The sequence below is a fragment of the Pteropus medius genome, unplaced genomic scaffold, assembly GCF_902729225.1.
Source record: "Pteropus medius unplaced genomic scaffold, Ma_sr-lr_union100, whole genome shotgun sequence".
Taxonomy (NCBI): Eukaryota; Metazoa; Chordata; class Mammalia; order Chiroptera; family Pteropodidae; genus Pteropus; species Pteropus medius.
In genome coordinates this window covers 39,280,562-39,512,676 of record NW_024340849.1, presented here as the reverse complement: position 1 = coordinate 39,512,676, position 232,115 = coordinate 39,280,562, and the positions used below count along the sequence as shown (strand labels likewise).

General features: G+C 36.4%; 1 protein-coding gene and 4 pseudogenes across 4 annotated transcripts; 3 read left to right on the top strand and 2 right to left on the bottom strand.

The window, feature by feature from the left end:
* The first annotated feature begins 1,731 nt into the window (after window positions 1-1,731).
* MIB1 (MIB E3 ubiquitin protein ligase 1) lies at window positions 1,732-116,312 on the top strand. Of its 4 annotated transcripts, none has more exons than XM_039844801.1 (21): window positions 1,732-1,851; window positions 19,481-19,652; window positions 21,412-21,541; window positions 35,221-35,325; window positions 37,598-37,664; window positions 38,926-39,130; window positions 51,679-51,862; window positions 54,765-54,909; window positions 56,503-56,636; window positions 60,514-60,621; window positions 69,592-69,789; window positions 71,912-72,063; window positions 91,043-91,175; window positions 93,891-93,977; window positions 96,184-96,345; window positions 98,320-98,501; window positions 100,159-100,351; window positions 103,733-103,811; window positions 105,114-105,227; window positions 106,463-106,563; window positions 109,806-116,312. In XM_039844801.1, the coding sequence occupies exons 2-21, from the start codon at window positions 19,501-19,503 to the stop codon at window positions 109,944-109,946; spliced, it is 2,772 nt and encodes a 923-aa protein (XP_039700735.1). In that variant the 5' UTR covers window positions 1,732-1,851; window positions 19,481-19,500; the 3' UTR covers window positions 109,947-116,312. The 4 variants fall into 4 exon arrangements, with proteins under 4 accessions (XP_039700735.1, XP_039700744.1, XP_039700719.1 ...); XM_039844785.1 differs by lacking the exon at window positions 1,732-1,851 and adding an exon at window positions 2,400-2,750; XM_039844793.1 differs by lacking the exon at window positions 1,732-1,851 and adding an exon at window positions 2,400-2,750 and having other exon boundaries at window positions 106,463-106,583; window positions 109,806-109,828.
* Window positions 26,607-27,284, bottom strand: LOC120583371 (60S ribosomal protein L7a-like; annotated as a pseudogene).
* On the top strand, window positions 35,747-35,865 carry LOC120590348 (uncharacterized; annotated as a pseudogene).
* Window positions 58,219-58,337, top strand: LOC120591216 (uncharacterized; annotated as a pseudogene).
* Window positions 116,313-159,295: 42,983 nt separating the features above from the next.
* Window positions 159,296-159,414, bottom strand: LOC120589709 (uncharacterized; annotated as a pseudogene).
* Between the last annotated feature and the right edge of the window lie 72,701 nt (window positions 159,415-232,115).

Genomic DNA, 232,115 nt, shown 5'->3' with positions numbered 1-232,115 from the left:
TTTCTCTCTAATCCTGGACAAGTTAATCAGTTCTGGCCTCAGTTTTCTTCTTATCATATGAGGATTGGGCTATTTTGAAGTTTTCATATTTGTGCTCAGTGTACTCCAGAGATTTTAATGAGTTTCTGTAGAGCCCCTGTGAAGGTAAGGGGAAGAGAAGACACAAGTAGGCTCCAGTCTTTCTATACTGCTTTATGTAAAGTACCTAGTTCCTTTTATAGATCATACCTACAGGGTTAGAAAAGGGGTTGGGAGTGGGGGGAAGTAAAGAAAACCTCTAGGCTAGATCACTTCTTAAGATCCTTTCCCATTTTAAGGGTAAATAAAACTTAAAGTTATTATAACTAATTTCTGATATTAAGAATAAAAGCCTATCTAAATATTACACTATATCTTAAGTATAAAATTCTAGGGTGAGATAAAACACAGTTGAACATGCAAAAAACATTATTAATATACTGTATTTGATGTAGAATGCAAGGTTGCATATTAATAATCTGACATCCCAGGTAGTCTTTACCAGACTGAATTTACTTTACAAAGTGAATGACAAGTATGATTTCTGCAGCGGCTGTATTTTTTCTAAAATTTTTAGATCAATTTATTAATTCATGTGATCAATTTAACTAGTTAACAAGGAAAGAAGGAAACCAGAAAAGATCCCAGAGAGAGAACAAAGAGAAGAGCAGGAATACTTAACAGTGTTGTTAAATGAATACTTGCAGTTGAACAGTTTTGGCAATAGCACACTAAAAATTTCCAGGATGAAAATGTTTTAAACAGACTAGAACTTTGGCCTATTTTGAGCAAATATTTTAGCTGTTTAGTTTCTAAAATGAGCTCTATGTAGCCTCTATGTTGCTCCATATTGGTATTTTCCTGTTTTATTTATATGAAAAATTGAGAACATTTTATTTCACTACATAGTTCATTGGTTACATTTTACACCCCTTTTCTTTCCGCTTGATTATTCAATTTTTCTGGAGTATTTCCTGCTCCCTTGACTTTCCGGGAGAAGCAACAGTATGCTTACAATGCATCCGTGTTGGGCCGTGTAACAATGATTTTAAATCTCACACATCATAATGTCATTTAAGTAACAGCAGCCAGAAACCACTCTTATAGTCTTCTTATTTTCCTTTCAAATTGTATTTTGCGATTGGGGCTGAATTATTAAAGAGAATTATCTCTGGGCAAGGTGCTTGTAAACTCTTTCTCGGAAATTTGCGCTGTTTGGAGTCTGCTTACCATTCTCACTCTGCATAGAGGCAAGACACATCATTCATTACCATTTTGCTTAAATCATTCAATCTCGTTTAAAATGTTTTCAATTTACCCACACAAATACAAGTTGCCTTTAATCTATGCTATAATCTGTCCTACCCCCCCGCCTTGTTAAAAAAGACTAAAAGATACGAAATTCCCAACATGAATGTCACACTTAGTACAGCAGAGACACTAGGACTTAATAAAAGACTGATCTCATCGTAGCCACCTAGTTTCAGCAGCCGGGATCGCATCCCTAGTCTCACTTCCTCCAGCCCCAGCTCCAGGCCGGCCCGACAAAAGTTCCTTGCCCCGCCCCTTTCCTCACAGCCAATGGGGCGTGCCGCACCACCGGTAGGCAACTCAGGGAGCCGCCCCTCCGTCGCCCCAGACAAGCTGGGCATCTACTCCCCTTTCATGGGCCAAGCGCATGCGCGCTCGCCGTGGGCCCCAGAGAGACGCTTAGGGATCAATTTTTCTTTCCTTTCTTTCTTGGGTCGCGCGATTCTCCAATACCCTTCCCACCCTACTGTTGCTGAGGACCCCTCTCCGAGTCACTCAGAGAAGGTGCTGCTCGGACCCTGGGTGCGTCAGTACCCGGATGTGGAGCCGCTCTCGCCCGGCGGGGACTCTGTGGCTGGGCGGAGCGCGGCGGCGTGCGTGGGGGCAGAGGGAAGGGGGCCCCTGGGCCGGGGCGCTCACCGGACGCCGGGAGGTACCACCGCTGCCCACGGGGGAAGAGGCGGCCCCGGCCCTCGGGCGCCCACCCCGGAGCGAGCGGCCAGAGGAGAACACAGGCCGGCACTTAAGCTTGCCCCCCGCGGCCGTCGCCGTCCCCCCCGGGCTAGCCTCCCTCGGCCCCCCGCGCTCCCCGCGCTCCCGGCCGGGGGAGAGCGTGGTTACCTGGCGGCCGTCGCTGTAGCCCGGCCGGGGAGTCCGGAGGAAGCGGAGGAGTCCCCGCCCGCGACCCTCCCCCTTCTGCCCGCCCGCCGCCGCCGCCGCGGCCTCAGAGCCGCTGCCGTCCGGCCTCCAGTCCGAGCGGGGGGCGCGGCGGCGGCGGCGGCGAGGGCTGGGCAGCGGCTGTGGGCTCGGCGGGGTTCGCGCCGCCGCCCCCGTGAGTTATTCCCACGTCCCCCGGGGCTCGCTGCCGCCCCCGCCGGCGCCGAGAGTCCGGCCCGGGCCCAACTCCCTCACGGGCCCCCCGGCGGCGGCGGCGGCGGCGGCGGCGGCGGCGGAGCCCACCGCTCGGGCCCCGATGAGTAACTCCCGGAATAACCGGGTGATGGTGGAAGGGGTCGGCGCCCGGGTAGTGCGCGGCCCGGACTGGAAGTGGGGGAAGCAGGACGGCGGCGAGGGCCATGTGGGCACGGTCCGGAGCTTCGAGAGCCCCGAGGAGGTGGTGGTGGTGTGGGACAACGGCACCGCCGCTAACTACCGCTGCTCCGGGGCCTACGACCTGCGCATCCTGGACAGCGCGCCCACCGGTAAGCCGCGGCCACTGGCCCGGGGCCTGCGCGCGAAGGGGGTTAGAGGCGAGGCTGGGGTGGGTGTCGGGCCGCTTGGGAGAAGCCCTCGGTGGGACGCCTCTCTTGCAGCACCGGGCTAGAGTGAGCGGAAAGGGCAAGAACCAAAGGGAATTATATGTTCAAGATCTGGTAAACAAAAACTTGCGGAAAAGACCCTCCTCTTCCTCCCAATCCCCAAGGGAAATGATGGCAGCACCATCACCAGGATGCTTTCAAGCCTGGAAGGCACAAAGTCCTGGGAAGACAACAGACAATTCCCCTCCTCCTCTTCCTCTAAGAAAGGGGTATGGAGATACCGGTCTAATAAGCCATTGAAATTAATCAGCCACCAAGTGGTAACTGACTGAAGGGAGGCTCGCCTTGCCATGTGTTTTTAGTTGACTAGTTACAGTTGCCGAGGGGCCCTTGTACCTCAGATTTGTTGAGATATCTGTGTTCCCCTTGCCCCACATATAAAGACTTGGAATTCAGTAGCTGATGCTACTAGGGACCCAGTGGAATGATTTTTCATCTAAATTGTTTACCAATAGAGCGAAAACAGTCTAAGCTGTTGATTCTATTCTTTGTGTATGATACTTTTGCCAAGTGGAAGATAGGCATAGGGGATACCTGATATATATTTTGTTAACATCTCATATGTAAGACTAAATCAGAGACGTTAACACAGCAATGAGTCAGTGCTCTGTTGATTAACAAAATTTCAGGAATCTATTATCGACTCTAGAATTCTTATATAATATGAAATGAAGGCCCACGCTCACAAAATAAAGATATAATTTATTTTAATCAAATTTACTTTCACATAGATTTATCCTTAGTACTCTATTCAGTAGAAAATAGTTTGACAAAGCCTAACAAATCCTAAAATGGGCACGTAGTTATTGTTAGCAATGAAAGGGAAATGAATACAAGCCAACTCAGATTTTAAATAGGTAATTCATAAAATTGTGTTTCTTACTTGCATTTTAAACATTGAAAAAGACCAAAAGATTCAACAGTACGAAGTGGGATGGCCATTGTTAGCAGTTTCTTGTGTGTTCTTACACAATACTCTATTCATTGCAAGCATATATGTTAACATTCTATAAATCTGCCACCCTTTTAAAGCACCACTGGTAATAAACTATATTTTCTTCTTGCACTTTTGCTTCTTAATAATACATAATGGTGATTGTTCCATGTTAGTACCTTATTCTTTCATAGCTGTATAGTATTCCAGTGACCGGATACAGTATTGCTTTTTTTATGGGCATTTATATTGTTTCAGGTCTTATTTACAGTGTTGCAGTGAGTAAATCCTTGTACCTGTGTCCTTGCGTATATGTGTTGAGTACCTTTGAAGTGGAATTGCATAAAAGGGTACACATACCTAATATTTTGATAGATGTTGACTAGTAGCAAAATGTCTCTCCTAAGACATTTTACCAGTTTACACCCCTCACAACACTGTATGGGGCATATACCTGTTCCTGTATACTCTTAAAATATTATCATGCTAGCTCAAGCTAAGTTTGACCACAACCCAGTAATTCAGAGACATCTTGGGATCAGTAATTCTAGGTTTATGGAGAAATTAAATATCTTTCCAGGGTAAAGGTAAGGTGTAACGAGGCCTGTATTACAGCAACTTTTTAATGGATATTAATGTTGCCTACGTTTTGTAGTATGGAGTATATCTGTCATATAAATAGTTTCATTATCTTATATAAAGCAGGTGTTTTTCAGAGGTAACTGTTTTAAAATCTTAGTTAATTTACAAGATGATTTTATACATTAATTTGTTGCGTGTAGCAATTCATCTTGGTCATCTGATTCTTTTAGCAATGATTTTAAAAGCACGTTTAGATGCAGGGTAGCTAGCCTTCTTATGAAATGTGGGAACAGATCATAAGCTCTTGGCTCTGGTTTTGCCCCAGGACTATAATACTACTTTCAGTGTTTTTGTTTTCTTTTTTAAAAACAGTATTTAATAATTGATGTCTCCTGGCATTTTATTACATTCTCGAGATTTACTAAATATTATATTTATGATATATAGTACTCGATATTTGTTTACATAATAATTAAGAATAAAATTGAACTTTTCATTATGAAATAATTTCAGGCTTACAAAAATTTACAGAACTGGTAAAAAGAGTTCCCTTTGGCCTTTCAGCCATTTTCTTCAAATGTTAACATCTTACAAAGTACAATTATTGAAACCAGAAAAATGACATTAATACAATATTCTTTTTTTTTAATACGATGCAGTTAACTGATCTATAGACCTTATTCAAATTTCACCAGTTGTCCCTCTAATTTCCTTTTTCTGATCCAGGATCCCATCTAGGATCACACATTGCATTTAGTTGTCATTCAGTCTCTTCCATTCTGGGCTGAGTCCTCAGTCTTTGTCTTTCATGACCTTGACATTGTCTAGTAATTTTATAGACTATCCCTCAACTGTCTAATGTTTTGTCATGATTAAATTCAGATTATGCATTTTGGGCAAGAATACCACAGATGTGATGTTTTGCACTAAGAAGTGCATCATATTAGGAGGTAGAGGCTACTCATATGTCTCATTAATGAGGGTGTTAACTTGGCTAAATCACCAGCATTTTTACCTACCATTCCTTTGCACCATCAGTGCAGTGCCAACATAAACACAAATGTAATTTTCGTATTGTTATAAAAACACTTTTGGCCTCATGAAGCCCCTGAAAGGGTCTTGGAGACTACCCTAGGGGTTTAAGAATCACACTTTGAAAATTACTGCCCTAGGTAGAATCTCTCATTGCGCATCAAGAGGCTTGAATAGGAATGTTTGCAGCAGTGTTGTATATAAAAGCAAAAAATTAGAAAAAACTTAAAGGTGCATCAACAGGAGAATGAAAAACAAACTGAATTTATACAGTGGAGTTCTGTACAGAAGAGAAAATCAATGTTAAACAAATAAAGCAAGAAAATAGTTTCTTGGAAAAGAACACCTACTGTGTTAAAGTGCAAAACAATACCATTCATTGTTTAGGGCAGGATTGCTCAGATTTGTCACAATTGCTGTTTTGGACTGATTAGATAATTCTTTGTTTTATAGGGGGCTGTCTGATGCATTATAGGCCAGCATCCTTGGCCTCTACCCACTGGTCATAGTCATGATAATCCAGAATATTTCTAGACATTACCAAGTATCCCTTGGAGAGTAAAATTGCCCCCAGTACTCTTTGGTTAAAGGATGTGGTTGAAACTCATTGGTTTAGGGATATGTACATTTGTGGTAAAAGTTACCAAAAAAGTAATAATAAATGCTAAATTCCAGGGAGTGGATATTTTTATGTTGAAGGAAGTGGAATGCAGTTGATGGTAGTACCCCAGGGGCTATAACTATTTTGGAAATGTTTTATGTCTTAAACTAGGTTGTGGGTATATTTTTATGCCTTTTTGTGTGCTTGACATATTTTCTAGTTAATTTTAAAAATTCTTACAATATTACCAGAAGGACAAACTGAGATTGTCTGACTGTTCATTCTTTTTTCCTCACATTATATGAAGAGAAAATTTATTGCAGTATGTTTGGGAATTGAGAAATGGGTAACCTTTAAAATAAAAGTCTATGAAATGCACCTGAGAGTTAAGAATTATGGGGTGGTTGGGTTATTGTGAAACTTTCTAATTGCATGTTGGAGAGTTTGTCAGAGTTGATGTAGGGTCTAATATTTTGCCATATAAGCTTTCTTTTTTTCCCTTAGGTGACACATAAGTTCGAATTTATGGTCTAGCATAGTCAAACCTTGAAAAGAGGAGCATTTGGTATATATTTTGAATGATATAATTTCTACCTTATGTCTAGGTATATTTGGTTAATTTGTAGTGAGCAAGAAGATGGTGCAGGTATAAGTTATTGTTGAATTAGGTAGGAGTTAATTTTGGGGAGTCTGTAATTGAATAGATATAGTTGACCTTTTATTAGATACTGATTGTATAAGATTTGGGGAGAAATATGTTTTTACTTAATGCTTGTTTTGTGGACACTTGACTATAGTGCTGTATTGTTACCAGAGAAAGTGGAGAAAATGAATTTGGGTTTCCTAATAAGAGTTCTTTATCAAAAAAAAAAAAAGTTCTTTCTATCCTCCTGGGTATGAATAACAAAAAGTTTGGGGTATAGATGATTAGGTTTATTCAAAAGTAGCTTCCAGTATTGTTGGTCCAGGCTGTTTTGGGGGGCAGTTCTTTTTACTTTTCTTTCACCCCTAGCAAAGGGTGCTTCCTGGGTGCTTCTAACAAACTCCTCAGATGTTAGTATTCAGTTGAAGATCTGAAAGTGCTTACTCAGGATGAAAAATAAAATGGATTAATAACCTTCAGCTTTTCCTTTCTAAGGCCCCTATTTTTCTTTTGACCTCTTTCTAGAACTATAAGATAAAAGAGTATTGTTAGGAAACAAAGCCTTAGGAAAACACAGGACTCATGGGAACAGTGGGGAAGAGAATGCCAGACTTGCTAAGGAGGAAATATTGTGAGATGTTTCTTACTAATAGCATCTGTAAGGAAAACTTGATTTTCCTATATAGATCCTATCTTTTTTAAAGACATGTGAAATGTCTTTCCCTTTTTATCTCCATCTGTTAAAACAATTTTAAATGATAAAAGTCCACCTGGTTTTAATGCTCACTGAAGATTGCAGCTTGGTTGCACTGAGAACCTCAAGAAATCAACTAGTAACCTTTCTATCAGTACTTCTCAAACTTTAGTAAGCACACAGATTACTTGGGGACCTTTAAAAATGCAGATTCTGATTCAGAAGGTATGGGATTCAACCAGAGTACTAACAAGCTCCCAGGTGATACAGATGTTGCTGGCTCATGGACAGCTTGAATAGCAGGATGCTCAGTGACTGCTTGTCTACTTAGATGCCCAGGCTCTCTGTTGTCTCCTTTTCTCCTTAGCTGATTCCAAGCCTTGATTGTCTGTAGTAGATGTCTTTGGATTTTTTTTTTAGAAATTGACTAACATTATTGAGTGGGAAAAGAGTGTGTACAACTGAAATGAAAGAACACGAAATAGTATGTATGTATTTGTTGGTATCTTAATATGTTTTCTGGTTTTATATTTTACTGCCTTATCCCTCTGTTTGGATTAGATATTTCTTTTTGGATGTGTTTCTACAGAGCTACCTACCAGAGGCAGTGTGATTCCAGGGCACTCTATGCTTCTGTCTATTGCCAGAGATATGCTGTGTTTTGATTGTCTTTTGCACTAGATTATTAGTTTGTGGGTAAGGAAAGAGTGTGTGTGTGTGTGTGTGTGTGTGTGTGTGTGTGTGTGTGTTCATTCCCTGTATCTCTGTTTCCTAGCAAAGCCATGGCTCTGAATGAATATTTTCTGAATAAAATGCTCTTTTCAAAAAGTTTTTGACTCATTTGATCTGAGGTTAGATTGCTCTTAGACTGAAAAAAGGAAACCGAGGATTTCTTAATCAAAGAGATTAAGAAATTTGTCAAGTCACAAAGCTGGTAAATGGCAGATGTAGGGATGAACAAGTTCATTGCTTTTCCCTATCATTCTCTCTTCCACTTATAGTAGTTCAGAAATGATCACTATTTGTACTACTTTTCCTGAGAGAAAATTGGTTAAGAAATTTAAATAATTTATGCTAGTCTGTGGTATGGTCATTTAACTTATTTATTGTAACACTGATGTGGACATTAATAGTTTTTCTCTGTGTGTGTATATGATGTCTAACAGGTAGTTTATTATATGTAATTACATTTAGCCTCCTGTAAGAAAACATATCAGTCCTGTGAAAGAGTTTTTGTGTCAAAGCAAGTAATTGAGCTGCACATGAGGCTATCAGATTTTCCAGCTGGTCAGCCTTTACTATCATGGTATTGCATTTTGATTTTATTGGGGTTCTTAATCTTTTATGTTTTCTTTGTTCCAGAGTGGGTCAATGTCCTAGTCATCCTGTACTCTTGAAGCCAAGCTGTGCCCTTGGCAGAAGATATGACGGTTTTCATATCTCCTGAACTATCAGATCTTACCCAATTTTCAAATTAGTGAAATCTTACCTTGTTTATAAAGCTGCTTTTGTTTTATGAGAAAAAATTAGCCCATTAATATTTATGTTTGTATGTGTGTGGTGAGGGGCAACATAGATAATTATGTTACTGGGTGTGGGAGAAATATTTCAGTTAAAAGCTAGGAGCCAGTTAGCTGGCTTTTTCCTTTATTATGAAATAAATGGATTAGATTAAATATAAATTTTCCTCTAGCTATGCACTATGAGGCTAGGCTGGGATTTTGTACACAATATTTGTCCTTTGCCAGCTGTATCCCTGTTGGCTTCACCAGTAGGGATGCTAGAAGGAGGCTGGAAGGCTGCAGGGAGAGAAGGGACTTGCTCTTTCCCATTTTGCTTGCCCTTCTTGTTGGTAACATCTCAGCTGGCAGGATTTCAGTATCAGTATTTGATTCCAGTTTGCTTATTTCCAGAAACAGCATTGATGTGCCCCTGACTCAGTGACCCCAGCACTAGTCAGTCAGTCAAAACCACTCCTTAAAGGTCTGGATCCCAGGCTGCCTCTTACATTTTAATAATTTTATTTTTTACAACCCACCCCCGCCCCATTTCTAGAGGTGGTAGATTGGTGTGGTTTCTGTCTCCTAACTGGACCCTGATGAATAAATGTACTTACCAAATCTCGATCTTATTTTTCTATCCCATTTACCAGTTAAGTAAAAAATTTTATTGAAATTTAGCTGGTAATTTTCTCTTTTTTGATGCTAATAATTTCTTACAAATGAAGGTGTTTCATTTTTATATTTCGAATAAATGAATTCAGAATCCGCTGAATTTAAAATGAAGTAAAATATTTTAAAGATGGAGAAATGAGAGTTTATTGGTGAATCAGATCATTTCAGCATTAAAGACCATGTAATGATAGAGACATCTCTAGGCATCATTTTTTCATTGCTCGTTCTAGTTCCTTTTGGACAGCCTTTATTTTCTCATTTATTGTCAGACATCATCTTTACTTGTAAGGTACCAGTGAAATGGGTATAATTTAAAAAAAAATCTAAAGAGTATTACTACTAACAGCTATTTTTCATCACATAAAAGAAGTGCAATTTTAATTAAAAAATATGGAACTTATTCTTAATTTTGACTCTTAGGTATTGTCTCAAGATAATCAACAACAGTTGTTTTGTATTACTAGAATTTACTCCACAGAGCCACTTAACTAGGCACCAGAAAGCCGCAGCATATCTTTATTTGTCAGAGGTGAGCAACAGTGTTAGGCCCTCATACTCTCAAACTCCCACTCACCCTCAGTTCAACTTGTGTTCCATGTGTGACAGGTGATTTTTTATAGGGACCCACTGAGGGTGCTAATGTCAACTAATTTACAATTAATAAAACCTAATTTTATTCTTAGATTTTTAAGAAAAAAAGTAAATCTGAAAAAGTAAAAGTTTTAGTGGAAGTCCACAACCCTTTATTCAGAATGCTTGGGATCAAGTTTATAAACTTTTGGATTTTAGAACCATAATGTGGTATGTTTGCCATATATTGCTTAACACCCTCTTTGAGGTCCACAGTAGCACCTTGCAATCAAATACATTAATATTTCTGCAGCGAAGCATATGAATAATTATACTAAAGAGCTAAATAAAGACTACGTAATGTATATAGCATCTTGTTTGTTCAGATCAGGGTTTACCACTAAGTAAGTTTGCTGCTAATTTACAAAAAGACTTCAGGGTTTTTAGGTTTTGGAATTACAGATGAGAGATTGTGGATTTGTATTTTCTCTTGCATTTCAAGACAGCACATTCTGTATCTCTTGGGTCATGTGCCTTACTTTGGAAACCATTACTTTAAGTCACCAAGTAGGAGCTTACACATTATAAGTACCGGTAGGAAAATGGCTTTTTTAGAGCATTCTTCCTCATAAACCTATTTCTTCACTCACTTTCATATGTCCTCACATCATTTCGCTTGTCTCTTTTACCACCATGTCTGGATTACAAGGATTGAACCATCTCCTCAGGTGGAACTAGAAACACAGCAACAGTTTTTATCTTTGTATGCTCCTAGATTAGCTCTATGTAGAGTAAATAGGTTTTTGTGAAATAGGTGGTACCTAAATTGTCTATAAAATTTTGTTTCTGAGGGAAAGTGGGTTCTGAGTTGTTAAACAATTGGCTTATAAATGAACTTGTAGAATACTAGATAGGTTGGGGTTTAAATTAGTGAGAGAGATAATGGGACACAGCAGATAGACATTCATTTTTTGTTTTAGAATATTTTTTTTTTAAGCACATTTGTAGATATTTGCTTTGGTTGGAATGAGTATTTGGTTTTCTCCTCGGGTGGATTTATCTTCTTGATAATTTTGTTCCTAAAAAGCAAGAAATAGGGCAGAAACTCTTTAATATTTAAAAAAACTATTTGAATTTTGAGAGTTTTGGTTATGGTGCCTTGCTTACCCCTCTCCTTTAGTCTCTTCATGAAGTAGTGGATATGCACTAGCTTAGTAGGGAAATCAAGATATTCATTCTAGATTTTATTAAGTAGGCCTGTTAACTAGGGGAATGGACTAACATTTACTGAGCTCCATCTATATGTCAGGCAGTATGATAAGTATTTAACATACTTTATCTTATTTAAGCCTTCTAAAAATTTTATTTGATAAATCTTTCATTTTACTGATGAGAAAACAGGCTATGAGAAATGAACTTAGTTGCGCAAGATTTTACAAGTAATAAATTGATGGTGGAGATGCAAATCCAGATTTGTTAGTCTTTTTTTTTTCTTCCTCACTTTATAATATTAGTCTCTTTGAGCCTTAATTCTTCACTTATAAAATGAAGTTGGATTAGGTTAAGGTACACAGACAAGTGTTTTGCTTCTAAAATGAAATAATGAATTTTACCAGTTAGCAGGGGAAAAAATTTTAAGTAGATAAAATTCTTAATTTTGTTTGACCTCATTTTCTACCGCTATGTAACAAGTACTAAAAATAACATATATTACTAAAATTGCTAATTGTATATCTAATTAGACAGCTTGTTTCATTTGTTTGGACTACGTTGGGAATGATTTTAATTTTATTGTGCAAGCTTGTAATAGAGTAGCAGAAACTGCAAAAATAGATGAGAGAATAACTTGCCTAACAGAAGAGATATGGAGTTGTAGATTTTGGGAGAGACACCTTCAAAGTCATTTTCTCAAAACTCATTAACAAGAGTTGGTTGGAAGTAAATGGTGTTTCATTCTACTACATTATTAAATTAACTGAAAAATAGATAATCTTTTCAATGTTTAAAATGTCTCCAAGGTTTATTTGAATATTAGATTAGGATTTAATAGCATATATTTTAAATCCAGTAGATTGCATGGGGAATATGATGCCCTAGATATGTAATTATTTTTTAGATAAGATCAGAACTAAGTAGGAAAAAAATCCAGCAGAGAGAAGAGCACAAGGCTTTGCAGACCTACCTGGGTTTGAATTTGAGCCTGTCACTTAGTAATGTCGTGTGACTTCAGGAAGTTTACTTCTTTGAGCCTCAATTTCTTTATCTATAAATGAGAATAATATCTTTCAGTATTGTTGGGGAGGTTAAATAAAATATATGTGAAACACCAAGCTTGGTACTAATAAGTAGAGGCTAATACTAATAATAATTCTATTTTCATTAATTTAGTATTTCTCAAAAGTAAGGAATGTGGAATATACCAACTAGGTGGCAGGGCACCAAGGCCTCACCCTCATTAAGGATTTCATGGAAAATAAGATGCATACGCTAGTTGGTTAACCCTTCTTTAATCTCTAAACATTTTGTCACGTTGATTTGGAGTTAAAGTTGAATGAATCCATAAATCAGAAATAAGACTTTTTGGTTGGTTGAATGACGTCAACAAACAATTATGCCTCAATAAATAATTACATTTAAATACTCGTTCATGACTTATAAGTTATTTTTAATGTTAGGTGAAATCTTTTAATTAGGGCAAAAATTTAGAGGATTCGGCATTATTCTAGTCTACTAGGGATGTTTATTTTTATTTTAAAAAGAAAAAAATTTTTTACATAACATTTAAATATCCAAGCAGATAAATATTTAATACATACCTGTGAACCCATCTAGAAACAAAGAATTACTAATATATTTGAAATATTATGTACGTCTTCCCAATTTCATTCTTTTCCTTCCTCTCATGTGGTAACCACTCTCTGGAAATTAGTTATTCCCATGGGTTTCTTTACATTTACGCTATGTTTTTATATCTGTAAACAGTATACGTGCTTTATTTGCAACATTTTATATCCTTGTATAATTAAAAAATTCATTATAGTGGTAGGATCCATCCATGTAGAATTGTGTGGCCATTCATTTTAGGTATCCTATTGTGTACGTTACATATTTTTCCATTCTCTTGTTAATGAACAATTATATTGTTTATTTTTATTTTTGCTATTATATAAAATGATGGTTTAGATATTCTTGTTCCATGTTGAAGTGTATAGTGAACTGCTTGTAGTGAGAACTTTAGTTCTCTCCCTTTCAGTCATCTTTTCATCTAGAAATTCAACATTTTACTTACATAAATCAGTGCTTTGTGAATTTGAGCTGTTTTCATTGGCTGTTTTAACTTCTGATTATTGATCTTGACTAGCATGTTTTACTGTTCTCAAAAAATTTTCCAACAAAGAGACTTAAGTTATGTAAATTTTCTAAATTATTGAATTTAGGCGAGATGCCACTAAAACGTAGAGCAGATGGTCATTTGAGTATTAGTAGAATGAGTCAAAAGCTATCATCAGGTGGTTCATTTAACAGTGGCAGATGTCTTCATAAAGCTTAGCAAAGAGAAAAAACATTAACTCTTGAGAGTAACATGGTATTCTATAGGAAGGAAAAAAGCACTAATAGGTTTAGTTAGGGAATTAAGTTTTATGAAATGAAAATTTTAAGAAATAACTCTTGCCAGAACTAAGAGGTTTAGACTGGGAGGAAATGGTGTTAGATGAGAATAAATTGGGTGAAGGTAGTAAGGGGAAACAAAAAAGCTACCAGTGTGAGAGATCAGTAAAATTTTGGCCTTTTTTATGTAATGCCCTTTCTTCTGTTTTATGTTTTCTTTAAATACCAACTTTTGTTTTAAATCCAGTTAATTGCATTTTCATTAAAAATTCTTTAGTGCTCATTTTGGTAGTAGAGTGGGTTGCTTTGTTCCAATTCTCAGCGTTAGTCTGTTTCACAGCTGTTCAGTAGCTTTGTTGGCCTTTGAACTGTGGGAACCAAGAAAGGATTTGGATGTGCTTTTGTGTGCATTAATGGTTTTCCTGAAGTAGTCTTTAAAACTATGAATTGTAGAGGGGCCTTTTTTTTCTTAACCAGTTATCATTGTGGGTTTAAATGACTCCTTTTAAAGAAAGCCTGTACTTAGATTATGAGCTCATGAATGTTATTGTACTTTGAAGAATGTACATAGAGAAGAATACATACATCACTGAAAACTGGACTTTTTCGTTTTGGTCAGGAGGTTGGGATACATTTTTCCTGTGCTTTTCATCAACTTAACTCTCCTTTGAAGAGCTACACAGATATTTTAGGATAAACCTCTAAATATATAGTGGATACTAATTTGTTTAGTGTATTTTACTTTTTGTAATGACAAAGGAAACCTATTTTAGACCTTGTCAGAAACATAACTGTATGGGGACATTTACTATTACTGATATTTGATATTAATTATGTTTTTGGTTGTGGTGCTTTCCTGTAGTAAGACAGATTAGGTATGTGGTAATGAGAATTATACGTAGACAAGCTATATATTTTCTTTTCATAAGCATGGAAAAGCGCTGTGCAATGGTTAAAAGAAATAAAAGCTTCAAAGTAGTAGTTACATACCCTGTTGCTAAAGTAACTATTTGAAAGTTGGTTTCTGTAAATATTTGCTTAGAGTTCCTCGTGTTTTTGTTTTAGCTTTTATTTTAATTATAAGTGACATATATATCAGCATTTCTGATGCATACACTGCATATTAAATGCCCCTATTTACCCAGCTGCTTCCTAAAATTAATATACCCTCTGTAGAGAAAACTTGGAAAACTACAAAGGGTAACCCCATCAGCACATTTTGGGGGGTTATCTTTCTAGTTTTTCTGTGTACATTGATTATATGTATTGTATAATTTGTTTTACCAAAATGGTGTACTGTAATTATTTACAAGCTTTATAAAATAATATAGTTTACTATGTCAGTAACATTTCTTCTTCAACATGGTTTAGTAACTGCATAGAATTCCCCTGTATGAATTAGCATAGTTTACACATAAGTAGCCTCATATTTTTGACATCAGTCACGTTAAATTTTTGTTATTATTTACTACAAACAAATAAATGGTACTTGCATTGTCTTTTATGACCTAGCTTCAGATAAATGGTACTTGCATTGTCTTTTATGACCTAGCCTCAGAAGTCATATAGTGTCACTTCTACCATCTTCTGTTGATTAGGGCAGTTGCAAATGTTTACCTAGGTCTAGTGGGAAGAGGAAAATAACTTGTCTCTGGATAGTCATGTGTCATTGTCACATTGTCAGAAGACCACTGTGAGGGTGGACATAAGGATGGACATATTGGTGTGTTGCTCTTTGGAAAACATAATCTGCCACACCTTTTCTCTATTTTAAGTATACACTCAGTTTTCCAGGAATGTAACTGGTGTAAAATGCATATATAAAGCAGGAATAATATACCCGTATTCCAGTGTTAAAGTATGAATTTTTAAAAACTCATATTATGATTCTTGCCATTTCTCATTAATTACAGTTTTATGAAAATTTAAAATTCAGTTTAATAGCTTTGCATCAGACAGTATGACATTCCTTAAAAAATCTTTATTTTTTGATAGGTTTTAGAATTTACCTTAAAAAAATAACTATGTGAGCTAGAATAATTTCTTTGTGAACTTTTGCTGTTTGTGTTGAGAGATAATTAAAGGAATAATTACAGGGTTTTTTTTGAAATTAATATTATAAGGAATTGATTACATGTTGATTTAAAGCAAAATATCACAAATTCTTGATAACCTAAGGAGTGATAAGCCAGTTTATGGATTATTTGGTACTTTTTAAAAATCCTGATGTGATAAAAAAAGCCAGACCATTTTCTGAGTATTCATTGATACACGCAATAAGGAAGAACAGAACTTTCAAGTTTCATTCAGCCTTTTGATTTATGTTCTAAAAGACTGAGCATGTAATACTAGTGAATGCTTGTAGCTTTGAGTTGTGTAGCTATAAATCTGTGGTTTTTAATTTTAGTTTGCATTCTGTTTAGAATAGATTATATAGCCTTTGGCTGATGATAATTTTCACGATTGATGCAGTCAGACTTAATTATCATGGGATAGAATACATCATTATCAACTGATGAGAAGTGGTCGATGATCTGGTATGTGGGACTATCTTGCACGGTAGTTGTGTCCACTGCTCCTGTTTTGGTGTAAAAGCAATTAAAGGAACTGAGAAGACAGGTAGGAAGCCATAAGCTTTGGAGAAAAACCTGAGACGAAATGGTGAGAGAATGACCATGGAGAAGGCGAGTAATTTGCTAAAATGGGAATAATCCACACATTAATAATTGAATATTCTCTATATGCAGACTGTGGGAATTGAGAAGTTAAGTTCTTTGATGTCTGTATAAGTATTGCTGAATTTTTGTGGGATATATGATGATTTTGGTCAGCAAATTATTTAAATAGATGACTGGTACATTTAATAAATCTATATTAAGATGAAATATAAGTGCAATATAATTCTTTATAAATTAAGTGCAGTATACTTTATATTTTGCTTTAAAGTGTTTCAAAGTATATTTACCTCTATTATATCACTTTTGTCTCTATTATATCACTATTATACCACAGTGTCCCTTTCCTTATTGTGTTAGTCTGCTTGAGCCGCTATAACAAACTACTACACAGTGGATGGTTTAAACAACATGAATTTAATTTTCACAGTTCTGGAGGCTGGGAAGTTCAAGATTAAGGTGCTGGCCAAATCTGTTTCTTGATTTGGTGATGGCTCTCTTCATGGCTTGCAGACAGCTGCCTTTTTGCTGTGTCCTCACATGGCAGATAGAGACCTGGTCTCTCTTCCTCTTCTTATAAGGACATTAATCCCATCATGGGGGCCTACCCTTACTACCTCATTTAAATCTAATTGCCTCCCAAAGGCTTCAACATAGGAATTTTGGGAGGAATACATTCAGTCCATTATATATGAAGAGAATTATTTTCTCAATTTATAGATGAGAATATTGATCCCAGAGTAGTTTAAGCTGAACATTTTGAACATTTGAACATTTCCTAGCTAGTAAGTTATAGAACTAGTCTTAAATTACACATACTTGTTTTTACTATTTAATGAAATTATTTATTTATTTAAATAGTTTAAATATACAAATCAAATCATTTTATCTTATTTCCCAGCACGACTCTAAAATTTATCTCTGAGTCTCTGACTGTCATATATATTCCTGCCAAACAAAACTTCTCCTGGTTTATTGAACATACTCTGTGCTCTTCTGAGATTTCTTTCTTCTTTTGAAAGGTCTACTCATCTACCATTTCTATGAAACTTCTCTGACTCTTTTTTTAAATTTAGTTTCTTTGATGTGTTTCTATCAGTGGAGGCCTGAGCCTGCATTTTTGAATTAACATGCGCTTATTTAGTTTTTTGTTCGTGGCTCCCTTTCTGTCTTAAAGAGAACTGTCTGTTCTTAAATATTTCTAACTTATCTATTTGTTTTCTCTTGAATAATCTCACTTATACTTTTTGTTGTTGTTACCATCTACATCTTTTGTTTTCTAGCACATAGCCACCAAGTCCTAAATCTCTCTTGACTCTATTTCTTTCCACTTGTACTGTTATCACTCTGACTTAAACTACCATTATCTCACCTGGACTGCTGTATTAACTTCTTATGACTTACTAGCTACTTTTACTTTCTTTTCTCCATACTACAGCAAGAGTGATATCTGAAAGCAGCAAGGGGGCCTCGCTACAATAACAGTAAAGAAATAATTACTGAATGAATCAGTAGGTACTGATGCCCACCATCTTCTTGGACCCTATAATCAAGCATTTGTGTGGAAGGAGACTGCAGAAGGATTGCACACAAAACATTTGGTTTGTGTGTCATGCTCTTTTGAAGTTCATTAGGCATTCCAACTTCTTCTAGTGTTCATGCCTTTCCCCCTTTTTTATTCTTAACAATCTCAGCTCAGACACAGATTTATCCTTATGTTTGGCTCTTTATTTAGAACATGGTTACCTCACAGGGATTTAAAATTTAGATGTAGAAAATGAATTTTATAGGTTTTTTTTTTTTTTAAACCAGGAAGTGGCAATAGGGTATTAGTTCTTATAGGGTTTAGTACTTTCGTACTCTAGTTCTTGCATATACAGCACATCCTTACTTGATTCTTAGAACATTCCTTACCTTTAAAGAATATATTCCCTTCTCCAAAGGGAACTAAGATTTTGAGAACTAAAATGACTCCTTTCTTTATTTAATTATGGAAGATTTCTAAACTTATACAAAATATAGACTAATATAATGAACCTTCATGTTACCTGTTACCCAACTTCAACATGAGCAGTCCTCTCTGCCTCCCCATTATTCTGAAAGAAATTTTTTATATATGTAAATACTTCATTTAAAATGTCTTTTTCAAGGGCAGAAAGATAGTTATTGATAGAACCAGAACTTGAATCCAGGAGTGTTTTGTGTCATTGTTGTATGGACAACACAGCCCTTGCTGATAGTTCAAAATCGAACTTGACTATAAAGCATATATTCATAAAATAGTAACACTGATGCTCACAGGCCACCTTGTTTAAAAAAACTCTTAGTTTTAATTTATTTAACAAGTGATCTTAGTATAACAGAATAGTAAAGGAACATTATTTCCAGTCCTGTTACTTTGAAATGTCAGTTATTTTTCATTGCCTTATAGTTCTACCTTTTATGGTTCTAATGTCTACCTCATCCATCCATGTTAACATTTTTAGTGGAGGTTGTATTACCAAGTGCTTATTTTCTTTTTCTAGAGTTTTTTTTTTTAAACATTATTCCTTAAGAAAAAAGCTCAACTATAATATATTGTTATCCTTTAAACTGGGAAACTTGCTTGCTATTCATTTTCTGAAGTTTATTGTTTACCTAGAGATAAGTGCTTAAGTTAATCAGTAATTTGTTTCTATGATATCACGAGGATAAAATTGTCTTTTGGAGTGATTGTTTACACAGAGAATATGTTCAAATTCCTCAAAAGATTCTTGAATGATTGAAGTATGAAACATCTACTTGGTTGGTAAAGTAGTCTGTCTTTCTCCAGATTGAACCTAAGTTTCAGTTTGTGGATGAGAACAAGGAAAGTGCTACTGAGAAATGTTCTTACTAATGAAAAAAAGAAGAGCTAGAAAGTATTTAGTCTGTAATTTGTGCTGATTAGAATGTTTGCAGTCTGTTATCTTGAAACTATATATGGTACATTTGAAATATTATTTCTCACTTTATTGAAACACTTTGTCAAATGCTGTGTTTTTATTTTTCCCCTTAGGGAACAATATTCAAGTAAATAATGCCTGTGATTAATGTAAGCATGTATCCTTGTTTTAATAGGCATCAAGCATGATGGAACCATGTGTGATACCTGCCGTCAGCAACCAATCATCGGCATTCGATGGAAATGTGCAGAGTGTACAAATTATGATTTGTGTACAGTTTGTTATCATGGAGATAAACATCATTTAAGGCATCGCTTCTATAGAATTACTACACCAGGAAGTGAGCGGTATGGGAAACAATTTTTTCTTCAGTTGCAATTCCTTGTTAGTATTTTTTATACTATTCAGCCTTAAAAATAGGATTAGGAAAGCTTCTGACAGCTGGTTTAATCAGGAGGTAGCAGGTAACAGGCTAGCTTGTGGAGCAGGCCTGTCATTGAATGAAGAAAGAGCTCTGTGAGAATGGAGCTATATTTTCCCAAGATAATATAGGCTGTTCTTTGTCTCATATAGAGACTTGATACTACTTAATGTTTGAAACTGCAAGGGCAGCCCAAGAGAGGCTGATTATTTTCTTCTTGCTATGCCTTCTAGTCTATTAATTGCTACCACTAGGGTCCATTGATTGAATCAAGACATATATTAAGACTTTGGGGCAACTACTATGCTTGTGCATATTTGAAGATAAATAAAACAGTATTCTTAAGGAGTTTACAAGTTAAGGGATTATTTGATCAAGTAATTATCCTGTGATGTTTTGGACTCTGTGTAGAGATATATATTAAGTGTCTTAGTGAGTAAGAGAGAGGAGTGTTAATTGTGAATGGGTGCAGAGTATCAAGTAATTTATTCTTATGTAGATTTGGATAATGCATAGGAGCAAGAATCTAGCCAGTCATAGGGAGGAGTTGTAGAAAAATGGATTTTGTTGTCATAGTGTCTCAGTTCAAATCATGGTCCTGCCATTTATTAACTAAATAATTTTGTCTTTTGCTTATAGTTTTTAGAGTATAATAAAGACATTCTACAAATGAATAATGAGATAAAAGTAGAAAAACAAACAAAAAACCCAATTTTTGATTTTATGAATGAGAAGGATGTAGAAGAATAAGGGATAGATGGCCTTGGAGAGCCACTCTGGTCCAGATAGTTGAGTTTAGAATCATTTTCAAGGTCCAAAGTCTTTTTAGGTATACAGTACTTTGAAGACAGTTTAATGTTGGTTAAATCCAGGCCACAAATATATTTCACCTGGCATATACAGTGCTCTTAAATTTTTGAACAGTTGCTAACCTTTTGAAATTAAGTGATCTCACACAAAAATCTAAGCTTGTGAATTCTTAAAACACACACCCATATCCACCCACTTACTCACCCACCAACCCACCACCCCAGAAGATTCAGCCCTGGACACGTATTTGTTCATGGCAAGAGTTGGTTGAAGCATAGGAGCACCAGTACCCTTTAGACGAAGCATACTCTTAAGTTCACCAAAGTCCCTACCTAAGTCTGAGATCAAATGCCACTTGCCATTTGTCATTTCTGTGGTGCTGTCTTTCTTAGGCCCTCATTCATATTATTTGCCTGATAGTTGTAGGGATTTGAGTTGTCATTTTAAAGTAGCGAAGAGTATAGTGATACCCTGAAGTGTTTGTACTGAGTTCATATATAGATTCCATTGCTATTTAATATTTGTGAACTTGGGTAAATTACTTAACTTTTTGAGGCTCTGTTTCCTTCTTTGTAAAATGGATAATATAAAAATACCCTCTTCTTAAGGCATGCAATAGACTTTCCATCTCTCAAAGTGCTTTTATAAATAGTAAAACTCTGTAAATATTAGCTGTTTTTATTCTAAATACTACTGTCATCATCATTATTACCTGTGGGATGTAGAAGGTATTCCTGTAACATGCTGTTATGGCATTAACCAGAAAAAAGAATCTTTTATATTTTCAAAATACCTTTTATATAATCTTGTTTAAAAAAATAAATTACTGTTACCTATTTTTATATAAATTTGAAAATAAATCATTTTATTTTTAGGGTTCTGTTAGAGTCTCGTAGAAAATCTAAGAAGATTACAGCCAGAGGGATCTTTGCGGGTGCCAGAGTGGTACGAGGAGTAGACTGGCAGTGGGAAGATCAGGATGGAGGAAATGGACGTAGGGGAAAGGTAAAATTTTTTTCTTAGTTTGTCACATTATTCTAGAATATATTATGGTCAGGAGATATTTATTACTATTATAATTGAATTTCTTGGCTAATTTTTTCCTATGCCAATAAGATTTTTTAAAATCTTAATTTACCTTTTTCCTGAAAGAAAAAAGGTTCTTCCTGCTCTGTTGTAAATATTGGCATTTCTCGAGAGGTTGTTAGGTAGATTTTACCTTTCCATATTTAGGCTTCATATTGCCATTTTGTTGTCCAGAATGCTTTCTGAACATCCTATTTGGGCCGGTCCTCCCTAAGCTGTATCTCGGGCTCTCAATTTTCTTGCTATTAAAATTTCATTTAAGTTTACCTGTTTTTTATTCTATTCCTTCAAAGACCTGTTTCTGAGGGGGTAATAAGCAGCTACTTTGTTATCCAGTCCACTTAACTTTGTTATCCTTTTCAGGTAGTGTGTAGAGCTGTCTAGTGGTCTATTATAGCAGTTATTTTGAAGGGAATTTTGTAGAGCCTGTTTCATTGGGTAGGATAGCCAAAGATATTAGGTTAAGTGGGTTGTTGGTTTATTTATTTTGGGTTTTAGTTCTTTTGCTGATTAAACATTTATTGATTCAGTCAACAAATATTGAATGTGCATACTTTGTGTTATGTTAGCTGCTAGATGTGCTGAAATGAGTAACATTTTACATTTGAGACTTAAGTGTCATTCACTATCAGTTGTACAGTTACCTTCTTGAAAAAATTGTTTTTAGCACTGAGGAATGCTGATTTTAAAGTCTTATCTGAGGAGCTCTTCGTAGGAACTTGAAAGCCTGTTGTGTACAACTTAGTGCCATATAGATTCTTTTAAAGTTAAGATTTTTAAATGTCTTTTCAAATAGATATTTTCTAAATTCAGAGTATTTTATTACTGATTTCATTTTAAGTAATAAAGTCTAACTTTAATGTATGAAAGTCAGAGAGATGTACTTTAGCCATTATATTTTAAGTATCTCGAATTTTATTAAGGAAGTAAACTTTTGCCTTTAAAAAGATTCAGTAAATATTAATTGAATACTTAGTATGTGCAGCGTTCTGTTCCAAGCATCAGATATAGAGCAATAAAGAAAAGAGAAAACTTTCTAGTCTCCTGAAACCTCTGTTTGAATTAGGGAAGATAGACCAAAAAATAACTAAATTTGGACTGTGATGTGGCCTGTGGACCAGAAGTATTGATGTCACTTGACAGCATATTAGAAATGTAATAGGTCCCCTTTTTCCTAGACCTTCTAAATGAGAATCTTCATTTAAACAAGACCCCTAAGTCATTTATATGCACATTAAAGTTTGAGAAGCATTGCTCTAAAAAGAAAAATAGAGTTGTGTGAATTTGAAAGAGGTGCTATCTCTAGTAGATGGAGTGGTATGGGGACATGATTGGCAAGCCAATGGCAGGGAAAAGGCACTCCTTTGGCTATGGTCACTAGAAAAGCCTTGCCCCAGTACATAGGGTCTTGGTAAGAGGAGCTCGGGCTGCATATCCGCTTCTACTCTCATCCTTGGCAAGACCCATTCTGCAGTGAACATCTTCTACAACCATTTATAGCAGTCCTGTCTCACACAGAGGAATGTATAAAGTGTATATGAAAGTTTAAAGAATAGTAATAATGTAAACATTTTTATTCTCACTATGCAGATTAAAAAATAGAATGTTATGAGGACCTATAAAAGCCTTCTGTTTACCCTTTCCCCGTTGCAAGCCCCCTGATTTTTGCTGTCATTATTTCCCAGTTTTTCTTTATTGTTCATTGTTTGACTTAGTGCTGTGTCCTACAACATTTAGGATTTAATTTTTTAAAATTATTTTTTTAAATCAAATGTATTGGGATGACATTGGTTAATACAATTATATAGATTTCAAGTGTACAATTCAGTAGTACATCATCTGTATATTGCAATGTGTGTTCACCACCCAAAGTCAAATCTCCTTCCAGCACCATATATTTGACTCCCTTTATCCTTTTCTGCCTCCCCGAATGCCCTTTCTGGTAGCTACTAAACTTGCTGTCTGTGTCTATGAGTTTTTGTTTTTCTTGTTTGTTGCTTTCATTTTATATCACACATATGGGTGACTTTTTCCGTCTGACTTTTTTTCCGTCTGACTTATATTGCCATTTGCAATATTTCATCTTTTCTCATGGCTATATAATATTCCATTGTGTATATGTACCACATCTTTATCCCATTATCGAAGGACACTTCGCTTGTTTCCATGTCTTAGCCACCGTGAATAATGCTGCAGTGAACATCGGGGTACATATATCTTTATGGATAAATGTGTTTTAATTTTTGGGGTATATACACCTAGCAGAGGGACTACTAGGTCATATGGTAATTATAAACTTAATTTTTTGAGGAACCTCCATATTTGCCATAGTGGCTGTAGTAATTTGCATTCTCACCAGCAGTGTCTGAAGGTTCCTTTCTCCCCAAAACTTCTTGTACCTTATTATTACTTGTCCTGTTGATGATAGCCATTCTAACAGGTGCGAGGTGGTATTTCACTGTGGTTTTGATTTATATTTCCCTAATAGCTAATGAAGTTGAGCATCTTTTTATATGTCTGTTGGCCATTTGCACTTTGGGGAAGTGTCTATTCAGGTCCTCTGCCCATTTTCTAATTGGATTGTTTGATTTTTTTGTTGTTGGGTTGTATGAGTTCTTTGTATATTTTGGATATTAGCCCTTTTTTGAAGGTGTTTGCAAATATTTTCTTCCATTTGATTGGTTGCTTCTTTGTTTTGTTGTTTCTTTTCCTGTATAGAAGCCTTTTAGTTTGATCTAATCCCTTTCATTTATTTTTGCTTTTACTTTCCTTGCCTTCGAAGTCAAATTCATAAAATCCTAAGACCAGTGTTCATAAGTTTAGTACTTATGTTTTCTTCGATGCATTTTATTGTTTCAGGTCTTATATTCAGTTCTTTGATCCATTTCGAGTTAATATTTTTGTGTGGTGACAAATAGCAGTCATGTTTTATTCTTTTCCATGTAGCTTTCCAATTTTCCCAGCACCATTTATTGAAGAGGCTTTCTTTTCTCCATTGTACATTTTTAACTCTTATTCAGAAATTATTTACCCATGTATATATGGGTTTATTTCTGGGTTCTCAATTTTGTTCCATTGGTCTGTGTGTCTCTTTTTCTGCCAATATCATGCTGTTTTGATTATTGTCGCTTTGTAGTATAATTTGAAGTCAGAAAGTGTGATACCTCTGGCCTTGTTTTTTCCTCAGGATTGCTTTGGTTATTCAGGTATTTTGTGGTTCCATACAAATCTGTTCTTCTTCTTTTTTTTTTTTTGGTGGTTGTTCTATTTAAAAAATGCCTTTGGGATTTAGATGGAGATTGTATTAAATCCGTATTTTGCTATGGGTAATATGACCATTTTAACTATGTTGATTCTTCCAATCCATGAACATTGAATATCTTTCCATTTCTTTATGTCTTCTTCAGTTTTTTTAAATAATGTCCTTCACATCCTTTAAGTTAATTCCTAGGTATTTTATTATTTTCGTTGCAATAGCAAAAGGCATTTTTTTCCTTTCTTTTTCTGAAATTTCACTGTTAGTATATAGGAACACAGTAGATTTTTGTACATTGATTTTGTATCCTGAAACTTTACTATATTTGTTTATTGTTTCTAATAGGGGTGTGTGTGTGTGTGTGTGTGTGTGTGTGTGTGTGTGTGTAGTCTTTAGGATTTTCTATACAGAGAATCATGCCATCTGTACAAACTGACACTTTGACTTCTTCATTCCCAATTTGGGTGCCTTTAATTTTTTTCTCTTGCCTGATTGCTCTGGCTAGGACTTCCAATACTATGTTGAGTACCAGTGGTGAGAGAGGGCATCCTTGTCTTGTTCCTAATCTTAGAGGAAAAGCTTTCAGTTTTTCACCATTAAGTATGATGTAAGCTGAGAATTTGTCATATATTATGTTGAGGTACTTTCCTTCTGTACCCATTTTATTAAGTGTTTTAATCATAAATTGAAGTATCTTATCAAATGCTTTTTCTGCATCTATTAATGTGATCATATGATTTTTGTAAGACTAAATTTTTGAAAAACCAAGTAGCAAGCACAAATCTAGCTATTGTAAGGACAGAGCAGAGTAGCTACTTTTAGATGAAAGCTCCCAGGAGAATATATACTGAATAGAGTGTCTGGATAACTGGTCTTGTTTCCCTGGGAATTTTTAAGAGTCCTTCTGGGGTACTTAGTGGGCAAGGTCATTAGTGAGTCCTGGAAAATACAGGGCTAGTCATAGGACATCAAGCAGGGCAGAAGTATGGTTCAGGTCCTGGGCATTAGGCAAGATGTGGTCAGAGGGGATGGGTTACTATGTATTTTTCCCTTCTACGCTTACCATGGTCCACCTTGAAGTTTTATGAGTAGGTCAAAGCAGAAAATTTTGTGGAGTGAGCTGAGAGACCTCAGCTGATACAGATGGCAGCGAAGGGGGGATAGAAGAGAGAGTTGGAACTTCATCATTACATGGTCCAACAAGCCAAGTACACTTGAGAATTTGGGTCAGACTCACTTGGGCAGTGTCCTCAGGTCAGTAAAATAATACAGGGGCAGTGGGGATTTTGCTGATTAGAGTCTTCAACATGTGTGGCCTGCGAATTACATGGCTGCAATTTGAATTGATCACCCTTGATGCCTGGGGCCCAGCAGTCATGCTGGAAGTTCCCTTTGATCAATGCCTTTGCCTCTTTCCTGGCTGGATCTCATGTGTTCTGTATCCCATTATATGATTTTCCTTAGCTTATTCTTACGTTTGGTAGAGTACATATTCTCGTAACTTCTTTTGAAAGAATGCATGAGAAGTAAATTTTTTTACTTTCATTCTAAAAAAATTGTTTAACTTTATGTTTTTTCCCCACACTTAAGAGGTCGAAAATTCTTTTTTCATCAGCTTTTTATTTTTATTTTTGAGTGAGGCAAATCACCTTTAACCTCAAATGCCCCATCAACACTGGCTAAAGAATTTTTATTACTTTTATGTACAGAAAACTCAGCAGTGTATACTCAGCCCAGTTTGGTGGCCAGTTCTTTAGCCATCAACTTATGAGGAGTTCCTTTGTCTTCTGGGCTAACCTGTGTGAAGGTGACGGTGGTGCAAGTTTTCCTGTGGACTAGATGCCCCAGCCTGGCCTTCCCCTTGGTAATCCAGTAGGAAACCCCCATCTTACAGCACAGGGCAGGCAAGAAGACAGCCAGCTCAGTGGAGTCCATATCATGTGCAGTCACTACCAGCAGAGCCTTTTTGTTTTCAATGAGTGGTGACAGTATTAACCCTTGCTTGAAGAACAGGTAGCCTTTTGGTGGGGACATCCCCTTTGCTGGCAGCTTTGTTCTTAGCCCGAGCCAATAATCTGCTGCTTTTCTTTGCTTCTCTGGTTTGTACTTGTGGGCCAGTTTAAGCAGTTGAGTGGCTGTTTGGTGGTCCAAGGCCTTGCTCAACGAGTTAATCTCAGGATTAACTTTCAGGCACTTATAGAGAATAGATAACCCTTTGGCGCTGCAGCCAAATGTACCAGGGCCATTTGACAAAGTGGGTGCGGTCCCTTTTGGGCTGGATGCCCTGTCCAATGCCAAAATTCTTGGACCTTTTATCAAATGGGATTTACCACCTTAGCCTTCTGCTTCTTCATGACAGTAGGGGCCAGCAGCTTTCTTCCCCGTAGCCTTCTTTTCTTTTGGCATCTTGGGCGGCAGGAAGAGAGAGTTTTCATCAGCTTTTGAAGGCAGCTTTTAAGGTCTGAAGCCACATGATGGAACTTTCTGGGTTTTTGTTATATCGGCACTTTTTTTGAGAGAAAAAGTAGGCGTTCTTGAAGCTTTGACAAAGTCATCAGTATTATATCTTGGTTTATTACAATTTAATAAATGTTGCATTTTAAGAACAACGTGAGGAAAAATAAATGAAACATCTTGCACCTGTGACTCTTGAGTTAGGGACCTTAATATAATAATAAGTCTTCAGGGTAACATTGTTTAAGCACATGTCTGAGATCAAGTGTAATTTTTATTTTCTGACTTTTTTTTAAACCGTATGTGTGAATAAAGAAAGTTTTTAAGTCCCCTTTTTCTCTTCAATGCTGGCTGCTCTGTCCCATTTCCCTGGCGTAACCCATGTGAATAGTGTATAAATACATTTTTCTCTTCCCTCCCCCGCTTTTTTTTTTTTGAGATTCAAGATTCCCACCTTACTCTCATTACAACATATGCTCAACTATATGGCTAGTATGAGCTACATTAAGAAGTATATTCCAACCCAGGCTGATATTGCAGTACTCATGCAATCTGTGGCCCACCACTTGTACCATGATTTGCAAGGTATTAACAGTGTTCAGGCAAACATGATGTAAAGACATCATGGAACTGTGTAGTATCTTCTTAGAGTGTTCTTAAGTATCACTACTTATGTTAATATTTTAAGACTTTTCATTTTATAAATGCCTTTGAATATGTGTCAATTAAATATTTCATATAGATAACAGATATATTTCTTTATTTTTTAAAAAAAACTTTATTATGGAAAATTTCAAATATACACCAGAGTAAAAAGAATGATATAACAAATTCTGGAGGATTCTGGGAAACATGGTGGAGCGAGAGACGTTCTCTGATCTCTCCCCTTGAAACAACAATAAGCTGAACATCTAAAACTCAACAAAAAACACCCAAACTGCACACCAGCACATCTGAGCGTGGGATCTGTGCATAAGAGGTACCACAGGTCAGAACCCCGGGTAGTGAGTGGTGGACTGGGAGAAATAAAGAAGCAGCCTCTGGAGCTCCCTACAGGAGGAGGGGGAGAGGCGAAGGTGCGGCGACTTTCCTGAACAGCCCTGCCTGGAAATTCTGTGAGTTCCACGCAGCTGGTGGCAGGGCCCAGTCTTCAGACCAGAAAGCAGAGAAGCGGGACGGAACCACAGAGAAACAACGGTTGATTTTTACCAGCCTTGGTTGCAAAACTGAGGCTGAGCCGCAGTCCCCAACTCCCAACCCAGAGCGCCCCTTCCCCCATACCCTCAGAGACCAGTCACTGTGGAACTCAAGGGGAATCTGAGCAAACGCTGCTGAGACTGTTACTGACCCTGACAGGGACTGAAACTGAGGGTAGTGAGCATGATTAAATATCTACAAGAAAATAAAAAAGGCATTATTAAGGCTTCATATACAGCAGGGATCTAAGAGGCTTAGACGCCACCTACTAGAAACCAAAAGAAAAACACCTTCTTTGTAGCAGGCTAAAGAGAGACCTTTGTATAACAAATCTTTACAGAAAAAAAGCTGAATACACTTCCATTAATGCCCAGGTGGAGAAATAGTCCATTAAACACCATGAACAACCAGGGTGACAAGGCATCTCAGAAAGAGAAAAATCTCCAGAAAATAAGCTGCAGGCATAGAAATATGCTACTTAAATGACAGAGAATTCAGGATGGTACTTTTGAAAAAACTCAGTGAGTTCTGAAATGAGTCATATCAACAATTTCAGGAATTGAGCAAACAACTAGATGAGCAGAGCAAGGAGATTGAAACCCTCAAAAAGAACAGAATAGATCTTCTGGAGATTAAAAAACACACTGCAAGATTTGAAAAATGAAAAAGCAAGCTTGAGAAATAGAGTCGTCCAAATGGAAGAAAGGATCAGTGATATCGAAGACAGAAATCTAGAAATAAGAAGGAAGAAGAGAGAAAAAGAAGAATGAAAAATAATGAGAGAGAAATACAAGAACTAGCTGATACCATCAGGAGAGGAAACATAAGAATAATGGGCATTATCGAAGCTGAGGAAAAGGAGCAGGGACTAGAAAGCATTTTCAGACAAATAGTGGATGAGAAGTTCCCAAATCTAAGGCATGAGCTGGAGCTTGGAATTCAAGAAGTCAACAGAACACCCAATTATTTCAACCCAAAAAGGCCTTCACCAAGACACATTTTATTAAAGTTATCAAAAATCAATGACAAAGATAGAATTTTCAGGGCAGCTAGGGAGAAGAAAACAGTAACCTATAAAGGAAAACCCATTAGATTATCTTCAGACTTCTCAGCACAAACCTTACAAGCCAGAAAGGAATGGAATCAAATATTTAAAATACTAAGTGAAAGGAACTACCAATCAAGAGTAATGTATCCAGCTAAGCTGTCCTTTAGATATGAAGGAGAAATTAAGACCTTTCTAGACATACAAAAATTGAGGGAGTTCTCCACTACGAGACCTGCACTGCAGGAAATACTGAAAGGAGTCAGCTCACCTAAAACAAAATGATAAAAACAAAACAAAACCAAAAAACCTAACCATATGCTACCTCCAGGAGACACATCTCAGCTCCAAAGACAAATATAGACTCAAAGTGAAAGGGTGGAAAATGATATTTCAAGCAAATGGCATTCAGCGAAAAGCAGGAGTGCAGTACTAATATCAGACGAACTAGACTTCAAAATAAAAAAATTAAAGAAAGATACTGAGAGACACTTCATAATGATAAAAGGAATCATGCACCAAGAAGACATAAGAACACTTATTAATATCTATGTTCCCAATCAAGGAGCCCCGAAATATGTAAAGCAATTACTAACAGAACTAAAGGGAGAAACAGACCAAAACACTACCGTAGTAGGGGACCTAAATACCCCACTGTTGGATATGGACAGATCATCCATACAGAAAATCAATAAGGAAATAATGTCCTTAAATGACACATTAGACCAACTGGACATAATTGGCATATACAGAGCCTTCTATCCCCAAACAACTGCTTTTACATTCTCCTCTAGTGCACATGGAATATTCTCAAGAATTGATCACATACTGGGACACAGAGATAGCCTCAACAAATATAAGAGGGTTGAAATCATAGCGACCATATTCTCTGATCATAATTCTTTGAAACTAGAGATCAACTGCAGAAAAAAATCAGGAAGAACCACAAATACATGAGATTAAACAACATGCTACTGAAGAAAAGCTGGGTCAGGAAAGAAATAAAAAGAGATCAAGAGATACACAGAAATGAATGATAATGATAGTACAACCTATCAAAACTTTTGGGACATGGCAAAAGCAGTCATAAGAGGAAAGTTCATATCATTACAAGCCTATCTCCAGCAATAAGAACGAGCCCAAATAAATAACCTAACGCTTCATCTTGAAAAAACAAATGCCTAAAATCAGCAGAAGGAAAGAAATAATCAAAATTAGAGCAGAAAAAATGAAATTGATAACAAATTCCCATGCACCCATCACCCAACTTCAAAAATTATCAATATTTTAAAAAATGCGATTTATTTGTTGAAGAAGCCAGGTTCTTTGGATTTAGCAAATTGATTCTTTATGGTATTTTAAAACTTGTTCCTCTAACCCTTGTGTTTTTAGAAACTAATTGTTAGATGTAGAGGCTTGATTACATTCAGGTTCCATTTTATTTTGGCATGAGTACCTCATAAGTGGTCCCATGTACTTTCTTTTGCATCACATCAGTAGTCACATAAAGTCTGATTATCCTGCTGTTAGTGATGTTAAGATGATCAGTGAATGCAGGTATTGTTAGTTTTATCTTTTATAGTTTCTTAACCTTTTACCTAGTGGTTTTAGCAGCCATTCTGCACATATTACTTAATCAGAATTCAAAGTATAAAATCGTTGGTGATTTTCTTATGTCTTTCATTTTGTTTCCCCCTCAATAATCAAATCATATTAACAAATGAAAGAATTTCATTTCGTGATTCAGAGCTTTACTAATGAACTCGCTTATATCCCAAGCAATTTGAAATTTAAGATGAATTAATTTAAATAAAATTTGTAGTCTTTGTTTTTTAGTCAGTCAAATGCTTTTTTGTCTCCCTTATAAAAATAGACTTTACTCTAGCATTGTTTTTTAAAACAAATGAAGTAGAATCTGAGTATATTAGAATCAGAAGGAATTTTTTGCTAAAGATTGCATGTTTCACTTTAAAGTGTTAGAAACTTACTTTGTAAGATTATACAGTAGTTAGTTGCGAAAATCATAAAGCAAAGTAAGGCAGTGAGGGATTCTAAATTCAGAGTGATAGTTTTCTCTGTTGGAAGGCAAGAGGATGAGATTGATGAGAGCCATACAGGGAGCTTGAAAAATACTGGTAATATTCATTTTTTTTATTTTTTAAAGTTTATGTATGTTATATTTTTATAATGTATAATTTATTTCAAAATGCAAAAGAATGGACTCATTTACTGACAATTTGAAATATTCTCAAATGTTTGATTAAATCTTAAACATAAAGACTTTATCTCTACAAAAACACCATAAAATACATAGCTTCCGAAATTATTTCTTTAGTTCAAGGTAAAAATGAAGGGATCATTATATATCTTATTTGAAATAATAGTCTGTTTTTAAGGTCATGCTTTAAAAATTATATTTAATATCAGCCTAGCATTCTAAGTAACTATGAAGGATGGCTGATTATAAGTGTCAACTAACTTCTCATTCTTAGCTGTAGACTGGTTTACTTGAGAATACCCAAGGTTAGTGCTTACTGTGTGTCATTTTTGTGTAGTTGGTTTTTGGTCCTTAAGCAAAGTAACGTTAGTACTTTTTTTAGCTATCAAATGAGTTTATCAGTCAATTTGGTGGTATGTGGGGCCTAGAGATTGTATCTGGATTTCCATCGGAGGCATAGTGTTTTAGCTTAGATGGCCTGCTTTTGGGGACAACTGAAAAAACTGCTGGAGAAAAAAAATCACTCATGTCTTTTTTTTTTTTAAAGCAACAGATTTTCTATTGGCAACAGCCTGTCAGAAAATATGATTCAAAAAATTCTCATTCACAATGTCAATTTATAAAATACTTAGAAATATACTAACATTCACATTCATTCGCATCATAGAAAGATTATAAACATTTTGAAAGATTGTGGTACTACAAGTACCCCAAGTTCTTGAATATGAATCTTCAATATTATAAATATATCAGTTTTCCACAAGTTACCTATGAATACAAGCTAATTACAATAATAGATTTTTTTAACGAGTCCTATTTTTTAAATTTAGTTTCGAGTATATAGTACATTGGTTAGACACCTATATATTTCATAAAATGATCCCCTCATTGCACCCTCCCTCCCCTGACCCTTCACCTAGCCACGTATTAATACTAACTGCATTCCCAATGCCATGCTCTTCATCCCTGTGACCATCCAACAGCTACTAATTTGTACTTCTTTAGCCCTTCACCCTATTCTACAGCCTCCCAAACTCCTCTCCCATTTGTCTGACACCAAATTGTCCACTATATTTGTGAGTCTGTTTTTGATTAGTTTGTCTTTTTTATTCCTTAGATTCTGCATATAAGTGAAATCATATAATGTTTATCTTTCTCTGTCTGACTTAAATACCTTCTAGGTCCATCAAAGCAATATCTTTTTCCATCCCCTTCCTTTTCATATGTACAGGTCTTGTTTTCTTATCCTTTCAGTCACTCTATGTCTTTTGGTTGGAGCACTTAATTTTTTTCCACTTAAGGTACTTATTGATAGGAATGTAGTTGTTACCATTCTTTATTCCTGTTTTTGATACATGTTTTTTCTTAAAGAAGTCCTTCCAACATTTCCTGTAATACTGACTTAGTGGTGATAAATTCCTTTAGCTTATTTTTGTCTGGGGAGCTCTTTTTCTGTCCCTTAACTCTAAAAGATAGCTTTGCTGGATAAATTATTCTTGGTTGTATATCCCGGGTCTTCATCTTGTCAGTATTTTTTGCCAAGCCCTTCTGTCCTGCATAGTTTATTTTGAGAAATCACCTGCCAGTCTTATGGGTGTTTCCTTATAAGTAATTATCTTTTTTCCTCTTGCTACTTTTAATATTCTTTCTTTATATTTAATCTTTGGTGTTTTAATTATGATATATTCCTGATTTTTGGAATTTTCTGAGCTTCCCGGGGTTTTATGTCCATTTCCTATACCAGGTTAGGGAAGTTTTCCATCATTATTTCTTTAAACAGCTATTCAACATCTTGATTTTCTTCAGTTACACCAATCAGACTAATATTTGGAGCCTTAGTAGATAGTGTCCCATATCCTCCTCAAATTATTTTTATAGTTTTGGCATCTTTTTTCTTGCCATTCTGATTGAGTGTCTTGATTGGCTTTCCTGTTCTCTAGATAGGACATTTGATCCTCTTCTTTATTCACTTTGTTTATTCCTTTGTTTATTCCACTTAATATATTTCTCATGTTAGATAATGTGTTCTTTTATAATTTCCGTTTTTATGTTTATCTCTTTGTTGAAATTCTCACTGAATTTATCTGTACTTCCCAAAAGTTAATTGAGCATCTTTATAACTAGTGTTTTGAACTCTACACCTGTTAGATTACTTGACTCCATTATATCTGAATCTCTGTTCTGTTCTCTCAAATGGTTTCTGCTTCTTTGTCTTCCCATTTTGGCTGTCTTTTCGTGTCTGTTTCTATGTACTAAGCAAAACTCCTAAGTCTCCCGGTCTTAGTGTGGATTTGTGAAGTAGGTGTCTAATGGCACAGTCCTGTGAGGGGTTCAGCTGAAGGCCAAACTTAGCCCAAGCCTGTGCCCCTCTGGGGCTACTTGTTAAGATTGAGCAAGCAATCCACAGATGCTGAGCTTATAGTTGCCTCAAAAGGCCACACCAGAAGCTGTGGCCAGCTGCCTACAGTGTGAGTCTAGACACTGCTCAGCAAGGAGCACTTACTTGCTGAGTATATACCTGGATGTGGCTTGGGTGGGGCCTGAGTTGGGGTAGGTGGAATTTCAGGGAATCCTCTGGGCAGAGCGACCTCTGTTATCCAGTTTGATGACATCAGGGCTATGAGGACACTGCGTCTAGCACACTGGTAGGGGGAGGGCTCAACAGAGAACAATGGATACTGCTGGCATGTCTCTAGAGAGCGAGACTTGCCTTGGCCCTCACTCCGACAATGCCTCCCTGTAAGTCCCTGATGCTCCCTGCGCGCCGCCGAATCGGCACTGATGCTCAGAGTGAGCAGGTCCGTCACCGCAAAAATCCACTCATGGACCAGCCCCTTTAAGAGGCTTCTGCCTCTGCTGCTGCCACAGCTTTCGTCTCACTCAGCCGCTTGAGACTGAGTCCTCGCGTCCTCGCCTTTTCCTACCTTCTGCCATTGCAGGGTGATTTCTTGGATTCCTCCCTATAGTTGTATGGCTTGTTTATACTGGGCGATTTTTCCTTGTTTCTGCTCCTTGTCTCCGTCACAACTTTGATTCCACTCACATCTTCTTGAACATTGCCTTTGAGCCTTTGTTTCTCACCTTTTAGCTGACCAGGGAGCAGGCTGATCTTGAATCATTCTGGGTATTTGATTTGGTCAGAGATTTAAAATTTTTTATTGTGTATTTTCTACTGTAATCACTAAGCCTCCTAATTTAAAATTTCTACAATAGTGTTTAAAATTAAAATTCTGGAAAAATACCTCTAACTATAATTCAGTTATAAATTACCAAATATGGAAGTGACACATATTTGGTAAATAAATGTTTTTCATAATCCTGTTACATAGGATAATAGCTTAAATGATTTTAAAGATTTAAATAAAATTGAAAGAACTAACCTTTGTCCTCCCCTTTTTAAAAAATTCTTTTTCAAAAAATTCCCTTAGGTAACGGAAATCCAAGATTGGAGTGCATCAAGTCCACATAGTGCAGCATACGTTCTCTGGGATAATGGTGCTAAGAACCTTTACAGGGTTGGCTTTGAGGGCATGGTAAGTAGTCAGAATAAAAGATGAAAATTTTAGATGGATGAAAGAAGGGAAATACAAATAGACTTTATTGTATTCTTTTATTTTTTATTTTTTATTCTTTTGTCATCTCTTTTTTGTCACAGTACAACCATTTGAATAATGAATATGCAATAGGAGGGGAAATCTATAAAGTGATAATTTAATAACCTTTCATATTTACTATAGTTTTTTTGAACTATTTTAATAATAAACCTGATATTGCAGGTTAATCTTTGGGTAACTTACTATATATTGATTGTGTAGAGCTGACCCCTTATATGTAAGTTAGGGTTTTATTTACTGAAATCTATCAAAAGTTAGGTAAGACTGCTTCTTGGCATGGACATAGAGAAGAGTATTATGAAGAGGTTCTATGGTATATTTGATAAAAATATAAATTACAGTCTACGGCCATGCCACCCTGAATGTGCTTGATTTCGTTTGATCTCGGAAGCTAAGCAGGGTTGCGCCTGGTTAGTACTTGAATGGGAGACCACCTAGGAATACTGAGTGCTGTAGGCGTTAAAAGGAAAAAAAAAAAGAAAATATATATATATATAAATTTATATATATATATAAATATATATAAATTTATATATATATATAAATTACAGTAAGTGTTAAAATTATTTTTAAGGAGATTCTTTTTCACTGTATTTTTAAAGTGTAATGTTGATAATTGAAAATGATTGACCTAGAAACACTTCGAATACTTAAGTGCTTAGGAAAATAATGGTGGTTTATTCAGTGGATTGCCTTATATTTCTGCTCTTCATGGATCGTTGTTCAAATGTTGACCCCAGCTATTTAATTTAGAGTATAATTAAATATTATATTAATGCTAATATATGCCTTTTATATCTTTTCCATTTTGAATATATTCCTCATTCAAAGAATTCTTTAAATTTCATTTTTTTCAACTGTTTGATCGCTCTCATTAGGAAGAGAAAAATATCCCACTGTCCCTTTGCCTTAATTTATTCCATTTATGTCTAAAAGCTAGCCATGTGACTCTAAACAACTACTTTACCTGCTAGTATTTATAATTGTATATATCATTGGTTATCAGGTTTCCTTTATTATCTTCATGCTTCTTCATTTTTAAACTGTGAATTTCTATAGGATGCCTATTGATTATTTAACTTGCTTCAAATGAAGCCTTACATTCTATATGTGCTCAGGTACTTAATAAATATTATATATATATAGATCCCATTTTTTTTTTTCGTTGGATAAATAATACTCTTTTGTATGGTTATGCTATTTATTTAATGAGATTTCTGTTGATAGGTATCTGGGTTGGGTTTTTTCATTGTTGCAAGCAGTGTTTCAGCAAGTATCCTCATGCATGTGTCTCTGCACATTTATGGGTGTATTTCTTTTGGATAGATTCCCAGAAGTGAAATTGCTGGGTCTAAGTATCATACTAAAACAATCTGACCACTGTGTCTCTTTGGCTAGGATTTAGCTAAATGCGATGCTCTAGTGGCAAAGGAGCTGTAAAAGAGTTTGGTCTCCGTGTGTGTGTGTGTGTGTGTGTGTGTGTGTGTGTGTGTATAAAGGAGCTCCTTTCCTTAATAGAGTGAGAATATACTGATCATATATATCTCTATATACCTATATATCAGGTACTATAAGTAAATCTGCTTTTTCACGGTAGCCTCCTAGGTTGCTCTTCTAAGTTCACATTTTTTGTACTTTTTCATTATATGACACCTGCCTCCCCATTCAGATACTGAAATAGTAATTTGTTTTCTTATACAAGCTAAGTGGAAAAGAACTTAGCTTAATCATGTTATGGTGAAGTAAGCACAAAAGCTGATGTAAATAGGAAAATTGAGCAAAGAATAAAAAGACTGTACTTTGTTCTATATTTCATAAAATTGATTAGAAAAATCAAATGAATTCTTTTTGGGTATAAATATTTTAAAAATGAAATGTGTTTATGTACATTTTAAATAGTAGATATTCGTTATAGTCCCCTCTTCTCCTTTTTTAGCATGTGTTTCTGAAAATATAATGGTAAAGATCCAAGCATTTTAATTTTGAACTTTAAAAGAAGCTAAAAGTAAGTAAAGTATGACCTATCTGAAGATCAGGTTTAGTTTTTAATGGGTGCTTTTGAAAGCAATGTTTAGTGTGACTTTTGACTTCTGCTGAGGATATGTTTTAAATGAATATTTTTGCCTATTTTAGGTACTGAGCTATATTTGAAGTTTTCAGGGGTGATTTTTCTGGTTTCTTTTCTTCTTAGTCTGATCTAAAGTGTGTCCAGGATGCCAAAGGAGGTTCGTTTTACAGAGATCACTGCCCTGTGCTAGGTGAGTTAGTAGACTAGAGAAAATTACTAAATAATGGGTCAGAGTTCATGGGATCAGAAAAATGTTTAAATCGAACTCTTAAAAACTATTTACCATTAAAGATATTTAAAGAAGTAACTTTTTGATTTTATTTTGGTTTTAAAAAATTGTTCTTTTTCGATGATTTATGTAGACATTGAATTGTCATAGCTTGAGAACTGAGATGCCATTTATGTCATAATATGTTTGAAACTTTTGTCTTTTAACCATAAACTTATATTGTTGAAAAATTTTGTGTTAGATTATCAATGTCATATCTCTTATGCTACTGAGAATAGGATCTGACAATTTAAAGTTTATAAATTCCTTAGAATTTGTGTAAAATTGCCTTCTTAATACAAGAACAGCTCCAAGATTAGGGTAATATAATACATATAATTTTACATATCATTAAAATAAAAAAAGAATAAGAAAACCAAAATTTTTATTTTATAGATTTTTATTGTTGCCGTGATGAACATTTACCACATTCTTTTGATTAAGCCTTTAGTCTCTGAATGCTTTCCTTTCTCACTCATGTGAACTGTGTTCTTTCTAAATAATTATTGGATTTGCCTTTTTGCCAAAAAGTGCTGTAAAAGAATAATCTATATTTTTGATGAGATCATCCATTTCTCTTGCTTTCAGAAACTTTGTGTCTTGCCGTCACAAGAAAAGTGTAGAATCAACATACACATTTTGAATCTCTTATCGTAGTGTTTTATGATCATGAATCCTTTATCCCACTACTAGCTTTGAAAATAATCTAGGGAATGGACTTTGAAATATTTAAAAATGGTCTTTATGTAAAAATCACAAAAACCTTTGGTTAAAAAAAGTATTAAGCACTTCATTGTAAAAAATGATTCCATATTTCTCTTTAATGGTCTGTAGTTATTATGGCATTGATGCAGTGATAGACAACAGGTCTTTCATGCAGAAAAGTGAATATTTTCAGTACCCAGAGCTTTGTATTCTGATGTAGGGTTGCATAGTCTTTTATAGATTCTATTACTGTTCAGTCATCGTTGTAATTCATCATATTATTTCATTTTTTGAGTCTGAAGTTTTATTTTAAAGATCTCTAGTTCTAGAATCTGATATAGCATATTCTCAAAACATTTTAGGATTAGGTAGTAACAGAAAGTAAAAATCTAGAGCTTTTTCTTGTTTAAAAATAATGCAGTTGCATGTTGTTGCTGTGACTTTCCTTTTCCTTTGTCAACTCCCTCTGCAATTACAGGTGAGCAGAATGGTAACAGGAATCCTGGTGGATTGCAGATTGGTGACCTGGTAAATATAGATCTTGACCTAGAAATTGTACAGTCTTTGCAGCATGGTCATGGAGGATGGACTGATGGCATGTTTGAGACTTTAACTACAACTGGAACTGTGTGTGGCATTGATGAAGATCATGACATTGTAGTTCAGTATCCAAGTGGCAATAGGTTGGTGATATTTCCTTTTTTTAAAAAAATTATTTATTTAAATTAGTTTCAAGTATATAATACATTGGTTAGACATCTATATAGTTCATAAAACGATCCTCCCAGTTGCTTTTTCTTTCCCCTGGCCCTCCACCTAGCCATCATATTAATGCTAACTGCATTCCTTTTGCTATGCTCCCCATCCCCGTGACTTTCTATCAACTACTAATTTGTACTTTCTTAACTTTTCACCCCATTTCCCAGGCCCTCGAAACCCCTTCCCTCTATCTGTCACCAAATTGTCCACTATATTTGTGAGTCTGTTTTTGATTAGTTTGTTCTTTCTGTTCCTTAGATTCCGCATATAAATGAAATCATATGTAATTTATCTTTCTCTGGCTTATTTCATTCAGCATAATAACCTCATTTTTTTAAAGGCTGAGTAATATTCCATTGTATATATGAACCATAATTTCTTTATCCAATCGTCTGTTGATGGGCATTTAGGTGCTTCCATATCTTGGCTATTGTAAATTGTGCTGCCATGAATATTGGAGTGCATAGATCTTTAGAAATTATTGTTTTGGTTTTCTTTGGATAAATACCCAGAAGTGCAATTGCTGGGTCAAAAGGTATATCCATTTTTAATTTTTCGAGAAACCTCTACTGTTTTCCATAGTGGCTGTACCAATTTGCAGTCCACCAACAATATATGAGGGTTCCCTTTTCTCCACGTCCTTGCCAACACTTGCTGTTTTTTGATTTATTGATGATAGCCATTCTGACAGGTGTGAGGTGATATCTCATTGTGGTTTTAATTTGCATTTCTCTGATTGTTAGCGACCTTGAACATCTTTTCATATGTCTGTTAGCCATCTGTATTTCCTCTTTGGAGAAGTATCTGTTCAGATCTGCTGCCTATATTTTAATTGGACTGTTTGTTCTTTTTGTTGTTGAGTTGTATAAGTTCTTTATAAATTTTGGATATTAACCCCTTATCAGCAAATGTCTTCTCCCAAACAGTCGATTGTCTTTTTGTTTTGTTGATGGTTTCTTTTGCTGTACAAAAACTTTTTAGTTTGATGTAGTCCCATTTGTTTATTTTTTCTTTTGTTTCCCTTGCCTGAGGAGATATAGCTGAAAAGAAATTCCTATTAGTAATATCAGAGAGTTTACTGCCTATGTTTTCTTCTAGAAGTTTTATGGTTTTGAGTCTTACATTTAAGTCTTTAATCCATTTTGAGTCTATTATATACGGTGTAAGAAGGTAGTCCACCTTCCTTTTTTTACATGTCCAATTTTCCCATCACCATTTATTGAAGAGACTGTCTTTACCCCATTGTATATTCTTGCCTCCTTTGCCATATATTAAGTGAGAGTATAGGCGTGGATTTATTTCTGGGCTCTCTATTCTGTTCCATTGATAAGCGTATCTTTTTTTTTTTTTTGCCAGTACCATGCTGTTTTGATTACTGTAGCCCTGTAGTATAGTTTGATATCAGGTAGTGTGATACCTCCAACTTTGTTCTTCTTTCTCAAGATTGCCGTAGCAATTCGGAGTTTTTTATGGCTCCATATCAATTTTAGGATTGTTCTAGCTCTCTGAAAGTTGCTGTTAATATTTTGATAGGGATTGCATTGAATCTATAGATTGCTTTGGATACTATGGCCATTTTGACGACGTTGATTCTTCCTGCCCACGAACACGATATATGCTTCCATTTATTTGTATCTTCTTCAATTTCTTTTTTCAATGACTTGTAATTTCCTGAAAATAAGCCTTTTACCTTCTTGGTTAATTTGATTCCCAGGTATTTTATAGTTTTTGACGCAGTTGTAAGTGGGATTGTTTTCTTAATTTCTCTTTCTGAAAGTACATCATCGGTGTATAAAAATGCCACTGACTTTAGAATATTTATTTTGTAACCTGCTACTTTACTGAATTCATTGATCAGTTCTAACAGTTTTTTGGAATCTTTAGGGATTCTCTATATATCATGTCATCGGCAAATAACGAGAGTTTACTTCTTCCTTTCCAATTCGGATGCTTTTTATTTCTCTTTCTTGTCTTATTGCTGTGGCTAAGACTTCCAATACAATGTTGAAGAAGAGTGGTAAACGTTGGCATCCTTGTCTTGTTCCTGATCTTAAGGAAAATGCTTTTAGCCTTTCCCCATTGAGTATGGTGTTAGCTGTAAATTTGTCATATATGGCCTTTATTATGTTGAGGTATGTTCCCTCTGTTCCCACTTTGCTGAGTTTTTATCATAAATGGATGCTTGATTTTGTCGAACATTTTTTCTGCATCTATTGATATGATATGGTTTTTATCTTTCAATTTATTATTGTGGTGTATCACATTAATTGATTAGCAGATATTGTACCAACCTGGCATCTTGGGAATAAATCCAACTTGATCATGGTGTATGATATTTTTAATCTATTGCTGAATTCGGTTTGCTAATATTTTATTGAGGATTTTTGCATCAATGTTCATAAAAGATATTGGCATATAATTTTCTTTTTTTGTAATGTCTTTGTCTGGTTTTGGAATCAAGGTAATGGTGGCCTCATAAAAGGAGTTAGGGGGCCTTCCCTCTTGTTGAATTTTTTGGAATAGTTTGAGAAGAATAGGTGATAACTCTTCTTTGAATGTTTGGCAAAATTCACCTATGAAGCCATCTAGTCCAGGACTTGTTTTTTGAGAGGTTTTGATTACTGATTCTATTTTATTAGTGGTAATTGGTCAGTTTAGGTTTTTTGTTTGTTCTTGACTCAGTCTTGGGAGATTGTATATTTCTGGGAATGTGTCCATTTCTTCCAGATTGTCCAATTTGTTGGCATATAATTGCTCATAGTATTTTCTTATGATCCATTGTATTTCTGTGGAGTCTGTGGTTATTTCTCCTCTTTCATTTTTGACTTTATTTGAGTCGTCTCTCTTTTTTCGTTGATGAATCTGGCTCAGTGTCTGTCAATTTTGTTTATCCTTTCAAAGAACCATCTCTTGGTTTCATTAATCTTTTGTATTGTTTTCCTAGACTCTATGTCATTTATTTTCCACTCTGATCTTTATTATTTCTTTCCTTCCTGTATTCACTTTGGGCTTTGTTGTTGTTTTTTTTCTAGTTCTTTTAATTGTAAGGTTAGATTGTTTATTTGAGCTTTTTTCTTGTTTCTTGAGGTAGGCCTGTATTGCTATGAATTTCCCTCTGAGGACTGCTTTCACTGTGTTCGCCGTAGATTTTGAGCGTTGTGTTTTCATTTTTATTTGTCTCTAGATATCTTTTGATTTCTTCCTTGATCTCATTAATAACCCATTCATTGTTTAGTAGCATGTTATTTAGCCTCCATGTGTTTGTGTATTTTCCAGTTTTTTTCTTGTAGTTAATATCTAGTTTCATACTATTGTGACCAGAGAAGATGGTTGATGTGATGTCACTCTTCTTAAATTTATTGAGACTTGATTTGTGACCTAACATGTACTTTGTCCTTGAAAATGTTCCATGTGCTCTTGAGAAGAATGTATATTTTGTTGCTTTGGGGTAAAATGCTCTGAAAATATCTGTTAAGTCCATCTGGTCTAGTGTGTCTTTTAGGCCCATTGTTTCCTTGTTGATTCTTTGCCCAGAAGATCTGTCCATTGGTGTCAATGGGGTGTTAAAATCTCCTACTATGAGTATATTACTATTGATCTCTCCTTTTACGTCAGGCAATAATTGCTTTATGTATGTAGATGCTCCTGTGTTGGGTACGTATATGTTTACTAGGGTTATGTCCTCTTGATTTATTGCTCCCTTTATCATTATGTAATGCCCGTTTTTGTCTCTTATTATAGCTTTTGTTTTAAAGTCTATTTTATCTGATATAAGTATTGCTACCCCGGCTTTTTTTTCATTTTTGTTTGTGCGAAATATCTTTTTCCCTTTACTTTCAGTCTATAAGTGGCGTTTGATCTGAAGTGGGTCTCTTGTAGACAGCATATGCATGGGTCTTGTTTTCTTATCCATTCAGTTACTTTATGTCTTTTGATTGGAACGTTTAATTTGTTTACATTTAAAATGATTACTGATAGGTACATTGTTACTGCCATTTTATTATTCATATTTGTTATTTCTATTTTCTTTTTTATTCTTTCTCTTTTTACAGAAGACCTTCTAACATTTCTTGTAATGCTGGCTTGTTGGTGATGAATTCTTTAAGGTTTTTTCTGTCTGGGAAGCTCTTTATCTCACCTTCCATTTTAATCGAAAGCCTTGCTAGGTAGAGTGTTCATGGTTGTAGATTCTTATTTTTCATTCCCTTCTGGCCTGCAAAGTTCATTGAAAAGTTAACAGACATTCTTATGGGGGTACCCTTGTAAGTAACCAGCTTCCTTTCTCTTGCCGCTTTTAAGATTCTCTTTTTGTCTTTGACCTTTGGCATTTTTAATTATATGTGTCTTGGTGTAGGTCTGTTTGAATTCCTCTTGTTTGGAATTCTTTGTGCCTCCTGAACTTGTATGTCTAATTCCTTTGCCAGGTTAGGGAAGTTTTCCGTCATTATTTCTTAAAATAGAATCTCAATCCCTTGCTCTCTATCTTGCTCTTCAGGTACTCCTATGATCTGGATATTTTTACGCTTCATGTTGTCCCAGAGGTCTCTTAAACTATCCCCAATTTTTAAAATTCTTTTTTTCTTTTTGTTGTTCTGATTGGGTGTATTCTGTTACCTTGTCTTACAATTCGCTGATTCAGTCTTCTGCTTCGTCCAGTCTACTGTTGAATCCTTCTAGTGTATTCCTCATTTCAGTCTGGTTCTTTTTTATGGTTTCTATGTCCTTTTTCATACTGTTGAGGTTCTCATTGTGCTCATTCATTCTCCCCATAAGTTTGTTGAGCATCCTTATAATCATTATTTCGAACTTTGTCTCTGGTAGGTTGCTTGCCTTCATTTCATTTAGTTTATTTTCTGGAGCTTTTTCCTGTTGTTTCAGGATAAAAGTTGTCGTGTGGGCACTGACCCCACTGAGTTAGTTTTGCTCTAGCGGACTTGTGTTGCAACCACCCTTTGTGTATATCACTAAAGGGACTAGTCAGGAGTTGCTCCATTGTGGTCTGGTGCCAGCCTCCAGATGCGTTGGTTTTGTGGCCCCTTGGGAGGGGTTCCTCCATAAGTCAAAGTCAGCCGCTGCTTTCGATTGCTCAGGGCTACCTGGTGAGAACTACAAAGTCATCTGCAGATGGTTGTTGCCTATGCTGGATCTATAGGTAAGTGGAAGAGACAACACTGTAGGCAGCGGTTGGTTATTCCCCGTCTCTGACCTAGGACAGTGTAGCAGAGGGACCAGTGCTCTTCAATGCCTGACACTGCCTGTCAGTTGCCTGTAAGTCTCTGAAACTGGATGAGCCTCTGGGTGATATTCGTGTTGGGTGGCGCAGGGACCCTGGGAGTCTCCTGGGTCTATTGAGTAAATTTTCCCCTGCCACTACAGTGTCAGTTTACATGCCAACACTGTCTCTGTGGCTCCCTGTACCACTCCAATTGCAACAAGGTCAGCTGCTGCCCATCCTGGGCCTAAATGCGCTACCCCACTTCAGGGGCATACGCCTATCAATGTGCAGTGGGCACTTTGTGTATTTGATGGGGCAGGAGCTTAGGGAACCAAGGGTCATCAGGCCAATACAGACTCCTGCAATCCCTTCAAGAGATATTGCAGCTCGTATAGGCAGCAGTGGTCTGCCCACAACTGTTTTCCTTGAAATGCACTTATTGCACTAGCCAAGGTCTGTTGCCTGTGCTAACTGCACAACCCCAGAGCCAAACAGGGCACAAGAGGCTGCTTGTCAATAGGCTGCAGGTACTTTGTGGCTTGGGTGAAGTGGGATTTCAGGGAGACAAGGTCCATTCGGCTAATACAACCTCAGTTTTGCTGAAACTTCTGGCTTGGGTGTTCCTGTGGCTATGATGTGGTTTCTTTATATTATCAGATGTAGGTGTTATGATCAGTTGGATTTCAGGTGATTCTCCATGTAGATCATTTTATAATTCGGTTGTAATTTCAATGCGCACCTGCCACGGCTGCCTGCCTGGCCCGTACCTGGGACGAGAGGGAGGGGAATGGATCCGGACTGTGGATGCCTCAGACAGGGGGGCTCCGGGCTCAGCCTTGGTGATGTCTCTGGGGCTGAGGGGCTCCGGGGAAGGGGGGTAGTGGGGGATCATGACATCCTCATGGACTGCCTCAGGGGTTGGTGATAATTTTTTAATATTCAGTAATGGCAAATAAATTTAGTATATAAAGCAAATAAACAAAAATTTAAAAAAATTTTTAAAAAGCCTTAAACAAAGCAAATAATATGATATAATTAAAGACTCTTTAAAGGTAGCTCTAGGTAGATAAAAATCTAGAATATGTTGGTAAGGTAGAGGGGAACAAATGACAAAAAGACTGTGTGTGTGAATTTATATGAATATCTTTATGTTCTGTGCACTTTTTTTCTTCAGGGAGCAGAATACATTGTATCATTATTAGGTCCAAGTGTAGCAAAAAGTTCTGCGATCATGTGGACTCCTCTGGCTTATGTCTCCGGGGTTGTTATCTCTTGGTAACACAGCTCTCTCTTGCCACAGACGTGTGCACACACTATGCCTTCTCAGCAATATAGAATTGCATGCATTTCCTCACTTCTGTTCCTTCACACATGCCATTGCCTCCATGCAGAATACCCTTTCCTCCTTTTCTTTTTCTCTAGATTAACTCCTCTTCATCCTACAAATATTGAGCTTGTATACTTTGGGAACTGCCTTTCTCCTTCCTTTGTTTATGCATATGTTATTCATCTGTTTAGGTTTCCTATTATATATTAAAATGGTTATTTGATCTCTAAGTTGTGAGTTTCTTGGAGATTGTGCCTATGCCTTTTATTTATTTGCCCTTAAGGACCAAAATATATCCAATTTACTTGTATGTTTATGGTATTTTAAAGAAAAGCAGTAGTTAAATTGAGTGATTTTCAACTTTATTACTGACATGTACATAGAGGGGTTATATAGAGAATAAGAAAAATTAACATTTAGTTGCTTACCAAAGTGTAGAATTAACTTTTGATTGTATTCAAATCTTATAACATCATATCAGGGGATGCAGAAAAAGCATTTTACAAATTCAGCACTTTCATGATAAAAACTCTAAATAAACTAAGACTGGAAAGGAATTTCTTCAACCTGGTGAAGGGCATTTATGAAGAACCCACAGCTAACATAATACTTAATGGTGAAAGACTAAACGCCTTTTCCTTATAACCAGGAACAGAACAAGATTGTCTATTCTCCCCACTTCTATTCAGTATTGTCCTATAGAGTATAGCTGGGGCAGTTAGGCAAGAAAAAGAAATAAAAGGAAGACATAAGAGAAAGAAAGAAGTTAAACTATCTCTATTAACAGGTGACATGATCTTATGTATAAAAAAACCTAAAGAATACACAAACTATTGGAACTAATCAATGAGTTCAGCAAAGTTGTCGGATACAAGATCAATATAGAAAAAGCAATTATATTTCTGTACACTAGCAATGAAGAATCTGAAAATGAAATTAAGAAAACAATTCCATTTACAGTAGTATCACAGGGAATAAAACACTTAAGAATAAATTTAGCCCCCAAAGTATAAGACTTGCACACTGAAAACTGTAAAACATTGTTGAAGGAAATTAAAGACATAAATAAATGGAAAGACATCTCATATTTATGGATTGGAAGATTTAATATTGTTTAGATGGTGTATTAGTTTCCTAGGGTTGCTGTAACAAATTTCTAGAAACTGAGTGGCTTCAAACAATAGAAATTTATTTTTTCACTATTCTGGAGGCTAGAAGTCCAAAGTCAAGGTGTCATCAAGATCGAGCTCTTCTGGAGTCTCTAAAGTGCAGTCTGTTCTATCCCTTTCTCCTACCTTATGGTTGCTAACAATTCTTGGTTCCTTGGCTTTCATAGATGCATCACTCATTTCTCTGCCTCTGTCTTCACTGGCCTTCTCTCCTGTAAATTTGTGTGTCACTGTGTCTTCACATGACCTTTTTAACCCCTGGGTACAAATTTTATTTTTAAATGCATTCAAATCAATCTCTAGTCGAGTTCGGATAGTTGTAGGGAGATCATTTGAGACTTAGACATAAATAATCTCTCAGCTCACTATTTTATTTTTGTCAAGCCAACATTTGTAGCTTAACCATCCATGGGGAAAGAACGCTGGGGAGACATAAAAGAAAGTTAATTGAGCTCATGGAAATTCTGAAATCTTTGACATAGAAAATGATCAAAAGCTGTTTTCATGTGACCTTATAAGGACACCAGTCATTGGATTTAGGGACTACCCTAATCCATATGACTTCATTTTAACTTGGTTACATCTGTAAAGACCCTATTTCTAAATATGATCACATTCAGAGGTTTCAGGGATTAGGATGTCAACAGTGCAATCCCTATCAAAATCCTAGTGCCTTTTTTTTTTTTTAACAGAAATTCACAGATTGATCTTTAAATTCTTATGGAAATTCAAGGGACTCAGAATAGCCAAAACAATTTGAAAGAGAAGAACAAAGTTTTGAGGACTCACATTTTCTGATTTCAAAATTTACTACAAAACTACAGTAATCAATGTATTACTGACATAAAGATAGACATGTAGACTGATGGAATAAAATTTAGAGTCCTGAAATAAGCCCTTGCATTTAAGGTCAGTTGATTTTTGATAAGGGTCCAACACAGCTCAATGGAGGAAAGAATAGTCTTTGGTACTACAATGGTACTAACATTGTATACAAATACAAATCATTGTATTGTACACCCGAAACTAACAATGCTTAATGTCAGTTATACCTTACTTAAAAAAAAAAACTACAGTAAAAAAAGGGCTGAGTCAACTAGATATCATCGTACAAAAGAATGAAATTGGACCCCTGCTACACACCATATAGTATTAAGTCAAAATGCATCACAGATCTAGAAATGAGCTAAAAATATGAAATTCTTAGAGTAAAACATAGGCATAAATCTTCATGACATTGGATTAGACAGTGATTTCTTAGATATGACACCTAAAGTAGAAACAGCCAAAGAAAAAATGAATAAATTGGAGGATAGAAATCTAAGGTCAAGGTGCCTTCACCAGAGTTGGTTTCGGTGAGACCACTTCCTGGCTTGTAGACGACTGCCTTCTCATTATGTCCTCACATAGCCTTTTCTCTGTGCATGCTCAAAAAGAGACATTTCCAGTACCCCTTCCTAGTCTTATGAGGTCACCTATCCTGTCAGATTAGCACCCCACCTTTATGACCTCATTTTAGCTTAGTAACTTCCTTAAAAGCCCTGTCTCCAAATGCCGTCACATTAGGAGTTAGAGCTTCAACATACTAATTTTGGAATGACACAAATCATTCTATACATTCCATACACTCATGAAAAGATGCTCGACATTATTAGTTATTAGGGAAATGCAATTCAAAACCACAAATGAGATACCACTTCATATTACTAGAATGACTAGAATAAAAAAGTCAGATAATTACAAGTGTTGGTGAAGGTGTAGAAAAATTAGAACTGAATCCTCATACATTGATAGTAGGACTGTGAAGTGGTCTTGATGCTGTGGAAAACAGTTTATAGAGTCACCATATGACCACTCTGAGGTTTATACCCAAGAGAATTGAAAACATTTGTCTACACAGAAACCTGTATATGAATATTTGTAGAAGCATTATTCATAACAGCCAAAGGTGGAAATAACCCAAAGGTCTGTCAGCTGATGAATGGATAAAATATGATGTCTATACAGTGGAATATTATATTTGGCCATAAAAAGGATTGGAGTACTGGCATAATGTTGCAACATAGATAAATCTTGGAAGCGTTACGCTAAGTGAAAGAAGCCAGTCACAAAAGGTCACATATAATGTTATTTTATTTATATAAAATGTCTAGAATAAGCAAATCCATCGAAACAAAGTATATTACTAGTTGTTGGGCGTAGGGAGGGAGTGAATGCAGAGTGACTGCTAATAATTAGGGGGTATCATTTTGTGGTGATGAAAATGAAATTAGCGGTGCTTGGTTGTACAACTCTGAATATACAAAAAACCACTGAATTATATACTTTAAGTGAACGAATTGTATGGTGTGTGAATTATATCTCAATAAAGCTGTTAATAAAAAGAAAAAATCTTAACAGTTTAAGTTTGGATTAGCATATACTAACATATTTTGTGTTAAATATTACCTTATTTGGAAATGTTAGGTTAACACAAATTAGGAGTATTACTCACAGAATTCTTTTTTGGTTAAAACTCTTTCTTGGGCAATGGTGTTAAGAGTAATAATGACATTTGAATTCTAGAAAATAATCATTTTTTTTTTTATTCAACAAAAATTTATTAAGTACTAACTTACTAAGTACTGTGTTAGGCCCTAGGATAAGGGCTGCAATTAAAACAACAATTAAGACATGGTCTCCTGCTTTGGAGGGATTCTCTTTTAGTTTAGATAGGTAAAACTGGAAATAACTACTATAGTGTTGTAAGTAATTATGATAGGTGAGTATTCAGGATATTCTGAAGGTACAAAAGAAGAGTGGTCATTTCAGCTGGGCAAATGATAGAAAACTTCAGAGAGAAAATTACAATTAGAATAAGTTTGAAAGATTGACTTGGTTTTCACTAAGGCAGGTTAACACTGTAGGCAGAGGGAACAATTTGAATAAATACTGCTGTGTTCATGCACCCTAATAGGTCTTGTAAATTCTGGAACATTGAGTGAGGTAAAGGGCATTGTGATTGATAAAACTGAAAAGAAAACTTCGTGCATCTTATTTTTATTTTTAACTTGTCAGAGGCACTTGTTTTTGTGGTTGCTTTAGAAAGCCAAGTTTGCATGGTTACAGATTTTAGTAAACAGGTTTTTATATATTGTGACCTTTCTCAAAGTTTTTATGTGCTAATGACTATATTGTAAAAGCTTATTTGACTGGGGAACCTTTTTTCTTTGGAGTGCTATTTGGAGCTAGGAGAAATGTGTTACACATTGTGGTACAACTATTTAATGGAATATTAAATAGTCAATAAAATGGTCATTATGAAAATGGTAGCAGCACAGAAAAATGCTTATGTATAGGAAAGAAATTAGATCCCAAATTTGTTTTTGCTACAGTGATTACAATCATGTAAAATGCCCAAGCATGACATATTAAAACTGAATACTATTTTTATGAGATTGGCAGTGGTATGGGGAAATGGTGTACTCTTTGCAGAGCAGTTTGGCTCTATCAGAATTATAAACAAATGCATACTTTGATTAGTTCTTCTAAGAATCTCTAATGAAATACTGACCTCATGTGGACAAGATATACATAAAAGGATATTCTTTATTGTTTACGATAGTGAAAATTTGGAAATACTGTAAATGATAGTAGGAAGCAGGTTAAGTACATTAGTGTATTTTCATGCTATGGAATATTCTGTAGCCATTAAATTGAAATAAATAGGTCCATGCCTGTGAAATTAAAAAATAAATCTTCCAAGATGCATTCTCTAAGAAAAAAGAATTCAGAATTATATGATTCCATTTATGGAAAAGAAAACTCTCTACATTATGACTACTACTCAGCATATTGATAAAAGATCTGCAAGGATATACAATAGAATATTAACAGTGGTTTCTAGTAGGGTGGGGAATGATGATCCAGGCATGATGTATAAAATGGAACTTTCGTTTGTCAGCAGAAATTCCCAGTCTGAGATGTGGAAAGAGGAGAAATTTTATTCAGATGAACAGTTTGCGAAACAAATGCAGCCTCTGGTAGAAGCCAAAAGTAGGCTCCACCCAGTCAAAGGGCAGGCCACCTTTCCTGCCCTGGTTCCCGATCTGTCCATTTTTATGCAAATGAGTTCACATTGCACAGTTCTGATTGGATTGGTCCAAATAGTATGGTACTGATTAGGCAGAGTTGTGTGTTCTGGTTGGCCTATGTAGAGGCAAAAGAGGAATAGCTACTCAGCTCTTATAGACAGGGCAGTTCTCAATCCATTGGTCAAAAGAAGATACCAGGAGCTCCTTCATAAGGGTTGACTCAGAAGGCAGGAACACAGTGCAGGAGGCTAGTAGCTGTCTGTGGCTTTTCCCTTCTATGCAGTGTGCATGAGAGGCCTCTATCAGCAAAGGCTGCTAAACTCTGGTTATGAATTTGGGTTCAGTTAACCACGAGGAATCCTTGGCAGATATATTCCTTCTCAAAGATCACACACTTTATGTGTTTCTGAAATGTTTTAATTTTTAACAATGACTATGTATTTTATAACAATTTTTTAAAACATGCAGTGGAGAATAAATCTAGATAGAAATATATTAGGGTGGTAAGACTATGATGACTTTTTCCAAATTTGTGTTATAAAATTATAAAAAGAAAGATCATTCAGGATGTAATTGCAAAGGATTGTTTTACTGTTTATGTTATAAGACTTTTCACCCTGCAATGTTTAACAAAAAATGTTGTGTTAAAATAAACTTACCCATTTTGAGTTTTGGCTTTGATCTTTAGGTGGACGTTCAATCCTGCTGTTCTCACTAAAGCAAACATTGTCCGAAGCGGGGATGCTGCTCAAGGTGCAGAAGGAGGCACCTCACAGTTTCAAGTTGGTGATCTTGTACAAGTTTGTTATGATCTGGAAAGAATTAAACTTCTACAAAGAGGACACGGAGAATGGGCTGAAGCTATGCTTCCAGTAAGTATATAGAAAATAGTTTTGGATTAGGAATTATATTATGCTTATGTAGTTTTTAAAGATACTTTAATTTTTAGAAATGAAAGTAGCATAATCCTTCAAGAATTATATTCATTGTCAGCTAGGCATACTTATGCCTTTTATTTTTCAATTTATTTCAGTTAAATTAGCCAGAGAAGGTCCAAAAAAGGCTACAGTTAGTATTTTTGATAGAGCTGTTAGTGGAAAATATAATGTAGAGATAGGGCAGTGGGACTAAATATTATTATTTAAAATTATTACGGGAGACACAAGGTAAGTAGAAGAACACATGAATGACTAATTTCAGTATTGTATATACTAGGAGACCAATAGATAATACATAAATAATTTTAAAAGAGGAAATGAGAATCTGCGTATATATGTATATGCACATATATGTATATGGCTATTATTATAATATTAGGACAATATAGTTTAATATAAAATTTTAATACAATCTTTATATTTAAAAAATGGAAAGTTTAATCATAAAGTTAAAAAAAGTATTCATATATAAAAAGTTGAATATGATATAGGGGAAGGTAGAAGGAAGGTAGAAGGAAGGTGTCCTTGAATATGTCTTGTTTTATAGATTTGAAACCATGTATGTATTTTATACAATTATAAAACAAAATCAAATTCAAAAAGGAAACTTCTAAAAGAAAATAAAATGAAACAAATAAACCTGAGTGTGTCTCATTGTCATACAGAGAGAAAATTCCAGGTGATTTTTAAACACAGTAATTTATCTTTATATCCTTATGGGAAGAATATACACTACAGAACTGCATGGGAAAAGAAATATTAAGTAATTTTCAGAAATCTAATTGCGATAGTATTAATGTTTTTATTTTGAGATTGTCGTTTATGTAACATGACAAAAAAAAAAAAGAGTGGTTATATGATAATTCTAATTCTGTTATCTCCAGTGACCTTGAGAACCAGAATGATTAGAGTGGGAAAAGGAGATACAGATGTAATATAAAAGAGGTTATGTAAAAACTCTGTAGTCTTAGATTTGAATTGGAAGAGTGTTTGAACTCATGATTTATTTTATCTTTTAAAACAAAACAACTCCCATACCCATACCCATTTCCTAGCTCCGTCCATGAAAATACCTAGAAACAGTGACCATTCCAGTAACAATAACCAACCTTAGTGCTCAGATTATGGTCTTGAAATAGTCTTTCCTTCTGTAAAGAACTAAGGCTCTTTGGAAAAATGGTTAATTCTAGCTCTTTGACAGGAAATAAACAAGATGAGCCTCATACCAGATAGCAAGGAAGCTAATGAAGATTTTTAGATCATATTAAAAGGATCTAGCAGTTACCAAATACAAAGACAGATGAATCTATTAAACTATACCAATTAGCAAAATTCAAATTGTAAGAAACTTTATAGGATAAATAACCCTATTTCTTCAACAGATAATTTGCAGAGCAAAAGTATAGGTTTTACTTGGAACTTGATTTAAAGAAACTAAAAATTTTATCATTTATGAGGCAATTGGTAATTTGAACACTGGCTGGTATTTCATGTTAGAGTTATTGATAATTTGGGGCCGGTTGATAATAGTATTGTAGATACGTTTTTTAAAAAGAGTTTACATGATGAAATAATATAGGAAGGGAGAATGGGTAGGGGAAAACAAGATTGACCATGAGCTGAAAATTGTTAAAACTGGTTGATGGGTAAATGAGGATCTAATATACTATTGTCTACTTTTATGTGTTTGAGATTTTCTATAATGAACAGTTTAGGAGGGAGGAAACAAAGAATGCAGCCTCATAGAGTTTGATATGATGGAAGATTCCCAGTGAAAATGTCTAATGAGAAGTTAAAATTGGTGTGTATTGTGGGGCAAGGGGAGGGTTAAACAGGGCTAGAGAAGTATATTTTGGAGTCTTTGAATATAAGATGATAGTTGTCAAAGTAGATTAAGTTTTCAAGAAGAGTAAAAATGCAGGAATAAAATTTGGGGAGAATGAACAGATTTAAGGACTTGAAGAAGGAAAAGGAGCCAGTGAGTAGAGAATGGAACAGGCAGAAAGATTAGACTGTCATCCCAAAATCAAGGGAGTAGTTTCTGGAAGTTGGGGTTGGATGCTACGAAGAGGTCAAAAGAGAAAATAAATCAAGGGCAATTTCTTCTTTGTGTTAGAAAGTAGTAGTCAGGTATCACTGTTCTTCACTAATTTTCTAGTGTTATTTGCTATTCTGTTGTGCTTAAGAGAATGAGTTTTGGAACTGATTTTGAAATGGGACTAATAACAGCACTTACCTTTCAGGGTTATAGTATTAGGTGAGTCAATATATATAAAGCATTTGCCACATGGTAAGAGATGCTGTTGCTGGTTATCCTATACCTGATTGCCCTTTTTATTCCATATTAAATAAGCACGTTATTTCTGCACATTTACGTTTTTGATTAAGGCATGATTCCATAAAGGATTTAAACATAGATGTAAGTTTTGAACCCATTTTGGTTTAAATATATTTTTTTTAGAAATTAGATTTCATATTTTTAGGCTAGATTGGTGATGGATTTTATACTAGTTACGTTCTAAGTTCTCAAGATATATCTTATGGGGTTAAAAAAGAAGGGTTGAATATCAAAAAGCAAAATTTTGTGAACTTTTATGAATAAAAGACACTCATGATTTATTTTCTTATATTCTTGTGGAAGTATAGTTTTATTTATAGAAATATTTTTTAAGGATATTTATTAAAGTTTGTAACTAATCAGTTGAATATTGTTATCCTTCAAAAGTTTTTTTCTTTAAGAACAAAGTAAAATGAATCATTTAAACATGTAAAAACTGGTAACATTTTTATGGCATATACTTTAGACTTGGAAACATGAATATACTTTTTCTTAAAGACTTTAGGTAAAGTTGGCCGCGTACAACAGATTTATTCAGACAGTGACTTAAAGGTGGAAGTTTGTGGTACATCTTGGACATATAATCCAGCAGCAGTTTCTAAGGTGGCATCTGCAGGATCAGCCATTAGCAATGCATCTGGTGGTATGTTTTGGCTCATGCTTCTTTAAAAGTAATGTGGTTTACGTTAGAACCTTTGCTAATTCCCCAGTTCTCATACAGATAATATTGTATGTGTTCCTGGTTTTCTCCTAGATCACATAACTTCACTTGAATGTTAACTATCTTTTAAACTTTCACTAAAAGTTTTTTTTCCCCCCCATACAATGAACAGCCTTTGTCCTGGCAGAGGTAGGCACTGGAAAAGTTCCATAAATATATGCTTTTTCTTGGATATATCAAGGATTTCTCCACATCAAATCTAAGATACCTGAAATTCAACACTCTCCTCTTTGAAAAGAGTCAGAACTTTTGTGCCAGAGAACCATCATTTTCTAAGACTGTTTTCTTCTCATTTCCAACATCATTGGTTGCAGATGGCTTTCTTTCTGAATATTTTTACATATCAGCCATATTTTTTTTCTTACTATTCAATAAGAGTTATTATTCATGCTGCAATGAGTAGAAAACTGTATTGTGATATGAATATGCTAGATGTTTAGGTCAACTCATACCCAAAATCTTTCCTTCCTATGCTCCAGTATTATATACACAGACTCAGTTCATTCTACAACAAATTATAAATTACTGATGTATGTATGTCATCCAGAAAAGTAGAACCATAACTGTAAATACTAAGTAAAGGAAAACATTGAGTGACCTCCAGTTTTATTTTGTATTGCTTTTAACTTCCTCTGCTTCTGTCTCTTTTCTGCTGTAATTTGCTAGTGTGCTTAAAGTTTAAATCAGGTGGTGTTTATTTTTACCTTGAGGTTAGATGGCATCACATCAAGTTGACTATATACAAATTAAAAGAGTGAAGGATAGTTAATATCCTACTCTCAAGTAATGTGGACTTGGCTTTGGTCCTTTCCCCCACTTTGTGATTTCTTTGCTTTCCAATAAGAAGATTCAAGAATTGAGAAGAACTGGGTAGATGTTCTACTGATTAATGCTATTTAGAAAAAATATCTTATGAATCGGTCTATGTAAATCTCTGGTTCTTTCTTATTTTAGTCAAAACTGATCAATGACACCTTTGAAGTATGTTATTAACACTTGCAGATGTCTATTTTCAACTGAAAATTGGTTTGTCCCTAAAATATTTTCTCTGATATTGTAGAGATTACATTGCTTTTGAATCATAGTCATTGATCTGTTAATTTACTCTTAGGTCTGTAACATTGAGCTCAGAGAGTCAGTGGGTATGCTTAAAACCTGAAAGGAAGTTTGTATCATTATGGTGCTCCCATTGTGTATCCATTAGAATGTGTTCATTTCTGATATCTTTGTTATGACTTCCAAATCTTGAATTATTATTTGTATGTAACTATTTTTTCTAAAATTTTAATTTGAAATACATGAATTGGAGAAAACTGGGAATACTTGGGGACTCAAATTTAATGCATCTTTATATGGTAGTAATTATAACTTGCATGGGTAATATCTGTACAAAAATAACCTTAATGATAGAAAAAAAGGAAAAGTATATATTATAGGCATGTAGGTAATGCTTGTCTGTTAGTAGTTAAGGTTTGAGATCCTCCTTTTTTAGCACTTTTATTTGATGATTTACAGAAAGACTCTCCCAACTTTTGAAGAAATTATTCGAAACCCAAGAATCTGGTGACCTCAATGAAGAATTAGTTAAGGCTGCTGCCAACGGAGATGTTGCTAAAGTGGAAGATTTGCTAAAAAGACCAGATGTAGATGTGAGCATTTTAAAAATTATTTTGAAAAATATACAAATAGTATAATGGACCTTATACTTCTTCAACAATTATTTAGATTTTGCCACATTACTCCAATAATTATTAGGACTTTGCTACATGTGCTTCATCTAGTCCTCGTTTTTCTGAGGTATTTTAAAGAAGACACGAGCCATCATTTTTAAGTGTGCATGTCTAAAAAATATTGATATTTTTTTATTTTAACAGTGACTTTTTTTATTTTATGATGATTAACAAAATTCACATTTTGTTTTTTAAGTGGTTAGTGTCCTTTTTGGAAATTCAGTGAATTTTTCTTATGTAATTTTGTCATGTCTTTTAATAATGTTTTAGTAAATTTTATAAGTAATTTTCTATCCTTTTTAAAACATTTAGTCTAAACTTTTTATTCTCCTTTCCCTATAAAAGTTGACTATTTCACAGTTTGTAACACAGAAGAATTAGACGTCATGTACTTTGTAAATCTTAATATTTAATGTTGTAAGTTTACCGTTCACATAAGCCATATTTTAAATGGGCTGTTTTGGTTCTCACTTAGTCATCCATTGCTACCAATATGTTCAGTGCTGGCCAAGAGATTATAAGTGGAGTGGCAGTTTGAATCACTGTCACTGTGTTGCAAGGGCTTTTGTTACCACACCTTTGTATATAAGTACACTAGACAGTTTGAAGAAGATCAGATATATAATTATAAGTATAAACGGCTTATTCCTTTGAGCTCATGTAGCATTTTAGGTTTATTTGAGAGAGATCAATTGCAGCAGCACAACATAGTGGTTTCTTGATTTGTTGAGAGACATAACAAATAACTTATTTCAGATATTATGGTTTTGTGTTTGAAATATAGTCAACTTTCTTTTCTGTTCAGTCAAGCAGATGTACATTTTATTATACTTAATTTTTTCATTTAATTACTAATTTATCTCAGTCATTTTTTTAACAATGTCATACATTCTAAAAAAGGGAAAAATAGTTCCATAAGATTTTTAATGAAAAACTACATCTTCCAGCCTTATTTTTCCATTCTTCCAAACAAGTCTTCCATGTTGGAGGCCATTCCTTAGTGTCTGGTGATCATCGGTTGTCTATTTATCTATAAGAGTGGACAATACAAGGCTTGTTGGAAGCTCTTGTTTGTGTGTGGGTTTGTCAGCTCTGGACTTCACTTATAGGGTGATCTGGTTGGGTGTTTCTTTGGGTTGTTCATGGGTATTGGTTGTTAAGTCTTTTCTCTTGGGCTGGTCTGACTCCCCAGAAAGATCTCTTTATTCTCCTGCTAGGTATAAACCTGGCTGCCAGCCTTTTGAATACTGATTAAGGGACGAGGGCCTGGGTTTTCAGCATTCAGCCTGTAAATATTCACATAAAAGTTCTGTTTTTAGTACTTTGCCCCACCCTACAGTGCCCCACCCTACAGTGCCTGCTTTCTATAAGCTAAGGAGCCTTTACCCTTCCCAGAGAATAAATTTTCAGGTTTCTGTTAGTATGAGGATAGAGCAGTAGTTCAGCTGTGCAGAGTGGGAGAAACTGGGGGTATAAATGCTTTTTAAATAGACTGTCAACTGTCTACCGCCGTGCCACCCTGAACAAGCCTGATCCTGTCTGATCTCGGAAGCTAAGCAGTGTCAAGCTTGATTAGTACTTGGATGGGAGACCACCTAGGAAGACTGGGTGCTGTAGGCCTTAAAAAAAAAAAACAAAAAAAGACTGTCAACCAATGTTTTTGTGTGTAGCACCCCACCCCCCATTTTCTCTATTTTCAGAGATCATTAATTCTGAGCCTTTTGGGTTTTCTTGGCAAAAGGATTGCTTCTAGGCTTTTTTTCTCACAGGAGGTTTAGTTCTATTTCCAGCTTACTGTATATGTGTGAGTGTGTCTGTGTGTGTGGTTTCTGTTTTGCTAGTTCTAATTATCTTTGTCAGTTGTTGCTTAAAAGAAAATAAAACTTTACTCTTGTTTTAGTAAGATGTCATAAGGTAATGGAAATAAATACAACACATCTTTTAATTAAAAAAACTCATCTTTTAATTGCTGAAACAGTTTTTTTGTAAAGCTTTATTGAGGTATGGTTGTTTGTAACACAAATAAATATATAAGGATATACATTTTAAAAGATCTCAATACTGAAAAACAAGGGTCTCTTGCTTCATATCTACCCATTTTCCAGCTCTTATAGTGAGATTTTTCTTTCCTTTAGCTTTCTTGTTTTCATAGCATCATCCTCTTGATTTTGACTATTTATCTATTTATCTATTTATCTATCTATCTATCTATCTATCTATTTATTTATTTATTTATTTTAGGTTTAAGGTTGTTTATAACATTTTAATCTATGGTAGCTCTTATGTGCAGAACCCATGCTCAGACGTACTGGTGTGCAGTTTGGGTATTTTCTGTTGCATTTTAGATATTCAGCTTATTGTTGTTTCCAGAGGAGAGATCTGGAGACGTCTCTCACTCTGCCATGATTCTCCAAACTCTGATTTTGACTTTTTAGATTTAAAGAATTCTCGAATGTCTCTAATTGAAGTTTTTCTTTTTTTCTCTCCATTTGTTCCTTCCAGAGTCATTTCTTTTCTCTGTTTAAAAAAAAAAAAATTATTATTATTATTAATTTGTATTTGAGGTACTCTTCAAATCTCTGATCCTTAGTTGTCTATTCATATCTGAATAAGACATCGAAAAGCTGATTGGTAGCTCTCTTTACCTGGACAGGACTTGATGACTGACTTTGCATTATGGTGATTGTATGTGTGGAGCTTTTGGAGATCTCTAGATGCCGTCATGTAGAGGTCTGCTTTCTATGGCTATTCGGTTGTTTGAGAGAAGAAACCTCCTTTTGCTGTTTAGAACCTAAGTGCATGGCTGCTGACATCCTGTTCTTAAGTTCTAGGAGTGGACTTGGAGTGTGGCCATTGCACATCAGATTTATACTTGGGGCTTCTCTTGTTAGCCTTCTGATGTGCTTGTATTTGCAGGTTTTGAGTTTGTCTGGGGTTCCCAGGCTTTGTCTTTTTCTCTAAAGTTAATTAGAGAACTTTCTCAGTCTGCTTTCTCTTTTAAAAATGTATTGCTTTTCTCGTTTTCTGTTGTTAGCTCTCCCTTTCTCCTAGTCTTTGTAGTTTTTTTATTTTTAAAGTTATTCTACTCTCTTTTTAGTGTAGTCTCGGGGGACAGGATATAAATGTGTGGTCCTTCATGATTTTGTGGATGGGAGTGAATGTGGTAGAATTAAAGAATTTCACTTAGCCTTGGGTATGTTCATGGGTAAATTATGCATTTACACAACATCTGAAGTGAAGAAAAGGTTGGAATTTACTGCTTTATAATAGAATAGTCATATATAGTTACCCTGATAATTCATTTATATATATCTTTCATGGTAGTTTGCTTATAGTTGATATTCGGTATATATATTGAATTAAATTTATTTATCTTGTAGTAGACTATTTTTTTGAAAAGTTTTCTATTTAAATTATTGCTTTTTAAAATAGGCTTTGAGATTTAATAATCTAAATAGAATTAAATATACAAAATTAATATAACTAACTTTCTTTTGTTCTCCTGCTCCCTTTCTTCAACTTTGCAGATTGCTAAACAGTTCTTTCATAGCTTTTTGAACAATGGAAGTTTCATTTTATTTTAAGAAAGTGCTCGCATCTCTTCTCTAAATTAGAACAGTTTCTGATGATCTATTCTAGAACATATGGAATACCAAACTAAATTATTTTTATAGAATTATATAATGAGCTAGATTTAAATCTACACACTATATTGTGTGTGTGTGTGTGTGTGTGTGTGTGTGTGTGTAGGCTCATTCTGATTTTTGACATTTCTTTTATCTTTTTTTTAATTTAGGTGAACGGACAATGTGCTGGCCACACAGCTATGCAAGCTGCTAGTCAGAATGGACATGTTGACATTTTGAAGTTACTTTTGAAGCAAAATGTGGATGTAGAAGCAGAGGTAATTAAACTAAGGTTGAAAAATATTTTAAGTAAAAATTAATGTCCTAGAAATGGTACTTCTATATCATGAGGTAGATTGTTTTCATTCTTGAAATTTAATACTCACCTAAGACTTTTCTGGTTGAAAAGAAAAAATTGACAAAAGACAGCTTAAAGCATTTCTTGTTTTTCTGTGAACCCTCAATATTCTGGGCATAACCCCAAATGAAGATGGGAGTTGAGTTTCCCTTTACTATGGTAGTACCACTATGCTGTTGGGAGCCTGTTTGGGTTCACCCAGGAATCATACTGGGGAAGTTGAGGGAAGGAAGGGATTATAGATCTCAGGGAAGGGGAATATACATCATATGCTTCAAGAACTTTCCTAATTTGTGGCACTCAGAGGCCTTTATTTTTTTTATTTTTCTCATAAGGGGACCAGTATATTAGAATTTGTTTAGTCTTGTTGTCTCTTGACCTTAATGTGGATCTTTGGGATTTTACAGTGCATGTTTATCACTCTTAAGTGTATGTTTATGCTTAATTTAATTTAGAGTATATTCTTACAAAGGGAAATAAATATTTTTTGCTATCGTTGGAATTTCAGTTGAGAATCTATGTGAGTAATGTGAAGGATGGCTTTCTTTGTTTTAGTTATAACCTCATTACTTAAAAAAGATATTAGAATTACATTAGTTTCAGTCTAGTGCAAGATTACTTAAGAATAAGTCAAATTCTATCAAATTTACACTAGGCAGAATGCTGCAGTTTTGCCCAGGTGACACTTCCATCTAAGCAATCTTACTAAGGACTTGAATTTCTGAAGGCCCAACTGGTAGACCAGCCGGTTTTTACTAATAAAATTTTAATACACATTTGAGAAGAGAAGTCATACATTATTTTTTCTTCTTTCTCTAATTTTATGTATTTTGAGTTGTTGAAGAGCTACTAAAGAGCCACTGGTGTTGTAGGTGTAAATAAGTCATCTTTGATGTTGAAATTTTCTTTTGCATAAAAAGAGCTTGAATTTTAAATTCACCTATTAGATGTCTGTAAACTATATGATAGTTTTATTACTGTGATGTCTTTATGAATGAGATTATATAATTTGATTTTGCTTTTACAGTAGTAATTTTTAAGTCACATTTTCTTGGCTGTGAATTTAGGACCCAGTTTATGTTATAAGGGTTTTTTGGTAATGCAAGAAAGACTTAATTTAAATTTAGTATTCTGAAAATGGTAGGCAATTACTTTATTTTGTTTTTGTTTTAGTCTGGTCTGGGGAAATGCAATGAAATTTCTTGAGCTGAATATTCCATTTTTTATTTAATGAATCCAGAAACTATGATAGCAACAACTACTAAAATATCAAAGCCCTTCTGATTATAACTAATAAGGCAAGAGACTGAAAAACCAAATTTTTTTTGCCTAATTTTTTTTAAAGTATGCTTTCTGATTGAGAATTTAAATACTAAACCTGGCAATATAGAGCCTATCCATATATTTGTGTTTCTAAAGACTTCTTGTAAACCTTAGAGGCTGGCTATGCAGAATGGGGAGCTGCAGCTCTGGGGTTGGTAATGAAGTTGACATTGTTTTTCAAGAGTAGGTTTCTTATTGCTTTAAACTCAAATACAAAACAAGTGGTTAGTTAATACTAAACACATGGTAAGATTGGAGTTGGAGTGAGGCTCAGTAGGATAGGTATTTGTAAATAATTTATCTTTCAGTTTGAAAACTTACTAGAGCAGTGAGGTTTGGATTTCCATTCTGTGCATTTTCTGTTTTTAAAACCACTGTAGGCAAATGTAATTTGTAGAAATAGTGTGAGAAAGCAATATTTACATATCAGGTTAAATTAATAACACAATTTCTCAATTGGTAAAGGAAAAACTACATTTAAAAATTGGGTTAAAATGTAAATATAATTTATCATTTATGACTAAAATAAAAGTTTATCAAAGTCTTAATTTTCCTAAAATGTAAGAATTAACATTGCTTATTATAAACAGTAATATAGTTTGTTTAAAATAGTGGTTCTCAGTTGAGCATTTTTTGCCCATCAGAGTACATTTGGAAATGTCTGGAGATATTTTTGATTGTCACAGCTCATTGGGGGAGTTGGGAGTACTACTGGCTAGAAAGAAAGGATGTTACTAAACATCCTACAGTGCACAGGACAGCTCCCACAACAAAAAATTATCTGGTCCAAATGTCAACAGTGCTGAAGTTGAGAAACTCTGGTTTAAAAGATGGAGAAAATAGTTAATTTCTCAAATGTACTTAAATTTAGGATTCATCATTTGCCAGCTTCTTTATAAAGTGATTTGTCATTAACTTTTTTATTATTGGAAATTTTACACATTTATAAAAGCGGAGAGAATAGTATAATGAATCCTATGTGTCCATTACCCCACTTTAATTATTTTTCTGACCAATTTTGTCTTATCTGTACCCCCTTACATCTCACTCTTCTGCTAGATTAAATTGAAGCAGCTCCAGATCTCATATTATTTCATCTGTAAATATTTTAGTATATGTCGTAAAAGATAAGTGCTCTTTTTTTTTAAAAAAAAAAAACTTTATTATATCTTTAACATACCTTAAAAACTAATAATTAACAATTTTTGAAAATCTAATTTTATTAAAAGTTTTGAGGTTAGCCGAAGGATAAAGATCAATATGTTTCTTTTCTAGTTATCTCATTCTGTAATCTTTCATTTTTTTGAACTCTGCATTAGGAAGTGGGCTCAAGATAGTATAAATTGGGTCACAAACTATAGCCTGCAAGCCAAATTCAGATCTCCATTTGTATTGTTTATTAGTATTATTGGAACACAATACACCCATTCGTTTGTTTATTGTGTATTGCTGCTTTTGTGCTACAACTGCAGAGTTGAATAGTTGATAGTTTGACTAGACCATATGGGCCTATAAAACCTAAAATATTTACTTCTGGCCCTTCACAGAAAAGTTTACAGGACCCTAGTATAGATGATGATTGCAGATTTTTTCAGTTGATTTAATCTGTTATCAAACTAAATTATTTGGAATATATCATACTTTTTTTTCCACTTTGTAAGGCATTTAATTATCTTTTTTAAATTTATTTATTTATTTAATTGAAGAAATGATTTAAATTTTTTCCCCCCATCTACTTCCTCCTTCCCCCCTCTCCTTTGGTAACCACTAGTCCATTGTCCATGTCCATGAATGTCTGTTTGTTTGTCCTGTTCATTTGATTCTTTTAGGTTTATATCCCACGTATAAGTGATATCGTGTGATTTTCAACTTTTTCTGTTTTTTAAGTAGTATGATTATTTCAAGGTCCATCCATGTTCTTGCAAATGGCAGTATATCACCTCTTCTTATGGCTGAGTATATCATACCTTTTGAATATATGATAAGATTTTTTTTCCATTTTTCTTAGGGAAAACTCAACTGTTTTAGAAAGTTGGTTTTCTCCATATCTGGCCTACTAAGTACAGTAGGATTACATTCTGTTTCCTTCTTAATGTAAAGGCACTGAGAACTGCGAGATCTTAGGTATGTTGATATAGATGAGCTAATTTTGGATCCTTCAGGGACTCAATATTTTTTTTTTCCTACTAATGAAGTGTAATAGTAAAGGCGTAGAGGTTTGAGTGGAAGACCAGTTTAAAAAAGTGCGTCCTTTACAGTAAATTTTCAAATACAATACAAATATATACTGAAGTTATCAGGAAACTTGAGGTGGTTTTATCATTTAAAGTTAATGAAAACTTTTTAATGGAGTGAGTTAATAGTAGGGAACAATATTAGACTGTAAAAAAAACAAGTTTTAACGATTGTTTATAATATTGGGCAAAAAGTTTAATTGGTATAAGCTTCAGTTTCTTCATCTATGGTAACTTAAAGAGTTGGGGTGTGGAGTAAGGGGAATAATTTAAGATAACCTTTTATAGTATACGGCACCCTGGGAATTTAAGATATTACCTGTGTTTGAGTGTTCCTATTAAACATTTCTTTCCAACTGGTAGAAGTTAGTACAGTTTCTCTAGAAACAGATGCTAATTCTACCTGATTCTGCTTATCTAGTTAATGAAAACAAAACTAGAAACATTTAACTGTAAAACGGAGAAGGAAAGGGCAAGTGGGCTTTAAGATTGGTTAGTTTAAGGAAATTCTTTTCTAAAAAGAACTCATGACTCAGAAATGGCTCTAGGAATTGGTATACATAGTTCTTGGAGATCTAAGTTAATTCAATTAGGCAAGAAAAAGAAATAAAAGGCATCCACATTGGAAAGGAAGAAATAAAATTATCCCTGCAGGTGATATAATTTTACGTGTAAAAAAGCCTAAAGATTCCACCAAAAAAAAAAAAAAAAAGACTTTTGGAACAAATTAAGAAATTCAGCAAAGTAGCAGGATACAAAGTCAACACAGTCATTTGCATTTCTGTACACTAACAATGAACAATCTGTTGAGGATATTAAGAAAACTCCATTTATAATAGCATCAAAAAGAATAAACTACTTAAGAATTAATTTAACCAAAGAGATGAAAGATTTGTAAAACGAAAATTACAGATTATGGCTGAAAGAAATTAATAGATATAAGTAAATAGAAACATAACCCATGTTCACAAATTGGAAGAATTAATATTGTTAAGATGTCAATACTAGCCAAAGTGATCTGCTGCATATTCAGTGTAATCTCTATCGAAATCCCATGATGTCTTTTACAGAAATAGCAAAATCCATCTTAAAAGTCAGTATGTCATCTCAAGGTACCCCATAACCAAAACCATCTTGAAAAAGGACAAATTTGCAAGACTCACTCTTCCTGATTTCAAAACTTACCACAAAGCTACAGTAATGAAAACACTGGTTCTGGCATAAAGACAGACATTCAAACCAGTGGAATAAAATAGCTCAGAAATAAACGCTTGCATATATATGGTCAATGATTTTTGACACGAGTGCCACAACAATTCAGTGGGGAAAGAACAGTCTTTTCAACAAATGGTGCTTGGAAAACTGGATATCCACATACAAAAGAATGACGTAGGACCCTTACCTAACATTTCATACAAAATTAACTCTAAATAGCTCAAAGGCATAAATTTAAGAGCTAAAAGTATGAAATTCTTAGAAATAAAATTTAAAAAATTCTTAGAAGACAGAGTAAAGCTCACAGCATTGGATTTGGCTATGATTTGTTGAGTATGACACTGAAGGCACAGGCAACAAAAGAAGAAATAGACAAATAGGACTTAATGAAAATTGAAAACTTCTGTACACCAAAGAATGTTATCAACAGTAAAAAGGCAATGGTACAGAATGGGGAAGATATTGGCAAATCGTATATCTGAGAAGGGATTGATGGAGAACTATATATAGAGGACTCAACTGTATAGAGAAAATATAGAGAACTTAAAATTCAACAAAAAGTTGGGCAAAGGCCTTGAATAGATATTTCTCCAAAGAAGATATATGGATGGTCTATAAGCACATGAAAAGATGCTGAACATCACAAATGGTTAGGTAAATCCAAATTAAAATCATAGTGAGGTACATCTCACACCCATTAGGATGACTACTATCGAAAAATCAGAAAATAAATGTTGAGGAGGTGGAGAAATCAGAACCCTCGTTAACTTATGGGAATGTAAAATGGTACAGCTGCTGTGGAAAGAAGTGTGATTGTCAAAAAATTAAAAATGGAATTTACCATATGATCCTGTAATTCTTTTTCTAGGTACTTACCCAAAAGAACTAAAAGCAGAGCCTCGAAGAGATATTTGTACACCCATATTCATAGCAGCATTATTCACAATAGCTAAAACTTAGAAACAACTCAAGTGTCCATTGATATATGAATAGCTAAACAAAATATTTATGGAATACTATGCAGCTTTAAAAAGGAAAGAAATTCTGACTCATGCTACAATGTAAATGAACCTTGAGGACATTATGCTAAGTGAAACAAGCCAGTTGCAAAAAGACAAACACTGTATGATTCCACTTATATGAAGTACCTAGAGTAATCAACAATCATAGAGAAAGAAAGCAGAATGATGATTTCCAGAGGCTGGGGATAGAGAGAAAGAGCAGTTATTGTGTAATGTGTTTAAAATTTTAGCTTTGCAAGGTGAAAAGAGTTCTGGAGATAGATGGTATTGATGGGTTCACGACAATATGAATGTGTTTTATGTCACTGAACTATACACTTAAAGTGGTTAAGATGGTAAATGTTACGTTATTTGTATTTTACCAAAAAAAAGGGAAATTATTAAAAACATGACTGTTATTAAGGCTTATTAAAGATTCAGTTAAACACCCATTTTGGTCTTTAGTAGTTAGTAGGCATTATGGTACATCCTGGGAATAAAGATAATTAAGACACAGTCGTAGACCCCCAAAAGCTCAGAGTCAAATAAAAATAAATTTGGAAACAAATATTATACTACAGTGTGGTAAGTGAGATAATAGAAGGAGAGATTAATTTATTGATTTTGTGAGAATCAAGAAGTTTTATAGGAGAGGGGTTGCTTGAGCAGATTTTTAAAGGATGTCTGTTTTCAAGCCAGTGAGGTAATAAATAAGCATTGAAGTCTGGGAACAACATAAGATCATATTGGGTCAAATAACTTGATAATTAGAGTTTTATATGTGAGGGAACCAAGGCAGCAGATGAGTCTGGAATAGTCTACAGAAATAGGCTTCAAAAGAGGTTTGTTCCCTTAGAGTTATAGTAATGAGTTATAAACATAAATTTTGTGTTTTACAGAGAGAATTCTATCTGTGTGTGAAGAATAGATTGGGGTAAGAATAAAGTGGTGGCAGGGTGAGTAGCAAAATAGATAGGAGCATAAATTGAGTAAAAGCTGTAGAATTAGGTGCTTGTACATAGGGGTACTGGTCAGGGAAGTCAGCGAGCATGACCTACAGATACTGATTTTGTTGACCTTATGATCTTTGGTTCTATCAGCTAAGATAGGGAAGACTGGAACAAGGACAGGTTTTGGAGTGTTGAGAGGAAAGGGGAGGGCAAGAGGGTAGAAAGAACCAAGATTAGTTTTAGTTTAATTACATAACCTTTTGAAGGTTTGCTGTAATGTTCTCCTTCAAGATCTTATTTTGTTATTAGTATCAGAGATAGAATGACGAGTTATATGTTTTAGATTTATTTGGAATACTTAAGATAACTTCAGAAAAAAGCAATAAAATCTGTAAATTAAGGTCTTTGCACAACTGTTTTCTAATTTATAAGAAAAACCTGGAAATAAAATTAATTGTTATTTTCCAGTATGTGTGTGTATTTCCCAAAATCTATAAATTTTATTTGTATTGCCTTTTGACATATAAGGGTTTTAAGTTTTTTAGTTTTTTGTTTTACTTAAATAAATTGTTGATAGGACCTCCATAAAAGTGTTTCACTAATAATTTTCTAACAGCCGTAAATATATGGTACACTCCATAAATAGTACCTGTTTTTATTCAGCGAGTGTTAGTGGATCGATGTTGCCTTTTTTAATGGATGGAGTACCCTAGATAGATTTAAAAATTTAACAAATAAATTCAGATTAAGGGTTAGGAAAATATTAAAAATAAGTTTCTGAAATATTGAAATATATTACTAGAGAGGTTAGTGATATATATACATAATATTTTTTTGGTAAAAGCTTTTTTTTTTCCTGGAATGTATAAATATGTTGCTCAGAGGTACACGAGTTGAATATTAAAACTTTCATGTGGTAGTTTCAAGGTAGACAGGTAACAAAAACTCATAACCTGGTTTAGCTGGAATATTAGTAAGGTAAAAGAAGTACTCCTGGGTTGTGGTTTCCTACCTTTTCCAGAATGATTGTCAAATCTTTGTGGACTCCTGCATGAGTGGTTTTACTTTTAATATCTGCTTGAGAAAATATGCAAAGTCCAAAAACTTTTGAATTCAGCAGCTGTTTTGAATGAACTGTTCATTTGGTTTAAATGTACTTAGCCACAACAGTATTTATCTATGTTAACTTTAAAAGTAGTTCAAATAATCCTAAGTAATAGATTGTCAAATCACTTGCAAAAAAAAAAAAAAGTCTACCAGAGGCTAGCGTTGTGGTTTGGGAATCACTGCCCTGGAGAAAGTCTTAAAGCATGCTTATTTCTGAGTGTTAAAATTTGAGATGTATGAGATAAAGACAGTACCTTCATAAGGGTACTTCTACATCTGCATTTCGTGAGGTAATGAGACTTCTTTTTGGTATGGACTATATATATATCTATATTATCTGTGTGGTGCGGGACAGGCATTTTTCCCCCCCTTTAAAAAGTTGTTTCTTAACATTTGAAAACAGTTTAATAAATTGGGTCTTTCTCTACCTCTCATCTCTGTAGAAATATGCCTATTACAGAAGTTAGGACATACCTACTGTATTTCAGATGTATGGAATTAGGCTGGTTTGTGTTTCATTTTTATCTTTTATGGTGGTACTTAATTTTTTTCTCTTCTTGAATATACAGAAGTATATGCTCACCAGTTAGAGATAACCAGTGTTAACATATTGGTATATTTCTCTGCTTTAAAGCTATTTGAAATCACATTGTTCAGCATCCCGTCGTCTTTTTTTTAAATCACTCAACTAGTGTTAGTGTAATTTTTATGTCATTAGAAAGTCTTTGTAAAGTTTTTTAAGTGGAAAAAGTTTATATAGTTATATAAATCAGCATTTTCCCAATGTTGGCTTACCATCATGGCTAATAAATTAGAAGTAATGAATTGAACTGCCCCTGAATTAACTATTGGTCCTGTGTATGCCTGACATAATATATTGATCCAGGTTCATCCTTTATCTTTGGAGTTAATCACCATTCGCGTGAATTTCTCCTTATTTTTTGGCTCCATTCTATGATTTTTCTCACATTAATCTGGTTCGTGATGAGTTATTATAGCTTCAGATTCTGTTTTTCTTTCTAAAATATTCACTAATTTTGATTTAAATGTTGATGTTTAGGACAAAGATGGAGATAGAGCTGTTCACCATGCAGCTTTTGGGGATGAAGGTGCTGTTATAGAAGTACTACATCGAGGCAGTGCTGATTTGAATGCTCGCAACAAACGCCGACAGACACCACTTCATATTGCTGTCAATAAAGGTCATCTTCAAGTTGTGAAGACTTTATTGGACTTCGGCTGTCATCCTAGTCTCCAGGTAAAACCTTTATAGAGATATATTCTGTAGATATTGCTGGGATCCTTATTAAAGGAAAGTAGGTTCTGTGGTAAGCATTGCTTTGTTACAAGATCAGGCATAGTAAATAATATTAAAAGTATAGAATGTAATAACATTGGCAGCTCTTCTTAGAAAAGCCTTTTTAAGGAAGTGTCAGTAGATCCGTTTTATATTGAGAGGAGGGGATGGAAATTTCCTTGCCAAAATATCGACGTATGAATTGATTTGATTTAACTTTATTGGTCATGACAATGGGCTTTGGCAGCTTAAAGAAATGTAAAAGGCTCCATTTCATAATAGTTACTTTATAGCTTTCTAAATTATTTTAGTTGTAGATTAATTTATTTAAAAAGTCTTGGTCTAGTCTTTAGTCTAGGCTTAGAAGATTTTCTGTTTTGGAAAATATCTAGTGTTAGGGTTCATTTGCAGTAGGACCTAATTTTTGAAGCAAGAGTCACCTAAGAAATGATTATTCCTGTCCAAAGTTTTAGCAACCAGATGAATTAAATTGGATTGGTCTCAGAGAAGCAATGAAGAATAGGAATAATAGCACTGAGAGTTTGAGAGGAACTGAAAGAATTCTAGATTTTGTCTAGCTAGATGGTTATTACAGGCTGTTATTTCTGAGGTACAGCCATTTAAGACTGACAGAGTTTGGAACTAACAGCTTCTAAATGGATGGCAGAATTAGGGGACAAGGGAGGCATTGAGAGGAATTAATCTATTGAAGAGGAAGGAATTTATACTTGCTGACTTTTTTTTGTCTGAAATGGGAGGCAAAATCATTTGTTGAGAGTGAGTGGGCAGTGTTTAAATACAGAAAGTGTAATTGAGAAGAGTGATAAATAAAGGTTTGGAGTAGCTACTATGGGGGACCAAAAGGCACGACAGATCAGGGCCTGTAGAAGTTTATTCTAACCAGATTAAAAGCCCATCTCAAGTTGGAGATCATGAATTTTAGTGTCACCAGATAAGATAGAAGATGAATTGTTGGATTGAATTTGTGTTAGGAGTTTCTTTTGTGGGTGGATGAATATATGCTTGGAATTGGCAAACTTTTTCTGTAAAAGGCTAGATAATATTTTAGGCTTTTGTAGGATTTCTATCACAACTATCTAATGTTGCCTTCGTAGCATGAAAGTAGCCATAGAATAATACGTGAATAAAAGTGTATGGTTGTGTAAATAAAACCATTTACAAAAACAATGGGCAGGCTGGATTTGGCAACCATAGTAAATGCCATAGGTTAGTCTATATATGGCTTTACTGAGAATAGTGCTTATGAAACTATGAAATGAATGATGTCTAAATTGCCCATTTATGCAGATGACTGATAATGAGTACCAACTTATTGTTAAATCAGTTGATTAATGAAGAAAGTAATCAGCTTGCAAAAAGGTAGATTGAGAATGCCAAATTTTAATTTACATTTGTTTTCACTTTGAGTTAACTAGTCTTTTTCTTGCCCTTTGAAAACATTTAAAGTAATGCTTCTCAACCATGACTACACAATATATTCAGCTGGGAAGCTCTGAAAAACTACTCTTGCCTAATTCTCACCCCCAGAGATTCTGGATTAGTTGGTCTGAAGAACAGCCTAGGTATCAGGATTTTTAAGACATTCTCAGCAGATTTTAAAGTGCAGCAAAGGTTGAGAACCACTGACTTTTAATTCATTGCTATGGAGCCCTGAGACTGGTGGAGGTTTGGTATGGAATTTCGGGGTACAATTAATATGGTATAGCAGGCCATTTTAAACTAACGGATTTTTTTGGCTGCTTTACTACCTCATTTATTTTTGTACTTTACTGAATTTTATTTGAGCATATTTAATTTTTTTGATTTTAGTTTTCCTTCTCTTTGGAAAGCTACAGCATGTTTATTGTGTTCACCATCTAGATTGTGTATTAGTTTATTTACTATAATGCTGTTTCTTGCTTGCATTTATTAAAATTAACACAGTATGTTTTATTGATGGTTGTTGGTTATGGCTTCTGTTTTTATTTCTTTGGTTAGTAGTTCATTATAAGTATTAATAATTACATGTGGTGATTAATTGAAAAAGAACTAATGAAAATCTCTCTAAACTTAAATAAAAAAGGATTCCGAAGGGGATACTCCTCTTCACGACGCAATAAGTAAGAAACGTGATGATATCCTCGCAGTTCTTCTGGAAGCTGGAGCAGATGTTACCATTACAAATAATAACGGATTTAATGCTCTACATCATGCTGCACTAAGAGGAAATCCGAGGTAGATGTCACCTTTTATTATTTTATATGCAATTTAAAAATGTTTTTCTGTTGCTGGTTTTCTTTTTCTGATACTGATAAGAAAGTAATTTTGGTTTATTTTAATATTTTAAATCATTTTAAGGTCCGTAGAAATTATGTCTTCATTAAATGATTAATTTTATATGACTTTTTGTTTGTAAAACTAATACAGGTATTATGAAATGGCTGTTTAAATTATTAAATATGGATATAAAATATCAGGAATACTGCTTATCTTCTAAAGTTTTAATTAGAATGCATTCCATGTTGAGATTTATGTTTCTTCAAGATCATTCTCAGGATGTCCTCTAATCTCAAGTTATCCATTTGCTTGGTAATTATTTTTTTAAACTTGTGGCTAAATAACTATTATATTACCTAATTCCTTATTAATGATATAATTAATTATATAAACTTCTAGTATTGATGTTCTGCACCATTGTTACAATTACAGGTGGTCTTCTGAAAAACTAAAGTGTTTGCTGATTAAATTTTGAGACTTTTGGGAAGTCATAGAATCATAAAGTATCTGCAAAGTCCTACAGAAAAGAAAAGTGCTTAACTTGCTTTAACCTAAAACTTTTCATGAATGAATTTTTTGGAACAACTTAACCTTCAGAAACATTTTAGAAAATTCAGCATCAGATGGCTTCTGTTCATAGTTGAATCAAGCCTGCATATCTTGACTGAGGGAAATGTGTTCCCTTTGAAGTTTATTTTGATAATTTAATCTACCCTGAATTTTTTTAAAAATTGAGATTATAATTGACATATAACATTACATTAGTTTCAGGTGTAGAACGTGATTCAGTATATGTATGCATTGCAAAATGGTCACCACAATAAGTCTAGTTAACATCCATCACCACATAGTTACACATAGTTTTTCTCTTGTAATGAGAACTTTTAAGATTCACTCTCTTAGCAACTTTCAAATATACAATACAGTATTATTAGCTGTAGTCACCATGAATTCTTATTCTTTGGTTCCATATTACATTTTTGTATCATGTTTCTTTCTAATTTTTTGCTATTTTTTAGCTTCTTAGGATCACCACTAGAGGGTGAACACAGAACAAAAAGATTTTATTGGTATTGCTTGTTGGTACCTATAACGATGAGTGTATAATGTAGGGTGAAATAAATGGCTGTATTTTAGATTGTTTTGATTAGTTTTTTCAAATTACAAATATTTGAACACTTCATACTTTAGCATTGTGAAGGAGACAAAATAGTATTATATGTTTCCTGCTTTTCAAATAGAAGATGATGATGATAGCACTTAACCACATGCCTGGCTCTGCTAAGTGGTTTACATGCATTATCTTATTTAATTCTTTGAACTGCCTTTTGAGGCAGGAGTTAATATCCTCATTTTATAGATAAAGAATATGAGGCTTATAACGAGATGAATTTACTTATTCAAGTTCACACAGCTGACTAGTGGAGCAGTTGGAACTTAAGCAAGGTCTGTCTGACCGTAGAATTGTAGCTCTTGATCATTTTATATTACTTTTCTGTATTACGGTCTACATAGGAGGCAAGACTGAAACACCTGGACAGTGAATGATTTAACCAAGAATGTATTAACACATCAATGCCCTTAGTGCCTCTTTGCTTAGGGTTGTCTTTGACTACTCATTAATTCTGAACTTCCAGTTCTAAAATTTTATTTATTCTACAGGTCTTTCCAAGCCATTCCTTTCCTTGTATTTCCATTGTTGTTGACCTAATTTTACCTAGACTAGTACCGTATCTTTTTTTTGTTCTCCCTGATTTTAGTCTTATCTCTGATTTAATTTTCACATAATTACCAAACTATCCCTTCTGAAAACATCGATCTAGTGGCTCCCTTCCCCTATTCCCAAATCTTTGGTTGCTTCCTTCTAAGGTGTACATAGAATAAAATCTATACATCTTGAATTGACATTCGGACCCACTTCTGGTGTATCCTGAGCCTTCTAAGTTTATCTCTCACTAACTAAAAGCCCTCTGCCCACCTCATCCTTTAGCTACATTACACTACTCTCCTCTCCTAAAATAGTCTATCTGCTTTATTTCTCCACTTATTTAAGCATTTTCTTTTGTCAGGATGTCCTTATCGCCGTTCTTTATCTTAACCATCTTTCTTCCAGAACTCCTAGATCTTATCATTAAAATTATTTTCTGTTTGTGCTATACTTCCTGGTTCTGTGTTCTTATTTTGTACTAATAATCTGCTTTGTGTGGTACTTTAGTATGTGCATTTTTATGTTTTTTTTAATTAAAATTGTGGACACTCATATTCATCTGTATGTCCCCCACAATGCCTTGACTGTAGTAGGGACTCAATAAATGTTACTCTTAATTTGACAGTCAGGACATTGTTAGATATCACAAGTGTATATATGGTCATTTACAAAATAAATTCTGTAGAGAAACTGTTAGGAGTTCAAACAGAGCAATTACTTGAGTTTAGAATGGGTAAAAAGATTTTATTTCTTTCAGAATTGTGGAAGGGAATGTTTTTTTTTCTATGAGACACTGAGTACTTTGGTCACGCTTTGTAAAGTTTGGAGAATTTTAGAATGCAGTTACAGTATGTTATAGTAGTTTTTTTATTTTAAAAAATCTTAAAGAAAATGCTGTTTATTTTGATATTTGGTTAAGTATATGGGTAAAATTTCAGATTTAAATGAAGAGCAGAAATTATTTCTGTTGTTAAAAGTGAAAATTAAATTTTTTAAAGTAGTGGCATTAATCAGCACATCACTTAGATGCTTTCTATGAGGATGTTGCATTTCTAGCTGCCTTTAAGTTTTTAGACCTCTCCTCACAGACACGAAAATAAATTAGCAGTATTTTCTGCAGAGCTGGCAAAAAAACAATTGATAGTTACTGATAACAATATTATTATAAAGTTACTTTATGTAGTGTTATTTATAAATTTTTATGATATAAATTGAATGTGAAAAATAACAGTAAAATATGAATGAACCACATGACATGATATATTTTCAGGGTAGTGCTTAACTTCACAGGCATTTTTTATTTACTTATCTATTTCCACAAAGGCACATACTAAATCTTAATGAATATGTGAGCAACTCATATTTTCTCCTGTAAAATGTTATATCTTTATTTAACTTTTTAAAATTCTGAAATATGATCTAGTGAGACTATGTTGAATATACGAAGATTTTATAATCTGGAGCATGTCTTGGTGTTTAATGTTTTTCTTTTCTTATAATCTCTGACCATGCTGAGTGCTATATATAAAAAGTAGCCGAAAGACTTAAATGACAGTATACTTAGAGTATATCCATTTTCTCTTGTGTGTCCATGCATCTGCTCTCAAACACAGTGTGCCTTGTAATACATAAATATATTTAATGTGACTGATAGGTGTAATTAATATCAACAAGAAGGCCTATAACTTGATAAGGTTTATTTACGTATACCACATTCTTCTAGGGGATGATTTTCACTCTGAAATAGAGGAATGGTCAGGAGTTGGGGATTGTATGACCATCTAGGTTTTTAAGCTACTACTTGCCACCAGTAACCCTTCATTAATTGATGAAATATTTGTCTCTATTTATTAAAGAACATTATGTTTTCTATAGTTTTATTGTAGTCATTCAGAAAGTTAGAAGGATGTTGGATCACTTGTCATTTTTCTCTTGATTTTCTTTCCACTGAGAGAGAAGCTTGTGTGTGTGTGTATGTGTGTGTGTGAAGGACAAAAAGATAGTGAGGAGAGTCATAGAATGTTATTATTATCAGAGTTCTTTATTTTACAACTGAGAAAACAAGTATGGAGAGGTGAAACAGCTATATGAGTAAAAGGTAGCAATGCTTAGCGTTTTCTTTCTTTTTGAGGATTAAAAGGTTTTGGTTCAGGGCTGGAAGAATTACTTACTGTTTAAGTCTCTCCACAAGATATTCTGCAGCATCATGTCATTTTTCACCTTATCTATCAATATTCAGGTATATGGCAATAAAATTAAATGCTAATTTTATGGAAGATAGTGACCCAGCATTTCTAAAGTGTTATTTTATATAACGTTACATTTTTCTTTAAATTAAAATATGCCACAGTTGTGGCATTCCTTTTATGGTTTCAGGTGGGTTTTAGGTGACCTTCCCAGATATTTTCTTCTTTGAAGGAAGGTTTTTTTTTTTTTTAAATGCAGCATAGTCTGTATTTCATTACCATTTCTTTTATAGAGGCTAAGAAATTTAATACCAAGAGACCATAAATAAGTAAAATTATTTTATTTGAAATCTGTAAGTCATCCACACATTTTTCATAAAGCTTGTTATAAACATCATTAACCATTATAGCTTTAAACAAGAGGAATTAACAGTAACAGATTATTCAGTTTAAAGCACAATCTGAATAATTTAAATAAGTTGAAATTAGTTGGCATGTGACTAATATTTATAAATGAAAACTTAGGCTGTTATAAATGAAAACATTGGCTGTCTTGAAGTAATCAATGCATAGCTACAGCTGGTTGAAGGGGACCAAATCCATTGAAGAGGCGATTTGGTTCCATTTTACCAGCTCTAGCAAAGCATTGCAATGCTGCTAGTTAGGGGTTCAAAACAGTTAAAATGCTTTTATATTTGTAAAGTTTTTTATGGGCCTTCTACAGAATGATAGAGATTCTTATATCAATACTTCAGTCATGGAATGTAAAATTTTTTATTTCGAAGGCACTTTTCCTACTATTTCATACACTAAAAGTGCAGAAGTCTTTACCCTTTAACATATTGTTAATACGTTAAGGAATTATCAGTGTACATCTTAGTTTTTAACATTTTTACTTAATTTTTAAATGTAGATAATAACCCGTTTCAAAACCAACAACATTTAAAGGAACAAATAGACCTTAATGCATTTCAGAGTAATGTTTTCTGTTTATCTCTAGGCAGTAAACCAAGTTAAGCAAGCTCACAGGTGAAGGAAGAGTACACACCTTTCTACTGCCACTCCTTTTTTTTTTCCTAAGTCTTATACTTAAGACTAAGAAAGTACCTCTGCCCTTTGGTTTATAAATAGATCGCATTTGTATTCAATGTATTGCTTGGACTTGTGTTGAAAGAACCCACCGTGCATGCCAGCTTATTTTTCTTTGTTTTTGCATATGCAGTGTTACTAATCATAGGTTAGTAATTTAACCCTTTGGAGGGTCTGTTTCCTTGACCGAATTCTCTGTACAGATTGCCTAGTTACTTCTCATTATTAGCTTAATAACAGAGTGACTTGTGGTTAGCTGCAATCCCTGAATTTGAGTATTAAAATCTGCCATTAAAACTCAGTACAGCAAATTTTTGTTATAATGTGATTTCAGTGTTACATTTCAATATTGGGAAGGGATTTCTTCTGGAACATGCTTGCTTAAAATAAGAGTTCGAGAAATGATAGTTTGCTATAAAGATGTAAATGCTCTCAGTGAAATATAAAGAGTAAAGAAATAGTTACTGTTTTGAACTAAACCGGGAGAAGGTCAATACTAATTCAGGCAATAGTCAAATAATTCCCATATTAAGTATATTCTGCATCTGTTGGTTAGTAAATATCATCCTACTGGTGAAATTACTGTAACTATAATTTTTTCCATTATTTATTCTAGTGGAAGTGAAACAGGTGTTAACTTGCCTGGACTTAAGTGCTGAAGATAGCAGTAAAACCGCCTTCTATTTTTACTAGTTATATGGGAGCTGTTTAGCAGATCCAGTTGCTCAAGTGTGCTTTTGGATGGCAGTTCAGTTTCATATACTGGCCATATCGGGGCAAGGAGAGGCCATGGAAAAAAAAGTACAGCATTTGATAATGTCAGCATCTGTTATCCCTGTCAGAGAGACAGTTGAAATGTTTGAGTTACAACAGTGTCAGCAGATGCCCAGAGTTTAATATGTACTCAGTTAAAAATGAACAGCTGACCTAAGTGATGGATGTGACATTTTAGAGTGATTGAAAATACACTTAGTTATGTTAAGTTTAACTTGTAAGCACTAGAATCATTTTACTTTTTAAATGAATAACAGATACTATCATTTTATTTTCTTAGTATTATATATTATTAATATTAGAAACATGAGATTCTTGGTCACTGAGTGTTTAATTATTAAAAACTTTTATGCCTATAGAACAATGAATATAGTTATTCATTATAAAACATAGGTATAGTGATACCCTTTTATTGGTTTTATAGAGGATATACTTTTGAGGTGTATATTTTCAGTTTTTGGTATTTAGGGCATGTACAGTTAAACTTAAATGGAATATGAAACATTGCTATTTTGTTTCTGGATGATGAGAAAGAGGGACTATGATTAAGTGTTAGGCTTTGAACTGTTTTTTTTTTCTTTGAAAATATAGAATTTTAAAATCATGAGCTTTTTATAATTTCCAATAAATATACAATAAGTTATATGCTACCATATCTAATAGTCATTGTCTCATTTTTTATAATCTGATGAAATGAAAATCACCTTTGACAATTAACTATTTAGTTGTCTTACTAAACAGAGAAAATTAACTATAGTTAACCTTATAGCCATTTCTATTCAACTTGTGACACAAAATTTTTAAAATATTATTATGCTTCTTACACATCTAAATATTCCAGTTGAAATAATACTTCTAGTAAGAAAGGATTAGAATATTAGCATTTCTTTTTTTTTAAGTCTATCACAATAGCTAAAATAGGTACTGCTTATAAATTGTTATTAAGAGCTTAATTATTTATAATTTTAATATACAAAATAAAATTTTTATAAAATGCAAAAAGTACATTGACATGTCTAATATACTGCAAATAGTGGGTCCATCATATTTATAAAAACAGTTTTAATTGTATAGTACCATTAAAACATGGTTGTTCTTGAATATAGTGTTTTCTTGAATATAGAGTTTTCATTTCGTGTGCCTCTTTTGAATAAAACAAATTCATGGATAATGTAGATCATTAATTTTTTAAAAAATTTGACAGTCTGTTACCAACGTACCCTGTTGATTTACAGTTGTGGCTCAGAATTTTGTCATTTTCCTCATAATAAATCTTATGTTTTAATTTATTCTAACTTGGCAGAAGGACCTGATAAACTTGATATGGACAAGAACCACTTTTTTCTTCTTTAGAATAGAATTTTACTTAAGAGGTAGTCTTTTAAAAATATGATTATGTCTATAGCGTTCAAAAAAGAAAACCTAAAACAAAACTTGCTTCAGAAATTCCTCTAATAATATTAAATTATAAATTTATCAAAATAATATGAATAACTTAAAATTCAAATACAAGCAGCTTTTGTTGTATCTTGTTTTTCTTAACAAATCAGTCAATCCTACTAATGTGATAAATTAAGATCAAATCGTGGAGACAGAAAATAGGTCACTCATACCTCTCAATTTTTCGAGTAATACTGTTTTTTTTGGTATTTACATTTTAATCATGTGAGTACTTAATTTAAAAATGTAGAATGTGGCATGTTTTAAATATAAAAGATTTAAAAGGAGTTTCATGATAATTTTTAATCTACTTCAGTAGAGCTTTTTTCCTTCACAAAATAATAAATTTTAGTGACATTTAGTTTCCATCTTTAAGTAGTAGGTACATTTTTGTGATGCTATTTCCAAAGGTCATCTCTTTGATTCTAGGTTAATGTACCACATGAAGGTCATTCACACATAAAGAAGCAAGGGCTTCTTTAGCTGCAGTTTAGTTCCCTCTTGGCGGTTTATTGCCTACCAAAAATACATACTTCTTTACATTCCATAGCATTGTATGTTCATATGGGTACATAAAGAAGTATGTACTCTGAGTAGGTATTACTAAGTCGTTAACTGTAAAAACATGAAATGCTTTAATTTTCATTTGTTAGTAAAAGGTTTAGCTTACTAATGTAGAGCAATAGTAGATCATTTGCAGAGACTATCAAAAACTAAACTTCATAAAAAATTTACCTGAAGCATTGCATTAGTACCATTGTTGGTGGACATATACTTCTAAACACTGGCCAGTTATCTGTTGCACTTTGCCCTGGTTTGATTCTTTTTTTTTTTCAACAGATTCATAGAATTAGTGGAATTTTACAGACTATTTCAGAAATTGGTGAGATCAACCTAATGTTTCTTCATAGTCTTCAATGTGAATTTCTTCTTATTTTGTAGTTTGCTTCTAGATCCTACAAGTAGATAGTAGTTAATTTGGTACAGATTCTTTTAACCAGCGAGATAGCTTATGAAAACTTAACCATTTAGTACTTCTGATATTAACTCTGAAGTTGAAACGGTAAGGAGAAAAATCAGATCTTTTTAAAGTGGGAGTAAACTGAATTTTTAAAGATTATGAATTTTTTTTAAGGTCACAGATAAGAACTCATGATCACTTGAAATCTTTATCATTCCTTTGTCTTCATTAGTTACTTACCTGAATTTTACATTTTGGTGCTTTTCTTTGGGTTAAATATGAATTCCACTAGATGTATAAATATTTAATTTTGGTGAGTTTAGTTCTTTTGATTCTTTAAGTTTTTTAATATAAAGTATAACTACCAGAACAGTTAACTTTTCCAAAGCCTTACTTAAAAGAACTGAAAAGTATTTAGCTTTTGTATTGGGTTTTAGCTTGATCATTTAGCATGAAAAGAAATTATAGTTGGTCAATTTCCTTTAATTTTTATGGTAGTAAATGGTTAATTTCAAAGAAACTGTAAGAAATTTTTAGATTTGGGAAAGGAGAAAAAAAAAGACGGGGAAAGTAGAATATCTGCAGCCTCTAGATAAAAAGCTAGTGCAGCTCGTAGAGAGCAAATCAGGATGTAGCAGGAGATGGCCCAGTACTACAGCAGTTTCAGCAGTGCAGCATTAGAATTTCACCATGCATATTCTAATTTATTTTTGTGGCCAACTAATAGTATTAAAAAGTATTTTGTGTCCTGCCAAGATTCTTGGTTGACTAAACCTTGAAATAGTTAATAGATTTTAAAAGATAGCATACTTTGGGATCAGAGTGTGATTTACTAGGGATGCAAAATCGTCATTTAATCTGAAACAATAAAGACTAAATCTTTAATAATGTAAATGACAGTAATGGTTTTGTACATTTTTGAGATCAAGAGTCATCTGCCATGATACTTGAACAACATTCCTTTTTACACTATATAAGCTCTCTACTTGAACTGTGAAATTAGGCTATGCCCAGATAGAAATTAATTTAACAATAAAAACATCAAGTCAGTAGTAGGTAAGCATGCAGAAAGTCATAAGCATCCTTAAAAGTACAGGCCTCGTGGTATTCTGTTACCTGTAAGCTTAGAGTCATGCAGCATTTGCAGTAGGAAGAGAGATAATGACCTAGAGAGTCACATCAGCAGCAGCCATCTCATCTTGATTGTTCCTTCACTCTATCCGCTGATTCAGCATTTCTTTTCATAAGCTGATGAAGTAAGGGGGAAGTATCAGTGAACACAGAACCTCACCTTTTAAGATAAATTTGAAAAATAAATGAACAAAACAAAAATAAATCAGCCATCTTTTCCTTCATTCCTTTACCCTTTAAAAAAAAAAAACGACAGTAAAATTGGCCATTTGATATGGAATGTCGTATTACCAGTATTGCACAGATATGAGTACCTTGAATCAGCTGTACAGAAAGTTAAGCAACCAAGGAAGATTGCTACAATGTCCCAGAAAATGAACCTCGCTTATTTCTCAGATGAAATGCTTCAGAAGAGGGGAAAAAGTTGCAGAGCAAGTTAATTTTATAATCTAAAAGAGACAAAAAGCCAAAAAACCAAAACATATCTCACTCTCCCCCAAGTAACTGTAAACATTCACACTGTTTTCCTTTGCCCACCAGAATACATTGGGGTCTTCTGACTTCTCAGGAAATATTCTGCATCTTTCTTGCTGTGAGATATTTTTGGTTTTTAGTTTCCAGGATTAAATGGTTGATCTGTATTGAAGCTACCTTGTCATATCCAGAGGTCAAGTCTGCAAGCAAGGTCAGGACTTCCACATGGTCACTACAGAGGTTAACTTAAATCCTTCCCTCAGTGGCCACAGGCTAAACTGTTACAGCTTTATAGGCAGCTAAGCATTTGAAACATGCACTCCCAGGCAAACAGGCTCTCTTGTGCCTCTCTCTTCCCTGACCATATTTAGTCAACCATAGCAAAAAATAGTCTCTCAGCTGTCGATTGTCGATCTAAAAGCTGAGAAAGCTGCTATCTTGCTTTCTGCCTATTGATTGTTCATCCTGCGGTCCAAACACTGCTTTGCCATTTGTCCTACCCCCCTCCCCCCCTTTTTTAAAGCACTGCCAAATAAAGCGGTCTCTCATGTTTCCACTTACATTTCCCAGATTTTCACTGAGCTTGCGCTGAGACTAGGAAAGCCTGATGCGGCTGTCACTATACTTAGAAGCACTGCAGAAAAAAAAGGAAAGAGGAAGAATATTACCCAGGCTAGTAGCAAGACAGTCTTTAGACAGATAGGAATAAGTAGAATATCTCTGCTGCCAAATTATATTTCATAACCTGATTTTTTGTTGATTAAAAATATTATGGGTAACGATATTTTATATAGCTAAAGGCCTGAAGGGATTTTGTAGTGTTATCTTTAGAGCTAGTTGTTGCTATACATGATTTTTAAATTTAATGGATAATATTTGAATGGAAAATATGTAGAAATGGTAAGTAGAACCTGTATATTGAAGGTGGCATGAGATCATTAAGGAAGAGGAGAGTTGTGTGTAAATGAAATTTTGGAAAGGCTACTTAAAACTTTTATTCAGTGTCAGTTTTAGTTAATTTTTTTGTAGTGCTTATGTGAAAAACAGTCTGGAATGCTTTCGAGCAATTGTGTACTTTTATATTGAAACTATATATACATGTGTAACTATTAAAAGGCATTTTATTATTAAATCTTGTTTTATTTTCAAACATGAAGTGGTTTTTGAATTGGCCTTTGGCATGATCATTTCACACTTTATTACAGACTAAAATAGTCATTAACTTGTCTATAACTTGGCACATAGTGTATGCCTCAGATGAAAAACACTTTTGCTCTAAATTGTAATAGCACATTCACAATAAATTTTAACATTGAAATTTATTTTTTTAACCAAGGAGAAGAAATACTATAGCATCAAATCCAACAGACCCATGGAGATAACATTTAAGATCTTAAAGACCTAAAAATGTCCAAGAGAAACCAACTATATTTTGTTCTTAATTCAAATATTTTCTCTTAAATATTGATTCAGTTAAGAATCCAGCAAAGCCATTGTCAGTTTTCTAAGTTCATTCTCTTACTGGGGAAGTTTTCCCTTGACATTGTTTTTGTCTTTAGCATTTAATACCATAGCAGTTTAATTATTTTGGATGGTCGTTTTACAACAGTAATATAAAGAATGCTTCTGTAGCTATTCAGCAATTTTAAAAAGCCAGCTTTCCTAGATAGTGAAATAATTTTACATATATTATGAGAAGATAGTGAAATAATTTTACACATATTGAGAGAAGAACTCAGAGTATAAGATAGGTTAATTTTCAGTTTTATAAATTACCCCGTATTTGTTAACCATTTTGTAGCAATGAAAGTTTTTTTTTCCCTCTCTTATTTCCTAAGCAAACACTTATATACTATATTAAGTGCCAGGCACTCTTCTAAGTTTTTAAAAATTTTCATAACAACCCTTTGAGATAAGATTTGTGAGAAATTGAGGCATAAAAGTTAGGTAACCTGCTCAAGTCACTGGCCATTTAGTTTGCTAGTGCCGGAATTGAACTTAGATAGTTTGGCTTCAGACTCTGAGCTCTTTATCACTATTCTGTCATACGACTGCTCTGGTTTGTAATAATGAAATCAGGAAATTACCACTCTTTTGGGCTGGAGACTACACCAAAAATATGATATGTTGCTAATATCCTTGCCTTAGTATATTCAGAAAGATGATTATTCATTTGGTTGTTTGTTTATTTGTTCCATGCAACAAAACTTTGAGCTCCTTATACTGGGTATACAAAGGGAATGAAGATAAGTAAAATGGGGTTCCCTGCTTACAACAGAATAAGAAACAAGGACTGACTGGTCATTTAAGAGATAATTTTAGTTGTCTTTAAGGATGATCAAGTACTCACCTATACAACTCTTCTGCAGCCTGTATTGTCATTGCATATCTCTTTCATTTTGAACTAAATTCCACATTACCATATTCCTAGTTAATGAATTTAAGCTAAAATAATAGTTTATATCAAAAAAGGGTTTGTGGGGAAAAAAAAATAAAAGCATACCAGAAACAGAATTAATAAACATTTAAGTAATGCCTATTCACTGTAGGTTCATTCTACAGATAAATGAAAGAGAATAGAAACCATCCACATTCATTTATTAAAGTGATTACCATGGACTTTGGTATGTACCCGCTTAGACTTATTGTCTGCATCTATTCAGATAGGAGTGTGTATTAAACAAAAAATGTGTTCAGACTGTTACATGCAACTATACTTTTAGCATGCCCGAAAGAACTGCTTAGAATTGATCAACTTTCTTGATAAGCTCCTTAAAGGATTCTGGACTAACATGCTTTAACTGTGATCTGAGAGATTGTTCATTAACTTAGCAAACATTTATTGAATACCTAATAAATGCTATAGTAAGTACTATTCTATTGTCTTTTTACATTAAGTAATACTAATGTGTAATGTCTCTACAGTTTAGCTACTGTGGTTTGTTTGGGAAAATGTTGCCTGTTTGAAGACAGATTGCAGAGGATGGCAGGCCCTGAAAATGGACCCAGTGCTCTTTGACCATTACATACCAGAGCAGACAGCTGCTTGTCTCCTCTACTTCTCAGAATTTATTTGTTCACCATTCAGCGAGCATTTGAGTATTACCATGTGCCAGGGATTATGCTAGGCTCCACTATTAGTTGTTCTGGAACTTAATGCTTCTTTGGCACTATTCACAAATGCCTGCTTAACTGGTAGTAAGATCTTATCTTTAAACCATCCATGTCCTTAACCTCTTGGAAAACAACCAGATTGAAAAATAAAGAAGAGTGTTTGAGCATTAGGGAAACTATCTCAGTATCTTATATATCGTGCTCCATAGGTGAGAGCGTATTGGCTTAATAAAATTGTTTGAACCAGTACCACTCTTATCCCAGCAACTCTGTGGGCCTTCATGCTTATAGCATTAACACCAGTCTCCTCTTAATTAAAGTGCTTTGAGGAACAGCCATGCAACTAGATCTTCACTGTTATATTGTGAGGTTCTTACGATTGTCTACATCATAGAATGGAAGGAGACAAGCTGCTCAGAGCTGCTCTTGATGTGAGAGTGTTGGGGACCAGGGACTGTTCTATTTAGCCTTCCTTTAGCTCACCTTGCAGGCTGGGCCCAAAGATTGGCTCTTTTGTTGAAGCCGTATATTGTTTGTTTTTGTTTGTTTGATTTTTGTGGGGGTGGGTAGGGGGAATGAATATTAATGGTTTCTAATTAAAGTGAGAAAATTATAGGTTTCTGTTAAAATTAATATATCCCAAATCACCAGTGTAGAAGAATTACAAATAATTTATGTAACTACTCCACCCTCAATGAAATGGAGCACAACTTTCTATTCCTTAAGTGTAGGCTACGCATAGTGACTTCCTTCCAAAGAGTATATGTATATTATAGTACTCTGTAGCATAGAAAGGGGGAAAAGAAGTAATTTTACAGTGAAGAAACCTGGCAGACACTACCTCAGCCAGCTGGTCAAGGTGAACATTAACAGCCGTAAGTCAAGTTGATAGTGGTCGCCCTTGATGTGATGTGATGAAATGACACTTTACTTTTGTGACCTTTCTCTCCAAAACTTAAAACCTTAGTGTAATCGTGAGAAAAACATCAAATATTCCATCCAAGGGACATTCTACAAAATACCTGATTAGTACTCCTCAACACTGTCAAAGTCATCAAAAACAAGGAAAGTATAAGAAACCGTCACAGTCAAAGGGAGTCTAAGGAGACAGGATAACTAAATGTAATGAGGTATTCTGGAGCAGAAAAAGAACAGTAAATAAAAAAGGAGAGGAAATCGGAATGAAGTATGGACTTTAGTTAATCATAGTTAATGTTGGTTCATTAATATAGCAATGTATCATACTAACATAAAATGTGACAGTAGGGGTAACTCTTTTTAATACTGTCTTCATAATTTCCTGTCACTAAAGTGATTCTAAAATAAAAAGTTCATTTAAAAGCAACAACTACAAAAATTAACGTGCCTACTCTTGGCTAGTTGACAGTTGACTTTTGCAGTAATTTTGATTTGGGATTATCTGCAGTGTTTCTGCACAATTTATACCAGTTAATCAGGTGTTGATTTTGCTATAAATGAGTTATCAAGAAAATTCGAAGGTTAGTCTCATTCTTTTAAAAGTATATTAAGGTAAGAAAGCATATTTTAGAATTTTTGTGTCGACTGGTCTTATCTTTTAAAAATTTAGTTATTTAAAAGAAAGTCTTTTTTTGAATGCTGGTAATTTTGAATTTGTGAAAATTGAGAAATGGGCAGATTCCTGTGGAGGTGGTATAGAGAATAGATTTTGGAAGGGGGCTTTTATAAATGTTTAGAGGAAAAGTAGTGAAAGTCTGTCTAAAGAATATGGAGGTTCATGGGAAAGAATAATTTTAACTTTAAAAGAGAAAATCAGTAGGATAAATTGAAGGTGGGAGTAAGAAGGGAGGAAAAGTTCTTGAATAATTCCTAGGTTTCTGACTTTGGGTGGATAATTAATGGCAATGCGAGTAACCAAATCAAGAATATAGGAGAAACATTGTGAAGAAGAAAGGATAAAAGGAGCATTTGTACGATGTAGGTATAGGTCTATAATCTTAGAGTTGTCATAACACTATTATGTTGAAGAGTTTTAGAGTCTGAACTAAACATCATCTTGTTTAATTCTTACAGCAACCTTATACTATCTTATAGAGATTTATATGCAAGTTTTGGTATTAGGTATGAATCATGACCATTTGTTGTAGTTAGAGATATGAGATAGAGATGTTATGAGTAAGAATGTGTAGTTGGGGCTTCACAGTGCCAAGGTATGGACTTCAGCTTTATAGGTCCAGAAGTAATTAGACTTAAGATGATGATTATTAATTAACTTATAAGACATTGGTATATAAGTCGGAATGTCAATTGTTATTTACAGAAAGAAATGTTATTGCAAAGTAGAGTATAGTACTCACACCAGCTATGAAAAGCTAAATTAAAATTAGAAATTGATTGGTGAGCAAGACGGTTGGATGAACTTAATAGACAGTGTCATCAACCTGTGATAAGTTCCATATAATAATGTACTGAAAACTGATTCTACTGATTTGCTGATATACTGAAAGCATTCTACTGATTGTATGAGAGGGCAGCTTAGAATTCTCAGTTGCTTGTCGGGACTTTCTCTGTGGATAATGCTGGCGATACACTGACAAATTCTTTTTCATATCCTCAAAGCTTCATAAAAACTATTTTTTCACTTTTTTTTTAATCAATCATTATTTTCTAGAAAAAGACATAATTTTCATCTTTTTTTTATTGTTATTCTATCCCGGTGATTCTCTATTTTCTTTTAAAAATTGTAATTTTTATCCCAATTGGCCTTCTGGATCTTGCCTTCTACAGATCTCTTTTTCTCTATGTTATCTGTATGTTTTATTTACTTAATTAATTACTGTCTGATGTATTACCTCATTTACCAGTATGACACTGTTTCTATGGGAAATCAGAAATTACCATTTCTTTTTAAAATACCTTGCTAGTATTATAATTTGTTTAATCAGATTTAAATGAGGCATTGTATTAACTAATGCCAAATTTCAGTTTTTAAACTTTTTTATTAATCTCAGGATTATGAGAGGAACAAAGATATTTTCATATGATTATTCTATAGTGTAATTTACAACATTTTTTAACTGAATATATTTATTCTAAAATGAAAACTTGCTCCCTAAAAATGTGAATTTTGCATTTTAATATTAGGATTTAATTTACTTTGTAGAATATGAGCTAGAAGGGACTAGGATTGCTTTTGTCACTTCCAACAGCATCCTGAAATTACTGCCTTTTCTTTGTTCTGACAGTTAGGTTATATATTTTGTACAAGAGGAAAAGGTAAAAAGACATGAAGTAATGAGAGAGCAGAGGCAATAGGCTTTTAAGAATACAAATATATATATATATATATGTTTAAATGCCTTAGGAACTTTCTGAGCCTTTGGCTCTGTCTGAGGGACCTCAGCTTTCCCTAACTTGTTCACTTATGAAATACAAGACCAGAAGAGCAAGTAAGTGATAGCTCCATCTCAGCAGACAGCTTATGCTCAGAGGGAGAATCACTCTTCTTTCTTCTTCCTTCCTTTGATCCTTTAGCAGTGTAATATGCAGCTGTACTTCTGAAACTGGAATGGGAGATGGTGGGAAACATGGTTCCATAAGAACCAACTTCTCAGGAATATCTCTGTTCAGTAAGGTGACTTAAAAAAGACTTGATGAAATTAGCATGAGTCACTTTATAATTTAAAACTTATTGTAACATTTATGTATCTTGGATATGAGGAGTAAAGTTGCAAATGAAAAGGATTTTATTATAGTAAGCTTAAATATTATCTTAGTATTTTAACTTAAAATTTTTTTGAGCAAACTAATATATGTAAGTCAAATACTACTACAAAGCTTATAACGAAATAGAACTGTCTTCTGCTTTATCTCTCTTCATCTCTCTTCCCCTGACCCCCCACCAAATAACTTAAAATTTACCTTGCAGTTTCTTAGTTTATCAATTGTAGACATTATCAACTGATTTCATGGCATGGAAGATGAAGGTTTAAAACTGAACATCTTCTGTTAGCACCATTTCTCTCAACATAGTTATATCACAATTTTTCTTTAAATTGATAACATGTATTTACATTATTTAATTTATTTTAAATTCTTTAATGTCACCACATATTTGACCCCTTTTACCCCACCTACCTCCCTCCTCCCACCTCCCTTCCTACCCTCCAGAAACCACATTATTTTTAATGATTACATTTTATTTTTAATAAAACTTTTTTCATATGATTTAATACCTGCATCTTCAAAACTCTCCAAGAATCGTAAAACTCCTATAAATTCTTGCCATACGTCAGTTTATCACATGGTCAAATGTGTAGAGTAGTAGATAATGTATGGCATTCACATCATGATAATGTTGTGCCAGTACTTTTCCCCATTAAGAATGTGAGTCAAAGTTTACATAATATCTGGTATTTGGTTTTAATCCACTGAACCAGGAGGATTAAAATCTTTATAATTACTGAAAATGAACTAAAGCAGGAAACCTTAGCCTTGTATGAAGTCCATGAATGTGATTTAGGGGTGTGTAGACTCTCAAAATTGTAGGTTAAGATTTTTACCTGCACCTCTTTGAGGGAGAGTCCGTAGCTTTTATAGATTTCCAAAAAAGTCTGTCACCCCTAAACAGTGACTGTAACTTCAATAACCACCACCGAAGGATGTCTTTAAGCTGTGATTCTCAATATACTTTGGGTCATATAAACCTGTTTAAAATTCTGATAAAAGCTATAAACTTCCAAATTTGGGTACAATTTTAGAGATTCTTGGATTATCCGAAGCCTATTCTCAGACTTCTTGGACTTCCTATGTGGGATTCATAGGTTTCTGCCGTTAAGGAAACATGTTCTGGGCCTTGTTAGACCTTACTCTCATTATTTTAGAGACTTAGAGTTTCATTTACACACATTCTTATTCTGTATCTTCAGGCTATTTATTTACATAACATTTCTCTTTGAAATTTTTATGTCATGTATATCACCTTAGGAAAAGCTATTTCAGTATGTATCTATTATTTTTTTCCCTTTTATACTCTATTGGAACAATTTTAAAAGCTTTTGTTTTCTGTGTTTACTTTTTTTTTTTTCAGATGTGGGGGAAGATTCAGTGTCATGTATATATGTGTATATATAGATCTAAAACATTCAATAGATATGTGTGTGTGTGTATGTGTGTGTATGAAAAATCAGTGATTAGTGCTGTTTGTGCCAAGTCCAGCAGTCCTTAAAGGAACAGTTATCCTTACAGGTGCAGTTATCTTAGGTCGTAGCCAAAAACAAAAACAAAAACAAACAAAAAAACAATTAGTGGGTAAATGTGTTAAGATTTTTTTCTAAATTATGTTATAAATTTTCCACATAAAACATTTCTGTTAAGAGAAATTACTGATATATGGCAAGAAAAGTTTTGGGGTGGGCTAGCTTTTTCTTTAAGAAGCTGTGATTTCTTGATTATTAGTTCTTCTGCTTTTTTATGGTTTACTCTTTGGTGCTCTTGTGGATAACTTTGTTTTGGAAATACTTTGTTACTGACTCTTAAATTTTAAATATTAGATTATAATGCCCTTTTTGTATGCTTTGATATCAACTGGATTTAGCACTCCTAAATGATATATATCACATTTTTAACTCTGCAGAGTTCCTGATAATCTGCCAGCTACATAAAACTTGTCTTAATTATCACTATTTTTTCTGCTTTGGTGGTGTTGTGTGCTTGTTCCTTATTAACTCTTTCATTAATATATAGTATTCAAATTGACCCTAAGAGATTCCACAGAGCCAAAATTATGTCCTTATTAGGGTATATTTCTTAACCCTTTGGTTTTTTCCCCCTGATAATGTTTCCCGTTTGTAGCACTCCCATTCTATTTTGATTCTATTCTCCAGTTAGTGATAGTTTGTTTGCCTCTTAAAATATCAAAAAGCTGTACATTGGAGATTTGTTCATCTCTAAATGTAATTTCCTTTAAAGAGGAATATTTTTATTTAATTTCAAGTGTTTTTTAATATATTTTCCCAAAGAAAATATTTTATTAAGTATTAAATTATGTAAATGTCAAAATAACATAAATTTTGCTTTCAGTGCTATGCGTGTTTTACTATCTAAATTACCAAGACCATGGATTGTGGATGAGAAGAAAGATGATGGTTATACTGCCTTGCATCTGGCTGCCCTTAATAATCATGTGGAAGTAGCTGAACTGTTGGTACATCAGGTAGGAAAAGCAGTTCAACAATTTTTAACAATTTTGGACCATTCCATCCATTTTTTTAATACTTAATCAACTACCTATTAGTTTGTTACAGTAAAATCCTATGATGATGTAAATTCAGATACAGTGCATGTTCAGTCTCCTGCCTAACATCGGTTCTTAAATGGAGGGAAGTTTGTGTGTTTATGTGTATGTGCACGTTTGTATTTGTGTGTGTGTCCCTCAGTTCCCAGTATTCCTTCTGCACAGTCTTCCTGGATTGGTCCAATGAAATGAGCATCACCTAAAAGATCTCCCAGAATAGCTGCCATAGAACCAAGAACCATCTTAAGCTGGTGTGGCCAGCTGCCATCATGTAACACCAGTCTGCAGCCAGGATATGGGGATTCAGTTCAGGACTACTGCTAGACCCCTGAGATCTGTGGCTGAATAGCAGCACAGGCTCACCTTAGTCATTTTATTCATCTCAGAAATAAGATGACTTTACTTTTTATAACTTTGAATTTTTCGGGATCCTGTTAATTGCAGTTTTATGGTGTTTTAGTATATTTAGAAAAATTTTTAAATGTTTCAATCAAGTATATGTCATATAGAAGCACTGAAGTTGCCAAAAAATTATCTGTAATCCCTGATTTAAGGAATTTACAGTAGAGTTAAGATGAATGAAACAGCAGAAAAATTTAGTAGTTAATACATTATGTGAAATTAAGTCCCAGAGCATAAGGTAGACCTTCCATAAATTACAGATGTTTAAAGAAATAGTTCAAAAGTTAAATTACCTTTACTGTGCCATTTTAAATCTTTCTTATTAAAATTAATTTTCTTAGTAGAGAATTATTTGTGATAAAATCTTTTGTATCTAAAATCCAATAGATAGACCTTAAGCCAATGCCATACTGTCTTGATTATTGTTGCTTTATAGTAAGTCTTCAAATCAGATAGAGTAAATCTTCCTCCAGTTTTGTTATTCTTTCTTAGAATTGCTTTAATAGTCTAGATCTTTTGATTATCTGTATGTATATTACAAATAGAATATTAGTTTCTATTAAAAAGTCTTTTGAGAATTTGATTGCTCTTGTACATATTAGATTCATCTTTAAGCAATTTTCTGATATTATAAATTGTATTTATAATCTCAGTTTCTAATTGTATATTGTTAGTGTACAGAAGAAATACGATTTCTTTTTTGTATGTTGACCATATATCCTGTGACATTGCTTAAATTACCATTGATCATGAGGGAAACAGAAATTACAATCACAGTGAGATATTACTAATCACCAACTATGGTGACTAAAATTTTAAAGACCAGAAAAACCAAGTGTTGATTAGGATGTGGCACAGTTTGAATACGCCAACATTGCTAGTGTTTTTCTAAGAAGCCATTTTGGAAAACAATTTGGCATTTTCGTATAAACATGTATTGACTATAAAACCCAGCAATCCCACTTTTAGATATGTACTGAAGATAACTGAGTACACATTTCCCTGCAAATACTCATACTAAATGTTTGTAGCAGCTTTATTCACAATAGCCCCAAACTGGAAGCAAACCAAATGTTCATCAACTAGTGCCTGGATAAACAAATTATGGTACATCCATACAGTGAATACTGTGGAAAATCTAAATGATGGAAAAGTTTGGGAAACTTAAAAAGGAAGTCCCTCACTTTCTGCATTTATATGAGAATAGACATGATAAGAAAACAAGCCGAGATTAGATACCTCATGACCTCACTCAAAGAAACAAGAACAAACCAGAAACTCCCATCTTCTGGAATTATGTTGTAGCATCACTGGAGTTTCAGCTCGTCCTGATGCTCCAAGCAAAGGCACAGTTTGGTTATCAGGGTTGTAATCAGAGGGCGTGAATGGTTCTAAGACATAAACAGAATGGTAAAATTTATCTTTTGAATTTGTAGCCCTTTTCTTAATTTCATTGTTGTTTTTATTATGCCAGACATTGTACTAGGCAGTTTTACATGTTACTTTTTATGTCCAGATTGACCCTGTGAAAGAGGTTGTGCTATTATTACCATTTCAGAGCTGAGGAAATAGGCATGAAATGGTTAAATTCTCAAAACTCATGTGACAGCACTTGAACCTAGGTCCCCTGATGTCAAGTTTAGTGGTCTTGCTTCTCATTGCCTTTCCTTGGCTTCAGCTGTTCTCATATAGTTCTTTAGCTATCCCAGGACCCTAGTGGAATTTTCTGCTTTCTTTTAATAAGTATTTTTATGTACTAATTAAGCACTGTCTTCTCACCTTCAAGCACAGTTCCTTTTCACTGAAGGAGGAAGAGCCCAGTTATGCAGCAAGTAGTCATTGAAGTAAATCTAAATCCAGTATGAAGGCTCATTAATATAACTTTTCAGGAAATATTTACATTTAAGATGAGCTGATTGTCTTCATTGCTCTATAATGGAGATAGAAATGGAGTTCTTTGACTCTGTAGTGTACTCTGTCCTTTAACTGTTCTTAGATGAAGTCACCATAATAAAATTAATTTTAAACTACTGTTTTACTTCAGAAAGTTTGCTGCCTCTATTCTTCCTATATTACCCACAACTGTTACCATGTGAAAACAGTGTCCCAGCAGCTAGAGAAGAGGAAAGTGATCAATCGTATCTAGTGTTTACTCTTCACAAAGAGTTAAAGCAGTTATAGTGTTTTTCACATTTGTCAGATTTTAACTATGTAAACTTTGTTCTTCTTCAGGGTAATGCAAACCTGGATATTCAGAATGTGAACCAACAAACGGCCCTACATCTTGCTGTTGAACGACAGCACACCCAGATTGTGAGGGTAAAGTGTTTACTAACATGAATCTTAGTTTACATTTGTATTTTAACCAGAAAGATTTCTAGAATGTTTTGAAAATTCAAATAATGCATTGTTAGATTTCTTAAAAGGCATAGTTGGATGTAAAAGTTATGATTTTAGGCTAATATTTCATATCAGTTTAATTTATAATAGGGAATATCTTAAAACTCAGATATTCAAAGTCTCATTATAATTTTGTTGCCAGATTTGTGAATTCCTAGAATATTAAATCAGAGAATTTCAGAGTAACATACAAATTAGTTTTTAAATAAATTTATTTATTTATTTTAATTAGTTTCAAGTATACAGTACATTGGTTAGACATCTATATAGTTCATAAAACAATCCCCCCAATTGCTCCCTCTCTCGCTTGGCCCTCCACCAAGCCAGCATATTAATGCTAATTGCATTCCCTATGCCATGCCCCCATCCCTGTGACCGTCTATCAACTACTGATTTGTACTTCTTTAACCCTTCACCCCATTCTTCCATCCCCCCCAACCCCCTCGATCTGTCCGTCACCAAATTGTCCACTATAGTCGTGAGTCTCTTTTTGATTAGTTTGTTCTTTTTGTTCCTTAGATTTTGCATATAAGTAAAATCATATGTATTTATCTTTCTCTGTCTGACTTATTTTACTCAGCATAATAACCTCTAGGTCCATCCATGTCATTGCAAATGGTAGGATTTCATTTTTTTAGTGGCTGAGTAATATTCCATTGTATATATGAACCATAATTTCTTTATTCAGTTGTCTGTTGATGGGCATTTAGGTTGCTTCTGTGTCTTGGCTATTGTGAATTGTCCTGCCATGAATATTGGGGTGCATAGATCTTTACAAATTATTGTTTTGGTTTTCTTTGGATAAATACCCAGAAGTGCAGTCGTTAGGTCAAAGGGTATATCCATTTTTAATTTTTTGAGAAACCTCTATACTGTTTTCCATAGTGGCTGTACCACTTTGCAATCCCACCAACAATGTATGAGGGTTTCCCTTTTCTCCGCATCCTCGCCAACACTTGTTGTTTTTTATAAACTAGTTTTTTAAAAGTACATTTCCTCTTTATTTATATAATTGAGACTGCACTATAATTAAAAGCTTTGGCTAGACTTTTGCTGCACAGATTCCAAAATACAAATATATTCTTTTATTTTGCTTATCTGGTGATTCTGGGCAAAATTTTTGAAAGATGATCTGTTTAAAATGTTTTGGTAGGACAATGATTCTTAAAGTTGGAGGCTGAATCACCAGCGTCAGCATCACTTGGGACCTTAATCAAAAAGTGAATTCTTGAGCTCCACATCAGCCCAACCAAATCAGAATCTCCAGGGGTGGGAACTAACAATCTGTGGTTTAACAAGCCCTCTAGGAAATTCTGATGCACATTCAAATTTGGGAAACATTGCGTTAGAGTGACATTCTATATAACCTTTGGGAACAAAGTAAAAACAGACAAACAAACTAAAATGGTGTCGTTTGCTAAGACAGGTAAGATCATATGCTTGAGACTGGTTTCTGTGTATGGCGTTTTCTAAAACTGATAGCATTTGTAGAAAAGATTAGGAAAATTGTTAAAGTACCATAAGCAAAGTTTTAAATAAAGTTATATTTACTGCTTAAAATATCTATCGAAATATATCAGTTATGCATTTTATGGGAAAGATTATAGTTTAGCAAACATTTCTCATTTATTGTTAAAGTTCCTCGCTAAAAACTCTTCATTTATCTATGATATTTAGACTTTCCTTATGACCATACATCTGGAGAAAATTGACCAAAGAGAATGGAATAAAAAATAACTTCTGCTTGTTTGTTTAAATAATGGAAATTTTTGAACTCCATTGTTTGGTCCTATTGAAAGTACTTAAAATGTCCTACCTCATGTATCTGAAATTAAAAGGAAAAAAAAAATGTCCTAAATTTCCCACAGCTATCTTGATCTGAGAATGGGTGAATTAAACAACTTATTGGTCCTCATTTCTTTCTGTCTTCTTTGATTCAATATATTTGAATAACCAGATGTCATCACTATTGTAAGGAGCCACAGGGGCATAGAATAGTAGCAATCAAATATATACAAATTATTAGCTTCAGGCAGGTGGAACACTCTTTCACTGTTACTTTAGATATGTTGTAATTTCTTGTGGGCAGGGATACTTTAGCAAAATGAGATGTCTTTCTCTCTAGCTTTTGGTCCGTGCTGGTGCCAAATTAGATATCCAGGATAAGGATGGAGATACTCCTTTACATGAAGCTCTGAGGCATCACACCTTGTCTCAGCTACGCCAGCTCCAAGATATGCAAGATGTAGGGAAGGTTGATGCTGCCTGGGAGCCATCCAAAAACACAGTGAGTAAAGATAATCTTTAATTCAGTGGGAGTGGAAGTCATTTACCTAATGACTACTGTTATTGAACATCATTTTATGCAAGATCTTATGTTTATGACTGGTTTAACCTGCATCTGATAAAAATATTTTATCAGAGCTACATATGTAGAAATTGAACTTATGAACTAAGTACTAGTCAATACTAACTAAATTGCTTCACATTCTTACCAAAAGTTCCTTGGTTCTTCCTTTTTAACTTTAGCCATTCAAATAGTATAGCTGTATTGTGGTATTATGTGGTTTTAATTTGCATTTCCATAATGACCGCTAATATTGAACATCTTTTCATTTGCTTATTTGCCACCTACATATACTTGATGAATGTCTATTCATAGCTTTTGTTAATTATTTTGTTGAGCTGTTTTCTTACTATTGTGTTTTGAGAGTTTTTCATATAATCTGACTATAAGTTCTTTATTAGTAGTTGATATGCACATATTTTTCTCCCAGTCTTTGGCTTGTCTTTTTATTCTTTTAACAGTATTTTTAGAAGAGCCGAAGTTCTTAAATTTGTTCAAGTCTGTTTTATCAGTTTTTCTTTCATTGTTTCCGCTTTTTGTATCCTACCTGAGAAATTTTTGCCAAACCCAAGGTCAATAAAGTTTTCTCCTGTTTTGTACCTAGAAGTTTATAAAGTTTTAGTTGTTAAATTTAGGTCTATGATTCATTTTGAGAGAGAGAGAGAGAGGCAGAGAGAGAGAGAGAATGAGAATGTGTGTGTGTGTGTGTGTGTGTTATGAGATATGGATCAAAGTTCATATTTTTTGCTTGTGGATATCGTTATTCTAGCACAATTTGTTGAAAAGACTGTATTTTCTTACTGAATCACCTGTTCTATCTTTATCCAATATCAATTAACTACATATATGAATTCTTTCTGGATCCTATATTTTGTTCCATTGACCTATGTCTTTAGCTGTTGATCTATATCTTTAGCTACGTGTTGCCAACCCACTGTTTTCTTTACTGTAGCTTAATAATAAATATTGAAATCAAGTAGTGTAAGTTCTCCAACTTTCTTCTTCTTTTCCAAAGGTGTTTATTCTAAGTTTTTCACCTTTCTATATGAATTTTAGAATCATTTTTTAGAATGTAAAGGGGTTCTGAGACCAAAGTGATTGAGAATTGCTGCCTTTCTATATGACCGTGGGTAAATCTCTTAACTCCTATGTGCATCATTTTTCTCATTTTAAAATAAGGGAGGGGAAGGGAGTAACTACCTCCATAAGGTAGTAAAGATTAAATGAGTTAGTTCGTGGAAAGTGCTTAAAGTAGTTCTTGGTCCATTGTAGACACTCCATAAATGTTAACAGTTATTATGGCTTTTTTCAGATAAGATGTTTGAATCAATAGCTGAGATGATATCAGAACTTACTTGTCTTATTCTCTATTTCTTGGCTCAATTCCTAGGTACTGGTTTTTTTCTCACTTGTCTTATCCTTTGTTGTTTGAAGTTGGTTGCTGACAGCTCCAGAGCCAAATAGAGTAGAAAAGAAAGTACTGTTTCCTCAATATCACAAATCAGAAGCCCCGTTCTTGAGTTTTATTGGCCTTAATTGACCTGATTTGGATTATGTGTCATTCCTGAACTAATCACACAGGTCGATATCTGACTGGTTTGAGCCATCTGTGGTCCTAAAACTAGAGATTGAGTCAGTTCTCTGACTTTATGCCTGAGAAAATTGGGGCTAGGAGGGAAGGGGAAATGGATACAAGGACTATAATTCCTAAGTGTCCACCATAACTAAATAAGTTCTTCCAGACATGTATTTTTACATATTAATACAATACATACATACGTGTGTGTGTGTGTGTGTGTGTGTGTGTGTGTGTATCTATCTATCTCTATCTATCTATCTATCTATCTATCTGGTGGTAAGAATTGAAAACAGATTCCTAAAGAGAAAATAATGATTCTTTTCATTTGATTTCAGTTAATAATGGGCCTTGGTACCCAGGGGGCAGAGAAGAAGAGTGCAGCTTCTATTGCCTGTTTCTTGGCTGCTAATGGTGCTGACCTTAGCATTCGAAATAAGAAGGGTCAGTCACCACTTGATCTTTGTCCTGATCCAAGTCTCTGCAAAGCACTGGCAAAGTGTCATAAAGAAAAAGTCAGGTTTGTATTATTTATTATCATAAAAATTAATATTTTATACATAAAGTATCATGTGGTTTCATAGGTTTCATAATGGAAGACTTGATTACTTGAAAATGTCTTTATCTTTACTCTTCCTCTATCTCTGTGTTGACCTTTTCTTCCTTAAAAATTTACCTAAGACTCAGTGTCTCTTATTTCATGTCGTATTCTCTACATTATTAAATATGATGCTTTATGGGTAATAAGTTCTAAGAAACTTTTCTAAACTAGTCTGATCTTCTAATACTCCTAAATGTTAAAAGGAATTTATAAGAAAAGGTCTCACTAGTGAAATTGCTGTGATTAATGTTATATGTACTTAAAATTTAATAGACTTTTTCAAAGAAAGGCAGTTTACTCACTCACCAACAGGGTATATATCACACATATTCTGTAATAATTCTAGCACCCTGCACAGTGCTTGATTTTGACATTCAATAAGTATCAATGAAGGATTGAAAGTATGAACAAATGAATGAAACAATTCCTGATGGAGTTTTCTCTGATGATGTCCATTTCACACTTGTTTTCTTTTCTAAAAGTAAAATATGTCAGTGATTTTAATTATTTATGATATAACTAAATTTCTTCTGAGATACTATAGACATACAAAAAGGTACAATCTCATTAGTTTTTCATCCAAATGGTGCTGTACAACTATAACTGCCCTGGTTCTTGTCATTAAACATCTCAGTAGTTATCCTTTGACCTTTGTACTCTCTTGCCTCTCATAATTTATGTGTAGCGATGAAATGACATCTCTGTGGAATCTATGCTTAGAGCTTTCTTCTAGGGAAATCAATATAATGAGATATATACATTTTTTAAGTGTGTCATTAAGGAACATTACTTTTTGTAATAAAATTCTATTACAAAAAGACAGTGCACCTAAAATAGATACAAGGTACTATAAGTACTGCAGTAATAACTTTAACACTGGGTCAAAGATGAAATTATGTGTGTGTGGTGTGTGCGTGCTTGTGTGTATGTGCGCATGTTTGTAAGTTTCTGAAGATTGTAGTAAAAACAGGGTATGCCTTTTCTATAGCTGTAGTTGGTCATATATATGTATTTCTGTGTCTTGTATCTATATATTTATTAGATGTATTCTGTCTTTCTGGAATAGAATTTTATGCTCCTCAAGGATAGACTTAAAGAAATATCAGAACAGCAGCTGCAGTGACATATTTTCAAAGTGCCTTGTCAGTTGTGCACTCCAATGATGCTTCCTCCTATCTGTAGTTAGGGTAACTAACATGGGCTCTAGTTAGGATGTTTTTATTCCTATGCCTTCCTCAGCCAGTTCTTTATAGATAAAACAGGTTCTGAGTGAAACTGTGTTTATGTTTAAATTTTTAACTGGTGGTTTTGATTTCTTTGTTAGAAGATTCACCCTTTTCCATTGGGTGAGGATTTAATTTGTAATTTGAATAGTACTAGAAATACGTAAAGATGAAGAGATGTATATAAGTAGAAAAATACAATGTTTAATATATGGATGTTAAAACAATTTTTAACATAATTAAAACTGATTTTACATATGTTAATGATCTAAATGTTTTAAAAACATTTTAGTTAATGAATTTTTAATATAAATATTCTGATAGGCTTGATTAGAAATATGTTCTTTTATTAGTGGTCAAGTGGGTTCTCGAAGTCCTTCTATGATTAGTAATGATTCTGAAACGTTAGAAGAGTGTATGGTGTGCTCAGATATGAAGAGAGACACTCTTTTTGGCCCATGTGGACATATTGCTACCTGTTCTTTATGTTCTCCACGAGTCAAGAAATGCCTCATCTGTAAAGAACAAGTTCAATCCAGGACAAAGGTAACATGTTTTTAGTATATAGTATTTTATCATTTTATGTAGTTTTTTGAAACTACAGTTAATGATAAGTAAGATTATATGATGCCAGGTGTCTGTTTAATTTTGTTCTTCCTGAGACTGATCTAAATATAGTAATATATAATTTATATATTTATCAAGAAGCCATTTAGGAGTTTCCTTCTTTATATGTAAACTACAGTAGTTAAGAATAAAAGTAACAACCTATTTCACTTTCAAAGTCCGTTGTAACCCAAAGATGTATTTAATTCTACTTTGTATTGTAGTTACTTGCATATTGCATCTTTTTTGAGAGTATAGACTGTTTTGTATTGTATTCATATTTGTAAAATTTCAGTCAATTTTTTTTTTGTAGAATGTCACATGTTCTGGATTTATTTTATTTTATTATTATTTTTTTATCATGGCATGGTTTGTTTCTCTATCCTCTGTGTTTCTTGTAAACTGGAAAATAGATCTAATGGCTTGATTAAATGTCAGCTTAAACATTTTGGCAAGAAAACTTCACAGACTCATTTAGTATTGAATCCTGCTGCTAGGAGGCACAAATAAAGTTTGATCATCCTGTAATTTGTGATGGCCAAATTCTGTATCCTCTCTGAAGTTTTTATTTTGTCTGACTCTTTTTGCTTTTTGAGAAGTATTATTCTTTTCTGGGTTTCAGATTTCATTCTTTTTTCATGTAATTTCGTGCTTTATTGTAACAATACCATCTTACTCATTTTGGTTTACTAAAATAATTGATTTTCTTTTTTAGTTTTTCTTAGTGTGTGTGTGTGTGTGTGTGAGAGAGAGAGTGTGTATAAAGTGAGATTTAAGTCTTTGACAAATGATTTCTTTCAAGACGAGTGGCTTAAACCAAAAGATATGTTGGTTTTCTTTGCTTTCATTTATGAAGTTTATACATTTTCCATTCTATTCTTTTTATTTTTATTTTTCTCTTGATGTTTTTTTTTTTTTTTTAATTAAGAAAGAAACTCACGTACTTCTCATGATAAATTAGCTGGCAGAGACTTAAAAGGTGTTATCTTGCCAGTGCTTCTCACATTTTTAATGGTACCTTCTAAGACCAGCTGTTTTTTATGACCCAAATGAATACATGTTTGGTAAAATATTTGGCACAGGAAAAAGTACAAGGAAGCTATTTTTGGAGAGATACTGGAGTATGTATATAGCTGCTTAATCTGTTGGTAAAGGTGAGAAGGATGAACTAACAGCACTTATTGTATGTCAAGCACTACGTTGGCGTTTATATGCATTATATCTGTGGTCAACTCTGCTTAATTAATATGGATTATTCTACTTGGTATTTATAATTTGCTTTAGTTACCTGATTACAAAGTAACAGTTTTGGAAAGAATCTGAAAGAACAAAAACGTAAACCATTCTCTTTATTTAAGATTGGTCTGTGTATTCTGCTGTTGTGCTTGAGACTTTTTGTTAGATTAAGCCCTATTTCAACAAACCTTTATTGAGCATTTGTTTCGTAGTCCAGACAGATGTATATAATTTTCTGCTAAAAATTAGTATTCTCTTGGCAAACTGTGAGGTAAGTTAAAAGCTACTCTGCCATGTAGGATATGTAGGTGCTTTAAGACAGATGTAGAGTGAGTTCAGTGCCCCAGGTTCTCCAAAGCAGGGTTTCATATATGGAGTAGCCCTTACTGTCTTCTAGTCCAACTTTAATATTTACAGTTGAAAAACTGAAGCTCAAAGGATACTAACAGATGGATCTTAATGCAGTAGTCTTGATTCTTAAGTCTCTGTTCTTTCCACTGTGTTATGATATACAGACAAAATAAAAAAAACAAAGTCTACCAAGGAGGGTTGTCAGAACAGGGAGGTAGAGGAAAGGAATATGCTGTCATTTCTTTTTAGACCAGTTCTGAATTCTGAAAATTAGGAAGCTTTCAATTTGATTTTTAAATAATGGAGTTTTCAAACCTGTAGAAAAGGACAAAAACTAACATACCCACCAAACAGATTTGCCAGGTTGGTTGCAGAGTCTTTGAAGATAAAGAAATAGTGACCCCAAGTGGTTAAAGGATAATGAACATCTTCACTGAAGATGAAACAGATGATAAAACTAGTATTTGGAGAGAGGAAGAATAAACAAGCTTAATCTCTTTTGCAATTATAGAAATATGAATTATAAAATTATGACTTGTTATTAACCATTCTTGTCAAATTAGCAAAAGTAAATTGAAAAAATTTTTATCCCAGAAAGTGGAAAGTGTGCATTCTCTTAACACTACTGGAGGCTAAGTAAATGGGTTCATGTATTTGAGAGACCATCCTGATAATATATATACACAAACCTTTAAAATAAACATGCTTTGATATAGTAATTCCACTCTTGGGAATGTAACCTGAGGAAAAATTCCGGAAGGGGGAAAAAGTTATGGTTATAAAGTTTTCTTCTCTTTTAATAATAGGTGAATTGTTAAGTAAATGATTATTAGATCAATTTTCTAGATTATTTAAAACATTATAAGCAATTCAGGTACATAGATGATTGCACTGGGAACCATTTTAAAAACCAGCACATTATTATATAGAGAGGAGAAGAGAATTATCATGTTTTGAGCACCAGTTTTATATTAGACATTGAACTAAGCACTTTACACATATTTACTCTTTTTTTATTGTTAGATTTAATCTTTGACCAGTACTTAGCACTGTAGTTCTAATATATTTATAGGAAAATATTCTTTACATACAAATGGCTAGATTAGTCAGAGTTTCACCTCCCTACCATCATTGCTCTCAAGACTTTTGTCTATCTCTCTAGTTGCTAACATTTGGGAATTTCATTTCTTTTTTTCATCCAGATTGTACTTACTTTTCTGTTGAGTTTACTAGACAACCAGCTAGATAGTTGACTAACACATCTTTGAAACTTAGCCATAGTCCTCAGCCCTAGCCTTTATGAGAGAAGAAAACCTTTGTTGGGAGTTATGAAAACTGTGCTTACCTGAAGCTATGGATCCTTTAGCTACCCATTTCCAGAGTCTTCCTGTTCTGTTCCCCATGTTGCAATTCTGGTGGTATACTGCTTAGTGTTTGCAGTTTGGGGGCTCCATTGTTATATTAAAGGTAAGTACTTCTTTCACTGTAATCTGACCTTGAATAGGCCTGAAGCCTATATGTATAATCCTAGAGTTGGAAAGATCACCCCTGGTCTTAGTCTTTTAAGCTGTGGGAGACTGAAATTTGTTCTTCCAACTGGTTTGAATCACTTACCAAAGTCAAAGTCAGAAACTTAGCAAGTATGTTAGATTGCTTCTATACAAAAGACACTGTTTGAGTTACTAGTTTTCTCTGTAGATGTTCATGCTTGTGCTATAACCTCTGTTTTTGTAGATTGAAGAATGTGTGGTATGCTCTGACAAGAAAGCAGCTGTTCTTTTTCAACCATGTGGACACATGTGTGCTTGTGAGAGTAAGTAACCCATAAAAAACTTCCTCAGTATTATTATAAAAATAGAAAGCAAAACAAATTATATCTTTGAATTTTTTTTTTGATAATTCATGAGCAAAAAAGTTGGTAGGCCTCTAGTACTTTCCATTTCTTTCTCTATACTAGAATGTCACCTATTTTCATTCTTCCTCCTGAGCCTTAGAGAAGATTGAATATGCAGTGTTTCACTATATGGAATTTTGATTTCATTTGTATTAGCATAAAATGATCTCACACAATAGAAATTTATTTCTAAAAATGAATGTTGAAACGTTTAGTCTAACCTTTTTTCACATGTAAAATTGGCACATCTTCATTTATCATCACCTTCACATTGCCTCTCATGCATATTTTCCCCACTAGTGAACCACCCACAGCATCCATTCAAGGCTATAATTTCTGGTTGCTTTAAGCATTCTTAACCTCTATGTCAAGAGAACTTACAGAAATCTTTTCTTTGTGAAGATAATATTAAAGTTGAAGAAACATTTTTAACTTTGCTTTTATATATTTCACTTGTTCTTTCCAAGCTCATAAACACTCTTCAATATTAATATTCTCCTCTTCCTTTTGTTTTTTACATGTGTCAAGGAAGGATTTTAAACATGTTTAATAACTTATACCTTATGTAAATGGGTCCAAGGTAAAAAATGGCATTTCCTATTATAAAATAGTTCAGTCAGTAGGCATTGATTTTTAATGTATCTAGCTAACATATTATACAAATTGTATGATAGATTAATCTCATTGGCATAGATTTGCTTTAGCCTTGTTTGTTTGTTTTTTACTCTGATAGACATCTCCTAAACTAAAGAAAGGATCCAGGTTTTCTACTGTAACATCTGCCATGAGTAATTGTCTCTGTTTACCAGAGACTAGTATAATGGCTATTGTCAACTGTCAGAGTGCATGTAGAAAGAGTTCTGTCTTAAGTTAAAAGAACTCAGGTTATTTAAGTTGCCATAGTGTAGGGGTTAGCAAAGTTTTTCTGTAAAGGGTCATATAAATACTTTTGGTTTTGTGGGCCACATGGTTTGCATAGTAACTAAATTCCAACTATTTAACCCTGCAGTTTTAGTGTCAAAACAACCATACACAATATGTAAATGACTGGGTGGGACTGTTTTCCATAAAAACTTAATTTACAAAGATAGGCAACTGATTGGGTTTGGCAAGCAGGCTGTAGTTTATCTCAGTGTTAAATTTAAGTTTTAAGAATGAGAAGAGAAAGGCAACCCTCTTTATGTTCTCTTTTGTAAGAAGTCTCCTGTTGTTATTTTCCAGACTGTGCTAGCCTGATGAAAAAATGTGTGCAGTGTCGGGCAGTAGTTGAACGAAGAGTGCCTTTCATTATGTGTTGTGGAGGGAAGAGTTCAGAAGATTCCACTGATGATATCTGTAAGTGGATTTTCTTAAGCATTAGCCTTCTGGTTGGGACTTTCCTGAACTTCTCACATATAGTACACTGTGACCTTGTAAAAAACATTAGGTATATGACCTGAATTTATAGAGGAACACATATGGTTTTGCTCTTGTTACATTACAAGAAACCTGAAATACTTTTCTAGTTTGTGATATAATTATAGAACTTTAAACATTAGTCTGTTAAGAAACCTCAACCTGTGACATAAAGTATATTATTGGATTCTTGCTTAAAGAAAATTTGCTATCTCTTTTGAAGTTAAAGTTTAGTGTATGTTGTGTATCTTGAGGGAACATCATATTACAAATTATTTTTTCAGTTCACACAAGTATTAACCTCATTCTTTTATCTAGCAGGTTTACCTAGTGCAGTTGAGTATTTTATGAAATGGTAAGTTGGGACAGAGTAACTAGATAAACTGAACAAGTGGAAAGATGAAAAGTTAATTATTCACTTACCATCTTTTCAATGGTACAGCTTTGTAAAAATATTTTTCATCTTTGCACTAGATATAAGCTGGATGGTGTCTTTGATTTTTTTGTTCTGTATATAGATGCAGCTACTCCTACCCAGGGATTTTTGTCTTTATCACCCGTAGAGCAAAATGAAAATTCCAGGGAAAGATTGAGTAAAAGACCAATAATCTAGAGAGTAGGAAAAATGAAATAAAAATTTCTCTTTGTTTAGCAGACCACTGATCATGGCCTTTCTTTCATGGAGTTCCTCATCTTAGATCAATAATAGCAAGGAGAGTTGGGAATAAAGGAAGGAGGCTAGGTTTTTGTTTGTTCTCATAAATATCATCTAAGAGACTTTCGGTTAAGTATTGCTGCCAAACTGGCTAAGATGTTATGCTGCTTACCTTCTTGGGTTCGTACAGTGCAGGAACAGAAAAAACAAGCATAAAATGTATTTGTGAGCTTGTCAAAGAAGCAAGTAGAGCCTTGGAAAACCCAAAAGTCTGTATGTAGATTATTGTTTAGCACTGTTAAATATAATTAAAAATTAATATGTAAACATTTCTTTTCGAAGATTATAAATGAAAGAGTATGACATGAATGTCACTACTGTATCTGTTGTCCACATGTAAAAACAAAATTTTAAAGAAGATTCTAATAATAGTCTTATTTTTAACAGAACAGTATTAACTTTAGAAATAAAAAATCATTGTCAAAAGTCATAACATTAAAATTTTTAATCTGTATTATAGCAAGTGGAAATATCCCAGTGTTACAAAAAGACAAGGATAATACCAATGTCAACGCAGACGTGCAGAAGTTGCAGCAGCAGCTACAGGACATTAAAGAGCAGGTGATGATGATTTCTTCATGGTAAACAGTGATTCTAAGTGGCATATCTTTTTTTTTTTCTATAAAATTACTAGTATTTTCTTTAGTGAGCGCAGTTCATATTAGTACATCATGTATAGCATTTGAATAGTTGCAATAGGTAAAATCTGATTTAAAGATTTACTCAGGCACTTTCTAAAATAAGTAACAGACAAGTGACCAATAATAGGAAAAAATGCTCAAGCACATTAATAATCAGGAAATGAAAATTAAAACCATTATGAGGTATCTTTTGCCACCTACCAGACTGAGGGAAAAACTCAGTGTTAAAAACTGTCAATTTCTAGTGTTCAGGCAGAATATATAACAGCCATCACTCATAATGCTGGAGGGAATATACGTTAGTAAAAGTACTTTGGAAAAATTTGCCATTATCTATTAAAACTAAATGAAATATTGTTTGAAGATGCAAACTTGGGGGAAAAAATCATACAGATGGTGTTTAAAATTAAAGATAATGGTTTTATTGGCTGAGATGGCTGGGAGGGGACATAAGGGAATTTTCTAGAGTACTGATATTCCATTTCTTAAGTATTAAGTTCATGCGTTTGATCAGTTTGTAAACTTTTAAACTGTACACTTATGATTTGTGCAGTTTTCTGTATAGATGTGATACTTCAGAAAAGTACACACACACATGCACACAAAAGGGAACGATAAATGAAAAATTCAGAATAGTGATTATCAGTGAGAGGTGGGTGGGTGGAAAGGACTGGAGAGGACATACAGAGGGGCTTTAAAGGAAAGGGCAGTATCCATGCTTTAAACTGGGTGGTGGTCATAGTCTTCATATTTTATACACACCAACAGAAGTGCTCTTATATCTACTCAATGTTTAATAAAAGCAACAATGAAATAAAGAAAAAATTAGCTAAAATTTGTAGATATATGTTAAGAAAGTCTTTTTTTTCCCTAACCTTACCGTTCATTGGACCCAACATTAAATCTGATTTAATTCAAAGGATTGAGCTGCAAAGAGTGTTATTTCTTTAGTTTGGCAGTCACATCAGTGTCACCACACAGTTGTCAGAGTCGTCACTTTTGTGTTTTCCATAAGAAAGTAGCATAGTCAGTAGATAGTGACCCGGGATAACTAATGACCTTGTGATAACTAATTTAGTATAAATGTATATATTTATTAGGAATTTAAACATGCATCTGAAAAGGTGAAAACCCTATGATTGGGCCAGTTTTTCTTCTGAAATCCAGCACCTAGTCATACTTATTATTTAGTGAATAAGTAAAGTTAAATATAGATTTACAAGTTCTTAATGCAGGAATATGAAAATAGGAACATATTTCACTCTAAAATAAAACGTTTTTTAAAATTTGAAGCTTTGTAGAATCTCAGTTCCTTTTTTATAAAACACTAATAGAAAGTTAAAACTGATTTTTGAACACATCTGTGAAAAGCATTTTATCTCTTAATTGTGAATTAAAATTGTTTTTATAATGAATAATGATACTCTATTATGGATCCTAAAAGAATAATTCAGCTCTACCTTTATCCAGAGTTTACCATTCACAGAAGTTTCTTCTTCCTTAAATAATCTTCATTACCAATAGTTTTCACTAAAGTATTTGAACACTTAAAATTTATTTTCTGAGGAATGATGGGATTTCCTGCAGGGACCCCTTCAAGGTTACCAAGAGAAAGCATCTGAATAACTCTCTTTTTAAAATTTTAAATCTCTAATTTTTCTATTATCCCAATGTCTCTTTAATAGACAAAAATTAATTTCATATGCTCTTATGGATGTATTAACTTAAAGTAACTTAACCCAGGCTGCACATATGTATTTACTTTTGAAAATAAGAGTGATTAATTATCTACATAGAACTATTGAAAATTTAATGGGAAGGAAACTTTTAATGACACTAAAAAGCTGGTTTGGCTTTTTAAAATAAAAAAAATATGATTTTCTACAGCTTTGCTTCTTAAAACTTGATAGATAAATGTGAAAAATTACTTGGGAAGAGTGGGGTTAACAAGTTAGACTACAATTCCAACCCTTCCCTTCCCTGCACAGTGATTTCTGGTATTGTCAAAATTGGTAACTACATTTTCATGTATAGGCTTTTGGTCTAGTTCATTGAAATAGATATTCTTGTTTAACTATTTCATGTCTGTGTTACTTGGGGAAAGTATACTTCAGAATGAAATATTATATGTTAAGGTAGAATATGTTTTTTACAAAAATAAAATGTTTTGTGAATAAATATGTGATATCCTAGAATGTGCCTGTCATACTTATTATTTTTAAATTAAGTTTATTGGGGGTAACTTTGGTTAATACAATTATATAATTTTCAGGTGTACATTATAATTTGACATCTGTATATTCTATTGTGTGTTTACCACCCAAAGTCCAGTTTGCTTCAGATAGCAAATATTTGATCCCCTTTACCCACTTCACCCTCCCCCTATCCCCCTATATTTGACCCCCTTTAACTGTCTACCTACCCCTTCCTCCTCCACCAGCTACCCTCTGGTAACCACTAATCTGTAGTCCATGTGCATGAATCTCTGTTCGAAGTTACATTTATTAATACATAACAAAGGTGAATTGTTTTTAATTAAGGGATCTACATGGATAGTAATGGAGTACAGCATAATGTTTCAAAGCAAGAGCTCTGGGCTGCGTGGCCCGAGTTCACAGTATGGCTTACCTTGGGGAAGTTTTTAGCTCCGCTAAGCCTTAGTTTCCTCTTTTTTTAAAGTAGGAGTGATAATAGGACTGAGATTGTATCTCACACAGCATAGTGCTTGGCATGTGTTCTTAGCGATACCTCTATATTGCTCCTCTCTCTCCCAGTAGGCCTATTATATTTTGTTATTTTCAAGAACAAGAACAGCATAGTACTTAGAGTTGAGGAATCTGAATCAGACCAAATGGGGCTATTCTTACCCATTTTCTATTAGATTTTGGCATTTACATTTTTTGTTTTATTATATAGTATTTATTTTATGTTGTATTTGTTTTATATAGTGCCTTTTATACTATTCTGACAGTACAACCAATATTTCTATTATAAAATAGAGATGACATTTTAACTACTTAAAAATTAAATAAAAATTTTTTAAGCAATAAAAGATTATTCGACTAAAACAAAAGACAATGATGTTATAGAGCTGTCACATGTTACACTTTCAAAATATAAAATGTCTTAGCATTTATTACTTTATTTGTTATCTCACTGCAGACAATGTGCCCTGTGTGTTTGGATCGCCTGAAGAATATGATTTTCCTCTGTGGCCATGGAACGTGCCAGCTCTGTGGAGACCGAATGAGTGAATGTCCTATTTGTCGCAAGGCTATTGAACGAAGGATTCTTTTGTATTAACAAGAACTCAGTGTGTTTTGTTAGCTAAGGTATTTGGTCATGAGATCTTAGTAAGCTTTTAAGCTAGTTGGGGGTTCTAATGAATTAATTTTAATATCATAGTTTCTTTACTAGAGTATAATTAGACTGTAAATGTACCAGAACAAAAAACTCTACAAAATAGTGCTTGAAAGTTGTGGGGGTTTGTTTTCCTTCTTTTTCTTTCAGTTTTAATTTGAAACATCAACTCTGTGCAATTCATAGATAATTTACTTTTGGCTTCTCTGGGGAAAATCCTTTAAAGATCTGTTATTTTTGTTTTTATTGCATTTTCTCTTGATGGCTTATACATTTGTTAGACCTCAGAAAGTACACTTCCTTATGATCTGCTCTCTTTCAGTTTATCATGATTTTATACAGTGACTTGACACAGGTACTCAGTTCATGCATCAGATGAAAGGGGCAAGTCAAACCATTATGTTACATATATTAAGGGAATATTAAGAGAGAATTCTCTTTTTAGGTGAACATAAAGTTATAGAAATGGTTGTTTCTGGATTCTTACAGTAAATGGAAGCATAGTATGAGAGAATAATGACTTTGCATTTAGCTTATTTTCTAGATTTAAAAGGAAAAGGAAACTTGAATCCAATTGCCAGTTTCAAAATGACTGATAAGAAAAGGAAAAATAATTAATCATAGTGGGGAACTGAAGGGAGGGAAATTATTCAATAAAAGAGTACCTATTAATTGACTGTTGACAGTTACCTTCCTTATATTAATTTATACACTGTTTTCAGCCAGCCTTAAAAAAATTTTTGTAAAAAGTATGTGTCAGTTTTCTATGTGGTTACTTATCCAGGCTTGATCTGCCTAGTGAAATGATAGTCCCCTCATCGGCCTCTGAGTTTATCATTTTAGCTTTTCTAATATACTGAACAGTAGTACTTCAGTGATCTGAGAAGGATAATGCAGTGTCCAAAGGCAGCAATCCTTTCTTCTACATACCTATTAATTCTAACAGTGTTACTGATTTTACCTTCATCGTAGGCCTTGCTTCCATTCTCTCTCAGATAGTAAGGCTTACTATAAAGAAAACAGTCTCTCTTTATACCTACAGATGAGGATATTATTAAACCGCCAACGATATTCAAGACATAGTAAATAACCTAATAATAAATACTTATTTTAGAAAGAGTGACTAGGACATTTACAAGAAATATGTCTAATTACATGTAGACTTTTTCCCCCTGAAACTTTGACTTTAGAGCATCTAATCATTTTCTCTCTCTGAATGAGTAATCTTACAATATTTAGGATGAATACACATAAATAGGTGTTTTGGGGTTCATTGCTGCTAGATCATAAAAATATCAGCTGTTTACAATACTGTGTATAAGCCTACTCCTAAGGGTCATTATCTTTTTTGTAGTTTTTTTCCTTCTTTGAATCTAATTCCTATGTCAGTTTTTCTGCTACAATGATTAGCCTTGAAAGTACACAGTCTCTAGCCCTCAGTATCTGATTTCTGGCTGTTAAATGACTATTGCCTTTGCAAGTCCTGGTGAAAATGGAGAGCTTTGCTGGCCGATTTTGTAGTCTTGATAATTCTGTATCTGTGCTTAGCTGAGTAACTTAACATTTAGAACAGTAAAATTTTTATAAATTTACATTTGAAAATTTATATTGACTACTCAGTTATCTAATAACGGGCCACTGAGACTTCTTTAAGCCATAATTTGAAGCTATAAAAAGATAGGACATCTGACTAAAGATGTTCACATAAAGAGACAAATAGACTGTTTTCTTTCAGGTTTGAAAATGGCAAAAGTCAGAATTTTCCTTTTCTTCCATGCCATAGGCCACCCACCCATCTCTTTTCCAGTAGATCAGCTGGTAAAGAGGGAGCACCTGGCTGACTCATGCATAGTTAGGCCAACCGGAGAATTGTATGTTTAGTTTAGCTGGCCAAATTATGGTCTAGAGCTCTACTTTACTTAAATCCTTTTTATTTATCTTCTGAGCTGCAGTGCTAAAACTTATATTCCTAAAAGGCAATTTCATCTTCCAGTCTAGTTTATTTCTACCATGTTAAAAAAATATAATAACTTATAAACTTTTACAAAAGTCATAAAGTAACTATATAGTGTTATGTACTTGTGGATTTTCTGTATTTGTACCACTTCGAAATTTAATGAATAGAAAATCTTTCTCTATTCGTGTTTTCAAGCACCTAAAAATTATTTTAAATTTATTTTGGGATTGTGAGGGAGAATAAGATTAAGAACTTAATATTTTAAGTGACTTTCCTCTAACTGTGAAATTGCTACCTCTTATTATATATGTCTCTCAGCAGTACTTTCCCAATTAGGTATTTTTCCTACTCATTGTCATCTCTTTATCTTGTGCCTGAAAGAGTTTTTACTTTTCCTAAAATCATTACAAAAACCCCCCCAAAACTGACATGCATTCATTCAAAAACGTATTTATTGGACTTCAGGGACTAGATAACACAATATTAAAAAAAAACTGGTCAACATCTTAGCACATGCAGAATTTATCATGCAGCCATTATGTATTTGAAGTAATATGATATAGATGAAGAGAAGAGATTCAAAAATAGTGATAGCATTTCTTCCTAATGTTTCAGAAGAGTTGTCATTAAGTAGTATTTGGACTCTCTCTTTCTACCCCCTCAGTCCTATCACATTGTCTCCTTTATTCTTCTAAGATTGTCAGCTTTGTTACCCAAAACATATACACAACTTAATAGTTGGTGCTATTCTAATTGTTTTTCTTCATATAACTTAACATTCTTACTGATACTTATACTATATACATAATTAATTTTGTTGGGAGCAAGAAGGTTTTTCAAGAGAAGATCTTTTTGTATTAGTATAGGGATAATAGACAAGTGTTTAGTGTAGCTGGCTGAATTATGCTTGGTTATTTGTTATTTTAAACATTGCAAATTGACTAGCTAGCTACTGAGGCATACAATTAATTGATAATGTTGACAATACTTAGATTTATATCTTTGATGGCTTTAGCCTGTAAAACCGTTATAGCATATTGAAATGCATGCTGCTTAAGATTTGCTCAATTCAGATTTCAAAGCTTACTTCATTTTTACATGGTAAATATATACTGTCTATGTATGTATTGCCCAGTTGCTGATCTGTTTTATGAATTTTGGACTAGGAATTAGTTAAACTTATGAATAGAAGAATTAGTGATGGGGTTGGATAAGGGAGGACAGCTGGGGTTGCAGCAAGTAAGAAAGAAAAGTCATTGAATTTAGAAGAAAAAAGGAAGATCTTGTAGATTTAATTAAATCAGGAAGTAGAGTATATTTGAATAATAAAAAGAGTCTTTCAGCCAGTTTTCAGTGGAGATTGACAATTGCTTTGTAAATTATAGGCTTTAATGCAGCTCGTTTTTTAAAAAAAATTCAAAAGGAAGAACTCATATTCTTGGAGTGTCTAAAATATTTTATAGTTATAATTTGTGTAAAAATTGAATTTTAGAATAGAATTTTTTTTTATTGTGGTAAAAACACATAACATGAAATCCACCATCCTAACCATTTTTAAATGTACAGTACAGTTCAGTAGTGTTGGATAAATTCATATTGTTGTGAAACAGATCACATCTTGAAAAATTGAAACTCTACCCATTAAACAACAAATTTCTTCTGCTCCCCCCTCCCAGTGGAATAGAATTTTGATTAAATATAAAAAGAAACACCTGAATTATCTTAATAGTTTGTGTTTGCAAGATAAAGTCATGATAAACATCAAGTTCCTAAAATTTGAGGGATGACAGAATTTCTTCTCTTCCACTTATCATCAGTCATAACTGACTAGATTTTAAATGTCTGTTAATTGGAAGGGTTTGTAATTTGATTTTGTTTTGAACCAGAGAGAAAAAACACATTTTAAATGGTAGAATTAGGTTAGCTTTGAATTTGTACTAAATTGGGAAGGTAAAAGATTTCCACAAATTATGTGTGCCTTGTTGAAAATGTCATTTGTCTTTAAGTCTACTTGTAATTGTTTCAAAATACTTTTTCTCTCAAAAAGCAACCTAATTTTTTTGCTTGACTATTATGATAGGAATGCTTACCGATATTACTTGATAATCATATATAGCCTTGGAACTTTAACATATATATATATATATATATATAACTATAACAGTATTAATAATTACAGTTGTACTTCTTTAAAACATTAAATTTGAGGAAAAACTTCAGTGCTGTCTCATGTGTACATTGCTTTGCTACAGTGAAGGGGAAAATCCTTTAAGATTCAATTTACTGATAAATGGTTAGCAGGTGTAACTAGAGTATAAAAATATGAACTAGATAATGGGGCTGATGAATTAAAATTGTGAGTTGCTACATTGGCATTTTCTACCTCTTTTTCTGTCAGAGTATTACTTTCCCAGCATTTATTCATATTTGTGACTAAGGAGGAGATGGAAACCCAAGGTTAAAATTAAAATTTTTATTTTGAGGATTTAAGCAGTAGGCATAGGAAAGGTGACTTGCCACACCAATTTGGTGCCTAAATCCATAACTACAAGTTATAATTGACATGTATAAAATGTGTAAGAAAGATAATATTTCTGAATATTTTACTTTTCCTCTACAGTCTATTTGATTTTGTTTCATAAACAGGACTTCGTTCCTCCATAAAGCAAAATGGTCTTGTAATTTTCTATAAAATAAATATGCCATTTTGTCTGAAATCTGTACTTTCAGGAAGCTATCGAAAGTTCTGACTCAGGGCTTTTTAACAGTTTAAGCAATTGTTAATTATATTTTGGGAAATCCATCTACATAATTCTTCAGTGCCTTGAAAGAATTATTAACTTGGCAACACTTATTAAAACTTTATAGAAGGCATCCTTTGGTGTGGTGTGTCATCATACACACGTTTATAAGTTGTATTGCTTAGCTTGTGTACTGTACGTGTGCTGAGTTTGGGTAATTCTTTAAAGGAAGTTTTCTAGATTTGTACTTGATAGTTTTTTTTTTTTTTTTAAACATGATTATTTATGGCCATGACACTGTTACCAGAAAAGTAATTCGATGTTAAATCATTATGCAAAGTCATGTATAAGTAGCATCAGGGAAGAGGAGATAGGGCTCAGATTGCTATTTTATATGAAAGGATGATATGTTTGGTAAACACAGATGGTCTTCCCCTCAAATGAAAAGAGACATTTTGTTCAAGTGACTTGGTTTAAAAGAAAATTTTTTCGGGGGAATCATGAATTGCATGTCATTCTTATGCTAGTCTTACTTAGATCGAATCCACAAAATTATTTTTGTTAAGTTCAGTATGCTTGTGTCATTCTAAACACAGTGTATTCAATGATATAAAGCATTTTGACTCAGCAGTGTTTTGCTTTGTATTTTTTCCAGTGGTTTTTAGCTTTCACTTGATTGAAATTAGAGTCTTATTTGTGAATATAGTTTATATATGGCAAATGATTTTTGCATATTAGCTTTTGTTTTTAAAAATGCTTAGCAAGAGCTAAGCTTTTAAAAATAAATGCAAACATTTACCATTAATAAAACCTGTGATGTAATATCATTATATAATGCTTTCCTCTGATCTTTTGCAACTATTCTTTATAGGAATATACATGAATTTTGATTCTTAAAGCATTTGAAAACCAGTACATCAAATCTTTTATTATTAGGAAGGAAATTATATCTCTGAGAAACAAGGGCATACATCTCCAACTCAACATGACATAGGTATCTACATCTAGAAGGCTCTCATTACAATTGTTTACATTAAGGTACCTCTATCTAAAGGGCCAAAGAAGCTTTTCATATTTTAACACCTTCCACTCATTCAGGATTAAGATATATTGTGAAAGTAGTCAGAATAAGATAAATTTGATAGAAAATAAATCAATTAGGAAGATTCGACTTTTTCTATAAAAAGTTTATTCCTCTTTAGAACTCAGATGTAGATTTCATTTTCAAGAGGTAAACATTTTAAAGCAATGATTTATTTGGCTTTGTTAGCATTTTGTGACTAGTAATTGAATGGTTTGGGGGTTATTTTATTTTTCAAGTTAATAGAAATACTTATTTGTGAAGTTACTGGGAGATTGTTTAGGTTTAGTTGAAAAGATCAAGTATGTGTATCTTGGATGTTTAGAAGGAAAACCATATGAAACAAGAATTTTTTAATTGTTTCTTTGAAAAAAGCATCTGTATTTCAACTTCAAAATTGTGAATTTATTTTTGGATAACCTCTGTTTTTGTGTTCTTTTTTTTGTTGCTGTACAAATGGATAATTCATGGCAATAGTTTACTAAATTGAAACTGTATAGGTTTTAAAAATAAAGCCATTTTAGAAAATCTGATTTATATATATTTTTTATCATTTAACAGTTATTCATCCTTCACAGAGTTAAAATTATTAGTTTTACAGTGTAGCATTTCACAAACTTACTGACAGTGAAAACTTTTAAGTGGTGCATTGCAGAGCAATGATAGGTGTTTAACAGCATATAAGTGCATGGATTAAAGTAGAACATCAAAAATGATCTCTCAGATGAATTCATTGCTGAAGAATGATCATTTAGTTAATAGTTTTTTTCCTTTATAACAAGACCAGTTGATAAATTCATTTTATTTTGGTAAGGACAAGAGATAAACATAATGCGAAAAAAGTATAATACAAGACCAAGAACAGAGACCAATTACAGAGCTGGTGACATATTGATGAGACTGTTAGGCAGTGCTGCCTTTGCACTAATGCTCTAACTCAGCCGTCCCCAACCTTTTTGGCACCAGAGACCAGTGCTCCTATGAGAATCTAATGCCTGATGATCTGAGGCGGTGATGCTAGTGTTGAGGAGCAGCTGCAAATACAGATGAAGCTTCGCTCACCCGCCTCTCACTTCCTCTGTGTGGCCTGGTTTGTATCAGGCCATGAACTGGTACCAACCCATGGCCTGGGGGTTGGGGACCCCTGCTCCAATCAAATGTAATGCGTTCATGCTTTAAGTACCCCTTTGTACCAAGTTCCTGCATTCTTAGATACAGCAACTTTCTGAGAGGCAGATTTTTAAGAAAATAATTCATTATTTTTCATGTTTGAGAGTATTATCCACCCTTCCTCTCTCTCTTCCTTATTTCCACAGAACAATTAGTATCTTGAAGGGAACATCACATAAGATTTGGGAAAAGCTTTCGTAGAAGAAGTTAACCCTGGTTTAATAGGAAAACAGAGAACGAAATCAGAGAGCCTGTGGTTACTGACCATGAACAACCGTACTGAAAGACATTCAGAAAGATTATATGCTCAATATGTATATTTTAGTACAAGAGTATTAGTTTTGTATTGCCGCTGTAACAAATTGACATGAACATAGTGGCTTAAAACAATAGAAATTTATTATCTTACAGTTCTGGAGGTCAGAAGTCTGACGCTCATCTCCATGTGCTAAAATCAAGATGTTGTTAAGGGCTATGTTGCTTCCGGATGCTCTTGGAGAGAGTACATTTCTTTGCTCTTTCAGTAGTTTCTAGGGCCCACATTCCTTGGCCTCCTTTCATCCTTACCTCGTTTCCACTTTTATTTTGGGCCCACCTAAATAATCCAGGGTAATCACTTCATTTCAATTTTAGTTGATAATCTTAATTCCACTGGCAGTCTTTAGTCTCTTTTGTTATACCATTTATAACAATGAAATGTAACATGTTCACAGGTTCCAGGTATTAGGACATGACCATCTTTTGGGGTAGGGGCTGTTGTTATTCTGCCCACCACAGTGTGGTTGAGAATTTCGGCCTGCGTTACTAAATATTCTACTTGTAGAGAAAATGTTCTTAACAGTAGATTTAGAGAATGGGTACGATTTTACTGAGAGGTTAATTTAAACCCACCAAGATTAACAGAAGTGGTTTGTAGGCAGTTCCCAGTTTATGCATGTGGGATGAAGCTTGAAATAATTTGCTCAAATTTTGAATGTTTCTAGAGGAAAGTGTTAATGATATCTCTGTTTTATAAAAATGCTGACATATTACATGCTATTAGAAGATACCTGATTCTACATCCTAAGATTCTTATTTCCAGCTTCCTTTAGCGTATTTGAATAGATAGCCAGGCACCTCAAACCTAGTATGCCCCAATCTTAAGTTGACTATTTCTAATATACTTGTTTCAATACTATTACTAACCCTTTTTTTTAAACTAGCAATTTCAGTCATATTTGACTACTTTTTATCACATCTTATTTGCTGGATCCTGTTATTGCTTCTTTGGAAGTGTCTCTTGAATCTAGTTCTCATCTCCACTCTCACTGACTTTGTCAAGGACTCATCTGTTCCTGGATAATTTCAGAAGCATCCTACCTGGTGTCACTCTGACAGCCCTTTCCACTTTAATCTTGCCTCTATTTTAACTCAATAGTTAATATTGTACTTTAACGACAAGTTTGGCTTGGGAGAGCCCATCCTGTTATGAATGCTGAAGGCTTCTTATTCCAAAACATGAGGAATCTCAAACTGCAGGTTGGCGAATAGGAATTGTCTCCTTCCAGTCATAGCTAAGAACAGTTACTTCTGAGTGGAGTCTCAGGCATTTCCTATGGCAAGATAAATGAAGACACACGCCAGAGCCCAGGACCATCCTGCTGGCTTCACTGGGGAAGGGAGGTGGTGTTCTCTGTGCCCCTTCCACCTCCTCCCATTCCTGGAATTCTGCTTGCTCAGGGGAAACCAAACTTCTTGGACAAGAAATGTTTTCTGTCTGTTTGTGTTGTCAGAGACTCACTCTGTCAGACCTGGTCTCAACTGAGGAAATTATCCATTGAAGAGAAGCTTCTTTTCTCTCTCTTTAAAAGATGTTTTTTATACAGAAGTACGAAGTAACTGTAATGAGCATCAGGGTAATCAGTAAATAGAACCTCAATGTGTTTAATGATAGCAACATAAACACTTATTTAGTACCTACTATGTGCCACTTTATAGACATCATCCAATTCAATCATTAACACTGAATTTCATTATGAGGATAGGGAGGCTCAGAGAGATTAAACAAATTGCTCATAGTCTTTCCTTTAGTTAGTAACTGTGCTAGAATCCCAAACTGGTTTTGTTTTCATCTTCCCTTACTCCCTTCCTTTTTAAACAAAGGCTGTAATCCTGACATCATACACTTACCTGTGATGAGAGCTCTGATGTGTGTCAGGAAAAAAAGTTGATGTGAGAAATAACTGTAAATGAGAGTTTCAAGTTGTATGGAAGGAACCTGGGCTGTTGGTAATCTGCCTCTTCTCTCACCTCCTTGAATTTTTTTTTGAGGGATTGTAGGAAAGTTCCCCTGAACTGGGATTTTCATTGGGTGTACCAACCTCTCTCTTCCACAAGGGGTCAGCAAAATCCTCTTAGTGAATTAAAGGCCTGTTACTACCATAACCACTCCCGGCCTTACCATTGAGGCAAGAGAGGATCATTGTATTATTGAACAGACCTCTGACCTTCACATATTCATTCTCTCTTGCTCACGCTGCTTATTCAAGCTGAATTCATCTGACACTTGCACTCTGTCCTCACATTACCATGTGCAGTGAAACAGAATGAGCGTGAAGTCTCAATCCATTCTTTTAAAGTGTTTCAGTTAAAAATTGCTGTGTGTAAAATATGGTTACAAATTATTTTTTAAAATTCTATATCTTGCAAATTATTGTATCTGAATAAATATTTGGGACAAGAGATGACAGTCTAATGCAATACTAATGTAACACTTATGAAGTACCTTCTAAAGCACCATGGTTCATGCCTTGAATCCTGGCGGTCTGGCTGCAGAGTCCCTGCTCCAAAACATCGTGATACTCTGCCTCCCCACCAGAAAAACAGCAACTAGTGTCTTCCATGGTTCTGGCAAGTTATTTTTCAGGTATATAAGGTACTCTGGACATTTAAGAGGCGGATCAAGATCTTATTGGGCCCGGAACTTATGTAATTTGGGATACCCTCTAGGCAAAAAGAAAAATACAATAGAAAATAAATACAAACGTAGACATGAAGTAAATTTTTACTTAGAATAAAAAAAGAAATCACAACAAATCCCAGTAAGAAAACAGACTATAAACATCTCCAAGTCCAGAAAAAAAAGCATCTTTTTATTAAGGAACTCCATCACATGCTGATGCTCTGCACCGCCCAACCCCCCCACCTTGACAGGAGAGAAGTTCCATTTTGACTAGGCGTTAATGAGAAACTAATCTTTGCCTTACCATTTACATGTCTGATGAGTGGAAGAACTCTTCACAAGCCAGCTTCTGCCTTCATTGATTTCAAACTTCTTTTCCTTCTATAACCCATGTCCTTCAGGTGCCAGGCACCACTGGACACAGTGTATTGCAATTCCCTTGGTCTTGCCCCTTTCCATCACAAAACTAGGCAGGGAGAGTGGTAGGAGTGTTCCTAGAAGCCATTTCTATACCAAGATGGCTTAGCAATACCGTAAGTATACACAGAGGTAACTGTAAGCCAATCAAGGTATCCAACTAATCCCCAAATAAATGTCCCCTTAGTGTATCTTCATCTGCGCATCTCACAAATGTGGAACTCCCCCAAGGCCTTCTGACAACAGAGAAGCAAAAGAAAAGTAGGAGTGGAAACAGAAAGTGGTCTTAACTGACTGATTTTAAGATAAATTGTTTTTGTCTAGTTTATAAACATCGACCATATAAACACACTCTTGGGTGGGGGGCGGTAGAGGGGGGAGATCCCTCAGCTTAAGCTTCTTTAGTTTTAGGGTAAATCCCCCTGTGTAGATCCTGCCAACAAGGACACCTTCTCCATCCAGTGACTGGACCTCTCCAATGGTAGGCAAGCAAGTCACAGGATTTCTCGATACCCCCTAATACAATCTCTGTTTTGAACAAAATGGTTATTTTGTTTGTTTTATTTATTTCTTTTCGGCCATGGGTCATTATACCATTAAGATACAATGTCAGAGGACATTTATCTATACAGCACAACAGAAATCAGTGTTCAACTGAGACCTAAGACTATACACAATTATCTACTTTTCCCGGGACTCAGTGGTGAGAAAAGCTTTGCTCATACTTTTCCTTCGTCCTAAACCTTCTTCATCCAGCACACATCTCACTTTCTGACCCTGAGCCACAGAGACTTCCCAGCAACTCCAAGGCCCCGAACCTCTCTATCTGAACTACAAGTTTTAACAAAGAATTTCCACAACAAATGGGTACTTTGTCAAGTATCCATTCTGGGCTAGCCTTTGGTGAAATCTTAGTGGATCACTTACAAAGTATTTTATGTGAGTCCATCTCTGTTTAGCCAGATTATAAACAAATTGGTGACAGGGACCAGGATTTCTTGCTGGCCTATCACAGTTCTGGGCATATCAGCACTGAATAAATACTTTTTTGATTGATGCAGTTCTCTCTCCTCTCTGAGAAGCAAACCTCTTGGCAGCTTCCTCCTAAGTAGACTGGAGACACTCTAGCTGGGTGGAGAAGGTAGAATTATTTCTTGAAGAAACCCTAATGGAGTAACCCCAGTCTTGCTAATGGGCTCTTGGGTACTCTGTAGCTCATATTCGAAGCTACATTTGTCTCCAGTAAACTGGTCAAAAGCTTTATTTTTAACAAGATGGTGGTCCAAATCTAGTTGCTGATACCCCCGTCCACATCCCAAATTTCTTAACTTTGTGAGGTAGTGAGGTTTGAGGGTACATGGAGTAAACTCAGTGTCCCCTAAGACAAGCAGTCATGCCGTGTGCTGGGCCGTCCGACTTTCACTTTTCCAGTTTCTGTCCTGGGAGGCAGCATAGAGAAGTGGGCAGAGCAGACTCTAGGCTCACCCCGACCCGGCTTCAGTGCTGGCTCTGCCTTCACAGACTGTGGGAGCCTCTGGCCAAGTGTCCTCCCCTCTGCCAGCCCTGCTTTCCTCCCATGAAAATGGAGACATTAGCAGGACTCATGGCATCGGGGGCTGTGGGATTTATGCGTGCGAGAATTCTGGACGCCTGTGGGAGTTCAGTCCCTGAGTTTGTTCTCTGTAGGTGCAGAGTCTCTTCTCTGTCTCCTCAGTCCTGTCCCTGTAGATTTCCTCACCTAGACAAACCCCTGCACTCTCTGCATGTCCCCCACCCCACACTCCAGAGCTATTAAACTTTCTTCTCTTATCCTACCTATGGGTTTGTATGAGAGTCAGGTAGCAGGTTTGCTACTTTTAGGAAGGAGCTCAGTTGATTCCTTTTCCCATGAGGAGAACTGGAAGTACCTAGACTTCCAGGAAGTTATCCTGCCTTCAGGCACAGGGGTGGGCATCTAGCACCAGTGAGCAGCCTTAAGAAATAAGTAGCATTACTTGACTTTTCTGAAATATATTTTACTTTGCTAATTTAATTTAAGATCTGAGCATATGAGGCTCCACCATTTGTTGAGGCCTTCTCTATGTCTTAAGTCCATGAGGATCTCTTTACCTGAGACCAGTAAGGCAACCTCTCTGTGTCTCAGCTTTCTCATCTGTAACATGGACATATTTGTGATACCTGACTGACAGGAAGTGTTGAGTAAATGTCTTCCCCATCTTGGCAGACGGCAACTCTACCTTCCCATTGCCAGACCCCAAAACTTGGAGTCAGTCACCCTTGATTTCTTTCTCCTTCCTTAGCTCTAATCCTGTCGGCTCTACCTTGAAGATCGATCTAGAATCTGACCATTTCTCCATGCTTCCACTGCTAACCAAGACCAAACCAGCCTCTCTTGCTGAGATTAGGACAACGGCATCCTTCGTTGTCTGGCCTCTGTCCTTGCCACATCTCACTCAGAGAGAAAAAAAACAGACTTTTAGTGCTCCAGCCCCATGACGTCCTCCCTCCCCACTCTCTACCTCCCACCCCACATGGCTGCAGCATGTGGGCTTGCTTGCTTGAACATCTCAGGACCTTTGCTGTTGCCTCCAGCTGAAATGTCCTTCCCATGGATATCCACAGAGTCTACTCCCTCATTTCTTTTAGGCATCCGCTCAAATGTCACCTTACTAGAGGGACCTTCTCTGATAACTCCATATACAATAGCAAATTTCATCTCTACTTACCCTGATCTCCTCACTCTATCATTTTATTGTTTATTATTTTGTCCCTCAACCAGAACAGATAGTCTGTGAGGGTAAGGCCTTTGCCTCTTGTTTGCTCTTGTATTCTCAGTGTTCAGAACAGTGCCTGGCACATCATAGGAGGTGTTCATTAAATATGTGTTGAAGGAGGAAGTGAAATAAAACGTGAAATTGCTTCACAAATTACAGTGAATAAAGAGAAGTGAGTTGTCACTAATGCAATAACAGCTAACATTTATGGATTGCTCACTATCGTCAATCACTGTGTTAAGGTTTACCACGCATTATCATCTTATTTAATCTTCACGACAACAATGTAAGAGATCCCTATTATTATTTATTTTTTTACTCAAATAAATTATTTGCTTAATAAAACTTAAGTATTGATGAAGAAGAGGAAAAAAAAAGTTACCAGTTGGTTAAAACACCACAAACCCACACCTAGAGTAACTTGTCATTTTTTAACAAGACATGACAGTGTGGTGTCAGCTTTGTGTCTGTTTCCCCAAACCAACTTCTATGAACTGGGTTGGGCTCTGTGTGAGGACAACACATAGGTAAAGGGAATGATCACCTCAAAAACATGCTGACCTCTCGTTTCACTCACCCTTCTCCTCTCTTAATCTTCTAATAACTTTACTACTGGGAAAAAGGCCAAGTAGGGGAAACCCCGCTGGCCTGAGAATTCTTGATCTCAAGGGGCCTTTGAGGTCACTGGCCTGGCCCCTCTTCTGACACAGGAGGAAATTCAGCCCTCAGGAAGGCAATCTCCTGAAAGGATGGCATTACTTTCCTTAACCAAACTCCTTGTCCAAAATCAGAAGATGAACCATACACTTCATCAACCTGTCTTGAACTTTGTAAACTACTTGATAATTTTAAGAGACAAGGGGCCACTCTTGCTCTATTTTTGCTGACTTCTTCCTGAAAAACTGACTGTAGGTGTTTTACTTGGATCCTTTAAAGAATATTTGGGACCCAGTTATTCTCTTGAGTGATACATGGGCATCTGTTTTGATGACAGCAAAATAATAGCATACTTGGCTAAATGAAGTGCTGGGGTTTCACTGTGCGGTCTGGAGATACCTCTTCCAAAACTCTGCTGCCAGAATCTGTCATCACAAATCAGAAATCTCAGCCTTGGTGGAAAATATTCTCCCCAAATTTGTAAGCAGCACGCAAGACAGCTTTGTTCAGAAGAACAGTAAAAAGTGTTTTTTCTTTCCTCATTTGCGAATTATATAAGAAAGTAAGAAAGGCAAAGGGAAGACAAAGTTTTAATATTAATTTCTTTTTGTGTCTTTATTTTTATTAGCTCAAGAAATAATGTTGTATTTCAAAATATGTGCTTGGCATTGTTTTCACTAAATAAATAAAAGCAATTATAAAATGTATCTTAGGTCTTTCCAGAATCCTTTCTGATTATCAGAAACAGGGGAATGTCCTAATTTCCCACTAAATGCAAATATCGGCATAACACGTTAGTACCACGCAGTGCCACTCTGTTATGCATTTCCTGGGCCTCTTACTAAAATATTATTTTAATGAGACATTCAGAATGTCTCTGGTGCCAAGTAGGTGCTGCCTGGATATTCTGTGATGATGATAAACAGCCTTCTAAGTGCATGTATTGAGTTTAAGAAATATAACACCACAGCATGTAAAATCACATGCCAGATCTCACACAGCTGCCAAATCACATCTGCCCCTATCTCTCTCGATGATTCTTCCCCAAAACAGAGGCCTGGCACCTTGCCCTGAACATCAGCCAACTGGACATTAGCAGAGCAGGGTAGGGAGGGAAATTCAGCTTTGCTCCCCTATAAATCTCAACCCCAGCCAAACCTTGTTTCAGCCAAACCTTGGTGTTTATGGGCAGCAAAGTTAGGTGCTGTGGGGCATGAGTAAGTAGAATTTGCAGATAAACTCAAGCCTTATTTTAGACAACCAGAGAGTGAAAAAATCCTAAATCTCTGTTTTTGAATGCACTGATAAGAGAAGTAACAAGTAACAGCCATTATACTTGGAGTGTTTGAATGTAACCAGTTTACTTTCTGGGTGAGGTGCTGATGAGAGGTAAAATGGCCAAAACATGGGTACCCATGCAGAGTTGAAAAAGCAGAGGCTTAGGAGTTCTCAGACTGGGGAACAAATCCCCAGATAATTGAGAGTTAACTGTAGTACTGATTTCTTTTGTGATTACCCTGGAGTTAGCCTCTACTGTATAAAGGGCACAAGCCAGCTGCAGAGATTAAATTCTTATCAGGGTTTCACATTAATATTTAAGTGCCTCAGGTCATATACCTTAATCCTTGAGTAAGAAATTGTGTATTTAAAAGTCAAAAACTATATCCACACATGCAAGTAAATGGCCCAAACATGACCAGCAGGACACACAGCTAGCAGCTAACAGTAGTTACATCTGTGAGGACAGGTAGGGCTGATGGGGAAGAGGAGGGAGAGGGGGCAAAAGGGGGCACTTTTAAAATCTTTATTTAAATTTTAAAATGAGAATATATTCAATATAAACATAAAAAGTCATAGTGAAAGTGAAGTGCAGTTGACCCTTGAACAACGTTGGGGTTAAGGGTGCTGACTTCCTCATGCAGTTGAAAATCCAAGTATAACTTTTGACTCTCCCAAAACTTTACTAATACCCTACTGTTGAGTAGAAGCCTTACCTACAGTGTATACAGTCGATTAATGCATATTTTGTGTTGTATGTATTATACACTGCATTCTTACAATTAAGTAAGCTAGAGAAAAGAAAGTGTTAAGAAAATCATAAGAAAGAGAAAATATATTTACAGCATTTATTTTCAAAAATCTGCATGTAAGTGGACCCGCACACTTCAAACTCGTGTTGTTCAAGGGTCAACCGAATCTCGAGGCAGGGATGTCTTCTGCGGCTCCAGTGTCACTAGCACATCAGTATATTTGTGCTGACTTAACCCGAAAGCACTCTTTACAAGTTTCTTTTTTATAATTGTATTTGTCTAGCTGGGGTAATTTTATTTGCCGAGAAATAAATCATTTGCAGTATCAGTTGTGATTTGACATTTATGCAATTCTTATATTACGATAGCACTTTAAAGTTACTTCCTGTATCAGTACTCTTGAAAGAAAGGTGTAGGCTTCCCTCTTTTTTATAGGTAAAGAATTGTGGCAAAAAGGTGAAAAGTATCTTTTCAAGGTCTTATAACAGCAAATAGTTAGCAAAGGGTAAAAATTATTCATGATTTCAGTTTTTTGTTGTGATGTATTCCTTCTCTAAAGGTGTTCACCGACCTGACTAAAAAAATGCTGTAAAGCCTGATGGGATCTGGGCAAGTTTTTAATTTTCTAAATGTTCCATAAGCTAAAATTTCTTCACTAGTTAGAACTGGGGACAGATGAATGGAGAAGTAGGTTCTTCCTTTTTTCCAGGGCCTCCCAGAAAGATTCCCTGTGATCTTTTCTGGGTTCCTTACTGAATTCTGACTCAGGGGCTAGCAAAATGCACCACCACGAGAATGGGGTGCAGGGCTGGGGCAAGTGTTTGCAGTTAAATTCTATGGGTGACAGAGGGTGACAATATGCAGAATTGACTTCCACTGTGGGGAATATTAGAGAGAACCTGTTGAATTTTGAAGGGGCAAATTGGAATGTCTCATTTCTTGGCAATGTAGACATGGCTTCTTCTCTCTTGCCCAGCTCAGACCTGGAATTTACATTCCAAGAGTGGCCAACTTATAAAGTTGGAGGAAATTGAGTTGATGTTTTCCTCTCAACTAAGCAGTCTATATTTTCTTTTGAAATTATGAGTTGAAATAATATATCAGTCATTACAATCTGCAGAGGAGGTTATGCCAGTCAAATAAAGAAGATATACTTTCTTCTTCTTTTTCTTCTTCTTCTTTTTTTTTTTTGTTGTTGTTGTTGTCCCATTGGAGAAGGGGAGAGAATCTCGGTGGAGAGAGGCTTTGACAAGTATAGTATAACTTATCAGGCTTTCAAGTAACTAGCTGAGGTTAGCTTTAGTTCAGATATGTCAGAGCTGTCAGAGGCCAGCCCTGAAATCTGTAAGACATTACAGACTGAAAACCCAGTGAGGATGGCTGAAGGTCTCAATGGGAATTCCAACACACAGAAGAGTCTGGAGTGTCTCCATGCTCGGGCCTGACCCTTGATAATACTTGGAGTTTGCTTTTTTGTTGTTGTTGCAGGATTACTACGTTCTCTGAGTTTTTGTTCTTTTGGCTCCTAAACTCGGTCAGTTGCACTGTTAGGACAATTCCTCATTGTATAGGGAGAGGTGGGGATCACCTCTGCAGGGTCCACCCCTGGGGAGCTTGAGTATTGAAGATTAGCAAGCAAAGCCCACACAATCTTCCACATTAGCAAGGGAGAGAATGGAGGCATAAAAGCAGAGATAAAGTTTTCAGATGCCTGAAGTTGTTAGTACTGGTATCAGAGATGTCGGTGGAAGCCAGCAAATAGTAACAAAATGAACTATCTGAAACATGGCTTCTTTCTCTAACCTGCTCACCCCAATGTGAGTGAAGAATTATATAGTCGCCCAAAGAGGCAGAAAAAAATAGTTTATTAGAAAGAAATGGGATTTCGAATTGAAACTGTGCCAAATTGACCAGTGGCCTTCAGCAATCCACTTCACCTCTTTGATCCTTGGTCTTTCTACAGATAGGTAAAATGGTGATGGTGATGATGGTTAATTCACAAGGTTACTGGAGGATCACGTTAGAGCCACTGCAGTCTGTGATGTGAAAGTCCAGTGTTAGTTATTAAAAGAGGCTGCAGGGTGATCTACGAATTAGCACAGGCTTTGTGTAATGCATGAGGGATTACTTAACTGTCAGCAGGTTACCTTGATTCTTTAATCAAAGTGAGATGATAGAAACAAAATGCAGATTGAGACAGAAGACGGTAGAAGAAATATAAATCCTTATTTGAAAGAGTGTCTCACAAGGGGCACGTGTTGGCCTCCTTCCCTCTGCCCCTTACCTTGACCGGGGTCTTACATACTGTAGTTGTCGAACAAATCAAGAAATGCCTACCTGTCTAATCCAGCTTTGTGTTAGGGGTGGAGAGACAGATCGGTGTTTCCCTGGAATAAGGCTCAGGGAAGAATTTTTATCTTAAAAATTCTATGGTGTGACGTGATGGGTTTATTTCCTTCCTGTTTAATTTTGGCTTTCTCACAGTTGTTCCATTTCTAACTAACACCCCAGTTCAGTTCTCTCTTAGAGAGAGTCTGCACTGCATGAGGCCATGTTTTTATTTTATTTTTGAACCTTAAAATCTAATAATTTCTCTCTGTTTCTCTGTCTCTCTGTCTCTCTCTCTTTCTCTGTCTCTCTCTGATTGTTCTTTTATTCTTGTTTATCCAAAAGTCGAATTTAAGATTCCAAAGTGCTGCTTCCAGGCTGACCCCTTAGAACTCGCTGCTAGTTTTGTAGAGAACATAGCGGAGGTCAGGAGATAGGAAGGGCAAAGTGAAAGGAATTTACTCAGATCTACTCTTGTTTTATTTTCTGTGGAGTTTCACTGTAGCTTGTGTTATGAATATAGTTAGTTACACAAAGCCCTGTAAGAGGATAATGTAGGTCAGCCTGCTCGTTTATGTCTAGGAAACCATATGTTTTCCAGTTTAAGATAAAAATTTTCCCTGTTTTGGGATGAATGTTCTTTTTCAGTAATACCTAGAGACTACAGAGGACATGTGAGCTACACAAAAAATAGAAACAATTTGCTTTACTTTTGAATTTGCTCATTCTTCTGTTTGTCCCCAATCCAAAAATGCACACTCCACCTCCGGTACTGAAATTTTCTCTTTTGCATCGTGGAAAGTCCTGCTTCTTTCTCTTGATCTGAATCCCAGCATTCTTCACAGTCCTAGCTCAAGTTCTTCCCTGATGAAGCCATCTGGGACCAAACTGACTCATGGAGCTCTCAGTCAACACCTGGGACATAATAAACACACAAAAAAATCCTAACCGCTACTCTATTACTGAGTATTGCAAAGGATTCACAGCTTATTCATGTACCATTCACTAACAGGTAAAATACTTTTTTTTTTTTAATCAAAAGTTTTTATGTTTATTGCTTTACCTAGAAAGTCTCATTTAGTTGGCAAGTGGTAGTCCCTACTTAAAAAAAAAAAAAAAAAATCTTCGTATAATTCTAATGTGTAGTCAGTTACTAAGCATCGATTTTCTAACACTTGAGTGGTTGTCTCATTTCCCATTTGTAATGGTCTTCCCTCCTTCATTCACTGTTTATGCTGTTGTGTCTTCCCCTGCATCTGGGTGGCCACTTAGTGAGCTGAATAAAGGAGGTGAGTGTTTTGTGGACTGAGCTACATCTCTAGGGAGAAAAAAATGCTATAAATGAAGTGGTTAAGTCAGAAGTAGGCGGCTCTCATTGATTATGGTAACATTTACATAGCACTTCCTCTGTGTCAAGCACTTTACATACACTGACTCATTTAATCCTCACAACGATCGTCTGTGGTAGTTACTTTACTATCCCCACCTGATGTATTAGGAAACTTGAGGCTCAGAGACACTATGTACTGTGCTCAAACTGAAGCCAGGATTTTAATCCTAATCTATGCATCACTTATACTATAAGCTCTGTGAAGGGGTCAGCAAATACCATAGTACCTGCCGCATAATAGGGGATCAATAAATATTAGCTGAATGAAGGAATGAGTAAAATTTGTAATAGCCCAGACCTCGACATACTGAATTTTCGTAGAGAAGAGGAAAATCTGGAAAAATAATCTAGTCTGAGTTGTGTGATGCATGGCTTCTAAGGGATAGGAATGATTTCCCCGGGATCCTTCAAATGTGTTGGTAGGGTGACCGGATGTCCTGTTTGCTTGGGCCAGTTTCAGTTGATGTCTGCTATTACTAATAGGATCCTCTTTTCAAATGCCCTATTTGGATAATTATATCAGTATTCTAAGTCTAGAAATGGTGTTGGGTTCTCTGAGTGCCAAAGAGAGCATAAGGATATTGCATTAGATTAACTGGTACTCACTTGAGTTTGCTCTTTTACCTTTTTGGCATGTGAATATTATGATGGTTCGGTACTTGAGAGCACTGACTGCCCTGGGTCTCTGTTCTGTAGAATGGATTCCAGGGTCCAGCCTCCCAGGAGTTCCTGTAGGTTTGATGATTCCGTGAGATTGCCTCAGGCTATTGGAGTTCCAGCTATTCTGCCATATCACCCTCAAAAGCACATCCACAGTCATTACATCTCACATGTTAGTTTTGGGTTTGGAAAATACACACAGTGTACTGATGTGTGTAAGATGAGCATCCATAAAACCAGAATCCTTGTCTCAGTATTTATTAGTTTTGTCACTTTGGTTGCTTTTTCTCTCTCTATGCATAAAATCCCTTCTTTTTTGAAAATCACAAATAATATTAACCCCAGTGTTGTGGTGGGGATGTAGACTTATGGCAAAATGATGGGAAACCACTTCCCAAATATAAAATTTCATATAAATGTTAAAGAGAAATTGCCAGCACAGAGTCTGTGCTGGGTATAACTCAAAAGACAGATTATCCCAAAGCCTGGTCTCCCTAGAGATGACCATGCTTCCTATTTACCTCCTGTGTCTAAAGCGCTTGAGTTCTTTTGCAAACTCATCTGAAGATACGTGTCCCAGAACATCGCACAGGCCAGGTGTTTTCCACAGGACAGTGGAATTTCCCAGCTGTAAAACTTCCTTCCACTGCTGTTCTGCCAAAGCCCTAGGTTACTGACCTTCCGGAGGGCTCCTTAGGGGTCCGACTGCCCTCATTGGAGGCATGTCCAATTCTGGGAGTGGATGGGGAGAAGAGGGGAAATTTTATTGTCATCCATGTGTTGGGGGTTATTGTGAAAACTGATATTTTAGTGATGTAGGAAATAACCTACTGTATACTTCGTCCTGACCTATAAGATAACCCATTGTGGTCATTAAATGGTATCAAAGAATTGGGGGAGAGGAAGATTAGGGGACTATGGAAAAATACTTGTTAAAGAGAATCATTTAATTTTAGACATGAAAGACATCTGAAAGATCTTTCAGTCCAACTGTCTTTTCTTTGGACTGAAGAAAACGAGACTCAGAAAAGTTACAAGCTGCACCCAAGTGCCAGCTAGCCGGAGAAGGCGGGACTAGAACCAGAGGTCACGCATCTCAGCTCAGAGTGTTTTCCAGTATCGCCCCTGAAGTGGATCTTCAGCCCGCCTCCTCTGATTGCGGGCCGCTGAGACCAGCCCTCTGCTCTTTCTCAGAATGGTAGCCGCCCCCGCCAACGGCGCTGGCTGCTGCAACCTGTAGGGGTCGCTGTGGGTTCTGGCCTTGGAAGACTGCAAGGCAAGCGAATTTGAAGAAGCAAACAGGGATTTGGATGTGCTAGCTCATCAAAGGAAAGGGCTATAGGAATCAGACTAAAAGCTTATCAGAAGAATCCATGACCCCCTGTTTTTATTAGATGTCTGTATTTTTCGCTCATTTATGATGCTGGTGGAAAGAAAACCAGAGCTGGCCATTCTCAAATCCTTTCAAACCGCCCCTCTGGAGTTCTCTGCAGATTTAAGTGCTAAAAGTCACTAAGGCTGAAAGCATTTTTTTTGCTCCAGCTTCTTCCTCATCCCCAGATGCCAAAACTAGTTCTCTTTCCAAGAAAACCAGGGGCCTGCACCTACCACCGTACCCTACCCCCAAACAAACCAGCTAGCTCCTCGGAGCTTGGGATTTTCGCAGCTCCCCGAGCTAGCAGGCCTGCACTCTGGGTTTTGGGGAGGCTCTTTTCTCAGCTGGTTGCTAAGGCCGGTGCTGACTCCAGGCCTGTTGCCAGGAGGACAGTTTAAACAGGCCTTATCGCTGTGTGTTCAATCAAGGTTTATGAGGGCTGATAAAGATGTCACCTAGTTGCTTCGTGTATTCATTCAAACTCTATTCCCTGGTGCAATGGAAATGCAAAAGTTTATGTTTTATTATTTTTTAAAGAAAATTTGGGAATAAATATATGTTGTTCTTTTGTTAAATGTGGCAGTTGTGGACAAGCTCATCTGTGTAGTCAAACCCATTTGTGCCAGCGAAAAGGGGGTGAGGGCAGTCCTCTCGAGCAGTTCCCCTGAGAACACAATGAGCCTCACCGACACAGCACCATCTTTAATATCGCAGGTTATCATAACTGCTTATTTAATAATTCAATAAACAGTACTACCCGTAGTTTAGGTGCAGCAATTAGCCATTGTATGCTTTTAATTTTGTGTCCTTTTAATATTATGGGACCATTATAACAAAAAAGGTATTTGCTTTAGTCTTTTATTTTAATAAGAGATTTCTAACCAAATGTGTTTGACATAGTCCCTCTTTCTATGAGTTTTTCTTCTTCTATTGAAAGAGGAAAAAATCAAAATAGCCCATGTTATTTTTATTCACCCATAATTGTGCTGCAGGTAGCATAACACAAATGTAAGAAGTAGCCCCTGCTCAGCAGAGCTTTTGTGCACTTTGAGCTTTATCACTGCTTTATACTGAGACTTAATACAGGCCCAGAGTTTGCACATAGGGTATCTCAGTGGCTCCCTTACTATATTTTCTGTTTATTAATGCTAAAGCAGAATTGCAGAACAGAGGGTAAGAAATGTTTTAACTTTTCAGGTTCTCCCCACCCTTCTAGTTCAAAAGGCACCATTACTTTTTTAATTTTTATTTTAAATTTATGTGGTAACATAAAACTTACCATCCTAACCATTTTGGGATGTACATTTCAGTAGTGTTATATATCACACTGTTGTGCAACCAATCTCCAGAATTTTTTTATTTTGCAAATCTGAAACTCTGTGTTCATTAAACAACAATTCCCTGTCCTCAGCCCTGCCCCTGCCCATCGTAACCACCATTCTGTTCTCTGATTCTCTGTTTCCGTGAGTTTGACTATTTTAGATACTTCATGTAAATGGTATCATGCAATATTTGTCTCTCTATGACTGGCTTATTTTACTTAGCACAATGTCCTCAAAGTTCATCCACGTTGTAGCATGTGACAGAATTTTCATTCTTTTTAAGGCTGAATAATTTTCCATTGTATATATATCACATTTTGTTATCCCTTCATCCACTGATGAACATTTGTGTTGGTTATACGTTTTAGTTACTGTGAATAATGCTGCTGTGAACATGGGTGTACAAAATATCTGTTCTGGTCCCTGTTTTCAATTCTTTGGGGTACCCACATGTAGGATTGCTGGATGATATTATAGTTCTATTTTTACTTTTTTGAGGAACTATCATACTGTTTTCTATAACAACTGTACCACTTTACATTCTCACCAACAGTGAATAGGGCTCCAATTTCTCCGCATCCTTGTCAACACTTATTATTGTCTGTTTTTTTGTTTTGTTTTGTTTTGTTTTGATAGTAGCCATCCTAATAAGTGTAAGGTGATACCTGCTATGAACTAAGAATTTGTCCTCCCCACCCCCCAATTCATATGTTGAAACCCTAATCTCAATGTGATGATATTTGAAGATGGGGCCTTTGAGAGGTAACCAGGTCCTGAGGGTGGAGCCCTTATTATAAGCCGAGGCCAGAGAGCTAATTTGCTATCTTTTTGCTATGCGAAGACACAATGAGAAGACAGCCATCTACAACCTAGAAAAGGACCTCCACTAGACCTTGGCTGTGCTGGCACCTCGATCTTGGCTTGCTAGCCTCTAAAATTGTGTAAAATAAATATTTGTTGTTGATAAGCCACTCAGTTGGTGGTATATTGTTATACAGGCATGACAAGACAAAGACAATACCTCATTGTGATTTCGATTTGCATTAATGATGTTGAGCATCTTTTCATATTCTGTTGGTCATTTGTATATCTCACCATTTCGTTTTGAAGTCTTCATATCTCCATATCCTCTGATAACTCTACTTGATCACTCAAGGAGATTTGTTTCTAGCAGGCTAGACATAGACTTTTCCTGCATTCTGAGACATTCTGAACATCTTTGATGTATGTTGACCATTAAACATAATATTACTTAATCAAATTTAATGCTTAAAAAGAAAACTTGAGAACACAGCTCTTCTCTACCACAGGGGGTCAGGCTCTATATAGAGAATTTTCTGCTCCTCACACCCCACAATGCAATACTTGGAGGGAAAAGAAGCAAAATCAGGTTTATAATGAGGAGGGGAAGGAAGGCTGGGGAGGTGGAGATGAGAGGAGAAGTTGAGCAGTCAAAGGGAAGACTGGGCACGGACTGCAGGGAGAGGTAGGAAGAGGGGACTTTCAGATTTGAACCCCAGGAAAAAGAGATCTATTCTTGGTGAGGGTTGGGGAGGGAAGCTCGTGAACTTTTTGTATTAGATGATAGCCAAATACCACAAGTCTCTTGAATAAGATTTGCTCACTGTCTTAGATTATCTCCTCAAAAGCAGACACTGAAACAAGAATTTGAATCAAAGAAGTTTATTTGGGAGGAAATCTCAGGAAGCCTCAGTCAGAAAATAGAGAAAGGATATAGAGAAGAGAAGGAAACCACTCTAGAGTGTATTTGAGCAGGATACTGGATCTCAAACTCCCTGGGGCACTATGGGAGACGATAAGGAACCAGCCTCAAAGTTACTCCCTTGAAGAGTGAGGAAGCTGAGATATTTGTCCTCTAAGTCTTCTCTATCACTGGCTGACAGCTGCTCCCAGGGTTGTTAGCTCCCCACATTTTGGGCCTTTAGAGTAAGCACAGACTGTGAGCACAGGATACAGCAGGAGGCAAATAGTGGAAAGCAGAGTGCAGGGAGTAATGGGTACAGCACTGACAGCATCTATCACACTTAAAACTTCTACCAAATACTTCAAAAAATTTTCATTTTTATTATCATGTTATTTTACCATATTTATTTATTATTCATATTCTACTGTATTCATCAATTCTAAGATGGACTCCTTTCTCCCCATTTTAACACTTCTGAAATTAGACACCCACTCATAATCTTCAGGACACCTTTCAATTGCTCTTGGCCAGCTAGTGATTGTGACCGAGTTTTCTTTGCCTGTGCGTTAATGACTTTGGATATTATTGATGGTGGTGGCATGACTGGACAACTGCAATCTCTGGATGTTTCTAGTCAAAAAGGTATTTAAGAATCATTTCAAGAAGTAATATTCTGATCATTGTCTAAAAAAAACCCAAAACCTTCCATTGATATCTTTTGGGGAGGACTAGAGAGCACCAGTATCACAACTTATAGAATGAGTATCAGCAGCTTGGAAGAAAATTCTGGAAATAAAAGAGCTGTCATTTATTAGGTAGAGCCATTTACAATTGCCTTTTTCTGGTCACAGTCAAATAACAGCAATATCTTTTGATTCCTCATGAGAAAAGTTGCATCACTAACATTCCTGATGAAGATGGAACTGTGTGCAGAAGCATGGGCGGTGATGAGTCTGGGTTAAACAGTAGTCCAGAAAAGTTGGATTCTGAACACATCAAAAAGTTTTAGAAATACCTTAACCAGCTTATTTCACTTATCTATTCTTTCTTTTTATATATGACAAGGATAATATTTGAAAAAATCTTTCCAAGTAAGTCTAAAAGCACTTACATAGTATAAAATAAAAATTTACATGATAATATTTTGTCATAGTTTAATTGGTCATTTTTCTTTCTTAGTGACATAAATTAATAGGTCATCTTACAATCAAAAAGCATTTCAGAATTGGTGAAATATAATTTTTTTCCCATGAATCTCAGGTGCGGAGAGTAAATTTAATCGTAATTTTCAGTTCATGTCACATTTTCACCAGTGGTTTGCAGTAGGCTTATTTTATTATCTAATTCTTCTCATTTATCCACATATCCCACTTCTATTATCTCACTCATATATACAGATATTTATCCTTTTCTGTTTTAGACATTGCAAATACCTTTCCCATTTTATCTTTCTTTTAACTTTGTCTATAGCATCGTTTGTTGAATAGAAAACCCTAATATTGATGTAATTAAGTTGATTTTTCTGTTGTTGCCTGATAGCTCAAGTTTTTGAAGTTTTGCTTAAGGCGTTCTCTGCCTCTGTGTCACAAAGATTTTCTCCTGTTGACTTTATAGTGTGATCATTCATTCCTAGGTTTGTAATCCATCTTGAGTCCACCTTTCTTTTGGTGTTAAGTGGGGATTGAGTTTTGTTTTCTCCCTGTAGTGAGCAAGTTTTCATCAGGTATCTATTAAACCATCAGCCCCCTTCCACCAATGATCTGTGGTTGCACCTTCATTATATGTTAAGTTCCCAGATATGTCTGTGTATATCTCTGAAGTCTCTAATTCTATTCCATTGGTCAGTTTATATGTTTGTGCATACGTTACCACACTGCTTTTATTACTATGACATTTACATCTATCTTAATATATGCTCGACTAACTTCCCCTCTTTAAATTTTTATAAAGTCAGTTAGCCATTTTTGTGGATGCTTCATCCATATAATTTTTTGAATAAGTTTATTGAATTCCTAAAACAGTCCAACTGGAATTGCACTGATTTGTAGATTAATTTGAAGAATTCAGGCAATCCACCCAAGAGCATGGGATATCACCCCATTAATTCAGATCATTTCGTACATCTTTTATTAAAGCTAAATTTGTTCCACAAAGGACTTATAGATTCTTGATTTAGTTACTTCTTAGATATTTAAAGGCGAGTTAATCTGAGGCTTTCTTGAAAAGTACTCTGTTTTTAAAAGTTAAATTTTATAGTTGGTTATCCTTAGTTTAGACCAGAGATAAGCACACTTTTTTTTGTAAAGGGCCAGATACTAAATATTTTAGGCTTTGTAACCATATAAGATTTCTTTTAAATATTCTTGTTTTTTTAAACAAATTTTAAAAATGTTAAAATTATTTTTAGTTGGTGGAACTTTACAAAAACAGACCTTAGAGATGATTTGGCCCACAGGGTCTTAGTTTCCCAATTCCTGGTACAGAACAATTCTATTGATTTGTATAAATTGCTCTTTTATTCTATAACTTTGCTGAGCTCTCTTATTAGTTCCAATGGTTTTGCTGATTATTTTGTTAGATTTTTCTACATAGATGATCATGTCATCTGCAAATAATACTATTTTTATATCTTCTCTTTTCATTCTTACCTCCCCTACTTCTCTTTTTCTTGTAGGGTTGGGCAGGACCTTCATTATAATATTCAACAGATGTAGTAATAGTGGGTGTCCTTATCTTGTTCTTGTCTTAAAGATAATACATCTTAAGTTTCTCTCTTAAGTATATGTTTACTGAAGGCTTTGGTATATAATCTTTACAAAGGTAAGAAAGTTTCTTTCTATTCCTAGTTTGTTAGGACTTTAAAGAAATCATAGTGGTAAATTTTATCAGAAGTTTTTTTTCATTTGAGATAATGCAATTTACTTCCTGTAGCCTACTAGTGAGGCGAGTTAATCTGATAAATGTCCATATATTGGACTAATCTTGCGAACTTGGGATAAACTTTATTTGATCAGGATTCAATTAGCTATTATTTTATTTAAGATTTTTACATCTACATTCATAAGTGAAAGAGGCCTATAATTTTCTTCCCTCATCATGTCCTCATCTGATATTAGAATTTAGATTACATTGCCTTCCTGCTTTTGAAATTTGTTCTGTTATACTTTCTCCAAACTTTTAAGTTGAATTCTTATCTTACTCGCTTATAACTTTTCTTATTCTGTGATAAATGTGTTTAAACATGTAAATTTTCCTCTAGACCTGCTTTAGCTATATCCTCCAAAATTTAACATATAGTGCTTCATTACCATTGAATTTTAAATATTAACTTTCTTTTAAATCTAGTGTTATTTAAAATGTTATTTAGTTGCAAAACAAGTATTACTTTAGACTATGCTTTTTAGTTTCAATACATATAGTATTTTGGAAATATATTGGAAATATATTGTTTTCAATTTATAATTTTATCACATTATGATTAGAGACATAGAATTTATTGAGGCTATCTTTATGGTCTAATAAATGGTCTTGTTTTGTAAGTGTTCCACATGTACATGAAAAGAATGTATTTTTCTGTTTGTGTTGAATGTAATGTTCTATATAGATGTATATATCAAATAGTTTGAGGTTATTAACTATATTATCTTGATCTCTTCTTATATCTCTTCTTATATTCTTTTTGTTTCATCTATTAGTTCCTGTGAGAGAGGTGTTAAAATTTCCAACTATAATGGTTAATTAATGTATTTTTCCTGTCAGTACTGCTTTATACAGTTTGAGATTGTATTGTTAGGTACATATATGTTTTTGATGATTATATTGTCTTTTTGTTTTCCCTCTTTTCAGTATATGTTGTCCTTCTTTTTCTCTTCTGATACTTTTTCCGTTAAATTGTATTTTGTTAGTGCTAAGATGGCTACATCTATTTTCTCTTGGTTCATATTTACTTAGTATGTGTTTATTCATTTTTTATTTTTCAACATTTCTGTGTGTTTTAAGTATCTCTTTTATAGTGAACATATCTTTTCATCTTATTTTAAAAATCTAGTCTTAAGTTTCTGTCTTTTAATTTGTTAGTTGATTTCTTCTTTAAAAAATTGTAGTATATTTATCTTTATCATTTCTTCACATACTTTTCATTAAAACTTCTTATTAGACATTGCCATGCATTCTAACCTTTAAATCTCTCAACTTTTCTTTTAATGTGTCTTTATGCAGATGACACTATCTTACTGGCAGAAAGTAGCAATGATTTGAAAAAACTTCTGATGAAAATGAAAAAAAAAGTGCCATAGCAGAACTTAGTTTGAACATCAAGAAGACAAAAGTTGTGACTACACAAGAAATACAGAACTTTAACACAGACAATGAAAACATTGAAATTGTTAAAGAATTTGCTTACCTTGGTTTGGTCATCAATGCAAATGGAGACTGCAGCCAAGAAATCAAGAGAAGGTTGAAACTCAGAAGGGCAAAAATGGAAGAATTAGGAAAAATCACCAAGAGCAAAGATGTGTCATTAGAGAACAAAGTTAATAAGATCACTCACACCCTCGTATTCTCAATTGCTATGTAAAGATGCAAAAGTTGGACAGTAAAGAAGGCTCATAGGAAAAAATTGATCTATTTGAAATCTGGTGTTGGAGAAGAGCTCTACGGAAACCCTGAACTGCCAGAAAGATTAACAAGTGGATCCTAGAGATAATTAGTCTGAAACGTGGCAGGAGGTAGAAATGATAAAACTGAAACTGTCCTACTTTGAGCACATCATGAAAAGGCAGGGTTCTTTGGAAAAGACAATAATGCTCGGAAAAATAGAAGGCAGCAGGAAAAGAGGAAGACCAAATATGAGATGGACTGACTCCATAAAAGAAGGCACAGGCATGAGTCTACAGAGAGAAGGGCTGCTGAGGACAGATGTATTCATTCACAGGGTCACCAGGAGTCAGAGCCAACTCAATGGCATATAATGTGCATCTTTTCCTGTTGCCTATTGGGAAAGTCCCTCTATCTATTTTTTACTAATTCTTCTGTTACTTTTTCTATTTATTGTGTTCCTTGCTTTAATTTTTATGTATTTCATATTCAACTTTTCTACTTTTTTTCTTATGATATTTAATTCTTACTTTCTGATTCTAATATAACCTACTATTTCCTTGTGTGTGTGTGTGTGTGTGTGTGTGTGTGTGTGTGTGTGTGTGTGTGATATTTTAAATTCTTGGTTCATTTGTTTCAATTCTGCTTAACATGGTATATATTGTTTAGCTTACTGTTTGTCGATTAGGAACTGATAACTGATAACTGATAACTTCTTCTCAGTTATCTAGTTATTTGTGTTTGTGAGTTCATGTTCACCTAAGGATAAAAGCTACTCTTTGCAGTAATATATTTGGGAGAAAAAAATGAAGGACAGACCCTGGTCCAAGTCCCTCTATGTGAGTATTAGGGGAAGGAGAGTAGTAAGCTCTAGGACAAGGAGCTCTAGGCACCATAAAACCACTGTTGATCATTATTTTTTCAGGAATGATCTCCATCAGGCAACTCTGCTTCAGAAATTCTTTGTTAAACTCTTAAAAATAAGCAACACTGGGAGAAGCCAATATCCTTAGCTAGTAGTATCATGGCCATGGGGGCATACCTGTTCTTATCAGTACCTCATTCCAGCAGGACATTTGTGCTGCCCCCATATTATTATTGTAGAATAGGGCAGCCTGGGCTATTGCTGTTAATTTCTTTGGAGATGGATGAAATATAAATTTTCACTTTAACATATATTTAACATTTTATTTACAGTTTATATGTATATATATATGAAAAGTTCATGCTTGCTTATTTCAATGAATTAAGCATTTTAGACACCTATAAAGTTGACATTCTTCCCCTTCCTCATCATCAATCTCTGAAATTGATGTAAACATATTTCTCTCCTAAATGTTCACTTATAGAAGATCCTATCTCTCAAACATTATTCAAATTTTTATAAAAGAAAATATAATAGTCATAGCTACCTGTCCAGACCAATATTTATAAATTAAATTTATTCTCTTTCTTGGGTAAATAATATTCTGTGATACGGATGTTCCATAATTTATCAATTCTCTACTGATAGACATGCTAGTTTTTTCCAGTTTTTGTAAATATAAACAATACTGCAATAAATATCCTTGGATCAGTTACAATGGATGGAGTCCAGAAATAGTCTGAACAATACATAGCAATACACTGTCATAAAAGTAATATTTCAATTCAGTGGGGAAAAGGTGATTTATTTAATAAATAATGCTGGCATAACTAACAATTTCCATGTGGGACAAAAAGTTTTATTCCTTTCTTACATCAAGTACAGAAATAAACTCCAGATACAATGAATTATGTAAAAAAAATAAAATTATTAGTAGAATATTTATGTAATTTCAAAGTTGAGAAACTTTTTTAAGATGAATTTTGGGAACCTGGAAATAATAAGGGAAAAAATGAACATATTTTAATCTATAAAAAATTTTAATTTTTCATGTCTCTATATAACACAGATAACTTAAAATTTTTTTCCTACATGTCATCTTAAGGTCAAATAAATGTTTAGGTCCTGGATTTTGTCTGATGAGGACGGGTGAAATCTTGTTATTACAAAATCTGTATAATGATACCTAACTATATATCTATATCTACATAACTATATCTAATGTAGTTGATATCTATTTCTCTGTAACTATATCTAATGTTTGTTCTAATGATTATGTCTCTCAAAATCACATCTTTACAGTCTGGAACTGAACAGACCCTATACAATAATTCTTTATTGGAGATTATTGTGAGGAAAAAAATTGACATAGTGCATACTACTCTGAGTTCTAAAATGTTTATAACAAAGTGTGTGTTTGTGTTGAAGTTTCTTTTAGAAGAGATTTTGGAAATTTAATTCAGTAAGTGATGAAGTGGCATGATGGCTGAAGAGAATTTAAGAGTAATTAGAGTTCTTTTGTTTGGCTTTTAGGTAGCAAAATGCTTAGGTGTGCTGGCATGCAAATATACATTTAGATGTTTCTTTTAAAAAGGTGACTTGTTAACAGATACCAGATTTTCTTTTCTTTGTTCTGGAAGATTAGTTGTAAATGGATCGACAAAAGTACCGATTCTCCCCGCTGGTACAATAAAGAAACATTCACTCCTTTAAATCTTTGGAAAGACATTTATTACCCTAATGTACTAAGACCAACGGTTATAAATTAGGATGTTTCCTCCAAAGTTAGGTTTATAACCTGAATCTCATATTATCAGGAACCTTAAAAATGACCTAGTTCTCGACCAATCTCATCTGTAGATGGGGACATTGGGGCCAGCAAGATTAAGTAACTTTTAATATTATAAATAGCAGAGTTTGAACTAGAATCTCCTAGCTGTTGTTATTTTAATAGTGAACCAAACTGCCAACAATAGATGGCAGAAAAAGACTAGTGCCAAAGGCATTGTCTCAAAGGCACTTAAATTGGGAGTATAATAATTGTCTCCCTAAAGATTTCCTATCATTTCCTATGATAGTTCATGGGCAATACCCACTTCCTGACGTTTTCTGTTGCCTTCTTGGAGTCCACTGAAAATGGATATCTGAAAGGCAACATCCTGACTACATATGCCCGAGTCCTGACACTTCAAATGTCTATGTTTGTGTGCATTTGGACAATTGTTAAGTGAGCAGATAAGGGCAGAGGGAAGTGACTTATAGGATTTGATCAGGCAGCACTAAAAGAGAGGATTGCTTGTTTTATACACTCATGTTGAATCTATTCTACATAGATCATTAAATTATCTACTTAACTTCAATAATATTGTTTTTCTAGTAGAATGCACTTGGGCTTCTGATTCGAGGTAAATTGTGACTTATTCATACATCAAATTCAAGAGCCATAAAAATGAAAATGAGGAAGTGGAAAAGCAAGTGGACAGTTTTTCAGAAAAGAGACTTGGCTGTGATGACTAGTTGGGGGATAATTAGGAGCAGGTGAACGTAAGTTTGCCCTGGGTCTGGGAGGAAGAATTATATGATGTACATTGGGTCCATAAATTGCTCTGTTCTTTCTCATAATGATATATATTGTTTAAAGTTTTCAAATTCACATGATGTTGGTGCAAAATGATATTCTGCTGATTCATTAATAGCTCTTTTATCTGCCCCTTGCTTTCTGTTCCTGCTGTTACATCACTATTTTAGCCATTCATCATCTCTTGTTTAGAAAATTTCGGTGATCTTCTCATTAGTCTCACAACTAGCATCATTCTTCTTCCTATCTATTTTCTATGTTAATTCCAGGATGATAGTTCAAAAAGTGTAAATTCTATTCCATTACTTCCTTATTTGAAACTCTTTAAGGCCTCCCAACTGCCTAAAGGATAAAGTTAAAAGTTCTCAGCCTGATAGTTAAGTTCTGGCTCCTGCCTTCCTCTCCACCTGTATGTCTCATTGCACTCCCTTGATTGGCTCCATACTTCATCCATCCAACCATCCATCCATCCATCCACTCGATAACTCTTTATTGAGCAGCCACTATGTGCCAGGGGTGTGCAGCATCCTAGAAAGTAATGGGCACAAGCAAGTGCCCTAAAGGAGGAGCACAACTTGCCATGATCATTTGTGCTGACTGATTCTGGTAGTCTCTATCATAAACATACCCAAAACACACAGCCTCATGACTAATAGTTCACCCCAAATCATAACGTAGTGTAATTTGAAGTAAAAGAACCCTTATTTAACAGTTAAGAATGAAAAGACAAGCCACAGACTGGGAAAAAAAATTTGCAAATCACACATCAGAGAAAGAACTGGTATCCAGAGTATGCAAGAAAGTCTCAGAGCTCAATGATAAGACAGAAATAAACCAATTGAAAAATGGGCAAAAGATTTGAACAGACACTTCACCAAAGAAGATATATGATGGCAAATGAGCACATGAAAAGAGGTTCATCATCATTAGTTATTAAGGAAATGAAAATTAAAACCACAATGAAATATCACACTTATTAGAAAATAAAACAAAACAAAAACCCTGACAGTACCAACCATGGTGAGAATGCAAAGCAACTGGAACCCTTATACATTGCTGGGAGGGGTGCAAAACAGTGCAGCTTCTTTGAAAAAAGACAGTTTTGCAGTTTCTCATAAAGTAAAACTTATATTTACCATACAACCTAACAATCACACTTCTTGGTATTTACCCAGGTGAAGTGAAAACTTATGTTCACACAAAAACCTTTATGTAAATGTTTATAACAGCTTGATTTGTGATTGCTCCAAACTGGAAAAAAAAACAACCCAGATGTTCTTCAATTGATGGTTATACAGACTGTGGTACATCCATACTATGGAATTCTACTCAGCAAGAAAAGTAAATGAACTCCTGATAAACACAACAACATAGATGAATGTCAGGTGCATTATGCTAAGTGAAAAAAGCCAGGATTTAAAAGCTATGTAATGTATGGTTCCATTTATATGTTTTTCCGAAAAGGTAAAACTATGTAGACAGAAAACAAGTCTAGTTGCCAGGGGCTAGAGGAGGGAGGAATGGTTGACTACAAAGGGGCCTGGGGAATTATTTTGGGTTGTTGGGGAGGGAGCTGGCGGGGCAGAGGGTTGTTGCGGAGGGAATAGGGGAAGGAGGAATGGTTGACTACAAAAGGGCCTGGGGAAGTATTTTGATCGTGGAAGTGGTTACGTGACCATATACATTTGCCAAAATCACAGAACTGTGCCATTTCAGCTTCTCGTCAGTCCCTCTCTCTGTCAATACCATTGAGCTGTGTTGTAGAGTTGGGAAAATCTTGGGCTGTGAGGTTGTGGCTCCCAGTCTTCTCCTTCCCTGGGAAAGCAGCACATTTAACCAGCTGCGAGAACCTTTCAAAGGGAGCCCACATATTCCTACCCAGCTTCACATCCATTCAAATCTCCCTCCTTCAGGTTCAGGAGCCTGTTGAAGTAATATGTTGGGTGATTTATCAAATTTGAATGATAAATTAATAGGTCATCTTTTTTCTTTAATTCCATTAAGTTAGTAATTCAGATGCATTTTAGGAATCACACTTTCTTTCACATACTAATTACTTTTCCAAAGGAAATGAACTGGCTCCTCTAAGCCCTTAGTTTAGAACATTCTTCATTGTTTTTTTTTTTGTTTTTCCTCCTGAGTTTTCTTTCTTTTCTCTGGGATTTCTGGTCTCTACTGAAGGTTCTAGGGAAAAATGTAGATGTAACTTGTAGGAGAATTACTTATCGCTTCATTTTGTCCCGCTGCCAGACACTAGTTCTGAGTTTTGCTTTGGGGATCATGATCATTCTGCCCACAATTCCTTAGGCTGCAGGGCTTAGTAAATGGTTCTGAGGACATCTTGATTCTAGAGCGAGCAGCTGATTTGCTTTTTTATTGTATATGCTTCCTGTTTTCTGGTGTCAGGTTTGAATATACCAAGTGTTAGAACCCATTACTAACTGAACAAAAATGTAATTCTAACATAACTAAATACATTGGTTAAACATGAACATTTCTCACATTTCCTGGACTCTTTCTCGATTAAGCTGAAAAGAAAAGAAGACTTGTCCTTGGACTCTAAATTGTTATTTATTTATTCTCGTTTTAGTTTTCTTTCTTTAATCGAGTATAATTTTAATCTATTTTCTCCAAGCTGAATTTTAGAATTTCCCAAGATGCACATGGATTCAGTTCTACCGAAACAATATAATTTCAATCTTAATTCTTTCTACATTAAAATAAGACCGTTTACTCTGTGAGAGTAAACAAGAGCAGCACTGAAGAGAAAGCAGAGGGGCCTCCTTTCCTCCCCCTCCCGGTTTAATGACATGCTGGTGGGGGGTGGGGCAGAGGCCAAGACACAGCGTTTCCTGGAGCCCCAAGCCCTCACCGAGGCACTTTCCCTTCCTGCAGTGAAGGCCAGCATTCTTTCACAATTCCACAGCTGACCCTGCTGCACAGATTAATTTATTTTTCCTGAATACATCTTGTTAAAAAAAATTCCAGGGCCAGGAACCTAGTTATTTCCAAATCAACCTTTCACCTTAGTGTTTCCCAGTGACGTCCTTAAGGAAGTGAGAAATAAGGTTTGTTTCAGACCAGGTGACTTGACTGACCCGGGAGAGATCAAAGGTAATTCTCTTGTTAACTGCTGCCTTAAGTGGGCCACTCTGTGAACCAGTTTTTTCAACTAAGCAGTGAGATGGCAGCTCAAAAGGAACTTGCCAAGTACATACCTTGCTTGCTCATCCACTATCTATCTTCTCAGTCTCAAGGCCAGCTTAATCCTATATTTGCCAAGAAGTTTTCTCTAAGCCTTAACTTTTCATGGTGATGGCATGTTTCCCCTCTAACGGTTTAAGCTCCTTGTTAAGTATCCTTGGAAACCTCACATGGCGCTTAACATAATACCCAACATGTACATTTGCTCATAAATACTTGGGGGACTGTTCTGCAGTCCTCTTGAAGCTCGAAGCTGTTTCATCTTTTTTTTTTTGGAGCATAGATATAATTTGTTGGCAGATAGGTAGATGCCTTCCATCTTCAGAGCTCTGCATTCTCTGGGAAACGTGGTTGGGTGTGTCCAGATTTTCAGCCCCACTTTTGTGGTCTGGCTCAGCCTGAAGACCCAGCAGATGAATTTAGAGCTCTGGTTTTCTTTCCCTCTTTAATTATCTGTCTCTGCCACCCCCATTTCACCACCATTTAATAGTATTGACGCCAATAACAATAATGATAACTGTGAGGAGAGAATTGAGAGACAGCTTAGCATAGTAGGAATTCTTCAGGCAGATTATCTACGTTTATTTTCTTTCTCTGCTGCTTCCTAATTGTGTGACCTTGAGCAAGTTGCCTGACCTCTCTTTGCCTCAGTTTTTCATTTGTAAAACAGGGATAATACTCTCTATTTCTAGAAATGTGAATTGTGAGTTAATGTACGTAAAATTTCCTGTGTTCTCCATTATTGTTATTGGTAGTATAGCTACCATTTATTGAATGTTTATTAAGTGTCAGGTACTAGTAAAAGCACTTCACAATCGTTATTTTATTTAGATCCTTACAATGACTTTGTGAGATGAATATCATTCTACCCATTTTACAGGCAAGGAAGTTACTAAAGCTCGGTAACTCAGATCATTCTGCTAATAGGTGGAAGAGTTGGAATTCAAACCCAGGGATGCCTATATCTGAAGCTTTGCTCTTAGTTTGCTAATACGTTTTCACATATTAATATGGGTGATCATAAATATGATACATTCATTCTGGTAACTAACTCTCTTTTTAAATATGGATTTGAAGGGAAATGCAGGACCCCCTCCCCTCTGCTTCCAGGATCTTTTGTCCGCCATTATGGGTGGTAAAATACCTTGTGGACATAGTGGAAAGAAGTGGAAGCTGATACAACCATATCAATCACAGCTTTTGAGGTCTGCAGGATGGCTGGATGCCTCAGGGAGCCTGGCATTTGTAAAGGCTAGGCTGCCTCTAGTCGAGGGAACTTTTGAATGGCAGACAAGATTTGGTAGTTATACTTTTGCCTTTATTTCCAAATTGCTCCTGTGACTGGTTAATCAAGATATCTAGAGTTGAGGTTGCAGACATACCTGATACCCATATTTCTACAGTGTCATTAGCTTATGGTATCTAATGCAAGTCAGATAGATCTAGGCTTATATGCTTCTTTCTGCCTTACTGGGCAAGTCCAGGAAGTCATTTAACCTCTCTTAACCTTCTCTGAAAAGAAAAACACTTGATTGATCAGGTTTCGGAGGGAATTAAAAAATAGATGTGATGAGTCTTAGTTGGCATCCCATAAGTGTTTGTGTCTTTGGTTCCAGTCTAGAGCTATGAGTTTTAGCAAGACTTATACAATGAATAACAGAAGAATTTTTTTATTTTTTAATGTATCAGGCTTAACTTTTATCACTAAGTAGAAAACATTCAATGTGGGTCCTCCAGACTCACATTATAACTGAGCACAAGCCAGGCACTTGCATGAGATACATACTTATCTTCCCAACTACCATGTAAGACGGGAATTGTCTCCATCTTGTACATGAGAAAACTGAGCTTCAGAGAAGTAATTTGCCCAAGGTCATACAGCTGGTTAGTAGGATGGATCCTTATGACTTTAAAGTAGTGCTGTCTTTCTATGGAAGGGATAGCAAAAATGTCATTCATTCATTCACTCACTTGTCAAATGTTTGTTGATCATTTGATATGTGCTGAGCACAGTTTTAGAGGCTACGTCTAGAATACAAGAAATATATGTGGGAAATTATACTTTAATTGAAGAAACAATCATATAAATATGGCAAACTTAATAGCCTGAACTCTGCACCCCTCTCACTAGAAAATCCTTGAAAATTCTGGATAAAATAAACAGAAATATTTTAAATTGTATAAGTGAGCTCATAAAAATGTAAAGAAAATCCCCAAGGTCAAAATAGATAGATAGATAGATAGATAGATAGATAGATAGATAGATAGATAGATAGGAAATTGAAAAACCAAGTGGTATACATTTGAGTTGATGTTGGGGCTCTCCTGGGTTAATGGTCTTCCTAACCTAGAAACATGGCTTTTAATGTCCAAGGACTGAAGAGGATCTTCATCAATCTGGGACACTCGAAGGGCCATACTCTCAATGAAAGGGTAGAATGGAGGAGGGGAAACTGATCCACCAGTAAAGTAAGACAACAAGGGAACGTGGCCAGGAATCAGGGTAGAATAAGATGTATCTTGTGAGAATCCAAAACAATAGGTCCTTCACACGGGTTTAGGGTTCAAACTGATATTACCCACGTGGTCCAGGAGCTCCTCGCCCCGCCCCGCTACAAGCCAATTACTAGTGCAAAAATAGTGCTTCGATGGCGTCTGGTTGAAGCAAATGCAAAATGGATCTGGAGGGAGATACCATCAACCCAGGCTGCAGTGGGTACACATAGATAAAGTATCATAAAATGTGAGCTCACAACCCCAAATTTCAAATCACACACATATACACACACGTGCAAATTACACCAAGAGCCTGCATTAGCCTGCACAGTGCATGTGGAGGATGCCACAGAGTAGTAGGAATTTGAAGACATCATGAGTTGAACTTTAAAGGCTGAATTGATCTGAGTTTGGTCACAAGTGGACAAGCCAGCATCCTCAGTGTGAAGACCGCTTTGCACAAAGACGAGGAAGTAGCTCTTTGCAAGTTTTGCTTAAGTGTTAAGTGGTCAAGACTACTTTTGTTTAGGGGTAAGTGAAAGATAAAACTGAAATATTAAGTTAAGGCCAAGTTGTGAAGGACTTGAGAATGTCTTACTAAAGGTGGATAGGTGACATGGTGAAAAATTTGGAAGTCTTTTCAGAATGTCTGATGATGCTTAGAAAATGCAAGGAAGGAGTGAGAAGGGAGGACCAGGGTTGGTGTCTGGTGGGACACAGGGCAGATTGGGAAAGTACGTTGGGGCAGGAGTTGTCTGACTTGGGAGAGCTGCAGGAGAGTAGGTAGACCTTCTTTATTTAATCCAGAAGCTTCAAACTGTGTCCTGCAGCACCATAACACTCCTCTGAGATGCCTGGTGGGAGTGGGTAGTGTGTGTGTGTGTGTGTCTGAACAGTGTACTTATAGTATTTCATGCAATTTAGCCCCACATAAGCTTTCATTTGGAAAAATAATTTTGTAGCTTTGAAAAAAATAGTAGAGCTTTAAAAATTATTTTATTTTTTATTTTTTAAAGCAAAGGAGTAAGCTAAAGTCTTCAGTCAAACTATCACTGGCAAGAAGATATTGGGATGGTACAGTTCCCCTTCTAGAGAGTCATGTACGATTAGGTGCTTAATACATTATCTTTTTTGGGGATAAGCTGGTATCCTCAGAGTGAAGAATGTGATAACAATTGGTCAGCCCCTCCAGATAACTGTCCAGCCTATTGTCAGCTTTGAGGAAGTCATCCCCACCCCCTTCAGATCCTCCATAACCCCTAGGCATAGTGATACCTGCCCCACACCTGAAGATGGACTGATATCAAAAGTAGGACTCCAGGTATTCCACGATACAGAGTTCTGTGTGAGAGATAGCACCTTTACAGGTACGGAGCAGGGTCCCTTTGTCTGGATGAACCATCTTTTTTCTCCTCTGCCAGGGCGGTGATTTCTACTCTGTGGCTGGTGAAAGGCCAAGGAGTTTGAACCTGAGCAGAAAAAAAGGTGGAGGGGTTTGAACGAGTTTCATGCTGGGTGCTCTCTAATGTAGCATTTTTAGCCCCTTGGCAGAGGAGGTAAAATGAGCAAGGACAAGGGGAAGTTGAGGCTGAGCTGGGTTGAAACTGCTAGAAGATGCAAATTGATAAATAAACATTAAAACAATGAGGCTCTGCTAATCCTCTGACAAAGGACAAATTGCTAATCTAACCTCCCAGCCAGGATGGCTGCCCCAGTTGAACAAAGGCGGCTTTTATAGTTCATGTTTTATTTGTAAACTGACAGCGCTGGTCAGTTAATGGATTTACTCTCACCTGCCTCAGAGGGGAGGGGATGAGGCAGGTAATCCTTTCTTTCTCTACCCGTCTCAGGGAAACGGTCACCTGATCTGACCAGGAAAGGCCTTGGAGGATGTGCCAAATTTTAGCCACTTTAGAGTAACTGCCAAATTGCTTGTCAACAATGGAGCCAGTGTCTGAAGGGGAAAGGGCTGGGGAGTGGTGAGCTTTTTCAGCTCATAATTCATGAGAGGTCTTGGGTTTCCCTGCTTCTCTCCAGCCTCCCAATTCCAGGTTGGAGGCCTTCTTTGGAAAAGGTTGCTGTCATCACTTTTTGTTGATGGTAATTCTGTGAAAAGGTATTTGTCACCCAGGCTCCTTCCTAAGGGAGTCAGCCTGCTTCCCGCACTTCCCTCTTCAGGGCCGTCACCCAGGCTCAACGTGTCAGTTCATTCATTATTCCAAGTGATCCTCCAGAGTAGAGTCTGGCACTGAGATCCAGTACCCACACAGAAATTGCCGGCCCAAACCTAATCGCCTGGGGAAAATCACAGATAAATCCCAGTCTCCAGAGGCCTCTGGCCTCCCGTTACCGGCTGGTCACTCTGCCTCCTGTCATCCCACTTTCTCCATCTCAAATATCAAGGCGTTCTGGCCGGGCCGAAGTGCAGCTATCTCTTAGGACACGTCCTGCTGCCGTGCTTCACAAACACGACTCTTTCTCAAGGGTGCACAGCCTGGGTCTACGTGTTAGGATTCTGAAGGTCTTCACAGCTCCAGGATTGGGGACCAGGAGAAAACACTTAAATAATTTCTAGAAGTTGCTGCCGAAGCCCCAACCACGCCCACAATAAAAGGGTAGTTTCAAATACGGACTCAGAATTAACCAGGAATGACTGGGACATAACACGGACTAGGCCTTTGAGATGGAGCCCGAGGTAGGTTTGGAGCCCTCCTCCACTGTTCCAGATGCCGTGGCTGGTTTGAAAAAGTGAGGGGATGCAATGCTAGTGCCATATCTTCATTTGACAGGAGACATCAGGGCCTAGACTCTTGGTGCCTTATAATTTTACTGATGTGTTAAGACTCATGAAAAATTTTCTGTGTAGACTCAGATGCCTGTTTTTGAGGCCTCATTCCAAAGGCCATGGCCGGAGACTCGGTCTGAGGGGACAGTTTCCAGGGGTGGAGAGTGAGGGCTGACTGTCTGAGCTTGAGCTGATGTCATCTCATTTGGTTTGGACGTGAGGCTTAGCTCACAAAAACCCTCCTCTCTGCGAGGGGCATCCCGCTTGATCCTGCTGCCTTTTTAAGAGCACCTACACTTTTTTTTAAGTATCCCCTCTAATACTTTTTCTGATGAGGATAGGAACACTGGTTCTGTGTGCCATGCCCCTGTAACTGCTCTAGTCCAAGTCTCTGGAACATCTTGGCCCAATTCAGGCGCACTTTCCAGTCTCCATCCGAGTGGCCGCACTGAGCAGGCCGATCTCTTACCCTTTGACCCTCTCTCTCCTTGGCTTCCTGGACCAGGCATTCTCCTGGTTCTCTCTCCTCTCAGGCCCCTCTGCTCTCTCCTGCTCCTCCCTCGGCTGGCTCCTATGCATTCTTCAGGGCCCATTTCTCAAATGGAGCTTTGTCAGTGAGAAGCCTCCTGACACTTCTGTATCTGCCTCAGGCCCAAAATACATTCCCTCTCTCATTCTCTCACCACAGCCTGTTCTTTTCCTTCCTATTACTTCAATTTATGATTAGCTCCTCCTTATATATGTTTGCTGTCTGATTCTCCTTTCCAGCCTCAAATCCATGATGGAGACCATGTCTGTGTTTTCAGATTCTATACAGTGCCCAGCACTGTGCCTGCCACATAGTAGGCGCTCAATAAATATTTATTGAATGGGTGAATGGGTGCATGAATGCATGCTTACAAGCTATTAGATATGATGCTAAGCACCAATGGCATTTAGTGAACTCTGCTGTTTCTTACCTTTTCATGCTTCCATATTTTGAGGCTATGGCCTTAAGCTTCTCACCATCCTCACAGCTCCCAGCACAGGTCTCCTTATGAGGCAGGGAGGTGTAGTGGTGAGAAGGAAAGGCTCTGAGTTTAAAGTCCAGCTTTCCTGCTTACTAGCTGTGTCACCTTGTTTGTGTTTAATATCTTTTGCATTGACTAGAATGTTTAGCACAATATGTTACGATAATAGTTGGTATTTTTGTTTTATTTCTTACTTTAATTACAATACTTTTAATATGATGTTGACTATGTATTTAAGATAAATAAACATTCAATAAATATTTAATTGTTTAAGAGTGTCCCAGTTTTCCAAGTTGGAAACTCACTGAATAGGTTTTTTGTATCTACCAGATGAATATTTTTTATTAAAATGTAATCTGAGCCCATGTTAATAGATTTTCTAATATTAAACCATCTGGGTTATCCTAGATTAAAATGCCGTTTGGACATAACAATCTGCTTTAATTCAATTTTTCTAAGATTTCATTTAGAATTTTCTCATCTCTATCAGAGTGATCTTTGTAAAATGAAAATATGAGCAAGTCATTTCGGAGCTCAGATTTGCATTGTTTCCTAGACTTTATCTGTACTGTGTACTCTGAGACCTACTCTTCTCACTGCATTTAACAATTCTTTTACCAGCTTCACTCTATGCTTAAACCATACCCAGTTGCTCCTGGTTCTTTGGGTATGTCATCCGCTTTCATATCAATATGCTTTAAAAAAGCTGTGTGCTTCACCTGAAAAGCATCCCTCAGCTCCGAATTTGCTGGCAAAGTCTTGCCCATCCTTCAAGTTTCACCCAGAGGTCTGGCCTTCACATAGCCTTTCTCTTTTTCCTCTCCAACAGAGCTCTCGATTCCTCCTTCGTGCTCTTTTAAGATCCTAGTTACAGGACTTATCACACTGTATGCAAACTATTTGCTAACAGTTCATTCTTATCCACTAGCCCAATGGCTTCCACATTGGGATTCACACATACCAGAGAGAAAGTAAGAAGATTTGTGGTGGGGAGAAGAGAGAAAATGTTACCACTTCTAATTATATTGTTTATTGCCATGTTTTATTTATGTAAGTATGTATTATTTATTTATTTATGTAAATATAAGTATGTTTTATTACATATGTATGTATATTTATATGTACATGCATTTATAACAGATCTCTATTATATAGGATAGAATATGTATATGGCTAATAAGTAAATAAGTTTATAGAACCTAGGAGGATCTGTTCAATTTTTTTTTAACTGCTTGGGCAAATGATAAAAAAAAAAAAAAAAAGGCTGGAGACCACCTAAGAAGACCAGGTGCTGTAGGCATAAAAAGTTTTTTAAAAAATAAGGAATTGTAAGCTGACAAGGTCCTCGCAATCTGTGAGGTCAATCAAGGGTTGCTTTGCCTAAAAAAATAAAACAAACAAACAAACAAACAAACAAATAAATAGAAAAGTTGAATACTGCTGCGCCAAACAATGAGTGGAGTCTTTGAAGGTGGGGGTCCTGTTTTAGCCTCCATTTATAGCCTCCATCACAATCACTATAGCTGAGACAAGATATTTGCTGGATAAATATTTGAAAGGTTGAATGAAAGGGTCTGGACAAAGAAGATACTTTGATAAGTTTTTATGTTGGAGTTTTCTTAACATAAGAGTTATAAATAGTAAATTATATAGTGATCCATCTTAAATGGTGTTTATTGAGGTTGATGTTTTATAAGAATAAAAATATTCAAAGGGAGAGAAAATGAACATTATGAATTATGGACTTCTCCATATGGCTGGGTGTCCATTTAAGCATCTGGAGTTGATTTGACCTCAGGCAACAGGTACCCCCAGGTGTCTCTGCATATGGTTTGCGGGTTTGCTGCCATATCTCTGGTTTCTTTCTATCCTCCCCTCCCCACTCCGACCTCATGATTTGTTCCCCCATTGTCCCATCTCAGCTTCAACTTTGGTGGTCCCACTGGCTCAAAAGTAGGGTTGCCAGATAAAATATCAGACACTCCACGACATTTGAATTCCAGATAAACAATGAATAATATTTTAGTGTAAGTATGTCCCAAATACTACATGGAACACACTTATACTAAAAAAAAATTATTGGTTGTTTATCTGAAATTCAGATTTCATTGGGTTTCTTGTACTTTTATTTGCCACACCTGGCAATCCTACTCAATAGCCTCAGGAGTACTTTCCATGACAATTAATAATAGTTATCACTTATTGAGGCTTACATTGTGCCAGAAATAGTTACCATGAACTTTATACATGATATCTCTTATAAACCTTATATTAATGGCCAGAGGTAGGAATTACCACCTCCGTTTTTATAGCCAGGAAGCTTGGGCTTGGAGGAGTTGAGCATCTGCCCAAGGTCATCCAGAAGGAACTGGTAGAACAGTCATTGAACTCAGGTCTCTCTAATTTCAAAACTATTTTTTGTGGAGATACAGATTTGGGTTTGATATACAGAGCACTTTGAGCCAAATAAAAATGTCTGAAATAGGGCTGGGAGTCATGAAATGTGGCATGTTTCCCACCAGTGGTGGTGGCCAAGCAGAAGCTGAGAGCAGGGCTGTTGTGGATATTTAAGGTAGACCTTAAATCTGGATCGAGGTCCTCTTTAGCCCTTTCCTTTCCACACAGTCTAAAAAAAATCCCTTGTATACTGTTCAAGGAATATACGTACACGTGTGCATTTTGCAGTGGGAATCTTTTGTTTATTTGTTTTCCTGTTGGAAACTCTGGCTCAACAATTTGGGGTCAGAATCAGCCCCATTGGGAGAAGTGCTGGTCTCACTGTTAATGTGGTATTATTTGAGAGTCTGGTTTTGCAAAGAATGAAGCTCTTATCTTCCATTTTAGTTATTTTTTCTCAAAGTCTGATTCTATTCACAAACTTTTCTGAGTTTGAAGTAGATTCATGTCAGTAATTTCCAGTTTTCAAATAGGAAAACAATTTTCAATGACTTCTTATGTAGTAGGTTTATATTTAAGGTTAGATACGTTTATATCAGATGGAGGGTTACTTTTGGTATCTTAAAGTTCTGTCTAAAATGCCAGTGAGAGCTCTGTAAGTTCTTTCTTCAGTGCCTTTGTAATGAGGGATTTATTGATTGCTATTTTTTTTTTTTAAACAGTGATTCATCAGCACTTGTAAGAAATATTCAACTACTGAAACAGGATGCCAGATATGAAATATAACAGCTCGTATGAAAATAGGAATGATCTTTCCTGGAGCTTGTCTGTAGAATTATTGCAGAGGGCGGTGCTGGGGAATCTCCTGTAAGCACCGTGCTCCCAAGTATTATGGTAGAAGCTAAGAGAACATGGTGGAAAGCAGAGGTCTGAGGGATGGACAGATCTGAGACTGCATCCTGGCTCCACCACTCACCAGCAGTTTGAACACCTGACATCTGCAGAAAAGGGGTGATAAAACCTTCATCACTGGTCCATGGCGAAGACTGAGACAGAATGTGTGAAAGCCCTTCACACAGTGCCTGATACACAATGGGTGCATCAGTTAAGATGCTATTAGTTGTAAGCAGAAAAAAAAACAACACTCATTGGCTTAAATAACAAGGGAGTTTGTAGCTTCATGTCACTGAACAACCGGAAAGCAGGCTTTAGGGTTGTTTTAATCCAGTTGCCCAATCGTGTCATCAAAGTCCTTCAAGATGTTGGCCTCATCCAAGACTGCCTCATTCTTTTTGCAAAATGGATACCCTCACTGTGCAGGACTGTATGCTTCCTTGTCATAGAAAGAGAGAATCTCTCTCTCTCTACACCATGGATCAAAAATCCTGGGCTTCCTTCCAATGAAGCTTTATTTGGTCATGTGCTATCACACCTTGGACTAGTTGGCTTTGAAATGCCGAGTGTTGATTAGCTCAGGTCTGATTGGCATTGGGTGCTTATCCATGAACCAATCACCATGGCAAGAGGGATGAAATAATGGATTGGTTCTGATCAAGCAAGGCTCACACCTTGAGCTGGTGGTGGGTAAATCCCACCCGAATTTCATGCCTGGAAAGTGGTGGCATTCATGCTCAATATAACCACAGAATTACTGCAACAGGTGCCCAAATATTGCTATTGTTCTTATCAATAATAAAATTCCATATTCTGGAGAATAAATTTCCTTAGGGCTGATACTGAGTAGTTCCCCCTTTAAATAGTAACTGTTGTCCTTTGAGTTTTGAGAAATATTACATTGTTTTATTGAGGCCTATCCCCTAGTCATAGATCCACATTCTTCAAGTGCTTCTTCAATGAGTTTTAAGTGGATTTTTAGGTCATTGTTGGCTTAGATCCAAAGCTGTCTTTTCTATGAAGGTGGTGATAGTGTTGGTGGTATCCTTATCTATCTGAAGTAGAAAAAGCTGGAAAAAATTTATAGGCCATCAGCCATTTTGATCTACTACCCAACCTGCTATTGGGTCTTTTATCACGTGGAGTTACCCTCTGTGGGCCGATTCCATGAAATGAACATATTACACGCATTAGATGTGAAGCATATTTGGAGCTTTGAAAGAGGATGGACATGAAGCAAACCACATGTAGACATTTCAGGTGATAAATGACCTTTGGGTGGGCAGGTGCTGCCAGTTATAGCTGAGCTCTGGGAAAGGGGTAGGGAGGTGGAATGAAACGGAGGGCAGCTTTTAAAATTCTCAGCCTTGTAGCTGACACCTGAGGGTAATAACACTGCCTGTGGGGATAAAAAAGAAGTCCATTGGCTTTGGTTTCTGCAGATCTTGCTCAGTCTCTGTGAAGTGTAATGAGCTCTTACATTTTTTATAAGACTTTCAGGTCCTTTCTGTCATGTACATTTATCCAACAAGACTTAGCTCAGTATTCCCTCTGGAGATGTCTAGGAGACAGGTCTTGGGTTGCTTGGCTGCATCTTTCACATCTCACAAGACAACACAACTTTGTCCTCTGTGGTTCATTTTTTCCCCATCCAGAATTTAGAAGACACGTGAGCCTCACCTGTGTTTCCTGAGAGTGAAGTATTGATGAGGAGGTTATATGGCAGTACTTTGTTCTGGAAGGAGCAGGACATTTGTGGTTGTATTAGTTTTCTAATGCTGCTGTAACAAATTACCATAAACTCAACGGCTTAAAATAACACAAATTTATTATCTTACAATTCTGGAAGTTCCAAGTCTTAAAATCAATGTGTTGCCAGGGCGGCATTCCTTCTAAATGCTCTAGGGAGAATCTGTTTCCTTGCCTTTTCTACTTCTAAAAACTGCCAGCATTCCTTGCCTCATCGCCCCCTCCCTCTATCTTCAAGGCCCACAGAGTAGCATCTTCAAGTCTCTCTGTCTCTGTCTCTCTTTCTCTGACCTCTGCTTCCATCATCGTATTTCCTTTTCTGACTCTAACCTCCTGCCTCGCTCTTGTAAGATCTCTTATGATTACATCATACCCACCCTGATAATCCAGGATAATATCCCTATTTAGGATCCTTGACCTAATCACATCTACAAAGTCCCTTTTGCCAGGCATGGTAACGTAAGCACAGGTTTCAGGAATTAGAATGTGGACATCTTTGAGAGCCATTATTCTGTTTGCCATAATAGTCTAGTTGTTTTTTCTTTTCTGTCCAATATTTACACTTTTCCCTTTTAAAATTTATTTATTTGATTTAAATAGGTAATATAATCATAGGGTTCACAGCAAAAAATACCAAAGAAGATATGCAGATGATCAATAAGCACATGAAAAGATGCTCAAGATTATTAGTCATTAAGGAAATGCAAATAAAGATACCACTTTACACCAACAAGGATGACTATAATAAAAAAAAATATGGAGTTGGAGCTGGGAGAGAAAAAAATGGCATTGAAGACAGAGGCTCTGTTCATCACTCTGGTGATCAAATCGAAGTTGTGACAGAAACAAGGAACAAACAGTAAGGAGAATCACCTGGGGTCTAGATGAACAAGCCATACAACTAGGGAGAGAAATAAGAAATCACCCTGCAATGGGAGGAGGTAGGACAGGGCGAGGATGTGAGGCTGCCGGTCCTGAGCAGCTAAGTGGGACAGAGGCTGTGGCAGCTGCAACTGGCAGCTGAGGACACCTCTTAAAGGGGCCATGCCCACGAGCGGACTTTTGTGGTGTCGGACCTGCTCACTCTGAGCACCAGCACTAGGTAGGCTGCGCAGGGGGCACATGGGACTTACAGGAGGACACTGAGTTGCTGGAGTGAGGGCCAAGGAGAGACTTGCTCTGTACAGAAGTGCCAACAGTATCCATTGTTTCCTGTTGAGCCCTCCCCACTCCCAGTGTGTGGACACAGCGCTGCCATAGCTGAGACGTCATCAAACTGGATAACAGAGGTTGCTCCACCCAGAGGATTCCCTGAAACTCCGCTTCCCCAACTCACGGCCCCACCCAAGCCACATTCAGGTGTATTTTCAGCTAGTCAGGGTCTCCTTGCTGAGCAGTGCCTAGACTCACACTGGTGGCAGCTGACTGTGGTTTCTGGTGTGGCCTTTTGAGGCAACTATAAGCAGAGCATCTGTGAATTGCTTACTAAATCTTAACAGGTGGTCCTAGGGGGGCACAGGCTGGGGCCAAATTTGGCCTGCAACTTAACCCTTCTCAGGACTATGCCACTGGACACCTACTTCACTAATAAGGCTTACTAATAAGATGGGGAGACTTAAGAGCTTTGCTTAGTACATAGAAACAGACACAGAAAGGCAGCTCAAATGGGAAGACAAAGAAGCAGAAATCATATGAGAGAACAGAACAGAGATCCAGAAATAATGGAGTCAAGCAACAGATGCAGAGTTCAAAACACTGGTTATAAAGGTGCTCAATGAAATTTAGAGAAGTGTAGATGAATTCAATGAGAACTTTAACAAAGAAATAAAAAAAAAAAATGGAAATGGAAATCGTAAAGGGGAACCAGTCAGAAATGAAGAACACATTATCCGAAATGAAAAGTATATTAAATGGAATAAACAGAGTGAATTAAGAAGAGGATCGAATGACCTATATAGAGGATGGAAAGGCCAAGGACACTACTCAATCAGAATGGCAAGAAAAGAGGAGCCAAGACTATAATAATAATTTAATAATAATAATAAAAACAATAATAATTGTTTTTTTTTTTTTTTAGGTGAGGCAACCCTTGGTTGACCTCACAGATTGCAAGGAACTTGTCAGCTTACAATCCCTTGTTTGTTTGTTTGTTTGTTTGTTTTATTTTTTACGCCTACAGCACCTGGTCTTCCTATGTGATCTGCCATCCAAGTACTAACCAGGCCTGACCCTGCTTAGCTTCCAAGATCAGACGGGATTGGGCTTGTTTAGGGTAGCATAGCCGTAGACTTGGGATACTATTAAATGTAAAAATATCCATGTCATAGGGGTACCGGAAAAAAAAAAATGAGACATTGAAGAGCTATTTGAAGAAATAATGATAGAAAACTTCTCTACCCTTGTGAAGGATATAGACAAACCAGCCCAGAAAAAGCTCAGAGAATCTCAAAAGAGATGAACTCCAAGAGGCCCACACCAAGACACGTTATAATTAAAATGCCAAAGATTAAATACAAAGAGAGAATCTTAAAAGCAGAAGGAAAAGCACTTAGTTACCTACAAAGGAGCACCCATAAAACTGGCAGCTCAAAAAACAAAACAAAACAAAACAAAACAAAACAAAACAAAACAAAACAAAACAAAACAAAAAAAACTATGCAGGACAGAGGGCTTGGCAAAAAATATTCAACGTGATGAAAACCCATGATCTACAACCAGGAATACTTTATCCAGCAAAGCTATCATTTAGAGGACAGATGAAGAGCTTTCCAGACAAAAATAAGCTAAGGGAATTTATCAACACCAAGCCAGTATCACAAGAAATGTTGGAGGGACTTCTTTAAGAAGAAAAAATATGTATCAAAAACAGGAATAGAGAGTGGTAATAACTACATTCCTATCAACAAGTACCTCAAATAGAAAAGAATTAAGTGCTCCAACCAAAGGATAGGGTCACTGATGGATAAGAAAACAAGACCCCTACATATGCTGCCTGCAAGAGACTCACTTCAGATTAAAAGACACTCACAGACTAAAAGGAAGAGGATGGAAAAAGATGTTGCCTTGATGGACCTAGAGGGTATTGTGCTGAATGAAATGCATCGGATCGAAAAGACAAATATTGCATGATTTTACGTACATGTGGAATCTAGAGAACAAAATCAACAACAATAACAACAAAAGTGGAAATAAACTCAAAGATACAGAGAATATTTTGAGTGCTACTAGTTGGGAAGACAAAAAAAAAAGGCAAAGGGATTAAGAGATATCAATAGATAGTTGCAGAATAGACATGGAAATGTAGAGTATAGCATGGAGAGGATGGTTGATAATGTTGGAATAAATATATAAGAGAAGAGGGGTGCTTGATTTAGTGGGGTAATTGCTTTGCAAGTTATGTGGATCTCTGATCACTATGCTGTACAACTGAAACTGGTATATTATTGTATACCAACTATAATTGAAAGAAAACTCATTGAATTGTACAATGTAAATACAAGCAACTAATTGTCTATTATATTTCAATAAAGACAGAAAAAAATATGGAAAAAAATAAGTGTTGGGAAAATGTAGAGGAATTGGAACCCTGGTACATTGATGTGGGAATGTAAAATGGTGCAGCCACTGTAGAAAACAATAGTTTAGTGGTTCCTTTAAAAGTTAAACATAGAATTGCCATATGACCCAGCAATGTCACTCCTAGATATATACCCCAAAGAACTGAAAGTAGGGATTCAAAAGATGTTTGATGTACATGAATATACATAGCAGTATTATTCATAATAGTCAAAAGGTCCATCAACAGATGAATGGATAAACGAAATGTGGTGTAAACATACAATGAAATATTATTCAATCATAAAAAAGAATGAAGTTTTGATACATGCTACAGTGTGGATGAACTTTGAAAACATTATACTAAATGAAAGAAGCTAGATACAACCTCCCCCCTGCCCCCCACCAAACATTGTATGATTTCATTTGTATGAAACATCCAGAATAGATAAATCTGTAGAAATAGAAGTGTATTGGTAGTTACCAGGGTGTGCAGGCAATGGGGAATGGGGAGTGACTGCCTAATGGGTATAGGATTTTCTTTTAGAGTGATGAGATGTTTTGAAACTTGATAAAAGTAGGGGTTGCACAACATTGTAAATATACTAAATGCCACTGAGTTGTATACTTTAAGAGTGTTAATTTTATGTTATGTGAAATTCTCAATTTAAAAAGAGTAAAGCAATAAACAAGGTATATATTGAAAAATCTTACTCCTACCTCTGCCCAATCTGCCCTATTTTCCTCTACCCTTGTAGAAAACAACTTGAATTAGTTCATTGTTTATACTACCAGTGTTTATGCAGGAGCAAGCAGATGTGAGTTATCCTGATCATTTCCCTTTTCCACCACAGGTAGCATGATATAATATATTACATGTATTACTGTTTCACATCTAATAAACACATCTTAGCATTCTTTCTATATCTTCAATATTTTCGCATTTGTATGATAATCCAAAGTTTAGATGTAACATAGATTTAATAGGAGCATTTAATGCTAAAAATTTACCTCTAAAGCACTGCTTTAGTGAGATCCTACAATTTTTGATATGCTGTATTTTTATTATCATGCAGTTCAATATATATATATTTTTTATTTTCCCCGAGACTTTCTCTTTGAGCAAAATGTTATATAGAAGTATGCTGCTTAATTTATAAATATTCAGAGATTTTTCTGTTATTGATTTCTAGTCTAATTCCATTACTATCGTGGAATTAAATTCTTTATGACTTAAATTCTTTCTATTTTTTCCTTTTTTTTTCTTATTTTAAAACCCTTTTATTTTGAAATAATTGTGGATTCTCATACAGTTGTTAGAAATAATACAGAAAGATCCATATATCTGTTGTGGATCGAATTGTGTCCCCCCAAAATTCATATGTTGAAGTCTTAACTCCGAAGACCTCAGAATGTGAGATTTGGAGATACAGCCACTGCAGAAGAGATCAAGTTAAAGTAAGGTCATTAGAGTGGTCCCTAATCCGATATGACCTGTGCCCTTATAAAACAGGAAGACTTGGACACAGAGATACACATAAAGGGAAGATGATGTGAAGACATAGAGAGAAGACAGTAACCTACAAGCCAAAGAGTAAAACCTGGAACAGATTCTCTCTCACAGCCCTCAGAAGGACTCAACCCTGTTGACACCTAGATTTTGAACTTCTGTCTTCAGAACCAGGAGACAATAAAATTCCATTGTTTAAGCCACCCAGTCTGCAGTCCTTTGTTATAGCAGCCTAGCAAACTAATAAACTTAACCCGGCTCCACCAAATGGTAACATTTTGCAATCTTACATAACTACTGCTCAATCACAACAGAAAAATAGGCATTGATATATTCCATAGACCTTACTTAGATTTCACCAGTTTTACATGCACTCAAGTGTGTGTGTGTGTGTGTGTGTGTGTATTTAGTTCTGTGAAATTCTATCATAGGTAGAGTCATGTGACCACTGTAATAGTCAAGATAAAAAACGGCTCCATCACAAAGATCTTTTGTGCTTCTCTTTTATAGCCACAGCCAGCTCCCTCCCATACTACTCCCTAACCCATGGCTACAACTAATCTATCCCTATCTCCATAATTTTGTTATTTTAATAGTGCTATATAAATGGAATCATATAGAATGTACCCTTTAGAGATTGTCTTTAGTTCCTCAGTGAAATTCCCCTGAGACCTATCCAAGTTATGTGTATCAAGAGTTTATTCTTTTTATTTGCTGAGTCATATTCTAAGGTATGGATATACTATAGCTTGCTTAACCATTCACTGATTGAAGGACATTTGGGTTGTTTCCAGTTTTAGGTTATTATGAATAATGCTGCTATAATCATTCAAGTGTAAGTTTTTGTGTGGACATGTTCTCTCTTCTTCTTTCCTTCCTTCCTTCCTTCCTTCCTTCCTTCCTTCCTTCCTTCCTTCTTCCTTCCTTCCTTCCTTCTTCCTCCTTCCTTCCTTCCTCCTCCCACTCCCCTCCCTCCTCCCCTCCCTCCCTCCTTCCTCCCTCCTTCACTCTCCTTCCTTCCTTTCGTCATTCATTCATTCATTCATTATTTTCATTCATTCATTCATTCATTCATTCATTCATTCATTCATTCATTCATTCATTCATTCGTCATTCGTATGACAATGACAAACAAACAATAATGTTTCCGTAATAAACAAACTTCATCATTCAATCATCATTAAATATCATCACACTCCATCATCACATTCACATTTCATTCATTTCATTTTCGTATTCCATTGCCGTGTTCGTTCATCCTCATCATCATCATCATAACAAACGACAAACGACAAACAATGACAACAACAACATTTCATTTCATGTTCGTACTCAAACTCCATCATTAACTCCATCATTTCATTCATTCATCACTCATCATCATCACATCACATCATTCATTTCATTTCATTCGACCATTTTCATTCATTCATTCATTCATTCATTACATTCATTCGTACCATCATTCATTCTTCATTCATTCATTCATTCATTTCATTCATTCATTCATTCGGCTATTCAGCTCCTTCATTCATCATTCATTGTTCCTTCAATATTCATTCATTCATTCATTTCATTTCATTATTCAGCCATTCATTCCAGCTACATTCCTTCGGCACAATAACTTTCTTTCTTCCTTTCTTTCTTTCTTTTCCTCCTTCTTTCCTCCTTCCGGCTTCCATCATCCCTCCTCCCTCCTCCCTCCCTCCCCTCCCTACTTCCTTCCTTCCTTCCTTCTATTCCTTCCTTCCTTCCTTTCCTTCCTTTTGGCCTATTCCATGCCCTTCAGCTAAACCTAACTTTTTAATCTAATGAACTTTCTCTCTCTATACTCCATCATCTTGCCAGAAGCCTGGACATAAGTTTTTATTTCTCTGGGATACATGATAAATCCTTTAACTTTTAATTTTCCTATGCCACTTTGTTTTAACTGAGCGCCTTATAAAACACCCCATAATTTGGTCATTTTAAAAATTCATTCTGCCAATCTCTTTCTATTGATTTGTTTAGACTATTTGCATTTAACTCCTTATATGTTTGGATTTAAGCCTACCATTTTATTTTGTTTGTTTCCTCTGTTATTTGTTTCTTATTTCCTATCTCATGCTTTATTTGGGAATATTTGAATCTTTTTAGTATATAATTTTTTTTATTGTGTGTGTTTTATGATATCTCTTTGTATAATATTATTAGTGGTTGTTCTAGGAATTACAAAATACATTCTTACCTTTTCAAGATATTTTACCACTTCAAGAGGAATGTAGAAATGTTACCACCACATAGGACCTTTACTCTCCCTGTTTCATTTTGTAGTTGTCTTATGTGTTACATCTACAAAAATTGTATCAAACAACGTACTTTTGGTCTTCAACCATCAAGCAAAGTTTAAAGAATTTGAGAGAAGAAAGTCTATTACATTTATCCATATGTTCATCATTTCTGATACTCTTCCGTCATTCCTGGTGTTCCAAGTTTCCATATGGTATCATTACCATATGTTTGAAGAATGTACTTTTAGAGCAGATTTGCTGGCAACAAATTCTACTTTCTTTGTTCTAAGAAGGTCTTTATTTCACCTACATTCCTGCAGTATATTTTTGCTGGATATAGAATTCTGGGTTGACAGTTCTTTCCTATCAGTATTTAAAAAAATGCTATTCTGCCTTCTTCTGGTTTCTATGATTTCTGATGAGATGTCTGAAGTTATTTGAATCATTGTTTCCTGTAAGTAATATGTCATTTTTCTCTGGTTGCCTGTGAGATTTCATTTTAAATTTTAGTTCTAACTAGTTTGATTATATTTCTAAGCATAGTTTTTTGGGAGGATTTCCTGTTTATGATTTGCTGGGCTTCTCAAATCTGTAGTTTTTATATGTTTTGTCAAATTTGGGAAGTTTTTTTTTGTCATTATTTCTTCATTTTTTTTCCATGTAATGTCTGACAGTTTCCTAAGACTTGTTCATTTTTGCCCCAAATCTTTATTCTTTCTGTTGTTTAGACTGGAGAATTTCTATTGCTCTAGCTTTACATTCACTGACTCTTTCCTCTGTCATCTCCATTCTGTCACTGAGCCATCAGTGAGTTTTCAAATTTCACTTATTGTATTTTTCAGTTCTAAAACTTCCGCTTGACTTTTCTTTATATTTTCTATTTCTTTGCTGGTATGGTCTGTCTTCCACTCATTTAAAGAAAGTTTGTCCTTACTTGTTGGATAATTTTTATAGTAGCTGCTTTAAAGTCTTTGTCAGGTAATTCCCACATCGATGTAATCTCAGCTTGTAATTTGAGATTTTTCTGTTCTTTTCTTTTTTCATGTGATGAGTAATTTTGTATTACATTCTAGACATTTTGAATACTATGTGGGTCTGGGTCTTATTTAAATTCTATAGAAAATGTTGTTTACTTTAGTAAACAATTGACCCAGTTGGACTCAGGCTGCAAGTTTTAAATATTTTTTTCAATGTCAGTTTCACTTTCAAAGTTTTTGCAATGCTCTTCAGCTATGTCTTGCATGTGTGCCACCTGGGGTTTATGGGGGGATGTGGGTAACGGTCTGTCTCAGTATGGAGGCCATCTCAATGCTTTTCGTATACTGTTAGGGTCTTATTCACACATGTGCCACTTTGGGGTGAGCTCATGGGTTTATAAACATCATTATTAGGTCACTTTCCCAAAATCCTTCCTCTCTACAATGTTTCCAGTACTTTTTGGTTCCTCAGGTCCCCTTTTCAGTCTTCCAGCCAGAAGAAAAATGAAAACAAAACAAACAAAAGTGAATTTCTCTTATTTTTTTTAAGCATTTTTCTCTATTTTGAGCCAGAGGAACCAGAAGATTTTGCCTGAGCCCATTTCCAGTTTTAGGCTACCTTACGTCTATACTAGGCAACACTGAAGCTAACAGTATGGTAAACTCACTGTTGGTTTAGAGGTATTTTGAACTCTGGTCTTTCTTCTCAATCTGTATGCTACTATTTACTTTATAGAGTCCTCCAATTGCTGCTCCATGCATTCTGTCCAGGTTTATAGCTGCACTCAGTGGGAGAGACAGGGTGGAGTATACTTATTCCAGCTTACTTGAAACCTGGAACTGAGTTTTGAATGACATAGTTAATTGGATCAACACCCTATTAATGGACACTTAGACTATTCCTCATGCCTATAAATTGTGGTGTTTCTGAGAATTCCATTATCAGTCTTCTCTTATCTTTTCATAACAGTGGTTCTCAACATAGATTCTCATTAGATTGAATCACCTAGTGAGGTTAAACAAACTATTCCAATGTCTAGGCTACAACCCGGACCAATTAAACCAGCATCTCTAGGAGTAGGACACAGGCATGAGTACTTAATTAAAAAATATATATATTTTATACTTCTACCCTATTCTCCAATCCTTCAAAACTGCTCTTCCATAGATGCCTTATTATTGTCATCATCCACCAGGCTCCCAAGAAAAACACATCAGAGTTGACCTGAACTCAGCTCCCGTATCCTTCAGATCCAGGCTACTCTCCATCTTGTCAATGCTAACTCAGGAATGTCTTCACATGTGGCCCCCATCTCCATTTTTTAAAAATCAAGCCCATCTTGCAACTGGATTTCTACACAGCCATGCCATTTGTCTTAGCTTCTCATCGGTCTCTCTTCTCTTGGCAATAGCTCTCACTGCTGCCAGGGGATCTCCCTAAAAGAAGACTCCCATTGTGTTATTTCCTTGTAAAACCTCTGTGGGACCTCGTTGCCCATGGTATAAAGTCTTAAGTTCTGAGCAAGGGGCTACCTTACCTGGCCTGGATTTCTATTACTCCTCTCCCATCACCTGTGCACCTCTGTTCCCCATATCCCAAAGTTGCACTGGTGATTTCTGAAATACCCTAGGCCCTATCATGCCTTCTCATTGTTGCACCTAATGAAACATCCCTACCTTGAAGCCTGGTCATCACCTTTTCAACTTTTATGAGCCAACTGAAATGTTAACCACTTGCCGGTGCTTCCAAGCTAATGTCATTGCTGATCCTCCATTTCCAGCTTCAACCATAAGTATATGAGAGTGTATAAAAGTGGTCACAGGTGTATGAAACTTTACTGAAATTGTCTGTTTCTATGACTGTCATCCCCACTGGACTGGGAACACCTTGAGAATGGGAACTTATTAATATTTGTCATTCCAGGGAAAAACACAGTCCCTGATCAGAGACGATCCTTAATGGACATTCAACAAATGAATAAATATAAGCAGCTAGTGGCCAACGCAGAAGCCTTGTGAGATTTGAGAAGTGAAAGAAAGAGGCTAAAATGTAGGTATTTTAAAAATGCAAGAATGTTTACAAAATGGAATGAGATCACCAAAGTTTCTTAGCTAAAAGATAGTAGTCATTTCTGATTTAGGTGATGATGTCGATTCTATTTTGAAAACCATCCTGGATGTTTTCTTATTTCAAGGAAAGGGAGATGCTAGGGAAATATAATAAGTTCATAGTATTAAATTATAAACATAAGTTGTAAAACAAATATAAACTAAAACTCTAAGTTGCTAAAGAAATGTCTCTGAACTGAGAGACAGCATCATCTTGTCAAACTTGAATTGAATTCCCAGCTCACCTTTTGCTAGGTAAATTTGGGCAAGTTAATTAACCTCTGTGAGTCTCAATTTTCCGTATAATGGACACAATATTTCTTCTCTTATTGGATTGTTTTAGGATTCAATCAGTTAACATATTTCTAACATGTAGTTAACAACCCAATAAATAGTAAGCATTATTTTTATTTTCTGGTTATTCAGGGAGTGAGTCAGCAAAAGTAGATGGAAAGATGCATGTGTATATCTTATTTGGTTCTTTATTGTGTCCAGCTCCTTAGAGAGAGAGCCTCTGGACTCCTAAGTCATGAAGTCCAGGGGTGGGCTGACAGATCAGTGTTCCTCTTCTGGCTTTGGCAATGGCTCTTGGTGAAGTTGGATGACTCTTCCACTTGGAGAGCCACAAAGCTGACCAAGAGCTAGCGTAATCTCTTCATGCATGGAGGGACTTTATTTCTCATCTAAGTGTCCTTGACACCTGAAATAATAGAGCAATATTTTAACATGCTATACTGGACAGGCCCTATTTGCCAAGGACATCCTAAAAACTTGCTTTTGGGATTTTAAAAAAAAATCCTGCTGATTCCAAAGTGCTACCTTCTAAATTTATGTCAACAGAAATAGCCAGACATTGAGATGTCCATTCAAAGTATATCAAACATTCAACTACCAAGATCACTGGCTTACCTTTTTTGTATACAACAATGATGATATTAGTGTTGTTCCTTCTGCTACTTTTATTTTTTTATTAATAGACCTCATTGTTTACCCTGTGTGGTAATTATGTTCTCTGATAACTGTGAAAATCCAGAGTAGCTTGATAAAACAATGAAAGCAAGCAAGTAATGTCCCCAAAGACGATTCCATTGTATCTGTCCATTATCTCTGGGCAGGTGAAAAGAAACTCATCATGTATGGAAAACATCTCAATTTCAATGGAAGGAGAAAGAAGGACAGAAAGAAAGAAAAATCAACATTTACTGAGATGGCATTTTCTATATCTTTATATTTAATTCTCTAAAAAGTTCCACAAGAAAAGTCTTCTTATTCTCATTCTTACAGGTGAATAAACTGAGGCTCAGAGACTAAATGACTTACCCAGATTCACTCACCCACCAAGAGACAAAGCTGAGATTTGAATCTAAATCAGCCCATGCTAAAACTGACTTTCAGTCCCACTCCCAGGCAGTAATAGTTTTCAACTGAAGATATAGCTATTTAATTTTTACCTACTTCTTCACCCCCTTTCCCTTCTACATGCTTCCCTTCTATGACTTTCAACTGCACGGTAATTCCCCAAACCCCAGGCAGCAATATATCTATAGGAATTAACGGAGGATGGAGTTGAGAATATATTCAATCCATTTATGAGCTCCACTGTAATCTGCACCTAAATATGTGCATGTGTGTGTGTGCACAAGGAGGGGGAGATGATGGGAGGCACGCATCTATATTTCAAATTAGCAAGTCAGTCATGAGTTACAGCTCCATGCCAAGGACGTCTTTAGATAGCCAGACACACAGATAATCAAGGCATAGATTAACTTGCTCTGCCTGTGCAGTAATTTAAAGCTCTCAGCTTATATGGCCAGTTCGTGGTGGTGAAACATTCCTACGGCATATGGTAACCTTTAGTAGAAAAGTTGCAGTGGATAGTGTGGAATCCCTATCAGATGTGCAAAGAACATGCGACTGACGTTAGAATGTGCACTCACCCCTCAGGTCCACGGGACTCAGCCCGTTTTCTCTTTTTTCTCAAGACCAGCTAAGGCAGGCGTCTCTGCATTAAAAACAAAACAGCAATAACAACAAAAACAAACAAACAACTCTACCCGTGGGGCTCTTGAAATTGCACCTATTAGAATTTTTATACTCATTTAAATTGAACAGTAGCAAAGTGCTTTAGATTGGGAGTGAGGAGGCCAGAATCTCATATGCACTGAGTGACCTTGAATTAACTATAGTGTCCCCCTCAAGGATATGAATTAGATATTTCAAAAGATGGCCTCCAGCTCTGAAAAGAAGTGATTCTAATTGTTAGGATCAGAAAGAGAAAGGTTCCCAGGGCTGAGTATTTGAATTCTAAGGCTCTTCCTCAACATTAGCTACCGATATTTGATCTCCCTGAGAGAGAGACCAGTAGGCAAAGCCTTCCAACTTCTCCACCTCACCACACACCTCTCCCATATCCTTTCTCTCACCTTTCTTAGAATCCCTGACAAAAGTCCCCCCTCTTCTTGAAAGCTAGCATGTGCTCCAGAGCAGGGCTCCTCAAGGCACCCAGGGACCTTATGAAAATGCAGATTCCGGTTCCAATGATCTGGGGTGGGACCTGAGATTCTGCATTTCTAAGAAGCTCCCAAGTGATGCTGATTCTGCCAGCCTATAGACCACACTTCAGGTATTGTATTAGTTTGCTCGGGTTGCCATAACCGAATATCAAGGACTGGATGGTTTAAACAACAGAAATTTATTTTCTCACAGTTCTAGAGACTAGAAGTGCAAGATTAAGATGTTGGCAGGGTTTGATTTCAGGGCAGAACTCTCTTTCCTTGGCTTATAGAGAGCTGCCTTCTCACTGTGTCTTCACATGGCCTCTTCTCTGTGTGTCCACACCCCTGGTATCTCTTCTTCTTGTTAAGACACTAGTCCTGTTGAATCAGGAACCCACCCAGATGATTTCATTTAACCATAATTACTTTAAGTTCCTGTCTCCAAATATAGTCACTCTACAGGGGTTAGGGCTTCAACATATGAATGGGACAGGGGACACAACTCAGTCTAAAACAAATAGCCAGTGTCTAGAGCAGCTCTGGCCATAGAAATATCATGTGAGTCACGTATATAATTTAAAAATTTCCAGTAGCCACATTAAAAAGAGTAAAAAAGAAAGAAATGAAATTAATTTTAATAATCTATTTTATTAAATTCAATATACATAAAACATTATCATTTAAGCATATAATTGATATTAAATGATTGAGATTTAAAAAACACTAAATTTTTGAAATCTGGTGTGTGTTTTACACTTAGAACACATCTCAATATGGACGAGCCACATGTCTAGCACTCAATAGCCACATATGGGTGGTAGCTACAGTATGGGACAGTGTAGGTCTAGGGTTAATCTCTTTCTACCTCATGAGGTTCCTGATATGAGGCCTAGGAGGAGACATTCAGCCTTAGGTATGTTCTAAGAAAGGATATTTGACAATTACGGAAGACCCACTTTCACCAACTTCATATATTTGTCATGGGTCTACCCCTGTTCCTCTCTGACCTCTAAGTTTTCCACCTGTAACACTATGATGGATTAAATTCTCTCAGTTTTCCACATAGGAAAGAGTGATGGTTAATTTTATGTGTCAGCTTGGCTAGGCTATGGTGCCCAGTTGTTTAGTCAAACACTAGTTTAGATGTCGCTGTGAAGATATTCTTTATACTAACATCTGAATCAGTAGATTCTGAGTAAAGCATATTTCCTTCCATAAAGTGTGTAGGCCTCATCCAATGAGTTGAAGGCCTAAAGAGTAAGGATTAAGGTATCCAATAAAAAGAGAGAATCCTATCTCCAGACTGTCTTCAACTCAGGACTGCAATGTCAACTCTTGCTGGAATTTCCAGCCTTCCCGTCTGCCCTGCAGATTTCAGACTGGCCATCCCCTACAATCACATGAACCAATTCCTTAAAATAAAGCTCTCTCTCTATATATACAATTGACCCTTAGAAAACATGCATTTGAACTGTGTGGATCCACTTATACGTAAATTTTTTTTCAATAAATACCTGTACTGTTTTTGATCATGGTTGGGAGTCTGAGGATGTGGAGGGCTGACTGTGTGTATTTTTCCACATCATTTTATATAGGGAACTTGAGCATCCACTGATGTGGATATCAACAGGGAACCCTGGAACAAATCCCTCATGGATTATGAGGGACTACTTAAGTTTTCGTGGAGTCAAAAGTTATACTCGAATTTTCAACTGCATAGGGGGCTGGTGCCCCTAGCCTTCACATTGTTTAAGAGTCAACTGTGGTTCTGTTTCTCTGGAGAGCCCTGACTAACACAAACAGTGCTTATCAAACTTTAATGTATATATGAATCACCTGGGGATTTTGTTCAATTGCAAATTCTGATTCAGTAGTTCTGGGATGGGACCCAAGATTCTGCATTTCTAAGTTCCCAGATGGTGCTGGTCTGTAAATGGCAGTTTGAGTAGTCTTCTCTGAGTTTTCAGAGCATTTGGGAATTGGGCCAAGTCTTCTCTGTCAGGACTTCCTAAAAATTAAGGAGTCCATAGTTAGTTCTGTCCTTAAGAGGAAGGTTTGGCAAACATTTTTTTGCAAAGGGCTTGATAGTAAATATTTCAGGCTTATGGACCATATGGTTTTTGCTGCAGCTACTCCACCTTGCCATTGTAGCGTGAAAGCAACCAAAGACAATATGTAAACTAATGAGCATGGCTGTATTCCAATAAAACTTTATTTACAAAAACAAGACTTGAGCTGGATTTGGCCCATGGGCCAATGTTTGCCAACTGCTGATGTATAGAACCACTTGACAATGAGGTTCCTTGGGGCAGGGTTCTTATTTATCTTGGCAGCTTCAGGACCTCATGCATAAAAGGCATTTAATAGATACTTAATGAAAAAAAATGAATGTATTGAATGAGGTAATTAAGATTTGGCTACTCATAATTTGCAAAGTGCAGATTCTCTGTTACCAAGTAACTATCTTTTATGGTCTTTTCAGTGTCTGTTTCAGATAATGAAAGAAGAATCTGTCATAATTTTTATATAAATGAACTTTCTGCTTCCTACCTTCTGGTGTCCTATTTCTTAGGTCAGAGATGGAAAATAGAATTCATAATAAAATTCACTAATTTAGTGTATTATATAGAAATGTGTAATGAGAATATTGTGGTCAAAAAATGGAAAAGTAATAGTTCAAGTACAGCTAATGCATGAAACTATTCTTAAATTTGTGGAATATTTTACACACATAAAAGGCATATATTGTAATATATGTGGCACAAAAATTAATATAGTCACCAATACATGTGGGTTTTATATGTTAAAAATGATTCAAATAAAATGTATTACATTTGTTTCATTTAAAATATAATCTCAGTTTAGAAAATGGAATTTAAAAGTCTGTATAATCCTACATGCCAAGGATCATTAAAAGGCTGTGAAAATTGCAGTTTTGAGTGAGATCTGAAAGTCCCATATGTTGGCATTATTGAATGACAGGATGATATTACGAGGTCATTATGGCAGGTTGCTCAACGGTTATACTACCTGGGTTCATCTTGTGGGGGATCAGTTGCTACGGGTCATGCTCCTCACCCCACTGTCCTCTTTCCAGTACAAGATCTAAGCCCTAAAGAGGTTTGGGGAGGGCATGGGGAGAAATCAATGCAGGCTCATGGCTCTTAATGCCATCCTTTTGGATGGTGGGATCTTAATATTATAGTCAGGTACGGTGGGCCACATGCCAGCTTCAGGACTATGGCTTCACTAACTTAACAGCAAATTTGGTATTTATGCTTAGCTAAGTTGAAATGTTATTTCCCAAGAGCAAAGTAAGTTTGGTCTCTATGATTGCACCCATATTTGCATATAAATCCCACATGAAGTTGGCTCCCTCCCTATCCAAATACTCTGTTTCCACATATGGCGTGATGGCTGTTGATGATGGAAAAGATCTATTAGTTAATGATTATAAAGTACTTGGCTAATCAAAATGAGGGCTAAATAACCCTTTGATAAGGCCAGGCCATGGCAAGAACTGATAACCTGGGCCTTGCTGGCCCTTTGTGAGATCTAGCCATGGCAGGCACCCACGTGATATGTGTTGCTTGTGTCGCCAGCAGTCCATATTGATTGGATGTGCCCCAGGTGCTGAACACGATGAGAACTGTGTGGAACCCAGAAAGCACAGTCCTTGGCTCTTACCTTAAAATTGATCTCATTGTAATGGTGTGGCATAGCCCATTGGTTAGTTTTTACTAGCTTTTCAGATAAGCACAAAGTAATTTGTACATTGGAGGAAAACATAATTTTAAATGTTTAAAAATATTACTCATGAAACAGATACTTGTACACTCATGTTCATAGCAGCATTGTTCACAATAGCCAAAAGGTGGAAACAACTCAAATGTCCACCAACAGATTAATGGCTAAACAAGATGTGGCATATATGCACAATGGAATATCGTTTAGCTTTAGAGAGGAAATTCTGATACACGCTACACATAGATGAATTTGGGAAATATTTTGCTAAGTAAAATAAGTCAAACACAAGAGGACAGATATTGTATGCTTCCACTTATGTGAGGTGCCTAGAGTAGTCAAATTCATAGAGACAGAAAGTGAAGTGGCGGTTGCCAGGGACTGAAGGGAGGGGAGAATAGGGAGTTATTCTTTAATGGGGACAGAGTTTCAGTCTGAGATGATAAAAATTTCTGGAGATAGATGGTGGTGATGGTTGCACAACCATGTGAATGTACTTAATGCCACTGAACTGTACACTTAAAAATAGTTAAAATGGTAAATTATATGCTATGTATATTTTGCCGCAATAAAAAATGTACACACAGACACACTCCCCTATTTCTCAGAGTATTTTCTTTTATGTTTTCCATTTAAAGTTAGGAAAACGAAAAACTTTATTGTCAGTTCTAGCCTTGCTTTCCCTTTGCCTCTCAGTGGCTCACTTCTCTGCTGGGCTGTCTTTGACCCAAATCACAGGAACTAAGTCAAGGGCAGGTCACCCTGACCTGACCCTTCCTGGCTCATAAAAACAGGTCAATGTCAGGTGTTGGCCAAACAGGGAGAAATGAAATGAGAATCCGTGGGACCTGGGTGGAAAGAAAGACTTATAAGGTTATAAAAAGGAAATTAATTGATAATTAAAGAAAGATGATAGCTGAGAGACACGACTGTGACAGGAGATCTTGGAAAGGACAGGAAGTGATCCCTTCAGACCTAAATGAGAGCCACCACTCTGGTGAAACTATGCATGGTTCCTGCAAGCTGCAACCTCAGAACAAGGTGAGAGCATGACCTGTGATGCTCAAAATGTTTTGATCTGGAGCAGAGCTGAAAATGTCCATTCCTGGGAGAAGTGTGCTCTGTGCTTCCTATTTATCTCCTCTTGAATTTCAATCTATTTCTTAAAAGAACTGGGCCTGCAGTTTTCTATGTATGAATTGGAAAATTTGTGTATGTCCTTCACTACTCAGAACCTCTGGAAATCTGTTTCCTAATGGCTGGAGAGCAGAGTTAAATTTATTGCTTCAGTTGCTAAATGACGGGTATAAATCTGAACTTGCTGTTCTGCTCTCACCGGAAGTGACACCAAACATTTAGGTGCTGAGACCTCCTGGCAGGTTGCTGTGGAAAGTGTAGGGAAGCACCTGGCACAGGGCACCAGGAATCTGCTGCTACTGTAGGTAGCCAGGCAGGAAGGAGGAAGAATTTGACATAGTTGATATAACCTTCCAGCCTCCCACCCCCACCCCCACTCACCTCCTAGTATCTGGCTGCCTAGGAATTCATGCTCAGACTTTTGCTGAACTCTATAAAAATCAACTCTTATTATTCTATGTCCCTCCGGCCCCATCTCCTGGCAGGTGAAAATGAGTTGCATTTAAAAATGTTTCCCTGGAATTTCCATTTCAGGCACCAGCAAGGCTTACTTGAACCACAAACGGCTCAAGAGAAGACTATGCAAAAGACGTAAGCAGACACTTCACAGAAAAGAAAATACATGTGATCAAAATACATAGAGATATCCAGTGTTCTCAGTGGTTAGTGAAATGCAAATCAGTTCACATTTTACATCCTTTCAATAGGCGAAAATAAAAAATTCCGACAACACCAAATGTTGGAGAGAATGCAGATTTAACGAAAGGATCTCTAACACATGGCTAGTGGGAGTGGAAATTGAGCAAACCATTTTGAAAAGTCATTTGACATTATTTCATAAAATGAAACATTTGTAAACTTTATGACTGAGCAGTTCTATTCCATGGTATATACCAAAGAGTGTTCTTATATCATCATCATCATCATCATCATCATCATCACCATCCAATAAAAGGCATGTAAAAGAATGATCAAACAGTACTGTTCACAATAGCAAAAAACTAGAAACACCAAGAGAGTAGATGAATAAATATTATATAGCAGTCAAATGTATGAATTAAACAATCTCAACTATAAACTATACTAACAATATATAGCAATATAAACTATAAACTAAACTAACAATATAAACTAAATTATAACAATGTGAAAGAATCTTAACATTTATTTAGTGAAGAAATAAGTTCTCAAAGATTATAAATAAGGACTGGGTAAAATGGTGTAGATGAAGCTTCATTCACCCCTCTTGTGACCACATCAAAGTTGGGATGGAAACACAGAGCAAACAGAAAGCAGTCACCTGGGGTCTCAATGAACAGAAGCCCAACAACTAGGGAGAGATATAAGAAATCACCCTGCAATGGTTGGAGGTGGGAGGGGGTGAAGATACAAGGCTGCCTAGTCCCAAGTGGCTGAGTAGGACAGAGGCCGTGGCATCTGCAACCGGCAGCTTGAGCCGCCTCTTAAAGGGGCCGTGTCCATGACCGGACTTTCATGGTGATGGACCTGCTTGCCGTGTTGATAGACCAGCGCCGGGTCGGCTGCTTAGTGGGCACCAAGGACTTAGAGGGGAACAGTGAATTGTCGGGCAGCAAGGGCTGGAGGTGAATGAGGCTTTCTCCTCGGTAAAAGTACTGGCAGTATCCATCGTTCCTCTGTTGAGCCCTATTCCCCCTCCCAGTATGCAGACAGCGCTGCCATAGCTGAGATGTCATTGAACTAGATAACAGAGGTTGCTCTGCCCAGAGGATTTACTGAAACTCTGCCTCCCCTAACTCACTGGCCTAGATAAGCCACATCCAATTGTGCCTTCAGTGAGTCCTGTGCCCCTTGCTAAGCAGCTTCAAGATCCACACTGGTGGTACCTGGCCTCGATTTCTGGTGTAGTTTCTTGAGGCATCTATAAGCACAGGATCTGTGCATTGCTTGCTGAATCTTAACAGGTGGCCTCAGAGGGGCACAGGCTGAGGCTAAAAGTGGCCTGCAGCTGAACTCCACTCAGGATTGTGCCACTGGACAACTACTACACAAAGCCACACTAATAAGACCGGGGGACTTAGGAGCTTTGCTTAGTACATAGAAACAGACACAGAAAGGCAGCCAAAATAAGAAGACAAAGAAGTAGAAACCATATGAGAAAACAAAACAGAGATACAGGGATAACGGAGTCAAGCAATCTCACAGATGCAGAGTTCAAAACACTGCTCAATGAAATTAAGGGAAGTGTAAATGAACTCAGTGGGAATGTTAAAAAAACAAACAAACATAGAAATGGAAATGGAAATTATAAAAGGGAACCAGTCAGAAATGAAGAATATATTTGAGATGAAGAGTATATTAGAGGGAATCAACAGAGTGGATGAAGAAGAGATCATACCACCGATATAGAGGATGGGGAAACCAAGGACACTCAACCAGAACAGCAAGAAAAAAGAAGCCAAGACTATAATAATAATTTAAGGAGCCTATGGGACACAATTAAATGTAAAGATATCCATGTCATAGGGGTACCCGAAGGAAAACAAGAAGTTGAAGAGATATTTGAAGAAATGATGGAAAACTTCCCTCACCTGGTGAAGGAAATAGATATACAACTCCAGGAAGCTCAGAGAGTCCCAAGAAAGAGGAACCCAAAGAGGCCCACACCAAGACACATCATAATTAAAATGTCAAAGGTTAAATACAAAGAGAGAATCTTAACAGCAGCAAGAGAAAAGCAGGTAGTTACCTACAAGGGAGCACCCACAAGACTTGCAGCTGATTTCTCAAAAGAAACTATGCAGGACAGAAGTGCTTGGCACAAAATATTCAACTTGATGAAAACCCAGGATCTACAACCAAGAATACTTTATATAATAAAGCTATCATTTAAAGTCAAAGGACAGATAAAGAGCTTCCCAGACAAAAATAAGCTAAAGGAATTTATCAACACCAAGCCAGTGTTACAGGAAATGTTGGTGTTTTCTTTAAAAAGAAAAAATATATATCAAAATCATGAGTTAAAAATGGTAAAAACTACATATCTATCAACGACTACCTCAAATGTAAGAGAATTAAGTGCTCCAATCAAAGGATAAGGTGGCTGAATGGATAAGAAAACAAGATTCCTACACACGCTGCATACAAGAGACTCACTTCAGATTAAAAGACACACAGACTAAAAGGAAGGGGTTGGAAAAAGATATTGCCTTGATGGACCTAGGGGGTATTGTGCTGAATGAAATAAGTCAGATAGAGAAAGATAAATATCACATGATTTCACGTACATGTGGACTCTAAAGAACAAAATAAACAACAACGACAACAAAACAAAAATAAACCCATATATACAGAGAATATTTTGAGGGCTACTAGACAGGAGTGGGGTGGTGGAATGGTGAAAAAGAATGAAGGGATTAAGAAATACAAATGGATAGTAACAAAATAGTCATGGAGTTATAAAGAGTAGCATAGAAAAATAGTCAAAGATGTTATAAAAAAATATGTATTGGGGAAGAGGGGTACTAGATTTAGTGGGGTGACCACTCGTGAGTTATATAGATCTCTAATCACTATGCTGTACAGCTGAAACAAATATATTATTGTGTTGAATTTTACAATGTAAAAATGAGCAACTAATTGTCTATTATACTTCGATAAAGCTGGGGAAAAATTACAAACAGCAAAGTACCCTTTTTATAATTAAAAACAATGAAAATAAAAGTATATACTTTAAAATATACACAGAATTAATATAACTACTTACAGAGTGAGAGAATAGTGAACGGGGGATTCGAGTGGGCGAGAAGGTGACCAGGATGAGGTCGGATGGTTAAACGAGGATTATCACACAGTTGGTTGCTTTTATTTTGAGTGGTGGGCTAGATGGGGCTTAGTACATTGTTAAAAGTAACTAGCCAAGCAGCAGCAGGTACATGAGCCGATCCAGAGAGTTATGAACCAGGGTCATGATTCATTCACAATGTGATACTGTGCTCCTGAGGTCCTCTTATCCCCAATCCCTCAGGAAACCAAAGAAGCCTCACTCAGGTCAGCAGAACAAGGGATCCCTCCACTGAGGAGTTTCTGCCTCCTATGGAAGTGTCTTATCACTACTAAAGCCTCTGTTGTTGCTTGAGGATATCTGCAAATTTCACTCAAGATTCACTTCTTTTGCTTCGGGCATCTTGCCTCTATTAACATAAAAATAGTGTAGCTGCAGGGGTAGCAGAGTACAATTTATGAGTCTTAAATGTGTTTTTAGAATAATCTCAACTATTTTTCCCTGTCTCTCTCTATAGATTTATTTCATTTCTTGTAACAACTGCTGATTTATCTATACCATAATTTATTTAATTTTATTCTTTTATTGATAGGCATTTAGATGATTTCTAGTTTTTGTTTTTACCAAAAGATGCTCAGTAAATAAAACATTGGAGGGAACAATAGTCTTATACACTTGGGTGAGTATGCTGGTAGAGTGAATTTCTAGAGGAATTGCTGAGTCAAAAGAAACACATACAGACGGTCCCGAACTTAAAAGATGGTTCAACTTATTATTTTCTACTTTATGAAGGTGCTAAAGTGATATGCATTCAGTGGAAACTGTACTTTGAATTCTGAATTTTAATCTTTTCCTGACTAGCATTATGCTGTAAGATTCTTGTGATGCTGGGCAGTGGCAGCCAACTGTAGCTGCCTGTCACCCACATGATCATGAGCGTAAGCAATCTCGATACTCTATAGTGTACTGTGTTGCCAATGTTTTTTGGATACTATATTTAATAAATTATATGAAATATTCAATACTTTATTACAAAATAAGCTTTGCGTTAAATGATTTTGCCCAATTGCAGGCTATCGTAAGTGTTCTGAGTGTGTTTAAGATAGGCTAGGCTAAGCTATGATGTTCAGTGGGTTAGGTGTATTAAATGCATTTTGACTGAGGATATTTTCAACTGATAATGGGTTTATCCAGACATGAACCCGTATGAGGAGCATATGTATTTATATTTTGCTAGTCACTGCCAAATTGTCTCCAAAATAGTTATACCTGTTTTCAAACCCACCAAAATTACATCATAATGGGTGTGACTGGCTATGTTAGGAAGCCACATTTTTATGGCTTCCTTCATTTTCCCTGCACAGGTCTGGTACGAGGAATGGATCTATGACCAGGGGCTACCTCCTGACCTTTCACCTCTCCCTCCGTTTCTTGGTTGAAAAGGAGCAGAGGCCCGGTGCTTCCCTTTGGCAACAGCAGGGGCGCCGTCTCCCCTGTGCCTTCCCACAGCCCCTGCAGTAGCCCACAGTGCCTCAAGCACATTCCTCACCTGCTTCAGGGGGATGCTCCTAGGATTTGCGAAAATCCCTGTGAAATGAAAGGAGCAAACATATATAAGTCCACACTTAAAGTACATCTCCATCAATAATAGTACACAAAATAGAATGTCACAATGTCAATAAAAGCCTTGTCATGCATACAGAAACTTGACATCTCTTCCTTTGGATTCAGACTTCCCAGGTTTAGTTCAAGCCTTTCCACCTGAAGCTCATTTTCATTTGTTCGGCTGTGTTTGCAGTATAACATCAGAAAAGAAAAGAAACTTTCCCTTTGTTCCACTTTTTACCAGTTTCATCAAGGTCCATGTATCTTGCTTACCATGGAGTAATATTTGGATAATATTTTATTAAGATTTGGGGCAAAGATCCTCATTATTTTCTAACCACTGCCCACTGGCCCCTCCTGACTGTCTCTACCTGGACCGCGGTGAGGTCCTAACTCCTCACAGACCCCATCTTCCAGCACAAGCCCCAGAGGTTTGAAAGGGGTGTTGGCGAGGACCCATTGCCCCTCTGTCTCTGGAGGCATCACACTGGGGCAATTGATTCTTCACTCCAGTTTTGTCCTTTCAAAATAGAGTGAGTAGAATATAGTATAGTAATTTATTTTCCTGCTGATAAATAACATAATACTCAAAGTCAGGAAGTAATTATGCAAGCCTCTTTGCACCACATGACCCTTAGCAAGGTTGACACACAGGCCACTGCGCTGAGCAGTGGCTTCATAGGGCCTGTTTGGACATGTTGTGGCCCTCCACTCACACTTTCTGAACGACTCCAGTTTCTGCCCTGTTGCACCATGAACCACAGCCAGGCTGTTTTAAAGGCCAATTACAAACCAGAGACGGGGTTTAAGAACCACTTTTCTAAGCCTAGAGGACTGAGGTGAGGGGGATGTGGGGTGAGGGGCTTGTTGAAGGAGATTTAAATTATGTCCATAGATGACCCAGACCCTCAGGTTTTCTGGCTGTAAAACAGTGTCTGGAAATGATCTGGTCTCAGGTATGATGAGGGTTTTAATTAAGGAGGTGCTATGCATGAGGACTTAGAGCAGCATGGAAAAGTAGCATCCAAATATTCTTTGGATATTAAATACCTCCTTTATGATCATAGAAATGCAGCATGATGCTAGAATAACCCCATAGACTAACAATAATTTAGAATAACATTAAGAATGTAAGCTTGATAATATAATTAATTTTTACATTTAATAGCGTAAGTATGCAACCGTAACATCATACCATTATAATTTAAAGGTTCTAGCTCACTATATATAATATAATACTGAATGCTTACTATGCCCCTGGTACCAGAAGGGCTTAATATGTATTAATATTAAATTGTTTGAATTTTCAAACAACAATTGTTTGAATTTTCAAACAACAATTTCATTTAATCCACAAAATAGTCCATTGAGATAAGCAATCAAGTTTACCCATTTTACATGTCATGTATACAGTAAAGTCTATAAAAATCAGTACAGAAATAATAATAATGATAATTAAAGTAAATTACATTTATTTAATGTTTATTATATTTAAGAAGCTAAACTAAACCCTTTTACACATATTATTTCATTTGTTTCTCCTAATCCCATAAGGTAGATATTATTATACCCGTGTTCTAGATGAGAAAACTAAGATAAAGTTAAATAATGTAACTAAGGCTACTGAATTATTAAAAGGGGCTGGGGCTGGGATTTGAAATATATTAACACACAGACTCAAGCAAAACCATCATGCAGTTATTCAGCAGGAAGCTTAATTCTTCTTTTTAAGTAAAAAATAATTTTGTTTTCTTTCATAAACTTGTTTCATAAATACGTAAAGCAAAAACACTATGCAACTGAACATTTTATGTCCAAGCGAGCTGCTCTGTATCTTCAAGTGACCTATTGTAAAGTAAATCAAAATTCCCCATGAGAGCAATGTTGTAATGAAGGGCCTTGTTCTTGGCCAAGAATTTCGCATTGAATATATCAAACAGATGACCAATAATACAGTGGAAGAGAAGACCCAAACAATAAAATTATACTCCAAAGTCAAAGGGTTTTTGAACACAAAGGGGCCTCAGAGACTATATAACAAGTAGTTTTAAAAGTGTTTTTACAGCCGAGGAACTCTTTATCAGCAAAGTCTTATTAGTCCCACATATATAAAAGAAGTAAAAAATAAGCCAGATCATTTGTACAAGATGAGAGATTTTACATATATATATAATTTAAATTATAAATAGTATCTATTATAATTTATAAATTTATATAATATAATATAAAACAATATAAATTTATAAATATAATACAATCGATAAAATAAATACATATTTTATATATAATATAAAAACTACATGATGACACATATATATATACTTGTTATATGTATAATACATACATATATATTATATATTGGTTATGCCTTGAGTATCTCTCAGGGAAACCAAGAGAATTGTGGCAAATGGGTCAGGTTAGAGGGATCCTTACAAGTCACTCTATTTCTTTAAATTGTTTGAATTTTCAAACAACAAACATTCATAAATATATCAAATGAAGCTGCTTTGTTCTCTTCTTTCTTGCTTCTTTCCTTACCGTTCTAACACCACATTGTATGCTCCATCCCTGAGAACTGCCAGTGTGCACTAAACCCTTGAAAGCTCCCTCTTTCCTGCTACTTACTAGCTGTGTGCTGTGGGCACAGTAAACTTCATCAGGCCTTCATTACCTTGTCCAAAAAATGAAGACATAAAACTCATATGGTTGTTGGGAAGATTAAAGAGAGGTTGTCTACAACAATAGAAGTGTAAGGGGAGCCACACATATAATTTCAAATTTTTTTGTAGCTACTCGAAAAAGAAGAGGAACGGGTGAAATTAATTTTAATAATATATCTTATTTAACCCACTGTGTCCAACATATTATCATTTCAACATGCAATAAATATAAAAGTGATTACTTAGATATGCTACATTCTGTTTATTTGAGCCCCAGACTGATAACTGTTCTTCATACCACGTTGTTGAAATCCTCCTTGCATTTTACTCTTACTTCTCAGTTGAAACCAACCACACTCCAAGTGCTCAAGAGCCACCTGGGGCCGATGGCTGACACACTAGGCATTCTGCTTGGATTTTAGGACGTGATGAATAAATGCCAGCTATCCCTAATTTTGTGCCTTTGTATGTGCTGTTACTCCTCCTCCTTAGTCGTTGAACTCTTGCTCATACCTCAAGACCCAGCCAACTAGCTCCATCCCCTGGAAGGCCTTCTTGATGTGTTCTGCCCTAATCCCCCACCATCTTTTGCTCCACCAGTGCCTATCTCCATTGTAGATATTTTATTTGTCTATCTTCATAAACTCTAAGCTCTTTATAAGAGTAGATATAAGAAATGTCCAGATTTGTAGAGAATTTTTGTGAGAGTTTATTTGAGCCCCAGACTGAAAACTTATGCCAGGAAGCAAGATCTCAAATGGTTGGGAGAGTAACAGTTGTGTAGTTTCTTTTATGCATTTGAAATTAAGGCAGGAAGGTAAGGAAGATTAAGTGAAAGTGGGAGAAAACAAGGCAGGGATTGGATTATATGATAATTAAGATCATGTGCTCTCTTAAGGGCAGTTACAATTTAGAAGGAGGAGTCTGAAAGGGGGTATTTCAAAAGTGTGTTAACCTGTATGAACAGAAACAATGGACAGGGCTAGTTTAAGGCAAAGAGAAGGCTTTTACTAAAGGAGTTATATGCCTAGGGTGTGACTACTCATCATGACCTGCCCAGTTAGGAATTTATGATCAGATAATCCTGTGAAGTTACTGTCCCTAGAATCCCTTTTTCATCTACAAGAGTTATAATCCATTTTTTGTTCTTTATAACCCTGGGGCTTATAACACAGTACTGGGCACATGGGTGGGACTAAATTATGTCATTTGAATGAATAAGGGGATAGAGGAATTGTATGCATTCTCCTCCTCCTTGACAGCAGGGTGGTTTGGCTTATTCTGTTTTTCTCTCTTTTTGTTATTTAATTTTTAAATACTAGTTGGCAGAGCCAACTTCCCATTCCTTCTCAAACTGCCTCTCAAGGTCATTTCCCCAAGCTGGGCCTTGTTGCAGAAAAGCCATGATAAGAAAAACAAATGTCTTAATTAAACAGTGGGTCCAGAGAGAAATCATAAGATGTAAGCAAGATCACCCCAATACACAAATAAATGCCTTTTGTGCACTCTGTTATTCATATATTATAAACCTTTGTGAAGTGGAAAGAGATACTGTTCAACCTGCATTTCTTTTAGAGATTTGAGCCCATGAGTAAGAAGATTTGGGAAATAGTTCAGAAGATGAGAGTGTCAAGGAGAGCAGGGAGTTATTTTACTGTGAGCATTCTCTCAGGGAGCAGGACTTTCTGCTGGGGGAGTTTGAGCAGGGGCACTTCACCAGGCAGCCTGGGGGAGGGCGGTTTAAGGAACAATGTTGCTGTGTCCTCTGCTCACATTCCCTTTGTCATAGCTCTGTGGCCCAGTTCACACACTGCTCCTTTTCCACTCAGTCTCTAACCCTTTAGAGTGGAGTTGGGGGGTGGGGTGAGAAGGGATACTGAGGCATCTTTACCCAAGGCTTATTTTTCACCTTTTGTCAAACTTGTGTGTCAAGTTTGGTTGACACTGGTCGTAGCTCATCCCTGTCTCCTGTAACTTTAAGGAACTGTAGAGTTTCTACGTTTGATGTGTCTTAACTTTAACACAAAGCACACCAGGGCTGGTTAATGATCATGAACTGTCATGGCAGCCACTCTGCAAAGGTGACAGTGATGGATGGGGCCTGCAGCTTGGAGGGAGGTGGCTGGATGCAGAGGCAGAAGGTTTATTTAAGCCAAGGCTGATAATAGAGGGGCCTTCTCAGTCACTGACCAGCAGGACTTTAATGGGATAAAAGGGGAAGACAGCTCTCTTTCTACATTGCCCTCTGAAGGGACAATTCTCACTCTCCTCATCTGGTCAACCAAATAAAAGCATTCCTTGAAGATTCATATCTATTTGAAATCTTCTGTTAGGTTGAGGTGTGAGGGGAAGCCCATTTCTGTAATCAACCTTGTCATCTTTCTTGGTTTGACCTCATTTATCTAAAAGTTCATGTTTGCCTTAGCCATTGGAAAACGGCATCCTTAAAGAAACTGTAGGGATAGGCCTGAGCAAGAACGAATTCAATCCTCTGAATCGGCCGAATCTTCTTGGGATTACCACTGAAATGTGAATACGAGTACAGAATTCTACGTGGTGGTTGGGGTTCCTTAAGTGATCATATTTGGGAAAATAAAAACTATTAAAAAATAATTTAGTAAAATTTTTACACTCATTTTTGCTTTTGGATTTCTTGAACATCATGCCATCCACTGCCCAAATCAGGGACAACATCTATATCTTTCTTTAGGTAAATATCAAGATATCACTACCATGTATAAATTTGCGCGTAGTCCTGTCAGGGAAGCCACAATGTGATGGGCTGGGATCAGAAGGCCAGGCTTCTCTTTCGCCTCAGTTGTGGCTGTGCCCCTTACATTTCATTAAAATAAGTTCTAGAAGAATGGCCTGACCTCAGACCCTTCCTTTGGAGATGCCCAATTCAGATCACCTGGGACATTTAATTTGAGGGAGAGACGTGTTATCAGGGTCCACTGATAATTCTGTAGTGTGAAGTTAGTGCCTGATGGAGACATTTACTTGGGTCCTTGATTGCTAAATTCAGCAGCCCATGGTCCCTACTTGTTGCTGGACAGCATAAACATCAGGTTTTGGTAAATAAACTCAGGCTATCATGCAACTGTCCCACACGCACTTAAGCTGTGACTGACAGCTCACTTGAGAGGACTTGGAGTCTAGAGCTGAAGCTTTTGGGTGCAAAGGCTCCGAGGTTCCAAGATAAACAAATCTGTCGGTGAGAGTGACCAGAGTGTTAGGTCAGTCCAAGGGTCACTTATAGGTCATCCCGCTGGGAGCTTAGTCTCTGCTTTGTGTTTATTCTGGGAGGGGAAAAACAGGAGGGGCTGGGGGCAGAGGGTTGGGTCTCTACTGAGAAAATCTTCCTGGCCTGCTCATCAGAGCCTTTGGAAGTGAATCAGCACCCAACCCACTCTGAGTAATCCCATAAAGGGAATGGGTGCAGGCTTGTGTTTTTTATTGGTATTAACAAATTCTTTTTGAAATACAGATTACAGGGTGTGCAGGGCTGGCTCCCTGTGGCTGCAGATGCAGTCAAGTGATTTGCAGAGCCCAGAGTTATTTAATAGATACTGTTATGAAATTGTGGCAGTTAAAATTAGAAAAGTCGATTGAAGAAATAGGGAACGTTTCCTGTCCCTATCCCTTTTTTTGATCTTACTAATTTTCCTGGAAAATATTTCTAAACATTTTTTTCCCCCTGTGCTTGGCTCTTTAGAATTAGTAGAAAGGTAAAAGTAGGGGTACGTGTTATGGATCTCCTTAGTTGAAACTTAGCAAAGTGAAGACCCTCATCTTCAAAGTGAAGATCTCTCTATTTAGCTACCTTGCAATTCTCTTCCATATGCAGGACAATCTGGTGCAGGAAGATGTGACTTCAAACAATGGACATTTAGAGTTGATGATATTTTTTGTTTCAAGATCACTGATGAAAAAGACTTTAATACAAGTAGCCTTATCTAATAGAGTCTAAAGAGACTAGTGTCTTCAGATAAACGAAGCTGGAAGTACTCACAAATAAGCTCTTGGGGATATTGGTAGTCCACTCTTAAGTAAACTCAAATATATGTAATGTAAATATATAATGTATCATATATTTACAAAATATATGATACATTAAATATGCAGTTGAATATACACATAAATATGCATTTATGGAAATGTAGAGAAATCTGTAAAGACAGAAATAAAAGAGTTGAAATCCTACCGAGTGTTTATGACAACAATGGAATCAAACCAGGAATCAATACCAGAAAGGTAACAGGAGAATCTCCAAACATTTGGAAACTAAACACAAAGAGGAAAGCTTTTTTTTGGAAGTGTCAAGGAAAAATTTTAAAAATACGTATTGAGTTGAATGAAAATAAAAATGTAACATATTACAATTTGTGAGATACACCAAAAGCAGTGCTGAGAAGGAAATTTATAGCATTAAATGCTTACGTTAGAAAAGAGGGAAAATCTCAAATCTATAATCTAAGCTCCTACCTCAAGAAACTAGAAAAAGAAGAAAAAATAAACCAATGACAAGCAGAAGGAAGGAAATAATAAAGATAAGAATAGAAAATAATGAAATTGAAAACAAAAACAATAGAGAAAATCGATGAAACAAAGAGCTGGTTCTTTAAAAATGTTCAGCAAAATTGACAAACCACTAGTCAAAGAGATAAAGAAAAGAGAAGAAACAAATTTTCAATATCAGGAGTAAAACAAGGCCTATCACTACATACCTTGAAGACATCAAAAAGACAATAAGGTAATACTATAATCAACTGTACATTTATACATTTAGATCTGCTACAACTTAGATGAAATGACCAATTCTTCAAAAAACACAAACTACCGCAACTCATTCAAATGGGGAATAATTTAAATAGTTTTATAATTACTAAGGGAATTGAATTAAAAATTAATCCTTCTACAAAAAAAAAAAATCTTTGAGTTCAGATAGTTTCGCTGGAGAATTCTATCAAATGTTTAAAAAAGAATTATCACCAATTCTACATAATTTTTTTCCCCAGAAAATAGAAGAGGTAAGACATGGTTCCATAGTGTAGCAGTTAGCACGTTTGCTTTACATGCAGAAGGTCCTGGGTTCATACCCCAGTGGAGCCACAGCCATGGTCTATGGCCATGCCACCCTGAACAAGCCTGATGTCTGATCTTGGAAGCTAAGCCAGGTCAGGCCTGGTTAATACTTGGATGGGAAACCACCTAGGAAGAGACCAGGTATTATGGCATAAAAAAAAAAAAAAAAAAAAAAAGAAGAGGTAATACTTCTCATTTCATTTTATGAAGCCAGTGTTACTGATACCAAAACCAAATAAAGACAGTCCAAAAAAAGAAACCTACAGACCAATATTCCTCATGAATATAAATTCAGAAATTGTTAATAAAACATTAATGAATAGAATTCAGCACTGTATGAAAGTAATTATACATTATGACAAAGTGGTATTTATTAGAGGGACACAAGACTGGTTCAATATTTGAAAAATCAACCGATGTAATTTGCTATATTAATAGACTAAAAAAAGAAAAATTACATATATTTCGATCAATTGTATTTAGACACATTTGACAAAATTTTATACCCATTCTTGATAAAAACTCTCTGAAAAATAGGAATGGAGGAGAACTTCTTCAACTTGATATAGAAAATTTACAAAATACTTACAGCTGACAGACTTGACAGTGAAAAACTGAATGTGTTTTCCCTAGAATCAAGAACAAGGTAAGGATGTCTGTGGTGACTACTCTCATTCAACATAGTGCTGGAAGTTCTACCCAGTGCAATAAGGCAAGAGACAGAAATAAAAGGCACACAGATTTAAAAGACAAAAGTAAAACTGTCCCTATTAGCAGATAACATAATTGTCTCTATAGAAAATCACAAGGAATCTAAAACAAAACAAAATAAAAGGCATACAATATCATTTAAAGTCATTAAAAAAAGAAAGAAATAGATATAAATCTGACAAACCATGTACAAGACTTGTATTCGGATAGCTACAGAACGCTGATGAAAGAAATCAGACAGTATCTAAATAAATGGAGAGATATACCATGCTCATGGATCAGAAGACTCAACGTTTTCAATTCTTTCCAGTTGAAATATAATATTAATACAATTAATATAAAAAATCCAGTAAGATTTAATTATTCTAAAATTTAAGTGGAAAAACAAAGAAACTAGAATAGCTAAAATAATTTTGAAAAAAGAAGAAAGTGGGAAGAACTAGTTTACCTGATCTCAAGATTTATTTGGCTATAGTAATGAAGATTGTGTTGTATTGTCAGAGAGATAGGTACATAGATCAATGGAACAGGATAGAGAAACCAGAAATAGACTGACACAAATACATCCAACTAATTTTTGACAAAAGTGAAAAAGCAACTCAGTGGAGGAAAGATAGCCTTTTTAACAAATGCTGTTAGAGCATCTGGCAGAAAATGAACCTTACTATAAATCTTACACCTTATACAAAAATTAAGTCAAAATTGATCTCTAAATTAAGTAATTTAGAAAAAAAACAAAACGAAAACAGAAGAAAATCTTCAAGATCTAGGGCTAGACAGAGAGTTTCTAGACTTGATGCCCAAAACATGATCTATAAAAAAAACAATAAACTACTTCATTAAAGTTAAAAACTTTTATTCTATGAAAGACCATGTGAAGAGTATGAAAAAACAAGTTAGAAACTAAAAGAAAATATTTGCAAAGTACATATCTGATAAAGGGCTAGTATCTAGAATATATAAAGAATCTCCAAACTCAACAGTAAAAACATCAAACAATCCAATTAGATAATGGGCAAAAGACAAGAAGAGACATTTCACCGAAGAAGATATACAGTGGCCAATAAGCACATGAAAAGATGATCAATAAAAAAAAAAAAGATGGCCAATATCATTAGTCATTAAGGAAATGCAAATAAAAACCACAGTGAAACGTCATAGACACCTGTCTGAATGGCTAAATAAACAAAGTAGTGACAACAGTATTTCTGCTGGTGAAGATGTATAGGAGACCGGCATACATTGCTGGCAGGAATGTAATATGGTACAGGCTCTCTGGAAAATAATTTGTCATTTTCTTAAAGAACTAAACATATAACTGTGATGTGACCCAGCGACTGCATTCCTGGGCATTTATTTCAGAAAAATGAAAACTTATGTTCACACAAAAACCTGTACATAGATATTTATAGTGGCATTGCTCCTAGTAGACCCAAACTGGAAACAATTCAGATGTCCTTCAGTAGATGAATGGTTAAAAACATTGTGGTCTATCTATAGCATGGCAGACTACTTAGCAATAAAAAGAAGACGATTGATGCACACAACAATGTGGACAGATCTCAAAGGCATTATGCTGAGTGGGAGAAAAGCCCCAAAGCTAGAAGATTATATGCCATTTGATTTCATTTATACAACATTCTTGAAATGACAAAATAATACAAATGGACAGATTAGTCATTGTTAGGCATTAAGGAGATGGTGGGGTGGAAGGAAAGTGGTCATGGCTCCAAAAGGGCGATGGGAGTACTCCTTAGGGTGATGGATCTGTTTTGTATCTTTGCTGTAGTGATATCAATATTCTGGTTGTATATTATGTTATAGTTTTGCAAGATGTTACCATTCAGGAAAAATGAGTACAAGGTACATAAGATCTCTTTGTATTCTATCTTACAACTGCAGATGAATTTACAATCATCTGAAAAGTTAAATTGAGAATATTTTTTCTGTGTCATCAGGATCGTTGTCTAATATCTTTTAACTATGAGTGTGCCTGGTATACATATATATTCTGTAGCCTATCAAGTTAATTTTTAAAACATCTATTTTATTTACAATGTTGTGGAATGAACTGTAGTATAGAGACCTAAACTTTTGTTCTTATCAAAGCCCCATGTATATGTGTCCCATTTGTTCTATTATAAAACTTCTCATTCACTCCCTCAATCATTCATATTTTTTTCATTCAAACAATATGTATGGTGTGCAGATCTGAGCAAGGCTTGGAGCCACAGACTGTCTTACTTTGGAGAATTGCCATTAACTCAGAATCTCTCTACTTGGATTCACAGCTCTCAGATATTATGAAAGAGAAACGCTGAAGTCTAATTTAGATTCTTTTGTGAAAGATACTTCCAAACTGTCAATTTTTGGGCCTTTGAAAAGCCTGCTTTTCAATTTGCAACCCAAAGGAGGTACAAAAAGTCAGATAGGCTTTCGTAGGTGAAATATGACAGTCTTGTATTCAGGTGGGTCTCTGGTTTCTCCCAAGGTGTTGCTCCTCAGGTCATGGGCCTTTTCAAATCATATGGGGAGTAAAGAAGCCCTTTCTTTTCTCCTTTAGGGTTTTGTAGCTCACATATATTATTTAATTAAAAAAATATGGATGGAAATGTAATGGATAGATGGAGATTTTTGTTTTTCTTTTCTCAATATTATCAAAAATGGGTATGCCAACACCACCATTCAATCCTAAGGATTTTTAATTGAGATCCCTGAATGACCCTGGGAATCATCTAAAAATGCGTGCCATATTTTGGTACATGTACATTTTTTTTCTGGAGAAAGTCAAGAGAGAGATTCTCTAAGTCTGTGACTCACAAAATCTAAGAACTTTTGTTTTAATGGATGAAGAATCGAGGAGAAGTAGCAAGAACTAGAAATAGTTAGGGAAGTGTCTGTCCATAGCCAGACTAGCAGAGCTGGTTCCCATCTCCACTGATGGCAGCTGATCAAGGACTGACTCAAATAGTTTCACCCCTGAGAAGCTTTCTCCAATCAGCTCACCTCCGTTCAGCCAGAAGTCATCTTTTCTTTGATTTTGATACTTATTACTTTCTATATGTGAGACCTGAGAGTCTAGACTTCACCTTGGTTCCCAATTCCTGTACTATTATGGATTTAGTCTAAGTATATAATCTATAAACATTTGTAGGGCCATCGATGAATTGTAGACGGTACTCATCAAACTGTCAGTTGATTCTGACAGGTTTGGTGGCAGCCCTTCCAGAAGTGGCCTGGAGAGACCTGGAGGTGGGAATGATTGGTTCTTCTTCTTTTCAACATGCCAACAGAAAATGTAAGGTGTTGGACACTGATGGATTCTACAGGATGTGGGCTGCCCAGTGAGGAAGGTGCAGTCAGTCCTCCTGCAGGGACCTGTGAATCTCCTAGGTCCAGTCCAGCTGTAGAATTGAAAACTGTAACTTTTCCTGTCCCAGTTGTCTTATGTGGGAAGTACCTTAAAAACTCCACCAACTTCCTGATTTCACATTCTCTGTAGGGTAAGTGTTTGAAGGGAGGGTGGGAGTGGAGAGAGGGACTCAGGTACTCGGGTCTAGTGGAATTTGCCCCAACCTCCCACAGCATTGCCTCCAGCCTCTGTCTTGCATTCTTGGCTTTTGAAGAAGGGAGGCAACCTGCCTCTTATCTGGGATTGCCTGCTTAAACAAACGCAGCGTGGAGGTATTGTCTTTTGGAAACTTGGCCTGGGACACTTTACCAAGTGTCTGCAAACATTTAGACACGTAAAACTGCCCCGTGTGGATGCAGAGCCATTGTCTCTGCTTAGGCTGCTCTTGCCTGAAAGTGGCTTGGGATGGGGGAGGGAGGTGGTGAGAGTGGGCCCAAGGGAATCCCTCAGCTGGGGCTCTGGGCTGGGGAATTGTGCTGCTGTTTGTTTAAACAACCTGAGTGTAATTGGGATTGTTTGAGATGCCCAAGATGTTTGGGAAAGTGGGGGAAGGGAGATGGCTTGCTGGGGGAGAGAGTCACCAGCAGGGACTTTGACGGGAGTCTGGCTGGGTGTTTGTCAGCTTCCTGATTGCAAAGCCAGCGGGAAGGGTGGCCCTTCCGGCTTGACCGTGGGCACATCAGGGCCTGGGTCAATAGGTCGGATCACGTAGTCTATAAAATATCAAAGCTAGCGCTTGAAGGGTGGATAGGATACGAGAAATATGTAACTTAAAGCCAATGATCTCTTTTTAACTGTAACAAACCAAGGACAGCACAAACATATATTTGTTTTTCAGATCTTATTTTTTTAAATCCCGCAAAAATAGTTATAATAACCAACCCAGATTTCAGCAAGAAAAGGTAAGAGTGCTGGGTGAGAATTTCCTTCAGAGTGCTTACATCATTCCTTAAGACACAGGCACAATTAGGAAATACTCAATAGGTCGATGGAAAAAATAAGTCTGCTTTTTGCTTTTTTATTGTAGAGATCATACCCTTTCCTTTGACCTGGGGAAAAGGACAAAGACTGTTAAAAAATGAGAAGAATTTGGGAATAATAGAAGGAATCTCGGCAATGCTGGGCCTGACCAGCAATGCCCTGAGTGATCATTCTCACGTGAACCAGAGTCCTAGTCAGAGGCGTCTGGGTGATGAGGAGACTCCAAAACCAGGTGTGACTACTAATTAGGGATGCTTACCACAAGAAAGGCTTAGGAAAAAGTGTGGGGCTTCCATTGTATGGCAGACTCCAACACATATTTTACTTTATCGCCACTCCAAACCTGCAACGTGAATTGGAAGAAAAATAGATGTGGCTCAAAGGGGTGAAATTAACTTGCCCAGACCACAAAGAGTGAAATGGTAAAATCTGAATTTGAAGTAAGATCCTTCTGTTTTCAAAACCAGTCCTCTTTCCACTACACCTTACTCAACCTAACCCCCACACGAAATAATGGAAATGTGGAATTCATCACTGTGCTACTTGAAAAACAAACAATCCTCTTTTTGATATGTTAATGAAGCGTGACACATATGCCTTCAGCCAAATAAACAGCATTAAGGAAAGGATTGAAATGTTAATATCTGTAAAACCTCCTGATATTCTGATTATTCGTGGATGGAGTGCTTGTTATCTTCATTTTAAGATGGCTGTTTTTTTTGGGAGGGGGGAGAATGCCCTTATATTTTCTTAAAATAAAGTTATGGTCAAGTATTTTGCAACAGATTTAGTGGAGCAACAACTTGCGGGGTGCAGTGCTCTTCCGCTGTTAATGTGAACATCTCTGTAACATGAAAATAGCTTTGCAAAGTTTAAAAAATTCGAAGAGTATTTTGATGACTACTTTTAAACATTTCTTTCAGAGAAAAAAAGAGCTTTATATACTTCTTGAGCAACTCGATTTTGTGCAGACTCTAAGATTGGCTACTTTTGCTGCTCTGAGTGGCGAGTATCATTTCATGGGTACAGTGAACCACAGAGCAAACAGTGGTGTTACGCACAGCACAGAACAGTCGCTGTTTTCATTCCATTTGGCAACTCCATTCTCCTAGGCTCTGAGGGTTTCGTAAGCTATGAGCCAAAGAGCTTTTCAGAATCAGACCATTACCACACTTGTTTCAGTGGAAGCTGGTAGCTTCTTCTAGCACTTAGGGTCTTTGATACTGGAAGGCTGCCTGGCTCCAAACAATTTAAATGGAGAGGTCTCTGCTAAGTCAAGGGAATATTTACAATATGGATGAAAGTAAACACAGCAAGGCTGGCAGGAGGGTACTGGAGAGTCAAACAGTGTCTTTTTATCAATCTATGAAGTTGTAGAGGATGTGGGGGGTGAACCTGGGGACATAAGGAGGATTGTGATGCTGAGAGCTACCGTTGGGTGGATACTGCTAGTCTCAAACCATGCCATGGAGATCACGTGGACACTGGAAGTACACTTCCCACTGGCCAAGCTGGGGATCTAAGCCAGTGATAGGTGAGCCAGGGTTTTCATTTCTTTTTCTCCCATGAAAATGTCAAGTCAATAAATTTTAGAATAATATATATACTTTTTGCATTCTACTGTTCTCTCTAAGGTATACATGGAGGCTTAAAAGTTAGGAAATTTTTCTTAGCTTAGAGGGCTATTCTTTTCCTACTCTTTTTAAAGATGCCACCACCTCCTCCAATCCCCATCCCAACTCCAAAATTCTAAACTCCAAGCACTTGAAAGTTTTAAACTGTGTTGGTTTTAATGATGGCAATTTACAATTGACAAATATGTTGGTAATGGGCGTTCTTTCCTGTAGGTTTGTTTAGAAGTAAAAACAATGTGGCTAGTCATAAAAGTTTCTATTTATTTTAGGCTGCATAACTCATTCATTCAGAGGAGGGACAGAGCTTGTGGGCAGAGAATTAAATTTAGCATGACGTGTAGAATGTGTTTCATGGCTAAAGACCAAATAGAGACTAATGTCTACAGCCTCAGGAAGAATAATTATGATTTTACTGGATTCGAATCCTGTTGCATAGCATAATCATAGGTTAGTTTAAATAAGACTCTGCCTGTCTCATAATTATCAGTACATGAAAAGATACTGAATCAAGATGACTTAGGATAGTATCCGGCTGCAGCAACTTGGTAGATGGTGATGCCATTTTCCACAGAAAGACCCTGGGACAAGTTTATTTGTCACATGTTTTTTTTTACCCAAAATGTCATTCTCCTGTCATTTCTGAGCATTTCCAAAATGATCAAGACAGGAAGTAGGGAGAACCAATAGGAGTGTTATGTGTAATTTCCGTGCTTAAAAGTGCATGCCCTGGATTCGAAGTTCATGAGTTCAAATCTCAGTTTCACCACTTACTACCTGAATGGCCTTAGGCAAGTGGGCTTATCTTTCCATGTTTCAGTATCCTAATATATAAAATACATACAATTATAGAATTAAGTAAGATCATAAACAGTTGACCCTTGAACAAGATGAGTTTGAACTGCGTGGGTCCACTTACAAGCAGATTTTTTCAATAACTATGTACAGTACTGTAGATGTATTTTCTCTTCCTTATGATTTTCTTAATAATATTTTCTTCCTCTAGCTTACTTTATTATAAGAATATAGTAGGTAATACTTTTAATATACAAAATATGTGTTAATCGACTGTTATCAGTAAGGCTTCCAGTCAACACTAGGCTATTACTAGTTAAGTTTTCGGGGAGTCAAATTTATACGTGAATTTTCAATTGCATGGGGGTCAGCACCCCAAACCCCACATTGTTCAAGGGTCAACTTTATATATAAATGCATATGCTGAGCACAAGTAAATGAAAACTGTTTGTTTTGGAAGTAGCACTAATGGAAGTCCTATTCCTCACTGGGACCAGCACAGCGGACGGTCTAAAGTAATGGTAGGTGTGTCATGATGGGCAAATACAGTTGGAAGGAACACATTAGAACAAGTTCCCAAACTTTGCTTATGGCTATGAAAAAAGGGAAGCAAGGACTTTGATTGTGGTATTTTGGAAAAAATGGTGGGTTGGGCATGAGGGAGAATGGGAGTTGAATCCTGGAACTAGGAGTAAATTCTCTGAGCCTTACTGTCTTCTTTTGTAAAATGGGGATTAAAAATACTTAAGTGACAGTGTTGTTGTGATGATAAGCAGTGTCATTATGCAAAAATGGTTATGTAGAAAATGTTTGTTTTCTACATAGAATCTGACTTCTTACTGAATAATGAATCATTGAAGGCATACAGTTGTCTGAGCGTGGAGGCCAGGAGCAGCCTTTGAAACACACCCGGAAGGAGCTGCTGCAGGTCACTCCCAGCCCTGCCACAGACCTTTCACCCAGGTGGCCTTTGGTCTTTGTGCTTTAGGAGCAGGAACCCTGGACTCTCATCCTTTTTGACCTGGCCCTTTCTTAGGCCCATTGTTCTGAGAGGCCTTGTGCTATTTGATCATCTAATCTATCAGCAAAAAGACAAGCTGAGTATCCTTCACGTGGACCCCTGCCTCATGACCCACTAAGAAAGTGTCCTGCTTGTATGGCCAGTTGTTCTGCCTGTCTTCGTCCTCTCTGGCCCCCTTTGGAAGGCCTTGAGCAGGGAGTGGTGGCAGGTGCCTGGGGAGAGAGTTTGGTGCTTTTGCTTCTTCAGGACTGTTTGGACTTTGTTCCTTTCACTCCAGTGTCAGGCAGGGCCCCAGAAAGGCCCTGTGAAAAGCTTGTCACTAGAGAGTTTGCCACCTCCTATAAAACCCTAGACCATTCTACCCCCTCTCCCCACCCCTACACTTTGGGGATATACTGGCCATGGGGCAGCTGACTTGGTGTCCCCTTGATCAGCTCTGGGACCAGGATGTGAGTTGCCAAATTGAAAATGACCTACATGCCAAAGCCATTAGCATCCCCTATACTTAGTTTTTTTTATTTATTATTGTTTTAAACTAGGGCCTGAGAAACAATTATTATGCCCAAGTTATAGGTGACAATTTTAAGTCTCAAACAGGTATGATTCTTCCCATATTTTTTACCTAGTAAATGGTGAAGCCAGGGTTTCAAGCCACTTTTTCTGACTGTAGATGGCCAGTCTACCATTTATTACTCTGCCTGCCAACTCTCCAAAGTCACTTGTTTACTGTGTGATAACCACACTCTTTGGCCTGGCTTGCAAAGACCCCAAGGTAATAAGCCTTCCACCTGGCATGCAATGCCCTCAGATTTCTCTGCTCTGTCTCTTGGCAGAGATCTCTCTTTCCTCTCCTTTCCTGCCTGAGAATGCCCTGGGTTCATTCCCCAGTTCCTTGGGCCTTTGTCTGGCATGCCATTTGCCCCAGATCCTATTTTTCCTTCAAGTCCAGCCAGACCCTGCCTGCCCACCACACCTTCTCATCTACTTCAGCTCTCAGGAGCTGCTCCTGTGGGCTCATGTGGCATCTAGTCTCCACTCACAGGAGTGCTGCCGCTGATAATCTTTTGTGCAGTTGCTGCTTTATTTTCAGGATTTTCTGTTTAATTTGTATCTTCCTGTTCTTCTGTCCCACCCTACACACATATTCCAACTAGTTTATAGGGATCCGGCACAGAACTCGCTTGTGGCTGCTGCAGAGGATTTTCCCCCTTTCTTGCTTTCTTAACACCCTGTTCCTGCTTTGTGAGATGGCAGCAGCTCACTATTAATGATTCCTGTTATTCACACTCTTACTGTCATAATTCAAATTAATTATGAAATGCCCGTCTTCGTGAGCTTCCCCATGGGTTGAGTTGCTAGAGGAAGAAAGGTGTTAGAGTCAATAACTTTAATCAGTAACATAAGTAAAGTGTAGGGTTCCAAGGAAAAACTTCTGGAAAGGCCTCCATGGGGCCTGCTCGTAATGAAAGGAACAGGCCTCCCATGTAACAGGTCCTCATACATTCTTACTCACACCTACAGATTTAATGTTTATTAAGTGCTGACAACATACAGAACTGAAAGTTTTCTCCTGTCATTTGTGAGTGTTCGTGTTATTGAAATGAGATGGATAATTAAATATCTTTAATATAATTATATATACATAAAAATATGTACATACACATATATATGCATATATATATATATACACACATATATGTTTTTTTTCTTTTTTCTTTCTTTTCCTTTTTTTTTTGTATGTAGTCAGAAAGATCTGGCTAGTTTCAGATCCCTCCTCTGTTACTTGCTTGCTCTGGGACCTTGTGTCTGTCTCTTAAACTCTCAGCCCACTTCTCATGTATAAGATGTGAACAATGTTTTCCTCGAAAGAATGTTGAGAGGCATAATTGAGATAGGTGTGTCCAGTAGGGACCAGTAGAGACCATCAGCATCCTCAGGGAGCTTGTAGAAATGCAGAATCTCAGGTCTCACCCCAGAGCCAGGAATCAGAATCTGTATTTAACAGGATTTGTGTTTAACAAGATTCCCAGATAATTTTCATGCATTTTAACAGTTTAGAATCTGTGTCCTTGAGGAAGGAATCCAATAGTTCCTCCTTTATCTGTAGTTTCTTTTTCTTTGGTTTCAATTCCCTGAGGTCAACAGTGGTCTGAAAATATTAAATAGAAGATTCTGGAAATAATTAATAAGTTTTAAATAGGGCACCATTCTGAGTAGTGTGAGGAAATATCACATTGTCTCACTCTTTCCCACCTGGGATGTGAATCATCCCTTTGTCCGCCCTGTATGTAAAGTACAATAAGATATTTTGAGAGACCACATTCACATAGCTTTTGTTACAGTATATTGCTACAATTGTTCTATTTTATTATTCGTTATTGTTGTTAATTTCTTACTGTTCCTAATTTATAAATTAAACTTTTTCATAGGTGTGTATGAATAGGAAAAAAACATAGTATATATAGGGTTTAGTACTAACCATGGTTTCAGGCATCCACTGGGGGTCTTGGAATGTGTCTCCTTCAGATAAGGGGAAGCTACTATAATCAGTGTATATATCTACGTGGAGAAGATAAGAGCAGCAGCTTGCATTTGTAGAGTTATTTTCAGCCTTTTTGAAGTGACTTTGGACTCAGAGAGGTGTTGCTGGGTGGAACTGGGTCTTGCTAATGTTCAGAGAAATAGCCATTAGGACTTGGTGGCAGATGGAATTTGAGGTGGGTCTGGGAGTGGGTATGGCAGAGAGAGGAGGGGAACTTGCGGACTGTTGGAAGAAGGGAAAAGTTGGAAAGGCAAAAAGGGCATGAGAAGGGGTGGGGTGTCTGTGATGGAGGAAGAATTCTTTAAAGGCCCTGGAGCAAAGGGAGGAGAGACACAGACTGAAATGAGTCTATTTACATAAAATTTGCTAGAGCAACAACTTTGATAAAAATCACAATACCTTTATGCATTAGACTTGATCCAGTATAATATATTCACAACTACAGCAGATAGTAATAAAGCAAAATTATGGTCATTTTAGAATAATAGATGTTGAAGCTGGAAGAAAATTATAGGGATTGTCATCGATCTAACCCTTTTGGTCCTGAAGCCCAAGAAGTTTTAGGACTTCTTATACCTGCCACCTACAGTGTGACCTAGTTAAATGATCTCTTGCTAAACCTTTTTTCTCAACTGAAATTGGAAAATAAAAGTACTTGAGTTCATGGGTTGTTATGAGGATTCAATGAGATAATGCATGGAAAGTACCTAGCACAAGCCTGATCCCAATTAAATTACATACTTTTGTCACAACTGATGACCTGCAGGAGGTAGAGAAAGGAAAATCATTATCAATAACACTACTATTAATAAATATTAAGACAGTAAGTTTGAGATTCAAGTAGCTGAATAAATTTCTTGTCAGTACCAATCTGAATAATGGTGATGCTTGTAATAATAACAACAAAAAAACAACAATAATCACAATAATAATTCTAATGTAATAAATACCAACCATAGTTAACACTAATTGGGTGCTTATTATGTGCCAAGCATTAAGTAGGGTATTTCACTTGGATTATCTCATTTGATTCTTCAAACATATATGATGTTTATAGCATTACCTCCAGTTTATGGATAAAGAAACTGAGGCCTAGAGAGATTAGTAATTGGCCCAAGGCCCAGAGCTGATAAATGAAGCTGGAATTTGAATCCGGACCAACTGGTTCCATAAATTGTTCTCTTAACCACTATATTAGCTCCCATGATAAAAAAAAAAGAACAAAATGTTCTTTCTATTTGGTGACAATATCTGTGCTGTTTGTTTTCTGGCCCGATTCTCTGATATATTTTAAAGAAAATACATTGCCGCAGGATGAAGAACAGAGAGTAGCTTGAAGACAGAAGGAAGAAGCAGACGAACATTTGTTGGCTCACTGTGTGCTAGGCCAGGTGCAGCCACATGCGTGAACTCGCGAATGCTCATGGTTCTCTGTGGATGTGACCTACATATTCAGAGAGGGCACAACCAAGGCTCAGAGAGGTTCAGTCCTTGTCCCACTTTACAAGTCTGTAAGTGAAGGAGATGGGGTTTCAGCCTGAGAACCAAGCCGACTAGCTCTGAAGAGACCTGGTTCATGACTAGTACCTAAAGGGGATGCACACGCTTCACAATTTCCCAAAGTCTCTAAAACCTGGCTCCAACTCCAAACTCCTCCATCGTAGTCTTCAAACAGGTTGAAGAAACTTCCCCTAGAATTGTCTGAAATCTCATCCTGGAAGGACGCATAAAGCTTCTTTCTAGAAGAATTTTATTTTTGATTTATGGTTCACTCATTTCCAATAATTTCAAGTAGTTTACAAATACGCAGCTGAACAGAGACTGGGAAATTGAGGTAGGAAAAAGAAGTTTAGGCTGAGAATAAGGTTAGTTGCTAAAATATTTGCCAAAGGCCCTGGATCATGTGGGGTGGGCTCTCAGTGTTCTTTAATTGAACTGGAATATTTATTACTCCCAGAGGAACGATAGGCAGAAATATCCAAGCAGCTTCCAGTGGGATCTCTCACAAATCCACAGGCTATGTGAATTACTGTAGGGAATGGGGGATATTTCAAGGCATATTCTGGCCTTAAAGCTAAAGTCTAGGGTTGGGAGTCAGGCCCTTCCTTAGTTTGTCTGGCAGTCTCTTGATGAGATGAGGATTTGGCTAAAGGGCCATGGCTTCAAGTTCTGTAGCAGTTCTTAAGTTCTTAACCTCCTTTTCTCTTTGGTACCAATTGTACGTAATCTTCGCGAAAACACCTTTTCTTCACAATGTGCTCTCTCCAGTGAGCTTGCACATCATTCAACTGAAGGGGAAAGCACAGCTCTTCCCAGGATGTACAAAGCCTCCATCTCCAAAAAGATGGAACCCCCAAGTTCTGGGCGAAGGGCCCTGCCTTAGAGTTTCTCTCATTTTATGGCTATCAGAAAAGTAGGGCGGGAATCAGCCTACATCACCTGGACTCCACCTTGTGTCAACAGCTCTCACAAACAGAGGGGCCCAGCAGCAGCCTTTTATACTGCCTGGTACTGTACACTGGAACCAGCTTGCATGCTCAACAGAAAGGAAAACAAGTGCCGGCCCTGTTCCGATGGCAGACCGATAACGCCTGCCCCTCCAGTAAGGGCGCCATTGTTCTCCTCTGCGCCCTCCATCTTCCATTCCAAGCAGCCCTGATAAGTCCGTGCCCCGGGCAGGCTTGTGTTTGAATTGGGGTTTTCAAACCCATTACTCAAAGGGAGGATGTAGACTTGCTTTGGGAAGGGCGAACTCCGGTCTTAAAGAGTAGGAGAGAATAAAGATGATTTATGATTAACTAAGTGGCTACACTGTTGAGTTTGGTCTCACTGACCACTGTTTGAGTCATGGTTCCTCTGTGTGGTTGGTGTGTCTCCATTGAGGTGTGAGTTGAAAGTCACCACAGAGAAAGTCAGGCAAGAAATTAAGCAACCATGAGCATTAGGGAAGCCCTGCATATTTTCGCTGGGTAAAGGGAGAGGGGCTCTTAGATTTGACAGGGACCCATAAAAGACTTATAGTACCTGAATACGTATAATTGATTTAGGCTGTGGTATCACTGGAGATGTAGGGAAACGTATCATCTGTAAAAGTGTTTAAATGAGGATAATATCCTGCTTAACTCTCTCTACAACAAAACTTTGGGCTCCTTTAGAAACTTTCACTAGGAGTAAAGAAATAAAAAAGTAGCGTTTTTCCTGGTACCAGCTGGTACTAGGGCAACACGCGGTGGGAGCAGGCAGGGGTGGTGGGCTGTGTGAGGTGCCAAGTGCCTTCGGACTCTTACATATTTTCTTCTGTTTTGGCCTCATGGAGGAAGTTAAGAGTTAGTTTTCTTCCAGAGTTGGCGAGAGAGTAAAACGTGTGAGCACACTTAAGAAGCCCAAGTATTATACAAAAAGAAAGCAGTATTATTATTTCATTTGGTACTCACCACAACTCCGTGATGAGGATGGATTAGATGGACTGTCCTCCATCTCCAAAAAATGAAGGCTCAGGGAAGCGAGGGTGTCCGTCTAAAGTCACACAGCTCTAAAGAGCTGAGCCAGGGCAGGACCCAGCTCTCTGAAGGGTGCAGTTCCCAGCATCCTTCCTAATGGAAGGGTCAGCCTGGCCAGCATGTTAGTAATATAAAATTGAGGACGGAATGTAGGGAAGTAATGAATTTGACTTAAATTTTCCTTTACCCTTTAAGAAATTTAACAGATTTTTTTTCCAAATTAAAAATCTCTAATGTGGAAACATCCTATACGTGAGAACCACCAGCTTTATTCTCCCACTTGGGTCCCCCAGAACAAGAAGTATTCTCTCTGACTGGGCATGTTCTGCTGTAGCACATGGTGTGAGTGTGGTGTAACTTTTTTCCAAGATTCAAGTTCTAAGATGGAATTCAAAACACCTTTTGCCTTAAAAACACTTTTACAAGTTAATTTCCCAGGGTAGCCTTTGTAATTTTATTCAAGTGTAACCCATCAATGCCAAAAAGTCATTTCCAATATTATATATTTTTCATTGCAAATGCACACACGATATTTAAGAACTTTATTAAATAGGCTTTATGAGATAGTACAGGGACCTAATTTCTATTTGTAACACTGTTTCTGTTACAAGAGGTTTTACAGGTTCCAAAAAAGGCAGCTTACACATTTAAGAACACCTACCAATTGTTGACGAAGTCTGTACTGCTGTCTCTGAAGACAAACATTCCTTATTACAAATTTCTCTGGTACACAAGGGCATTATTGGGCTGGAGGGTGCTAAAACTTAAGCTAAAAAGTGGGCAACAGGAAAACGCATCAAATGTAAAAACAAATGGAAGATTCCAAACTTCTCGAAGTCTGGTTCCTGATTATTCTTAATTGGTCTCTTGTTTTCCGTGCTCTTGACATCCTCTCTTCTAATCTGCCGGCACTTTAGACACCAACCCCAAGCCCTCTATGGTCTGTGGTCCTGCATCCTCTAAAAATAAGAATAAAAGGCTTCTGACAAGTCTTATGCATTAGAAATCTTAGTGTTCCAAGAGTCCAGAAGCCATCTTGTCCAGGCACGACTCCTTGCTTCTCAATCTGTCTGGTGGCCCCTGCACTAGTAGTGCAGCAAGTTGGCACTCACAAAATATTAATTGACAGATTCAGCTATATATTCATGTATAAACTACACCCTTTGGAGAGCTGGGTCCTGCCCTTGGCTCAGTTCCTTAGAGCTGTATGGCTTTGGATGGGCACTCTCACTTCCTTGAGCTTTCATTTTTGGAGGTACCATCTGATACGTCCTCCTCACGGAGTTGTGGTGAGCACCAAATGAAATAATAGTGCTGCCTTTTTTTTGGGTAACACTTTGGCTTTTTAAATGTGTTCAGCACTGTTGTTCCTTATATTCTGTTGTGTAGACTGCATTTCAAAACTAGGAATCAAATTTATGTAGTTGTTCATGTCTGACTTGAACGAATAAATAAAGGTATGAATTATTATTCAGTCAGCTAACTTTAGACCTGGACCCATCTTTCCAGCCTAATTTTCCCTTCTGCTTTCTTCGTTAGGCCCCTCCCCCACTGTGATTACTGTCTCCCTTTTGCAAACATTTTTACTCTTACTTGTGGGCCAAGAACCTATTAATTAGGAACTGGTCTGTAGGCCCCATTGGGAGCTTGTTTGGACTCTGCTCATGAAGCAGTCTCACTATAGTTGATTCATTATGTGGCCAGGGGCCAATGGTTCAGTTTTGCTGCAGCCTTTCCATGAAGGAGCTCGAGCCTGGGACTGGGGAGCACTGCTGGCTTTTGGCTCTGCTGAGCTTTCCTAATGTGTTTGTAAATCTTTTGAGTTCTGTAAGTAGCCCAGCTCACTAGATTGCTTAAGCACAGACCTGGAAATCAGCCACGCTCAAGTACTTATTCTAATATTTCTCATCCAGATTTGAGTGTATCCATTTATAAAATGGTTATTAATATTAGTTCCTCCCCAAGGTCCCCAATCAGGCATTTTCCTATTGAGCCACTCTTATGGTGTGTGGAGTAATTTCATGGTCGTCTTACAAATCTGACATTTCAGGGTCTCTCCAATGCCGTTCCAACCCAGTTCTCCCTATTTTCATGCTTCTATATTTTGTTCTGGCCAAAAGGGACTTCACTTTATTTCGTGAGACTTCTTTCCTTTTTGGCTCAAAATTTTCACTCTCTGGGATCTGGACCTTCTGACATATTGTCTGGTAAATGCCTTCTAGAACCATAGGCTGTTGGAGACAGAAGGAGGTCAGGTGGACGCTCCAGGACAGCGAGGTAACCCCCTCAGATCTCTCATTGCCCTGTGAGGGATTTTCTTAGGACAAAACAACAAACTGCTTTGGGATGGGTGTACTGTTACCAGTGACTCTGTGTTTCTTCTTTTGCGTACGTGTCTTATCCTCCCTGCCACTGTGCTATGAGTCAAGACATTCTGTGCTTATATTTTAAAACAATGACTTAAAAGAAAAATATTTCCTCTCTGGAGAAGGCCATATCTCTAAAGTATGAATGAAGCGAATGTGATATTTATAAAATTCTTAGGGAAGAAGGGTAAAAGGGCCTTTAAGCCAACACTCAATAATGAAAAAAAATCAATGAAAATGTTCTCATGAAAAGAAACTGGCCAATCTGTCTTTCTTTGTGGATCTCACATTTCTTTGCTCAAACAACTTTCTTCAATCTTATAGCTACATTGGAAAATGTAACATAAAATGGCAGAACAATGAATGATTTTTCAGTTTTGTCAACCACTTGTTTTATCTGTTAATAGATTTCTATATTACTTTATTTTAGATGATTACACCTATATCATTAAAAACATTTTTACTGATGAGCCTTTTAGAGGGTGATCCCATAAAGATGAAATTGATGGTTAAATTCACCAGGCCCTCACATGGCAAACAGTCTCAGATGCAGCCCATGACCAAAGACACAGACAGAAAAAGGCGTGAATGTACAGAAGGTGTAAAATGAATTTACAAATAATGGACATTAAAGTTGGATTGAGTATCTAAAAGGAACTTCACTGCAACTGCAGCCAGAGTGCCCTGACTAGCATCATCAGTTTCTCATTCTGGCCTTTTTTGGTACCACATCAGATTGAAAAAGAGCATTTATTATAAGGACATTTATGAATGTGCAGGCTATTCTTTGTCAAATAATTTAAAGTAGCAAAACTTCAAAAAAAAAATCTAGACGTCTATTGATAAGGGTCTAGTTAAACAGATCATGGCACAGCCACATAGTAAAATATTATGCAATTGCTAAAGAAAAAAGGCAAATATTCCTATATTGATATGGAAAAATTTTCAAGAAAAATTTTCAAGAAAAATTCAAGAAAAATTTTCAAAAAGCACAATATGGATCAATGGGTGTAGTATGTGATCTTTTGTGTAAAATACACCAAGTACTAGATATTTGTATATACTTACATGTGCATAGAATATTTCAGAAAGAAAACACAAGAAATTGGTACTGAACTGTTTTTTTAGGGGAGGAAAATTGAGAGAGTAGCGGGGGATACGGAGACATTTTCCAGGGGGAACCTTTTTGTATGAGTGGCAGCTTTGTTGTGTGTCACCTTGGCTAGGCTGAACTTTATTTCTCAGAATTCCTTTTCTGTATGTTCCAGTTAGAGTATGCCTCCGAGGAGATTACTATGTGAGCTTTGGAGGGTGGATGTGAAGCAGAAACTATTTTGTAGTTCAATATGTTGTTGCTTATCTTTAGCTGTTCTTGTTGGCATGGGACAGCAGCCAAGCCTACAATGGCTAACCTTCCCTTGGTTCCTTTTTCAGCTTTTCTGACTTCTGGGCCAACTCTGAATGTTTAGCTGCATGATGAAGGCACGGCTTTTCCTGAGGGACAGCAACATCAGAGACACGTGTTTCAGTCCATCCTCGTGGGTTCTAGTACATACTTATGAGTTCCTGCTTGTCCTTGCTCTCCTCTGCTTTACATCCATCTTCTTGTGGACTTCAAGCTATAATAACAGATATGAAGACAATAGCCCTACAGAGACTACATAATTAGCTCCTACAATTGCATATAAATTCCTTATTGTGTGTATAGGTATGTGTATATCTCTTAATGATTCTTCTTCTCTGATTGAGATTTTTTAACATATTCATACATTACCCATTCAAAAATTAAATAAAAATTTAAAAGAGATTTAAAAGTCAGAGACTAAATCCTACTATTCAGATCATGCTAGATGTTGAAGGAAGAAAGCTTGGATTCAAGTTAGGAAGGTTAAAGCTGCTACACAATTGCTGGGGAAGTCACAGTTCATACGAGGAATCTCCTAAGAGAAAAGATGGGACTCTGAGGAATGTTGTTAGGTTCCTGTGACAGCCAGATCATCTTGTATCAGTTAACTCTCGTGGCATAACCAACCAGCCAAATTTATTGGCATAAAAGAGCCATCGTTTTATTTACTAACGATTCTGTACATCAACAATTTTTGCTACGTCAAAAAGGGTGGCAATTCTTTTGCTGGTCTCACCTAGGCTGATTCACCAGCTTTGCTGGAGCCAGATTGTCTAAGATAAACTCATTCATGCACTCGTGTGTCACATGGTTAGTGTCGGTCATGGGCTGAGTCATGTATCCCCAGCAAACTATCCTGGGCTCCTTCATGTTCCGTGTGTTCCCAAAGCAGTAAAACAGAAGGTGCAAATCTCAGTGCACAAGCCCCTTTCAAACCTCTGCTTATATTATGTTGCCAGTGTTCCACTGGCCGGAGCAAATCACGTGTCCAAGCATAGAGTCATTGTACAAGGAGCTACAAGGATACGGACACATACAAGGATATGGACACAGGGACGCATGATTAGGGGCCATTACTGTAATAATCTACTGTATCATCCAATCACTGGCAAAGGGATGTATTGTATTCTGTGTCACTGAGAGAAAAGATTAATGTCTTATGCTTCATGCCTGCGCCACTTCCAGGGAATGCCTGGTCCAGGGCCTTGTATATGATGAGTACTCAAAAACTGTTTGTTACCCTACTGTCTGTAAGACATTGTCATCACTAGAGTAGCTGGGGGCTTAATTAAGAACACCTGTGATTACAGCCTGTACCCCACTGGATTCCAGCTGGCATGAGGGACAGGAAAAGAAACATTTTTGGTTTCTGTTTTGGGGTTTATGTGCTTCTAGTGAGGTCATTATGTTAGCCTATATCTCAACCTCTCTACCTAGAAATTGTGAGTAAGTAATATTATAACCATGATCCATCTGCCTTTCTGGGCAGAATGGTTTTATTCCTCTGTTTTTGTACTTTGTTGCAATTTTTAAATGCCTCAAAAATCATAAAAGATAAGATCCAACTTATAAGTGTTCCCAGAACAATTCCTTCAGTTTCTAAAACTATTTTTCAAGTCATTACAAGCAAATGGTTTAAGAGCACAAATAAAGTTAAAAATGTTGAGAACCAATAGTTTCTCTTTTCTTTTCTCTTTCCTCAGAGGCAACCGCTTCCTACTCTTCTGGTAATTTCATCATATTCTTATGTTTTATATATATCTGTAAACAGCATACAGTTAGTCTTGCTTTTTCTATCCTTTTAATTGGTGTGTTTGGTCTATTTACATTTAATGTAATGATTGATTTGATTGGATTTAAGGCCAACATTTATAATTTTTTTTTAGTTATCTCATTTAGTCTTTGTTATTTTTATCTTTTTTTTTTCTGACTTCTGGAATAATCAAGTATATTTTTATGTAAAATTTTCCATTTTATCTCCTCCACTGGATTTTTAGCTATAAGTTTTTGTGTTAGTTTTCACTATGCAACATTAACTTATGTCTACCTTGAATTAATATTGTACCACTTTATGTATAATGAAAGAATCTTACAACAGTAGTAATCTTCCATTTACCTTCCTTCTATTCTTTGCTATTTATTATACATTTACTATATATAGTGGTATATATTTTACTTCTACATATGCTATAAACTCATAACACGTTGTCATTATTTTTACACTAAATGTCCGAGTGTCTTTTAAAGAAATTTAATGAGGAAAAAAGTATTTTATATTTATCCACATAAAAGTGTTTTATTTTTAGAGCACTTCATTCCTCAGTCTATATCTGTTTCTATCAAATATCATTTTCCTTCACCTGAAGAAAACAGGTCTGTTTTCTGAAAATGTCTTTATCTATATTTTTAAAGAATGTATTCACTAGATATAAATTCTGGATTGTCAGGTTTTGTTTTTCAACATTTTATGCCATTTTGTTGTCTCTTGGCTCATTTTATTTTTTATGATAAGTTGTTGTTCACTTGTTTATTGTGTATAATTTCTCTCTACCCCTTAGCTGCTTTAGTTTCTCTTTAACTTTAGTTTACAGAAAGTCGATGATGTGCCTAGGTGTGATTTTCTTTTCTTTTTTATGCTTGTTGGGATTTGTAAAGATTTTTGGATATGTAAGTTGACTTTTTCATCAAGTTTAGAAATTTTTTGATCATTCAATATTCAAAAAAATTTTTTGCCTCTCTTGATAGCTCTTCTACATCTGAGGCTCCAATTACCTGTATGTTAGATAATTTAATATTGTCCCATGGGTCGCTGAAGCTTTTAAAATGATTTTTAGTCATTTTTTTCTCTCTGTTCTGTATTAATAGCTTATATTGTTATATTTTCAAGTTCACTAATGCTTTATTTTTTTAGTTTCTAACATGTTATTAAACTCCAGTGAAGTTTCCACTTCAGAATTCATATTAATTTTTTTAGTTATAGAATTTTTGCTTATTTTTTATAATTTTTATTTTTTGCTGTGATTCTCCCCAATCTATTCACTCATTGTGTCTAGCTTTCTATTTATAATGTTTAAACAGATTTATAACAATTGTTTTAACCCATTTCCCATGAATATGAGAATATTTGCTGGTGACGCTTGAGGCTGCAGTGTTTATTCCGAGATAACTCATGGATTACAGTCCTAACCTTAGCCCCAAAGCATGCTACAAAATATCTTGCTTTATTATTATTTTCGCATTGTTCTCGTATAATGATAGTCTTTGGAAACAAATTACATCATTCTACCTATAACATTCTTTTTTTAGTAGTGGTATTTCCATTTACAAAATATAAATTTTCAACCTCTGAAAATGTCAATCCTAGAAAATGTAGCATTCCTATGTGTGATGTTAAATTAATGCTGGCAGCTAGCTGCACTTTTTTTTTTTTTCTAAACGAGAAAAAGGTTAAAATGCTTGCCTGCCAATTCCAACTTTTGTGTCATCTCTAAGTTTGTTTCTGTAGACTTTTTTTTTCCAGGTTATATGTCACACTTTCCTGCTTTTTCACATATTTAATAATTGTTGTTGGTTTACTAGACACTATGTACTCTATTTATGATAGTCTAGATTTGCTCTATTTTAAAATGCATTGGATTTTTTTCTGGAATGCTTTACTTTCCTGGTGGATCAATTGGATCATATTAAGGCTTATTTTAAGTTTTTGTTAGGGTAGGCCCGGGCAAGCCTTTACTCTTAGGCTAGAGTAGCCATTTTTCCGAGTGTAATATTTCTGGAGTCTCAACTGAATGCTTGAGATATCCAGTGATATTTGGGATAGCTCTCTAATCTTACAGGTTAGAATTCCAATTCTCCCAGTACTATCCAACTTCCAGAATCAATCTGTTCAGCTCGCTCCCATCCTGGCCCCAGAACTGTTGTCTGCTACATCTCACAGAATCTCACTCTGTACATGTATAACTTAATACTTAGCTGAAGACTCAAGGAAACACTTTCGCAAATTTATGGAACTTTCCGGCTCACAGTTACTTCTGTTACCCCTCCATGTAAATTCTAGTTGCTTGGCAGCCCTGTATTCCAGTCTGTTTCTTTCACAGAAAGACTGTTGCTTTCCATTTGGCTCTACTTGCCTTTCCCTTGGTTTGGAAGGTATTCCCAGCAGAAAACTGGGATAAATGTGGGACTTACTTTGTATATTTTCCTTCTTTCAAGGACCACACCCATGTGCTATCTTTTGATGCCTAAAAGAGTTGCTTCACATATTTTTAGTTTTATAATCGTTTAAGGTTATAAAGTAAGTCTAAAACATATTTTTCAATTGTGTTTGAACTAGAAGCCTGTCTCCTATATTTATATTTCTAATTAATATGGGTATACTTGATTCATCAATTTTAGACATTAACTATTGGCTTCCCATAATGGAATAATTGCTTTTTAAAACTCTTTGCTTCCTGTCCTTATTCTCATAATATAATTATGTCCTAATTCTGATTATATTCATATTCAGATTTTCATTATTACAGAATTACAAATCCTATTCATGGCTAAACCAAATTGTGCACTCTAATCACAGTTCCTTTCCTGTTCAAGTTTTGTTTTTACTGAAATTGATAATAGTTGGTTTATTTTACCTACTTAGTTTTCTTTAAATCCCCTGCCCACCAATAGCACCTTTACTTTTAAGTGTAAGTACTTTTTAATAACATTTTCTACTGAAGCTTTTGACTTGCTGCTTCAATTTGAAATGGTTGCTTGGCCTGTGGTTAAACAACCGATGTCATGGAATGCCCCTTCACTCTCATACTAGGAAATCCTTTCCTTCTTTTCTCTGATAGATTCCCTGTTTGCTGGATTCATGTTTCACTCTCTTTTGACTTACTTTTTCATTTTTGTGCATCATATTCTCCATATCTTCCTGAGAAAAGGTGCATAGGAAGTGCGTTTTTTCAGTCTCTTTAAACATTTAACATAAATCTTTATTCTACTCTCATACATGATTGATCAAGTAGAAAATAATGTTATACTCAGAATTTTGAGGATATTACCTTATTATCTTCTATCATTCAATAATGGTGTTGAATAGTTTGATTCCATTCTCATGTACGACCCTTTAAGAATGACCTATAGTTCTTTCCTGGAAGCTTTTAGAAACTTCTATTAATTTACTTGTGAAATTTGCTGATACTGTGTCTTGTGGGTCTTTCTTCATTCTTTGTGCTATGCATTGGACTTTTCAATCCAGAGACTTTTGTCCTTAAAATTTTCATATTCATACATATGAAAATTTTCTGTTGCAGTTTGCTAGGGCTGTCATAACACACTGAATGGCTTAAACAACAGAAATTAATTTTCTTATGGTTCTGGGGGCTAGAAGTTCAAGATCAAGGCACTGACAGGTTTGGTTTCTTCTGAAGCCTCTCTCCTTGACTTGCAAATGGCTGCCTTCTCGCTGTATCCTCTGTGCGTGTGCATCCTGGTGTTTCTCCCTCTTTTCAGAAGATACCAGTTATATTGGATTAGGGCTCTACCTTAATGACTTCATTTAACTTAATAATCTCTTCAAAGATCTTATCTCTAAATATAGTTTCATTCTGAAATAGCAGGGTTGGGACTTCAACATATGAATATTAAGGAGACACAATTCAGCCCATAACAGTTCCATTTTCTTTTTTCACATATATCTGGAATTCCTTGTATTTGGAACTAGGACTTCTCCAGAAAATGACTCTCTTGTTTTATTATGGGGAAATATGGGGCATAGGAATGGTGATGGTGAGGAGTATTTGCCTGACTGTGTAATGTAGAGGGGGTACTGACTACTTTTTACACAGACTTTCAAGCAATCTTTCTGTGTTCAGCACCACTCTCTTATGCCTATCTATCCCATAACTGCTGTTTCTGATACGTGAACATTTTGAGCGTTTTGCAGAATTAATTGTATTGCTATCTATCCAATATATCATACCCTGCAAATCACTTAGGCGTGATCTTCCTCCTTAGTGCTGAGTCAATTACCACTTTTCCATCAAATTTTGTCCTTCCTGTATTTTTGTTTGCGGTTACAGATCTTTTAGTTTCATTAAATTTCTAATTTTGTGTTAGTTTCTTATTTGCATTGTTTCAGAATTAAAAAAATTATTTTGACAAGAGAAGCAAATAGAAATGTCTTTTCTTCTGCCATCTTAGAACCAAATTTTTGAAATTAATAGCTTTCTCTCCCTCTTCCTTCCCTTTTCTTCCTTACCCACCCTCTCCCACCCAGGACCTCAAAATACTAGAGATCAAATTATTCATATTCTTCAGTTCCTTATTGTTTATGCAAGGCCTGTGTCTTCACAATGACAGAAACTAAAAAGTAAAAAAAAAAAAAGCAAGTTAACAAGCAAATATCTAGTTACAGAAATAAACACAATGGAGAAAATGAATATGATGCTGTGAAAGAGAGTAAAAGAGAGAAGTTAGGGAAGTATTTAGAGAGAGTGGCCAGGGAAGGCTTCTCTGGAGAAATGTCATTGATGCTAAGTCTTGAAAAGGAGTTGGTACTTTGAAGAGGTGGAAAAGGTGTTCGAAGAACTAAAAGGAGCCAGTGAAGCTGGAGTGCGGTGACTCCAATGAGATTGCAGAGTTGGGCAGGGGCTGGTCATACAGGGTCTTTTACGCCAGCTGAGAACTTGAGATTTTATCTGAAGTGCAATAGAAAGCCATTGGTATTGGGCGAGGGGAGAGGAGGAGAGAGGTTTAAGCAGACGAGTAACATGGTTTCTGTAGTCATAGCTTTTAAAACATCACTGTATATGCTGTGTGTAAAATTGATTGGGGGTGCAGGTAGAGTCTAAGTTGGGGGATAGTCAGGGGCTTATTGCAGCAGTCAGGTGGGGGAAAATAAGTAGCTTTGACTGGAGGGGGCAGTGGTAGAGATAGAGAGACGTGGATGGAGTCAGGGTTTATTTTGGAGGTAGACCAGACAGGATTTGTGAAGGATTAGATGTGAGGGGTGAGGGAGAAGAATGCAGAAATTTATAGACAGCATGCGTGGGAGCCTGTAATCACCTCCCCCAACACCCACAACTTACATCTGAGATATTGATATCCTTGTACTATCCTCTGAAATGGCCATTCTAAGATAGGTCCACATGCATGTGTACCGAGGGAGTGGGAATACTCTAAAATGCTTAGATAGGAAATGACATTTTTGAAAAGAGATCTGTACTTATTTCAGGCTGTTGCTACCAGGTTTGTGGGGGAAAGATGATAATAATTAAAATGGTAATGACGATGATGATGATGATGATGATGATGATGATGATGATAATAGCTAGCATCTGTTGAGTGCTTGCTATGTACCAGGCACACACCACACTCCATGAAAGGTCAAATATCTCGTCCTCAGTCACACAGGTGGACAAGGCAGGATGTGACCCCAGGCAGCCTGATTCTAGAATCTATCGATTGTCTTTCTCATTCTGCTATTTAAGTAGCTCTGACTGTATGCAGATAAATCTTGCCAGAAATTGCCATCAAGCACCTTTTTTGGGTGTGAAACTGGTAAGATCAAGTTCAAATACAATCAGTATTTGAGACAAAACTTATAATTTTAGAACCAAAATGAAAAACCACCACCACTACTAACATCACCAATAATCAAACAATAGCAAAAATCTGAAAATCAAAAGAGCCTACCCTGGCTGATCTCAGAAGTCAGGTTCCCTGTCAAAAGCCTGAGCTTCCCACTGCCTCTTCCTGAGTTGGGCAAGTCACTCACCTCATCTCAAATAACTTTGGCTTATGCACTCCTCCTGTCAGGGACCTGATGAAGATGAGTCAACTTTTAAACTTTCAGCTGAGAGCTAATCATTAACTGGACAGATTTCTGCCCGTCCTGGGCCTTAGCTCCCACTGCAATTCAGAGACAGGACAGTCTGGGACACCATCAACCTTGGAGATGGCAAGGCTGTACGTTTTTAATTACAGGGAGACACCCTTATCTCTGGCGGTCCTTTTCTCCATTAATTTACACCTTCCCTTATCTTTTCCATCTATTGTCTCTTTGCAATGACCAGTGGTGCTCCTGCACTGTCACTGTGCATCTGAGTACAGGCGCGCCTGTCCCTCAGCTGACCCCTTGGGGAGCCTCATTTGTCTCCCGGCCAGCCCTCCCTACTCCTGACCCTGTCCAGGCTCTCTTTGATCTGCCCCTGCTCTCCTTTGCTTTCACACAGAGTTCTCCTTTCTCCTTTTCAGTGGAGGTCCCTGTCCATTCTAGGAATTCTCCTGAATCCAGGAGACAGTGTTTCTGGGAGCAGAGCCCCTATGTCACTCCAAAAGGACGGAAGGCTAGAAGGGGAAGTGAGCATTTGCATAGCCAGAGGAATGGGTCTTGAGAACTCAGAGGGTGTTTGTCCTCTGGGCTCCCAATCAGAAGAAAAGGGGGTTGGAGCAGGTAGGCAGGAAGCAGGGCCAGCTTTAACTCAGCCTTCCACAAGCAGGCACACATGGGGCACCTACCGTGTGCCAGGTGTTGTGTGATGTGGCCAAGATATAAAACTGAAGAAGACATGGTCTGTCGGCTCACCAACCCTTTCCTAACCCTGTACATGGAGAAGTGGCGAGGCAGGAGAAGGAACTTGGCCTTGGTAGGCAGAAACTGCATGGGCACCCAGATGCTGACCCCTGGTGGGGGCTGTCCAATGAAGGAGTCCCCAGCTAGATACCTGGCTGCTGCTGCTGCTGCTTCTTCTTCTTTTTTTTTTCTTCCTATTTTGGCTTTATTGTGGCCTGAGCTAGCAGCCCTCAAGCCCTCCTGTTAACCTCACCTGTTTTCAGCCTGCTTTGAAGGATAACTGTTGAAGCCTGTAGGGATTTCCATGCTTCTCTTTTTCTCTAGATGTCTCTTCAGTACAGAAATTCTCCCTGAAATGCCAGTGCAGGGCTGATCCTGGGCATTCTGCCACCTACAGCAAATAGAAAAGGAAAGTGTGCCCTTACTGTCGCCACCAATGTTTGCTGTGGCCTGCAGCGGCGGGGGTAGGGGCACTGGTAGGGTGAACACACCTGCCTGATGCAGGGAACCCTCCAGTGACCAGGGACAGGGCCTGTCGGACCGCCTTGCTGGGTGCCAAGGGAAAGCCAAGCACTGCCAGACCTCTAAGGGCCTCTGAGCAGCTCTTTATAGCATTCCAGTGTTCATTTTCAGGTCAAAAGCTTGAGATTAAAAAATTTTTTAAAACCCCAAAAACCTGAGGATGAAGGAGGTGCAATCCTTCGAAAAGCCATTCTTTTGTTTTGCATGAACTAGGTTCCACGGGAAGGTTTTGAGCAGAGGAGTGACACGATCGACTTAATTTTTAAAATAACTACTTTGACTATTGTTGGAGAATAAACTGGAGGTGGGGGTGAGTGGGAGCAGGGGACCATCTGGGAGGCCATTGCCATAATATAGGGGGTGATGATGGCTCGGTCCAAGTGGGACCATGGATGTGGTAAGAAAGCATCCAATTCTGGATATATTTTGAAGGGTAGGGTTTGAAGGGATTTTCTGATGGATTAGATGTGGCGTATGAGAAAAAGAGAGTAGTCATTCCTGACTTCAAGGGCTTGGCCTGAGAAACTAGAAGGATGGAATAGCCATTTGCTGAGAAGGCGAAGATATAAAATCATCTCATGCACCAAGTCTTCCGACTTTCTTCTGACTTTATAGCAGCTACACACATGAAGGAGTGGAAGAGAAGAAAGCTGCCTTTAGCACCTGGCATAGGGCCTCACACATTGTCAGCAGGCCATGTGGAAGCAATGGAAAAAAGTGAAAAGGAACAGAAAAGGAGAGCAAATATTTGTCTAATGGTATCTGAACAGATCCTAGGCTTCTGGGAGCCAAGTGGTCCTGTAGTCTGGGACAGGACAATGGGTCAAGGAAATGTTGGGGTCAGAATGAGCGTTCATGTGGATTTTCATCTGGCATTTGGTTTCTCTAACTTCATTTAAAAAGTCGCAAAACTGTGATAATAATGCCTGCTAACAAGAGCATATCACAGAGATGTTGTAAAGATAAATAAGATGCTTGATATGTATTTTTTGGAACAAATTGTAGGATAGGTGCTATGTAAAAGCAAGGTATCATTCCAGAAAAACAAAACAAAACACCTTAGTTAGTCAGCTTCCCTTTTTCAGCAATCTTAGCTGTTTGAACTGTGCTTGACGACAAAAACTCAGAAAAGAAAGGACATCCACTAATGCTCAGGGATTTTACAAATCGGAAAGCTTTATAGTTCTTACTTGGCGCCTAAGAACTCTGAGTTTAGAAACATTAGTAACTAATTTTGATTGTCTAGTAGAGGAGGCCAGAGCAGGAGTCAGTATTGCTGAGGGATTAATCTGTTGCATGAGCTCTGGATTGGACAGCATGACTTCCTTTCTGGCATCCAGCTGTGTGAAGAAGGGCAAGTTAATTTCTGTCTCTAAGCCTTTGTGTCCTCAGCTTTAAATGAAGGATAGTAATAGCACCTGCTTCATAGGGGACTTATAAGGATTAAATGAAGAAATATTCCTGAAGTGTTTAGCACAGGGTCAGGTAACTCCCAATTAAATAGCTATTAATATTAGCATTATGTTATTATTGATCAGTATCAGCAGCAAAGTAGGTGCTATAATTTTTTTAGAATGCTAAAAGCGATTTTTAAAAGTTACAGACTATCACTGAGGGAAAGAGGCAAAAAAATTATATAAAAAAAAGCATACAATTTAAAAATAATAAATTCGATGTCAGTGTGAAAGAAAGCAGCTCAATACACTTTAATAGCACTTGGGGGCAACATGTTGTACAATATTGAAGTATAATCATTAAATAATTTAAACTATCCTGAATTATCGAGATGTTGTTCAGTACACTCTATTTTACAAGGCAGGGAAGAGGCAGCATACTCTATTTTAGAAGGCATAATTCAGTTAAAACAGTTTTTGTGCAGGCACTTGTGTGGAACAGTTTGTAAACCAATAATGCCAAATAAATGAAACGACTTTCTTTGCAAATTTCCAGAGATTTACCCCAACAATGACTTGAAAAATTATTTACCCAAGGGCTATGACTGTTTTTGGAAAAATATTTTTAGAGTACATCACAATCTCCTTACATATAAGCCAATGAAATTGTCTCATGTTTTTAAAATGTCAGGTACAGAACCCTCAAAACTTTGCACAGTGAATTTCCAATTTGTTGGCTAGAATTAACGGAAGTGTGTGGTGAATAATCTCCTTGGGATGTAAGTCAAAGATGAAACTGGTTCGAAGAAGTAGATTTTCATGCATATTAACAACACACACACACACACACACACACGTCACATGACATTTATTTCAGGAGAACATATTTTCAAATCACAAATTAGGACCTATCAGATGAGAAATACAGATGTCTGTAAGGGGGTAATGAGATAGAGTATTTACAATATAGAACTTCCTTAGACCCTCCGAGCTTCTCTAAGTTCTCGTCTGATGTTGTTCTTTCTTGTTATCTGAGCAGACCAGACCTTTGGCTTCAGAGGGCCAAGTGGTCCCTCCAATTTGGGTTCTTGGGCTCTTTTTTTGCTTAGTTTATTCCAATAATTTCCTTCTGGTCCCTAGGCAGGTCACCCTTTGGGCTCTGTCAACCCAAAAACTCAGTCTGGTTTTTCAGCGGGTGGTGGGGATGGGTCTCACTCCTCTTCCAATCTCCAGCTTCTAGTATAGAATTTGGTCCATAGCAGGCACTCAATAAATGTTTGTGGAGTGGGATTAGATTAGCATGGCTGAGAATTAGCAGTGCTTCCTCACTTCCTGAGCCACCTGGGTTCATACCGCCTGGAGTGCCTTGGCCTAGACAGCAGGACTGTCCCTGCAGACGGCCTTATCCTCAGCCCCTGTGGGGGTCGGGGGGGGGCGGGGAGAGGGCAGGAGGTGTGGCAGGCTGGCCAACTCTTCCTCCTGTGGCCTGGTCCTGGGGAGTGTCCAGCCAGGTTCTGCTTGAAGGCCACCAGTCTGGCTGAGCATGTGGATTGCCCTGAAGCAGCATTTTCCCAAGGCTTGGCTGTGCTAATTATTCCTTCCCCTGCTGGTGCTAAAACCTTGGACTTGAAAATGAAATCAGGGGAGGGGGTGTGGAAGGGCAGAGGGGAAGGAAAGAAGTTAATAAGCAGAACAAGGTCACCCATCTGCTGCTGCTGTCCACACTCCTTATCTGTGACGCCACCAGCTCCAAGGTCCCCTCTGTTCATTAAAACAGTTGAATAACCTAAAATGATAAAATTAACTAAATTCCGGCCTTCTGCCTTAGACATAACAGAGCTTGCCTTGATATCGAGGCTGCTTTGATGGGATGAGGCGTGTCTCCTCCCTGCAGCGCTGAAGTAGGAGAGGAAATCCCACTCCTGTTAAGGGGGGTTGTGGGATGGGCCAGTACCAGGTCTTCTGCATGTCATCTGGGGCCAGTGGCAGTTCTTCCACCTGGGCAGGCGTGCATGTCTGTTAGGTTCTCTTTCATGGGCAGGTGAGAGACAGACCTGCCGACTCCAGTTCTGACAGGGCTGTGACAATACCTCGTCCTTCTACGCCTCTGCAGGGGAGAAGGGATGAGCTGATCAGACTAGGCTCCTCGAAGCCAGGAAGCTGGAATGTGTAAGGTCTGCTCTCTTAGCAACTTTAAAGTATATAACATAGTATTGTTAATCATAGTCGCAATGCTGTGCGTTAGATACCCAGAACTTACTCATCTTATAACTGGAGGTTGTTTCCTTTGACCAACACTTTCCCATTTCCTCTACCTCCAGCTCCTGGTAACTGTCACTCTACTCTGTTTCTGTGAGTTCTATTTTTTAGATTCCACAGATAAGTGAGGTCATACAGTATTTGTCTTCCTCTGTCTGACTTATTTCATCTAGCATAATGCCTTCAAGGTCCATCCATATTGTCACAAAAGGCAGGATTCAATAAGCCATAAAAAAGAAGAAAATCTATTTTTTAAGTTAATTTTTAATTGCAATTACCATTCAATATTATTTTATATTAATTTCATATGTACAGCATAGTGGTTAGATATTTGTATAATTTACAAAGTGATCCCCTCAATAAGTTTAGTACTCACCTGGTGTCATATATAGTTATTATAAAATTACTGAATATAATCCCTATATTGTACATTACATCCCCATGACTATTTTGTAACTATCAGTTTGTACTTCTTAATCCCTTCTCCTTTTTTCACCTAGCCCTCCAAACCCCCTCCCATCTGGCAACCATCAGTTTGTTCTCTGTATCTATGAGTTTGTTTGTTTCTTTTTTGTTTGTTTGTTTGTTTCTGTTTTATTTATTTTGTTCTTTAGATTCCACATATAAATGAGATCATATGTTTGTCTTTTTCTATCTGACTTATTTCACTTAGTGTAATACCCTGTAGGTCCATTCATGTTGTCACAAATGGCAAGAGTTCATTCTTTTTTATGGCTGAGTAATATTCCATTGTATATAAGTACCACTTCTTTATCCAATTGTCTATTGATGGGCACTTAGGTTGCTTCTATATCTTGGCTATTGTAAATAACCCTGTAATGAACATAAGGGTGCATATATCTTTTCAAATTAGTGTCTTAGATTTGTTTTGATAAATACTCAGAAGTGGAATTACTGGATCATAAGTTAGTTCTATTTATAATTTTTTGAGGAATCTCCATACTGTTTTCTATTGTGGTTGCACCAATTTGCAATCCCATTGACAGTGCATGAGGGTTCCCTTTTCTTCACATCCTTGCCAGCACTTGTTTGTTGATTTATTGATGATGACCATTCTGACAGGTGTGAAGTAGTAGCTCATTGTGTTTTTAATTTGTATTTCTTTGATGATTAATGACATTGAGCATCTTTTCATATGTGTATTGGCTATCTGTACATCCTCTTTGGAGAAATGTCTATTCAGGTCTTCTGCCCAATTTTCAATTGGATAGTTAGTTTTTTGGTGTTAATTTGTGTGAATTCTTTATAAATTTTGGATGTTAACCTCTTATTGGATGTATCATTGGTGAATACCTTCTCCCAATCTGTAGATGTTTGTTTCATTTTGTTGGTGGTTTCCTTTGCTATGCAAAAACTTTTTAGTTTTGGTGTAGTCTCGTTTGTTTATTTTTCTTTTGGTTTCCCTTGCCTGAGGGAACATATTAGAAAAACTATTACTAAGTGCAATGTCAGAGAGTTTACTGCCTGTTTCTTCTAGGAGTTTTGTGGTTTCAGGTCTTACGTTAAGTCTTTAATCCACTTTGAGTTTATTATTGTATATGATATAAGAAGGTGGTCTAGTTTCATTTTGCATGTATCTGTCCAGTTTTCCGAACACCATTTATTGGATACACTGTCTTTACTGCATTGTATATTCTTGCCTCCTTTGTCATAGATTATATGATCATATAGTTGTGGGTTTATCTCTGGGCTCTCTATTCTGTTCCATTGATCCGTGTGTCTGTTTTTATGCCCATACCATGCCATTTTGACTACTATAGACTTGTAGTATAGTTAGATATCTGGTAGCATGATACCTCCAACTTTGTTCTTCTTTCTTGTGAAAAATGCTATTGGCATTTTGAAAGGGATTGCACTGAATTTATAGATTACTTTGGGTAGTATGGACATTTTAATGATGTTAATTCTCCTATTCATGAGTATGGTGTATGCTTTCATTTATAAGTATCTTCTTCTATTTCTTTCTTCAATGTCTTATAATTTTCCAAGTATAGGTCTTTTAATTTTTTGGTTAAATTTATTCTTAGGTTTTTTAAATGCAATTGTAAGTGGGACTGTTTTTGCAATTTTTCTTTCTGATAGTTCGTTATTTGTATATAAAAATGCAACCCATTTCTGAATATTGATTTTGTATCCTGCTACTTTCCTGAATAAATTACCAGTTCTAATAGTTCTTGGTGGAAACTTTAGGGTTCTTTCTACATAGTATCATGTCCTTTGCAAATAATGACAGTTTTACTTCTAAGGGAATTCATTTTTTTAATGTAATGATACATCTTGGTGATCATGTTTAATTCAGTATCTATAGATCTGCCTCATTCTTTTTAAACAACGAGTGCATGGTAGTCTAGTACATGAACATACCAGGCCTCTATCGATTGGCAAGTGCATATAATCTGCTATGACCAACTTTGTGACCATGAATATCCTTGGAGCATGTGCGTCAGTATACTCGTAGCCTTATAGTTTCCAGCATCTTAATTAGCAACTTGAGTGAAAATATAGAAGGCACATTTTTCAATTTTGCTGAAAGGGAGAGCTAGTACAATTGGTGGGCAGAATTCCATGTCTGTCTTTCCTAGACTACCATTTATATAATCTACATGTATACTATACATCATTTATGTATCTAGTACCTACTTGGGATCCATTGGTGAATAAAATCAACCAAGATCCCTGCCTTCATGGATGTGGTAAAGTAGCAAGGGAAAATAAACAACAATAATATAATAAGTAAGGAAATTTCATAGTTGTCAGAAAGAGATAAATGCTGTGGAAAATGGGAGAAAGGTAGAGTAAAATAAAGAGAAATCTAGAGTCTTGGGGCAAGGAATGACCTTGATGGTCTCTAAGTTTCATAGCATACTTTTGTGATTTAAAGCATGGCACATAATGGCCAAGGACACACTTCGATTGGATTGAATAGCATTCTAATGAATGAAAAGTTCTCTGCCTGCTGGGCCTTCAGACTCTTACTTAGCCACCTTCCTCAGCAGTAGTGATGTTGCATGGGAGTCTGGACCACCTTTAAAAACTTTCCCAGGGTCTTTCAACACTAACACGAGTGCTTTGCCAGGAGGTAAGACCTACTGTTGCCAGCTCTGAGACTGCCTATGGGGAGTTGATAGGTGATAATGTGAGGTACTCTATAGAACATGGAAGCACTCTTCCTGAGACAAAATTGAACAGCTACCCCACCTTCCTGCCTCAGAATTCTTCACTTTACCACCAAGATGCTATAGGGGAAAAGAGAAGGTGTCAGAATGCATCTCCCTACTCTTTATTCCTTTAGTCTCTTACCTTGTAGGTCTCATTGCCCTTTGAGAACTCGAAGAATGTGTGGGACCTCTCCTCTGAATAGATCTCCATGCAAATACATGCAAACTTTGCCAGCAAAGTCTGCAAATCACACACCAGGGGCCCATTTGTTGGCCTCAGTTAAAAACTTAGGCCATTGTGATAACTATTTCCTCTGACTTGTATTGTTCATATTTGCACAATGGATTGAAAATTTTTTGACAGCGGGCAAAGTCTTGGTATCTCCTGGCCTTAGCACAGTTTCTGGCACATTCTAGAATTTCATTAAATATTTGTTGAAGTGAAACCCCACCTTAGCTACAGGGACAGCTGCTTTCTTGTTAACATAGAGAAACTGGGCTTATGTGTTTTTTCTCAGATGGAATTAATGTACCTTAAAGGGAGAAAAATACAGGTCTGCAGTCAAAAACAATATGCCTTAGGTGGGGTCACACACAACAATAACGCTTTTGCTTCTGCCCTTCCAGATGCAGGCTAAGTACAAGGAAATACAGCACACAGCAGATCTATAACAAGGTGATTTTAAGATTTCTTTTTTTCTTTTGCCTCAACCCTGAGCTGTGGCACTTGAATAATCCTGGTTTTCCGGAGAGCAGACTACTGTAATGATAATCCAGGAAGTAAAGTGCCCTTTGAAAAGCAAGGAAGAAACCAATAGACTAAGTATTTATTTATATTTAATGCTCCAGGGCTTCTGTTTCCAGCTTTGAAGAGTTCCTGGCAAATGCTTCTAGCAGTCATTAATCGTAGGGCAAATCTAAATGTCTTGGAGGTTGTTCCTGGCCCCTGGAGCCTGGCACACTGTGTTTATAACACCATGGGCTTTCCAGAAAGACAGGAACGTGAGGCGGGAGGGGCTGGTGTCAGTGAAAGAATGAGGAGCAGCTTTATTTTGAATCTGTGCTGGAATCTTTGGTCAGAAATGAATTCTCCAAGAATTGATTGATTCGTTTTTTCCCAAATGGGGATGACCTGCCCATATTCTTCTGCTCTGAAGTCGAATACCCACCGATTGACTCAACTTCTGTCTTCTCCAGCTCATGTCTGGGGATTGCTGTTGAGTGACATCAACTCTGGCCTATCTCAGGGTGACTGGCTTCAAAAGCACCTACATTTTTTTTGTGTGTGTAATGTGCAAGCAATCTTTGTTTATGATAGAAAATTTAGAAACTGCAAATAAGCAAAAAAGAAATTCTATATGATTCTCCCTCTCAAAGATAATCGTGCTTCTTTCATTTGTTTATACATACACATACATATATAAACCCAAAAAAGTATTGTTCTATACATATTATCTTATAGGCTATTTTCTTCACATTAATAACACTTTCTGGCTATCTTATAGGCTATTTTCTTCACATTAATAACACTTTTTTAATGGCTGCATAACGCATGATTATATGACTATACAAAATGTATTTAGCCAGTTCCCCTATTTGGTAATATAATAGCTGCATTCGTTTGCTAGGCTGCTATAACAAAGTGCCACAAACTGGGTGGCTTAAACAACAGGAATTTGTTTCCTCATAGTTCTGGAGACCAAGAGTCCAAGGTAAAGGTGTCAACGGAGTTGGTGTCTTCTGAGGCCTCTCTCCTTGGCTTGTAGTTGGCTAGTTTCTCCACGTGGTCTTCCCTCTGGACCCATGTGTGTTCAAATTTCCTTTTCTTATAAAGACACCAGTCATGTTGGATTGGGGCCTGCCCTAATGACCTCATTTTAATTTACCTACTTCTTTAAAGACCTTATCTCCAAATACAGTGATTCTGAGTTAGGACTTCAATATTTGAATTTTGAGAGACACAATTCAGCTCATAACGATAGCTAACATTTTTAGAAGGCTGACCGTGGGCCAGGAACTGTGCCAATTTCTTTACATATGTCATCTTATTTAATTATTTAACAACCCTAAGATGTAGGTACTATTATTATCCCCATTTCACAGGTAATAAAACTGTGGCACAGAGAGGTTCAGTAACTTACTTCAAGGTCACACAGCTAGTAACTGGTAGAGCTGCAATCAAATCAGCTGGTTTATTTTGAGTCTGTGCTTTTATGCTTTTTGATACCCTTGTAAGGTATCATCTTGTAAGGTACCATTTTTACTATTATTTCCTGTACACTTATCTGATTAATTCCCTAGCTAAAATTTCAGGGTGAATGTGTTTGAACCGTTTTAGTTATTTTAATATAAATCGCCCTTCACAACCTCTGTACCCATTTACATTTCCAATAGCAGTGCACGAGAGGCACCTCTTGGCTGTTAGCTCCAAATCCCTTTGTGAGTGTGTGCACACACACACATGTACACATGCACATCTGAGGTTTCCTCAAATGATTGATTGAGGTGAGACACAAACTAAGAAGAATGGGTTATGGTGAGCCTTGTTTGGAGTTGGACACTTAGATCTCCATTTTCTGTTTGTCTAGCCTGTGGTACAAAGAAGTGCATAAAACTCTGACTGTTTCAAATGATGGACAGTTTGGTGAACAATGTACATAAACACATTATTTTGGAAGTGAAAAAGAAAATCCAAGAAGAATGCTTTTTGATGTATTTTTTTCCTCTTAGATCAGGTTTTTTCCCCGCTTTATTAAATAGACAATTAGTTGCTCATATTTACATCGTACAATCAATGAGTTTTTTTAAATTGTAGTTGACATAAAGTAACATATTCATTACAGTTATACAACATAGTGATTAGAGATCTATATAACTCACAAAGTAAGCACCCCACTAAATCTAGTACTTCTCTTCTCCCATACATGTTTATTACAACATTAACTATTTTCCGTATGCTACACTTTATATCTCCATTTCTATTTGGTAATTATCCACTTGTACATCTTAATCCCTTTGCCCATTTTTACCGTCCCCTCACCCCTTTCCCATCTAGTAGCCCTCGAAATAGTCTCTGTACCTATGAGTTTATTTCTGTTTGTTTGTTCGTTTGTTTATTTTATTCTTTAGATTCCACATGTACGTGAAGTCATGTGATATTTATCTTTCTCTATCTGCTTATTTCATTCAGCACATCACCCGCTAGGTCCATCAAGGCAATATCTTTTTCTATCCCCTTCCTTTTAGTCTGCGTGTATCTTTTAATCTGAAATGAGTCTCTTGTAGGCAGCATATGTAGGGGTCTTGTTTTCTTTGTTTTCTTATCCATTCAGTGACGCTATCCTTTGGTTGGAGCACTTAACTCTTTTACATTTGAGGTAGTTGTTGATAGACATGTAGTTTTTACCATTTTTAATTCATGATTTTGATACATGTTTTTTCTTTTTAAAGAAGTCCCTCCAACATTTCCTATAATACTGGCTTGGTGTTGATAAATTCCTTTAGCTTATTTTTATCTGGGAAGCTCTTTACCTGTCCTTTGACTCTAAATGATGGCTTTGCTGGATAAAGTATTCTTGGTTGTAGATCCTGGGTTTTCATCACGTCTAATATTTTGTGCCAAGCTCTTCTGTCCCGCATAGTTTCTTTTGAGCAATCGGCTGCCAGTCTTGTTGGTACTCCCTTGTAGGTAATTACCTGCTTTTCTCTTGCTGCTTTTAGGATGCTCTCTTTGTCTTTAACCTTTGGCATTTTGATTATGATGTGTCTTGGTGTGGGCCTCTTTGGGTTCCTCTTTCTTGGGACTCTCTGAGCTTCCTGTGGTTGTATGTCTATTTCCTTTACCAGGTGAGGGAAATTTTCCATCATTATTTCTTCAAATACCTCTTCAAATTCTTGTTTTCCTTCAGATACCCCTATGACACGGATATCTTTACATTTAATTGTAAATTATCATTATAGTCTTGGCCTCTTTTTTCTTGCCATTCTATTTGAGTGTCCTTGGCTTCCTCATCTTCTATATTGGTGGTTAAATCTCTTCTTTATCCATTCTGTTGATTCCCTCTAATATACTCTTCATCTCAGATAATGTATTCTTCATTTCTGATTGGTTCCTTTTATAATTTCCATTTCCATTTCTATTTTTATGTTTTTTTATCTCTTTGTTAAAGTTCTCCATGAGTTCATCTATACTTCCCTGAATTTCATTGAGCATCTTTTAACTAGTGTTTTGAACTCTGCATCTTAGATTGCTTGACTCCATTATCCCTGTTTCTCTATTCTGTTTTCTTATGAGATTTCTGCTTTGTCTTCCTATTTTGGCTGACTTTCTATGTCTGTTTCTATGTACTAAGCAAAGCTCCTAAGTCTCCCAGTTTTATTAGTGTGGCTTTGTGTAGTAGGTGTCCAGTGGCACAGTCCTGAGAGGGGTTCAGCTGCAGGCCAAGTTTAGCTCCAGCCTGTGCCCCTCTGGGGCCACCTGGTAAGATTTAGCAAGCAATTCACAGATGCTGTGTTTATAGTTGCCTCAAGAGGCCATGCCAGGAGCCAAGGCCAGCTATCACCAGTGTAAATCTTGGCTCTGCTCAGGAAGAGGCACAGGACTCGCTGAAGTCACAGCTAGATGTGTCTTGGCTAGGCCAGTGAATTGGGGGAGGTGGAGTTTCAGGGAATCCTCTGGGTGAAGTGACCTCTGTTATACAGTTTGCTGACCTCTCTGCTATGGTGGTACTGATTCCATGCACTGGGAGGTGGGAGGGCTCAACAGAGGAACAATGGATACCACCGGCACCTCTGCCTGGGAGAGATCCTCGCCTCTGGCCCTCACTCCGACAACTCAGTGTCCCCCTGTAAGTCCCTGGTGCCCCTTGAACAGCCGACAGGTCTGTCACCATGAAAGTCCAGTTGCTGATGTGGCCTCTTTAAGAGGAGTCTGCAGCTGCCAGCTGATGAGCCTCCATCCCATGGCTGGTTGATTAATTACGTCCTCGCCCCCTCCTACCTTCTACCATTGCAGGTTGATTAATTATTTCTCTCCCTAGTTGTAGTGCTTCTGTACGTTTAGATTCCTGGCGACCCAGCTTGCTGTTTGCTTTGTTTTTCTGCCACAACTTTGATTTTGTCACAAGAAAGATGAACAAAGCCTCTATTATCTATGTCATTTTCCCCCAGTCTCTTCAGTCAGGTTTTTTGAGATACACTTTACCTACAGCAAAGTTCACCTGTTTTATTTATGGTTCTATGAATTTTGATAAATGTATACAGTTGTATAACCACCACCACAATCAAGATATAGGACATTTCTATCAGTCTTAAAAGTTCCTTTATGCCTTTTTGTTATCAAGTCCTGACCCCCAGCCCCTGGCAACTGCTGTCCTATAGTTTTGTTCTGTCCTATAGTTTTGCCTTTTCCAGGTTTTTCATAAATGGAATCTTATAGTATGTGGTATTTTGAGTCCAGTTTCTTTCACTTAGCATAATGCATCTGAGATTCATGATCTTACTGCAGGCGTCCATAGATTGTTCCTCTTTATAAGTAGTACGGATATAAGTAGCATGGAAGTGAGCATGGATATACCACCATTTCCGCCCCCCCTTCTCCGCATCTACTGGTTGAATAGATTGTTTCTAGCTTTTCACTATTGTAAATAAAAGCCACTATAGACATTCTTGTACATATTTTCGTGTAAACATATGTTTTCACTAATCTCGGATAGACTCCTAACAGGAGGATTGCTAGATCACATGGTAAATTTAACTTAATACTGACGAACTGTTTTTAACTTAATACTGATGAACTGTTTTCCAAAGTGGCTGTGCCATTTCATAGTCCCACCTTCAATGTGTGAGAGTTTTAGTTGCTTTGCATTCTCACTGGCACTCGATACTGGCAATTTTCTTTTTCTTTTTTCTTCTTCTCTTTTCCGTTCCTTTCTTTTATCTTCTCCTCCCCTCTCCTCCCTTCCTCTCCTCTCTCTCTTTAGTTTAGCAATTGAAATAGGTGTGCAGTGCTATCTCATTGTGCTTTTAATTGTATTTCTTTAATGACTAATGATGTTGAACATCTTTTAATGTGCTCATTTGCTACCCATATACTCTCTTTGGTGAAGTGTATCTTCGAATATTTTGCCTATTTTTAAATCAGGTTGTTTGTTTTCTTATTATTAAATTGAGAGGATTCTTTATATATTTTGGACACCAATCCTTTGTTGGCTGTCTTTTGCAAATATTTTCTTTTAATCTGTGACTTGTCTTTTGATTTTTTAAACTATATCTTTAGAAGAGAAGACATTTTAATTTTTGATAAGGCCGATCTATGAACTTAAAAAAATTATTTGTGTTTTTTGTATCCTGCCTAAGAATTTTTTACCTAACCCAAGGCCACAAAGATTTTCTCTTATGCTTTCTTTTAGAATATTTGTAGTTTTAGGTTTTATTCTCAGGTTTATGATCCTTTTCAACTTAATTTTTGTATGTAATGCAAGTTATGAGTTGAGATCCTTTCTTTTTGTTTTTTATGGATATGCGATTGTTTCAGCTCTACTTGCTGAAATATAAATACATCTTATGACTTCTAAATATAAATACGTCTTATGACTTCTAATATAAATACGTCTTATGACTTCTAATATAAATACGTCTTATGACTTCTAATAAATCAGTAAAAAATATGAATGATTTATGCTGTAGTTCAGAGGCAATGGGGCCTGGAGGTGGCTGCTGAAGGGCTCTGGCCTCAGAGAAGTTGTCTTGAGCCCGCTACCATTTCTCTTGTTAAGTGGTGTTACCTGAAGGATGCTGAGAAACAGGACTCCAAAATAGCACCTTTTGGAAGCTCGTGAAACATGGCACCTGAGAGCGAGCAATGTTTGGTGTTCTGAGGGCCAGTGTGGGAGCCAGTGACGGCATTAGAAATGAGTGAGAACTGCTTTAGCATCCTGAGTGTTATCTTCAGGCTGGCTTTGGGGGCCTGGGAATGGGTATTTGGGGCTCTTTCTTATGAAAGACGTTCCGGAAAACACTACTCTGTGTGGAAAAATATGAGAAGGGTTTGGTGGACCTGGGCCCCTCCCACTAATGTGAAAGAGACGTCATTTGTAGGGTTCACTGGCACCACAGGGAGGTACTTTCCATGCTTGCTAGACTTTATCTTTGTTCAGAAAAAGATCCCGAGGCTGAGAGAGGCCCAAGCACTTGCTCGGGGTTAAGCAACAAGGGAGTTCTCTGGCCCCATTTTTGTTTTCTGCTGTCTTAAATATCCAACTGCATCCCCAGCCCTCTATTTATGTGACTCTCAGCAACTCAAATCAATCATGTCCAAATCGAAATTCCTTCTTCTCCCCACTGCCCTTTACCTCTGATTCCAAGCTGTTTTATATCTTGGGTCTCCTCTGTTGGTAATGTTTCACTAACTAACCATTACTGAAACAAGAGCCAGGGGAGCCCCTAGACACACCCCTGTCCTTCACTTCCTGTACCAGATCAGTCACCGAGTTCAATTACGTCTACCTTCTGAACATCTCTTAATTGTGGGCCTTCTTTTTTGTCCCCTCCCAGTACTCCCGTGTTTCAGAAAGTAAACATCTATCATCTGGACTTTTGAAATGTCCTCCCTGCTGGTCTACCTTCTCCCCAGCCTTTTTAAACTAAGCTATTGTCTGCATATCTAAAGTGAACTTTCCAGAATGCAGCCTTGATAATGTCACTCTTCAGCTTAAAACTCTTTTGTGGCTTTATGTCGCCTCCCTGATAAAGATCAGACTCTTCAGGTTGGCACCCTGGTCCCCGTGTAGGCTTAGGCCACATGCCCCTTGTACATTAGCAATAAAGAGCTCTTATTATATGTCTGCTTTTCTCCTATATGGCAGCAATCTCACTGTAACAATTTGTTTACACACCTGTCTTCTCACTAGACTGAGAAGTGTTGGAGGGCAGGGACTATATTTTGCTTGTTGTAGCATATCACACAGGGCCTGGCATGAAGTCATTACAGTTATTCATTTGACAAATATTTGTTTAATGTCCACCATCACTTACCAAATTTATAGTATATATTGGAATATAATGTTGCCCCTTCGCCAAAATCTCATAATAATTTTAATTGAAGATAAGGAGTGCCATATTTAAGGATGGTAGTGAATACTGACCACTTTGGAGTCATTTTCCAAATGAAGGATGGCTATAAATTAAAATGCCAAGCATCTGAAACCCTCTTGTGGGAATAATCCTGTTTCATGCTCGACTGTTCATTTTGCTCTCTGGAAAATGTAGCTTGAGTGACAAGGCTTTGGGGGGTCTTTCAAGTTGCTTTGGGAGGAGGATGAAGAGATAGGTGGTGAATAGAGACTGTCATGCCTTTCTGCTTTAGTACATGCCAAGCCTAGAGCCTGTAATGTACTTCCACGTACCCTTGACTTGGTGTGTTCTGCATACATCTTTTTCCTGTGTGTATTTATGTATGTGTGTGTGTTTGTGTGTACATGTGTATTTATGTGTGTATGCATGTGTGTGTGCAGCTTTGTTGTGTATTCACGTGTGGGTTTATGTGTATGTGTGTGTTTATGTGTGTGTTCATGTGTGTGCATTTCTGTGTATGTGCAGGCATGTGCACATACATGTATTTACCCTTCTTGATCCAGCTCAAATGTTTCCTCATCTATGGAATTTTCCCAGCTCCTCCAAGAAGAATTAGTCTCTTGCTACCATACCTCTTTCACAGGACAGTTCACATTGTTAAGATTATCTGTCTTTGTGTTTCGTCATAAAACTTTGGGTCCCCAAAATACATGGAATGTCTTTTCTTTTTCTTGATAGATGGGCCCCCTCCCAAGCACAGTGCTTGGCACAAATATGCCTGAATCAATATATAAGTGTTAGCATTAAAGCCACTCCCTTCCTCACTCCAATCATCCATCCATCCATCCATCCATCCATCCATCCATCCATCCATTCAGTCAGCCACTACCAGACTGGTTTCTTTTTTTCTAAACTATGTGCCCCTGGTACAGGCACTTTACAGACAAAAATCATTCCTGGACAGTGTACCAAGCCTAAAGTCTTAGCTCCTCTCTCGAGTGCTGTCAATGCCCTCAAATTCCTTCCTGAACACAACCTTAGGTTGTTTCTCCCCACTTCCCTTTCCTTCTTTAGAATACCCTTGTCTATCTTTTTATTCAAATTTCCCCTGTATAAAAATCTGGTGTGCTCCGAGAGGCAGTCTTTTGGAGACAAGTCATTGAAACTTTCAAAGACGAACCTCCCTGTGTTGTCCAAGTTTTCCTTGTTGAAAACAAATCTCATTGGCTGTATCTTTTTATTTTTTCAGCAATATCATCTCTTCCTTAAAAATAAATAACCAAGCATTTGAAGAGGAGGAAAGACTGAGTAGGACGGAAATCTGGGGTAATTGAGGCTAATTTGAAGACCAAGAGAAAAAGAGATCCTGAAGCCAAAAGTAGGGGGAAGCGAGAGGAGGGAGTCTTTTTCGCCTCTCAGAGGCCACCAGGGGCGGAGATTTCAGTAGATGGCTAGTGCCGTGTCCACTCTTGCTTACCGTCATCCCTTTCTCTCACTCCTGATTCTGTTCATGCCCCCACCATCTCTCAGGACAGAGTCAGTGTGTCATCCTCCCTCCCCTTGCCACGATCTCCTACATCCTGCCTGTCACCATTCTGTCCGTTGCTTCTTTAAACTATCTCTAAGATTAGCCCTTTCTTTTCCACCCCATCGCTTTACATCTTTAAGGCTGATCTCTCTCCTCTATAATTCATTCTGCATACGGTCACAGTCCGGTCCTCCAAATACA

Excerpts from the sequence above, each read along its gene's own strand:
- MIB1 (XM_039844785.1), top strand. The coding sequence starts at position 2,522 with ATGAGTAACTCCCGGAATAACCGGGTGATGGTGGAAGGGGTCGGCGCC. Across the intron at positions 56,637-60,513 it reads TAAAAAGACCAGATGTAGAT|GTGAACGGACAATGTGCTGG; the intron begins GTGAGCATTTTA and ends TTTTTAATTTAG. Across the intron at positions 60,622-69,591 it reads ATGTGGATGTAGAAGCAGAG|GACAAAGATGGAGATAGAGC; the intron begins GTAATTAAACTA and ends GTTGATGTTTAG.